At 43.4% G+C, this 274,762-nt stretch overlaps 7 protein-coding genes across 18 annotated transcripts; 6 read left to right on the top strand and 1 right to left on the bottom strand.

Annotated features, from left to right (window-relative positions):
- The first annotated feature begins 18,168 nt into the window (after nucleotides 1-18,168).
- FRMD4B (FERM domain containing 4B) lies at nucleotides 18,169-124,053 on the top strand. Of its 7 annotated transcripts, none has more exons than XM_015875314.2 (24): nucleotides 18,169-18,296; nucleotides 71,756-71,821; nucleotides 72,317-72,411; nucleotides 73,341-73,433; nucleotides 77,154-77,238; nucleotides 86,619-86,675; nucleotides 87,648-87,670; nucleotides 98,909-98,992; nucleotides 100,134-100,199; nucleotides 101,157-101,214; nucleotides 102,133-102,219; nucleotides 111,136-111,212; nucleotides 111,529-111,667; nucleotides 112,149-112,290; nucleotides 112,986-113,119; nucleotides 113,204-113,323; nucleotides 114,437-114,665; nucleotides 116,454-116,510; nucleotides 117,801-117,948; nucleotides 118,762-118,887; nucleotides 119,646-120,451; nucleotides 120,987-121,119; nucleotides 121,492-121,760; nucleotides 122,383-122,491. In XM_015875314.2, exons 2-23 carry the CDS (start codon nucleotides 71,756-71,758, stop codon nucleotides 121,757-121,759), a joined length of 3,093 nt encoding a protein of 1,030 aa, XP_015730800.1. In that variant the 5' UTR covers nucleotides 18,169-18,296; the 3' UTR covers nucleotide 121,760; nucleotides 122,383-122,491. The 7 variants fall into 7 exon arrangements, with proteins under 7 accessions (XP_015730800.1, XP_015730798.1, XP_015730795.1 ...); XM_015875312.2 differs by lacking the exon at nucleotides 18,169-18,296 and adding an exon at nucleotides 24,369-24,465; XM_015875309.2 differs by lacking the exon at nucleotides 18,169-18,296 and adding an exon at nucleotides 58,149-58,435.
- A 5,900-nt stretch (nucleotides 124,054-129,953) lies between these two features.
- On the top strand, nucleotides 129,954-136,852 carry LMOD3 (leiomodin 3). Its single transcript, XM_015875105.2, has 3 exons — nucleotides 129,954-130,410; nucleotides 131,781-133,127; nucleotides 135,168-136,852. Exons 1-3 carry the CDS (start codon nucleotides 130,120-130,122, stop codon nucleotides 135,192-135,194), a joined length of 1,665 nt encoding a protein of 554 aa, XP_015730591.1. The 5' UTR covers nucleotides 129,954-130,119; the 3' UTR covers nucleotides 135,195-136,852.
- On the bottom strand, nucleotides 136,750-145,970 carry ARL6IP5 (ADP ribosylation factor like GTPase 6 interacting protein 5). The gene is made up of 3 exons (XM_015875110.1): nucleotides 145,678-145,970; nucleotides 138,771-138,988; nucleotides 136,750-138,497 (listed from the first exon to the last, which is right to left on the bottom strand). The coding sequence occupies exons 1-3, from the start codon at nucleotides 145,851-145,853 to the stop codon at nucleotides 138,325-138,327; spliced, it is 567 nt and encodes a 188-aa protein (XP_015730596.1). The 5' UTR covers nucleotides 145,854-145,970; the 3' UTR covers nucleotides 136,750-138,324.
- Nucleotides 145,971-146,585: 615 nt separating this feature from the next.
- On the top strand, nucleotides 146,586-161,230 carry UBA3 (ubiquitin like modifier activating enzyme 3). Of its 5 annotated transcripts, none has more exons than XM_015875106.2 (18): nucleotides 146,603-146,686; nucleotides 146,824-146,865; nucleotides 149,318-149,438; nucleotides 150,404-150,484; nucleotides 153,012-153,094; nucleotides 153,589-153,669; nucleotides 154,300-154,343; nucleotides 154,638-154,702; nucleotides 155,489-155,644; nucleotides 155,775-155,877; nucleotides 156,365-156,478; nucleotides 157,553-157,606; nucleotides 158,080-158,116; nucleotides 158,197-158,278; nucleotides 159,617-159,717; nucleotides 159,818-159,881; nucleotides 159,971-160,025; nucleotides 160,450-161,230. In XM_015875106.2, the coding sequence occupies exons 1-18, from the start codon at nucleotides 146,667-146,669 to the stop codon at nucleotides 160,536-160,538; spliced, it is 1,392 nt and encodes a 463-aa protein (XP_015730592.1). In that variant the 5' UTR covers nucleotides 146,603-146,666; the 3' UTR covers nucleotides 160,539-161,230. The 5 variants fall into 5 exon arrangements, with proteins under 5 accessions (XP_015730594.1, XP_015730592.1, XP_015730595.1 ...); XM_015875109.1 differs by having other exon boundaries at nucleotides 146,633-146,697; XM_015875107.1 differs by having other exon boundaries at nucleotides 146,684-146,701.
- Nucleotides 161,231-161,673: 443 nt separating this feature from the next.
- TMF1 (TATA element modulatory factor 1) lies at nucleotides 161,674-176,106 on the top strand. Its single transcript, XM_015875103.1, has 17 exons — nucleotides 161,674-161,971; nucleotides 162,502-163,733; nucleotides 165,288-165,391; nucleotides 166,200-166,326; nucleotides 166,594-166,699; nucleotides 166,851-166,993; nucleotides 167,441-167,607; nucleotides 167,734-167,890; nucleotides 168,289-168,381; nucleotides 169,220-169,376; nucleotides 169,827-170,019; nucleotides 170,614-170,683; nucleotides 170,773-170,865; nucleotides 171,603-171,713; nucleotides 172,306-172,452; nucleotides 172,865-172,990; nucleotides 173,736-176,106. Exons 1-17 carry the CDS (start codon nucleotides 161,830-161,832, stop codon nucleotides 173,877-173,879), a joined length of 3,312 nt encoding a protein of 1,103 aa, XP_015730589.1. The 5' UTR covers nucleotides 161,674-161,829; the 3' UTR covers nucleotides 173,880-176,106.
- Nucleotides 176,107-176,421: 315 nt separating this feature from the next.
- On the top strand, nucleotides 176,422-192,348 carry EOGT (EGF domain specific O-linked N-acetylglucosamine transferase). Of its 2 annotated transcripts, XM_015875420.2 has the most exons (16): nucleotides 176,428-176,575; nucleotides 177,409-177,627; nucleotides 178,469-178,569; nucleotides 179,116-179,224; nucleotides 179,316-179,410; nucleotides 179,934-180,038; nucleotides 181,149-181,255; nucleotides 182,151-182,254; nucleotides 183,923-184,015; nucleotides 184,627-184,698; nucleotides 185,203-185,289; nucleotides 186,367-186,435; nucleotides 187,703-187,764; nucleotides 188,990-189,109; nucleotides 190,083-190,185; nucleotides 190,575-192,348. In XM_015875420.2, exons 2-16 carry the CDS (start codon nucleotides 177,424-177,426, stop codon nucleotides 190,719-190,721), a joined length of 1,578 nt encoding a protein of 525 aa, XP_015730906.1. In that variant the 5' UTR covers nucleotides 176,428-176,575; nucleotides 177,409-177,423; the 3' UTR covers nucleotides 190,722-192,348. The 2 variants fall into 2 exon arrangements, with proteins under 2 accessions (XP_015730907.1, XP_015730906.1); XM_015875421.2 differs by lacking the exon at nucleotides 179,934-180,038 and having other exon boundaries at nucleotides 176,422-176,575.
- A 13,465-nt stretch (nucleotides 192,349-205,813) lies between these two features.
- Nucleotides 205,814-273,448, top strand: TAFA4 (TAFA chemokine like family member 4). Its single transcript, XM_015874840.2, has 6 exons — nucleotides 205,814-206,668; nucleotides 227,227-227,362; nucleotides 230,405-230,520; nucleotides 260,716-260,871; nucleotides 268,375-268,499; nucleotides 272,005-273,448. Exons 2-6 carry the CDS (start codon nucleotides 227,283-227,285, stop codon nucleotides 272,014-272,016), a joined length of 489 nt encoding a protein of 162 aa, XP_015730326.1. The 5' UTR covers nucleotides 205,814-206,668; nucleotides 227,227-227,282; the 3' UTR covers nucleotides 272,017-273,448.
- The last annotated feature ends 1,314 nt before the right edge of the window (nucleotides 273,449-274,762 follow it).

Genomic DNA, 274,762 nt, shown 5'->3' with positions numbered 1-274,762 from the left:
CTACTTTCACTTATGGCATCAGCAGTGATGTAACAGTCTGACAGGGGTTCTGCCCCCACTGCTCAGCACTTCCCAGCCCTAAGGAAAGGAGCAGCTAAGAGTAGTTCTAGACAAAGTCATCTCCTGGCTAGAGGACCAGCCGGGGTGCACTGAATGGTGCACAACCTCTACAGCTTGTATGGGATGAAAGGCTACAAGCAGAGGTACAGGCTTTTAGGAATAAGGTTCCTAAGTCATCCCCATTACCAAGGAGCAGACAGCATCTGACATTCAGTTTAAAGCTCCCAAGAAGCAAGCGAACTGGTCAAACACCTATTTCAAGTTGCTGTTTACCTAGCAAACATTTCTGCATCAGTTCCTGTATGGTTTTAAAGCTGTCAAATGCAATGGCAATGATATTTTATCTTAGCACAAGCCTCTTTCTCTAGCATGGACTCTAAGATAGACCAGCCTACACTTGCAGAACAATGGCAGAAAATGAAATGAAAGTGCTCATTTTGAGTAAATATTTGTTAAATTCCCCTCCAGCCCAGCAAACAGATTTGTGGGATGTGATTCATGCACCAAAGAAAGACTTTGCTGAAATGCAAGAAGTCAGCTTAGATTCATGAAAAGGTAACTGCTGGCTCATAACAGGATTTAGGGAGGACATTTCTCATGCCCAGTGTTATTTTTATCTACATTACTAAATCTCATTCCCCTCTCCCTCTCTGAAAAGATTACAGGCTCCAACACGATACCAGGGAGCACAAAGCAGAAGACGTGGCACTTGTTTGTAACATTCCTTTTGCAGATAAGCGTTGACTCCAGATTTACGGCCACGCTCTCTCCTTCCCTACACAAGCAATGGTGGATTTGCTGCTTCATCAAGCTCTTCCCATTCTCTCCCGCATCATTCCTTGTGGCTTAAAGCACCAGAGGACAGAGCATAAATGATTGGCCCTGTCTGCCACTGATATACATCATTATTCATTTCCTTTTAGCACAGTCTCTCTCCTGAAAGTAGGCAGGTAATGCCTGAAGAAGGGATGTATGCTCCAGGGACAGAGTTCAAGCCTGGAACCAGGCTGGTTTTGCCTCTCTGGCCCCAAATCCATCATTAGTGAGGTGTAGAAGCACGCATGGGCTCTGACAGCACATCAGGGAAGGTTCTGACTACCTGGAAGAGATGCAAGTTGATATTTCACTTCTGAAATGCATTTATTTGCCTATCTGAGGCTCCAGTCTTTACCTAAAGTGCTATTTGAGAATGGCAACTTTCATGTTTAAATTACAGTTGCTTAACGAGTGCTGCACAGTGAAGTTACCAACATTTTATATGGGAGAGAGCAAGCTGATGTTGACCCTAAGGCTTAATTTAGTAACAAGATTACTCAGAGAAAAATAACGCAGTGAAAACCTTTATGTGACAAGGAAATACGCCAAAAGTCAACTTTGCCAGTGTGCTTAAGAGATAAAAAACCCCATTCGTTTCTTTTTGAGAACTTTAATTAAATTTCCTATGAATTCATTTGTAATAACAGTAATAAGCACCATATATGGAAATCTTCAATGAGCTGTTAGCAAGGTAATTTCCTGAATTTGGCTTATATCTTAATAATGTCCAAATCCAGCTAGATTTTAAAATACAGCTGGTATGTATTATTCCATCCCAACTATGAGGGTGTGTATGGACTGATCTGCTAGCCTGGGTGTGTGAAATAAATGACTTTGGCACTGCTGACACCAGCTTTTACTGCCTGCGGAATGATGCTTCATCTCATCTTGAGAGGCAGTAAAGAGAGAGTTAACAATGTATCCAGTTTAACAAAGAAGCCTTGCAAATACCTTGCACGCTGCCACACTCCCTTAGCAGCCCTGGAGTGCTGTCAGAACCTGGCAGGGAGAGGCTTTGAACCAACCCTCTTGGAGCCAAGCAGGCGAGCGGAGAGCTGTACTTTGCTCCTGCAGCCTTTGTCATGAAATGCAAGGGGAAGGGATTTGAGGGGCAGCAGCCTCCTCTTCTCATAGATAAGTGAGCATACACCCACCTTGTAACACTAACCATTTTTCAGACGTTTCTATGTTTCACGCCTATAAACATAGAGAAATGCTTTGCTAAAGGATAGGGAGGAAATGCTCCTTGCTGTCTAAGCCTGATGTCTGTATGGAGGAGGGAGGCTGTGCTCAGAGGATGAGCCCCATCGGTGGATGGAAGCTTTCTTCAGCAGCTGTGGGAGCTCAGCATGCCCTGTGCTGTCAGACATTCACAGCCCAAGTGCTAATATGGCAGTTGTAATTAAAACATCATGGCCAGGACTTCCAAAAGCCTAACCTCCCTACCATTAATTTTGAGCAGCATTAAGTACTCCAGTCTTAACAGAGGCAGAGTAAGTCACAATGCAAACAGACAGCGGGGATTATCTCAGGGTGTGAGGCTGACATGAAGCGGGTGACAACAGTTGTGGCATACAAAGCATGCTGTTGCTCTTTGGAAAGGCCACAGGAATGCTTGGGAAGAGCCAGAGGAGAACCCAGCTGAGAAAATGCAGAACAGACATCTGCTTTGGAAGGTACTGACCATTTCTCCTCCCACCCCAGGCAGGGAAATGTCATCCTAACACAACAGTAGTTGCTGCCCAGAGCAGGCAACAGCCTCAGGAGTACTTTAAAGCCTATTTAAACCCTTAGGCTCCTAGATTTCATAGATCCAGACCCAAGTGGGAAAGGCATCAAGAAATACAAATCAGGATTAACCCTGTGTTCAGGAATGTCAACCACCAATTAAATCATGTGTCTAAAAAAGAACAGGACAATATATTTCTTTATGAATATACAATAAGAAGCCTGCACCCTATGAAGCTTCCTAAGCTGAGGCAATGACTAAATTTAGGAACAGAAGACCTGGAGGCACAACCATTCATAATCCCCTTTTTACAATTAAGCAGAATCTCAGAGCTGCACCAAGGGCTGCCTTTTACAAGTTGGCATCTCCCCAGACATAGAGGGGAGGATCCCAACCGGATCTTTGGTTCCTAACCCAACATATAATGTCTTTATACCTACAGAAAAGTGCTACTCTCTAGAGCTGGTGAAACACCTCTCTAAGGCAGCCTGCCAGCTTAAATACCTGCTAGTACCTGCCCTCAGCATCAGCCAACAAGGCACAGCTTGTTCTCATTAACTATATGATCACCCCATCAGATCTGACATCTCTCCTGCTTTCCAGGGATGTTATGGCTTTGATTACCCTGCCTGCGCGAGCAGCATTGGTCTGCCACAATGAGCCAAGGAAGAATATCTGCAGTGGTGGGGATGGATCTGCTGCACCCCAGCATCCCTCTCACCTCTCAGGGGGTTTAGCTCACAGTATGAGATCATTATTGCTTCAGATTCCCTCTTGATACCTGCTCCACCCTGCCCTCTGCCCTGCATGTTCCTTTCTTGCTTTGCTCCCTTTACTTTGCTTTTCCATTTCACATTATCAAGCATGCTGCAGGCACACATGCAGCTCAGGTGTCTGGTGTCTCCCCTGGGCAGTGATCAAGCAAGCCCTCCATGTTACACAAGCATCATCTCAGGGCCCCTTTGCTGAAGCACTGACCTGTATTTCTTGAATCTGTGGTCATGTCGGTCAAAACAGGAGAGGTTTCCACCCTGGGAAACTGCCCTCTAGGAAGGTACCCTCCCTTCTGCAAAGGGGTGGCCTTGGGAGAGCTGCCCCCATTCCAAGGGCAGCATTCTCTTATGCTGAGTGGATCCTGATTCTGAACAGAAATAATTAATGGAGTACTGCTTTGTTTCCATGAGCAAGAGACAACCAATAAATCTACAGTGTTTAATGGGCGAGAAAATGAGCTAAACAAAATTGCCACAGGATATCATGGAAACCCAACCTGTTCCTGTTAACGTGTTCTTAGAAAGCAGCACACATAACTGATACAGCTACAAAATGAACAGGAGCTTAACAAAGATTTGTGCAAAGGGGACCCTTTGCATTTGACATGCTCTGTCACATTGAATTTTAATTACAGCTCCCCTTTGGTGCTGGAGCGGGAGGGGAATGCTAATGATGGGCAGGAGCAGCAGATGCAATCTGCAGCCCTGTGCTCACACAAAAGGCAAATTCCCCAGCCTGATGGCACAGGGCATAGCTGTAGTGGAAGTACAGATCCCACCTTCTTGGTTCTCCCCTTTATCTCCTAATATTTTACCCCAAATGCGGACTTATTGGTTGGATTAAAACACACACAAGCAAACTGAATGTATTCAAACATTTCCAACATGAAGCCCATTGTTGCAAGAAACCAATTGATGGAAATCTCATTTTTTATCTATTACAAACAAGTACGACCACAGATCACTTCTCTAATGATTACCTGCTTTGAGTTATTGCAATGAATTGATGTCGTGTTCTATGATCAGGATCCTGTTTGTCCATTTATATAGAAATGCCTTTGGGAAGCACCTGTCACTGTGGGTGTTTCACCACTGTGGGTCTGTATGTCCAGGAATTGTGGCAGCAGTCACAAGCAGGCACTTTGCTTGGTGTAAGTGTTGCACACATGCTTCATTCTCTGAAGGAACTGCAGACAGCACCAGTGCCATCCCCACTGTTCTCTATCTAGAAAGAGAGAAGATGTCTTAATCTAATGGTGAGCATTAAATATATGCTAAGTATTACTACAACAAAAGCTTCCAAATGTATGGAATGCTGACATGCATCTCTGCAAAACAGAGTTTGAACATTAACAGTCTATCTAAAAGTCAAGAAAGCAGAGAGTGCATCTGGAAAGCACTAAAGATCTACTTTCCAGATCTACTTTCAAAAGATATTTAGAGGCTTTCATGAATGTTACATCTCCTCTGGTCCAGCTGAAGTCAGAGGGGTTTACCAAATTCAGCTGGGCTTCCTGTGTGTTGTAGAGATCTTTAGCTTCTTAGAATAAGAAAAATACATGTAGTTTTCCAAATGATCAAAACCACCTCTTATTTATTGTTATTGCTATTATCGCTGTCATGCTATTCAAGCATCAGCTAGCTTTCATAGAAAGGCAGTCTGTTATCAGAAAGAATGGCTGATCTGCATAGACTGTGTGACAATTCGTAGACTCCTTAGGGAACAGAACAAAGACTTCCACGGCGCTTTTGTTGTAAGAGTGTGATCCATTCCTAAGGGGAAATGCTGTGTTATATTGCTGTCTGCTTGCACAATAGAAAGAGGTTTTTTCTCCATTATTGGGGTTAGTAATGCAGTGTTTGCTATCTGTATATCCTTGCCAAAAGTATTTGTAATGCTTTGTGCACTATTGATAAAATAGAGTTGCTTGAAAGAAAAAAACCTACCCATATTAGACCCAGTGAAATAAATCAGATGGGAGTATTATCGAATTATAATACCATTTAAAGCTATAAATTACCTATAAGCAGCAACATGTGTTGCTGTATTCCTTTTATTATTTTATAACTCACCATCCTTTTCTCTTCCTCTATCTCTCTTTTCCACTCTATAAATAAAATCCAGCCCCTTTAAGATTTGCCAGAGGCTGAATGCAGCTGGTTTATGCTGCTACAGGGCAGCACGAGAGATGAGGTTAGATCTGACCATATCTGTTACTCTGCAGTGATGTTTCTTCCAGCTCTGAAAGTGCTTCCTTCACTTCAGCACTGAAAGTGCATGTTCATCTTCCTCAGCAGTGCTTCAGTGTTTGGCCAGATCAGCTCACAGTCAGTGAAACAGAAGTGTGATGGAAAATGACTAGTTGTGTTGTCCAGAATCAGAGAATCATAGAATGGCTTGGGTTGAAAAGGACAACAGTGATCATCCAGTTTAAACCCCCTTCTATGTGTAGGGTCACCAACCATCAGACCAGGCTGCCCAGAGCCACATCCAGCCTGGCCTTGAATGTCTCCAGGGATGGGGCATCCACAGCCTCCCTGGACAACCTGTTCCAGTGCATCACCACCCTCTGGGTGAAAAAAAAGGATGGGCAACTAAATTACTTTCTCACCCTTAAATGTGATAATCTTTGCATTTCTATTTTAGGATATAAAAAATGCCTGGTCATTTTAAGCACTACGAGATTCATGTCTTCATTACTTGTTCAAAATAGTCTTCAGTCTGGAGGACAGATAAAGTCCTTAAAAAGAGCCGATAGATTTCACATACCAGAAAGAAACTAAACTTGAAAAAGAGTCATAAATCATTTGTTCCTCCTTCCTCTCCACTTCTGAGAGTGAATTTCAGTGCTCTGATAGAAGAGAGGAAGAGCTCCTGGCATAGCTGGGAATACCTCCTGATTATAAAAGTATGTTTCAGAGATTTCAAGCCAAAAATACTCATCCTATTATATATATATATCTGCTAAATTAATGTATTTCCTTTCCTTCAGCCCATGTGGATCCAGGCAGGCTGAGATGCTCTGGCTCACAGTTAGTGTGAAATGTGTAACTCCAACATTACATGGGAAGTGAGAAAATTGAGCCCTAATGGATGGGAGCTGCTGCTGCTCTGCACAGCAAAGTTGGAAAGGTCCAACTGCACAGCTGTGTCTGGGGCTGTTTTCTCCTCCAGAATTTCCCAGGCTTCGTGCTAGTAGCCTAACTGAGCAGGACAGGCTCTGAGCATCCACCATCCATCAGTGCAAAAAGGAAATTGAACCCTGAAGTTAACACCAATTCCCATCAGGCCAACCTTTAATTCCTTCCCAATTAAGCCGGCAGATGAAGCTGAATGAAAACCATGTTGTGTTCCATCCAACACTTCAAGGGGTCTTTGCTAAATCGGGAGTAAGTCCTTTAATCTGTGCAAGGAGATATTTTAAGCACAAAACTGTCTGGAAAGTCAAATCCTTTATGCATCCCTCAGGCAGATGGAAAATGCTACAGATCTCCCAGAAGAGAGGAAAGCACTGAAATCTCCTACAGTAACTGGCCACTAGCTGTGACAGCAAATAATCTGCTGTCTGGTGATGTTAACTTTCTGCACAATTCTATGACAGAGAGAAACTGAAGCTGATTGTGCACAGGGTTTGTGTTTTGTACCCTGAAGGGCCCAAACCTCCGTTTGGTCAAGGACAGGCAATATCACAGATTTGATACCTCTGTGCCTGTTTCCTGTCTCTAAAAATAGGAATTATTATTGTCATTCCCTACTCCCATAAACTCTATGTAAATAGTGTAGTGGGCATGGTGGTGATGGGTTGAAGGTTGGACTAGGTGATCTTAGTGGTCTTTTCCAACCGCAATGATTCCTAGACTCCTTGATTCCAGGCTGGATGTGGCTCTGGGCAGCCTGGTCTGGTTGTTGGTGACACTACGCACTGCAGGGGGTTGAAACTAGATGATCCTTGAGGTCCTTTTCAAACCAGGCCATTCTATGACTTTATGATTTGCTGATTCCTTGCATCTTTGCCCAGACCCTGCTCTTGCCTGGGAGCTCACAGCAATTCTACAGTCCTCTCCTCACTTCCCCAGGCCTCAGTCCCATGTGTGCAAAAATTATTACTTGTACAAATTTGTGATGCATTTGCAAGGCATCTTGTTGGCTTGTGCAGAAATAAAAAGTCAGACAGACATTTCCTGGCATCTTTGGTGAATGTTCTTAATACTTCAGTTGTTTTTATGTGTCCCACTAAAAGGGACACCCAGAGCCTGGTGGGTCCACAGTTTTTGGGGCCGTTGCATTAGAGATGCAGAGCACAAAGTTTACGTTGTTTCTATGCAATCTGCACATTGAAACGAACATCTTTGCAGCTTGGCAAATGGCCGGCTCCCCTGAGTACATACTTGCCAGAGAAATACCAGTTTGGGATGAAATTCAGCTTTATTCTGCAAAGGAGATTACTGATACCAGCCTAAACTCACCCCAACATTTGTTACATGTTGCACTGCTCCAACCTGCCCTGGTTCCTCAGTGCTGTGTTCTGCTGCCACAGGCAGCACAGCCTTCCCAAGCTCTGTCCAGCCTAGGGGAGGCTTTCACCACCCTCCATGCACTGGGCTGGAAATCCCCACAAGTGCTTAAGGATCTGCTTTCATGCTGTAAAAAGATTACAGTCAAAGGAGATAACCTTTTTACTTGGTACCTATGATGTGTATTACATACAACCTCTGGCAGCGTCGGGAGCTGCTGCTAGTAATGGAAGTTTACTCTTAAAAAATAGAATGGATTTCCTCCGCTCTGATGCCCGGGGGGAAGAGGACCATACACATTCATAGAAATTAGATCTGTACGACCTGACTTGATTTACCCTCAAATGTCACTCATATATTCGCATTTCACTGGGAAACTGTCAACACAAATGTCAAAATGCTTCACAGTGTGAAACAAGGGCAACGTGCTTTAAAATTAATTATTCGCTTGGTTTTCATATACAAAACAATTCACGGACTCCAGCAGGACAAGCTTGCTTATTTTTCATCTGTGTTGTCTAGTTATGCAGGATCCCTTCGAATGATAACATTTTCCCTTCACACAGCAAAGCCCAGTGAAATAAAACCCCACTCTTCTGTGCCAGCATTTTATATGTAGAACTCACTGAGCGCCAGAATAATGTAATAGTGATGAATAATACATAGCCAAAATGGATTGCACGTAATCTGTTGGGTTATGAATCTCAGCTTTATAGCTCTTCTTTATAATCCGTTCTATTTTGTTGGTTTCATCTGACAAGGCTGGAAATAAGCTGACAACTCCAAAATGGCATTTCCCTCCCAACCCGCTGCTCCCCTGCTCTCAGCAGATACCTCCAGTTACGAAGTGGGGTTTTCTGAGTCCGTGAGCACAGCTACTCTGTTTCTCATGAGAATGCAGAAAGCTGACAACTTGGATTCATCTGAGCAGGGTGGAAGGATGCACCACCAGGCTCTTGCATCCAACCCACTCCAAGTCCAAAGCTGCCATGCACTTACATGGTTTTCACACGGTTTAATCTCACGATGGACTTTACAAGCCAGAGAACAAAATATCTTGCTAAAATCATCCTGTGAAGGCCAAAGCACGTAGCGATGTGATGTCTGGATGTTTGGATTAATGCTATCCTGCTGTAAGTGTGGGAAAGGGGTCCACAGGCTTTCCTTGGAGAAAGTGGAGGTCATGGCAAAACGGTGTTTTGAAGTACTACAATGAAAAGTGAAGCAGTTCTAACTGAAACAAGATGAGGCTGATGTGGAAATGCAGCTGTAGGGAGCAGACCTACTTCATGGGAGAGGGGAGCCCTGAGGAGCTCAGACTGCAGCCGGCCCCAGTGCTGTTTTGTAATCAAAGACTTCGATTTTGGCATAAATATCAAGAAAGGAGGGAGAGTCTGTTTTGTATTTTAAAAGCCCTTACTTTTCTGCCAAATAACAAAGTCCTACAAGCCTGTTTTGAGAGTAAAGCATCCAGTTCTGATGGAACACATTTACCAGCTTAATTCCAGCTCCTGTAACAGATCATTTGGGGAAGGAAAAGCTGTTCCTTACCCAGCACCCGGCTGCCAAAGCCTCCCATTGCCACCAGCGGAGCATCTGCACCACCTGATGCTGTGTGAGGGATGGAGGAGCCAGAGGCAATAGGCTGATACATGCCTTGTTCCCACTGAGACCACAGTGCTGGATGAGCAGCAGAAACAAAAAGGGATGGAAGTAGTTTCCTACCAAAAGCAGAGCACCAAATAAACCAACAGCATTCCTCCCACCCCAGGAGCCTTGTCATGCTTGCGAAATAATTTAGGCACATCACAGCAGTATCAGTGCCTTCTGCTATGAGCAACATCTTGCAGCATGTAATACGTCAGGGCAGAAAACAATTATCACACAGCTCATGCCATCACAGCTGGAGATTGCCTGTGTATCACGTGCTAAGGCTATTGCTAAGCTTTCTTGCATTATCTGATATGCTAAAAAATGAGACATACTGCAAAAAAAAATTGTCTCTGCTCTCTGCTGGCTTCTTTCTTGGGGCTGGAAGGAAAAATGCTCTAAGTGCAGAAGAAAATTGCTTCAAGCAAGTGACCTGATCACAGGAGAATTCAGTTGCTTATGTTCTCCATCACCTTTAAAAACATGAGAAGAAATCTGATAATAAGAGGAATGGGATTATTGTAATTTGATGGCTGCTTGACAGCTGGCCCCAGCCCATCTCTCTTTGAAGTGAATGGGAAGATGGCAATTTCATTAAGTCAGTGACAGCTTCATGAAGTCCTAGTGAAAGGCTAATACGCATTGCTGATTTGCCCCTGTTTAAAAGGAAGGATAGATCACAGTTGTGTAAGTGATTCACAGTGTGCTGAAGGATGTGTTGCTGCAGACAGGTATGGAGGCACTGTGTAACTCTTGCTGACATACACCTTTTCTGATGAGGTGCTACTTTAGCTTTTTTTCACTATCAAATCCCTCTATCAGCACGTGGTTTGTACTGGTATATATAACATAATTGAGCCATTATCCCATTGCTGTCTCTGAGAACAGGAGGGATCTCTCAGCCTGCTGAGTCAGGAGTGCTTGGGGAAACCCTGCTTATCCAGCAAGGAGTGATGTGTTAAATTCACTAAAAATATATACTTAGTGTATTACACCCCATGCCTGATTCATGCACAGTTAATGCTCCCAATGGCTGTAGGTGCATCCATATCCCATCATATCTGCACCTGGAAGAAAAACATGGGGCTGCAGATCTCATTGCAGCAAGGTGTGCTGTCATCTAACATCTGAGTGCTGCAGTCTGTAACTGGGGCTTCTTCCTTCAAGGGCCCATACCAGGATGGCTCAATCTTACATCCCAAGGGAGAAGAAATTAAAAAAAAAAAAAAAAAAAGCCCTTTCTCACAAATTACTGTCCCATGGTTGATTATCTTCATTTTGATCCTTACACAACAGGGCTCCTAATCTGCAGTGACGCAGCAGGAGATGAAAATGAAGAGATGGGGGAAGAGGAAAAAATACAAGGAGGAAGAGGAGCTCAATTTTTTGAGTTTTATCTCCAAAGTGAAGAAAACAGAATTTGAGAAACATTCCCAAACAGTGCTGGGAGAAAAGAGGGAGGAACAGATTTATCGAACACAAAAGAAAAAGTGCTTCTGGAGTGCACAGCCATCAGCACCTTGGAGTTGGGACTGGGCTTATTTTTAGGGCCCTCTTATTCCCAGGCAGTCCACTGATTAAAGATATTCAACACACTGCAGCAAGGCAGTGTGTAGATAAATTGTAAGGGAAATAATGAGGCTCTTTCATAAGTAGTTCCATCACTAGGTCTCAGATTTAATTATTTGCCCAATTCTATAATACCACCCAGAAAGTACTTCTGATGCAAGCTGTTCACTAAGCAGAAGGAACTGTGCACAATTTTGACGTATTGATTAAACTGCCACCAAATGATTTGAGATGAAGATTGAACACTCTAAAAGTAATGAAATACATTTGAAGCTGGGACGTTTTATGAATGAGAAAGGATGGCTTTTTCTGCTACGCTGCTGCCACTTATTAGCTCACTAGTAATGTTTATTTCTTTAAGACTTACAGCTCGTTGGTTGAGTTTAGAACAGCAGCTCAAAGCACTGCAATTTAAAATACAGGTCCACTCTGCCTTGTGCCGCCATGCTCCCTGCTGCAGCACAGGGGCTGAACAGGTCCTGGTTCTCTTGAAGGTAAGGGTCGTTGGAGCATCTGACAACTGAAACTCACAGAAAGAGGTATGAACTGCAACCATCCCAGAGCCATTTTTAAAGCTGAATATATTCTGGGTCTTCATTCTGTATGTGCTTTCCTTTCCTCTGATGGAGTTTCACTGATAACTTTCCCAGTCCAATTTCAGCAGCCTCCAACCACCCCGATTCTAAGAACTCTTTGAACTAATTACAGAGCTCCTCTCTCAATAATGTAATCTCCTCTGATAATTTATTAAACATCTTTGAACCATTGGACCAAGAAGGTCACGCAAAGACGGTGGCTACAAAATGCAAAATGAGTTGGTCGGGTTGCTTAATGAATTGCAGGTGCACAATCATAACTTGGAAAAACTGAAGCACATCACATTTAGGGGGAAATTAAACCTTGAGCTGCGTTATGGATTTATAACCACAAAGATACAGCACATAAAAATATCATCATTACTGAAATATGCAAATATTCCAAGTATTCAGTATGTGAGAAAGGCATATTTATTTCTCTGATCTTATAAGCTATTTGCAAACTAATGAAAATTCACTTTTCTGCATTATATCATCATGGAACACGCAAAGAGCAATTTGTACTCCAACAGCACTGCCACACAGTTAAGATTTAGGGGTGTCATTTACCAGCCCAGAAGAAAGTCCTGTCGCTTTGCACTGGAGGAAGGCAATAGGGCAATAAAGTCAGCTTCCAGTACTATTCTGCCTACTGAAGTGAAGGGGAAAACATCCTCCCTTCCTGCTAATCACAGTTCCCAGCCAGTTTGAGGATAAATAGCTTAATGGAGTGCTGAACCCACATCTCCGACCTCTGGTGCCTGCCGTGTGCCCTCCCAGTGACAGCTTGTGTATCCATACTGATTAATAAAGCTTTAAGGACATAACTTCACTTTATCTAACATCAAACCTAAACATTCTCTGCCCTACAAAGCTGTAATTTATTTAAATTTCTCGGTGAAGTATGGCACCATAAAAGCTGCAAAGGCTGAAGGCCCATCTGCTGAAGCAGTGGGGTGTGCAGAAGGCAGAGGTCAGCAGTGTGCCATGGCAGCCATTGAGGGCCCATACTTGGCTTTTGGGGAGCAATGACGGTTTGCCCACAGCAAAGTGGTGGAGGGAAGGAATTTCTGCCCCCCAAAACCAACATGAGACTTTAACTGGTCCCAAACTTATGTCTGTATCCCTGCTTAGGGATAGCATGCCATTCATTTTGATACAAACACATTGGTCAGGTCTTGAATCGCCTTCTTGGGAAGGAGGGGTTGGGGCAGGCATTGCAATGCCAGACCCTTTCAACTGGGCATCTTTTGTCACAGTTAATAATAGAAAGAAATAAAGAGGGCAGCACTGGTTTCTGCCATTAAAACAGCATCAGCATCTACAAAACTAAACTATCGTGCTGGCATTTGCACTGGTGAAATCTCCACACCCATCACAAGCACAGTGGCAATAACTGCCCTCCACAGTGCTCTGGCTGCTGGAAAACAGCATTTGTCACGCAGCTGCAGGCTGCTCTGCTCCTTGAGGTCCTGAGGCAAAGCTGTCTGGCTTCACAGACGTTAATTATTTGCGTCTCTGTTAATTAGTTGTCTGCGTCCGTCATGGTGGAGCGGTGACAGCCTGGGAGCCAGGCACAGCCCATGGGCTTTGTCCCCATCCCCTCTGCTCCATTCCAACCAGAACATTTCATTTCAGTCACGGTGCCAGAGGCCAGGCCCTGGAGGACCTTTGAAATTAAACACGTATCAAGTACAGTGGGGAGAGAGAGGAGGGGGAGAAGGGGGCAATCCGGCTCCTCAAGCATGCAAGTCAAGAGCTTTTGCTGTATTTATTCAGCCAGCCACAAATCACGTCCCGGCCATCCAAGGGAACATCGCTGATGGAAATTTCCACCTCCCGTTGGTTGGTGTTCTGCTCTTTGTTATTGCTTTGCCACCTTCAAGACATTGTAAATAATTGAATTTTTACAGTGAGAAGGTGTTGAATGCTTTGGGGTTTTTTTGTTTGTTGAAAGAGAAATGAACCCCTGATTTGCTAAGCTAGGAACCACGACAACCCAGGTTAACTCCCGCCTGATGTCTGCTGGGACAGGGAAGCAAAAGTTCTTTGTTCACCAAAGACTCAGTAATTGAAGACACATCACATAGTTCTCAATAGAAGAGATTTATCACTGAACACATTTCCTAACTGCATTAGCTCAGAACCGTATTTCTTTCATTAAGATGAGAAACAAAAAGAAGTGGTTTGGAATTGCAGAGAAACGGTTGCGAAACAGCAAAAAACAAAATCCCAGGGAATAATTAATTCATTCCTTTCCGCCTGCAAATTGCCTAAGGACAGGTTGAGCTCTTACCCAAATGTTGCACAGCGATTGTTCAAATACTACCAAATGATTTTCACAAATGCTTCTCACTCTGTAATTTCCTGGTGACCGAGTCACTGTTCACGTCTGACATTTGAAATTCAAATTTCAGCCCTTTCTGACCGGCTGCACAGATTGCAGGAACAGACCTGCTGGCCGGGCGGAACTCCGACTTCTGTTGCTGTGATGCCACAGCTGTGCTGTCTCACTCAGCATCCGTCCCCCCACTTAGTCTGGCTCTGCATCCTTTGCCACCCACTTTTCCAGCCACCATCCCTGAGCCTTCTCCCAAATTCATGGCCAGCTGCCCAATAACACCACCCAGAATGACCAGGTCTGCATATGATGCGATCCCACTGGTCGCACCGCCATCACCATCACCACTAAAGCTTCTCTTTTTCCTGAGCTTTCCCATCTGATTCTTGTTTCCTGCATTAGACATGAGTTTCTTAGGGCAGAGGTTGTGCTCATTCTGGGCGTAACTCCTGAGTGCAATGGGAATAACATCAGAGAATACCCTTTCTCCTATGTTTGCCAGATAGCCAGTCATTTGCCAGCACGTTCAGCAAGAAACAAACACCGAGTGCACGCAAACACACCAAGCATGCTTAAGGCTTCACATGAATATTCATAGGAATGGAATTTTTGCATTTCTCAGCCCCCTCTCCAGTCATTGGCACAGAAACAGCACTGGGAGTAGGGGCACACATTGCAGGACCACCAGCAGATGCTCCGTGATGGATACGCAGTGTTGTACACTGCATGCAGTTGCCAGCACAGCTCCCACACCTCTGTTTCCCATTGCACTCTCCAGTTTGGTGCACTTCTGAAGTATTTACAGTTGAGCCATTGCACTTTAGAGAAGAAAAACTGAAATGAGATATGCAAAAGATTTTCATGGATGCAAAAATAAGAGTTTTGCATGATAGCACCAAAAGTTTGAGCACTAACTGGAAAAAAAACCTGAGAAACACTGCAGTGGGTATCACATCTAAGGATCTTAGGAAGGGAATCAGTGTGACGCTGCAGTTGTGTAAGCTTCTCCAAATCAGTCAGTTCTGGTCACAAATTGCTCTATTTTTTTAAGAGTAAGACTTCTGTTTCTGCTGGGCCTTAAATGTCCCCTTTCTCACCAACTTTCTTTCTGACCTCCCCCACAGTTCCCAGCTCTATTGTCTAATACTATGCAGTGTATTCTTCGTGATGCTTCCAGCAGGCCAGAGAAATTTAGAGGCTTGCTGGTTCAAACTCTTAACATTTGGAGCAGTGGAAAACACACTTGAAAACCCTCTACATGAGCACATCTTCAATGCCTTCACTGCAGCTGTGCTGTCAGTGTCCAGCGCTGGTGAAGGCTGGCAGAACTTGCAGGACAGAGGGTTCCTATCACTCCCTGAATGATCCCACTGTCAGATGGAGCTCACATCCCCTGGAGGCAGATATGCCCAAACCAGGTTCATTGTCAGAGAATCTTAGCACAGCTGAGGAGACAGACTGGATGGCACAACTGCCTTGGCACTTGTTCTGGCAGGCACTGAGGGCATCCGGCCAGCCTAACACCAGGACCTCACTTTAAGTATGTTAATGGATTCTGTTGGATTGTGATGGTCTCTTAATTTTTTAATGGTATCTTTTTTCTTTTTCTTTTTTTTTTTTTTTTTGGACCATCAGCTGTCATCAACAAAAGACAATGTAGTCGCACAACATATTTGAGGCGGCTTGATTTTGTGGACATAGCTGTCAACAGCAATGAAAAAACTCTCCTGTCACAGAAGCAGAAAATTGTGCCCCGGGAAACAAATCATTTAAAGACCATAATAACCATTACCAAACTTCCACTTTAGGCTCAGCGCTTAATCATTTCAGGTGGGAGCGAAGATTTAAGGCGAGTAAAAGTAGCGAGGAAGCGCATGAAGTACCCACTGTGTGTGTTCATTTTGCATGGAGTGGGAAACAAATAGCAAAGGGATGCACAGGCTTGGGAAGAGTTGGGGACCCCAAGGGTTAAGCCCAGGCAGGCGCAGGTGCAGGCGATGCATGTGTGACATCTGAACGCAGAGTGAAAAATCACCTCTTGCAGGGAAGCTCAGCTGTGTGAACGATTTAAGCTCTGTATAAGAAATGGAGAGAGAAACCAACACAATAAAATATGATGCAGTGAAACTGGCTGTGATGGCACACAATCGTTTTGCATATCAGGTTCTGCAGGCATTCATAAGGCCAGTGAGGATGTGCAGTTTGAGGAACTGGTAAGAATGGTTTCCCAAGCATGATAATGGGCAAATGGCCAGCTGGATGTAGCCCCCTTTATACTCTGTTGTCTTTATGGTGACTTTCTCCCACTGTGGAAATATTTACAGCATCATGGTGCTACATGACAGCATTGTTTTTACTCTGAATGGCCCCAGAGCATCCAAAATAGAACGAGGAGCACCTCCACATCGCTGATCCATGGCAGGATAGGAAATCAAAAATTTCCCTTGTCATCTTCCAAGCATGATGTGACCCCTGTGCCATAGGAAGAAATCTACCCTGTAAGGTTAAATCACTACTAAACTGCTTAATGTCAATCTGACTGACATTAAGCAGATTGATGGGGAGATTCAATTTATTCATTTTTAAATAGGAACCCAAACAACTTAATATTCCTTCTCGACTTAATCTGCAGCCAGGCTGGGTATCCAATTCAGTGTGTTTATGTGTCCATTTATTTGTTTATGCCTCTTGAAATCATGTGACCCGTGGGTTCCTATGGGAGTGGATGCTGTGCAACCATGCTGTAGTCTCTATGGATGAAACCCGTGCAGAGATTATCCTTCACATACAGCCATCTGCATTGGCTGTGCTGACTCTTAATAGCAATTTTTAAGCATAGGCTCTTGTGGATTATCTGCTTGCTTCAGTGAATATAAATCAACTTGCAGTTCAGATTAAGATACGATGATTTCCAGACCTGGAAAGTATACAGTTATTAATGGGGAAAAACAGTATTAAGGAGGTATACAGTTAGCAGTGTTCAGTCAGCAATTTGAATAGTGAAGAACACTGGAGTTCTTTACACTTTAAGAAGGCAGAAAATGTAGATCTTAGATGGCCTTCATTAAATGTGACTCAAACCGCTCTAATCTCCTCCCATGAAATCATCATCTTCTAAGCTATAATGTGTTAAGTCTACTTAAGAAATAAAGCTGATTTAATACCTTTTTGTACAGCTGTACCCCCAAAACAAAGAGCAGCCAGTTGCCACTTCACTTTTGTTCTTTTGATCTACCTTGATGCAGGTAGGGAAGGGCTGGGGAAACTGTCTGAGCCCCATTGACAATTAGTTTGCTGTGTTGATTATTGTCTGGTAATTAAAGCCTTGCTGCTGTGAGATGTAACATGCCTTTGCAGACCAGTTTTTCTACTGATGGTGGTTTGTCTTTTCCTTAAGATCCGGGTGGGATTTGCAGCAGCTTGTGTAGGAGCCCGGGTTGCTTGGGTTTCCATGTGGCAGCTGCTTGTGGGTAGCTTCTGGAAGCCCCTACTTACTGAGGTCTAATGAGAGATTTTGTTTGTTTGTTTGTTTGCACACTACAAACAGATGTTAAGGCTGGGGCCCTTCTAGTCATAAAAATCAAATGAACTTGGCCTTCTGTGCTACTCTCCGCAGGCTGCAAAATCCCCTTTCCTCTGGTTTTAAACTAAAGTACAAGAAAAAAACCAGGCATACTGCTTGCCAAGCAGCCTCACTGTAAAACCTTTGCTCTGTGAGGCAATTACACTGCACGAAGCCAAAGGTTTGAAAGCCATAGGTGGCTTTAGGGTATTTTTCTTGATGTGGCCTCTTGTCCCCCTCCATCACTCATGTACAGACACCCTTGGTATCATCTAAATCCTCCCTGCCTTTTCTGACCTCCTTAAACCTGAAAGCTATTGTGCTGCAGAGATGAACGTCCACAGAAAGCACAGGTTTTGTTCTAACTGTGGAACAGTTCTTAAAACAATTGCATAACGTTATCAGAGGCAGACCTGAAGGGGTTGCTGTTAAGGTCCAGAGGCCCTGCTAAGCCTTAATGGCCCTGACTGCCCTCACCTGGCTCTCCTGCCACTCCCAAAGAGCCCATTTAAGGTTAGGGGAAAACCTTCAGCCCTTTTCTGAGCTGGGTTGGAAGAGCACAAGCTCTGTCTATGCCTGGCTGTGAGCCTCACTGACTCACAGGCTGAGCTCTCTGCCTGACTGTGGGCAGGTACTCCATGGATTATCCTGTCAGCACAGGCTCCTGGCTGAAGCCTACCACCACCTTTGGGACTCTTTAGCTCAGGTACGTCAAGGTGAGCCCTGACTTCTGAGTCCCTGCCCTTTTGGGAACAGCTGGCCCCATCTCCTGTGTGGCTCTGCAAGAGGTAAGATCTACCACATCCTGTTTCTCTATGGCAAATGCTTTCCTCACCTGTTTTTTACACCCTACAAAGTAATTTTGCTATTACTGCACTGTACAAATGAGGCTTTGAGGATGTATTTGTGGCTACTGAGCAGAGACTGGAGTTGTGATGGAGTTCAGCCAAGCCTGTGACTAGCAGTGTCTTTAGTGAGACTTATACCAATGTATTTTCACTGGGATATAGTTGCCATGCAGGTGTTTTAAATCACAAGGTAAATATGCTATTAAAATATGGCTTAAATGATGAGTTTTGCCATGGTAATTTCTACTATCCTTGAAGATGAGCTTTGCCATGCTCATTGTATGGGAAATCAGTAATCACAGCCTGAACCTCTGATTAATCAGCTGAGGCAAGTGTTGGGTCACCTGTGGGAGCACAGGTGAGAGTAATTTAGCTGTGCTCCTGGAAGGGGTGGAGCTCGACTCCACCTCCTCATTTAAGGGCTGACCACCACTAAGGCAGCATCTCTTGGAGATTGTTCCTTGGTGGAGATTGCATCAGCATTTCCCAGTGAAGGCATCCATGTTGGTGAGTTTTTCCTCATAAATAACCTTTTGAATATCTGTTACCATCTTTATTACCATCTTTGTATCATTCCTATTCCTGTATCATTGCTATTTTTGGTTTTTTTTTTTTTTGGGGGGGGGCGTATTTAACCCAAGATTTTTAACTTTATGGAATTACACGACCTTCTCCTTTGAATCACAGAGAAGTCTCATGGTGGCATGTTTGTAGGCTCCATCTTCTGATACAGAGAGAGGCCAAGGCTCTCAATGAGTATAATCATGTAGTTCACCACTTCGTCATGTTTCATTGTACCCATGAAGGGCACTCTGGAGGTTGAGAGCATTAATGGCAAATCAGTAACTTCATCTTAGATGGCTCAGTGTCTGATCTAGTCTGTACTGGGGAGGAAACACAGCAAATCTTGTGGGCTGAAGGTCATTATTTCTCCTTGACACCAGCATAACAGAATTGGAATGTTGCCTTTGGAGCAGTTTCACCTCTTACAATCAAATAAACAGGATCCAACAAATAGGACCCTGTTTGTCAGAATTATGTCCATTGACCCTCCCATGGTATTTTTAGCTGGTTAAATGCCTCCAGTGTTATGCTATTTTCCATCTTAATGTAATGTGTCTCCCTAGACTGGCTGGTCAGAAAGCAAAACAAAAAGCCCTCACATCAAACGCATGTGTAGCAATCAAGTTATGAATGACAGCAGAGAAGCTGTGCTTCTGGTTCATGGCTATCAAGTGCGCCTGGGGTTACAAGGAAAGTTGCTTCAATCTCTCCTTCTGATATAGGAGGACAGAAATAAGTAGAAGTAGCCCTTCTCTTGCTGGGCAGTTGGACTGAATGATTGTGATGAGTTACTCTGGAGTATGTAGCACCTTTAATTCTAAGGAAACAATAGATGTAGTTTATAATGAATCAGGACATGAAATGCAATAAAAGCCCAGCAGATTGTGCTATCAGCCAAGGAAATTGCCATCGGTTCTGAGAGAACTTAGTTTTTGTGATAAGGAAAAACATGTGCACCTTCAACTTGTTTTATCTTGCAGCTGAGTATGAATAAGCCTTTGAGAGGACGTGTAGCGCCTGGATGTGTATTTCTTGTTAGCCTGTGGAGCTGCCTTGTGTATAAGAACACTGAGGAACCTCTTCCAACTCCTGTTGCATGCTTCATCCACAATCTGAGCTCACTTGTAGCGCCAGTCTGTGTGTAGGAGACAGCATCTCATCAAAGTGAACCATATGGGGAGGTGGAATAGATAAGGGCCAGCTTGGAGCAGAGGTGCAGGGAGATAACTTGAATAAAGCTCAGGTTCACTCATCTAATTTCAGGCCCTTCAAGTTGGCAGCGAAGTTAACCTAGATGAAGAACAGAAAAGTAGAGTACTTTCACCAAATCTCACCTAATAAGGGGGGAAGAGATGCAATTGTGGCCTTAAATTTAATAAAATTTGGCCTCTGAGAGAGAGATAAGATGGACTTCAGACTCCAGTTAAATGTCTTTGAAGATGAGGAATGTCTTTACTGAAGCTACAGTTTAACCACATGGGGTCCTGTTTTGTGCAACTTCTGGGTAATTGCTTGCTTGGCTCTGTTCTGTGGCTGAGAGCTGCCTACAATTGGCGTGTATAAGCATCAGACTTCTACATGTAGAAATCAGCAGATTAACACAAATGGATTTTACAATGATTACCATTTCTAATTACCTTTATAGTATTTTAGAAGTTTGTCAGCTCGCAAACATGTTTGAAATGTGGTTGAAGGAAAGCTGAAGATGGTGCAGCAGTATTTAAGAGATTTACTGTGGGACTTAATTAGTAACCTTATTATTCTTTTTGTTGTTGTTGCCTATTTAAGCAAAACTGTATTGATTTTGAGGTTGTGATGTAGAAGTGGAGGGAGGCATTTCAACACAGCCAGGCTTTATAACATTGGCAGACACAAGAAGGCTGCTTACATCTGGAGTTTGCTAGTGCCCTGGTGATACCCCAGGAGCCCCACTAAAAGCTGAAGTTAAGCATGTATTAATGTATCTGCTGAATGTGAACCTTGGACTTCAGTCCTGGCATCTAAATGTTGATTTTTTAGGAGTTTCTCAGGGCTCAGGTCTGCTGTTGTATTTTTATAACAATAGTTTGTGTGTTTTGGCAGTTAAGGTAAATTACATCATTTGACTCTTTCCATATTTTTATTTACCTCATTTCCTATTCTAAAAATACACTAAAGATGATTATTCAACATATAAGGCACACTTGAGATGAGTCTGAAATCAGATGCAGGAAGGCCAGCAAGCCCATGTCCTCCCCTTCATTTAAAACACACACTCCAAGCCGTACAAAGAGGTGCTGCCTTGAGAAAGGCTGTGATGAGGCACAGACCCCAGGCTGCTTTGGGAAGCAAAGGAAGGGAGAAGGAAATCAGGGAAGAGAAAAGGGACTACAGCTTTCTTTTCTCTTGGAAGGTTCTGCTCATGAGATTGCCTTATGGAGCCCTACAGGCTGTGGTCCATGTCAGATTTCATGAAGCAAAATCAGAGTAACAACATGGGAAGCTGCTTTGCACAGGAGGAATGTTTGTTGTCAAGATATTTCTGTCCAGCTCAGCTGAGGTGTTCTGATAGGGGAGAATTTATAACTGAGAGAGCATTTCACACAGGAGCATCCCAAATATTTCTCAGAATTGAGCACCCTTTACATATGAGGGTGCCCAGCACAATCTTGATTATAGTTGACAGCTGACTTGTGGCACTTCTAGAGCTTATGTGAGCCTACAGTAGGGGTTTGGCATTGACTGTGGTCCATCTTGGATTGTTTCTGGCATCCTGAGTGCCCTCACTGCAAAGGTGTAGGCACATCTCTGATCCTCCACCTTGCTTGCAAAGTGACTCTGAATCGTTTCCAAGTGGTTTGCCATCATTCTCTTCTGGAGTTTCCTGCTCCAGCACCAAATTAGCCAGCTTAGCTGGATGGAGCAACAAAAGCTTTTTGAGCTGTACTGGCCGACTTTGCTCTGTTCTACTGGATGAACTGCAGAGAAGGCACCTCTAGCCACATCAACTGGTTTATTGCTGGGGAGACCATCTTTTTCATCCTCTTGAAGAACCTGGAAAAGGGGTTTTGGCCTCAGCCTGAATTTCAGCTTTTCCACCAAAGCCTGGGCAGGTGCAGCTGGCACAGCTGGATGAAGAGCTGCTGTGCAGAGGGTATGAAATACAGCCTGAAGTCTGCCCTGCCATTGCTCCAGCGATGCTCATGTCAAGATCAGTGTATAATGTCAGTGCCAGACTCCACAAACAGCCTGTGTCTTTAGTGGTGTCTCCCAAAATAATGCTGCAGTGAGTTAGACTAGAAGCCCATTTAGCCTGGCATAGTGTTCTTCATTCTGAATAATAAATGTTACCCACTCTGGCAGTTTGTACAGATTAACATCCCTGACAGATCTCAGCAGAGAGGCAAAGTACATTTTAAAACATTAATATTCCTCCTTTGCTATAAAAGGATTCTGCAAAAAGCTGTGGTCAGTGCCACAATCTGCCCTCCAGACGAGGAAAGAAGCACAAATGTAGTAACTTCTTTTTGCTGAGATCTTTAACCCAACCTGCTTTAGATATTTAACTCAGACTTTAGATTCTTATGAAGCTGATACCCAGAAAATAATGTTCTGGTGGTGGTAATTCAGGGTCTTGTAGCAGACTGGCCCTACCTCTTGAGATCAAGTGCAAAGCCAGGAGGGGCTGCATGGCTGAAGCTTCTCCCTGCCAGCCTTCATCACACCAGATCTTCCCTTCTATCATGTACTGCTATTACTTGCTTTCTGCATACACTTGTTTGTCTCCTGCAAGCCTTTGATTTCATTATAGTATTGCTATAAAGCAGATAAACAGCATTTATTCCATCTACTATGCATATTGGCTGACCTTCTTTCTTCAAAGGGAGCTCACTACTCTCCCTAGACATTGATTTAGGATTATTTGTGGGAGGCAAATGGATGCATACATCACATCAAAATATCAGTGTGATTTCCCCTAATAAAGCACTGTGTGTGGAAAGGTGGGTGTGGTGAACTCCACTGGCTGAAATAAGTAGTGTTAGAATTACTTGTGAACAATCTTTTAGGGAGACTGAGCAGTAGTTGTTCATGTTCCCCAGTATGGAGCCTGCTGGGGTGGGTGGTTGTCTGGAAATTGGGTGGGGATGAGGCTGCTGATATAGTGGTAAATGTGGAGGTGCAGGGTATAAGGAAGAGGAAAACTTTAGATGGTGACAGCTCATGGCTGCTTGGAGAGGGAAAGGTGGGTGTTGCCACATTCACAGCAACAGGAAACTTATCTTGGAGCACTTCTGGGTCCTCAAAGCAGGACCCTGGGCAAAGAGAAGGAATTAAAAGCCAGGGAAGGCAGATAGTGGTAAGAATCAGACAAGGAGACCTGTGGGTATATGGAGAACTGAAGAGAGGATGAGTTTGGTGAGCAGCACCAGTGTGACTGGTGCAGTGTGTACCAGGAAAGCATGAGCAGATCACTACAGGCCTGGAATGGATGCAGTAGTGCTGAGGAGTACACTGTGTGAGTGTAGATGGGAATATATGCCAAACCTGTAAGCCACATAAGCTGTGTTTCTTCCTCTGCTTTAGTGAGGCACCAAGTAGTTGGGTACTGCAGTCTGTAAGTGTGACCAGTGGGAAGCTGGGACTAATCACTGTTGTTTCATACTAATGGTGAATTTTAAGATGAAAATGGCCAGATTTTCCTAGGAGCATCCTGAGGTCCTCTTAATTTTGTCTCTGTGAACTCGCAGTCATTCGTATTGTTTCTGGAAAAACAGTTGCATGTTCTTTGTGATCAAATATTGGTGTTGATTCACCAAAAAATGCTACACTTTAGTTGCAATGGTTTCCTTTGTGGAATAGGTGGGACTTACAATCATAGACCTTGCTGTGGTGCTGCTCCTTTCCAGGATGAAGTCTGCTTTCTGGTCTATTATCCAGCCCTATGTGTTATCTGACAACCCCCAAACAGCATCCAGGCTGCTATCACTACTGCACCTTGGGCAGCAAATTTCCATTGGGCGACGAGAAGCTGTATCACTAGCACAGTGTGGCACGTCTCATTGTCTCGCACCGCCAGGATGACAAAGGGCCCTTCTGAACCGATACGGCTGGATTTAGGCAAATCCCATTGTCCTTTAGAAAGCCGTGCAGCCAAGAGGTGGCACGTCTACTGGAAAGGGGGTACGGCGGAGGGGCGAGGGGTGACCCCTAGGGGCTGGAAGCGGGGCCGTGCCTGGGGGCTGAGGGGCTCAGTGCGGGCGGGGCCGTAAGCATGCCCTGAGCATCGGCTGCGGCTCCGTGCCGGATCCGGCCCCCTCCAACACCCACCCACCCCGAGGCGGGGGCGGAGGGCTCGGCGCTAAGCCCGGCCCCCGGTAGCAGTCGCCGCAGGGAGGGCGGCCCGGCTGTGGATGCGAGGGGAGCGGCGGGGCCGGGCTGGGCTCCTCCGGCCGCCCCCGTACGCTGAGCCCCGCCGGAGCCAAGGTAAGGGAGGACGGCGAGCGGGGTGGTGGGTGCCCCGCGGAGCCCCTCGGAGCGGGGAGCTGGGGCGGCGGCTGCACGGGGTGCGGTGCAGAGCGGTGCCCCCGCGGGGCTGCGGATCCCCGTGCGTGGGGCTGCTCCACTGCCACGCCCGGCCGGAGCGGGGCAAGAGGTGCGGGGAGATATCGCTGCCCGGCGGTTCCTCCCGCAGCCTGAGTTCGGCGTTACGTGGAGCGCTGGATCCCGGTGGAGTGATGGGTCACGGGATGCACATCTGGATGGGCACGGGAGCATTGGGTTCCTTACCGAGAATGATGAAAAATTTAGCGTCGCTGCCGTAATTTCACTCTCGGCTTAGCTGCTAGCAAATATTTACTCGCTGCCAGACAATGAGCTCCGTTTGTTCACTTGTGGTCTGAGAAATATTCCCACGCTAACTTACAGTCTGCGGAGCGGGATGGGACACGCTGAGCTGTCATTCTGCATTGCCCCGTGCCTGCCCTTCCTTTTAAAAGAAAGGAGTTGCAGCCCTGTGTTTATGCCCGGCACATGGCTCGTCAGCCTGTGTGAGGGCACGTTTGGACAGAAATACGTTCCTGCCGTTGGCTTCCTCTGCTTGTGTTACCCGTGGCTGCCTTCCTGGCTTGCCCTGCTTCCTGCCCTCTCCTAGAATAGCCCCTTTCCCTGTATTGTTCTTGATGCGCTTCCTCTTGCCTCGCTCTTCCTCCAGCCCTCACTGCAGGTTCTCAGCACAGAAGCCCTCCTGACATGTGTTGTCGCCCTACTCATCAGTCTCCACCCCCCCGCCCCCCCCGGAGAGAGTTAGAGTCCAGAGCTTCCTACTTGAGCAAATCTTCCTTTTTTCTCTGTGGAAAGTGCAGCAGCCTTGATTCAATTTGACTCCAATTGCCCATGAAGAGGTTTAAACTGTGTTGAAATCATCTTCATTTAGAAGCTGCTACATGGTCAGGAGGAGATTACTGGTGGCCTCTGCAGTGCCTTGGGTCTGTTTATATAACACACTGTGCTTGTAAACTGGGCTTCCTAACTCCACTATTAATGATGTGAAATAACTTAAGGCTTTAATTTTGACCATACTGCTCCCTTTTCTTCATATGTGAGATGAGGTGCTCTACAGCTGTGTTGAATGTAGCTGGAAGCATATCAAATGCCTTATTCTTAAAGGGGGAAAAGTCAGTGCCCCTGTTGGGACTGGATGAGACATAGAGGGAAGTCAGAAGAGGAGCTTGTGTCTGAAGGTGTCCCATCTGCAGCTCCTGCATCATACTGGTTGGGTCTCGTGCCCATTTGGATGGGTTTGTGTGTCTGTGCTGACCTACAGATGGCTTTCATCTGCAGGACCTCTTGACTTTTTCCAGGGCACCACCCTATAAGCAAAGAGCAGATGTAACTTTTGCGGGACTCTCAACTGTGATGTAGCCCAACCTTTAATGAGTTTTCACCTGACTGTAACAGGTAAGACCTTGGAGCAGCTAGAGATCTATTCTGCCTCCTGGGGAGGGCTGCAGTGCTGTGCTTGTGCCTGGTTCACGCAGAGATGGAATGAATACATCCAGGAGATTTTTGCCTCTTCTCATCTGTGTTCTCTCTTTCTTGAGTTATGCTGCCCTTTTCTTAAAGAAAAGCTTATCCTGCAGGAGTTAGCAATGCTTGCCTTCAAGATTTATATTCCCTGCAACTGAATAGGCTTCAGTGGTTGGTCTGTTTTATGCCAAGACTTGTCTTGCTGATTTCCTTGGACTTTCATGGGTGCACCTGTGCCAGACTCGATCAACTTAGTTTGCTTCTGATGTATGGAACATGTCATAAAAAAAAACTTACTACAAAAGTGCACTTCAGTCCATTAGATATATATAATGTCATCATAGTCAAAAGGCAGCAATTGTACAGAAACCTTTCAATCCATTAAGCCCTGGAATGCCATAAATTTGAAAACACGGCAAGATAAATGAATTCCTGAGGTCTAATGTGCAGGTGAGCACTTCTCTGTGATCTGCTGGGGATGTTGGCTTTGTGCTCACTGCAGCTGGGTTATTTTCTGGCTGGTGAAGTGAAATTGCTGCCTTGTTCTGTGCAGTAAGAGTGGTGAATGCGCCTCATCTCTAAAAGCTGCTCTTTGTAGGTTTGTGCTATGACACATTCTGTAACTTATTTTCCTGATGCCCATCCACACCTGCAAGTCTGCCCTTAGTTTCTGATAATTAAAGCAGCAGAGGGGAGTGAAGGGAGGCCCACTGCAGGGCTTGTGTAATTTTCAAGGATCTTGTATCCACTATCCTATTTTCTCACTGTATTCCTTAGTGTATCTTGAAGGATAGGGAGGATGGAAGGGAGTGTGAGGAAGTGGGTGAATGCAGTCCTCTGCAATCTGAAGACTGTCTGTGTCTGCTCCATCTTCCAATGGGATAGCAGGCCAATGAGTCAGATGTATTTGCAAGCAAGTGGTGGTATAAACTGAAGCTAGGAGATGAACAGGTTAGGAGGTTAATGAGATGTCTGAACTAAATTGATTTTCCATACAAATTGGCTGCGTTGTGTTTTGTTTGCTTTCTGCCCTTCTTGCAACAGCTACGTGAATGTAATGAGCAGCAAAAGGGACTGGGGAGTTGTGGTTAACTGGGAAATGTGTTTGGGAAACCTTGTTCTTAGCCCTGGGTGTGCTGCCACACAGTCTGGGGCAGAGTAAGGCAGCTCTGGCTTAGCACCCTGTGTACCTGGCTCTGGGTCTTGGTGCCATGACCAGCTGAGTAGCATAAAATGCTGGATTCACAGAATCATAGGAATCATTTAGTTCCAACCCCCTGCCATATGTGGGGTATTATGGGGTTCAGTGAGCTGCATGCACTGACTGTCAGGTGAAACAGTTTGTGCCCAGCTTTAATAGCAATCTCTTATTTAGGTGTAGTGTTATGCAGCCTAACTAGAAGTTAGATAAAGAAGTTAGCTCACCGTATAGTGGCAGGAATGGCTGCTTGACGGGAGACTGAGGCCTGGCACCTCTGCGTTTGCAGTTGGGCATCAGATAAACCAGCAATGTACCATACACTGCAAGAATGGTCCATATTTAAAACTATGCTGAGAATATTAAGTCTAGAGCTTAGCACGGTAAGTAGGTTGCTGGGCATTATTGGTAAATGATCTATGGCCTTAATCTCGTAGACCTCACCATTGGTGTTGTATGACAGTGATTAGTATAGGAGCAATTTCTTGGCTGGCTTAGAGCATGTATGTTTATTTTCTAAGCAGACTAAGCAATTTGTATCCAACAAAACAATGAAAAGCCATTGGCAAATCTGTTGTTTGGTTGCAGCCACTTGAAAACATCAAGTCTTCCTCTTGCACTCAGTCATAATGCATCAGTGCTTTCAGCAACTGATAACCTATAGCGCTGAACCACAAGACTGTTACAGAAAGCAGGTTTTTGTTTTCTTTTGCTTTTTAAAGCAACACAGCAAACCACCAAAATATGGGTTCTCCAGAACTGCTGTGATTTCTGGAGGACATAGACTGCACATAGTAAACATGCAAGCTGTGATTTCAGTTAGCCCTCTGGTTTTGCTTAGCCTGCCTACAGAGATATCTTCTGCAAAGCTGGGGAAGGATTTGCTGTTGTGATGGCTTCTTTGTTTAGAGAATAAACTCTTTGTAGGTCATCTGAAATTAGAGCAGATGAGTTTCAGCTTTACAGCAGCTGTCAAAACTTCAGTGCCAAGGAAGGGGATTTCAGCACAAAGAGAGATGCAGAAGAAGCAGCGGTTCTGTGGCAGGAAACTTGTGAGTTGTTGGTCAGTTTACCAAACCATTACAGAAGTGGTTGCTCAAAAGATGCCAAAACTTCAAATACATAAAACTGTGGCACCGAAGTCCTTCTGTTCCTCTGTTGGTGCTGGTCATTGCATGTACCTCCAGTTTGGAGCTGGATTCTCAGCATCCTGTAAGTGCTGGGTGTGGCTGGAGATGTGGTCTGGGTACCGTGCCAGGAGAATCCTTTCAGCCACTGCTCAGTTGGTCTGAAGGGTGTGCATGTGCTCAGTAAGCTGGTATTGATTGGCAGTCATCAGTTCAAATTGTCACAGCCTGCCCATGCTGTTTTGCAGCCCTGCCTTTGTAGATGCACATGGGTACACCAAACCCTTTCTAACATGTACAAAACGTGCAGCCCTACAGCTTTTCTCATGCTAATATTTGAGCTGTGCTTAATTGCTTTGAAAGAGAATTCCATGGGTTGGTAGATCTCCCCATAGATGAATGTCTTTCATGCAATTAATCCTTTATTTTTTTTCAGGTCCAGATGCAGGAGAAATGGCTTTAGAAAGAAGCAAACTTACCTTGCATTGCACTACTAACAACTCCCCTGTTCTTTAAAGCAGAAACAAAGCAAAAAATAAGATACTTTTTTTGTATGATCTGTAGAGCAGGGAAATTATTGCATCCCCACAGATATTCCAAGAAAGAGAAAACTTTCATGGTGTCTCAGTTTTGAAAGATCCTGTATGAAAATCCAATGATGAGACCAAGTCCATGGTGAAATCTTGGTAACCCTCTTGAAAGTAATTGGAATCTTTAGGTCAGGGTTTTGCCTGGAGTTTTACTTCAAAATTTCCTTCAGATACTCTACTGGTGTGCTTCAGAACTGTAGAGTTGCATGGTTGTACTGAAATAACGGTTCCCATGTGTTCCAGCTTTATTCATAGATGATCATCCAGTTGGTTTTCCTTTTTTCCCCTTAAAATGAAGCCCAGTGTCATTAGTAACAACCTCTTGGTGTATTTTGATTGTTTTTAAATGGGTGGATTAAATGGGCATCAGTAAAAAAACTTGTGCATCCTTTTTCCATCTTGCTTAAGAAGCCCTAAGAGAATTAGAGGGAGACATATGACAAGTGTTCTTGGTGAGAAACTATTTTCTCTTGTTTAGAAGGAAGTCTGTAAGTAATAATAATTATTGGATGTTTTGGAAAGTGTGTTCATTTGACTCAGCCTGCCCTGGCCCACAGAACACAGCATGGTCTATTGCTGAGGAAAGAGTCTGAGTGCTTTCATATGGTAGTACTTGATTTACTCATTTCTTTGCTAGCTGAAGGCTCAGGTAACAGAGAGGTGGAGGGTGATAACGTGGTAGAAGGACACGGGGATTCTTTAGAGCAGGAAGCAGATTGAGCTTGAGGGAAGGAGCCTAGAAAGCTGGAAGGAAGAGGAGAGCATCTTGCCAGGGTCATTGCTCTGGTCCTGGCCGGGCATTGTGCGAAAGGCAGTTGCCATCTGTAATGTAGCCTCAGGCTGAGATCATAGCATATTGATGGATTTTATGTGACATAATACCTCTCGAGGCATTGCTGTGCTAAATGCATAGGTTATAGGAGCGCGGTTGCTGCATCAGTCTCAAGAATCCCTCTTGGCTGTTATGGAAAGCAGATGTACATGTTCGGTAGCTGTTGTGCAAGAAAGCTTGGTCTGAATCAAAGCTATAAAGAAAGCAGTTCCTAAAGGTAAAACATCTGAAATCTCAAAAGATTTTAAAAGAGAATAAGATTACAGGCTATGACGTGGTCTATCACGTTGTCTGTACCCAAAGGCAGTAGTGGAGGAAAATGAGTCTGGAGTTGGAGAAGCAGCTCCAAAAGTGAGTCCCTAATGTATGGGGATGGCTGTGATTGCATGAAGGTTTGGTGGTTTTCTCCTTGCTTGCTTTCCTTTGGTTCTAAGACAAATCTCTCCTTGCACTTTCTGTTAAGTCTAGACTTATGTTCCTAGTTTAGAAAGCAAACTAATATCCCCTCCAGATTGTAGATTCAGCAATTTGAACATATTTAACTCTGACACTGATTTTCCTCCTGTGCCTAATACAAAGGAAATATCTTTCTTTGTGGGAATGACGCCTGAACCTGGTTGGAAGCAAACTCAGAATTACTGATGTTTTGCTAATACTTTCAATAAAGTGCACCACATGTGAAAGCCATGTATGGAGCAGGAGGGTGAAGCATGGCAACTCAAAGGATGTGCTGCAGTACAAGTCTTTCTAACCTTTACCACACTAGTTGTATAACATTACTGTAAGTAACTGTACTGTAAGAAGAACAGTGGTTTGTAAATGCTTCTTCCTTCCCCCAACATCAACAGTATTTGAGTTCATAGAATCTGATGGAGCAATTGGAATACAACTGGCATTTATTGTGAACATGCTTGTTAATGGAATGGAGAAGAGATGTGTACGTGTTGTGTAGGACCTTCTGGACTCCATTGTTTTCTTTGGTCTTCCAAAATAAAAACTTCTGATGTAGGTAATGAACAGAACATTTCTTCAACTCCTGTTGTCTCTACACTGAAATACATTTGCAGCTCTTGATTTAAATGTCTGTGATCTTGTGCAGGGAAAAAAGCTTGGAGGAGAAACCTTTCCTAATCACTTCTACAGCACAACCTGACTTTGCTTGTATGAGAGTCAGTAGGAAGCTCCAGAGGTGTCTGTTTGGCAGCCTTGAGGCTGATGTATTATCTGGCACGGAGCAATGTTTATGTGCTTATCTGTCAGTATTTCCTAATGGTGACCATGTGAGTCTGCCTCTCTTGGCAAAAAGCATAACTCACTTTCCACATTTTAGCCGTCATTGCGCTTACAAGTAAATTGCCATAAGGGTTGCATTTGAGACTCTGCTCAACAACAGGGGAGTCATCTAATAACAGCTTTCTGTTAAACAGAAGGTGAATGGAAGTTGAAATCTAATAAGCAAATGGGTCTTGGTGAACTTGAGACATTCTGGTGATGCCAGCAAGCTCAGTGCACACAGCTGTTCTATAGGCAGGAGCAAGAACCTGATAAGAAGTCTGATGTCAGAGCTTTCTACTTTGTCACTTGGAATTGATTATTGTTGGCACAAGGAGAAGAGGCTTTTTCAACTCTACCTGATAGCAGATGAGGGGAGGAAAGAGGGATGCGTTTGTATGGGCTGGCATCACTGAGTGATGGAAGAGTCTACTTCTCCCTTGCAAGTGTTGCTTAACTTTTAAATCTTAATGTCTACTGGTCTATTACTACTGTTGTATAGGAAGCCATGCAATGTATGAAGGTGTTTGTTCGGATCATCTTTAGGGATGGGAATTTCTTCACTATCCTCTCTCAGTCCAAGAGGGAGGTGGGTCTGTGGTAGGTTGGAAAGTACAAAAAATAAACCAGAGAGAAGGAAACCTGCTGGGTCCTGCTGTGCTGTCTGCCATTTAAGATACGTCTTGATTTATTGTTAAATAAACAGCTCTCATAACAAAGGTATTTGAAGAAATTTGTAGTAAAAACCATTCAGCTGAAGTAAGTTAACCCTGTTTCAGTTTACTGAGCTTTCTGACTTGACAGAGCTTGGCTGCTAACGTGGTGCCTTCAGTTCAACACTGGGGAGCTGATGTAATTTTAACCCTATCATTCTCAGCCTGAATCTGTCATGGTGGTATTTTTTTGTTAACCCAATACAGCTTTGATTCCTGGTGGAAGCAGTGTTCAGCAGTGCATTAACATCTCCTCTTTCAGAAGTTACGCCCTGCCACAGCGTCATTTGCTTGTTAGGGCAAGCTGCACCTCTTTCCTTCCTGCCAGAGGAATCCTTCCCTGTTTTGTTTCTTGTTTGGGTTTTTTGTGGTTGTTATTCTTCTTGTTGATTCCCAATCTCTCCCACATTGCTTGGATGAAGCCTGGAGCAGGCAGCAGCTGAGATACGGTATGTTTATTCCAACACATCAGTGTCATTTTTGCTTTTGACTAAAAAGTGGCTGCATGGGATTTCGGTGGCACCAGGAATAAGGCTCCCAGTTTGCACAGCAGTTGCTGTCTCCAGCTCTGTCTCCTCTGGTTGTGCTTTGTGGCAGACTGCCTGTCTGGTGCTTCCTCTGCAAAGTGGTAATTGTTGTTGTTTTTGCATGCTGGTGTTGTTCTGGAGTCTTGTCCTGCTAAAATAAAACATAGGGTAAAAAGGTTAAGAAAAGCAATGGGGTGGGGCTGTGCTGGGAGCAGCAGCCAGAAGAAAAGCTAAGTATAAAATGAACACAGTGAGTGGCAAGCATGGAAATGCTGCAGGGAACAGACTGAGAGACTATTTGTCATTAGGAAGCTGTGCCTGGTAGTTCCAGGTAAGTGGGATCAGCCTGAATGTGCTCCCAGCCCATCGCTGTGCTGTGTGGTCCTGCTGAAGGCAGCGTGGGAGCAGGTTGTGGCTGTTTGTCTCAGCAAACAAAGACGTTGTACTGCTCCTTTGCTTTGCAATCTGCTTAGAAGCATGAAAACAGGCCTGGGAGATGCAATGTGTTTTCTCAGCTGAGACCTGAACTGTGAAAGCTGAATGGAGATTGCCAGGGATGCAGAGAGCAGTAGTTCCAGGATCAACCCTATGCTTGGAGGCATGAATAATCACATTTAATGTTTTCTTCTTTATTTTTAACATGCTTGGTAACTTTTGTAGCTGCAGTCCATCCTCTTAAATGTTACTGCTTGGAGTCCCTGCCTGGTGCTTTGGTGTTCTGGCCTGTGCCAGCTAATCTGATACAACAGCAGCACGCATTGCTTACTGTTGGAGCTGCTGAGTGTCTTCACTGCTTGGTGTCAAGATAAGCACATGTAGGGAGGAAGACAGGAGAGCACTGTGTGCCTGGCTGTGTGCTCCTCCTCACCCCTCCAGCAGGATTAGGGGTAGGAGCTTCATTTTATCCGTGTAGGTCCGTGACATTGGGCTGCAAAGCAGTGCTCTGCAGAGCTGTCAGATGCAATGAGTGTAAAATGACAAATGAAACATTGGCAAAAATGAAGTTGCTGGTTTCTTTCTCACAGGAAATATTTTATTTGCTTCTTCCAGAGGGAGAGGAGATGCAGGAATGTGTGGTTGAGTGAGGGATGGAGAGGAGGGCAGATCTGTGCAATATCCAGGCACCTCTCCCAGCTCTTGGCCTGGGTGCTACAGCTTCACCTCCTTGGGCTTCTCCCAGCTCTGGGAGGAGGCTGTGGGGCAGCAGTGCCTCCTGGGGGAGGTGGAAACTCCCGCTGTGCAGGAAGAGATGGCTGATAAGGTGCCGGGTGCTGCTCTTCCCAGAGCACTGATATCTAATGCTACTGGAAAAGAATGAAAGGCTTTGCAGGAGGGGAGGTTGTTTGGCAAAGAAGTCTGGAACAGATGAATCTGCACCTGGCTGTAGCTTGTGCTCTGCCTCTGGGGCAAGACAGATGTAAGAGCAGTTTTAGCAGCAGCCCATTGCCTCAGGCTGGTGGGCCTTTTCTTTTCAGTCCATCCCTGGCATTCACTCCCTATAGGCAAGGCTTCAGAAGGGCACTGCAAAGAAACATAATGGCAATCCTTGGTGCAAGCATCAGCGTGGGAGAGCTGCTCAGTGCACCGTAAGGAGTGATAGTGCAGAAAGTTGAGAAAATGGGTGTTTGCCTGATCCGGATTTGCTCCCTGTTAGGGAATTCTGCAGAGAGAAGTCCCTGCCAGCCACCAGAACAGTGGCTGAAAGCAAGCAGGAGAATATCTGAGGCTTTGGAGCAGATGGTGCTTGGGACCAGATGTACCATAGAGATCCACAAGGGCAGACTTATGTGACTTCAGGTGGTTTCTCAGCATTAGTGTCTGACTCCTAGGGACTGGCCTGGGGTTTGAGCCATTCATTTGTCCATGTAGTTGTGTATGTATGTGCACATCAGTTGTTTTCTTGTGACTTTTTTGCTTAGTTTATTGTGCTGCATCCTGTTTTATTATCCCACATCTTCCTTATGCGTAAGGTATGGTATGTGACTCAAGTCGGAGGGAGGTTCACAGGTATTTTTGGTGGTGCTTTATGCCCTTCTTAAACATAGGAGGTTTTGAAAGTTTTGTTTGTCCCTTCAGCATGCAGTTATTCCAAGCAAGTAATTTCTCTGAAGCTGTGATGTGTACCTGAGGGGGAGAGCTGGGGCAAGATGGGAGCAAAAATTACATTCAAGCCAACCACTGTGCAATGAGTTCTCAGTGTTATTACAGGCAAGCAATATCACTGTTACTGAAATACCTCCTCTGAAAATGAGGTGGTGATGCTCCTAACCACTGCGCTCCCAGCGTTCCTAACAGGTGCATGTTAAATTGAATTGCATTTGTTTTCATACAAAATAGGGATGCAAAGATTGTTTAAAAATAGTCTGTAGCTGGGTTTGAATGGAGACACAGAGCTGTGCCCTGTGGGGTCTGGGCACGAGCAGCCATGTCCTATGGAGGCTCTGTGCACCCCAGTGATAATGCAGAGAGCTGAGAAAACAGGTACATGACTGATCTGGATTTGCTCTATGTTAGGGAGTTCTGCAGAGAATTCCCTTAGTTGTATCTTGCTTTTTTTGGCCTGTAACTGAACTGCAAGCTCTGCGCACTCTGGTACCTCTAACCACTTGTGCTGTTCAGTACAGGATCTCTGCTTGCAAAGTGGTTAAGTCTGCTGTGGATGTAAATGAACTCAGAATGGAGTAATAGAGCACAAACATGGTTTCATTAATACAAAGCTTAGTCCTTTCACATAAGGGCTTTTTACTTTTTTTTTTAAGTGCTTAAACCTCTTGGCATGGTCACAGCCACCCTTTTTCTCTAAATAACATTTTTGGATAATCATTGAGTGGGATGACTGCATCCCCTGTGAGGGTTTAACAATGTTGGCAAGCAGAGGATAAAATCAGTCATTCTGTGTCTCTGATCCAAGTGAAAGCAGGGCAGCAAGGTGAGAGCCAGCTGTTCCTTGAGCTCTACTTGTGAGAGTGGAACCCACACTGATGGAGCTGGGCAGGAATGTGCCAGTATTTACCCAGTGGGATGTGTTCTGCATGCTCATCGTTCCCTTGGGAAATGAATTGTGAATATAATGTAGAACTTGATCAAATATTTGGAGGGCTGATGAGGGGTTTTGGAGGAATATGTCCTCCAAATTTTGGGGAGAACAATGAATCCTGGTCTAGTTAATTGCCTCGTCCTCCAGGCTCCATCTCAAGCAGCACTGCTGCCTGGGTGGTTACAGTAATCCTCTTTATTTCATTTCAATACAAGTCTGGGTGAGCACCTGATATTCAAAATGGGATTAGGAGAGGAAAAAAAATTGCTACTGAAATTGGTAATAACAGAAAGCAAACCTGTCTGACAGCATCTGCCTTGTGATCTTCTGGGAGCAGGCTAAAGAATCCTTAATTAGCTTTTTTGAAAGGGTGGGGTGGTGTCTCTGAAGAATTCATTTAGGAGGGTTACAGCTGGAATTGCTGCTGCCTGAGTTACAGCAGCCGAATGAATTGTCATGAATTAGCTCCTAACCTGCAGTGGGCTCTGGCAGGAGAGGGGTGGTGTGAAGGCATGTTTGGATGAATGAAGCTAGGAATGGGTTTGGTGACTTTACCTATGGGTTCAGAATGTCGGACGCCGGTACCAAAGCAAAGCGCTCTGTTCCTTAGCTAATGAACCATTATCATTACCATTAGGGAGTAATTTAAATGGGAAGCAACAAGCACTCTTACCTCTGTGCAAATGCCCAGAGACTTAAGAGATTTGTCACGCTTAGGCTGCAGTGAGCCCCGTGTTGCTGTGTTAGTGCACCGTGAAATTTGTGCTTCTCATCTTAAATGCCCTTTCCGTTTGCTGCTGTGAAGGTGATGAAAGCTTCCCACAAAATTAAGTCCCAAACTAAAGCTGTAGCAACGCTCTGTCTCCTACAGCGTCCAGTGCTGGCTGCTTCAGGAGCTGCTATTCCCAAAGCCATGTGTGTTCATTTGGGTGTTTTTACCCTAGAAAGTTTTTCTCAGCTCTCATTTGAGATAGAAATGAGCTCATGTCATAAGTGTCGAGTGGCTGAGGGCTCAGGTACTGAGTTACTTAAAGCTTTCTTGGATAAAGACCCAATATTCTCACATCTTTGCTTTGGAGAGGTAAGAATTGTATGTGCAGGAAGAAGCCTTAATCCCCGAATAAAGGGGGAAAAGCAGACCTCGTGCATGAAATAAACACTGCCAGTCTTTCTAAAGGTTTGACTGAATGGCTTCAATCACATGTGTATCATGTCAGTATTCTTTTGGCAAATAGATCTTTGTAGACTCAAATACTGGAAGAAAAACAACAAACCAGGCAATGTCAGGGCTGCACAGTGTGCAGGAATAACTGCATGGCTGCCTGTGGGATTTTTTGTCTATCCAGCCACTGGGGCAGGCAGCTGTGATGACACAGCAGCACTGTAAGGAGGCTGCCTTCTGGTCTCCTTGTGTTTCTGAAAGCTGATCGTTTAATGTCCTGTTGTGTTAAATGGAATATGAAATCTTGAGGCTTTCCGGGCACGTCGGTGCTGTTACAGGGGATGCTGCTGAGGTGCTATCATCAGAGATGCTTTGTGAAATCTGAAACAATTTGGAGCTATCTGGCCAAGCAGCGTGCTCTTGTGAGCTCTATTACAGAAAATCTAAGTCAGCTCCAGCTCAACAATGAACAGCCATTGAATAAAACAATGTTGCTGCTCTGTAGGAGGAGAAATATGATAGACTGTTCTGTGTCTCTGCTGAATTATTCTAGGAGCTATTTGCACTAAGCAGAAAAGTTGTTTGGTGGTGTTTCTGTGGGTTATGGCCACACTACTTTGGTGCATGCATCCTTCTCCTGTGGATGCTACTGGTTATTGTGAGCTCCACTGCTGGAATACAGCTTATCCACAGCCCTCCTCCCTTGGTATCTTTGGTTTTTCTATTGCTTTCTTGTATTTGGTTTTAAGTCATCTTTTCCCTCCTCATTTTAGGCTCTCCCTTCAGAGGAAAGAGCCAAAACATACGTAGACACAAAAATAGTTGTTTTTGTGCCTAGCTATGTGTTTACATGGAGGGGAAGTTTATAGCAGCAGGAATGCACTGCATGGAGGCACAGTGTGCTACCAGGGAAGCCTCTGCCTCCCTGTGTTGCTGGTGGAAAACAAGCTGTATGCTACTGCTGCAGCACATGCACGCTCAGCAGTGGCATCATTCCCCTCCTTGGACTTGCAGTGAGAGCAATGCAAAATTACACTGTAAGACCCCCAAAGCAGTGATGGGACACCTGGTGTGCCCCACTGGGAAGCAGAGCATTGCAGTGCTGTTAGCAAAGATGGATACAACCCTTGCTGCTGGTTTTCTCTGCCGTTCATTCCTTATTCTACTTAATAGATTCTTGTGAGCATCTCATAATCAAACCCAAAATGAAATGCAGAGGACGGTAAGGCTGTAAATGGGAGATGGATGAGCTCTCAGCTGTGGATGCGTGGGATTCACATCTCTGGGGATGCATGTTCATAAAGGCTGTGTTTGTTGATGGCACAACAGAGACCTAATTACAGGCCTGCGCTGTCACAGCTGTGTTATCCTCGTGTGCAGACCAGGCACAAACTTCAGTTTCCCAGGGGAGAATATTGTGTGTAATTCTGTATGTATTTTAATGTTCTCCATTTAAAATAAAATGAAGTATTTCCTCTTTTTCCTCTACCGCAGCCATGCCCTGTCCTTTTCCCTCCTATTCTTTTGCCAGTAGTTGTGGATTTTTAACTGTATTTTTCTGCCTCTTCAGTTGATTTCTGCTTCCATATACTTCAGAGGGTGCCTTTCTCTGGGTCAGAACTGGGGACATTGGCCCAATTTGCACTTGCTGGCCTGGGAGTTGTGAAGTCATCTGACTTTTTCCCACCGCTATTTATTTTTAAATGTTGTGTCACAATTCCCTGTAGTAAGGGTGGTTTGAAATAGAGCCTTAAGGCTTTGTGCCACCCAACACTAAAATAAGGTGAGGATCCTGGATTGCAGTTTATAAGTCTTTATTAGCCTGGCTGTGATTAGTGTTTGCATTAAAGAGGTGTCAGGTTTTTACATTCCTGACTTGATCCTTGTTTGGGGCTCTCTTGAATGTATCTGTGCTGCTTTGCATTGCTTTATTTCTTTTCAGCAGTAGTATCAGTATAGTTTGTCTGATATTTTTAAGGTCCTTTTTTCCTTGGGGAATGATACTTTGGGAAATTTTCCTTCTCCTGCAACATGTCCTGTCCAGTCTAGAAATCCACAGTCACTCTATCACTTATTTCTAAGTAACTGAGGCCCTCGGTGTGTTCCCATGGTCAGTGTGCTGTCCTGGGTTCCCTGATCCTTCCAAAAGGGAGGGGTGGTACGTAAGCTAACTTCTAAAGGATCCAAGCAGTCTTTAGGAGAGTTGATACACTTAAACAAAGCTGTGCTTTGAGTGATGGAGGAGCAAAATGCTTCTTAAGTTGGTGGAAAGACCTAAGATCTCACTGACAGCTAATGGCAGCAGGTGATACAGCCTTGGCAAGGCGCTGTGGCTTGGTGTCTACTTATTTGACTCATTCTCAATTGTAAGAACAGTTTAAACCTTCACATCAAGTCCAATGGAACTTAATAGGTGCTCAGTTTTCTAAACTATTCCACAAAGTGCTACACAAGTGCAGTCACTTGTAGCCAGCCATGTCTCTTGCTTATGTATGATACAGCAGTGCAAATCTAAGAGCATCAGCCATCCAGTGGCTCTGTTTGCAGGAAGGATTAATGATTGCAGATCAAATCATGCTGACAGACCAGAATGTAGGCAAGTAGTGTGGCCCACGGAGCTTTGATGAGAACTTGGGGCAGAGACAGCAGACTTGGCTGTCACCCATTGTATACATATAGAGGACTTAGAGTTCAGACCCTGATGCTGTTGAAGTTAATGGAAAAAGTTTGTCATTATGGCTAAACACTGGGGAGTTCTCTTAATGGTGGTGATCCTGTGTGTGTGTGTAGAAGGCATTTGCATAACACACTGTATCAAGACATCTCTAAAACTGAAAATAGCTTTCTCAGCTGCAGAGAGTCACTTTATTTCCTACTATAAATAATAAACTCATTTTCTGCGGCAAAAGTAGTCCCTGCAGGGAATACTGATCAAGGCCATTCCCAGGGTCTGGGAGCTGCTAATGCATCTTGCAGCTGGGCTGCTCTGTGCCTGCTCTGCTGGTCCTTGAGTTGTGACTGGGGGCTGTGCAGTGCTGTGTTATGCAGTGGTGCTGCGTGGACCTGTGCGATGCAACCACCTTGCAGAGCTGCTGTGGAATTGGTTTGGGTCACATCTCAGGCTTTGTGTTGGTGGGGTCAGTGGGCAGCTTCTCATGTTGCTTATAGTGGGGTGGGAGAAAGTGTACTGTGATATGAGCAATGCCTTCAGATTGCCATGTTGGGTACAGCTCACTAACGTGTTGACTTTGAATGCGGTAAGGCTTTTTGCAGGGAAGGTTTTCTTGACTGTTCTGACAAATTACTCTTTAGGAGCATTCTGTTATACAGGGTCAGGAGAGTGGAACGACTTGCTTCTTTGCTGCTGCATCAGTTTGGGGAATTAATATCACTGCACCTTTGATCACCTTTAAACACCGCTCTAGCAGGGAAGATGATGGTATTAGCCAGTGGCTCTTGCCCAGAGGGAGCTTCAAGTGGGTTGGGTTCCATCCAGGTGTAAGGTTTCATGTGGAGCAGGAGCCAGGTTTTGAGATACAAAGCCACCTTCCCTGGGAGGACTAAGGGAAACTGCATCAGTTGTGTGTGTATTACAAACCCTTTGCATCCCTGTGCCAGGTGGGTGCAGAGCCAGGAGCTGTGCTGCTTGCAGTGCTGGGTGCTGTCACTTTGGCCTTGCTACAGCTCATTCTTCTGCTGTAGGACAGAGATTTAAGTAGTTGCATGTGGAACAGGCTGGGTTTTGCTCTGAAATAAACATGATTCTATGATACAGTTATCATGAATATGACCACAGAATGTGTGCTCCCACTGATGCTAGATGGGCTTAAGTGGGGGGGTAGGTAAAAGTGGAACAAAGCCTTGAGTCTCCTTCAGGGCTATAAGTCCATCAGACTCATAAGTGCTTTGATTCAAGGCAAGGTCTATAAGATAGTGAAGTCCAGGCTTCCTGTTACTGCCTTGAAAATCAAAATGAAGCCAAAAATCACAGAACCCAATTAATCATCTTTGGGTTAAATCTTGCAAGTAATACTGTATAAACACGTTGGATCCAGAGGGGATTATAGGCAAATACAAAGCTGATGGAGGAGTTTGAGGATGTTCTGAATTGTAAAGTAGATGTGCAGAAAGTATTTCTGGAGCCTGTGGGCTGGAAGTGTGTGGAAGCAAGGGTGGATGGAGGTTCTTAGGGCAGCAGTAAATCAGACCTGGTTGAGGCTGGGGAACAGCAGATGGGTCAGGGAGAGGAGAAGGTAAAGCTGCGGAGCCGAGAGTGGCCAAAGGTCTATGGGGCAGCCTGAGCCCTGCCCTCAGTGCTGGCTTGCTTGTGGCCAAGTTGCTTAACCATTGTGGGTTTGCTTGCTCACCTATAAAACGGGCATTAGTCATGGCAGGGGGCTTGAATCAACTGATCAATCTCAGGTATTTTGGGATAGTGTTTTACTTTGGATCACTCAGACACAGTCAGGTATGAAATGCTGTGTAATAGTTGTGTTTATGAGTCAGTTCATTTATTGTGATAGGAGAAAGGGGGGAAGAGGCAATATATTATGTAGATTTTTATTTTTTTAATGAAGATAATTACTGTATTGTGTCTTCAGTATCAGAAGGGGCTTTTTCAGAAGGCTGAGTGCCAGACATTTCCCTATAGGAGACAAATTCTCTCTGGTTCTTCATCCTCTTTGTGTCTGCAGTCGAGTACACATGATTAATTGATGGCTTCATTTCCCCAAAGCTGTGTGTCTGGAGCAGCCTCCATTATCCTCCCTGCTCAGGCACCTACCCAGGCTCTGTGTTTGTTAGAGCAATGATTCCAAGTATACATTACTCTGTTTTCCTGGTACATTAGAATTTTTCCTCTCTGAAGTGCTGTGACTTCTCTTATCATTTTTACCTCCAGTGACTTGTGGTGCAAGCTCCCCTCACAGTTAATTCCCTTAGATGATTTATTTACTAGTGACACAGCAGAGCCCTCAACATAGTAATTGCAATGACGTGATCGTCAAAGCATCAAAAGCAGGAGCCCAGGTTCCTCATCTCCCCTGTGCTGCTGCAGTCCTCCCACCTCTCCCTTTGTGCTCTCTTTGTTGCTTTAAACCTTTTCTAGAAGAAAAAAAACCCATAACCAGATACAAACTGGATCCATGCATCTGTAGATAACGAAGAATGTGGCTTCCTTTAGCCCAGCAGCACCAAAATACTGTCACATCATTTGATTTTGCTGCCCCCATGCACCCTCCCTGACCCAGTGCTTTGTGACCCTCCAGAGATGGGTTATATGGGCAGGAGATGGAGGAACAGCAAAGTGTTGCTCCCATATCTAAACATGTAAACAAAAAATGAGTACTTAAAACTCAATTGTTTTATCTTGTCGGGAAGAAATATTCCACGCAGCTGGAAGACTTGTAATTGAATTTAAAGATGATGACCTCTGGGACTACGTGTCTGTATGAAGCACAGGTGGATGGATGGCTGGTGAGCCTTTGCTCTGTGCCTGCAGAGTGGATGGGCACTGAGTGGGAGTGAGGAGCTCATCTCCGTGCTGCCCTGCCCATCCTTCTGCCTGTTGGAGCAGATGCTCATCTCCTTGCTGCAGGTGCAGTGCTGGTTCCTGCCCTGCTGCAGGTGCTCTGGGTGATTCTGGTTGGAACCAAGTCCTCCCAGAGCTTGGATTTTGGAAGGGTCTCCTCAGCAGGAAGCTAACTGCTGGTTGGGGGTTAAGGGTTGCTTGGAAGGAGCAAATCTGGCAGCACAGCATGTGGAGCTGCTGCATCGCTGCTTGAGGCATGCTGATTTCACTGATCCGGGCTGAGGCCATTAATTAGCTTGTTTTATGCATACACACGTCTCATCTAAGTGGTTTTCTGTTATTTAGGAGTAATGGGAAATGAAAAAAGTGGCCAAATGTTCCTTCTGAGCTGTAGGGGCAGAGCAGGGATCCCATTCCTGAGATATGTGCTGGGTTTGAGGCCTGGCTGGTGGAGGTGGTGGGCTTGCTGTGCTGGCACAAACCAGCTCTTGCTGGGCACCAGGAGCTCAGGGAGCCACAGCTCCATTACATTCTAATAGCCTGAGAAATGAAATACAACTAGTATTAGATTAGTTGGATAGTTAAATGGACGTAGAACCTATGTCAGAGATCTTTCCAACAGCGTTTGGCACACAGAGTAACAAAACAAGCTGCAAAAGCAGGATTACTGCGGGCTTTGTCTTGCTTGTGCTGTTTCAGCCCTACTGCAGGACAGTTTAGAGGTCTTTGTTGCTCCTGGGATAGGGCAGTGGGCTCAGATGTGGCTGTGCTCCTGACTCCATGTTGTGTGTAGGGCCAGGCTGCCTTTGCCTCAGCTCATCCAAGAGGGGAAGAAGGGAGGGCCAGGAGAAGGTCTTCCAAGTGATGGAAGAGCACTTACAGCCTATCTTTGGAAGAAGTGTGTTCTGTTTTGGCTTAGTGCTTCTTCAAACCTATTTACTTTCACATGCTGAAGATGAGCATGTTTGCCTTTACTGAATGGGTTATAACTGCCTTCAGGAATTGCTGTAGATCAAATACTGCTGAACTGGCTGTGGGAGGAGCAGCAGAGGGATGATGTACAAACCAGCTGAAGGACTGTGTTCTTGAGCACTACCACATGCAGCTGCATTTGATGCATTCAGGTGGTGTTGTCCCTCTGTTATGCCACTGTTTTATATGCGGCAGCCTGTGATGTGTCTGGGAAATGGAGTAGGAAAGTCGCTTTGTTGTGAATACTTTATTATTAAAAGGACAAGCTGTTGAATGTGGTTCTTACTATTTTTTTTTTTTTTGAGACAATTCAGTTGCAAAATGTTAACTCTAATCTGATCTTCTGAGAAGTGCTATGGAGCAGTGAAGTTGAACATCAGCATGTAATTCAGCCCTGTTCACATCATGTCCTGCTTTCCAGGACTGCCATTCTGGTGCAGAACAGCTCCTGTTCTCATTCTGCTCTGGTTGTTGAGTGCTTCAGAACATGCAGCAGGAGTCCTTGGTGAGCACCAGGTGTTGCAGCTGGGGGAGAAGCTCTCAAGGACAGAGCTCTACTCCCTGAGGGGATGGAACAGGTGGGGTGGAATGGAAGCAGCTCCTGGGAGCAGTCTCTAAGTGAGAAACACCTGGGCCCTTCCTTGGTGCTCATCAGCTCTGCTGCAAGGTTAGGTAGCCCTTGGTCTCCCCAGTGACCCCTCCTTGGGGAGGAAGCAGTGAAGCAGTTCTCTCATGTTCCCCTAATGGGAAGAAAGATCCTGTTGGCCCCATGCTCTTCTGTGCTGCACAAAATAAGGCAAGGCTGCTTGAGTCTGGCTGCAGGGCAGCACCGGAATGTGCACCCCCAGTGGGGAATGCCTGGTGGGCTGTGGAAGGAAGGGAGGGCTGCCTGTGGGTGGGGGCTGTACTTGTGCCAGGAGCTTGGCTGTCAGTCCGGGTGAAGGCAGATGGAAGTAATTTTACATCTTGGAAGCCAGCTGACAGTTGTCTTGATACAGATCAACTATGGGCTGGTCGGTCCTCGGAGGAAGTTGTTGTCCTGACCCCATCATTTAGTGGTTGGTTTGTGCCCTAAAAATATATTTATACGCCCTTACTGTCTGTTCTGGAGGCTCAAACTCCCGCCCTCCCTGATAATGATGGGGAATGGTGACCTTCAACATTTGCTGTCTTACCAAGCAATAGATCTCTCTGACTTCGTTCTCTCTTCGTGCATCTTGAATTCCAAACGCTGGGAGTTCTGATACTGCAGCAGATGTTCTCCTGTTTGGTAGGTCTGTGGTGTTTGGGGTAGCTGAGGAAATCTTGGGCATGTGAACCTCCAAGGGCAAATGGAAATAAACCCAAGTGACAGTTTATCATGAATCTCTCGCTTCTTTGTGTTCTTATCCCAGACAAAGCTTTGTCTTTTATCTCACAATTATGTTATTCCCTGTAAGCAACTTAATCAAAGAAAGGGGTTTTTGTTTTTTGTTTGGGTGGTGCTAATCTGATCTACTAGATGGCTGTATGATCTCCAGTATAGATGTCGGGGAGCTTTGGGGGCAGATTCCTGCAGCTTCAGTGTGCTGTCAAGGAGATGGGCTCTGACTGTGTTGAACAGCTCTGACTTTGCTATCACTGTGGTTAGGTGCTGCTGCCTGTGGCTACCTTTCTCTTCCCTCTTTCCATTTCAGCTGCATGTTTTCGGAGATTCTCTTCTGTCATTTGTGGAGAGTGCTGTGTTTCTTACAAGGACCTTTGAAATTGAAATCTTGCTTTATCTTGGAACAAACGCTTTGCACTTCATGAAATGCAAAACGTGCATAATGTGCGTTGGCAATGGGGGGAATGGCAGGTAAGGAGATGACAGATATTGGCTTTGAGGAGATGCTTTTCTCTCTTGGCCGTGCTTTGCTCTGTGCACCAGAACAGCCTCTTTAAATATCATGCTTGGCAACTTCAGCCAAACCCTCACTGCTTTGCAGGGCACTGCAGATTAATGCTACTACAAGCTTGGGCTCTTAATGCAATCCCAACCCTTTAATTAAAACAACATGGAACAAAAAGGGAGAATTAGTTAAAAATAACAACTCTCGGAAGCCCAGCTTGCCTTTTTATTAGACTTGTCCTCACTTTCTCAGCTGCTCTGATAAGAAGAATATTCTCCCTCTGGGATGCAGTGAATAAACTGGGATGTAACTCATTTGTTTGGGCATTATGTTTTAATTAATTTCTAACACTAATCCCTTCCCTGGACTATTTTTTTTTTTCTCTTCTGGCTTATAGATAATAAAATAGTCCTGTTCCAGGCAGAGGATTGGTGGTTTGTACCATTACAGAAATGAGGTTTGGGTGCTGTGTACCCTAGGGCTGGGGAGGTTCTGTGTTGTCCTATGGATGGTGCTGGGGGCACTTTCAGGAAACCCACACAGAATGTGTGGAACTTGAAGAGATTCAGTGTACCTGGAGTGCAGCCACATTTTTCAGTGAGGTGTATGAAGTGTATGCTGCGTAACATTCTTTGGAATAGAAGTTATCCTCTAGATAACATGGGCTGGTTTTTCTTTTGTATTTAGACTTGCCTAGACTTCCTTATGGCAGAAATGGTTCAAGCTCCCTTTAAACTGATGGGAAGCTTGCCATTCAAGCAAGGGAGGAGATGGGCTCTCTCTGATCTTCCAGTAATGAAGTGGTGTTTTTGCACAGTCCCTTCTCTCTGCAGCTCTTCCTGGCTGCCCCTGCATCCTGCTTACTTAGCCTTGTCCAGTCTTTCTCAATCAATACACACTGCTGCATTACTGGAATAGGAAAATAAAACAAAAATCCCAGCAGAGGTTTTGGCATGAGAGCATTGTTTAAAAACGGGGGGGATGCAATTTAACTCAAATGGGCTCGGTGTGTTTTTTTTTTTTTTCTTTTCATTTCTAATCTATACGTAAGTGTCTGAGTGGAAATCCCTGTCCAAGCAGAGCTAAAATAGCTCTGGAAGGGATTAGATTTCATTCTGCCCAAGAACTGAAGCTGCTGCAGGTGCCTCAAACGATGACTTCATGTGCTGCTGTGCCCAGACAGTGCTTTCCAACCGTGTTGTAGCTCTGGGCTGACTTTCTAGTAACAGAGCAGAGCATGACCTCTGTCGTCTTGCTGTGATTTGGGGAGAATTAAGGGACAGATGGGCAAAATGCTTATGAAACAAACCCTGGCTTCCCCACACTGAAAATCTGCTGACTCAGAAGCAGGCAGACAGAGTGGGCTCTTAAAATACACAAAGCAGGAGGGAATTAATTGCATAGTGGCTGTAGAGAGCACCAATGCTCACAGGGAATTGCTCAGATAATTACTTCATTCTTTAGATGCAAAGACACCTTGGATCTCCCTTGTTTAGGTGTGCAATTGGGACCGTGGTGGCCCTGAAAGAGCGGAGAGTGGCTTGTAAAATACAGAGGAAAGTCATCCTGTTAAGGTTCTTTTTGTGCTGTTTCTTTTAAATTATGTTCCTTTCAAGTCTGAGAGCAAATTTTTTCTGTTAGGTACTGGTTCATCACATCTTGGTCTATAGCAGATTTGAATTTGGTCCACCAAAAAGACAGTGGTTGGAGCAGCATTGGCTGCAGGGGTTGGGCTCTGTGGGACTGGGCTCAGCTGCTGTTTGAGAGATGGATGGATGGGGAGCGGCTCCAGGTGACTGCAGGGAGCTGTGGGGCAGGGTTCTGCTCCCTCATGTAATGCCATCAGAAAGAGGTCAGTCTGAAATACTGGATCTGATTAAGTCATGGTAGAAGCAAATCAGTCCCTCTGGAGGTTGTTGAAACCTCTTGGGGAGAAGTTTCAGGGGGGATAGTGATTTAAGGGAGTGCATTTCCTAGTAGTGTAAGGACATGATCTAGTAGATGCGATGGTTGGATGCATCTTTCCTGACCTTAATGCTCCTTTGATAACAAATTGTGATACAAAGTCAAGAAAATAAATACATGAGATGAAACAAATCCCCCAGTGTTTGGACTGGATCTATAGTTGCCTGTCTAGCACAAAGGAGCTCGGCATGTGATAGTGTGGGCATTCTCATGAGAGATGGCTGTGGTTGGTGTTCAGCTGGTGGCCACGGGGAGCAGAGCCAGCAGCCCCTGCTGCTTTCTGGCAGAGGGTCTCTGGTGGCTGCTGGGAGGCAGCAGGAGCCCAGTCTGGCACTGGCTGCCCTCTAGCGTGCTGCTGCCTGCAGCAAGGCACTGCAGGAGCAGGGAGTGTGCTTGCCATTGGTGGCCTTTTAAAACTTGGGAGCAGACTAATCCTCTAAATCTCAGTTTAAACTGATGCCCTGTTTACCTCGTAGGAATCTGAGTGCTGGGAGATTAGTGAATGCTAAGCAGGTGGTGATTTACATCTCACACCCAGAGAGTATTGTGGGTTCGGGGAGGTATGGAGGCTGTGCTGTTAGATGTGGCCCTTTGTGTTGGCATACCCCTGCCCCATGCATTTTGGTGTGATCTGCAGCACTTCTGGGCTGATCTGTGGGAGGAAGAAGGGCTGCTGCAGGTGTAGGGCAAGCTTCTGTACAGAGAATTTCTCAATGTGGGAACGTTGCAGGGTGACTTTTGACACCTGCTGGTGTGAATCAGTGCTGATGGCTCAGTGCAAAGAAGGGTTTGGCTTCATTTCGGTAGGTGAGATGCATGCTGCAGGTTGTTTGGTGTTTTTTACATCCCTTATTTCTCCGGCTGTTGGAATGTTGTGGTGTGTGTAGGGCTGAGAGCAGTGCGAGTCCTGTCTGACAGCTGCAATTACTGAGCTGTGGCTGGCAGTACAGCAATCCCACGGGGGCCATGAGCAATGAGTCCAGCTCCCAGAAAATTGGTTAACCTGAAGGATGCCTGCGTGGCACTGGAGAAGAGTGCAGGCATGACTTCGATCGAGAAGATTGGAACACTTGTTGCTGGGAAGCACTGTTGCTCCGGACTGTGTCAGGGATACCCAGGGGTGTATGGGGAGGGCTGGGTGTGCAGGGTTAGAGCTTAGTCAGGAGGTGTGTGTTTAAGGGATCTGCTTCAGCCTGACTCCTGTAATTAAGGAGCATGTATATATCTGTACCTTGGAAACACTTCATTCATTAATCTAATGTTGAGGAGAATTATGCAGAGATGAACTTAAAGATGTAAAGGAAGGCTGGGTTTGCATCTGGAATGAAGCGAGGCATGCAGCAGCTGTAGTTGTTGGAAAGGAGAGCGCCAGCAACACGAAGAAACTATGCCATGGTTCCAGCTATGCGCCAGTGTCTGTGCAACATACCAGACTGAATGTGTAGGTAGTTTGCAGATAGAGGCTTGGACAAGGGAGGGCACTGCAGGAGACAAAATGTATCCCTCTAAGAATGCATGAGGTTTCATGAGGGCAAGATGATTTCTTTGCTGTGGATTCCCACGGAAGATTTAGACTAAAGCTAAGTGGTGATAGAACGAAACTCTTACATGGGAGTGAGAAGTGAGGGGGTAGGCAGATGCAGGAGATTGCAGTCCTGGTGCTGATGCCAATCTGTGGATGCTCCTCTGGTGGTGAGACTGCATAGAGGTGTTTTCAGATGGTTTGAGTTCTGCATGTCATGTTCTCCAAGTGACATGTTCTGGACTCTGTGGCCAATCAATGTGCTCCTTTGGTTGTGAGCACATCCTTGGGGTTGCGTGGGAAGTACGTAAATGACTCCAGAACAGCAGCAGTGCTTTAATGGTAGGGCAGAGATGGCTGAAGTGCAGCAAAGCAGTCACATATAAAAAATCTGGGAGCAAAGGGAAGAGTTTGCCGTTAACGTGAAATCTGACTCTTGCTTTGTTTTCTTTTGGTCACTGAACATCCCCCTTGAACGTGGCTGGGGGAAAGTCTGAAATCCTGTAAAACCACTTTCTTTTTTGTTTTTTTCCTCCTTCCTTCCAAGGCAGGGCAGGAGCAAACAGCTCGCACACCTCCTGCCCTGTGGGCCCTTACAGGCTGAACCAGTTTGCCCATCTCTGGGTGCTGTTGGGGAGGTGCCTGCTCCAGGAGGGCTTTGCAGTGGCTGCAGCTGGGCTCAGGGCACCGAGCAGGGTCTGATACAGTGCTGAGGAGTTTATGGAGCAAGGCACGGAGTGAAGCGTGCAAGCAGCTTTCAGCTCCGGAAAGTACCTGCCATCAGCTCTCAGGTGAGAGATTGAGATTGTTTGCTCTGAGCATGAGAGACTTCTGTTGTGTGTTCAGTTCTGTTCCTGTGTCTGGAGGTGTTCCCAGGAGCTCAGGAGTGCCTTAGCACAGAGGGTGTCAGAAAGCTTCTGTGTGTCTTTGTATTAAGTACTGCAGTAGAGGGAGCAGAGGGCTCTGCAGGCTGTCTCAGCCCTGTGGTTCTGCACCCTGCTGCTGGCACTGCACTGAGCTCCTAAGTGCTTTGGCTGCTCTGAAGTCTGCTTCAAATCCACATTGGGATTTCCAAGGCTAATGGCAGGGACTCAGGTGTTTCTTGGCACAAATCCCTTATGCCCTGGTCTAAAGGTAGGGAAAAGCAGGCTACTCTTCTTCTTCTTCCCTCATAATGGATAATTTGTGGATATTGAGAAATGGAATTATTGACATGAATGTGCTGAGACATAAGGCACGAACAGCTGGAAAATGTGCTTTCTCCTGCTGTACTGTGATGATATGTGGAATTGTCGAGCTCTATTCACTAGGGCTGGAGCTATGAGCCCACCCCAAGCTATGTAAGATAGCCTGGGATAGGGAATATCCCCCGTGTGCCATGGAGGCAGGTGACAGATCCCTTTCTCTGGTGACAGACATCCTGCCCATCAGCTCAATGCTCCTCGAAGGGATATATGAGTAGATCCCTGCTGGGGCAGCAAACATATTGAGGAACAGATGGTGCTGTGCTACAACTTTACCTGCTGCAAGGCTAATGTATAACTCAGCAACACAGAAACAGGCATTGTATTCCAGTGGCTGCTGTATTCTGGTGAGGGTTTGCATTTGATTTATCCCTTTCTCCTGCTGATTGCTAAAGGATTTTATACATAACTTTTTTTCTTCCCAGAGGGTTTGGAAATATAACATCAATAAGATTTGTGATGGAATCCCTGAATTTATTCTCTTTGCTGTTTCTGTGCAAGTCATACCAATGAGTGCATGCCATGATGTGCTGAAGGAGCTCACAGTGGGTGTCTGTTGTCCCCCCCAAGCTCAGTGTTTCTCCAGTTAATGCTGGAATGATTTTTAAGGTTTGAGAAGCAGCTGTATAGAGCAGAGGATAATGAAACAACCTGTTTTCTGCAGCAGACCATCCTTCTTCCTCCTGATGCCACATGCATTGGTGTTCCTGGTCTTGGTGTGACTGTCCCTTTCCCTTCCCACTATGTGGGCCCTAGTGGGCATCCGTTCCACTAGGATGGGAGCAGGGCTCCTGGGAGCAGCCATATGGTGCTGAGTGACCTCTTGAAATGGGCAGGGGAAGGGATTTGTGCCACCACTTCACCCATTAATCTGAGTGAGAGTAACAGTGTGGTGGGTTTTTTTTTGTTGTTTTTTTTGTTTTTTTTTTTTCCAATGCCTATTTGGTCTTATGGCTGCAGAAAGGGTCTAATATGAACTCTGTAACTCTGTTTCCAAGCATCCTCTTCCTGCTCCAAATGGCTTCCTTTCCCTGGCTGAAGCTCACATCATGTCCTCTCCAAGGAGCATGGGAAAAAAGCATTTTAATTTTGCACTCTTGGCAAATGAAGAATCACGCCCATGAAAACAAATACCCGTTAATTATGGCCATGAAATGCTGATTGAATCACAGCTCTGATAATGGCAAGGGCAGTTTGCAAGCCTGCTTCGTATCCCAGAGGGGAAAAATAGAAATGAGAATTTCTTTGAGGAAGCTTTCAGCCATCCATTTACAAGTTTCGCTGCCAACAGGTACTGCTCAGTTATGGCAGTGTTTCCATTTCAAGCATGAGAGGGGGAATGAAGTTATTGCCTGCGCTAATTGTTAACAAATGCTGAACTCTCACTCGTGCCCATTAGAACAGGAATAGCATTTCTGGGTGTAGGAGTGGTTGCGTGTTGACCCCCATTGGGGAGCACTGCTACTCCCCCTCCCACCCCTCTCTGCCCTTTCTTCTTGTTTTTCTCCACCCATTGCTCTATGAAAGAAGTCAGGCTACTTTGTTTTAGCTCTGCAGTTGCTCTGCACCTTGTAGGCTGGGCTGACCCCCTGCACCCACATCCTCACACTCTGCTCTGCACCAGCTGAGATTTGGGATGTTCCCACCCTGCTGGCAGGGCTTTGTGTCCAGCACCTGCACAAATCCTGCACTGGAGGGGTGAGGTCTCTCATCCAAGGGGCTGACTCAGCTCCGCAGCCCCTCCACATTTCCCCTCTTGTCTTCCTCCTGCATTGTGCATGGTTTGGTGCTTCCGATGTCACCACTCCCACCACAAGCATCTGATAAACCCGCTGCTGGCGTCACTTCTTTCTCTGGGTGCTTTTTTTCAAAAAGGCAGTGAGGTGGGAATGCTGCTCCTGGTGCTTGGAGGGGCTCAGCTTCCAAGGACACCTCTGGAAGGAAGCTGAGCTGTGGTTTAGGCATTGTGTGTGCCCAGGTGAGTCCTGGGGGTGCACCACTGTGTGGGTTCTGATCCACCTTTCCATATTCCCAGGGGCTGGGTAGAAAAATCACAATGCTTTTAAAATAAAAGTTTTAATTTTACTATAATTGCTTCTTGGCTGGCTCGAGTGTTTGCAAAAAGCCCCAAAAGCCTGAGGAAGGGCAGGGCAGTGCTGCAAGGCAGCGGGGCTGTCGCGTGGCCAACCTCGCTGCCAGCCCGCTGGAGGCTTTCCATTGCTTTCAATGGGCTTTGGATTGAGCCCATGGCATGCTGGCTGTTTGTTTTGGAGGTCTTCTGAGGATAAAAGCAGCCTTTAAATGGCTGTTCTTTTGCCTTTGGCTCAGTTGCTCCCTGCGCCCCATCGCTGGGTGCTTTGGATGTGTCCCTGCTTTCTGAATGGGTGGCAGCTTGTGCGTTCTGGAAGGTTTGCTTTGGTCTTTCAGCAGTGTTTAGTGCCCCGCACAAGCAATGCAATCCCTCTCTGGGGAGCTGCTGTGTGCTGCCTGACTTGGTTCCTTTTCCATGGTCAAATGGTGGGGTAGCACCAAGGCTCACCATCAAGAAACACATTGTTTGCACCAGAGCTGCCTCGCTCCAACAACAAAAGGCACTGATTTGTCACCTTCCAAATTCTGGATAGTTATCCCCTTTCTTTATTTGTCCAGAACTGACCAATGTACACTGCATGGCTATTTTGTTAGTAGAATGAGGCACTAATTGCTGTAGCAGCAGATGATACATTATGAAATTTCTTTGCTTTCTGCCTCCGAGCAGAATCACAGCAGACCTTTGTTCTCAGGAAGTGCTGCTCAATGGCAGTGCTGGCAATGTGTTATATAGACTTATGACTTACCAATTTTTCTTCTATTTGCTGATGTTCTTCCCACCCATTTGTGGTTGTCTTGCAAAAATTGGCCATGAAGATGTGCAGCTGTCTCTCATAGAGGTCCAAACTGATCTCACCTGTGACCTGTGGAGCAAAACATGCCCATGTCTCATTGTGTTGGATCAAGCCTCAACCAAATACAGCACAAGGACAGTACTCTGCAGCATGATGGAGCTATATAGTTGGATCTTGGTGGTTTGGGTTGGGGGCTGGGAGAGGCGTGGGCTGCTCGTGCCATGCTCTGAACTCTGTCATTGGATGGGGCTGTGTGGCTTCAAATCCTGATTTTAATGAGAATTCATATCAATGTTGGTACTGTGACAAGAATGGACTCTGGGTTTATGGTCTGAAATTGCAGGTGGGGAGGAGAAGCACAAAGGTGGCTGAGGTGGTCTCTTTGTTCATATTCCTTAAGATGCAGTGATCTCAACTGTGACATTCTAACACATAAGGAAGGACAAATCCTCTCCTGGGTGTGTGGCTTTCCTGGGCTTTTGGCATGACCCATGAAGTCTGATTAAGGGCAGAGCATTGCTCTGAGTCATTATTTTTTTTTCTGGAGGCTGCAGCATCCCAGGTTACTCATCCTGAGAGAATGAATGCACTGAGGGTATAATTATCATAGTTGGACATCATTAATTCTCACTGTTTTAAAGGTTCTTGTCAGGTGACTGATTGGTTTGGGTTGTTATTTTTGTCATCCTGGCCCTGTATATCATGTGAAATGCTTAATCTTTACTATCCCATTTATGCTTCCTCTTACAGCATTGTAGATCTCTGCTGAGTACTTAGGTTAGGTAGTAATTCTACCCCATTTGCCATGGATTAATGAGGCTATAAAATAATCGTAAAGCTGGGGCAGCCCTGGATTTTCACACTCCTCACGTATTTGTATCTACCAGAGTCCTTCACCTAACATCATTACCTGATTTCTCTGTGCTTCCCTTAATATTCCTTGCTGAATTTAAGTGCTGGGCATGCCGGCTTGCTTTGGGCTGCAGGAGGAGCTGAGTGATGCTTACACCCATTGTGGAATAACATCATGGGGCATGAGGGAAGGCAAGCAAAGCAGGTTGGGAACAGTGATGCCCATCACAGTGACCTCTTGCTGAGATGGGAGAAGGAAGTAAGATGCTGAAAGCATTCTGTGCTCTTGTTCCCTGTTGGTTTTGGAAAGGTGGATGTATGCAGCTACAACCTGCAGGAGTAGAGGGGCAATGTGGCTTTGCTCATCTGTCAGCCATCAGAGAGCTATGCTATAGAAACTGGGTGACACAGCCTCATGCTGATAGGACAGTGGCAAATGAAGACAATCCCAAGTTTGTGGAACTGGAGCACTGGTTGCTTGTGATGAACCTGACCTGATTCTGTAGTGCCAGGTACGTGGGTATGGGATGCTGTTGGAGGAGTCAGGCTGTGAGTGCTTTAATCACTTGAGCAGTTAAAATGCAGTGGCACTTCGTTTCTGACATGAAAAGATAATTAGCTGACTGTGGGGTAGAGACTGCAGGAAATTTGTGTTTCTGGCACAGTGCTGTCTTTAAAAATGTGTGTCACTGCTTTATTGCTATTGTAGAAAAACATACAGAGAGAGAGGAGGCAAAAAGACAGCACCTTGTCCATGGTTTGGAAAACTGCTGTTAAACCAGCACCTTAAACTGGCAGCAGAGGGGAGAGGCTCTGTCCTGCATGTGTGAGTGGTTCAGGATGCAGTTCGCTGTCAGGTTTGGCAGCCCCTTGGCTTGGAGCACATTGGTTTGAAGAGCTGGAAACCCATGGAGTGCCTGGTGGTGCCCATGGAGAATGCCTTTCTTTAGCATCTCTCACCTACCTGCTCCAGATAGGTCCATCATCTCCTCTTCCTAGCTAAGAGGAGGACAGCACGATCCTGCCAAGTAGCTTGCATTTGCTTTCTAAATATGGGCTTGATAATGTGAAAGGTGGTAGTCAAATCTTTGGAACAATTGAACTATTTCTGAGAGGTGCCCAAAATTCATGCTAGTTTAAAAGATGATGTACATTACAAAGATCTCTGGATTTTTTTCTAGTAATCTCAAGGAATGAAATTGCTTTGCAAACACCTTTTGCCAGAAGTCGATTCTCTCTTCAGAAACTCTCAGTCAGGGAAGGCTGGATTACAGACTTATCCCATATGCCACTGCTGCTCTTTAAGCATCTTACGCACTGGGAGGTTACAACATCAAAGAGAGGATGGCTGATGACTACTTCACTTTATCTTTATTAAGTTGGTAATTAAGGGCCAGAGTGTAGCAGAAATGATTTTTGAAAAGTCACTTCATCTTTATTTGGGGTTAATTGCATTAATCCTCACAGCTTGACAGGCTTCTTACAAGACAAGAATTTAAAGAAAGAGATCTGAGTTAGGACTTCCTCAGTGCTGAAGCTGCACGGGTAATCAGGGAGCACAGAGGGGCTTGGCAGTGCCCTGCAACCACCCCAGGATGCCAGGACTCGAGGGTTTGGACTCGTGGAGTAGAAGTAGAAGCAGATATCCATGCAGTAACTTGCCCAAAGCAGAAGTGGTTCTCAGGACTCTGCAAGGGTTGTCTCAGTGGTTTCTTGGTCTTTGCTGCACCTTACCTTGTGCTTTGTGGAGGACTGAATATTGGTTCCAGTCATCCTTAGACAGCGTAAGAGAAGACAGGCAATGGACTAAAGCCATGGTCAGGGCTTAAAGCGATGGCTAGGGCAGACATTTGCTAGCCCTTACAATTATTTGGTATATCTTCACAATAACTCACCTTTTACTGCTGAAGGCGCTGAGACCAAAAAGAATCAAAGCCTTAATGTCATTACCTGCCACCAGGGTCTGGCTGCGTGTCCTCTTCTGTACCACTAATCAAGTAGTCTGTATCTAGGGGCAATGCAACTTTGTAGATGTCACAGGAAACCAATGCTTTTGTCCTGTGGTTTCTCAGGTAGATGAATTATGTATCCATGTGAACTTTGTATGAGGTACCTTGAAAAGAAAAGCAGTGATTCAGCTACCCTCATTCCATTTATTGTGGCGCAGAATGTAACATGCAAGGAGGGCTGAGGATCCCTCTGAGATCTTTTCCTATTATATTGGTGAACCTTTGTTCCCTTTTAGCATTTATTATTCCAGGAATACACTCAATAATACAAAGAAAAGCATGAATCTGCTGCACATCACGTTTTCTATCCTGTTAGCAGTGTGCTCCTTAGATTCTTGTTCTGTGGGCTTGTTCCTTATCAGAAATGAATACCTTGTTGTTCATACAGCTGCAGATCAAATAGATTTGTAGTATCTCTCTGCCTTGAGAGCAGTACATATATCTACAAAGTCTTTTTCTCAGATAGCTCTTTTTTCCTCATGAAGGTTTGGTTACTGCGACCTTTGAAAGCCTTTGGGCATCCTATTGGCCTTCCCATAGTGAATTTTCTGTGATCTTTATTCTCCCTCTAACGAACATGAATATCAGTAACGTGCTTCAAATTAAAACACTTGAAATCACATTCTGAAAGTGGAAGTCCAGAAGGCAAAGCAACTCTGGATGGATGCTTCATCGATCCCAAATTAAAACACCAATGTTCTGAATTGCATTCAGCTTTTCTTTGTATTATCAGCTCTGCACCTTTGTGCTTTGGGAGAGCACTGTGGCTGAAATGAAGCTGGCTGGGGCTGTCCCAGCAGCACAGCAGGATGAGAGGCACAAAGTGTAGCTGTCCCGTATACAGGTGTTATTTAAAAATACCATGGATTGTGCCACAGTTAAAAAATCCCTTGCGTTATAGCAGAGGAGAAAATTCCCATCTTTATCTTTTTCCTTATTTAGGGAAAAAAAGGCATGAAAGACAACAAGCGTTATAACTTCTCAGAGTGGCGCGGTTTGATTTTCCTAGCTTAGGTTGAGGCCATTCCCTGTGCTATTTCCTTAACTATGAAGCTGCTGCTCTTTTTGTCTAGAAATGGAACCTGAAAATGACAGATTTGGATTTTCTTTTTTGATCTGTGTTTAACTTCGGCGATGGCTTGACCACAATATGCAGATGCCATGGGAGGTGCTCCTGACAGCTCTTTGAGCAGTGCTATACGGCTGCAATTACCCTCAGCTGCCTGGGGTGACTGCACCTGGTGCCACTGGCCTCTCCCAATGGAAAACCAAAACTTCACATTTTGTACATCCTTACTGATATTCCAGTGCCCTAAACATAGAATAAAGAGCCACTGCTCTATATAACACCCGAGGTGCAGGAAGCTTTTCTTGTGGCCACAGGCTAAGACAGCACTGAAAGGAGCAATGAATCTCTTGAGATGGGTGTACAGATGCTGGATTTTAACTGCAGAGCCTGAGTTCTGTTATAACAAGTTCTGTCTCTGCCCTGGATCAGTGGGAAGCTGCTGCAGGCTCCAAGCCATGGTGCCATGGGTCAGGCGGGGGGAGCACCTTGGTTGGTATGAGGTGGATGAGGTCCACCTTGCAGCATAGACCCTGAGACAAGGCAGCTTGGTGGTTTTTAAGCTCCTTTTTTCACCCTGGTGTGGAAATAGTGAGGAGAGATATTGCTTCATAACAGCTTCAGATGTTTGAAATAGTTGTCATAGTCTTTCCTGCATTGAGGGCACATCTGACATGTTTAAACTCCCTGGAGCTGCATGGACACTCAATACCAGCACCAGTGTGGGCTGCCTTTATCCACCACACCATTCTTGCCCTGTTCATTTCATTGCACAAGGCAATGGGGTTGGTCTGGCTGGTGCTTTTACCAAAGTCTGCTCTTTGTGCAGTTCCATCAGTGAGGTGCTGACAGTCACACACACACACTGGGCCACTTGCAGCTCCGGCCCCAGAAAGCTTTAGGAAACCTCAAATCCCGTGAGGGATCTTAAAAAGGTTAATTGACTTTTGACATCCACCCAGAGCTGCTCCCCTTGGCTATTGCTAGGAAAGAGCTCATGAATGAGGGGTGCGGTGTGCTGGTATTAACAGCTTCTGCCTCAGAAGGGCAAATTGCCTGGGAGTTGGTATAAGATTAAGCGTCAAGGCTGTGTTCCCTCGTGGGTTGTTAGCTCCGTGTTTATTCTCTGTGCTCTGTTTGTGCACAAGGAGCTTTGTTTTTCCCATGCAACAAGCGCTGTGTCAATGGAGCTGTGCGAGTTGTGTAGGAGAGCAGCACTGTCTCTTTGGCAGGTGTTGAGATTTCAGCCGGTCCAAAAGCAAACAGCAAGCGAGGTGTCTGGAGCTTTGCACTTTTGGCAGCTTCTGTTGCCCAAGCTGAGGAAATCGGTGCCTCCATTCTGCAGGAGCTGGGCTGATCTATTTTTCCCCTCCACTTGTCATTCCCAAAGGTGCTTTTTAAAATAGGATTCCCAGGGAGAAAGCGCTGACAGCTCCGCTCCCCGCGTGGCAGATAACGAGGTGTCAGTGCGATCCTCCCGCTGGGTCCTTTCCTCGGAGCTGAGCGATGCGGACGAACGCACGGCCGAGCTCAGCGCGGGGAGGCAGCTCCCTTAATCCCTTAACGGTGGCGTATAAATGGGGTTGTTGTCAGGGCACATGGCTAAAGGGTTAAAATTTAATTAGAAAACCTGGTGGCAGCTCCCGGAGCTTAACGGAGATTTGTGTAAGCCGCTCGGAAGGACAAGGCTGCTGTGTGAGCTGCTGGCGGGGCCGGGCTACTGCAGCCGCTGGCTCTGGGGGCATGCCTGGAGCCTGCCCAGGAAACGCCGTGAAAGAGGAGTTTGTTGGGAGGTTGGACGCTGCTCTCCGCAAACCCTATAAAGGCAGCAGGCCGGCATGCCAGCTTGTTAAACGCCCAGCCCGGCGGGACGCGGAGGTGTGCTGGGCACTATGGCTTCGGTACTGATGTGCGGGGTGGAGGACCTGCTGCTCGGGGGCAGCCGCTGCGTTTGGACGCTGACGGTGACGGCGCTCCGGCGGTGGTACGCGGGGCGGCTGCGGGCGTGTCGGCAAGCGCTGCGGGCATGGTGCGGCCTCGGGGACGTCTACCAGGTAGGGGACACCTGTGGAGCTGCCATTGGGGATGGGGGTGTGGGGTTCTGTTTGTCACAGCAGGATATTTGCAATTTGCATTGCAAAGTGGTTCTGTCTATGATAAATCTTGGTGTAAGTGTCGCTGGGCTATTTGTTAGTTTATTATGGATATTTCCAAGCTGCTCCTTCTCTCTCTCTCTAGTGTTCTGTAACGTGGGGAGCTACAGAGCTCCCAGCAAAACTGCTCTTTCTCCATAACCATCAAGGCATCACTTGCATATGTAAGCAGGGCTAAAGGGACATCTGTACCTGTGCAATCCCAAAGAGACCTGTTGCTGTTTAGCTGTAAGGCATGCCCAGGTGCAGGTGTGCCCAATGGTGGGAGAGCGACTATACAACTGATGGCTCTTATGGTGCTTGAATGTATCTTGGATTGCATGCAGATGAATATCATCTGAATATGGGTTGTGGATAGTTTGGGAATGCATAGCCTGGCTGTTCTCCCTCCCTGCTGACCTGTCCTGCCCCACCAGCACTGCTGGGCTGGCCAAGGACCCACTGGCAGCAGCTGAGCTCAACTCTTCAGCTGCTGCTCACCAATGGCTGCCTCAAAAAGTGTAAAGATTCTTCTAAGGCAAAGTGGAACTCTGACTCTGACTGATGTTACCGTCTCCTTGTGGCTTGGGGTGGGGCTTAGTTTGTCCTTTTACTGCAAGTAGCATCACTCCCCTGTCGCTATGGGGATGTGAAAATAGGCAAAATAAGGAGATGGGTGATGCCAGGCAGTGCTTGTGCTGGGTGGGGACCTGGATGCTACCCATTTCACTGCCCTGTGCAGCTCTGGGCTGTGCCAGATCCTCCCTGTGGTGGGATCGGGCAGGAACAAAGCTGCTCTCACATCTTAATGTCAGGAATTTCCTAGTAGTCATTTTGGGGTGCGTTAAACAGCGATGTCTAAAAGAATGCCCTGCAGCTCTTCCTTGGGTTGTGCAACACATTGCTTTTTGTGCTGAGCTCTTGGCTCTTTGCTGTTTGAAAACTCTGGTGGGATCCCTCCTGACACTGGCGGCAGCAGAATGAGCACATAGTAGTTGGTGTCACAGCCCTATAAGAGGAATAAATTATTTCTGGTTTTGATTTCATCCCCCAGGGATGTGTGTGGTTTAACGGTTTGGGGAACAAGACGGAGCTTTGTGTGCAAGGGGTGTGCAGGTGGGGTGATACGACAGGTCCTTGTGCTGCTGTGCAACCCTGAGGGCTGCAGTTCCCTTTCATCTATGCTGGGGGTTCACACAGCTTTGGGGGCCAGGGCTGTTTTCAGGTGAGGTGACACTGAACAGATCTCTTCCCTGTTTTAATCACCACCAAATTATTGTGGCGTAAGGAAAGCCAGCAGGGCTGCTTCTCCCTGGGCTGGCAAGTTTTCCTTGAATATTAAGTTGTCCCTTGATAAAATGTTTGCTAACCTAATGGGAGATCCAAACTGTGCCAAAAACGCTTCCCCTTTCTCTTTCACACATCAGTTCACCTTCATCTTTTGGAGCTGCTGGCTGCCAAGTCAATCACATGGGAAAACCTTCTGGTCCTGCTTCAATCCTCTCTGCTGACATAAAGCCTTAGTGACTCAAAGTCCAAAACCCAAGGACAGGGCAGCTTCTGTCCATCACTTTCCCTTTGAGATCAGTATGGGGAGCACAACGTTTGGGCACCTACCCACATTGGTTCTCACCATCTCCTGTCTCATACACAGAGACCTAACCAGTGCAAGAGGGAACTTGGCCTCTCTGAATGCTTGGGTTGTATGCCAGGGAATGTTGTCTGCAGCAGAGAGTATCTGAAAGCATGGAGAAAGCAGACTTGCAGAGAAGTGGTGGAAGAGCTGGCACAAAAATCTCCTTTGTGACTGCAGCAAGTCACTGTGAGTAATGCTGTTAGGGGAAAAAGTTTGAGGTGAGAGTCCAGCACAGAGGTCTTCATGCAACAGTAACTAATATCCTATGAGAAGAGGGAAAGAGATGCAGCTTGGAGCTGTATTTTGTTGTATGTGCAGCTCTGACCTGGCAGTGTGGCATGGGGGGGGAGGGGACTCTTTCCCAAGCCCCTTGTGTTGTGTACAGCAGTTACATTCAGTGCCACAGTGTCCAGGTGCCTCCTCCAGAATGAATCCCTCATCTGGGTTCTCTCTTTGCAACTTCTTAGGCTGCCTGTCCTGAGTCTAATGAACAGAGCAGTGAAACAACTACAGTTGTTTTATATCCGTGATGTTGTTTAATGTTGGCAAAGCCAAAAACAGTCCTACTCACTTCTATAAATTGCAAGTTGGTTGACTGAGATTGTTAGTAGTAGAAATACCCATCAGTGTGCTCCTCGCAAGGTGTGGAAGAGAAACCAAGCAGAGCATTCTCAAACTGTGCAGAGTATGAGGAGACGTGATGAATGCCTGTTGGATGGGAAGCTGAGGAGGAGGATGGAGGCATCTCTGAGCTCAGGCTATTTGGTTACGCTGGTGATTTGGCAAACAGTTTTGGCTACAGACTTGTAAATTGAAGTCATGTGGCTTTTGGGATGACGTACTTTTTAACCTCTGAAAGGTCACTTCCTCTGGGAGAAGGGAAAAGAAATTGCAGATGAAGCACAGAAAATCAGCTTTGTCCGTGTCCACCCCGTACCTGCCTGGGTGGAGCAGAGAGGAAGCGGCTGGCTGCTGTTTCCTATGGTGCTAATAGGGGTGGTTTGGACAGCAAGGAGCGCACTTCCTCTGCTGCCACACCTTCACTTTTCTTTATAAAACTGCTGACGACAAACTTGGAGGCTCCTTCTTCCTTTTTCACAATCGTAAGCCAATAGTTATGGGCCAGTGAGGGGCATGACTCCCCTGGCTCTGTACTGGGCAGAGCCCAGAAGCTCCATCTCAGCCTTCTCACCAGCTCAGGGCTTTCTGAAATAGCTTATGGGCCTTATTCAAGGATGCAGAATGTGCCTCTTTGAATACTGTATATACATAGTCTGACCCAGTGCTGTGATGCCTCTTATATCCCACTGGTGAAGTCCCACTGTGATTTTCTCATGGCTGTGGCTCACAGGGAGCCTCTGCCTGGAAGTTAAGCTCACTTCTACATGTTTAGTCTTCCAAAATGCACTTTCCAACTATTACTGCCAGGCATATTTCCACTTGAGCTCATAGAACAGTGTTTTCTGTTGGAGTTTGTTGAAACAAAAATATGATTTCTGTACTGCTCCTCCCTCTTCCTCGGCAGACAAACTCCATAGCCAGACTGAACTTCACCTCATTTCCTCCAGGGTGTCCCAGTGCCAGGTTCAAACAGTGCCTTCTATTCACTGCCTACCCTTGGCCCATACGTCCGTGTTTGTATTCAGCGTGACGCAGCTCACCCAACGCGTTGGATTTCAAATGTCGCCGGCGCCACTTTTCAAAACCCATCTCCTGCAGACATATCACCACACAAATGTTCTGGTATAAATCACCATTACAGCATTCTGCAGAGTCTGGCAGCTTGCACTGGCTGAGCGAGAAACTTACGAAAAGGCAACTTAAAAGTATGTCAGGCTCACGCTGCTTTTTTTCCGCACTTCATTTCTGAGCGTTTAGCTTTCTATCGCTCCTGCTAGCATTGCCACTGTGCTTCTTGGCAACCTCGTATGGACTGTCCGTGTGCTTAAAATAACACCGTGCTATCTCTGTCTCCTGATTTTCAGAAAATCAGGCCATCCTTGCGCAGTCTGCATTGCTCTCAAAACCTCTGAGTCATAATTAGTGGTTAGTAATTCTTCTAATCTTCTGTGCAGATGGAGGCCGGTTCATTCTCAGAAGCTGCAAAGAGGATAAAGCTATCAGCACTGGAAAATATTAGCTTAAATGCCTTCCCACACATACACACGTACACTTTTCCCTGCTAATGCTCTGCCTTCCATCTAAATGTGCATCAGCTCTGTGTGTTGGGGTTGGAAAGGTGAGGCTCGTGAGGGTCATTGAAACATTGAGAATAGTCCAGATGTGTGTGGTTGTTTAGCTGTGTAAAACCATCACTGGCAATGCAAGCAACACAATTTCAGGCTGTGTGACTTTCTGGTGTAGAACGAGGCTGATGGGCAGGTGATGCATGAGAACACTGCTGGTCCCTCATGCAGGTGGCTGGCTTGTGTGAGGGAGGCAGGAGGAGTGGCACTGGGAGAGTAAATTGTAGGTGGACAGCAAAACAAGAGCTGAAGTCACTTCGGAGAGGTGGCTGTCCTGGGGATGGGTGTTGGGTGTAGCACAGGTGTTAGGTATGGAGTTGTCAGGCAGGTGCTGGGCTGATTGCAGCAGATCTAGGAGGGTTAAGTGTGTTAATGAGGAAGAAGCCCACTGGAGTCCTGTTGGGCAGGTGCACTCAGGGCTTCTAAGTCGGTGTGTTCACTAAGCCTTAGTGAAAGCGGGTAATTCTTCTCTAACAGCAAGCAAGTTGCATCTGCTCACTTCCAAAGGAGCTGGTGTAGAGAGATTGGGATGTGCTACACTCAGTCAGATCACCAACTCAGTGCCTCCAGCAGTTGGAACCTCTTTCTATAATATGCTGCCTTTCCTTTAAACCAAGCTTACCCATCTAGAAAAACTGCCTGTGGCTCAGAGCACAGCTCAGTTGTGCACTTCCATCTGTATTTGTGTATTCCCAAGGAGCTGTGTTCTTCCCCTCTGCCTGTCCCTGTCGTTCCAGTGGGGCAGAGCCTGGCACCACCCAAGTAACCTTCACGTCATGTCTCTAAGGAAAAATGACTCACTCTCTATTTTCCACCTAATTTGAGGCTTTAGATCCTGTATTTGGAGATGAACACAAGTTTGTGACTCTGAAATACTTTTCCAAAAGTGCCTCAGCTGCCAACCTTCAGTTTGCTGGTATGGAGCAGCGGGCTGGACCTGAACTTGCATCCTCGATCCTTGCAGCTCATGTGCTTGTTGTTTTTCCATGGATCTTGTGAGGCCCCACCTTGAGTACTGTGTTCGGTTTTGGGCACCTCTGTACAGAAAGGACATTGTGATGCTGGAACAGGTCTGAAGAAGGGCAAAAGGGCTTGTGAAGGGCTTGGAGAATATGCCCAACTAAAAGTGACTGAGGGAACTGGGGCTGTTTAGTCTGGGGAAAAGGAGGCTGAGGGGAGACCTTATTTCTCTCTTCCAGTATCTGAAAGATGCTTAGAGCAGAGCAAGATTGGTCTCTTCTCACTGCCGACAAGTGACAGGATGAGGGGAATTGCCCTCAAGTGGCACCAGGGAGGTTTAGGTTGGATATCAGGAAAACTGCTTTACAGAAAGTGTTGTTGAGCACTGGAATAGGCTCACCAGGGGGGTGGTTGAGTCACCATCCCTGGATGTGTTTAAAAACCATCTGGATGTGGTGCTCAGGGACAGGATTTAGCGGAGGGTTATTAGTTAGGGTAATATGGTTGGACTTGATGATCTTTAAGGTCTTGTCCAACCTGAGTGATTCTATGATTCTGTGATATTGAGCACTGCTGGGACAACTCTTGGAGTCATGAGACAATACAAGAATATTAGCCTGCTCTGGGGCCATTGCTCCCAGCCCATGTTGGGTGCTGCTGTACAGGGCTGTGGTGTTCCTTTGGCATTGCTCTCTCAGTCGTTTTTACCACCTGAGGATGTGAATCTGTGCTGTGATCTAAAAGCTTGTGTTCCTGCTGATACTGTGCAGACCAGCTGCCCACCAGTTTTTTTTTTTGGTGAGCCCAACCCAAGGCTGCAGCCATGTGCCTTGGAAAGGAACATGGGAAATGCGGTGGAATGCAGTGCCTGGGGTGCCTCTTGCAACAAGGGGCAGTGAAGAACTGAGTGTATGAAGCTTGCTGCCTTGGTTGTGTGTCCCATTAGCTGGGCCCAGGAATGTCATCTGCTGAAACTTGAGCTGGGAAACTGCTTCTGAAACTGTAGCTCCATTTCTGTTACAAATTTTGGGTGAAAGCTTCTGAGGTCCTCTGCCCCAGAGTGAGCACCAAGTGCAACACCTTTGGTTAGCTGCTGCTTTTTGGACCTGGCTTTGTTTCATAGTAGAGGGGTTAACATTGAGAAGAAGCAATAATTGCAGTGCTTTCCCTGCTCACCCCCACCCCTGTTTGTAACAATCGCATTTTAACATCTTGCATCCCCTGACTCAGGCTGGAAGGGCTTTTGTTTCTGACTCTGTAATCAAAGCAACAACTGCTAAGGTCACTTCCTTGAGATTATGGCAACGGAAGGAGCCTGGATCGTGTCTCCCTTCTTCCCAAGCTTGAATGTAAAGAAAATACAAAGGCTGAGTACATGCTTCTTACTGTGTGCTTCCTGGGCTTCTCCAGTCCTTTTAAACCAGCGAGGTTGTGGTTGTGGAGGTAAGAGCCTGTATTTTAATTTCTGATGCTTAGCAGTGGCAGACAATGATTATTTATTTAATTATTTTTAAACTATCATTGCATGAAAGTAATATGGAGTTTGGTGTCTGTAGGAGGGAGGACAGCCAGAAAACATGCAAGTGTCCTGTAAGTTTGCTTTGGGTGCTTTAGTAGTGCTGGCCGAACCCTTTGTACTTGCTCTTCTGACAGGTGAGTCTGTAAGAACTTCTGTGCATCTTTTGCACTCTGTTGTGCAGATAAGGGCTGTGTGTTTATTCTCAGCACTTACAGCTGCTGTTTCTGGTTCTGTTGTCTGTGCTCTCTCAGCTGCATTAGAAAAGTGCTAAACCAAGCCTGATGCTGCTAACTTTGCTGCAGCTGGAAAGCAGGTCTGTCACTTCAGAGTACAGGGAAAACATGTTTTCAGATGTTACCCTTATAGGCTGCTTGCAATATGATTTAAACTGAACAAAGCCCAAATTCATAAGTTGCCGGGTGGGGCAGCCAGTGCCTGGTACAGTGGCTCCTTTCAGCATGTAACTATTAAATGTCTCATCAATGAGGTCTCTACCCCTCACACTGAAAAGCCCTCCTGGAGAGGCTGGCACGGGGCTGCCAAGTGCACATAGAGCTCATCAACGGCCGCTGAGGAAGAGCAGAGATCAGAGGAGACGTTGTGCTTTGAAGCATAGTGGTGTGATTGCCTGGCACTGGGTGCTGGCTCCACTCCACCAGCGCTATCTCAACAACGCTGCTTGGTGCTGTGTGCAGCCCATGCACAGGTTGCAGAAAGCTGAGAGTTTGGGGCTTTTTTTGCTTTATTGGCTTGCTCTTTGCATTTTTTTTTAAATGTCAAGAAATTACAGGTGGTTCAGATGGGCTTGTGATATTGCTTTTTTTTTTTTTTTTTCCTCCCCCCGCCTCCTGCTTACCTCATGTCTGGTCAGGGCTGGAGTCTGGGTTTCCTGATGGGCTCCTGCCAAGCTCTGAGCAGCTGGAAAAGCCCAGGGCAGGATGAGGAGGAAGGGGTTGGGATGAAGGGTGAGGAGGGGTGGGAGGATGGATGAGTGACATGCAAGGACCGTGTCAGGAAAGGGATGCAGAGCCGCACTACATGTGCTCTGTGAGTCTCCCTTAGGTACTGCCAGGAAACCTCTTGGACTGTACAGGATCCTTTTTCCCTGCTGTTCCCAGGAGGCTGTACAGGAACAGATCCTCCCCATGGGCTCATTCACAGCAGTGAGTTGGTGGCAGTGACCCAGTGCTGTGCAGTAAGTGTGCCTGCAGCACTCGGTGTGCTATGCTCTGCTGAGGAAAGCAGATGTTGGATGGAGTCTTTCACTGACTTCATATTTACAGCTGAGCTGTGCTGATTCCTTCCTATTAATTTTCCTGAGTTTTAGGACTTACCATGGAGTTCTGAGGCCTGTGTATAAGTTGATTGTCCATTCTTCCCTTGTTTTTGTTTGAAATATGTTGCAGTGTGGTAGGAATGGGAACAGTGGTGCCTGCAGAATGACACAACCTCTGAGAAACTTTTTGATGTTAAGATCTTGATTTAATTTAAGGGAGGGAACCTCTGCAGCAAGTGAGCTGTCCCTTCAGAAAGCTGCTGGCCTCTTTCCCTTCAGCCAGAAGGGTTCAGCATACCCCAATCAGAGAACTGATGCTGGTTATTCACATTTGAGCCCTTTGGGAGAGGGGAATGTGCTCAGAAGCCCTTTGGCTCTATGCAGGGAGTTTCATCATTCCAGTGACTGTGAAGCTTTGCTTGTCATCCTTTGAGAATTGGCAAATGATCAGTGAAATATAGAGAACTGGAAGATTGTTTTAGATGTGCCATTCCTTGCAGTAAGAAACAGCAGATTAATTGGGGAAAGGAGACTTGAGGAAAGTTAATCAACATTTGGCCCTGAAAGCAATGCTCAGTGCAGTAGGGCAGAGCAGTGGGGCTGCCAGCAGTCAGGCTCCATCACCCCCTGGCTGATCTGCTGCCATCAGTCAGTCTGCAGCAGCCAAGTTTGATTCCCATCTCTAGTTCATGGACTATTTTAGGAAGGTGCCATGCAATCCAGAGATCCCTTAGGCTCTGGTTCCAAGCAGTGTGTTTTATCCCGAACCCTTTGCCAAACTCTCAGCAGTGCCAACATTTCTTTGGAGAGCATCATCCAAGGGGCATCAGTACCAGTGTGTGCTGAAGTGGGTGGTCTCAGCCTGTCTCAACCTAAGCATGGCTTCAGTGCATGCTATACTCAAAGACAAGGCTTCTACAGGTCTCTGTCTACTGGGACAAGAGGCACAAGGTAGTCCTCAGCCCTAAGGAGAGATGGGAAAGTGCTTGGGGTCCTGCTGGCAGAATGGGACTGGTTCTGAGGGGTCTGTCTTGAAGCATGGAGGGTGGAGGATGCAGTCAGCTGCCCTCATACACTGGTGGCTATTGAAAATAAGGCAGATCCTGGCTTCTGTTAACAGCACAATTAGGAGTTACTTAAGGCAAGATCTTGGCCCTGTTAGAGTGAGCGGGGCAGCAGTGGAAAGGCATGTGTTGCTTCTCAGCCCATCTGTGCCCATTTCCCACTGTGGGCTTGGGTGACCTATGGACTGCTAAGAGCTGTGCCAGGCATTTTTCTTCAGACTTCTGTGGATCCTTTAAAAGGCTTTTGTAGAAATACTGATACCAAACTCAACTTTTGTTTCCTATTTCTCCTTTTCCTTCAAGCTTTGCATGACCCCAGGAGCTGGACCATGACAAGGTTTGCTCTCCCAGCAGACAACCTAAGAAGCTCTGAGGTCATCTAAAGCATTACCACTTTTTCCCCCTCACCAGCATGTAGTTCATCTCTTCCAAAGGGACAGCCTGTTGCTTTTATCTCCCTGGGATGCACCTGGTTGGTGTATCTCCTTATTGCAACATATTCTCGCATCGTATTCCTTATTTTCCCAAGCAGAGCACGTTTGCAAACATAAGCTGGCTGCTGGGATCGAGGCAATGAAGCAGCACTGATTTAAGGCAGCTGAGGATTGGATCCAAAATGCCTTCATGACTGAAGGAAAAAACGAGCCCTAAATGCTGATGAAAACCCGAGGTCAGTGTAGGGGCTTCAGCAGCAGGCTTTGAAATCTCTTACAACCTTATGAGTTACAGAAGAGAGGTTTGGGGTAAAAAGCACCCTTACAGGAAATTACTGGTGTAGCTTTAGAGCTGGTTAACTGCAGCTCCAGTGGGGATTTAGGGGTGAAATCCTCTTTTGAGAGCAATCCTTACTGTGCCCCAGGCTCACACCTGTGCAGTGCCTTTGAGGCTCTGCTCCTTTGAGACAGACATTGAGATTTTGGGGGGCCCCTTGGCACTGTAGCTGCAGTACCACAGATTCTTCATGAGGAAGGGAAGAGCTTTGCTGGGCTGTTCTTCAGGAGAAGAGTAATTTTTTGGCCTATGTGTTTTGTTTTATAGGAGATTTCCTGTTTAGGCCCTAATTACTACCTTTTTTTCCTTTTTTTCCAAACCCAATGACACACGTGAGTGTCTAAAAATACTGCAAGTAACCACTGGCTTCAGACAGGGAGGATGTTAGTGCTGAACAGAAGCAGCATAAATATCCTGCAGGTTTTCTTTCCTAAATTAACATTTGGACTCAGGATATTGCAGGGCATTGGTTTAAATAACCAAGGAATAAGGTTGTTTTTTCTCTCAGCTTTATTTAATACATGTTTTCCTATTTCTCCTTATTAAAGGACCAGGGTTTTGGAAAGTCTGACTTCCATGATTTTCCATAGAGAATTTACCTTAATTTTTGTCATAAGTGAGGCAGGGGAGAAAATGTATTTTTCTTTTTTGCAACATTCTGCTCAGCAAACAGTATGTAAGGAATATAAACCTAAATAATATCGGTGTCTGTTTTCAGGACTTCTTCAGACCAAAACTTCCTTCTTACTCTGTGAGAACTCCCAGCCATATGAGATCTTCCTCTGTGTTTCAGCCCACTGCAGAGAATGGATTTCACTCTGTGCTTAATTTCCATGTGTGTTTTGAGATGCGTTCCTTCTCCTTCATTGGAGATGTGGGTAGATGAGGTGGACAGTTGGACTTGGATGATCTTAGAGGTCTTTTCCAACCTTAATGATTCTAAAAGGCTCTTGCTGAAAACCCAATGTCACCTGTGAGTTTGGAGGGCTGTAGACCTGCAGTGATACCAAAGTACTGCACTCAATGGGTTTTTTTCCCTCTCCTTTTAATTAGTCTCCATTTTTTCTTTCATTTTTCTGTTGCTTGGCACAAAGCATAGGGGTGACATTGGGAAAGAATAAGAATCCAGGATCTTGATACAGCTTTGCCAATGTAATAGCGAGATGTTTGTGTTCCATTGTTCTGCTGGCTTCCTATTGGGAATGGGATAAGATGGGGATTCTTAGTGAACATTACACTGCTTCTTTCTTCACTGGATAATAGCTTAAATATTAGGATTCTTTTAGAAAATAACTGCTGAAAAGGCCAACCTGGGTCTATGTTGCAAAAATAACGAAATTGCTCATTTGCACAGACAATGTAAAATCAATGGGAATGAGCTGAAAACACAGATGTGAGTCTATATATATCTCTGGAGTGCATACGCTGCCTCTTAGCTGAGCCAGACAGCTGTGCTCGTCTCATGACTGATCAGTTCAGCTAAATAGAAAATCAATTATATTGTTCAGATTAGCCAGGCACACTGAATTAAAGATGGTGTGACCACGAGGGGCCCACAGAGAATTGGGTGTTGGGCAAGGGGGGGAACCCAGCACCTGCTGAGCAGGGAGCTGTGTGGTGCTGGAGCTGTGAGTCTGTGAGAGAGAGAGGAGCTGAGGGCTGACGTTTGGGCTTCATTTGTGAGCCCTGCTGAGGACCTGGGGTGTGGGGTTGTCCTTCCAGCAGGTTTTCCCCAGCTGCACTAGTGCAGTAGAAGCTGTACTGCAGGCAGGGCTGGCTCTGGCTCCTGTGTGAGCCCAGCATCCTTGGGGCATCTGCAGCTGCTCCTCTCAACCACAGTATTGCTGTGTGTGCTCAGCCCTTCTGAAAATCACTCCTCAACCATGTCCTTACGTTGCCTCATCAATAAAAACAGGGGTAATTATATCTCACCTATCTTTAGTAGTGCCATGCAGCTCAATTTGTTTTAGGGTACACTGCTGTCACCTTGGGTAGCTGAATAGAATCCAGGTTACGGTTGGTGCATCTTTAGTCTCACCAGCAACCTTCCTCTCTGCTCAGCACAAGGCTTTGTGTATCCATTTGCTATAACAGAAACCTTTTTTACTCAACAAAAGCCAACCGAGGCAATTAAAACAGTCAGAAGTGATTAATGTGACTGCACTGGGTGAAAGCTAAAACAGCTAGTAGTTAAATAATGGCAACCCTTTTGCTATCTCGGAGCAACAGATGGGGAATGATTTAGAAACAGCATTGAATCTGACACCTCGCACCAGGGGCAGATTGGTAACTGTGTGCAGGAGCCAGAAATGCACCACCTCAAAGGGTGCGCTGATAAAGTGCTTAATTGGTGGGAGCGTGTGGCTTGTTTATGCACACACACAGGCAGGCCCTCAGCTCCAGGTAACACATGGACCTACAATGGGATTGCAATGGATTGAAGGGCAGCACACAGTGTGCTCAGCAGGTGGATCAGGCACTGGGAGCCAACACTGGGATGCTGTAGCCTTGTTTCAGAGCCTGGGGGAGGAAGCTGGAAGCAGTCCTTTGCAGGGATGTGGCTGTGGTTTGCATGGAGATGGACACCAATGTCCCCATGGGGACTGAAGTCCCTCTTCACCTGGTGCATGAGTGCAAGTTCACATTCACTCCAACACAAGAAATGGAAATCATTTGTTTCTTGGACTAGACTTGCTCTGCTAATGATCCTTCCATCACTATTGCTGTTTTGGTGAGAAGCGTGATACGTATCATCACACAAATCTATATTTTCAGTAATCTTAGCATGCTGGTGATGCAGGTGCTCTATCTCTGGTTTTCCGCATATGGCAGAGTTCTGCCTGTGATTGTTCATCCCCAGTCTTTTTGCCAAGCTGTTCAGAAAGGAGCTCCCTCATGGGTTTTGCTCCAAACAAACTCAATTAGTTCAAACAGTAAACCTTTGTTAATTCAGCTGAGAGGGGCTGGCTGCTCCTGACAGAGGCAGTGCTGCGGCCCTGAAACAGGGCAGCACTGGGAGGAGATGAGATTTGTTCAATTGTAGTGGAGTTGGCTGAAGGAAGGATCCACTTTTATTCATTTTTGAGTCTTTGGGTGCGTTGCAGCATGGCTCCTGTCCTTGTCCCCATGCAGGGGAGTGTGTGTTGCTCCCAATCCCTCTGGGAACCCCCATGAGCAAACTTCTGCTCAGAGCTCAAAACAGAGTTGAAGAGAAACTGGTGCTGTCAGGTTTATAAATTGTTCTGAGGTGGTGAGACGTTCAAATCCAGGTTCCCTCCACCATCTCTTGCCTCAGAACTGTGCTGCCAGCCCTCTGTCTGCACTGCCAGGAGCCCAGAATTAAAGCAGAGTTTAAATAATGTAAAAGCTCTGTGGAAATGTATTGTATTTCAAAGGGCAGATATTAAAAGGGTATAATAATGTGCAGTTATTTCTGATGTCTTCTGCAAAGAGAAGAGATTGCTTGCAATAGATAAGTGCAATGCAGAGTAGGAACTGAGGCAGTCTGATCCCATTTTAATCACGTGGTTTGAGCAACTCTTGATACGTACACATGCACACACATACTGTCCAGTGGGAACTCATCCAGAATGGAAACCAGGTCTTGGGCAGCCGGCCGAGTTTTGGCTGCAGCATTGCATAGATGGAGGTTTTTTGGTTCCTGGTGATACCCACTCATCAGAAGTGCAGGAGACCATTGCCAATGTCAATGGCTATAGTATCAGCTGGGATCTTCTTGTTCTGACATTGTTGTGTTGGTGTCTTTGCAGATGACAGAGGGCCGGCACTGCCAGGTGCATCTCCTCGATGACAGGAACTTGGAGCTGCTGGTTCAGGTAAAGACCATCCTGGTGTATACCAGTGTATAGCATGGCTAGGCCCAGTGCTGACCCCATTTTCATTCTGTTCCAGTGATGTGTACCTGTGCTGGGAATGACATCAAAGCATTGACCATTGCAAAGTCTTAAACCATGCAATGAGCCCACTGAAAAGGTTGTATTAGAGCTCCAAAGTACTTTGTTACGCTCCCCTGCGTGATTCTGATTTGTCCCTCATTTGATTAAAAATAAATGTTGTTTTTGTGCCAGATTTCCCTGCTTGGTAGCGTAAGGAGTGCAATTGGGGCTGAAGCTGTAAGAGATATTTGAAGAAGTTGTATCTCTTACTATAGCTACTAATAGAGGTGGAGTTAATGGACATATTCTCAGGCATGCAAGCCCTTCCTCAGACCTGCTTTTTTCCACTTGGGCATGGTGCTTCCAGAGGACATTTTCATTATTAATAAGAAGTCTGAACTGAAATGAATTGAGTGGTGTTGGTTCTTTCAACAGCCCAAGCTTCTGTCTCGAGAGTTGCTGGATCTGGTGGCTTCTCACTTCAACCTGAAGGAAAAGGAGTACTTTGGGATAACATTTATAGATGATACGTAAGTATAGTCACTTGTTTTAAAGAGCTGTGCTCTAACATCCCTTGCTGACACTTTCACTTCTCATATTTGTCTCGCAAGGTGGAAAAAATGGATTCAGAAATAATTTCCCATGTGGCAGTTCCCATCACAGGTGCAGGGCTGGCTGCTAGGCCTCACAGGGGCTGGTAGGAACTGTTTACCTGTGGAACTTTTACAGCACCAGTGTATTATTAAGTTGTTCTCATCTTGAACCTCTTTTGCCACATCCTGGCTGTTTGAAGGTGCCTTCTTCCATCTCGCCTATAAAATCCCTCAAGAGCACTGTTGACGCTTGGCTTTTTTCCCCAAGAAGAGCTGCCATGGAGTTCTTAGTGTTTTTTTATTTGCTGGTAAAGTGCTGCCAAGGGATTACCTAGAAGCCCTGGGCTCTCGAGGCTCCCTTGGGTGCTCCAAACTGGGCATGGGTGCTCGCTGTGGCCTCTGGAGGGCACCCATGCTCTATGGCTGGCCAGTGTCCCAGTGCTGTGAGACAGCAGGTGACTCCTGGGCTGCCCTGACCCCCATGTCCTGGGGGAAGTTACCGGGGCTTGAGGGTTTTTTAATTTTATTTTATTCATTTTTCTGGTTCATTTTTAGTTTGATTTAGGGGGGCCATGGTACAGAGCACTGTTTCACTTGCCTCATTAATGAGTGTGCCTATGGTAAGGCTCTCTGCTCAGAGATGGAGTCATGTGTGAAGCTGTGGCTGGTGCTCCTGAGTGTGCAAAAGCAAACCATGTCAACATCTTAGAGAACAAGGAAAAGGTGCTGAACTGCTTGCCTGCATCAGAGCTGACTTTTGCAGTTCTAAAAAGGACTCGCACTTGGAGTAAAAGTGAGCACTGAAAAGTCCATGTTTCTGTATTTTCCTTCCCAGTTTTAACCATCTCCCTGATCTGTTCCTGCAGAGGTCAGAGCGTCTGGCTGCAGCTGGACCACAGAGTCCTGGATCATGACTTGCCCAAGAAACCAGGCCCAGCAACGCTGTATTTTGCTGTTAGGTGAGTAATTCCTTCCACGATGAAAACTGTGCCCATTTTGGCTCATTTATCACCATGATTTTTGTTTAAAAGAACAAATTACTGATTTGATGGAGGATATAAATGTCAAAGTGGTATGTTATTTTTAGATGGTGGTTGAGTCCTGGATAAGTGCTGCTTTCTTTTCTGTTTAGCTGCAAATTAAGGTGGTTTGCAACCTGCTACTTTTTAAGCTGTTGTTAGCACATTGTTCCTGTTCTTATTTAGGAATTATTTTAAATCTTAAAATCTCTCAATTTTAAATCTTTTTTTTTGCTCAACTTGTCTTTAGTAGTGTTATATTTTGATAGTTTATTTAAACAGCTACACTTGATCTCATGTTTACTTAAAGTTTGTCAGTACTTGAAAGGGATTGCTGCTGGCTTCTTTGCTCACACAGCTCCAACCAGTCCCCAGGAGAGACCAAAATCCTAACAAAGTGATGATTTTGGCCAAAGTAATTGCATTACTTCAGGGTTTAAGCTAGCAGAGCTCTACTGATTAGGATGCAGTTTTTTCAGGCCCAAACCAGACAGAGCTTTGCTGGCAGGGAAGACTAAGCATCGTTTTCTTAATATTGTTGGAGTTCTTATTTTTGTCTTCCTTACAGTCTGTGAGGGAAATAAGGGCAGACTGACCTCATTCACTTTTCATATCAAGATTTTGGCCTTTGTGTGTTTAATTATCTACAGCATTTCCAAAGCAGAGCCTGTTGTGTGGTTGGGTCAGTTGGCATTGTCACCCCACCACGTCCTCTGCACCCCAAATACTGTGGGGATGGTTTAGACAAATGGTTCTTTGTTTTTGCTGAATACGTGCTAATCTGTGATGGTGTTGTTTTCTTCTTTCCCTTCTAACACTCTAACAACAACAACAAAGAAATAAGGGGGGGGAGGGGGGGAAGAAAAAACAAAAAAACACAGAACATTTAAAAAGGAATTATAGAATCATGGAGTCACCTGAGTTGGAAGGGACCCATGAGGGTCATTGAATCCAACTCTTGGCTTCACATGGGACCGCCTGAGTTGGAGGGAATCTGTAAGGGTCATTGAATCCAACTTCTAATAGTAATGAATATTCATGTATACTGCAGTCTTAAATGCTCACTGTTTGAGGATCTAGAAGGCTAAAGTCTGTGACTGGATGTGGTTGTTTTTGTACATCCCTCCAATAGCCTTATGTTGTCACCTCCTAATATGTGATAATACACAGGGATATTAAAGGACTTGGGTCGATCTAAGGATCTTCTCAGAAGATACCGATGGTCTTGACTCCTGTGACAGTTGCCAGGGCTTAAACTGTATGCCAGACTTTTTCAGGAGCGGAGAGCACAAGAAAGCCATAAAGACAGTCATATATCTTGAGCAATTCTGTGGCTGGAGTTGATGCTGTTGGCTTGAGATGTTCATTTTTACCCACCCCATTGCAAGGTGATCTTCTGTAGGACAGGGTGTGCAGAGACCTGGTCAAGAGCTGATGCAAGAAGAGTGGGCTTGGGAAGATCAACTTCTAGAGGCTTATCTTAAGCCTTGGCTGCTTGAGGATCATGAGTTCTAAAAGAAGAAATAAAGCCCACAGAAGTGGGCAGTGGATGGGAAGCCTGTGAGGAGCAGAAGGATAATTAGCAATATAAAAACTATCTCAAGGTAAAAATATACATATTCTATATGAAATGTCACTTCAAAATGTACAGCACTATTTTTGCCGCAGCCTTTTGGATAAGTGAATGACTCCAGGCATTTGTTGGATGGCATATGCCTTGGATGATTGGTTCAGACACTTATCACATGCAAACACATTTGCCATGCCATTGACTGTTCTTTAATTAAACTCTCCTGAGAGCAGCTGAACTGCACAGTTGGAGGCTGGCATGGAAAGCACAGCAGGGCTGGGTGAGTGGCATACAGTTGAGTGGGGATGCCCATTTCGTGATGGGGATGCAGAAGGGTACCCGGAGCCCTCCTGAGCAGTCCTTTGTTAAGGTGCAGCACTAGGCAATTTCCAGAGCAGCACTGGTGTATCTCCAGGTGTCTAGTTATACCTCTCCTTCAGTTCACAGCTCCCAGACCCTGAGCTTTTGCCATTCACTAATGAAACACATGGTAAATTATTTCAGGTTTTAATTATTTTTCTTCAGTTGACGTAAACTCAAGTCAGTCACATAAATTTTCATGTGATACACACAGCTGCTGAAGGGCTGTATAGTGCAGATTTAGGACTTACAAAAGCATCTTTCCATTTTCAAGGATGCTGACAGCATCAGAAATAAAAGGAGAACACTTCATTGCATTTCCAAACATGCCTGTCATCCCTCAGACATCCTTTTCTCTGTGGCCTTGTGTTTTCCATCTGTACTGCAGCGATAAGAACATACAGCTTGTGCCACAGAGGAGATGAAGCACCCAGGTCTGCTCAGAGTAGGGGTATTGCTTGTACAGGAGTGCCCTCCCCAGACCAATGGCTCCTACAGTCTCCTGCTACAGGGTAACTATAAGCCATGTCTGGTGTTCCTAGCTGAAAGAAACTGCAAATGCAAATGAAGCCATTAGTTGAAGAAAATTCCCATTTCAACAGGCTGGAGGAAAGCTTTATTGGGTTAAGGTACTAGCCTCTAATGTTGGTCCAGCAGCGTGCTGGGCGAGGACCAGCAGAGGTTCTTGCATGCTGATGCTCTGCATTTCTGGAGAGAATCATGACTGTATCTGAAGTGTGGTTTAGCAGAACTGCTAAAATGGTACTGGGTGTGATCGTGAAAGGATATAGCAATACCCATGGCTCTTCTCAGTGAAAGATAAATCATGGAAAAGCCCCTTGTAGATGTCTGGGGCAAGCTTCTGGGCTTGGGTCTGTCCCAAAGCTGCTTGAGTGTGAAATGAGAATGTTTTCTACTTACCCTACAGAAGTATTCCATAGAAAGACATCAGTGGGCAGAGCAGGAGGCTATGGGGAGCCTCAGGGCTACACAGAGCCGGCTATGTGTGAACCATCCAGCCCTCCTGCTGCCAGAAGCAGTGGTGGGATCTGCACTGCCAGGGTGGTGGTGGTGGTTGCCCCAGCCTTTTGTTTAGCTGAAAAGAGTATAACCCATCTAGCATCAAGTGAGAGAGCCTGGATCTGATCTGTAAGGAGCTGACTTTGATAATGAAGCACAGGTATCCTGCTAAAGGAAGATTGTCAGGACCACATTTAAACAGACTTGTCTCTTTGAAATGACTTGGCAGTTCTGTGCTCTTTAAATTAGAGACATGTTTTCTATGCACCTTTCAGCGCATCTCAGCACTGCCTACTTTGATGCCCCAAGTGAGTCAGAGAAGTGCACAGACAAGTTCTGTGTGATTTTGTAGAGTGCCACCTGCACACATAATGTTGTATAACAAACCAGGACACATCTGTTCACCTTGGCTGGGCTAGCATAACCAGCCATGGACTTGCTTCCTTTGGTTGTGAGGTTTGCCCCTTTAAACCTTGAGATGAGAAGTCATCAGATGTTCTATGATCTACTGAGCAGAAGGAGTTGTACCCTACATGTTGTTGGTCCATGATTTTCTACTTGTTCCCTCCTACTAGTCAGGAAACAAAGCTCAGTGGTTGTAGTTCCTCTGTACCACTTTATTGCTGGAGAACAAAATGCCAAGGCAATGATTTGAAAGGAAGATGAAGCCTATACAGGAAAGTAACTATGTTCTTTTTCTTAATTATCAGGTTTTACATTGAAAGCATCTCCTTCCTCAAGGATAAAACAACAGTCGAGCTGTTCTTCCTGAATGCCAAGTCCTGTGTACACAAGGTAAGGCTCAGCATCCTCTGGAGCTCCATGTTGTCCATCTCTCATTACTCATCCCTACACCCCTTCTGCAGACCCTATGGGCAAGGGTGATGATGGCTTCCTGGTCATGATTCCACAGCCCTGCTGTGTGCAAACCACACTGAAACAGCTTGAATACCAAAAAGCCTCTAAGTCATTTGAAATCTGGGTTGTAGCTTTATGGATAGGCTCTGTCTGAGTGATGTATCTTTGTGTGCTACATAGTATACATTTGAGGAAGGTGAGGAAAGTCATCTGCTATGAATGTGGTTCTTAGTTCTCTGATTTCATGCCTTAATTCACTTCATAAAGTCACAAATCCCTTAAGTTCACAATCAAAGGCAGTTATTACAGTGCTTCTTGTGTTTACTCTGGTTACAAATCTTCCAGTTTTTGTTAAATGTGTAAATTGGTTATTCATAACATACATATGTAGTACATAATATGGCACATATATATGTGTATGTGTATGTATACGTGTGTGTGTGTGTAGTATCATTGAAGTAAAATTTATCTGCTGCAGATTCATCTTGTTCTGGAAAAAAAAAAAAGGGCAGTATGGCAGCCTGATTGTGTCCTTAATAACCAGAGGAGCAGCAGCAGCCAAGGTTCAGTGAACTTTACTCCAGCAAAGCCTAGTTAATATCAAACTTGAGTATCAGGGTGTTTTATACTCATGGTTTAATCTGCCTGAGGGGGTCACTTGGTACTTCTTGGAAAACAACTGTTTATTCTTAGCTGGTGTTGAAGCTCAGAATAGCAGGCCAAATTTTTCACCTTTAATACATTTCATATTTTGGAAGAGTCTCACTGTATCCAACATTCATTATTTTACTGGTGGGATCAGGAAGCTTACTTGAAATGCAATTAATGACAAAGTTGTGGCTGTGGGTTGCGCAGGAATTGCTTTCTGGAAGAGTGGAAGGAACTAGCACCTTTTCACAAAGCCTTCACATTTGAAATAAATGTTTGAAGAACTCGAGGCCTTGCTGGTTAAGTTTAATAAAAAGCAAATCTCCCTTTGGCTTCTTTGCCATTTTCAATGAAGGGTCTTGGCAACTTGCACTGATCCTTTCAGGGAATGTTGGAGCAGTTCAGACAAAGCAAAAAGAAACTTGGAATTGGGAAGTGGGACTGGTTTTCTTCCTGCAATGGGGAAGGTGCTGCTGCCTCCAGAAGCAGTCTGCTATTGAAGTAAATACTGGTTGCATGTTTGGGTGCCAGTGTGTGCGTTTATGTAGATGCATAAAGCACAGGATGAAGGGAGGAGAGAGAAGGGAGGTGTGAAAAACGCCATTACTGATCATAGGTGTGTTGTCAAGCAGTTCATGCCACCCTGTTCCCTGAGCCCCAACAGTGTTCTGACACCTTAATTATGTGGAGTGCACTGAACCAAAATGGCCCATGTTGGTTATGCAAAGGGAGCGATGTGTGGCAATGGGAACTCAGCTGAGTGGGTGCAACTATGGGCAGGACTCAAGCTGTTTATTTAAAGTTCATTTACTTTCAATATTTGTTTGGTTCAGTAGCTTTTAACCTTCACATTAGTTTCTTTTCAAAGACTTTTTACCCCCATGTAGTAAACTTCAGGCTTAGCTTCCTAACCTGTTTCTTTTCTTGGAACTTCTGTTCTCAATGGGGTTTAATAGCTGCCCTCTTGTCCTTCTTTACCTCTCAGCTCCAGAATCCTGCAATCCTTTTTTTGCCCCTTTTCTGCAGATTGGGTGCCATGTTGCCCTAACAAGGGTTTGAAGAATTAGGGCTTTGCCTATTTTGCAAATTCCATAGTCATTTTGACAAGGGGAAAACAAGGCAGACAATAGGATTTCTAGTGCCAAAAATGTATTTCTTTCTACTCCTCACCCACTCACCACCTCCGTGCTTTTCTGTCAAAGCTCCTTTGTGCCTCTGCCCTTTGCCCATGTGCCAGTGTGGTGCATGCTGTATGACCTGCCTCTTTCTCTGCACATCCCCTTTGCCTTGTGCTCATCCCCTGAGTGCAGCTGGGCAGCCAGGGGAGAGGCCCTTGTTTCCAGGCAATGAGGACTGAGGTTTTACTCCTTGCTACTGTGAGTCGTGTTCAACCAGTGCTGGACATCTGCATCCAGAATTGCTGCTGCACTGAACTGCTCCTTCCCACTTCTCCTATCTTAATCCACCACTGCAACAGCAACATTTTTCTTCTGGTGCATGCTGTGCACTGTAATGCAAAACTGTTTCACGCACCTGGAAAATAAACTTCCTCTGTTAGATCTGCCAGCACACTCAGGGTTTGCTGGCCGTGGTCTCCCTGTTTCTCATTGCACATGAACTGAATGCAACATTTGCTGTTCTGCTTTTAAGAACACTCTGTGTTTCCTCATTGCTAGTGGGTCCATGCAGCTTGGACTCCAGCCTGGACAACAAGTGCTACCAGCTCTCGGGCCCTACTCTTTTTTCATGTCAAGCTGCCCATTGTCTCACTGCTCTCCTATGGCTGTCTGGGTCCTATGTAGTCAGTATAGCTGGCTGGCTCTGCTTTCCAACATCCATGCTCTTTTGGGTTGGAGCTTGCAGAAGCTGTGTGCTGCCAGGAGCAGTGTGAGCCCACAAGCAGGAGCTGGAACTTAGATCTCCACGTGTAGGGAAGAGCTTCTTAGTGATTTAGTTATAAATGAGGTTATTCATGTATATTTTGCAATGGCTATAAGCACACTTTGTTCATTGTGACACTGTTTTCACACATGCTGCGCCTTCTCAAGGCTTTGAGAACTTGTGCCTGAAAGCCTTCAGCAGTGACAGCTTCAGTTTACATGCTTTCCTGTCAATGAATTTAAGAAGCTGGTTTAGATTGATGGTGATCTGTGAAATCTTCTGCACAGCAGAGGCTTGAACAGTGAAAGTTCAGCACGCTTTTTCAGGTGAAATGGGTATCTCAGTACTGAAATGTTTGCATGGGGGTAGGATTGCTTTGGTACATGTTCAGTATGCTGTTGCACCAAACCTCTGGCCATAGCTGGGATGCTTTCAATGAGGGTAGGAGCTGAGTGCACACATGATGATGATAAATTTGGGAAGATAAATTAGTCTTTCAAAACAGCCTAGTTTGGAAAAATTACACCCTACTTGGCTAGCAAAGCACTGTCAAGTTTATTGTGCATTACAGCTAACCTCCTTACAGCTCTGCAGCCATACAGTTGACTCTGTGCCAGTCCTTAAAATACGTTCTGTAAACGAAGATCTTGGTCAGGTTGGCTGCGTTCCCCTTTTCCCATCTATATTTGGGTGTTGGGGGATTTATTTATTTAATTTTGCTTTTGTTTTAAGGACTTACAAGAATTGCCTTTAAAATAATAACATAACGTTAAAGGAAATGAAAGTTTTTGGTGGAGTCTGTAACTGTGCTGGCTTCATGAACAATGATGCTTGTGAGCACTTGGCAGCCTGAAGCCCAGAGCTTAGAGAGAAGAGCTGTTGAAGCAGACCCCTGGTGTGATCATGACGTCTGGCTGGCTTCCAGCTCGCAGAGAGCAATGTGGCTGTATATTAGATAGCCCTTGAAAGTTTTATAACGGATATTTCTTAATTCTCCCCTATCCCTGGGGAGAGGGGAGCGTTCCCATGCAGCCTTGTAACACTGTATAGTCTGATCCAAGCCAAGTCTATTAAAACACTGTCTGTGGTTCTGTTCCTGATGGCAGGTGTGAGGTGCAGGGTGAGGACCAGCTGCCCTTTGCTCTTCTGCCTTCCAGGCTGTGTTCTGCTATTGTGGGTGCTGGTGGCCACCTTTTTGGACTGAGCCCCCAGTGGTGCATCAGCAGATGAGGATGGAGCACAGTCATATCAGTGAATGCAGTGTGACTGGCTGTCCCTGCCTCTTGGGAGAAGACAGGACACCCACATCAACTGGCAGATCTCCATGGGAGCCCCCCACTCACTAGTACCCCATGGCATGTCCTCTGGGCCTCACTGGTAGCATGGGGAGGTGCTTGCCATGGGGTGGGTGTAGTTGAGGGCCTGCATGGTGGTTATAGAGATTGGTCCAAGGCTGCCTGCTGTGAATGGCAATGATGCCCTAGAAGCACTTGGTTGTTGAGGCTCTTGGTGGGGAGGTGTAGCTCCTGTCCTAGCTGCAGCTGGGCCAGCCCATTGCACATGAGGGATGAGCTGGTTTGCAGACAGAGCTTCATACCTTGCATCTCCTGTCAGTCATCTCCTCTGAGCCTAACTACCAGCATTAACTATGGTGGAGAGTTCTGTACTTTTGATCTTCTGGCCATGGGGCGAAGCTGTTGTGACAGCTCAGCCTGTTCTGGTATCTGTGTGTTGGGTATCTTGCTGTGGCATTGTGGTAGGAAAGCAAAAGGATCCAATTATATGCTAAGCCTAATGATGCTTGCTATGTATTCTGGCTTACAGAGAAGTGTTTCTGTGTCCTTCCCTTGTTCTTTGCTTTAAACTTCTACACTGTATTCATGGATGGGGGGGAAGCAGCATTATATGATGGAGGCCTTATGCTGAGCTATGCAGATAAGACTCAAAGCAGCTGCCGCTATCCCTTGAGCTTCATCTGAGCTTTGGCTGAGGTACAAAACACAGACAAAGGAGATGAGGATGGCTGGCAAAGGCAGCAAAATAGAGGGTGTAACAGAGAAACCTGAAGCTCTGGCTTGCTGTGAGGTGATACAGGGCAGCGGGTGACGTAGCTTTTGTTTGGCTGCGTTGGCCACAGCCTCTGAGCCTCACAGCCCCTGCCAAGAACAAGCTGCTACATCGAGACCAGCAAGGTTTGGAGCTATAGGAGGGGATGGGATGGGAATGGACGTTCTGTGTGACAATGTGAACCATAGGCAGTGCTGCTGGGATGGGGACACAGGTGATCAGAATGGGTGTGCACATCAGAATGGGTCCTGGAGGTATCACTTTCAGGTTTTCAAGCTGGAGGGGCATTCTCTTGCTTCCATTGTGTCTCCTCAGTGTAACTGAGAGCACTACTCTGAAAGAGCGCGTTGTTGAGCTTGCTGACCTACTTATTGCAGAGCTGCTGATGGTGTGGTGCAACAGGTTGTGGGCGACAGCCCATCTCAGCAGTGCAAGCCTCCTTGCTGCTGCCTGTGCTCCTAAATAAGCCTTGAATGCTGGAAAGCCATGAGTCTTTATTCTCTGCAGGGACCTGGCATTGTATCATGGGTCTCTGGGGACACATCTGAGGGTTCAGGGGGCTGAGGGAAGTTGTGGTGGTGCTGGGCGAGGGCACAGAGCTGGCGTGGCTTTGTTCACTTGTGCTGGGCCCACACCCAGCTAATTGCTGTCCTCAATCCAAACATGCTCCTGCAGATGTTTGGTTCCCTCCTTTCCCTCTAATCGCCCCCTTCTTTCTCTCCTTCTTTAATCACCTGTCAGAAATCACAGGTAATTACATTCAATATTGTAGCTGTCTTGAGGCTACCAGATCCTAATGTGGATTTTTTGGGGGCTGTATTTGGTTGATATAAATTCTTTAAGAGGTTGGTTTGAAGGAAGGGGGTGCTATAATATCTTAATTTTCATATTTTTATGTGAAACATTTCTGCTGTCAGTCTTCAACCTCTGGAGGTTATGTGTGCTCTGAAGAAACTGTTTTCATTGCTCTGGTTCTAAGGAGTTAGAGATGGCCGTTCCCGTGTTGTTTGTTTATAAAAAAAAATCCTGCTTTAAGCAATCTAAAGACTTCCTTAGCACATTTAATGCTCATCTGGCTATTCTCGATCTTATTCTGTGTTTTCTTCAGGGTTTCAGGCTTGCATCTCTGCCAGTCAACTCTTGTTGGTTCTGTATTTAATGAGGGTGTACTGCTCTATTCACAGCTAGGCCTACAAATGTGATAAAAATCACCAGGCTTGTTTCTGTGCAGGAAGAGACTTGAGCTCCTGCCTGAACCATGGGCTCAGTTCTATGCCTGGACCCTGAAGTCAGGAGCAAATCATTGCTAGCTACTGCAGTGCTGCTGTGTTCCTGCAGTGCCATCACTGCCACTTCTGGACATCTGCCACAGCATTTTGTTATTTTGATATTTGTCAGAATGACAAAAGCCACCTGAATCCTCTGGACCAAATGCAGTGCTTAGATAAGCGGCCATTCAGAGAGACACAGAGGGAGATGAAGTTGTCTTCCAGCTTAAAATGATTGTTTCCTATGCAAACTCTAATGGAAAAATATCAATTTCATCCCTTCCCTAGAGCTGCACCCTCTATTCTGTTTAAACTTATTTACATCTAAAAGGTATAAGACTCAGATTCCATTATCCGAATTACATGCATCTGCTTAACCTCATGCTAGTGACCTTGTTCCCACTTGGGAAACATCTAGGAAAGCCTTCCATCTTCATCTAAAACACGTGGCCACGAGAGGCTTTGCTGACCTGTCTCCCTACCCACTGAAACCTGTGCTGGAATTACCCTGCCAATTGCAGGTTTTGCATGTGAAGCTTTCTTACAGCCATTCTTCCCCATCTATTTTTGAAATTCAACCTTGCTGTTAAAGCAATGCTAAAACAGAGACCCCTGCTCGCCAGCCTTGAGGCAGAAGAATTGTTACTAAATTGAGATATTGTCTGATAGTGGAGGGAGCCCCGGTCCTGTGCTCCTGTTTGAGTGGCACATGTTGCTATGTGGATTTGCATCCAGTTAAAGGCTGTCCCAACTCCTTGACAGCCCAGGGTTGGATAACATTATAGCAGTGGCCAATTGCTGCACCAGATGGTAAATAAGGTTATATTATCATGGAAAATAATCCCAGGCTCAAAGATAATTGTTCAAGAGACTGTCACTTGTACAGCATTACTGTTAGATAAAGACAGTGCTGGGCTTTGGGATCCTTTGCTTAAAATCCCCTCTGTTGTTTAACTACTGCCTGACCACAGGCGGTGCCTTCACCTCTGTGTCCATCTTTTCTTTGACTTTAATACCTGTGAAAGTCAGGCCAGGGAGCATCATCTTACCTGCTCACACCTGAACACAGCTGCCAGGCAAATGTACCTGTAAGCAAGGGCATCATCACTGCAAAAGCCTCACCAGGAAAGCAAAGACTGAAACTCCTGAAGAAGGCAGTCCTGTTCAGCCCATTAAGTCCCTAAATGAAGTGGTTTGTGTGTTTACTTTCAGCATTCATCAAAATCCTATAGCAGCCTGCTAAAGTGACCAGAGTTTCCTCAAGCTTATATTTAGGACTAAGTAAATCAACACGTAAGAGCAGTCCCATAATTACTATTGCTAATTAGTTAATGTTTGGGATGTGCTTTGAAGATGAAAAGTGAAGGGGTGTTGGATTATTAAGTCCCAAACAGTGCTGTGATGCCAGCAGCACCTACTGCTATGGGTCAGCAGGGACTTAATGCTGAAGTGGCTCACCCAAGTGCTGCAGAGTTTTCCTTGGAGCCTGCAACAAAGAGAGAGGGCCTTTGATGTGAGAATTGCATTTGGATAGTTAAGTCTCTCCATGAATTTGTAGCAAGAAGGCAATGAGCCCCAGGTAGTCGATTCTGCCCCAGGGTAGGGAGGTGGCCTTGATGAGCTTTTACGGTCCCTTCTGGCCCTGTTTTCCCTGATTTTGTGGTCCAGAAACAGCTTTGGTGAAGTAGAGCTTGTCTTTCCTGCTCAGCAGAGCTTTCTGGGTGATGGCTTCCCTCATGTCTGTGTTCCCCATGTACTGGTGCTGGGATGACCTGATGTCCCCTCGTTGTGCTGTGGATTTATTCAGAGGCTGTTGGAGCAGGTGCAATTTAAGCTAAAAAAGGCAGCACAGATGTGCATGACAAAGCCTAACCTGATGCAGACCTGGAAGTAACAAAGTGCCTTAAAATTGCACCTACATGAAGATGGGGCTGCAAACCTTGCCTTTTCTCTTGAGCATCAACATTAAAGAGATCTGAGGGAAGGAAGGAAGGATTTGAAGCTTTTTTTTTCCCTCCTACTTTGTGATGTGCCCCTCCTCTTCTAATGAAATGTCTGGGAATGCTTTGGAGGCCACTTCTGCATAGCTGTTGCCACACCTGTTGGGAAGGGGAAATTCCTCCCAGTCTGCCCTGGTGGAGCTGCCCGGGGGAGCGCTGCTGCTGGAATGTTTTATTGACAAAGCTGGCAAAAAGCTTCCTTTCCATGAAAATTGAATTATTTGTTTGTTCACTTCTGAATTTAGTCTCTGTGGGCCAGACCTGCAGCTGTGATAAATTAACCCAGCTCCAGATGTGCCCCATATATTTAGAAACGTCATTTCCCTGTATCTGTATAAGTCTGTAGATCTTCCTGCTGCAATGGTTTGGATGCTATTTCAGCTTTGTCTCTCATTCAGCCATTGAGTTCTGGGGACAGGAGAATGTGCTGTGGTCTCAGTGGAAGGGATGTTATGTCCACTGTCTGCAATTGCAGATGGTTAACAAGAACAAATCCTTGCACAAAAACTCAAGGGATGGCTCCTGGGGGATATTTAGTCCTTTATGTGTAGTTTGCAGGATGCAATAGGTATCAGTGGTGGCTTTGGCCGCCTGAGAGTTGGGTGTGCAGGTGCATCGTGATTCTTCCAGTATTACTGCCGGTCCCACTATGGAACCAAAATGATTTCTGCTTGCAAAACTCTGTCTTGGGAAGATTGCACTGAAGATTGCAGGCTAGGAAAAGGAAAAAAAGAAAAAGAAAAAAAGACCTTTGTCTAGTGTTGACTTTTAGCATTTAACTGCAGCATTGAAATCACCAACTTTCAGGGTTGGACTCTGCCTGGTTTTGGAGAGGGGTTGAGAATGGAGATTTATAGGGTTGAGTACATGGAGTGACTCTGAGCACTGCAATAAGACATGTGTACTTGCAGGAACTGGAGGCTGTAAGATCTCCAGACTGTGTGTGGTAAAAGAAAATTAGTTATACTCGCCTCACAATTAATAACTATCATTTATCTAGCATCATGGGTGTGCGTACCACCATCAAAGCAAAGAGCTGAGGTCTCTGCCCCAGGGAGATGGCGTGCTTAAAGCCATAAATTCCTCTGGTTCACCCTCCTTTCCCTGGTTCACGGCAAGTTTGTAGTGTGTTTCGAAGTGTGCGGGATCAGGTACCTGCCTGGGTGCGTGCATTATGACAAAGCTTCAGAAAGACAACATGTGATGTCAAGAAAAAGGGGTGGGAGAGGAGCCAGGGGGAGGTGGAAACAGGCTGCGTGTGTCTGTGTACACACACTGAGTGCTCACGAAAGGAGGAGAAACGCTCCCCAAGCGGGAGTGGCGGGTGGAGGGCTGGGACAGAGCTGGGCTCCCACCCAGCTGTGCTGGCAGCCGGGCAGGACGCGGTGCTCCGCCGTGCTCTGCAGGGACAGGACGGATCCCAGCACTCACATTCTGCTCTTTCCCTACACAGGGACAGATTGAGGTCGAAAGTGAGACGGTCTTCAAGTTGGCAGCCCTAGTCCTGCAGGTAAGCTGCTCTTTGCATGTCAATGCATGGTGACTTTCTGGTATCTGTAATGCTGCTGCTTTGGTGCGTGGCAGCCCCTTGACTTGTTAGTTCAGCTGTGTGCTGCCCTGTCAGATTTATTTTCCCTTAATTTCCTTCACTCCGTGAGGACAAAGCTATGCAGCATTTGTAGTTTGTCGTCTCTGGAGTTGTTATTTTTCTCATAGGCTAGTGGGTGAAATAGGCATCTGAGCTATTTTAACTTGGTGGAGAGAATGGAAAAGGAAAAGCTCATCAAGGGAAGTAATTTACTTGGGCATATTTACGTTCAATTTATCACTTAATCTTCTAATTTAAATATATGCTGGGTATCTGAGAAGAGCGTAGTACTGCAGCTAAAGTTTCCTGTGCTGTGTTTGTTCACGTTTCCAGAGTGTATGTTCTATACCTTTGTTACTTTAGATTATATTATTTTTTTCTCCCCTTCATTGTGCTGTCCTCAGACTTAACGTTTGGCAATTTATCACTTTCTGTGCAATAAATATCTGCTTTTAAAACGTTCATTCTCCCTGCTCAACCCCCTGCCCCATTGTCACTGATAAAATGCTCAGCAAAGCTGATTTGCTTGAGCTGCACAATTCCTCCCAAAAGCCTGACCTGCTCCTAGAGCTGACCTTCAGCTTGGGCAACGAGAGAGGGAACTGTATTTCACTTCTTGGACAGTAAAAGTGACATTGGATGTGGATCTCAAAATTCATCCCCCTTCTAGAAGCACATTCATGTACAGTGTAGGTGGATAATCTACAGCTGGAAGCATGAAGGGCCAAGCTCTGTTCCTGAGTGCATGCAGGCAGCCTCTGGGCTCTGTGTGAATGTGGCTGAAGTCGGGATCCAGCCAAAAAGCTGTGGGAGTGGGGAAGCAAACAATGCTGGGAAAATTGAGGACTTTTGAAGAGATCGTGTTTTAATTCTGTCACTGTTTTTCAATTGTAGGAAGCTAAAGGGGACTATTCCAGGTAATAACATTTTTCCTTTCTAATACTAACGGGCTTGATGGATGTGTTTTGGTTGGTTTGCATTGTATTTTAAACAATCAGAAATGAGGGGTAAAGTCCAACTGAGAGCATGGACTGAAGAAAGAGAAATGCACCGCTAGGCTGAATAGAATCTGACTGCAGGGTGAGTCCTCTGGTGAACAGGCACAGGATCAAAACAACTTTCCAGGCCATCCCTCTTTGCTCTCTTCCCATCGTGTGCATGCCTGAGTGGGACAGGGAACTGCCGCCCTTTGCTCCCAGCCAGCCCATGCCTGGTGCTGCAGACCGTGCCCACCCACGGCATGTGTGGGGGACATGGAGCTACCAGCTGCCTGCCTGAGGTCAATGAGCCTCTTTCTTCTGCAGCTGCCCCCAGGCCTCCCTCAGTCCACACCTGACCCAACACTTGTGCTGAGCTGTGTGCTGTGCTGGGGCTGCACACACAGAGAGCACTTGCCCTTGGAAATTGCTTTCTGCCTGGTCACCTCCGTGCACTGGTTTGGATAGCAACATTGGGGGCTGTTGGGGGAGCTGAGGTTGTACTTAGAGCTGTTAGAGCCCAGGGAAAAGACCTTCAATTAGCAACGGCCTGCTGAGCAAACAAATTCAAAAGGTCGGTGTTGGTCGTGTTAATGTTTTACCATTTGCTGAGTTTCCATACAGTAGGATGTTATGCTCTCATTGCAGCAGCTTTCCTGCTGTGACAGACACGTTTGGAGAATGCCCAGTGAGGGGCTACCTGCTAAATGCAGGATATGAGTTGTGCCTGATGCCATAGCCCACAGCAGAGGCATCCTCTGCTCTTCTTTTAGTGTGCAGTGCCAGTGCCAGTTCTGTTCTGGCCTCTTCTCCTTGTGCCAGTCTCTCTTATGCAGAAGGACATGCTTTGTAAAGCCCATCACAGACCTCTTTGCCTTTTGTTGGTGTGCTGTCACGCCTGCAAAGAGGAAGAGATGCCCTTGTGACTAAGATCAGCTGGATGGGCTGCCTGTACAGATACTTCTGTTCCTATTCACACTGCAGACCTGCTTTGTGACCCACAGAATATTGCTTATAACCACAGTGTTCTGCCCTTCACTCCAGAAAGTCTGCTCATCTTGACTGGTTTCCTGCAGCTTCTATGAATGTGGGGACAGGGAACTCACACCACTGCAGCTCACTTGACTAGGAGCAACTTATTGAGCTGCAGTCCCAGTAGCATGGGCTGTCTTACCCTGGTATGAGCCCTCAGGAAAAGCGGTTGAAGGTTTAAAACTGTCTTTGTAGTTCAAACTTCCCTTGTGCAGGTTGAACTTAGTTCTGACTCCTTATCGTTTGCAATAAATAGGTTTGTAAGTATTGCTTCACAAGCACAAGAACTGCGTACGTGGTTATTTCACATGCCTCATCGGACAGGTCAGAAGGCGTGGTTACCTTCCAAAGTATTTAAAGAACATGGGAGGCAAGAGGTGTGCTACAAGATTGATTTCCAAGTGCAGCTCTTCTGTTGCCTTTTGCAGAAGATCATAAGCTGCAGCAATTGCTTCCACTGTATCAAAAAACAAAGTTACGCCTCCGTATCAAATGAGCATGGCCAGCTGTCCCACGCACCAGAGTGAAGGAATTTGATTTTACATAGCACAAGTGTCATTTGGACCACCAGTGTTAAAGTGTTGGCTTCATTACCAGTGTGTGTTATGAAGATGCTGTGGCTGATGACCCAGCAAACCCACCAGCACTGTCCCGCAGCCTTTCTACTCCCTGCGCAGAGCCTACCTCCCACTGTGGTGCCTTGGGTTGATGTGCTCAGTGTTGCCTATCGTTTGGCAATTCTATTTTGAATCACTTTCTGGAATGTAGCTCTTGCACCATTTCTGCTTACGTGAGAATGGAGTGATTAATTTTTTTTTATATAGGATTAGTGCTGAATTGCCTCAAGTCCTGGAGATTACCTCTCTGTCAGTTAAAGATGGGCCAGTCTGGACAGCACTGGTGATCTCTGCCTGCCTTGTGAGGAGCTTTTGTTGGGGGCACATCTCTCTTGCTGGCTCCAGGTGGGAATATGCAGGCCAGTACCAGGGCACCATAAACTCCCACAGCTCTGCAGTAACCCCTTCCTCAGATAAGGCCTTGCTGAAAGAGCACAGTAATCTCCCACAGGCTGCCTCTTGTCTTCTCGTGCTCAGTGAGTGAGCACATTCCTTGGAAATCTGTTCATTTTCAGCGAGAAAACCTGACATGTGGGCACTTGGAGATGGTAACAGCTGCTGACTTCTATGGAAGTCACCCCCCAGCCCAGTGGCACTGACAGCATGAGGATCCCAGGGCTCAGTCCTTGCAGGTGACATGTAGTGGGTCTTCCTGGCTCAGGGTCACTTACTCTGTCACTGAATGACACAAGACACACAAGTTCCACTTGGAAAAGATGTCAGCTTTGAAGACATATTGATTAACAGAAAGCTTTATGGCCTGTTAAGTACCAGCTTCAGAATGCCATCTGTGGCATGCCTAGTGCACATCATCTGGGATCGCTCTGGGTTCTCCAAGGCAGCCTAAAATTACTAGCAAAGATGGTCACATCGCACAAGTACGCACAGCAGCTCACCATGCACCCAGTTCCTGTTTACTGAACTGGTGATACTGACCACAGTCATTCATTAGCCCATCTAGGTGGTGAAGAGCAGAGGTACCCAATTTGTTCCTACGTGAAGGGCAGGGTTGGGTTTTCTCCTGGAAATCTGCAGCTGTGGTGACCCCCTGTTTTCCTGCGGGTTGGCTTGGCATACTTTGCTCGAGAGGAGGGAAGTGGTGCTTGCTCATGTCCTATATCAGTCATGAGCAGCAAACTCTTTGGCTGTTTGCTTCTCTGTTTGAAGTGAATCCCTTTCTGTCTTCTCCAGCTCTTGTATTGAGAACTCAAAGGAAAATGCACATTGTGAATGTTAGTGTAGCTTTGAAGCTCTGTGTTCCTTAAATGCAGTCATCCACTTGCATGGGTGCTGACTGGACTGGGCTCTGAGCAACCTGATTGAGCTGTAGGATCCCTGTTCCTTGTTGGAGGGTTGGACCAGATGGCCTTTAACAGACCTTTCCAACTCAAATGATTCTCTGATTTTTATGAAAAACCTGCCAAAAAAAAAAAAAAAAAAAAAAGAGAGAAAGAAACAAACAACCTGTGCCAGGCTGCACTTTATGAAAGGATTTTTAAGAGAATGAAATTCAAATTTCAGCTTCATTTATTTTTCAAAGAGACAAGACTTTATATATCGAGTGTTAACATTGTGAATAACACAGGACACCTACCTGTTTGACATGGTGTAGGGAGCCCGCTTTGGCAGGGGGGTTGGACTCGATGATCTCTAGAGGTCCCTTCCAACCCCTACAATTCTGTGATTCTGTGATTCTGACATGGTCGAATTTTGGACAGGGGAAAATCAAAAGCATTTTGTTATTTATTTTAGCAATTTTATGTGGATTGTAAAGGACCTGATCAGAGCAGTTACCAGATCAGGCTGGTGATTATTCACCTTGTTAACACTCGATATATAAAGTCTTGTCTCTTTGAAAAATAAATGATTCACTTGTGCTTTGTTTACAGAGTAAGCATCTGCCCTCATAAATAGAATACAGGATTTATTTGTAGCTTGATAATAGAGCCTATAACCAACGTTAATGACTACCCTAAAAATGCTGCACAGCTATTCCAGTACTAGAGGGGGGAGGGAAAAAAAAAATCTATTAACATCAGATCAAAATGAATTGAGAAAGTAGCTTTTAAACAAAGGTTTTCTGATAATTTTGGACCATGTTTTCCACAATAACACTTCCAGGCCTGAAACCCAGCCCTGTTCCCTAGAGGTTAATGAAGTTGCTGGAGGAGGGCTTCCATTTTCTTTAAATAGCTGACACATTCGGTTTTGATTCTGGCCTTGTGGGCTGCAAAGATAACTCCTGCCTGGTGTAACATAACACAGACTAAATAATGAATTCCTGATAGCTGACATGTGTGAGACACTGGGGTTTATCGGTATGTGGGTGATAAACGCAGCCTGCAACAGGAAGAGGTTTGTGTGCAAGATAGGCTCCCACGCTGCAGCTACAGGGAAACTGACTCGGGAGATCCTACAGTGACAAACCTCATTAAACAGAATAAGTGCTTAGTCTAGTGGCAGAAAACTGGTATCTACGATCCTAATTAAGAGTGAGCACTCCCTCTTAAGGTTTTGGGTAGTGTTTGCTTGGGAGGATGGTTATTCTGCCAGACAAACAGGAGAACATTGGTGCAAAAGTGCATGGAAATGGTGGTGTAGGCAGTGCTAGGAAGGAGCTGCTGGGTGAAGCTTCCAGCTCTGTGACAGTGTGGCACCTGCTAGCTGCAGTGCTGGCCTGCAGAGCAGCCCAGCTCTAGGAGAGGACATATTTGAGGGCTGCTGGGTCCAGCTGGCCCAGCCTGTTTTCAGAAACCTCACCATGTTTGAGTGGCCAAAGATCCAGATGTGGTCTGAGCACAGATTTGGAGCACTTCCACCAGTTGTCTCTACTTACCTGTTTGCGTCCTGGAGAGGTCTGAGAGGGCTCATAGTGGAGGTTCATAGTGGATCCACATGGTGCTTAGCCCAGGGAAGGACCCCGTTGTTGGTGTCAGCTCTGTGCCACTGTGCTGAGTGCAATCCTCTGTCAGCCCCAGAGTGTGTCCTTCCTGGCAGGAAATGGGCTGTACTGCTGGGTGCATGCACAGCCAACAGGATTCACCTCAAGGTGATCTGGTGCCTGTCATAGACACCCATTCGGTTTAGTTTGGGATTTTCTTTTTAATGCAGTTACATAGTTTAAATGCCTGTGTGATGGTATTTACAGATGCTTTCTGCAGCACAACCCACTGTTCCCAGTTGGTTGTGTCTGTGCAGCTGGGAAATCAGTGCTGAGTGTTCTGTTCTTGTGCATGCACTCACTTTGCTCCATGGCTTCTTGTTTGCTGAGTGAGTCACTGTGTATTTTGTCTTTTGGCTGTGACTCCACTCTCTGTGCACTTCTCCTTTAAATACCTCACTGGTCACTTGCCTGTGAACCATTAACTCTGTTTTGATTGTTCTCAGCAACAGGTTTTTTCTACAGGTACTACTTGTAGATTCTCCTTTTTCATGTAAGGCAGTTCTAGCTCTAGTGGGGGCTCTGTGCTGACTCTGGGCAAAAAGAGAGAGAGAAAATCCTCATTTGTTTTTTTCCTCCCTTGTGATGGCTGGGATCTACGCAGTGGTGCGTGTTCCGTGCCTAGAGGAAATGAGACGACAGCTTTTCAGCTTCAGCCTCTTGCTTTTGCAGGCTTGTCAGGCCTTCATTGTTACATGGATACTTTATTTTTCTTGTGGTTGCCCGTATCTCTGTATCAGCAGGCAGAGCTGTGATAACAGGCTGTAAGCTTTGCTGCTGCACTCAGACATGCTAAAAAGCCACAACTAATATGGATAATCTGATGGTTGTGTGAACAGGAAGAGAGAACGTGAGCAGTAGAAATAACAGCCAGTCATTGCAAGGCAGAGCTGGGGATCCTTCAAGCGTTGTAGCAGTGGTGAATAGCCATGTTTTGCTTTGCAGTGAATCCCAGCTAAAGCAGAGACATCCTGCTTTGTCTAATCTAACAGAAAACCTACAGACATGCATTGCTGGTGCAGCTGAGCATCTTTGTATGTGTGGATATGGGACAGACCTGTGGTGTTCAGCACCAGAGGGTTCAAGCTGCAGAGGGCTTTATCTTCAAAACCTGGGAAATGGTCCCTGCAAAAGGGGAATCTAAATGGTGTCTCACTGGCCAATGGAAATTTAGGTGCATCTCACTTACGTACCTGGTCTCTTATGTACTCTGAGAGGGATGTACATGTGTATAGCTGATTCAAAAGGTTATGTTTTCCTGTAATGTTTCTGCTCCATCTTTCAGAGGCCAGTGGATAGATCACCAAGCCCCCAGAACAGGTGCTGCTTTTTCAGAGGGTCAGGCAGGGCTCAGGAAGCTGAGAAATTAGCTTGAATGCTGGAGCTGGAGGTCGGATGATACAGGTGAAGCTGCTGTTGCTGGACAACATGGAAATCCCTGAGCCAGCAGCGTGGCTGCAGCATAGATGCACAGCAAGCCTCAAGCATTTGCCTGGCATTGAAAAAGCCATCTGCACTCTTTATCATGTTCCTTTTCATGTCTGAAGCTTGGAAGGTTCTTACAAATGCTCCTTCAAATACCTTTCTGAGCAGGCAGTTCTTATCTGGTATTCAAGTGGCAAACTGCAGCCCTGCATGGCAAAGCTCCCCGCTGGCCTGGGGAAGCTGTGCTCTGGCTGCCCCTGCAGATGGGAGCCCTGTATGCCCAGGCGTTCCGGGTCCCCGGTTGTCCTTCAATGGAAAAAATAACTTTCTTGAGTGTGCCAGCAGACCATAAACTGAAAGGCTGGGAAATGATGGGAAACATCTGGCATTTGTCACAAAAGAGGATTTGTCAAGGAGTGCTTTTCAAACTCCTGCTGCCAAGATCCTGCTGCTCTGACATACTCAAAAGCTGCTAAATCAATCGTCTCTCCCCTTACCTTCTCTGCTCTGCCTTCCTCCCCTTTTTTCTCTTGCACTTTTAACCCTGCTCATTAATTTATTTTTTTCCCCCTCTTGCTTTGCTGCTTTCTTCTCACACCTGTTCCTTGTAGTACATTGGGAGGCTGACCCACCTCCATTGGAGCATGCAAGGCATCCCACTCTTCCTTTCTGTTTGCTTTAAAACATAACAGAAACCTCCAAAAAATGCACCTGCTGCCACAGCAGTCCCACTGCCATGTGGTACTAGCAGCCCATGTTGCTGCCTCTCATCTCAGGTCATATGGAGAGAAACAACTTGGAGACCTTGGTGATACCACCTTAAGCCTGGCTGCTGTAGGACCAGGCAGTAGCATGGGCTATTCTTGCACACCAAGAGCATCTACTGAGTTATATTAGTAGCTCTAAGCATCTTGAACAGAGTGAGATCTTTATCTTGCATGGGATTCTGAAAAGTAGCTGCTGATTTTTGATGTGCTTTTCAGGTTAGTTCATGAAGCTGGTCAATGTTTTCTATGAACAAGGCCACTCTAAATTCCACCGACAGTGTAGCCAAAATCCACTACTAGAATAAGCCGAATGTGAAATAAAGGCCCAGGAATAATTTGCTAATGATCATGCAGAAGAATAAGAACAAGTGTTTACATGAGGATAAGAGGCTTCAAGAACAGAGGAATATCACCATACAATGAACTTTCCCCAGTGATAAATCCCTACCTTGAAAAGTGTTGTCAACACAGTTCAGCAGAGACACACACCTGCTATCACTTTAGTTAGTGAAAAAGTTGTCTGAAGTCCTGTCCTAATCAAGGTATTAACATTTACAAAGTAGATGTGGGTTGATAAATGTTATGCTATAGTCCAACAATATTGCTTTTGCTGCTGTAGGTGCGGCTATTGCTCTTCACGTTTTATGCTAACCTCATCAACCACATCTTGTTACATCTACCTCTATTGCCTTGAATTACTGTGTTAGCAACAGGCCTCAGCTGTTTGTGACAACGGAAAGCATGTGCAGCCATTAACAAATGGTCCTAATTAGTATAGATCTGTAAATCTTTGCTCGGCAGGAGTGTTGTGTCATGCAATTACAAGCAGAGAAGACGCACTTTCAGGGAGCATAAATGCCTTTGAATTTTCAGTTATGTGCTTTCAGTAATATGTGCCCGAATAGCACAACGTGGTTCCTTAGGTTTCTGGTGAGCTTTTAGAATTATACCTAAAATGTCAAGGGAAGGCTAATAGGCTGTAGGAAGCACATAGCATTGGTACTGGTTTGCTGCTAGAGATTGGGTGTGGGAACTTCTATTTGTAGTATGGCATGTGGTTAAATATTGTGACTGGTTATTTTGGAGGCAAGCTTCCCTTCAGTCTCTATACAGCTGACATTGATGAGCAGAAAATTAAACAGGATACCAAGAATGAGAGGCAAGGATCAGTGTGATGAGATTCTAATGTAGATGTTCATGATCAGTCCAAGTTCTGCTCAGTACCTGCTGTGAAAAGAGCTCCCCTGTAGAGCATGGAAAGGAAAGGGTTTGTTGGCTTGTTTTCTTTAATTCTTCTCTATAGTGGAAAAAATATTTCAGATAAGTGTTCTCCTAGATTTCCCTCTTAGGAGATAAACAAACCTTTTGCCAAAAATGTTCAGTCCTGTTGACTTTGGGCTCTTTATGCATTGGACTCACGCCATGACCCACCAGCCAAGAATCCCCTTCATGGCAGAGGTCAGATGGCACACAAGTCGGCTTTGTGTTCCCAACAGCCGGGCCTGCTGCTCTGAGGAGAATCATCACCTTTGCCCATGGCAGGAGCACCACCTGTCTGGTTGGATAGTGTGTTCAATAGGACATCTGGGCCTGGAGTGTCTGCTCTGCACTGTCTGGGTCATCTGCTGGTTGTGTTGAGGCTAAACAGGAACAGGTAATAATTCAACCTGTTGCTCCTATCTGCAGTTGTCACCTCAGAGGAACGGCTGAGACCAAGAGAGCTTGGGAAAGTGATCCTAAGGGTCATGGGGAGACGTGCTTGGTCTGCTCTCTGCAGATGGAGTGATAATGAACTCTCCTGAAGGAAGGAAGATGTCTGTTTGAGGCTTTTATTATCTGTGAAGCTGTGAATCATCCCAGATGCTAATCCTTGGGTGTGCAGTCAGCAGATCTGTGCTGTGGAGTGCCAGCCTGCTTCGGAGGCATTCAGCACACAAGGACCTGTGCCCTGTTTTCCATATCTTTCACATTTTTTTTTCTGGGATTGTTTCATGTTTAATCTTGCAGTTATGCTTCTCATAGACTTTTGGACTTCATAAATCCATTTTCATAGGGAGCAGAGTGCAGATCTGCAAGGTCAACCATTTAGGAGATTGCATCCCTTTAGCGAGAAAAGTCCCAAGAACCAACTTTGCCTCCTAAAAGAAGTGTGTTCTCTACTATTAGAAGAAACTGGATTTCCTTCATAGATTGGCAGAAGATCAGAGGAGTTCCAGCCCTTCTAAAAGTTGTCACAGCTCCCTGGACTCTTCTGCTAACAAGCTGCCCCAGGGCCCATGTTTCATGCTCGATACTGGAGGGATGGACCCCACCTTGCATCAGAGAAGTGGTGGCAGCCCCTCAGTCCAGCATATGGGACACGATGTGGCATTTCTGTGCCCAGCTGCCAGATCTGGTGACATTTCTGCAGAATTTGATGAGGATGCTGCAGACCCACAGCCTCATTTTCATCGGTACTTCTACTACTTCAGCCCTTGTTTTGGCTGGCAATGAGACTGCTGAACAGAGGACTTAGAGACCTGCTATTAAACCTCTGCTTATGAATATTAGGGGTTGAGAATCTATATTTAGAGGAGCAGTCTTTTTGTTTGGTAAAAATGAGCTGTTTTCTTATCGCTTCCTTGTGAAACTCTCTCCTACTTCACTATTTCCCTGCCAGCCCTGACTGGTTAATGCAGCCATTGCAATTATGAGTCAGGCTTTAAAAAAGCAGGAAAACTTTATTTTAATAACAAATTACCTTGAGTCAATGACTGAAGTTGGAAGGGGCTCATGAGGCCATGTAGCCCAGCCTCCTGTTCTGAGAAGGGTCAGCTATGAGATCAGAATAGGTTACTTGGGACTTTATGGGTTTTTTTGGTCTTCATTTTGGGGTAGGTTTTTATTTTTACTCTGGTTTCTGAGGCCTCAGGAGGATTCACGTCCCTACAAAACCCTGGTAATCTGCAAGCTGGGACATCATGTAGCATCTTGATCCCATCAGCAGGCTTTGAAGGGGTGAACAAAACCCCTCTGCTTGTGTGAGCACGGACTGTATAAGTGCTGAGAGAAGAAATCCTGATTTTCTGCCCAGATGTCCCTGTTCATGGCAGTTGGGTGCTGGCCAGTTTGCAAAGAAAAGTGCATATTCCTGGCTTTGCTGGCCTCCAAGCTCAGTAACAACAGCTCCTGCGTGCTAATTGACCCCTTCTTGGCAACACCATCAAAGACACTGCAGAATAACGAGGCTGTTGATTGAACTATTTCTTTGTCCCCAGGGGTGGTCCCTCTTTTAGCATTGAGGTGCATTGTCAGGATTGGGAGAGAAGCTTGGAGGGCGATTAGCCAAAAAGCTTTTGCTTATTGTGCCTACCGTGTGACATCTGCCATGAGACTGGAGGTGCGAGTGGTTTGCTGCACTTTCCTGCATCCTACAGAGCAGCTCCCATGCTGCAGCTGCCCTACAGGTGCTCACAAGGATGGGAGAATGGGTGACGCAGCTCAGAGACAATCTGTAATGCTGAAGTCTGATGGAAACAGCTCATGAGTGGGGAACCACCTTCAAGGAAAACCTGGCTGCAGAAGCTGAGGCAGATGCTGATGAACTTGACTGGTGCGTTCTTTTCTCAGAGCAGTCGTGTTCATGCTTGTTCGTGCTGCTGCAAAGGCATGCAGAAATCTTGTAGAAATGAGGCGTGCGACTTTCAGCTGATTAATTAGCAGAGCATGAAAGGAGAAAAATATTAACCATTTTACTGGTGCCCACTAATAGGTTTTAAAATGTTTTGCTGCTTGTTGTTGTTGCTTTTGTGACAAATGGCGTTTGCGTACTTCAGCAGCCTTTATTTTGTTCCAGGCTGGGCCAAAAGTCCAACATATTTGAACTTTCTGCTCAATGTGAAGCCCAGGAAAACTCCTTTCAGTAGAAATGTTTCCTAGCGTATGAACTGAAATCCTTTGTTGTGAACCAGATCAGTGTTTAACTCTGAGATCTGACAAATACCATGCTGGAATGTGTTGTCTCTTGGGGAGGGTTTTAGCTAAAGATAGAGCAAAAATAGCACTGCAAGCATTGCCTTTGGGTGAAAGCTTTCCTCCTGCAGCTGTTGAGTGTTCATTCCCTACTCAGCAAACAGAGCAAGTGTGTGCAAAATAAATATTGATACCACACTCCCGCCACAGTGGCCTGGCTGACTCCATAATCACGTGTGTGTATAATGAGTTACAACAGGAGCTTGCATGACACCACATACATCACTGTCATGTGAGAGGGCAGATAGAGTTACGTTGCTATGACGGCCTGATATGGGGCAATGCACTGTTCTTGGGGTGCACACGCAGCCCTTTCCTGTTGCTGAAACTGATGATTTGCATCTATGATTCATCAGCAGTGACTCTGTGCCTTTTTTGCCTTTAGTGATGAAAACACTCGGAAAGACTTGAAGACGCTGCCTGTCTTTCCCACCAAGACCCTGCAGGAACATCCATCACTTGCTTACTGGTGAGCTGTTTAATTCAGTTTAAATGTAAACCTTTGCTGTGGATGGCAATGACAGGACGGCTCTTAGACAGTCTTGCAAACTGTTTTTACAGTCCTCAGCCTGTGTTATAAAGGACTTCCAGTTAATCTCTTGTGTTCGAGCATTTCCAGTTTTAGGAGGTTATGAATTACACAAGAGCTGATGCAAATCCCTCACTGAAAGTTCAGTCACATTAATGAATCAGAGTAAGTGGGGGTACCACACATTAGAAAAAGCTGATCTGAACCCCAGCCAAGTCTGTGTTTGGGAAGAGCACCTTTTCAACCAACAAGCAGCAGAGCCTCTGTGGTGTGCCAGCCTTGGCTGTTGCCAGGTGCCCACCCAGCTGCACTCATTCTCCTTAACAGGCCGAGGGGAGAAGACAAAGTAGAATAGCTGGAAACAGAAAGGCAAGATCAGTTCTGTGGTGTGAACGTACTATGAAGGAAACAACGTTTGGGATGAATCAACAATATTGTTTCCTTGTAATTCATGCCCCTTATTTGGGTTTGACTCCCTCATTTATTTCATTTTTCAGGCTCGATGTGTACTTCATGTATTTTCAAGTATGCTTGTATTCTGTTTTGATTTATTTTTCACAATGAGTACTGTTGGGTTTTTCTTTGCATTCAGGTGTCTGACACTTATTTAAATGTATAATTTATGTTTCGCTTCAAACAAGGTGTTGAAGTATATAGCAGAGAAAAAAAGCAAAAATGCCATTGCTGACAAATCTTCATCTATGGAGTGCCAGGTGAAAAAGTGCACTAGAGTGAGAAACTTCCTCCTTACATATGGAACACTAACTGGCCTTTGAAGCTTTGGTTCGTTAGAACATGAGAGTGGATTTGTACAATTAGTACCATTCTTCTGCAGCAGATCTGAAACGATCTGTTAATTAGCCCAGAATGCAGTATGCAATGGTGGGGATTAAGATGCAGCTCCACGCTGCTTAATGGAGGGTGGGAAAGGAATGGGTAAGAAATAGAATGTAAGCTAGAGTGAGAAATGCACAGAGGGGCAGTTTGCTGCACACTGAGCGGGCACCAAGATATCAGCATAAGCTGCCATGTGTAGAACAGTCATTGAGCCTCTAAGTTGGTATTTGTGCCTATTTTGCAGTGAGGATAGAGTCATTGAACATTATACGCAAATAAAAGGTCTGACCAGAGGACAAGCCATTGTTCAGTGAGTATGACACTTATTGACTTGTGAAGATGATGTTTCTACCTGCTGTTTTTCTTTCCCTGAGAAGTGGCAGTGTAGGTTCTTTTGGTCCTTGTTGCTTGCAAACTTCATCTTTTATATCTATCAGATTTATTTTTTACGGAGTGATACCTAGTGAGGAAACCTGTGACAAGTTTTCTCTTTCAAATACCTCAGATATCAAAAGAAGAAACAACGTGGTCTCCATTCTGTAGCGCCTTCTCCATACCCCACTTGCTACCACTTAATTTTCACACCCAGCTCTAAGGGAAAAACCATCTTATGTTCTGTAAGGAAGGCAAACACATCTTTGTTCAAATACTCAGAATTTAGTTAATTAATATCCTCAAAAACGAGGATTTGCAGGCTGACCAAGAGGATCAAGATGACTTACATAGCCGTGTGCTGTAGACATCTTGCAGGCTTTGTCACATAGCTCAGTGCCTGCAGCTCTGTCTCAGTAGTTCAGGGGCTTCTTTCAACAGGAACAGAGGAAAAAAATCATCTGTTCAGCATATATCTGAATTACACTGTGAAACAATTGTACAACTGCATAAACAATTTCATTTGGAGGCTATCCATTTTTACCAAAGCACCATCATGAAATAATTAGAGGCAGATTTTTCCTGAAGGCTTATGTGTTCAGTGCAGAACTGGAAGCTTTGCTTTCCGTTCTCTGTATTTCTGATAAGAGATTGAATGCTTTGTTGTATGAGAAATGCCCCATTCATTTTATGTGGGCCAAAATACCGCATCTTTCCTGAGCCTGAGTCATAGTTTGTTGTTTTTTTTCTTGAAGACATAGACATTAAATCATTACAGCTTTCAAAATATGCAAATGATAAATGATATGTCCTGAATGTGTGTGTGAAAAAATATTTTAATAGATATCATTTCCTCTAGAAAAATTAATCTGATAAGCTATAAATCTGTCTACAGGTACATGAGAGTGGTAGAAGCTTTGCCAACATATGGAGTCCATTACTATGGAGTAAAGGTTAGTAAATGTCCATAGATAATGTGATTGCTTCACTTATTACACGTGATTACGTTCCTAAAGGAGCAATTTGATGATTCAGTACCTTTCTATCAAGAATTAAACCCCACATTTTTCAACCTCTTTTTGCCTCTTCAGTATTACTTTTAGCGTGTTTTCAGAGAGCAGCAAAACACTCTGATAAAGAAGATGAAGAGGAACCTCCATTCAAAACCTGCTGTAGAGCTAAATTTGTACCAGCTTAACTAAACTGGGTATCATTTCAAGATTTGAAGCAATTAATGTTTGCTGCGGGGACATTTCTAATTTAAAGAAATCGTGGAAAAGACAGCTTCTATGTGACAGGTGATCAGTATATAGAGGGGAGTAACGCTGTATAGTAGAATGGTATTTTTGGAGAATGAGGAAAATGCAACATTTATTCCCATTTGTGGAGCAGAAACTGGACAAGAATGTTTTCTTGCAGAAGAGCTCAGCAGGGGGGACGTATCTCCATGCTTTCCGTCACGGCCATGGCAGTGGTACCTGAGAAGCTGATGGTTTGCACTGTTCTGCTTCTGCAGCTGTGTCACACCTGAGTTTCGTGGATACAGTTTTTGGCCACGTTTTTTTTCTGTCCCATATCCTTCCTCCTCACAGCCACTTCTTGCAAGGAGTGACACCCATTTGTTTCAGCAGTGCTGTTACTTTTAATGTCCACTTTGCACAACCACCGCATAGTTTCTTGCCTCTGCCTGAGAAGGCAATGGAAGAAAGTTTCAACATTCACTTTAGCAATCCACTTCACACTGATTTGTTTGCAAAAAATTGTCCTTGTTCCTTACCTACCTGTACTTGTCACGTGAATGAAACAGGCTGTAATCTTGGAATTGCTTAATTCTTAAGTAGCTCTTGGTTCATGCAGGCTTCTTTTTTCAGGATAAACAAGGAATCCCTTGGTGGCTTGGAATAAGTTACAAAGGGATAGGCCAGTACGACTTACAAGACAAAGTTAAGCCCAGAAAAGTAAGTTTTTTGCATCAGATTTGTCTATTTGGGAAGGGGATGGGGGGGGGGGGTGTTGCATGCCGGGATATACTTGTTTAAGCTAATGTTTATTAAACTAGTGCACAAAATACAAAGGGCTGGAGGCAGAAGAATTTTGTTAGCACCATGGTAGTAAAATTCTGCCACCTGATACTGGAAGTTAATGTGTCACAGTGTGCAGCTTCCTTTGGGTGCTTTGTCTTGAGTTTGGTGGTCTTAGGGCATTCTCCACGGGAACCTTGGCAACCTCCAAGGATATCTGCAGAAGCATGAAGCAACTGGGCTTCTACATGTCCCAAAGTAAAGGCCTTCTGCACAGGCAGCGTTTCCTTTGGCTGTCGGAGGTGTGCTTCGTATGTGAAATGATGAACAGATGTCTGTGAAATACAAGATGAACTGGATGGAGCTGCAGGCCTGCATGGGCAACTGTATGCTTCTGTGACACGATGAATTATAAGGGGGAATTGAGAGTAAATGCCAAATCGTGGAGGTCGTTCTCCTTTTCCATTTCCCTTCTCCCCAGCGTGTCTTCTCCAGAACTCTGCCAACAATTTCAATTGTTGCTTTAAATGAAGCAGAGGGTCCCATATTCCACTGCTGGCTCCCCTCAGCCACCCATCAGTCAGCCCTGACAGGCTCTGCTGGCGGCCTTGGAAATCCATCCTGCAACTCAGGCACACGCTGTGTTGGGAACTCGCCCAGTCCTGTAGATGCATAAGTCTGACTGACACAGGGCCGAGCTCTGCAACTCTTTGAGGAGTTGGTTAATACAGTTGGTGGTGGGTAGGAGCCAGGGGTGCATGTGAGGGAACTGTGCTGCTGGGTTGGATGCGAATGGTTTCCTTCTGGTCATGTCTTTGTTGGAATGCTGAAGCTGTGAGGAGGTGCAGACATGGGGTTTTGCTGTTCTCTTTTCCCTGGAATTGTCTGGGCAGGAGTTCACATAAAGCATATGCTTCCTGCCAGGGAATTTTACATTTGCAAAATGATACTGTTTAGTGCATTTGTGCCAAAAAAACACTGCTTAACAAAACTTCCTTGTGAAGAGCAATTCCCTTTCAAGTTCTCAACTTGATCATCTTTTTCCAAGACAGGCTACAACTTGGTCTTTTTTGTGCTATATTTGTACATCTGTGTGTTTAAGACTGAACTCTCAAGTCTGTGCTTTGTTCAGTAGAACACTCACATTAGCCTCAGGTGTCTCTTACCACACATGTTAAAGGATGACACTGACACAAGAGGAGCCCTAGAAAATCAAGTCACTGTTAATATAGCACTGATCATCAGAGGAGAACAACAAGCAGCTCCTCTTGCTCTTTTGTTGCTTTCCTGTAGACATCTATGAGAATTTCCTATCAGACCAAATATAGACCATTCTCCAGCCAAGATATCCAGCTGTGACCATCAGCTCTCTCCAAGAAAGTATGGCCTTGCCTGGCTAGAAGCACTGCTTTACCAAGCACTTCTTTTATGCTTGAGGATTTCGGTTTACAACATCAACCAGGCAGATGAAGGAAACTTTTTAGGTCAACAGGGCCCAGATACCAAGTCACACCCTGCTACAGTTTCTTAGGAGGTGTTGTCTTTGAACACAGCAGGAGTTTCATTTAGGGGAAAAACTTTAAAAATAAATAAGCCAAAAATATCCCCAACCAAACAGCACTCAGAAAGTCACCTTTTCTGTAGAGGTGTTGCAATGGAAATTGTAACAGTTCTGTTCTGTACTGTAATTATTATTATAATTATGCAAGGGAGAATGGAGATCAAAAGGGAAGGTGGGGAAGAGAGGCTTAAATGCAGAGTGAGGGTTTAATGTGCCAGTAAGCTCATGGAAAAAGCGTGGATGGATACAGCTGTCGTATTGCAATGGGCTCATGGATTTGTGTCTGGTGCTGACAGGAAAGGACAATAATGGCAGAACCTCTTTTTGTGCTGAGTCCTGCCTCTGTTTAATACTGGAAAAGGTTGCCCAAGGAGGTTGTGGATGCTCCATCCCTGGATGCATTCAAGGCCAGGCTGGATGTGGATCTGGGCAGCCTGGTCTGCTGGTTGGCGACCCTGTTTGTGGCAGGGGTGTTGAAATGAGATCTCTGAGGTCCTTTTCAACCCAGGCCATTCTATGATTAGCATGCAACTAAACATTCAGCTTATTTATACAAAGGATATTTGAAATACATGGTGCACTTCAGTGTGAACTGTGGAAGTAACTGGAATTAGGTCACTGTTCAAGGAGTGAGAGCACACTAGGTGTAGAGAGGTGCCCATCTAGTCCAGACTTGGTTTTGGAGTTAAGATGCTGAAACAGTGCGGTTTTTCCAACCCAGCTTCACTGTCTGTGCTTATGGCAGGCAGAAGTTTGCCTTTAACCAGTGCTGGGTTTTTTTCATATTCAAAAATGTATCAAAATTTATCTCCAGAGAGATAAGTCTGTATAGCTTGTCAAAATCTCTGGGGAGCAGGCACTACCATTCTTTCCAAAGCAGCAAGAGGGGAGTAGGCATGTCAATTATGTCTGCTTGTCTGAGCATAAGTGCTAGTTCTGCTGGATTTAGCAGAATTTTCTTGCTCTCCTCTCTGAGAAGGAGCCAAACTTACAATTGCCATGTGCTGGTGTTATCCTGCTGTTTATACTGTGGTTCAGAAGTGCTGTTGTGTTTATCCCCAGCCATCTGGGAGAGAACATCCTAATTGTGCTTCACTTCTCCAGCTAGTGATGTTTAAATATACATAGGTCTGATTAATTCAGTAACAGGGAAAGGTTGAGTCCGATCCTAATGGACCCAAACTCGGCAGGCCTTCCCCATTTCTAAAGATGCAAGTGATCTGTGGGTGTGCAAACCCTTCTGAAATGGGAAAGCTGCTGAGATTCAGGCAGGAGATGTGGAGCTGGTGCCTGTGCTTCTCTTAAATTCCCACCTGGCAGCTTTGATGTGCTCTTTGTGTAACAGCAAAGGCTGCTCTCAGACATGGCTGCATTTGTTTAATGTGTTGATGGTGAGCATATATCCAGAGATAACTCCACATTCAGAAATATATATATATACATGTATGTATATGTGTGTATATGTAAATAATCAACTGCTTCCATTAATGTAGCATCAATTCCCAGCCATCCTCCTCAAAGAGTGAAATCTTTTGGCTTGATTCAAGTAGGTCTTTAGGCAAAGAAGCCTAAATATGAGCCTTGGAGCATCGTGGTTATCCCAAGATTTTGTTGTTGGATCAACACTGCTGCTTGAATAGTGTCAAATGGTCTCCGCAGGAAACAACTTGCAAGGCAACCAGGTGAAGCAATCTCTTGATATGTATCTCCTGGCCTTGCCAGAGCTTGTACACGTCACATCAGTCACCCTGAGCAATGCAGCCCATCTGCCCGGGTGCTGTTGGAAGAGATGGTCTGTAATGTGGGGCCGGACACGGTGAACCTGCCAGGTCTGCCTGCACATGTCAGGCAGGCTGGGGAGGTTGGGTCCCAGCCACTGGTAGTTACCTGGATGACCTGCGATGGTTTGAGGAGAGGATTTCTGTCACTGTAAGTTGCTCGTGGAACTTTGTGCTTCTTTGGAAGTGGTTTCTAGCTAAGTGGGCCCATGTTGTACAGATTTGTCTGGACTATGAGTGATGGAAGCTGAGGGAGGAGATTTGCTCCAGTACTGTAATGGGCTGGAAACAGCAATTTTTATGTCACTTAGGAAAATTGTCTTTGTGGATAAAAGCTGCGGCTCCACACTGGCTGGAGGTTATGCTATGGCTCAGTTGATTATAAACTTCAAGTCTTATAGGGCATAAAAAGACCGAGTTTGCGACCCGTGTTGGGATTTCAGCTCATACCTGGGATTAGCTCTGCCGTCCTGCTGCTTTGCAAATGCATTCTGCCTTCGGCTGCACTTAATACAGATATCTGCTGCTTGGAGCAGTGCCTCCTGCTCACTATGGAGTGTGTCTGTGTGGCACGCCAAGATCCCACCCTAAATATCTTCTGGGTTGATTAGGAGATGCATAAAATGAGTCCCAGGGCCCAGAACTTCATATACTGTTTCAAAATAAGATCTGTCTTTCATCTCTACCCATATTCTTCTCACTGGTGAGATAAACAATGCACTGTCTCCTATATGGAGAGTGCACTGTGGAGCAAGCTGGGTTTACTCTGCGTTCAGCCAAGACCTGGGGTACTCAGAGGGATGGAAATGTGAGAAGGCTGCTTGCTTGCTTTTCAACTTTTTCTCCCACTTCATTGTGTTTCTGTGGGCGACTCCCTGGTGATAAATGAACTATGGTGTCTGAGGAGAAAAACTAATCTCACTGTGGTATTGTTTCAAATCTGCAAGAATTTCAATCCTAACGCTGGTCGTCTTGAATGCATTATGTTCTCAGGAGTGTTTTTGTTAGAGTATACTGGTTTTAAAAAGGCTCCTATTTATGATATCTCTCTTAACTCAACATACACTGCTGAAAGTTTTCCCTTGCAGAAGATTTGCTTAATGTAAATGTTCTGTCCTGCTTTGCTGAGCTGCTCAGAACACAATGGAGTTTGTACCGGCTTCTCAGCAGGTGGATCTAATCATGCAGAGATTTCTTTCACTGTGTTTATTTCTCACCGAATAGAAGCCATTGATTTAGACATCAGATCCTAAGCTGGCGTAATTATTTAAAATAAACATGGAGCTGTTACAAGACTGCTCTGAAACTGTGTTCCTTCCAGATGTGCAGAAAGCTGCCCAAGGCTGTACCCCAAAGGACACTTTGCCTTCTGTGGCAATTGGGTTGCTTGCTGCAGAAACATCTCCGATTCTTACTAGTGCCAGTGAGAACCTGGCAAGGATGGGTCGCAATGCATTCAAAAAGAATGTGACTGAGGAGGTTTTTAGGCAGCTGGCTTAGTATGTGAGAGATGGATGCCTGCAGGTGTGAGCGCTGTCAATTTATGCTGGCACAGGTGAGAGCTGTCTGCCTCCTCCTGCCAGAAGCTGCTGCAGGTGGGGCAACCTGGCCCTCCTGCCATCTCCTCAGGTGCCTCCCCTTGCAGCCAGGCAGAGCAACTTAAAAGGAGGCACTTTGCCAGCCAGCACACTGCAGCTGAGGGGCTGAAACACAGGGTGGTAATTTCCTTCATCAGGGTGGGGTGCATTCCTGTGGGTACAAATCTTTTATGTTTCCTTGGTCTGAACTGCTGGATTTGTCTGGAGATTGCTGTTCCCAGTGAGCTCTGGGGTTGCTGGTGGCTGGTCCTCCTTGCTGGCACTGCACATCCCACTGATGGGCCCTGTGGAAGCTCTTCCTGAGGGAGTATTACTGCCAGTGCAGCAGCACAGCTCGCACATCTCTGTGAGATCCCTTGGGTAGAAGACCCAGCACTGGGATAATTTAGCTTTTGGTGAGAATGTGCCATCACCCTTGGACTAGGAAACAGGCATAGTGCATGCTGGGGCCACTACTGGGCAGCAGCACTATGGCTGCACTCTCTGGGTTTCCACCCCCCTTGAAAAAAATACCATTCAAAGAATATTAAACTAAATGCACTAGGCTGAGGTGTGCACTGAGCACCTCGCCCTTTGCCCCTTTCTCAAGGCAGAGACTGTGTTGTGGGGCCCAGACAAACCTGCATTTTATTCTAAACCAGGTGCAAGATCAGCCAGGTTGTAAAACAGCTGCTTCTATTATTAACGTGTCTCCCTGCTTAAGCTGTCAGTATCTGTTTTGTGTCTTGTTAGACTACAATTACCAGCTCCTTTTGTATGGGAAAGAGGGCGAGGAGGGTGCTCATCTCAGTCTGTGTTCTGCCCTGTTGAGAGTAGGATCATGAGAGATGAAGAGGTGAGCCAAAGCAGCCAGCATGGCTTTCCCAAGGGCAGATCATGCCTCACCAACCTGGTGGCCCTTGTACAGTGCAGTGATGACATCAGTGGATAAAGGATGGGCAGCTGATGTCATCTACCTGGATTTGTGCAATGCCTCTGACATGGTCCCACACCACATCCTTATTTCTAAATTGGAGGGTTATAGGCTTGAAGAGTGGGCTGTTTGGTGGATAAAGAATTGGATGGTCACAGCCAGAGGGTTCTTGTCAATAGCTCAGACAGAGGCAGTGACCAGTGGTGTCCCCCAGCAGTCTGCCCATCCGTGGAGGTGTTCAAGGCCAGGCTGGATCAGGCCCTGGGCAGCCTGATCTACTGCCTGTTTTAGCCAGCAGCAGTGGGGTTGGAACTAGATGATCTTTAAGGTCTCTTCTGGCCCAACCTATTTGATGGTTCTGCTATATAGAAAGCTAAAGCTCTTGGTGCTTTTAGAAGCTGCAGCTGGGTGGTGGAAGCCTGGCTTTGTGCATGGAGGACTAATGAGCTGCAATCAGGTCATTTGGCACCTCTGCCTTGTCCAAAGAGACGTGCAAACAAACCCTGAGCAGCCAAATCCTGCTTGTAGGGTCATATGGGTGGCCCACAGTGTGCTCAGGGGCAGTTTTCCATGAGCAGTAAGGATCTGGCAGTCAGTAGAGTGGGAAGGCTACTGAGAAAACATTCATTAACTCAGGTGGACCTAATCATCTGGTTAAAGGGAACATACATTGCAAAACTTCCACAAAAAAAAAAGACAACATGGTAATTATTCCTAATTGTACTTCCAGCCCTCAAAAACCAGTTTCAAACTCCTTTTTTATTTTTTTAACAACTGTTTATTCTTTAAATGTGTGGGTAGTTCAGGTACAACTGAAATAAGAGATGATTTTGAAACGAGCCTTTGTAGAGTTGGGGAGCATTTGACTGGAGCAGGAAACCTGCAGGAACAGTTTCCCAAGTACAGGACTGATGTTCTAAATGCAGCCAACCCATTTGGGGTAGCATTGCTGTAGGCAGCCCCCCATGCCAGGCACTCTCCCTGGGTGAGCCCCGCACTTCTTGGCCCTTGGGAGCGCAGTGCTGGGCCTCACCCATTTCCAAGCAATCTTACAATGCAAAGGAGTTTTTTAGTATTACTGTTTATCTTTTTCCTCCCCTCCCCCACCTCCTCCTTTATTAATTCTACTCCTTTTTCCTTCATTTTCAATTTCTTTTTTTCTTTCCTTCGCTTTTTTCTACCTTTCCCCCCTTTTCCCCTCATTTTCCTTTCTCCTTTTCCCCATTTCTCCCCTTATTCACCTCTTTTTTTCGTCTTTCATCCCCCCTTTCCTCCTCGTCCACCCCCCCTCCCTTTTCCTTTCCCTTATTTTTCCCTCCCGTCCCGTTCATCTCCCTCTTCTTTCTTTATTTTCTCCCCCTTTCTCTCTTTCCTCCCCTTTGTTATTTTCTCCCCCCCTTATATCCCCTCACCGCAATTCTTCAAACTCGCTCAATTCGCACCCCCCCTGCTCAGGAGGCGCGGAGGGGGAGGTGGGTGGGTTAGGGCAGCACCATCCCGTTTCCATCCCCGCAACCCCAAGCCGTATCTCCGCGGCTTTTCCGCAACCCTCGGGAACGCCGAGCGCGTCCGGAGGGGCCCAACCCAAAGGAAGTGACAAAGAACCCGGGGTGTCACCACCTGCCGCCGTACCCGGCACCGAGCGCACCCAGCGCTTTTACAAGCGTGAGCGCCGGACTGCTCCGCGTTGTGCACCCCCCGGTGCCACGGCGATCCCGGCCGGGCTCCCCCCGCTCGCTGCCGGGGAAGGGGGGGGTCGGGAGCCGCCTAGCAGCGGGGCGAGGCGCTGCTGGAGAGATGCGGTGCGGCTGCGTGCGAAGGTGAGTTGAGGGAGGGGGGTGGGGGGTTGCTGCTGGCCTTAAGGCAGCAGCTGCGTGGGAAAACTTTTGTTTGGGAAGTTCAGCGACAAAGATAGAGCGGGCGGTGCGCTCGTAGCGTTGGATCCAAAGATAAATGGACTGTAGCTGCAAACTTGTATGGTCTTTTTGGAAATGACTTACGAGTTTCTGTCAATGACATTCCCCTCCCCCTCCCCCCCACCGACGCGTTTTTTGTCGAGCAGAGATTTATTATTAGAATGACAGGTTGTAGTACTATAGAAAGGGGAGTTTTATTGAAGCAGATGGAAGTTTGCTGAAAGAGCAGTGCTGGGGTTTTCCTACAAACGTGTGAATGAGGTCGGGTCTCTGTTCCAACCCGCGGCGAGAGCGGAGCACGGCACTAAATGCAACTTGATCAGACACGAAGTTCTGCAGCTGTGGTACAGTGTGTTGGTTTTGGCCACATCCTGCTGGAACATGGCACTGGTGGGGTTGATGGGATGGGATGGAGAGGTCACTGCTGCCTGGCTGCCTTCAGGGATACTGTGTGGACACCATGTGCCCTCCCACCTTGTGTTTCTAACACCCAGGAATCCCCAAGCCCTGCTGCAGAGGTGTGCTGTTCTCCCAGCTGGCATTCAGCAGGAAGGCAGTGGTTTCCTTGCAGCATGTCTGTGCTGCAGGGTGGCTCCTTCTGCTCACTGTGGTTTTGCTGTGTGTGTCATAGCCCTGCTCCAAAGTGTCTTGCTGAGCCTCATGCTCAGAAAACAGAGAACTTGGGCTTCCCCCAGCTGCTGCCGTTCCATGGGGAGAGACAGTCAGCGCTGCTGTGGTTCTTTTGTATTTAATCAGAAAGGAAAGGACCTTGCCTGCTTTCCTGAGGTCCTTATAAACATGGAGTGGTGACATTAAATGTGCTGTATGTGCAAACAGATGTTGCAGCAGGCAAGATCCAAAAGTTGCAATGCATTGCTTGTAGAAGTGTGCAATTATTTGAAGGGCATTCTAAGCATCTGTATTTGTGTGCTTGTTTTAATTGTTGTTATGTATGTTAGTATTGACTCTATGCTGTAACTGAAGATGCCCAGAACTTGTAGTTTGCTGGAGTTGCATAACCTGGGGGAGGATATCAGTGCCTCTTGGAGTGACAGTGCTCTGCTGCTCTCTCCCAATTCTCCTCTAGCTATTCCAATGGAAACAGCTGGAAAACCTCTATTTCCGTGAGAAGAAGTTTGCTGTGGAAGTGCACGATCCCCGCAGGTGAGGCTGGAGGGACATTCAGAGCCGGGGAGGGGGAATCTCTCCCAGTGTGGGCATTCGTTGTCCATGCCAACCAATGGGTGGGATGGGCTCTTGCACTGATGTCAATGCAGAACTGTGTTTAATTTTGGCTTGGTGCTGTGGTGCTGACTCCTTGGATTTAGGGGGGAGGAAAGGGAGAAGTGGGTGGTGGGGGAGAAGGAAGTCCAAGTTCTCAGATCTCGAGCACAAAGCTGTGACTGGTTAGGAAAGAGGCTTTGGGGGCTTTAAACCCTGCAGGGCTGTCCTCAAATTGCATTTCTTTTCACCTCTTCAGGATTTCAGTGTCAAGAAGGACCTTTGGTCAGAGCGGGCTGGTAGTGCAAACCTGGTATGCAAACACTTCCCTGATCAAATCCATCTGGGTAATGGCCATCAGTCAACACCAGTTCTACTTGGACAGAAAACAAAGCAAAGTAAGTTACATGGCATTTTGCTGTAGGCATAAGCTTCAACACCTCTCCTGCATGTCCTTCAGTGTATGTTGTTCTATGGATAAACTGCTCTCCGGAGAAAAAACACAAATAATTTTCATCTGCTTTTTGAGCCGACTATCAGCTATGGGATTGTTATTGGATCCATGTGGGCCTGCCTCCAATTAAGAGCTGTGGAACTGTAATCATAGCAAAGGGAATTCCCACGTCTCAGTGTTTAATTTACCTTTTTCCTTTTGTCTCTTCTCATGTTCATTTTGAGCAGGGTGCAAATAGAGAAGGGATTTAGAGGCAGGTTGGGGGCCAGGTTGGAGGAGTGCTGGGGCAGTCAGCTCTTGTGAGGGCATTATGTTAGGCCTTGGTTTTGTGGAGGATGAGGTGTGAAATGACATCTTCTGTGACCTTGTGTTCTGAAATTAATTAGAAGTAACTTGATTTTATTTCATTTTTTTAACTCCTTCAGGCAAAAATTCCTTCAGCCAGAAGTTTGGATGATATCGCCATGGATTTGACAGAGATGGGAACACCAAAGGTTTCAAAGCTAGTGACTCTGGAGGCAAAAAATCAGCTGATTATGGCCAGCAATGGCAGCTTAATCTCATCAGGTAACACTGTGTAAATGCAAGGCCATGAATACATCAGAGCTTGTGTGTGTAGGAAGGGACAGTGAGTCCCGCTGACTATAAATACAGCAAAACTGTGACAGCACGCATGAGTTTACATATGAGATGGTAACATCTGTTGTTATCATATGCTGTTTCCTCTCCTGCTATAACTAACAAAGAAATAAAAATATGCTGAAGGCAGATAAGCAACTGTGTAGTCTTGATCCATAAGTAACTTGCCATCAGTTTACTGGTTAGTCTGTCCTTGGGTGACTAGATGTCTCATCTGGGTTTGAGGGCAGTTTAATTCAGGCAGGCTTCAAGCACCTGCCCTAGGAGTTGAATGCTCCTGAACTTCCTCGCCTGAAGCTGAAATCCAAGCAAGGAGCATCACTGCTTGTATCAAGTATCATAGATATCCATAATGCTAATCCTAATGTTATGGATAGTGGGTTTTCAGGTTGTATACTTGAGGCTTACATGCAGTTGCTGGGGGTTTGAGGGAGCGTGGATTTCCTAAGAGCCTGTGTCCCGGGTGGCACAAGGGCTGGAGGTTTTGCCTCAAAGGTGACGCAGTGTTACTGGGTCAGCCAGCTTTGGGGAGATCTCAGTTCACCTGCCTGGTCCTTTGTTGTAGGACAGAATGAAATGACTTTTACCTGCAAATTCTCTAATACAAGGAATGTTTTCTTCAGGCTCTCAGGATTCAGAGGTCAGCGAAGAACAAAAGAAGGAGAAAATTATGGAGCTAAAGAAAAAAGAGAAACTCCTTCAGGAAAAACTACTCCAGAAAGTTGAAGAACTGAAGAAAATCTGCCTGCGTGAGGCGGTGAGAGCTGCACCTGGGAATGGAGGTGGGTGAGAGCCCTTCTTGCCTACTGGGCCTTCACACAGAGCCCTCTCTGTTCCTTAGGAGCTGACAGGCAAGATGCCAAAGGAGTATCCTCTGAGCGCTGGAGAGGAACCTCCCCAGGTCAGAAGACGTGTCGGCACAGCCTTCAAGCTGGATGACAACCTGCTCCCCACTGAGGAGGTGAGAGCTGTGGCTTGTTTGCACAGCAGAGGTGGGGTGGTCAGACCGGTGGCCAATGCTAGTTGCGTGCCTATGCTGAGGGGATTTAGACAGGTGCTGCCCTTATTTCAGCCTTAAAGCCCTCTAACCTGAACCCTGGTTTGGCTGCGTTACTTATATCTTAATGTAAAGGTTGCTGTTAAGTGGAAAAGAGCAGATTGATAATGCCATTTGGCAACCTATGGCTGTGAGTTTTCCTCCTCACAAGCACTGGTTTGTTTCGTACAGAGCTTGTGTTTGAACCCAGAGCATGACAGAGGTGTGTTGTCCCCTTTGTAAGCATTGCTGGGTGACAGATGACAGCAGGAGGAGATTTATCTCTGGCTTAATGCAAGTTCCACCTAAGTAGAAGCTCTCTCTATATTGCTCAAGAAGCTAATGTGGATTTTGCTGGCAGAGCCTGACTCAGGAGCTATGCTAATTCAGGTGTATGTTGTTTCTGGACATGCATTATTTCCCCTCATTCCTTGAGATATTTCCTATCTGGCTGTATCTTCCAAATAGCAGATGTTGAGCACTTTGCATTCATCTTTCACCCCAAACTCTCGGCCATGTCTCCTGTAGTACTGGCATAACCTCTGTCTGCAGCAAACTGCTTATGTGCAACTGAAACCAAGTCCTGCTGACCAGATTTAATAATGTGCCACTTCTCTGCTTCTCTCTTATTGAACCTCTCACAGTTGTTTACAAACAACTCATTAAATCTCCAGTCTCCCTGTTATGTAGGTATGGTGATGGAAATTCTTATTTTCTCTAATGTAGAGAATTCAAAGAGATGTTTTCAGGCTTTGCCTCAAAGCAGGAGGTCTGTGAGCTGCCTGTGTAACAGGTGGGGCTACCCTTAAAGTCAGGTGTGCACCTTCAGCCACTCAGCCTTGAGAACCTCGGGTCTCTCTCTAGAGATCTCATGATCTTAAGTCACAGACAGAGGATCTGAAGTTTTCCAGTGCTGAGATTCTCATGTATAAGCTTTGGTGTTTCTGTGGTTAGTGCTCGAGATCCCGCTTTGTTACTGCAAAACCAGATTGCCTTTTGTGTAACCTCATCTGAATAACTCATCTCTCAAATCTTCAGGATCCTGCTTTGCAGGAACTGGAGAGCAATTTTATCATACAGCAGAAGCTGGTAGAAGCTGCAAAGAAACTTGCCAGCGAGCCAGACCTCTGCAAAAACGTGAAGAAGAAAAGAAAACAGGAGTATGCTGATGCTGTCAAAAAGCTTCAAGAGATCGAAAACGCCATTAATGAGTATCGCATCAAATCTGGGAAGAAGCCAACCCAGAAATCAACTCTTACTCTGCCAGGTAAACAAGAGAATTCCCCTCACTCTGATGAAAACAGAGAAAAAAAGAAGTTATATTTGGCTCATTGACATGTTTTGTTTACATCTCTCTATATGATTTTTATCTTCTCTGAGGCAGTTAAGTAAGAAAGCGAGATGCAATTGCTGTATCTGCTACACTAAGCACTTGTTCATAGGCTGAGGGCAGATTAGCTGCTGTTCTGGGCACAAGTGCAGGCATGTAGCAGCACTGAGTGCAGGCCAGCAGTGCTATAGATAGAAGGCTGGCAGGAGCATTGCTGCTGAAACTGGTGTGGTGTCCCAGTTTGTAGTGCATTGGATACAGGTGTATTGCTGAGCTGCCACACATGAGGTCTCTCCCTTTGTTTCTGCAATGCTGCAGTTCTGGCACAACCAGACTGTGTGAGTTTTCCTGCCTTCACTGTACCTCTCTTACTGAGAGCTCAGTGTGGGTCCTCAGCGAGCACGCAATGCAGCAGTGCCGGGCTGTCCATCATCACGAGGCGATAATCCTGAGAGGATGATTACTCTTTAATGTGGCCCTTCTCGTTCCTGATTGACGGAAGTGAAGAAAACATCTGTTTTTCCAGCTATTGCTCACTGATCTGGGCACTAAGTGTGGGAGGTCCTGCATTACCTGGTGCTCATGATGTGCAATAACAGCAGGGTAAGCTGCTGAAGGCCAGCAGGAGCGCAGACAACATTCATGCATACCTGCTGCTGTTTGCTGCATGGAGCTTTCTCTGCCATTGTGCAAACAAGGAACTTCAAAGTTGGACATGCTTGGTCTTTAGACAATCACCATTTAACCCATTCTTTTGCAATATCTGATGCTTGGCATCCTTGTTTGCCATCTGAGAAGGGGGGCACAGAAGGCACTAGGTTCCTTGGGTCTTGCTCCAGCAGTAGGTTAGCTGTATTCCTTTGCTTTGCAACTCCTGCAGCACAGTGCATTCACTCCACCAGAAGCAGCTCTCTCTTGCTTCAACTTCAGTACCTGATTTTATGTGCAACCTTTTTGCTATCACTGATGGTATTCTTGGGCTTGAGGGTTGCACAAAGCTTGGCAGCGATGTTTCTTGTAGCTGTAAAGTTTGGGTCTGGCTTGGAAATGACGCACTGAATGGTAACACTGATTTATTGAATCACACCATAGTTGTTTCCATCCCAGGCCCCCAGGGATGGGAGGCAAAGGACACACAGGGCTGTCCCCTGCTCTCCACATTCTCCTCTCCCTTTCCTTTCCTTCAGAGAGTTTCTTCCCCTTTTACAGGGAATTGCACAGGTTTGGGATTTGAATTCAGAGCTCCTGTGTGTGATTGAAATCAGCACAAGTTTCCTGAGTTCATAGTAATTGAATTGAAGCAGGATTTGCACACAGATGAATGTAATGCCAAATTTCAAAAGGTGTTTAGGACCTACCTGGTGGGATTTCAGGTGTACTCAGGGAGATTAGATGCTAGCAGCCAAGATCTACATGTCTGTGTAGGCTCCTGTGAGATCTCTTACAAGCTGAATGGAAAACACCTTTCTGAATCTTGGCCCGATTCCCACCACAGCTGAAAAAATCTGCTTTGATAATGATATAGGTAGCCTGCAGAACTGCAATAGGAACAAATAAGTCCTGAGAGGAAAGCAAAGCAGGGCTGTCTTTGGGCTGTTGAAGTCTGAAATGGTTTGGTTGCAGCATTGTGGATATCAGCTGGCTCTGGAGCTTTAGAAAATAAATTAAATGTGATATTCTGAAATTAATGTTGAGTGTTCTTAAAGTGCTTGTTTTCATTCACAGATGATATAATTCCATCCGAGAGCAGCTCTCTCTCTGATACAACAACCTATGATGACGGTACGTTGATTATCCTTTTTTTCCTTCTGCCTGTTTGGAGCTACTCATTGACTTAACATCCTTTAGGCTGCTGTTTTATTGTCTTCCAATGACAAATTGCAGCGAAGGAAAAAAGAGCTTAGTCAGGAGTTGGTGTTCATAATGAGTTACTTATTGAAAGGTTCTGCTCTGTGGGCTGATTTGAGTCATCTTCAGGGAAGGCATCTGGTTGTACTGAGATCAGCTGCTGTGAATTTCCAATAGATGCTTTGTCCCTGGGACCTGACTGGAGGTGTATGAGTGGCTGGGGGAGGTGGGAGCTGGGAGCAACTGCCCAGCCCTTCTGTCCTCACAGCTACTAAAACTCACTATAAGTGGAAGAGTCAGAGACAGCAATGATCTGTTTACGTTTCAGTGTTACCTAGTGAGCTGCATCTTGCATGGGTTTGGTGTTTGCTCAGCTTACTCATTTCACGCACACACCCACAGACACACATTCACACCCTGTTCCACAAGGTGGAAAGGACTTGGCTTGCCTCTCCCTTGGCTGGATAATCATCATCCAGGGACAAACATTATCTAAATTATTACTCACTTTTCAGTTCGGGCCTGATTCTGATCTCGCTTGTCCCAGTTTTAGACTTGTACAACCCATCTGGCACTATAAAAAGGAGTTGCACCTGATTCCTGCTTGCAGAAGTAGAGCTGAGGTTTCAGTTTGGGAACGCGTTCTCTGTGATACTTGTCCTGCATTTACCTGTGTTAGCTGTAGTTTCCTTTTGGCTCTAATGGGATTTTGCCAGATTTTGCCTTAAGCAAAGCGAGAACAAGGATCAACCCAATGTCTTTCCAACTGCCTTCAGCCAAATTTGTCTGTCAGTGCTCATTCAGTTGCTTTTGAAGTCAGTCCCTTTCAGGTTGTAGCTAAACTAATCCTTAAAACGTCATTTTTAAGTGAAGTGCTGAATGGTGAGGGAGAAAAACTGGCTGTGGTGTGGCTGAATGTGCCAGCTCTGCTCTGGGATAGACAGAGCTGCAGAACAGGCACTTGCACAAAGGGCTCCCACTTGGTGGTCCTGCACAGCACTGAGCAGGAACCTTGGCAGCAGTCAGGGCTGTGAGACCTGCATGAGCCTCCACAATGTCCTGCCAGGAAAGTATGGTACAGGCAGCTGTGCTGCAGCTTCCTGGAGGCACAGCTCCTTCCTTGGTCTACATGGCACAAAGTTTCTGCTCAATGGCTGCAGATTTCCCTGTAGGGCAAAAATAGCATGGATTTTGCTTAACTGAACACGTATTCTTTTCCAACAGGCAGTGAATCCCTCAGTGTGCCAGCACAACGAACCAGTTCTGCACAGCTTTCCCCAAGGCTGCTTCCACCAAAGTCTCTTGGGCTGGAGAGAGTTCATCTCAGAAAGTCATCCATGAACGAGCAGCTCTTGGAATCAAGGCATTCCAGGTACTGCGCATCTCAGCTCTGCTGGGCTCTCAGCATGAGAGCTTGGTCCTGTCTGTGTCAAACATTTGTTATTACAGACTCTCAGAGTTGCTGCTGCTTCCACGATTCTCTTGTGGTTTAAGAGTTTGGTGATAAGCATTTAATTTGCTGCTTAGTAATACATGTGTGTAGGGGTAGTCATCAGGGTCTGTGAAACAACAGGGGAGTGCTGTCTTTGTGAATCAAGTGAGAAATGCAGTGGGAAGGGTTGTGCTTAAGGAATTGCCCACCATTACTTTCACTCTCTGTCTCTATTTTTGTGGTTTGTTTTCTGTGTTAAACAACTTGTCTTTTTCCTGGTGACTGTAATTGCTTCAGATAACACCAAACCATACCCATCCCTCCTGATACTATCAGTATTTCAGCAGGTACATTGTTACAACACACAGAATTCACCTGGAGCTTGAGAAGCAGTTTGTCTAAAAATAGGAGAATTACTGGGATGTGAGCCATGTGCCAGCACCAGTGCCAGCAGCAGCGAGTGGCTCAGGTTCCTATATGGATTTATAGGATTTGTGCAGTTGTATGCTGGGGTAACAGCTCCGTGGAACACATTTGAGCAATAGCTCAGCTGTGGGATCATGCTGTGTGGGTCAGATTCAGTGCTGGTCATTCTCATTATAAGGATTCCCACTGATCTCTTTGTTTCTGTGTCTTTTATGAAGCCTTCAGATTGTTTTTCTCCCTTCTCTTTAAGACAGAGTGCACATAGTCTCGGTCTGTGTGACTTGCATTGTGCTTAACCTAACTGGAACTTTGTATGCTTCACTGCAGGGACCCACTTTCCACTCACAGCAGTCCTTACCGCACCCTGGAACGAGCAGCCCCATCCCATGGAGGAAGAAGCATGCCTACAACACCTGTGCTCACGCGCAATGCCTACAGTAGCAGCCACTTACAGTAAGGGGCCAGGCTGTCTGAATGTCTCATCTGGATATGTGGGGCACTGGGTAGCTATCAGCCATCATCTGCTGGCACAGTGCTGCACCAGCTTTGTGACGTGCACGTGAGAGCATTTACAAGAGTGTAAACACTGGGCAGCAGCAGAAATAGCAGCATGCACTGCTGCGCAAGTGGGAGTCTGCCTGCAATATAGGGGTGAGATGGGAGCTGTGTGCGTGCTTACAGATATTATCTGTGGATTCATGTCCTCTGAGCCTCCTGAAAAGTAAGAGACCTGATGGAGGAGAGAGGTCCAGATTACTGCCCTTACTGTGCGAAGAAGAGATGCTCTAAATACCTCATGGTTTGTTTAGCTGAGGTAACACAGCTGTGGGATGCAGAGCTGCAGGAAACCCACCTTTCTATGCTCCCATCCTCGCTCAGCTGCTTGGCTGGATGTTACATACTGTAGATGCTACATATTTCAACTGTGAGCTCCCTCCTGTAAGTCACTGCAAGACGAGATGCTGTGAGCTTTGCTGCATCTGTCACTCTCACAGGTTGCCTTGCTCACCATACCTTTTATCTGAAAAATCTCTTGTCGCTGCAGCGAATGGAAAATTCAACCAAGCTGAATTCTATGTAAAAAGGAAATACTAGTTTGGTTTTATGCTTTGGTTGGGGAGGAAGCATGCCTGGTTTGTCCACATGTGCACTCTCCAGCTCTCTGCCCGCTCATGACTACATTTAACCAACCTGCCTCTGTGTTGTTGCAGGCCAGATGTTTCCCCACACCACTGTAGGCAGCGCAGTGGCAGCCTGGAGTCCCAGACCCACCTGCTGTCCGAGGTTCCTGCTGAGAAGACTGCCTTCTCCCTCACAAAGTCCCAGAGAAGCAGCAGCACTGAGATCCTTGATGATGGGTCATCCTACACCAGCCAGTCGAGCACCGAATATTACTGTGTGACACCTACACCCAAACCATATTACACTACTCAGACTCTTGACAACAGGACCAGGGGACGAAGACGGTCAAAGAAACAGCACATTTCTGCTGCAGGTTCAGGAAGTATGCCAAATCTTGCCCAGAAGGACGTCCGGAATGGTGTCTATCACAAAAGCCAGGAGCAGCCTTCCTCCAGCTACTATATATCTGGATATTCCCCATACACTGAATCTGATGTTTATTACAACGGAGGATACGTTTATGAGAGCGATACAGAGGGACAGTACAGTGTCAATCCTTCGTATCGCTCATCGGCGCATTATGGATACGACCGTTACAGGGAATTCAGGTCTTACAATGAGGACGAAGTGGACAGAGTACCACACAACCCATACGCAACCCTACGGCTTCCAAGGAAGCAAGTTGCTAAAACGGAGCATATAACCAAAAACATTCACAAGGCCTTAGTAGCAGAGCATCTCCGTGGTTGGTACCAACGTGCCTCCAGTCAAAAGGAGCAGGGTCATTGCCTGCAGGCAGGCTTTGAGTCTGACAGAGGGTCTCAAAGGAGTTTGGGCTTTGCTGGTCTGCAGGTGCCATGCTCTCCCAGCAGTCGGGTGTCATCTTTCTCTTCGGGTAATGTCTCATTAGTTCAATGCTAAATGTTCTTTACAGCTTTTCTGTTCATCACTTTCATCCTGTAATGAATGATATAAGTGAGGCTGAAAGATAGATAAGGAACTCAACAGGATTTTTGTTCCTTTTGTTCTGTGCTTGGGAAGAATATTACTTGCTTGTTGCCTTCTCTGATTTTACTCTTTGTAAGCATAATAACTTGAAGAGGCACAGAGAGCCACATGTTTTGAGCAGGAATGTCTACCGGGTAGAAGCAATGCACCCACCTGTATGCCATACACATGCAGCTGCTGTCACACTGTCCAAAATACAGTTCGGACAGCACCACTGAACAGTCTATTAAAGAGAGATTCTCTCACTTGGAGTATTTCCTGCGCACTGTTCTGCTCCCTGTGGTGCTTGTAGGTAGACAGTATTTTGTTTGTATCCAACAAAAAAGCATAGAGATCAGTAATGAGAACTGTGTAATTTCTCTCATCTCCTTGGGCTGCAGCAAGATCTAAACAGCAGTACCATTTTTTATGTTTCATTCCAGCATCTTCTGCAAACACTGCTGGGAACTGGCGGAACCCACTCACACTGGGACTTTCAGATTATGATACGTTATCTCATTCTTCTCTTGCCAGCTGTTATGGAAATGCTTATGGCAACCTTCCTCTGCAGAGCAGGTGAGTAAAAGGCTGAGATTTTCTGCTCCTCCTCCATTTCATAGGCTACTGAAACATCTGAAGCAAGCAGCTTGCTTTCAGAGGGCTGGGATAAGGAGCGCTTATAGAATTGCCTTTAAGAGGGAGTTTTCTTGTTGGCATAGATCAGTCTAACTGTTCCAGCAGCCTTCAGGGAAGGGGGGGATAAGGCATGGGAATGGATGAGCTTCCCAGCTGATGCAGCCAAAGCCTCATGCTCGCAGCAGGGCAGCAGTGGAGCTGGGCACAACACCCTGCTCACCTCCCTTCAGCCACACACCTGCGTGCTGCTGCTCCAAGGCAACTCCGCTATCGATCAGCCCATTAATAAACCAAGCACCTCTTGCTTGGCAGAGCTCAGCCACCAACCTCGGCACGACTTGCTGCTGCTTGCAGCCTCCCTGGGTGCAGGGGCTTTCCTGAGGACTGCAGGGAGACCAGGATCCCACTGGGGCGTTACAGAAATGCATGCAGGACTCTTGCTTCTCCTGCTTTGTGGTTTCGCTCTGCCCCGCTGCTTGCACATCAGCCATCACCCAGGAGAACAGCAGTTGCCTGTCCCAGAAGTGGCACAGATGCTGCCATGTCTCAGTGCCCCCATGCTAAGCACAGCCAACTGTAGTGTAAGTACTGCGCATGTGTGTGCCTGGTACCAGGGGTTGTGGTTTGTGCTTGTGTGCCAGGCTGCCTGGCAGGAAAGGACCGCCTTGTTTGTCTGTTTGTTTAGGAAGAAGCTAAAGCGTAAGGCAAGATGCAAAGGCTTCTGCTGGATCCCTGTTGCTAAGTTGAATGCCTTGTTTCTACTGCAGTGATTTAAGAGATCTATAACAGTAGTATTTAAGAGTGCTGTTGGTACTAATTACTTAACTTTCTATAATCTGTGTATCTTGGCAGCTTTTTCTGAGTGGAGTTTTTTTTTCTATTAATTTTCCACATTCTGAATCATTTGGCCAATCATTAATCTGTGAGTGTTTTTTTTCTATTTCAACGTGATTATGGCAATCAAGCAATCAATATGTTCCATATTCCTGACAACACTGAGCAGGAGCTCTCCTGTTACACACAACTAGCACCAAGCCCAGGGTTTGCATTTGGATCCAGATGTTGACAGGGTGCACTCGCAGCATCCACAGCTCCTTCCAGCCTATGGGGTCATCATGTGCCCATTGCACTGAGGCGGTGGGCGCTTGGGGCTGTGGGAAGAATGGGAGCTCCTGCTTATCTCTGGTGCCCTATCTCTTACAGAGTGTACCCAGAGCCCAGCCAGCTGGGCGGTGATGAGGAGAACCAGCTGGAGGAAGACTTGCACAGCAGCGAGCAGAGGTTGTTCTGGCATGAGGATTCCAAGCCTGGGACGCTCGTGTAGACCACCTACAGCCCCGCATTTGTACCCTTGCGTGCCTTGCACAAAATGCTGTTACTCCGAAGGAGATCTCGGGTGCACCTTCCAGACCAATGTCGCCGGGAATGTTGAAACTCAGCACTCAGAGGGATTGTAGCAAAATAACAAAGTCTTACCAAGAACGGCGTTTCTTTCTGAATCCACATCACCTCCACAAGCAAGGACAAGCCACAACTGGATCTAGGACAAGATGCAGCACTTGGTTGGGGTATTTATGGTCAGCGAGCACTTTTGTGGAGAGGTTGGAAGGTGCTGAAAGCAAACCTCAGAGAAAATTAATGTGAAAAGGAAACTCATGGAAAAGGCAGGAATTCTAGGAGCACAATTCTGAAGAACAAATGGGAATTTCTTCCACTGTGGCTTGTGAGGGTCCTAGAAGGACTTTCATAAGCTGATGAAGGATTGATTCTGTGTGTGTGAATGAGGCAAAGGGTGATTTGATCAGTATTGGAACATTACTTGAAGGAAGGCTGGATTTTTATTGTTGTTGTTACAGATGTTTGAATGGATTTATCTGTTTTGGGGGTGTTGTTAAGAGTGATTGTTAGCACCGCAAAGGAGTTCTGGGTTGAAAACAATTAGCTGTCACAATATGTCACCTAAAACTCTGGGTTGTGGGTTTGGGAAGCAGAGGAGTCTGCTCCTCTCCATGATGAAGTGTCACAAACAGCCTCACTGTCTGACCTCTCCATGGTACAACCTTACTGTCTGGGGGCAGGCGGACCCCATCATTCCTGGGTGGCAGCTCCGTATTGCTCTGCCATAGCAAATCAAAGATGGAAATGGGAAGCTCTGCCTGGCACAGGAGTAACGTGACATAATGGCCAGTATTGTAGGGTGGATGCGAACACAGCCAGCCCAGTGGGTGCCTTACAACAGAGGGCATTAGCGTTGCACCGCGCTCACCTGCACTGCCTGCTGTGCTGCGGAGTCACCAAGTGACAGAACAGCATTTTAACCAAGCCACGTGTCTAGGAAAAAGTGTGACTGCAGTCTTGGTCTGAGAGAGGGATAAACCTACCTCATATCATCCACCTGTAGGAACAAGTTAGCGTGGGTTCACTTGTGTGATTGACGACTCATCTGCATACTGTAAAATCTCGCTCATGTCTCAGCTGTGTGTGCTTCAGGATCCCGTACGATGGTGCTCTTCTTTCTTTTATACAAAGGATAAGTAACTCCCTGTTCATATTGTGAATAGAAAAGGTTTCTGATACACTTTTTTGACGTTTTTTACCAATATTCCAGAGCATGTAATATATACAGAAGGACACACTTGTTAAGCTGGTACTTAGTCGTTTGTATTAGAGTCGCAATTGGGATTTAAATGAACAACAATAACAAAAAAAACCCAACCCAACAAGATAAAAAAATAACTTATTTCCTTGGTTTTACATATTTGTATAGCCTTCTAGAAATACAAAAGCTCTTTTTTGCTTATTCTTTTACTACTTACGGATTTCTAGACCTATTATTTTATATAGGTCAATAAACTGCAAAGTGTGCTACCAAAACCTCGTGGGCATCTCTCCTGTTTTCTCTTTGAGGTGTCTCTGCTTGAGTGCTTGGGAGAGTGCAGTGTGTGGTATATCCAGCTTTGGGAGTACAAGAGTGAGTCAGCCTGGTCTGATAGCCCATCATGTCCTATTGCTCCATTTCTCCAGGTAGTTCTGAAGCCTTTTCTGTTGGCAAACGTAGCTCACTGAGTGGGTGCTTGCAGCAGGCAGCTGCATGGCTTGGGATCCATTACCCCGTGCAGAACAAATGCTGTCCATGTGCTCTGGCAATTCATCAGCACTCACAAAGGGTTTTCTTTTAAAAAAGGAAACAAGTTGTGTGACAAGATCTGCTCCCTGTTTCAAGCATTGTTTACGTTCCTTTATTTCAATGCTGTAGCCATTGAATTTTCTGTGGGCCTTTCCCTTCCTGCTCAGGGCTCTGCTTAGACTGATGTTGGCATAGGGCTGGCACCCGGCTGCTGCCATTGTTAGGCTGAGATTGGGATGGTCTGGGGTGACTTGGAATGGATGTATTGAAAATGTGGGGATTGTGGGTGGCTTCAAATGGAGTCCATGCACCGTCCATGGAGCACAAAACCTCCAAGGCTGGATTTCAGCAACTGGGGGACCAGCCCTGAGTGCTTTCTGGCCAGCAGGTAGCCTGGTTCTGCTGCCTTGCACCCCTTTGGGCCAGCAGTCTTCCCAGCCTGCTGAGCTCCGTCATGCTGCTTAGGTGCACGGCTGTTGTGGCACCAGGTTCGCATAACACATCTGAAAAGGTAACGATGATGTGGTTATAACTTCTCGCGTTTGTTCGAATGACCCGGGCTTTGTTTGACGTGCTGCCTCAGCTGGTGAAACTTTTCTGCAGGCTTTCTCCAGCAGGGTGAGCAGGGACACCTAGCGACCAGCCAGTGCCTCTGAGGAGAGGAGCCTTCCCAGCTCCGGTGTCCTTTGGAATTGGTGTTTGCTGCCATCCGGAGCAAAGCCAGGACTCGAACAGCGTGACACGTCGAGGTGAAAGACTCGCAGACACCGTGGTGGTCTCGGGTTCGTTCTGTGTTAGGGGGTGGGGGGACTTCATGTCCTAAGAGATGTCCTTATCTTGCTGTAAACAAATTTCCTGGTGGCTTTCAGATTGTTTGGGGCACTCGTTGCAGCTGTTTGAGGGAAGACTTTTTTTTTCCCCCCATTGTTCTTGTTTTATTCTGTAAATGTGCAAAGGCATAAACAGTCCCATGTGCTCGTTCAGGGTGCACTGGAGCTGGCATAGGGCAGAGGCTCTAATCTGGATACAGCCCAACTTGTGCCACTTCATGCAGCTTTCATTGGAAACCATGTAACGTTTGCTTCAGTGTAAGTGGGTAAGTGCAGATATGGATGCTGCCTGGACTGATGGGATGATGGGTTCTGTCCTGGCACAGTACATGCAGCCAGGGTGTGGATGGCTGTGCCTGGCTTCCATCTGCATTTTCAGGCACAAGCCCAGCTGAGCTTGTCAAAACCACTCTCCAAGCACTACTGTGACACCAGTGGATGCAGATGGTGACACCCTGGTGCACTGCTCCTGCCAGACCTTTACTTCTCAGCTGTTGGATGTGGGTTTGGGACCACGTGGGTTATGTCCCAGGGTAGGATTTGTCATTGGAAGCCATTATCCCCAAGCCCCAGTGCTGAAAGAAAAGCTTCTGTGATATTCCCCGCTTGGAAGAAGGGATGGTGTAAGCAGTGTTTGGTGCTGGTAGCACAGGGGGGACATGAAGACAGTAGGGTTGTTGTCAAGGAGTGATGAATCCTTAGCCAAGGAGAAGTTCCTTGTCTTCCATCCAGCTTCGTTATCCATGTCACCATAAATCCCTCAGCAAGCCCTTGACTTCTGAGAGATGTGTACCCTCTCCCAGGGCTCAGCAGCAGGCACAAGTCTCAGTTTCTAGTTCGTGGTTGGGGTGCCATCAACAAGCTGCAGGCGGAGAAGGGTTTGCAGCCAGCAGGGGCTCAGCTGGAGTAACTCAAGAAGCAGCCTTCCACCTGTTCCTGGCCAGAGGTTAGGGCAGGACATGTGCAGAACCCATCACGTAGCCCCAGCAGCACTTCCCCTGGGCACGTTTTGGTGGCAGGGTGATACAGAGCACGAGGCTGCAATAGGTTTGATTGCCATGAAATCCAGATACACCCCTGTGTTTGAAGCAAAGGGTGACATTGCTACCCTGAAGGACTCCCGATTCTGATAGCTGATCTGCTGGCTCATTGATTCTTTTCATTGTCTGGTTTGTGTTGAATTCAGCAGTTCAGCTTCACTCATTTGGAAGGTTGTGAGGATGGTGTTACTTGTCCAAAAGCCCTTTGTGCTTTGTTATCATGGTTTTGATCAGACAGCCCTCACATGCACCATTTGGAGGTAAATTATACATTTGGCAAAGAAGGCAGAAGATATTGTAAAACTTAATTTTATCTGCTTGTTATAGGGTTGGGCTTTTGTTGCTGTTGTTGCTCTTGAGGCTCTGCCACACAAAGGTGAAAAGGACGTGAGATGTGATAGCATTGATGGTGGTGCAGAGCACATCACCTTCTTGGGACCAACAGCCTGTATGGACCTCTGCTTGCTGCCCATGGGGATTGGGCAGGTTATTGTCAAATGGTTTCAAATAGCTGGCATGGGTCAGGAAGCAGCAACTGATGATTTCTTCGTCCCCAATGTGAGCTGGTGTCAGACGTGATGACGCTTCCTTGCCTTGCAGGTGTCATTGTGGGGTGCTGGGGACCTGCTTCAAGCTGAAATTTGCCCTTTTCATTTCCTGGCATGGCCCAGCTTGCCCTGCACTCACCTTCCCCTCTGCTCAAGATCTCATTTTCATTTCCCTGCAAATAAGAATCATGGGTGCTGGCACTGGTGCTGTCCTATGACACAATAAGGGCTTGGTTCAGCTGCTCTCAACCTTATCTGAAAGTGGGAACTGCAAAATAAATACATAAATCTTTCTGTTTACGTATTGGGATAGATTGTGGCAGCCAGGCCTCTCCACATCAGGTCCCTGTCCCCATACTTTGCCCCAGAGCTCCACTTCACAGCTCCCCCTCAAGTAGTTGGGGCACATGCCTCAAAAGCCAGACATTGCTGCCATATTTATGCAGCAAACTCAGTCTAACCATATATCTGTAGCCACTTGGAGGTGTGCAGGTGTTTTTTTCTCCCTGGTGACTTTCTCACAGGGTTTCTCTCCACGATCGCTCTCATTACTCAGCGGTTGTTATTGTTCATCATCTGACCCCTTATAATCCCCATATTGCGTTACAGGGATTGCTGCACATTCTTGGTGTATGCCTCTGTTGGTCAATTTTAGACTGCCCCATCGAGCTTATGAGTTTCTTAAAAGCAATGCATGGTTATGTTACACGGGCACATTCTCTGACTGTTTTCCACTTAATGCTTTGGCACTGGGAAATGGCATGGATCAGTAGCAAAGGGAAATAAATACATGGGCTTTATTAGCAAAAAAATGACAGCCAGCGTTATAGAAATTCCTCTCAAGTATTTGGCATCAGCACGTGTGCCATCGATTACCTTAAATACAGAATAAATTTGAGGCACTTGAAGCATGGCTTGGTGGCCTGCTTAGTGTCAAGTCATGACACCGGAGTCAACCTGTCTTGGTAGTTAAAAACTTGTCAACCCTTTTGCTTTCGAGAAAGCTTGTCTGGAAGCATCAAAGAACATGCACAAGAGAGAAAAGCTGTTTAAGTAGAACCATCCTGCACTGGAATCTAAGTTTCATGCAAGAATGCATCCACATGTAATTACTTGTCTTAGGAATGGTAAGCAGGAAGTATGAATGGTTCATTAAAAGTGCAGGCTTCTTTTATTTATTTATTTTTCTATCATCACGGTAAGAGTTCATTCCTTTTATTTAACACTTCTGACATCCCTACCTCTCGTGCAGCAGCTCATTAGTGCTGGGAATCCCCAGCAAGTGTCAAATTGGCATGAAATGATGAGTGCTACTGTTGGAAGTAGCTTCCTCTTTCATCCACTGTGATGGCACTAGGGAAGGTTTTAGACAGCTCTCATGGAAATGCCTGCAAAATGTTATTGGGAAGAGGAGCTGGGTTTTACCTTGTAAAGAACTTCTAGATTTGGCCTTAAGAATGGTTTCAGTCTGAAGGGTGTCTTCTGTTGCTTTAGCATGCTGTTTCCAGTACACCAAAACACTAAGCAATGTGTTAGAAAAGGAAGTGGATCCCGTACTCAGTGTAATTTATGGAGGAGACCTAAAGTAGGCAAAATGCGATACCCACTTTAGAAATCTGTGGGATTAGCACCTGTGCCACTGGGAGAGGTGTCACCGAGCAGCCTGTGCCCCGTGCCCAATGGAGAAGGCACCGCTCCCAAAAGTGTAGTGTTTCCTAGCAGCAGTATTGACAAATGATATATTTCTGCTTAGAAGAAAGCTTGCTTTTTAAATCCTTATCAGTGTTCTCAGTATCCCTATTTTCCATCTCAAGAGGCCTTCATGGGCTGACCCTACTTAACTCAGCAGATCTGGCAAGACCAGGGCCCAAGATGGGCCTGGCTGCAGATTGTGGAAATACAAGAAGGTGACCAGGGGCTTTATTTACACTCAAGAAATTAGCAAGCGATTTGTAACCACTGAATAGACAGCTTCTGTGACCCAAACAGCATCGTTTGGGAGAATAACATACCGGCTACTGGAGCGCACTGATTTATTTGATAACATCAGGAAACCATTTATGGACTCTATTATGGACAGCACTTGCTGGGGTTAGAGCTGCAGAGCAGATAGATTGATGTGTGGGTCTGCTGTTGTGCTTGCTACTGCATAATATAAAATAAGGATGGCCCCTGAAATACTGAAGGGGCAAACAGAAGCATTTTGTACTTGGCTTGGTTTATTTTTATTTTGACATTTACCGTTTATTTGATTCATGGATTTTTTAATTCCTTGCAGTGATGTACCAACCTGTGGTTTATGGCTTTTTAGTTGAGGTTAATAAGGCTTTGAACACCATGGTTCTCGTTACAGAACTCAGCAACACAAGGCCCTATCTTGCAGATGTGCTTTTTCTACTGCCAGATTCCAGTAGAGCATGACTGGGACTGGGCTCCAACCCACTGGGACTTTGGTTTCACAGCTTCTCACCTGTGGCTTTTTCCTGTGAAAGATGCTTTCACAGTCATAAAGTGAAAACTTGACTTGATGGCCCTTGAAATGACGGTTAAAAGTAGGAAAAGAATAAACCTGAAATGTGTTTTTCAGCCAATATCTGGTGACAGTATGAGTAACATCCATGATAGAGAAAGGCCAGTGGGGATGTACATAGCGGGGCATTGCATCACTGCTGGGCAGGATGTGATGTGCTGGGAAACCCTCACTGCTGGGAGAGGGGATGGATCCATCCCCAGATGGATGCAAAGTATTTTATGTTGACCACTGGCTGCCTCTTCCCATCTCCTGGGCTTTGTCTTACCAGGATCTGGCAGCTGGGGGAGCTTTTAGGTCATATAGCAGGTGACCTTGCACCACTTCCCCTGCAATATTCAGGTTTTAGGACTTCAGTTGGTGAAATCCTGCTGCTGTCCACAGTCCTGGTTCTAAGACATCTGAGATATGATGAATACAGACACCTCATGAAATTCTAAAGAAAATATATATTCAATACAGAGCTCCCCCAGGTGCCCCAGAGGCAACATCAACTCCATCCATGGGCTGGGGGCAATCCATGCTCTGAATGTCACACTAAATTCCCCTAGAAAATGACCATCCCCTCTGAATCTCAATGGGGGACGCACCAGCTGCACTGAAATGTCAGAAGGGTTTGCACAGCTGACACGTTGCTGAAAATGGAGCATGGCAGCATCTCCATAAATTCTCTTTACCCAGCCAAGTGCAGCTTAATATAGACTTAGAGGTGCTGCCCGTCTGCTGCACTGCGACTGAGAGCTACCACCGCTCATGACCAAAACACAAAGTCGTGGATTCAATCAAATGAGCTAGTGCTAGGGGGGGAAAATATCAGATTTATCTTTCTATTTAGTTTTATAAAGTAACAGGGGAACGAGCAAACATGTCTGAACTCAGCCAAACGTCTGACGAAGACGTGTCCCCTGAAGACATCAATGAAGACGAAATCCTGGCCAACCTCTCCCCTGAGGAGCTGAAGGAGCTGCAGAGCGAGATGGAGGTGATGGCCCCTGACCCTGAGCTCCCCACAGGGATGATACAGAAGGATCAGACAGAGAAGCCCCCAACAGGCAGCTTTGACCACCGCTCCCTGGTGGACTACCTGTACTGGCAAAAGGCGTCCCGGCGCATGCTTGAAGATGAGAGAGTTCCCGTCACCCTCCTGCCATCTGAGGTAAGCAGTAAAAAATCACACTTATCAGTTGTGTGTCTGCTATGGGATCTGTTTTGTAGTTGCAATACTGTGTGTCTGCTATGGGATCAGTTTTGTTGTAATACCTTGATCTATCCCTGCTTCCATTCTTTGGTATGGAACAAACCATGAGTTTCAATAGTTTAAAAGTCTCAGTAAAGTCAGGATCCAGCTTGGACTGGTATAAAAGTTTATATGTAGGTGTTTTCCTAAATCTTTATTTGTGGTTTTCAACAGAAGAACATCCTAATGCTGTTTCAATAAGGCAAACCACTGAGAAACTCTCAGAAAATCAATCTGGAGGATATTGGTTTGGCTTTGCACATTGATTGACATTGTCTTGCTTTTCCATGGAGCACTTATTTTAATGAGTATGTTTCATGTAATCATTGGAAGAATTTAATGTCATGTTGGGGGAAAAATCCTACAGACCATTGTTATGATGTGAACATACATAAATGAGCAGGCATGCAAACTGGTCCTGCCCTTTTCAATGCAGTCCTTAAATTTGTTGTACTATCTGTATGATTTGAATAGAGGTTAAAGTCACACTCAGATATTTGTCAGGATGGGACCAGCCCAACCTGTGGGTCATTATCCTTGTTGTTTGGGGGGATCTGCCTTGGTAGCTGTGGCACTTCTGGCCCAGAGAAGCCCCTCTACCTTCAAAGTGCTGGGGCTGCCCTGAGAAAGGGGGGAAATTCTTAAAAGTCTCATCCGGGAGAGTGACTTGGCAGGGGGGGAAGCTTGCAGGTGGTTGTATTTTGATGCCAAAAGCACCACTGCCTCTCAGCAGCGGTGTACAGAGCCCGTTTCCTACCTCTGGACTCAGAATCAAACGGAGTTTTTATTGTGCTTTTTTTCATGGTTGCTTCTATAACATGGGTGTCAGCACACAGGCCTCATTGTCTGTGTGCCAGATGACCCCTCTGCCATCATGATGTGTACTTTCCCCCTCCCTTAGGCTCAGCACACAGCCAGACTTCATGTGGGCTCACAAAGTTTTGTGGCATTTGATGAGGAAATGATAAAAATTATGCCAAGTCCAGAAATAGGTTAGGATCAGAGTTCCTTAATCCCCAGAAGGGTTTCAGGACCACCTTAATGTAGCATTAAATCCATCCAGGATTTATTGGTCAATGTTCTTAAGGGGCAAAGATGATAAATTTGCCTACAGCCACTTTCAGAGCAATTGTCCTTTCATTCCATACCAATCCAGCACACTGTGACTTTCAGGCAATGGCACGTTTAAGTGTTATTATTCTATTGTGGACATAGGGATATGAAAATACTGCCATCCCTCTGTTTTAATATAAGGTTAATGTCATTTTGGCTGTTTCTGTCTCCTGTAGAGAATTACTGCAGAGGAGATGGGAGATGGTGGTGGCCCCGGTGACGCAGGTACCAGGAGAGGGCCAGAAACTGATGGGAAAGAGCGGCAGTACAAAAATGAGAGTGTGTCACATGCAGTAACACAGCCTGGGGAGATGAACAGAGATGGAAGCAGTGAGGAGGGAGAGGATGAAGAGGAGGAAGAGGAGGAAGGTGAAGAGGAAGAAGATGAGAGTGAGTCAGAAACGAAGGAAACCTGTGTTAATGAAAACCATCACAATGATCAAACAAGCAAGCAACCAGGTACGGAATCAGGGGAAACCACAGAAAAGTCAGATGAAAATGAAAAGAAAATCTCAAAATTGAACATCCCCAAAAAGTTAGCATTGGATACCAGCTTCATGAAGCTCAGTGCCAGACCATCAGGAAATCAAACCAACTTAGAAGAGAGCTTGGAGAAAGTCCGAAAAAACAATCCGGAGATGAAGGAGCTCAACCTGAACAACATAGAGAACATCCCCAAAGAAATGCTGATAGACTTTGTCAATGCAATGAAGAAGAATAAGAACATAAAAACGTTCAGTTTGGCCAACGTGGGAGCCGATGACAATGTTGCATTTGCACTGGCCAATATGCTGCGTGAGAACAGAAGCATCACCACGCTCAACATTGACTCCAACTTCATCTCTGGGAAGGGTGTTGTGGCCATCATGAGGTGCCTGCAGTACAACGAGGTGCTGACAGAGTTCCGCTTTCACAACCAGAGGAACATGCTGGGCCACCAGGCTGAGATGGAGATTGCCAGGCTACTGAAGGCCAACAACACCCTGCTGAAAATGGGCTACCACTTTGAGCTGCCGGGGCCCAGGATGGTGGTGACCAACCTGCTGAGCAGGAACCTGGATAAGCAGAGGCAGAAGAGGCAGGAGGGGCAAAGGCAGCAGCAAATGAAAGAGCAGAGAGAGCTGATCACCATGCTGGAGAATGGACTGGGCTTGCCACCTGGGATGTGGGAGATGCTGGGGGGGCCACTGCCTCAGCCCAGGCCTCAGGAAGCTCCCCCAGCACCCAAACCACCCATCCCCACCTCAGCACCTCAGGGATGGGGGAAGGAAAGCATGCAGCCCGCAGCCCCTGATCAGCCACGTGGGGCTGAGCCCAGCTTCAGGGTGATCAAGCTGAAGAAGATCCAACGCAAACCTGCTGTGCCCAAGTATGTGGAGCCCACTGAGAAAACCAACCTCAAGGACGTGATCAAGACCCTGAAGCCAATCCCCAGGAGAAGGCCCCCTCCTCTTGTCGAGATAACACCACGAGATCAACTACTGAATGACATTCGTCAGAGCAACGTTGCGTACCTGAAACCGGTGAGTGTTTAGCGGTGGAGGGGATCGTGCTCCAGAGCTGCTATTTTCATGGAATCATTAAGCTTGGAAAAGACGTCTAAGATCGTCAAGTCCAACCCCAACCCATCCCCACCATGCCCACTGCCCATGTCCCTCAGTGCCACATCTCCAAGGCTCTTGAACACCTCCAGGGATGGTGAGCCCTTCCCTCCCACCCCCCACCTCCCTGGGCAGCTGTGCCACTGCATCACCTCTCTTTCCGAGACTTTTGCTAATATTCAACCTGAACCTTCCTTGGTCCATCTTAACACCATTGCCTCTCATTCTAGGCTTTACTCAGCCCAACAGTGGGATTTCCAAGCACATCCCAAGCTGTGTGCAGTTATTCTATGGCATCCACTGGGAGGATGCCCCAGCATCCCCAGAGCCCCTATGTCTTCTTGGATTTTATTTGTCCCATCACAAGGCAAAAGTAATAAGTGAAATCCCAGTGATAGGTGTGGGATTTTTAACTTCTTGTTCCATAGTCGTAAAGGTAAATAAAAGAAAACTCAGTTGGGGACAAACAAACTCAGAGGAAATCAGTGCTAATGTGCTGGTAATAATATATTAATTGCTATCATTTGCAAATGCTCTTATAAGATCAGGGATACAACAGGTTTTTTTCCACAAAATTCATTTAATCTGTCCTTAGGTCCCATTAAAAAAACATTCTGTAGCCCTATTATTACTTTTACTTTCTATAGTAGTGATGGTGCAAAGACCCCTCTGCAATCTGTTTTCCAAGGGTCTGAGCCTGCACCTGATGTTTTGAATTATAACAGCAGGATGGGTAAAAGATGCTTTTCCTTGGTTGCCTGCGTACAATTTTAGAGCTGCATAAAAGCAGCTCAGGTAAAATAGTTGTTCCTGTGCTCTACTGATTTTCTGCAGAAATGTACAAATTATGGATGTGGGTTTTGTTGCTCATTCTTATTCTGCTTTAAGAAGCTGCTAAGGTGCTGGAAGGAGAATCAGGGGCCAGATTCACCCAAGGCACCTGGAGGTGTGTCTGCACTGGTGCACAGAGCCTGGTGGCCATTGCCCCAAGAAGCTTCTGATGCTCATTGTTTGGCTTCCCTGTCACACTGCATTACTTTGCACTGTATCTTTATTCAAGGCAAATTGAAAGCTGTTCAGGATGTGTGTAGCTAGTGCTGTTGTTGCTTCTGTTTGTGTTGCTAAGGTCTGAGGCAGAGGGCAGGAAATCCCTTGCAAATAGAAATGGTCAATAGTATTTTGTAATTAATATGTTGCTTAATATTGTCCCTTTTATACAGTGGGGGACACTTTGCTTTCATTTGTCTGTACAGAAGTAACTATTCCCTCAGTAATTTCAGACAGTGTCTTGTCCTGAAATATCAGAAGGGATCAGCCCTACAGTGACCTTGAACCCTTATCTGGAGTTAAAGCTACTGGTCTGCCCCCAGTTGGGCAGTGGTTTTCTACTGGCACAGTCCTAATCCACGCTCTCTCCACCTAAAATCACAGACAGGCCTTAACAGCCAAGGGCTGTGGGATTTGTTGCTGTTTGCTCTCCCAGATCTGCTTGTTGGCTGAGCTGGGAGCCATGTCCGGATGCTTGGGTGAGGCGGAAAGATGGAACAAAGGATATTTGCACTGATTTTTTGTTGATCCACTTAGTATCAGGCTGAATAGCTTGGATTTAGGGCATTAGGGTTTTATTCTTATCTGCTCATGTGATTTTGGTATCTGCTTTTCTGCCTTCATATCCTCTGCTTCATATCGCTTTGTTATGTTTTACTGCCTGAGCCAACCTGGTGTCCTTGCTCTCTTTGTGGGGGAGGCACATTGCTCACAAAGTGATTTACTGGGCATTAAGCATCACAGTCTGCAAGTGTGGAGCTGCAGACAAACCTGTATTCTTGACTGAACTCCTTGATGTTCCTTGCCATTATGTTTCTGATCCTTTTATAGTTTCTGAAGGCTTGAATGTTTACATGGAACTAAACTGCCCTGAGAACTTTCCTTTCCTTACAGTGTTTCTTTGTCCTTGTCCAGGTGCCATTACCAAAGCAGCTGGAGTGAAAGACCCAAAGAAAACAACTCGGAGCAAAGACTGTTCAAGTTCTGCTTACGGTTGTTTCAGCAGAAGTTTTCTGCAGAACCCAGGTGGTGTATGTGACTCTTTGGGAACAAAGCTTGCAATATGCACTTCTCTCAGTGTGATGAAAAAGGCTGGCACAGGAAAAATCAGCTCTAAGAGTTTCCATCAGGTATCAAAATCCCAGTGCCATCTGTCTGCCAAATGGATTCGAAGCTCCAGTTTGTTGTGGGAGGATTTCCTCAGAGACATCAATAACCTTAAGTCTTTCTAGTAAACTATTTTGCTTCCATGTTGTCCTTCTGCTGTCCAATTCTGCAGGAACACGCTGTGCTTTAGCTTATCTTTCTTTTCACACACATGCTCCTTGATTATTCTCTTGTCTATGAGAAAAGCATTTGGTCTCTATGTAAACAGCTTTATTTTTTAGGCTAAGGAAATGAATGAAATAAAAGCTCTCTCCGTAAGAAGTGTGCAGCACATCCATGGCTTGTAAGAAGCTTGCAGAACAGAATGCACTCTGGTGCATGCTGATTTCTAGCCAGTGTATTTCAAAGCAGCCCAGTTGGTCTCATACCTGGCCAGCACGTAAAAGATAATGCCACGCTGTTTCGAGAGCTTAATCTTAATCTCATGTACTTCACCCTTGGATCAGGCTCCACACCACCACCACCTTGGGATGCACCAAAACGCCGCTGCCAACCTCTCTCATACTGCTTTCAAGCACCTGGGGGATGAGCCCTAACCCTCTCTTTGTAACCTGAATATGCACGGCTTGTTTTTACTTTAAAATTTTGAAATCTTTTATCCCCCTCCATTTTAATTGCATCAGATGGTTTTGCTGCAAGACTTTTCTACAGCAGCTACAACTCATTCTCCTGTGGATCGCAGCCATGTGAGATCAGCTTTTTCTCTTCTTTTCCCTGAGTTACTGGAAGCTACAAAGCTTATTTCTGCAAAGTCACATTTGATCCACTCCCCTCCTCCCAGCCAAGCCTTCCCCTTTGCTAACATTCACCTCCTCTGCCTTCCTGTGGCTGATCCACTCACTCGGAACGCCCACTTTGCAGCTTGTGGCAGGCCTTCCTGCAGGTCAGTCTCTCCTTGCTGCCTACGACTGTTTGCAATGGTTCTCTGGCAGCTAAATCCTAGTGCTGCTCAGGGCACGGCTCCTAGTAACCTTAGAAGCAGGCAGAAATCCCTCCCAGGTAATTAGAAGAAATGTAAAATCGCAGTTAAGCAGAGTTATGTAAGAGACTGAAACAACATGAACAAATACTTATATATCTGTGCTTCTGCAGACAGGCTTTTGCAAGGATGCAAGAGCAAGGCTGCATCATTCCTTCAGCTCACAAGCAGCTCATGCCTCAGCAGCATGAATAGAGACAGCAACCAAAACCAGAATTCCCCACAAGCACTGTTTCATGGCATGAATGGTAGGGTGACCACAGCTCTCCCACCACCACCCTGCTGAGGTCACCAGCATCCACCAGCTGAGGTTAAGCATCATGTTTCCCATCCTGAAAGAAATACACTCAGTAGTCACCATTAGAGTTTATTTTTCTTCATAACTGTGCAGTTCTTTAAAATTCTACAGTAATGATGAAGCCATAGGCTACTATCTTGAAGTGTGGAAACAGTTCTCAGAAACAAAGACCATGCGTTACAGGTGAGGAACAGGCCATTGGCTCTCCAGCTGGAATTATGTTCAATAAATACTGATCACTTTAACACTCAAATGGAATGACGTGTTCAGATTTCTACACAGCTCACTATGAAAACAGCATGGTAAGTTACAGAAAAGCTTCAACTGTAAGGATGTTTGCTTTATTGTTATATTATTTACTTGGTTAGAAAAAGAGAAATGCAAGAAAATTTGAAATGGCGTGTCACCTGGACATCATTTTTTTTCCCCATTATATTTTGCAAGCTGCTATTAGCAAGACAATTCCATCAGAGCTGGTAATTAATTTAAAATATATATAAAAGAATCCCACACAGCACTGTCAGGAGTTGTTACAGGCAAGCGTCTGTATGAATTTGGAATGGGTATTCAATAACTGTATCTTGACATTTATTGCTTTTACTCATAAACCTGGGACCCAGTTTATTCTTTTGAAGACTGTCAGCACTAGAGTCAGTAATGTTTTACTTCAATCTTTGCATTCTGCTTAAGAAGAAACCCAAACAAACCACACATGAAAACATACATACACTTTCATCTACAAAACAGCTGATACAGAATAAAGCAGAACAAGGTAAGTCCTAAAGTAGCAGTGTTTAAAAACAGCAATAGGGTAGAAACCTAATTCATCTAGCTTATCCAAAAACATTTTTTCCTCCCATGCTTGGCTTTAGTTACATGAAGAAGTTCTGCCTCTCCTGCAGAGAAGAGCAGCTTCTAGAGATCAACAGAATGAAGATTTCAAGGAGCACAAAGTTATGTTTTATTGGAACCGAGAAGCACGGTGCCATATATACTCTTCATGCTTAGATCTACATAGACTGTTTCCCAGCTACCAAAGGAGGAATGTGAGGTGAGGACAGAACCCATACTGGTTACAGGTATTGCACAGTTTGACCACTTGCCAGTTAAGCTAGCAACATGGTCTCAATACAAGACCAACGGAGTTAGGGGTTTAGAAGATGCAAGAGATACATACTTTCCATACGTTCCAGCTCACTTTGAAGACTGCCAGCATGAAGTTGCTACACAGCATAACAAACTGGCTAAACTGCCCTCTTGGAGAACTGAGATGAAAGGAGTGTTACTCTTACTAACAGACAAATTTGCTGCAAGACATTTTAAGAGACTGCATTCCATAGGTTTCCATCTCTTCTCCCTTTTTCCCCACCAAGAAGAAGAGACAAGGAAATATGTTTAGGTTGGTATTTGTGTAAACACCAGAACATTTAATTATACAACAACAAAAAAGTTACTCTTTTAATAGTCTTAGAGGAGCCCTGAATTCCTTGGAATACTGTATCCTGCAATAATTAATCTGTACCACATGTGCATTTCTTGTTTTTTGTACACAAACTGAAAGCAAGCTTGAACAATAGTAAATAGCAATTACACTCTTGCAACAGGTAAAAACACCATGTTGCAGTTGCCTACTCCTTGACTTTAGCTATGTAGTCAGCCAGTTTGTTGATACCCTCTTCCTGCTGTTCTAGAGCATCCAGTATGATACCCATTGGGGTCTTCTTCAAACCCATTTCTTCCTTTTTGTTCTCCAGCTTGTTCTTTATGCTCCGGAGCCTCAGAGAAGCATGGATAAACATCACTGCATAACAAAAACACGGTTATTAATCAGTAACTCCCAGTGAATGCATTGGCTTGCAGAAGATCTCAGAATGATGGCTTCAGTAACAGCAAGTATCTATTCAATAATAATAATGCTGAAGATGACTTGGGATGTTTTACATGTACCCTTCCCCCAGACTTGATTTTGCTTTGAGACAACTAAAGGCAGAATACAGCTATTAGCCAATTTAGTCTCCCAAGACTTCTTTGAGAAAGCTCAGTTCAGCCCTCAGAGAAGAGCAGAAATACTTACAGAGGAGAGGAAGAGTGATCCCAAACATGAACACCATGACATCTCCCAAGTAGGAGATCAAGAAGTAGCTAGACAGCATGATGACTATCACAAATGTGGTTGGGTACTGCTTCTTCATCCTGCGCAATATATCCTTATTGTGTGATACCCACACGAACCCCAGGAACACCAGGACCACCACGGTACCACCAATGAGCATATTCAGGGGACTGAGAAATCTGGAGTAAAGAGGCAAGAGAAACAAACAAACAAACAAACAAAAAAAGAATAGAGAAAATGAAGTTTGTTTCTGAGCTTTTGTCAATAGTGTCCATGCAGCAAACATCCAGCTTGCTGCTAGGTAGGTAGATAGCTAGCTAAGTCATTAAGAAGTCAGCTACTGTTGCAAAAGTCTTTATTGACTTCTCATTATTACCCCAAAGCAAATGAACAAGCAACCTGAATTAGCCATGAATTAGCGCATTTAGATAATCTTTGTCTTTATGTTCTCTTCTGGAACATAGCTGAGGATAATGAGAATTTCTGCATCGCATTGTTAATAGACACACTTAGCACCAGGCTGACTCCCACTTAGGCTATCAATACTTTTGCTTGGTATCACGCTCCAAGTCGGTGAATCTTTCCCCTGCACATTACCAAAAGCAGCTCAGCCTAGATGTTCAGACCAACTAGATTTTATTATCTTGTCTAGACTTACAAAGGGCAAAACACATGGGAAATGTTGAGTATAGAAAGTTCACTGTTGTTCATGCCTTTGATACTTACCAAATTTGGCATATGGTGTTTATGTCAAAACCAGCATGTGGAAGCAACTTACTGGCAATTTGCTACACTAAGAAGGCAATGTTCATTATGCCCAGCTACCTAAATTGCCTACAGTTAAAGAAAAACTACAGCAGATCTTAGAAAATACCATGATGCTGATACAAACTACTACACTAACTCCCTTGCCAAACAAACATTAGATTCTGAAGTAACTTAAGTTAAAGTTAAGATACATTGTGTGGGTAGGTGACAGGAAAGGAAGGTTTTCCCCAGCAGGCATTACTCCTGAGAATACAAAATTGAAACAACTGTTAGAGCCAAGACTTTCACCCCATGATTTCTTCTTTTAAATGTGTTAATATTTTGCTCTTCTGCATAGCCCTTTATCTCTGAATTATCCCTCTTAACCTGACTAAGGTAACTTTATGAACCTGCAGGAGCTTACCACCATCAGTGCTACACACAGAAGCCCAGACCCAAGCAAAAGTGTCTGAGAGTCAGACGGAACTGGACACGTGGGGTAAAGGTCTTGCAGGAAGAAGAGCCAGGCCTGGCAAAGGGGCGACTGCTGAGGTTTGTGTTCTATTATTGTTATTGGAGTTACCAAGCAAACCAAGCCACCGAGTGGATCAGCTCTGGACTATAAACAGCAAGTCCCTTTTTGGGACCAGGATGAGAACATCACCTGCTTCCAAGTATTTAAGAGGTTGCTTTGTCCTCAGTTTTCACTGATGACTCTGCTTAGCTTGTTTCTGTATTTGTACAAAAGCCAGGCTCAACTATATTTCACTTCTATCGAAATAAGCTCTGTGCATCCTCTGCATTCTGATTTACTTGCTTATCTTTGCACAGCCCTAATTATACAGCAGCTGAGTGCTCTGAGCTGCTACCACTATGACAGCAGTTCTTGTAAAGCAGGAAAGATTTTCTGCCATAGACCTTGCAGTCAGACTTACTGTTCTAAAGTCATGGGCACAATGACTCACCACTCTACTCCAGTGCTGAGGAGGATGCTATGGTTTGTGGTCTGTGCTTCATATCCGGCACAAGCTGAAGAAATCTCTTTCTGGACTGGCATGTCAACACTGTACCTGCAATGCCAGAGAGCATTTCCCTAGAGAACAAAGAACCCCCAGAATGATTTCAGAGCCTGGCTCTAGACTCTGTAAGTCAGTTGCGCCAACAGGAGACAGGACAACTGGATAAAAAGAGATTAGAATCCAAACTAGCTCCCCACCTGCTTCTGCTACTCATGCTGAAGAGCCAGCATGGCTATTTGGAAATGGCGATAGGGCAGACTCGCTTGTTGCATCTGAGTCACTCCCTGCAGCCAGCCAGATTATATTTAGCTCTGAATTGTCAATCCTAAGTTTCCAGGCTGGAAAAAGTGAACAGTACTGCTCTGGAAAGAAATCAGCTTCATCTGTGTTCTATTGTAGCCAAAGGAGGGTGACTCGTGACTGCACCACGCTAGTATCCTGTTTATATACATACAACTGGACATATGAGATTCTTAAAGAAGAAATCATCTCGGCATCACTGTTAGCTTGGAGTAGAAATGGCCAGACTTACTTACAGCAATCCTTGGTTTTATTCCCAAAAAGTCACTGAAAAAATAATCCTGGAAGGAACAAAGAGCCAGGCAGAGCTCCATGCTACATTTTCCAGGTGTCAGGTAAATACTCCCAAGGCTTTATCTTCCCCATCCTCCCTCTCATTCTCATTACAGCTGCTGAAACTGCTGGTGAAAACCCTGTGCTTGTAAGGAAAAGACAGACCCTTCTGCTTTATGCTCTTTCTGTTATTATGTGGGATCTGTTTTACTGACTTGCTGTCAGGGATGTGAAGGAAAAAAAAAATACATTCAAAAGATCCCTTTTTCTTGGGGAGAGTTAATTGAATTACATGTTTTCTCAAGTGGGCTGCATTCCAATGCTTACAAGGAAACAGTGAACATAAGTATCAAATGAAGTCATTCAGAGCCACATGAAAACAGATGGGGGATAGCAGTTGCCACTAAAAACTGGTATTCAGATTATCAGCCATGTGTCCACAGGCTTCAGTATCGTTGATTACAGTACTGGATAGGGTGTCACATGCCAAGCTCCCTCCACTGTTTGAATCACCACAAGAGCAAAGTTCTCCTAGATATTTATATATAGATATCTATTCTCCAGCAATGGCATTTTTTTTTCAGCGGGTCAGCTCTCCATTATGCAGTTTCATTCAGAGCTGCTGGCACACTTCTCTCAGCAGCACGACAGCTAGAGACTAAACAGGAACTAAAAACACAGGCACAGTTTTTAGAACACATATCTGGGGGAAAATGAGAGCTGTATAGCAACACTGAAAGTCCTTTCATAGCTGAGCCATCAGCACTGATATTAGCCACATTTATAGACAGAACAGAACACAACATAAAGAATTAATGGTTGGGAAATAGGCTGGGAGTCTTTCAAAGCTGCTGAGACAAGGTAAGTGGCCAGCCATTAAGTATGTAATAAGATACTTTCTAAAAATAATTCTCTTCAGGAGGGATTTGTAAGACCTCTCAAATACTTAAAAATGTAATGCATGGAACTATTAGCATGGCAGAGTTGTGGTAACTTGATTTTGGGCTGCTCAGATATCTTAAGGGAAGAAATACTCTTTGGGTGCTGAGGAAGAGAACTGCTCTCTCTCACTACATTGAATGGAGTCAGTATGGCAGGGCTGAGCAACATTTGGTGTGCAAACAACCTCGAGCTCAGAGCCCTCTAAAGGGATGCTCTACTTTATTGCTCCCTCTGGAAGACAAGATGCAGCCCTGGTTGGATGCTGCAGCCTCCAAAGCAGCAGTGACCAACTGGCAATGAAAAATGTCACCTGGATTTAGTGCTACCGGTGTCTCAGGGCAACAGTAAGCACCTTCAGTTACTTGTCTGCTACTGTAATTACTTTTATACAGAGGAAAAAGAGGGGTAAAAATAAGAACAATTAGAAGAAACATTCTTTCTGGCTGCAGGAGGGCGCCTTGGGATACTGTATCAGTTGGAAGCTGTACCAGAAGATAGCAGAGGGGCTGGGGTTACAATGGTGTGGGAGGAGTACTGGTAACTATGTAACTCTGACAGCAAAAGCAGATATTTCTTTAGTTTCCCGCATTCAGCCTTCTAGCAGGAGAGAGAACCACAACCACCGGCCTGGAGAATTCACAGCTACAGCATAGGGAGAAAGAACTAAGCAAGACTCGTCTTTTGCTCAAGGCAGAAAACCTCCAGCAGTGTGAGCCCAGAAATCAACACACCTTGGAAGCAGTAAGCAGGCGAGAGCAGATACCTGCTGCCTTCCTCATTTGTTTTAATTGAAACAACGTGGAGACCAAGTTCGGCTTCTCCACTCCCCATACTTCTGGGTTCAGTGAGGTTATACAGCAAACCTGAAGGTAGAGTGTAAACCCATGAATGGCATGTTGTCCTCTGATTTGTCACTAACAAATCTGTGCACAGCCAGGCAACAGAGCACAGCAGCCACAGATTTAGCAAGGCTCCTTTACATACTGATTCTCACTCAGGCTGCTTTCAGAACAGGAGTTGGGAGTTCTTTCCACAGAATGGCTGTGCCTTTATGAAGGTTTTTGTATGTTTGTTTTTAAACTGAAGTTTTTATCCACTTCATGAAGTTATGTAGCATTACGTTGCAGCAGTGAGTTTTGGAGCAGTGTGTTGCATGCTTCTGAATATTTCATCAGGCATTACAGAAACTACTAATGAGTATTTTGCTGCTCTGCGATCCTTGCTCTCTCAAGGGAATTAACTACAAGCAAGTCAGCCAAGACAGTGATCTGGGGAGGAAAGGAAATAAAGAATTAAAAGAAAAACAAAAGAAAAAGACACCCATGCACTTCATTGCAGGTGCTATGCAGATGGCCAGTAGATGTTTAAATAAGCAGGGTGCAAAAGGAAAGCAACACTGAACTTCAGGCTGCAGAGAAGACACTGTGCCAAAGCATGTGCCTCCCACAGTGACAGGCCCTAGCTCAGAGTAAGAAAGGCCCTCACTCACAGTAAGGTACTCCATGCCATAAAGAGATGTGGAGATGGTGATATGTTGAAGAGGTCAACTCTGTTGTCCAGGAGGCAGTAAATTATGCCACAGCAATAAGCACCATTGCCCAGAGATTTCTTGATACTGTAAGTACAATTTCCATCTCAGCCCAGCATTACCACAGCTACCACGCTATTATAGTAGTCAAAATATCATCTCTGCATCTAATGCCTGTCTGCATAATTAAGGTGGCTTAAGAACAGGTAGAGTTGGTCATGGGCAAAGTTTAGTTTTGATCACAGAGACCACTGCATTATTGGTTTCAGTAATCCTGCCTGTAGGCCTACATGCAGTCCTGGAGTTCCTAAAAAGCCATGATTCATCACTTATCACCCAAGGATTCCTGCCCACTAGAGGGTGAAGTGCAAGATTGCATCTTAGACATCAATGTAAATTTAATTGGGACACCTTTCTTGGCTTTTCTCCCAAAGCTACAGCTCGGCCAACAGAAAAATCTTTTATTAAAAAGAAATGGATAGCTTTTCTTTATTGAAGTGCTAGCCTGTTTCCTTTAGAGTTCTTCTCCCATTCTTCTTCAGTGTTGAAGAAGCAGGTCTGCCACATACAAAAGGCTCTAAAATGTGCAATAAAACAAATTCACTCCAGGTTTTTCTTGCCTGTATATTTTCAACATAGCAGGTTACTATTTAATATAAATACATTAGAATTACAATTCTGGTATTAATCTCTGCCTTTTGTGGCTCTCCTCCCTACCACCACCTCAGCAAAACGGTGGGAAATAAATGGTAATGTATCACCACCCTTGATCTGATGTGAGATCAGAGAATAAAAGGGGGAAGGAATGTAGGAGTAAAAGCTGCTACCATTCCAATTTTCCAATTGAGGATAACTAAATTGTTCATTTTTTTTTTCCTCCCAGCTTTTTGGGGTAGATGAGTTGTTCTCCTGCCTTCAAGTGTTGCTTTAATTTACCTGCTTATTTAGAACTGGTTATGGTAATCACACTACTAAATGAAGGTAGATAGAGAAGATTAGACTCCCTCTAAAGAGAGTAAGGGTCTGGAAATCTCTTTTTACTTGTCTAATGATCTGCTGCTGGGTTGAGTAGAGGGCTCAGATCTCCACCAAAATTCAGAAGAAAATCTCCCATGCCCCTTAGCTGATATGCAGCAAAAAATAGGGAAAAAGCAGGGTTCTCAGCTTCTCCTTTCACAAAGCACGGGACAAAACTCCCTGATCCCAAAGATTCTTCACTGACTCAGACACTGGGTCAATAACGTCAGCAGCCCTAAAAAGTTACAGATTGCTTCACACACTCACACACACACATACACAAAAGGATAGGGCGAAGAACTTAAGCCTCTGCAACACATATGATAAAATATACTTCTGCCATAACCACTTTGGCCTAGTGGCCAGGCAATCCTCCGGTTTAAGCATTTGCACATTGTTTGGTGACGAGCGTAGGAAACGTATTTCATTTTCCATTTTAAAAGCTTAATCATCACAGCCTCTGCTGCAACTCCTGACAAAGAGCTTCTTGATCTTAAAGCAGCACTTACAGAAGAGTCAAACAGGCTTTAATTCTAATAATGATTAGGTTCTTTCCCAATTCTCCCTAGGGAATCTACAGCTGACATGAGACACGAAGGTCTCGGTCTCACAAAGATGGATGGGTACCGTGCTTATTTTATATTGAAGGCTTTTCAATCTGCACTAGGTCAGAAATAAGAAAGGCTTGTTCTGTCCCCTCAGCGTAGGCTTAAAGATGTAACAGAGAGCAGAATTTATCTCCTCATTTGTTGGAATTCAGAGTGAAGTTTATCTCCCCTTGACAGCCACACTGGGCAGACTAAGGCAGGAAGCAGCGATCGCCGCAGAGCAGACAGTGACATCCGGCACCCACACCCACCGCTGCTTTCTGCCAGGCACCCCGAGAAACAAAAGGCAGCTCCCAGATTTGCCACCCAGCCACAAGAGGAATTAAAAACCACGTCAAAATAACCTTCTAAATAAGCCAGCCCCCACCCAACACAAAGCAAGGGCGGCTGTACGTTTGGGAGTATCAGCCCCACCGCCCCCCCCGCACACTGACCCTACGATGGCGACGACGGCGGCGGCCACCATCAGGTAGTTGGTCTGGTAGTAGAGCAGGTTGTTGACAACCCGGTTGTTCCATTTCGAGATGTCCTTGAAATCGGGCCGGGCGAAACGATCGGAACCAGGGAAGAAATCCTCCCAGGAGCGCAGAGGAGCCACCTGCACCTCCATGGCTGCTGCCCCCGCCCCACCGCCGCGCAGGCCTCGGGCTTCGTGGTACCGCCCCGGGGCGGCTCCGGGCAGCGGGGAAATGGGAAAGGAGAGGCCGGCACGTAGATCTCCGCGTACCCGGCACTGTACGGTGCTTTCGTCACCGGCGGTTGTACGTTCTGTTCGCTCGTTCTACACAAATGTCACGCCGAATCCGGATTGCATCCCCGGCAATGAGGCTGGTGGGGCTTCTACAGCCTCGGGTCACACTGAGGTGGATGCACCCCGAATCCTCCATCCTCCAACCGCAGTGTCTGTGATGATTCTAACTTCTCACGTTAGGACATTTTCAGTGTTTTTACGCTTCATTTATCGTGGCTTGAGCACACATGCCTGATGCAGGTGTGGCTGTAACGTCTGGGGCTTGTGGCAGCTTCTCAATCTACGAAGTATTCGCGTTCCTCAGGGTGCATTCAGGAGCCTGAGGCCATGATCACGATCTCTATGAGCGCTGCACGGTCTGTTTCCCACCTCCCAGCTCCAGCAGCGCTCCTCGCTCTGCATATAGACAGACCCCTGTGTGCAGTGCAGCTCTATGCGCTCCCATGGGAAGACAACAGAAAATACTTGAGAGAGGAGCTGACACGACAGAGCTGGCTGATGGAGGCATGTCTAAAGCTATCTCTATGTTTGCCTTTACCCTATGTTGTGTATCACACACAGAAGCCCTAAGGAATCATCCCCCCCTGCCCCCATAGCACCGCCCATGATGGCGCCGCGCATGGCAGGAGCCCGGCGGCGAGCGGGGCACTGTGGGAAGCAGAGGGAAAAAATATGGCGGATGGTGAGGAACCGTAAGTGCCTTGTATGTGCGTGCTCGGCAGCCCCTTCCCCACGCTTCCCGGGGACGGGTGGGCCCTGGGGTCCCCTCTCCTTCCTCCCCGGTCTGTGTAGCGCGATACTGACCCTTCTTTTATTCTCTCTCTTTTAGGGAGAAGAAAAGAAGGAGGCTAGAGGAGCTGCTGGCGGATGGGTTAGTGCGGGGCTGCGGGCGAGTGGGCTCCCGGCCCAGGGTAGAGACAGGGACAGAGATAGAAGCAGGCAGCGCTTGTGGAAGGGCGGCTGGCAGTGAGGGGAGCCGCAGCCCCGCAGAGAGGTTGGGCTGTGCTGTGAAGGCCGCAGAGATGGGTCCTGGGAGCAGAAAGATTGAGGGGGTGAGAGAGAGCCAGGGGAAGGTGAAAGGGCGCTTGAGCAGCAAGGACTGGGGGAGAGGAATCTCCTGGGGAGAGGACCGAGGGGCTCACCCGCAGCAGGGGGTGGGTTGCGGGCTTGAAGCTTGGCATGATGAAGGCTGGTGTGCTGAGAGCTTTGTGGCAGGAGTGGGAGAGCTGCTGCTGGCCAGGACTTGGCAGAGCTGCTAGGCTAGGAGCAGGTGATTCAAAACTAGCCCAAAGTGAATATTTCAGTCTACAGAGCAGCTGCTTCTGCTTCTTAAAGCTCTAAATTCTGCTCAGCCTTAAAAACTAACATGCAGAAATCTCTGACCTCATATGCTTCCATCCCTTGACTGTTCCCCTCCATCTCCTTGTGGCCCTCTTCCCAAAGCTCCCAGAGCCGTGCTGGGGTGAGGGTCACAGAAACCCCGAGGCATGTGGGTTGTGGGGTGCATGCCACATCCTGCACAAGCATGGAGCATTTGGGTGTGCGAAGGTGGCAGGGAAAAGTGTGGGCCTAGAAGGGTTGTGGTGCTCTGATGTTTTGAACAAGATCTAAAATTCACTGAAACACATGCAAGTTTTGTTGAATTCTAATAATGTGAATGCCTGGTTGTGCTGTAACAACACAAGAATAAACGTGTCTCTAAAGCTAAACGTAACACCTCATGTTGAGTTGCTGGTGTTTTTCAGGTCTCCACAATGTCCAACTCTGTAAAAACCAAGCTAATATATTCGCAAAATTGAGACGAGGTCTTGCCATCTTACCACTAAAAAGAAAAATAAACATCTAAACAGACAACTACAGCTGCTTGGTGGCTGTTTATACTGCCTGAAAAGAAGGATTAAAGAATCCTTTGTAGTATCACCAGACTTAACTTCTGCACTTCTTTCCAGAACAAGATAAAATCCATACAAGCAATTATTGTGCTTTATAATCACCCATGTTACATTTGCAGAAGTTATTGTTTCATAAACATCCTATTTTAAAACAGCTGAGACTGTGATTCAGTGGAGGAAGAGTTTTATGTTGTCCTGCTTTCCTAAAATCTTACTTTGATGCAAAGTGGGAAACACAGGATACAGATCAAAATATCCTCTATGTACTTAAGCTCCTTATGAAGAATTTATTTAACTGCTAGGTTAACCTATGTAAAGCCAACAGTTGACCAGGATGGAGTTCAATCAGCGGTCAAAGTACAGGCAGAATCCAATATGTTTATTGTTGTTTTTCAGTTAAGTTTTTTCTCCCATTACTGAAAACCTTTTGCAAAACTATGACCTAGAAGTTAATGCCATCACAGACGCTGTTCTGTCTCCATCTGAATTCTGTGAGGATCAAGAGATTCACTGTCTAGATGTGACCCAAGGAAGTAATACATTCTAAACATTGATCAACAATTATTGATATAGACTTTCTTCATATTTCTTCATAGGAGGAACCAAATAATGCTTCTTATCGATGATGATCCAACCTTTCTAAGCTCATTTATAACCAGCTTAGTTTTGTATTAACATAGAGCAAACAGTCATTTGTATTCATGTGTGGAGCTCATACTTAAAAAGGGAGGTGTGCTGTGTTAAGGAAAGGCTTGTTCCTTGTAGGTGCTGTTACATTAGGAAATTATTTAAGTGAGCTGATTTTGAGCTTTTCTAGTAAGTCTTTTAACAGTTTAATTTTATAGTTGTGTACTACTAAAAGTGACCTGCAAAAGGTACTGGGAATACTTCGTGTAAAATTCTGTATCTGTAATTTAGAAGAAGAAAACTGCAAGTTTATTTTTCAAGTTAGATAGTAACTACTAACAGGCTCAGGAGACAGGTGGAAAATGAGAGTGTCTTAAATACATGGGACTCATGGCAGGTGAAGATTGTTCACTTTGTTGAGGGAACAGCACCCTCAAAATCTAAAGGGCAGCCTCTTTTTACATGCTCTCTTAAAATGTGAGGGAAATAAAAGGGAAAAGAGCTCACCCTTTTCGTTTCTCTTCAGATCAACTTTTACTAGTAGCAGCAAAATCAGTGGGATTTATTGAAATGCCAGTTTTTGTCTGCTGCATGTTTGTATTACTGCTTACTGGGGCCACTGATGAAGCCCACTCCTGCAGATGTGGGCTTACACGTGTTTGTGATCAACATAAACATGTGGATCCGTTTGCATGGCTGATCAGTGTTTTACTTTTAACCTATACAAGAAAAAAAAAGAGCACGTTTTAGAAGTGTGGCTATTTCTGTATGGTTTTGCAGCTGAATTTACTGTGTTCTGTGCAGAATGGCTGTTGATGGTGGGTATGGGGACTCTGGAGACTGGGAAGGTCGCTGGAACCATGTAAAGAAGTTCCTCGAGCGATCTGGACCGTTCACACATCCTGATTTCGAGCCAGGCACTCAAGTGAGAAACAATTACTTTAAATTAAGAAACAACTGTATTGTGTGTTGGAAACTAATGTCAGTGGTTTCATTAATTGACTACCAGCAGTATATGAACAGTAAACCTATGTGAAGACCATGTATTTCAATTGGTGAATGTGATTATATTAGAAGAGTGTGTCATATTCTTTTCATATACTTTTATTTCTAGATTGTAAACTGTCAACTTGCTGGCATGTGTAGAAATGTATTCTATGATACACAGTAATAATTATTCTCCATCTTTGAGTTTCACATGAAAAATAGTGTTAGTCTATTGATTTTTAAACAATTAGGCACAGTAAAGAATTCCTTGTACTTAAGAAATTAAACTTAATATGAGTACTTGGAGAATTGGGATATTCCATAGGGAAAAGCAAAATTTTGCCTCTCTGAATTTTCTTCTCCTTTCATTGCTTTGGTACCTTTTGTTTCAAAGCTTAAAGTTGAATGTGTTTAACCTTTTAAATGTACCATTCCATTATATGCTACTTTGACTATAGAGTCTAATAATGTAGTTAATAGAAAAAAAACTATGTGGCCAGCAATGTTTTCTATCTGTTTATTTTGTATTATATGTAAGCAAGCTGCTTGGGGGAAAAACACTAAACTGAAATGTGTCCTTAAACTGAGTAATAATAAAATGGAGCTTGCTTTTCTTTTTTCACAGCCAAATTAATTCAAAGAGAATACTGATAGCAAACAGACTCGCTTTCCTTTAAGTAGAGATACAGGAATTACATGAACTTAACAACTGATTAAAGTCCAAGTATAATTATTCCTGCAAGCTTAAACTATGTTATTGATCTAACTTATTTTATATGAAGCTTATTGTGCACTGAAAATTTATGATGACACAATTGTAAGGTGTATGAAACAAAGGACAAATGGTACCTTTTCCTATATGATGTATTAATTGTTTGTTTGTTTGTTTTATATTTTCCACAGGCTCTTGAATTTCTTTTAAGCACGTGTAAAGTACTAGTTATTGGAGCAGGAGGGTTAGGATGTGAACTCCTGAAGAACCTGGTAATTACTCAGTTTTCATCCTTTTCTTGTGATCTTAGTTACTCCTTGAAATGAGCTTGAAGGGTGGTAGTGTAAGGTGTACTTATTTTCTTTGAGCTCTCTCAGTGTTTCTCCTGAGGAGCAGTGTGCTGCTGTGTATGAAGTGCAGGAAAATGTTTATTTACAGCCTTAGGTAGGGCCTAATATTGGGTATTTTCCCCACAGAATCACACAGAATCACAGAATGACCCGGGTTGGAGGGGACCTCAAGGATCATGTAGTTCCAACCCCCCTGCCTGGCAGGGCCACCAAACATACACGTTTACTAGATCAGGTTGCCCAGGGCCCCGTCCAACCTGGTCTTGAACACCTCCAAGGACGGGGCATCCACAACCTCCCTGGGCAGCCTGTTCCAGGGCCTAACCACTCTCCTAGTGAAGAACTTCCCCCTAACATCCAACCTAAATCTTCCCTCTTTTAACTTAAAACCATTTCCCCTAGTCCTGCTATTATCAGCCCTTTTGAAGAGTTTACTCCCCTCCTGGGAGTAAGTTCCCTTCAGGTATTGAAAGGCTGCAATGAGGTCACCCCGCAACCTTCTCTTCTCTAGGCTGAACAAACCCAACTCCCTCAGCCTTCCCCCAATTATGAGATCCTGGGAAATGAACTATACAAAGAGTGGCTAATAGAGAGTTTATCATTAGCAGCCAAAGATTAACTTAATTTTTTATGTGTTTGGATTAATGCAAAGAGAGGCTGGAAATGCTGGACCTATGATCTTTAAAAATGAAAGTAATAGAGCCAGTCTTACTGTGCCTGTGGTGACCTCCTCCTCATTGTTGGAATCCAGAGAGTAGTGGCTCTCAGTAAACATGAGCTTCTCTCCAGAGACTCAACAAGAATCTTTAGGACTCTTTCAGGATTGCATCAGTGCTGCTGAATTCAGCCTGTGTAAAAAGCTTCTTTATTCCATCAGACCAACATGCGCTATCCTATATGGAAGTGGCTAAGGAGGAATAGGTGTGAGACCAAAGAAAATACACTGCAGAGTTACTGTACTCTTCTTGACAGCAGTGCTAGCTTGTAATGGATTCTCTACAAGCTCTGAGAAGCAGTTTTTAAGTGTTTAAAAATGCAGCCATGGGATAGTGTGCTATCTGACATTTACCCAATAAGTATGTATGAGTTTAATTTTTCTATTACTCTATTTTCTTCCTCATGGCCTTTCTTATTTGTTGTAATGTATCGCTTACCATCACTTAGTTTGGACTAAGTTTCTGTAATTCACCTGCTTCCTTCAACAGTAAAAACTTCTGTCCTTACAGTTTGTTTACATGGAAAATGTGTGGTTTGATATAGCAAATTGTTACAAAGTACAGTTTCTATATGAGCAATTATGAGTTGATTCATTTTAGTATGGTTTTTATTTACTGCTATTTCACTACACTACAGATTACCTGCAAGCTTGAGGTGCTGGATAAATCATTCACCTCATGTGAAGTCAGGCATTCCAGATAAGTTAACTTAGGGTTTTGAGTTCCAGCACTTGTGAGTAATATTATTCTGGCACCGCTTTGTTACCGTTCTACTTAAGCAGGATTTTGCTTGAAGAGACTGAAAACTACATAGCAGTTTTCTTTCTTTGAAAATGTAGTGCTGGTAAACTAAACTTCTGACTAGAGCTGCTGTATTGTAGGCTTATTGGAGAAGAACAAATTCACTCTGTTGCTAATTATGAGGAAGGACTTGTGTTAAGGGTTTTCATAAATCTGCCATGTATGCCCAGTCTCCACCTTTCCAAAAGATTTTAAGTTATTGTGATTTACTTTTATAATTTTCAGAAAGAAATGCTCATACTTAAGTCTAGATGATGTTCACGTGTACTCAGTGTCTTTGAAACACCAGTAAAAATATCTTAAGGGCTCCAGTGTGTCTGTTCCTCATGTTTTGGGCCCACTCTTCTCTTTGTTAGGCTCTTCTGATCTGCTTTGATAATACTGGGCAAAAACTGAACTGTGATTTGTGAACTAAATGAGTGTTCAGCACTAAAGATACGCAATATGACATACAGAAATTCTTACTGCTTTTCTTCCAGAGGCTACTTTCTGTTCATTTGTTTAATCAGTTTCACAGTGCAGCATTTAATGCAGTTATTACACATGGGATGTAGAAAAAGCATCAAACAAGAAGTTTGAAGTTTTTTATGTGACAAGATTGAGTCTTTATAGAAAGAAAAAAAAAAGGGGGGTGGGGGGGGAGTAGAGCATGGGACTCAATTTTTTATGTCACTTCAGAACACTGCAAAGCGTTTCCCTTCTCTAAAGCCAGTGCTTTGACAACTGAAATGTTGCTAATTCCATCTGTCCAAATACCAGCGTTAGCAACCCAGCATTTCAACAAAGAGAGCTGACATGCTGATCTGCACAGGGAACAAAGAACACCTACATTTGTTCCTCCAAAGGTTGCCTTTTTGGCATTCAGAATGAATCTTGCAGCACTGTAAGCTTTTCATTGCTTATGTAGTGAGGTTGCCTATCTCTTTTCACAGGCACTGTCTGGTTTTAGGCAGATCCATGTAATTGACATGGATACTATAGATGTGTCCAACCTTAACCGACAGTTTCTGTTTCGGTAAGTGTTATTTTCATTGTTCATTCTTTGTATCTAAACAATACGTGTGAATACAATCACTATTTTGCTGGACGAAATGTCATTGAAGGTTTCTGAACTTCCACATCACAATAGTAAAATAGTACTTACAGTTAGCTACATGTTAGGCGTGATTTTTTTTTTTTCCTGAGATCTGTGTTGTTAGTGACTGGAGAAGATAGAGACACCAAAGTATAACTCATCCAAATAGAGATAGCAGTTTTTCTGTTCCCTTTCTTTTAATCGGATCTATGTGTGTCTGTGTGTGTGGGTGTGCTGATAACAGCTGTTTCAGGGATGGACTGTGATAACTCTGGGGCTCTCACATCTAATGCTTTACAGAAATGTCTTAATATTATCCGTATCAATAAGTTGTCCCATTGTAATAATTAGTCACTTAATTCAGTATTTGTAAATAAACTCTTAAAAGACTGAATGTTACAAATTAATCCATTTATAATTCCTTTTTTTTCCAGACCGAAAGATGTTGGGCGACCGAAAGCAGAAGTTGCAGCAGAATTCCTTAACAGTCGCATCCCCGACTGTGCTGTTGTAGCGTATCCTTTTAGAGTGAAGTAGCCCCAGAGACTTCAAAAAGCCTAGAAAGCTCTGTAGGTGGTAAGAGTATCTGAAATATTTTGCTGCAGTCCTTTTTTTTCTATACAATAAAGAACAGATTCATTGAGCTGATGGTTGAGAATTCTTTCCCAGAGTGGCTTTGACATGCAGTAAATATGCATGGGGAAACAAGCCTAAGCTTTAAGAAACTGTTCTGCATGTTTCCACTTAGTCTTTTTATTCAAAGTAGATATTCTTATTTTCACTGGAATGTTAGAATTATGCGTTTATTCACCAGAGGGTTTTGAGTATACGGTGGTAAGACTTGTTCATTTACAAACATAGAGCAGCACAGCTGAGGTAGGACTTTGTAAGAGCACATGTTTTGAGCTTCCTGAGTAGTGTTCTCTTCGGAGCTTTCTCCTGTGTGTGAATGTGACATTGTGTATCTTATTTGTTTTACCACTTGCTACAGCTGTAAGAACTTAGAATATTCTGGCCACTTAGTTTTAAAAGAAAGCCTCGTATAAAATGATGGATTATATCATGCTTTGGCTTTAGATCAACAAATAGAAAACAATAAAATCAACTACATTATAAATATATTCCTTTATTGTGCTTACATTCAGATATTTTAAAAAGATTCAAGACATGGATGAAAGCTTTTATCGACGTAAGTGGCATTTGTTTGCATGCCAGACACCACTGGTGCTTCAGGGGAACACTGTGGTTGGTTTTTGCTGTTTTCATGCTAGCTAGATTGCTAATTATTTTAGACTTCTACAGTGTGCTGAGTGTGGACTGACTGTTACAGGGGTAACATAGATAAAACTTAAATGTATCTGTCTCCATAGTGACCTAGGAAAAGTGGTTAAACTACAGTCAGTTTCTCTGGAATAGAATACTTTGGTTGTCTTAAGAAGTATGCACTAGTGTGGACTTTAAATATCACTTTTTTCCCCCCTAGAGTTTCATATTATTGTTTGTGGGCTGGACTCTATAATTGCAAGAAGGTGGATAAATGGCATGCTGGTAAAGTATTATATTTTCTTAAAGCCTGGTTGTTGCTTGAGTATATGTAGCTAAAATTGATGAGCTTCACATAGAATATATCATTAAAATGAAATAAGGGCTGTTGAAACCCACAGCTGTGTGTATCCTTTTCTGCTTCACTGTTGTTGTGAAAAGGGTAAAGTCTGTGCTCTCACCTGCCTTATTCTTGAGGAGTGTTAGTCAACATTTGTGCAATGCCTTGGAGGTGTTACTTCAAAATTACAGCATTTAACTGGGATGCTGTTTAGTTGGGCTTTGAAAATCATACTATGGAAGTTCCACAGCTTCTCTGGATGCTACCATTGTGATTTTTTGTCTTTCGTTGGTTAAGTACTTGCATTTCTCCAACTTGTAAAAGTTGTCTTTTGTAGCCCCGCTGCTATAAAACACTGGGCATTAAACTAAGTATTTTCATCACTGTAAATCCATTTTAAAAGGAGTCACTATTTACCATTATTAAACCAAACAAGAATTAAAAAAAAAAAAAAAAGAGAGAAGAAAAAAGAAAACAAATCCTTCAAACTAACCAACCAATTCTTCTGGATTACCGTAGGGAAATAATAGCACTTGCTGTGTGTTTGTATGTAGAGGTGGGTTAAGATGGTAGATAAAAGTCTTGTGCCCCAACAAATAAAGTGTTCGATGGACTTAAAATAGCCCATATACTAAGTCTTATTTCATACCATTAAGAATAAAATTACCGATTTTTTCCTGCAAGTTGTAAAATCAAACAAAACCACAGCAGAGTCCACTTTTGTTCGTTAGATGTCGTTTTTACGTTATGAAGATGGTGTACTGGATCCAAGTTCCATCATACCTTTAATAGATGGAGGGACAGAAGGTTTCAAAGGAAATGCTCGCGTGATTATACCTGGTATGACAGCATGTGTTGAATGCACACTTGAACTTTATCCACCACAGGTAATTAGCGTGGATGTTTCCTTTTTGTATACGTATTCCATTTGCTGGTTTGATTCTTTCTTTTCCAAGTACTATATGTAGTAGATTAAATCCTTCTTTTCTGTTTTTCTCCCCATCCCTGACCACTCAGGTCAATTTTCCCATGTGTACTATTGCATCTATGCCCAGACTACCAGAGCACTGTATTGAGTATGTCAGGATATTGCAGTGGCCGAAGGAGCAACCTTTTGGAGGTAATTATTATGTTGCATTGACACTAAGGTAATATTTCTAATTTCTGCAGTTTTGTTTTGAGTTCAGTGTACACACCTACAGTCTGACCTTCTAACCAATGTGATGTGCTGTACTGTGGAAATTGGGCCTTCTCTGAGATGGTGATAAATCTTTCTCTTCTCAGACTCGCCCTCCAGTCCATTATTTGTTCATAGGTATTGACAGGTGTCTGTTTCTCCTGCTGTACAGTATCTTTCCTGACTCAGAACGCAGCACGTAACCACTCCACAAACCTGTGAAATTAAGACAGATTGCACATAAAATGTGTTAAGTATGGCTATAGAAATCATATTTTGATTATTTGAAGTGCCAAAGTGTCAAGCTTTGATATTTAAATGGAGTACTATTTTTTACACAAATTTAAAACAAAGGATGGATTTAGGCAAAAAATAATGCTGCATTTCTGAAGAGGTTTTATAACTGTAACTTGTCTGTGAATTGCTGCAGAAGGTGTTGCTTTGGACGGAGATGATCCTGAACATATACAGTGGATTTACCAGAAGTCTTTGGAAAGAGCATCACAATTTAATATTAAAGGTGTTACATACAGACTCACCCAAGGTAAGGATATGACACTTTGTTAATTAATGCGGGTATCCTGGATTGGCATTCTTTGCATTTATTGAAGCTAAGCTGGCAACTGTTCTGGGAAAGAAATAGTTCTCTTTTTCCCTTAACATCTTACAACAGAAACAAGCAACTCATCTCCTGTGCCAGCACAAATATTTTATGATGAATCAGACGTTTAGATGTTTGTGATGAATCATAGGAACTTAATCTGGGACAAAGCTGAACATTCTTTTTGACATCTTATTTTTAACCTGGAGCAACTACACAATTTCCATTACACTGTTACCACGTTTGCTGGATCAGAAAGTAGGAGAATGTGATTTGTCCCTTTTAGCAACAGCAGCAGTTTATGCCAGTTTATGCTGCGTAAGACTGTAGCAGGTAGGTTTTTGGCACAGATAAATGTGAACTCCACTTCTGAGATATAGTTTTATATGTGCAAATGGCTGCGCAGTTTTGAAGCATTTGAAGATAGCTTCAGTTTCAGGTGCACAACAGAAAGGAGCTGAAGCTTTGAGTTTTTATGGATGTTTTCTTGGCTATGAAGGGAATACAGTCAGTCAATAGCAGCAAGCCAGACTACTTAGTAATTTACTGTCTCTTTTGGAAGGCCTGAAGAATAAAAAGGAAACCTCTTTCCTTTTTAGTACAAACCTGTATGTCAAGGAGAGCTTGCTTGATAGTGGTCCATATATTGTGCTGTTTGACTGAATGGACTGACTAAGAATTGGATGAAAGTATGGATACAGTTTGGCAAACTTGTTCTTGCACAGAGAATACCAAATACAAGATTGTTTCCTTCATGAACTTCACCCATTAACCAGCTATAGAACTGAGTTTTACATTAATTTCTGGTGCTAAATAAATACAGCATACTTGTATTTAGAGTTTGTTCACTAAAATAAATAATATGCCAAAGTACTTGAGCAGCCTGCTGTTATACCTTATTGGTATAGAAATTCCTGGAAAGTGCTTGAAGTAACCCCTTCTATGGTTATTCCTGCTAAAAATAATCTTTCTGTATAGTTCTGGAAAAAGACAAAGCTGTATGTTTTGTTGTTACAGGGGTTGTAAAACGAATTATTCCAGCAGTAGCTTCTACAAATGCAGTAATTGCAGGTAGGCTGAAAGAACCAGAATGCCATTCCTTACACATTTCACCCATCCTTTATCAACTTCTTATTTTTAGTAAGGTAGAAGATTGGAATAGGGAACTTGGGGGAGGGCTACTGTAGTTTTCAACTGGGTGTAACTATGTTTCCAGTCTTCTTCTTGTTTCCCACCTGGAGAAACTGAATTACTGTGTATAAATTTTAAGCCCATATATGACAGGGAGTGAGCAAAAGCATTTCAGACTTGAGAAAAAAAATTAATTGGGAATACAATATATAAGTTTAACACAATCTCAGATTAGTGCCAGTTCTCTGGTGATAGTGCATAGAACTACCAGCTGCCTTTAGGTGCTTGTTTTTCTCTTTCTGAAGTTTTTTTTTGTCACTTCTTTGTTACAAGTTGGTGCACTGATGTCTGCATGTTGTAAAATGGATGTAGAAAACCAACAACTCGGTTTTGTTTTTCTTTTCTGATTCCAGCTGTTTGTGCCACTGAAGTTTTTAAAATAGCCACAAGGTATTTCATTTCTTATTAATTACATACATAGCTTCCAATGCAAGGACATGGATTAACATTAAATGCATTTGTCATTACAGTGCATACATTCCTCTCAACAACTACTTGGTGTTCAATGACGTGGATGGATTATACACGTACACATTTGAAGCTGAAAGAAAGGTCAGTGCCATTAAAGGCTTGCAGGGTTATTTCTTTGATTTTTATTGAACTTAGTGCAGTTTGTTTGTGTTTGAAACTCACTGCTGAACTTTGCTGGCCACTGGCACTACACCCAAGTATTTCTAAAGTTTTAAAAGCAGCAATTATAATGTTGTTAGTCTAGTTCTTTCCTAGGATATTGTTTGCAGCGTGTAGGATGTAGATTTTTTTAAACCTTGTTTGCTTTTGGGGTAGTGTCTTGTCCATGTAGCACAGGGAAGCTGGAGTCTTAATCACCAGATCAGCAGATAACCTGTTTGATGCCCTTGTATTCTCGATTTATCACAGAATCACAGAATCACAGAATGACCTGGGTTGGAAGGGATCTCAAGGATCATGTAGTTCCAACCCCCCTGCCTAGCAGGGCCACCAAACACACGCCTTTACTAGATCAGGTTGCCCAGGGCCCCGTCCAACCTGGTCTTGAACACCTCCAAGGACGGGGCATCCACAACCTCACTGGGCAGCCTGTTCCAGGACCTAACCACCCTTCTAGTAAAGAACTTTCCCCTAACATCCAACCTAAATCTTCCCTCTTTCAACTTAAAACCATTTCCCCTAGTCCTGCTATTATCAGCCCTTTCGAAGAGTTTACTCCCCTCCTGGGAGTAAGTTCCCTTCAGGTATTGAAAGGCTGCAATGAGGTCACCCCGCAACCTTCTCTTCTCCAGGCTGAACAAACCCAACTCCCTCAGCCTGTCCTCATAGGGGAGGTGCTCCAGCCCCCTGATCATCTTTGTGGCCCTCCTCTGGACCCTTTCCAAAATCTCCATATCTTTTTTGTACTGAGGGCTCCACACCTGGACACAGTACAACAGATGGGGCCTCACAAGAACCGAGTAGAGAGGGACGATCATTTCCCTATCCCTGCTGACCACCCCTCTCCTGATGGAGCCCAGGATCCCATTTGCTTTCTGGGCTGCCAGAGCACACTGCTGGCTCATGTTAAGGTTGCATAGTGTATATAGCGATGTATTTAACATACTTAATTTTTGCCTGCTTAGCCAAAGTTTCCTAATATTTGGACAAGTAGTTTCTGGTATAGGGACATTCTTCAGACAGCTACTCTGTGGTTAGTGCTGGTACTACATGGGTATCTGAAAGGTTTGTGATGTGACCTTTGGAGGAAAACAGTCCTTGACTTTTTTGAAAGCGAATCCTGAAGATCTCACCTGTTATATGCGAAGCACAGCTTGTGGAATAAAATACAATCTTAAGTACACTCAGAAGCAAATCTTCTCACAAAAGATTATGACAGCAGTTGTTTGGAAAGATACAACCTGTGGTGCTTTGTTGTAGGAGAACTGTCCAGCTTGTAGCCAACTTCCCCAGAACATCGAGATTTCTCCATCAGCTAAATTGCAGGAGATCTTGGATTACTTGACAAATAATGCTTCATTGTAAGTATGCAACTTATGTGATAATTGTAGATAATTTGTACTTATATTTTTACTTGGTTTTCTATATCTGTTCTTTATTTTTTTAATGCTTTTTATATAGGCAAATGAAATCTCCTGCAATCACAGCAACCATGTATGGAGGAAATAAAACTCTTTATTTACAGGTAAACCGAACCGGCTTAATTTTGTTTCATAATTTTGTTTAAATTTACTTGCCTGAATTTGACAGGAAAAATGTTTTGACTCATTTCAGACAGTAGCTTCAATTGAAGAACGAACAAGGCCAAATCTTTCCAAAACACTAAAAGGTAACATACAGTTGTCACATATAGGCTTCCAAGATTCACTTGTAAATAGGAAGATACTCATTTGGTTTCACCCCTCTATATGGCACATGTTGCTTCGTTATCAAGTGCAGTTTGCTCTTCCTGGAGTGTTCTGGGGTGAACTTTGAGTTGCTTCACCAGATGATGCCTGTCAACAGGTATTACAAAAAACTATAACAAAGCAAGTTGGAAACTGATGTAGATTAAAGGTGCTTCCCTTGTTGTTTGTATAGTTTTTGATAAGTTCTGTTAGTTTCCCAGCTGAATTAGATGAATATTGGTTTAGCTAGTGAGTAATTTGCAGCTTTATCTCATCATATGTATGGTTTGTATGAAGGACATTCATATATATATATATTTATTTAAATGTGGATTTGCTGTATTTAAACTTTCTTTTCTGTTTTAGAGCTGGGACTTGTGGATGGCCAGGAACTTGCAGTTGCTGATGTTACTACACCACAGACGATGCTGTTCAAACTTCACTTTACCACTTAATTTATGCATAAGTTAACTGGTTATACAGCAAAGGAAATCCATACCCACTTTGTAAAACAAATGTACTCTGTGGATCTTAAATTAACCTGGAAAGTTCATGTTAGCACTGGCATTGCTGAAGGTTAGGTAATACAAATGAATCACCATATTTCAGAATTTTAAGTAGAAGCCAATATTTGGTGGATTATATTTGTATAAATACTTATTAATGTACAGAACTCGGATGTATAGGAAGACACTTTTTCCCAGTTTTTGTGTCAAAATGTTAATGTTGATCTGCTTTCAGACACATGGAGATTGTAGAGTGGCCAAAAGTCTTTTTGTCTTTTTAATTTAACAAATATGCATACATGTATATGCAAAGTGAGACCTTTAAGAAGGAACTGCCACGCCTGGATTCAAATCACAGCACTCCTGAATGCTTGCTGCCACAGTAAATCCAAGAGAGGGCAGTAGAATTAAAACTCTTTCTTATTTGGTACTGAGATTTGCTGAATTGTGTGAAACGTGTGAAGTATTGAAGAGATTACTTTGTTTGCAACTGAACATAGAAGGGTGTAATGAAAACTATGTGAATTTAGGGACGTGTCTGTTTGCAGTCACCCATCAGCTGCTGCATGCAGTACTGCAGAATTATGTTCAAGTATCATCAGTGCTGTTATCATATTTGTTAATAAAAACCCATAAAGGTACTGGAGTTTGTGGCTTATTTAAGAGTGCGTGTAGCCACCGTTGGAAAAAAATATTGCATCTTTTGGCTGCTTTGGTCACATCTTTCTTATTTCACAGTTGGTCAGTGTTGAGGAATGTTAAAAGGAGCTGTGGGAGTGATCAGGTACTGAGCTTTATAAAACTCTGTTCTATTTGTGGTGTGCTTCCTGCTGCAACCAGCAGCTGAAGGAGGCAGTAAGGAGGGGGAAGTGCACATGAGTGGCCAGCGTTTCGTCTGGAGGATGGAGGGGATGGAGGCAGCGACTGCCCGGCCAGGCCGCGGCGCTTCTGGTAACCAGGGACAGCCCTCGTTGTGACAAGTGGAAGCGGATGCGGTGCTCTGCCCGCCATGACAGGTACCGAGGCGGAAGGCCTCGCTCCGCCTTTCGCGACGTGTCGGCGGCTGCGCGGGGGCTGTTTGCGACGTGGAGCCTGTGGGTGCGCAGGCGCGGAGCCGAGCCCGAGGTCGCCGGCTCCGCCGCTGCCGTAGTGAGGGCCCCGCGGGCTCCGGGGGTCGCGGCCGCGGCCTTTCGTGTGGCCCCGGGCTGCCGCCTCCGAGCGGGAGCGGGCGGCGCGGAGGATGAGCTGGTTCAACGCCTCGCAGCTGTCCAGCTTCGCCAAGCAGGCGCTGTCCCAGGCCCAGAAGTCTATAGACCGGGTGTTGGACATCCAGGCCGAGGAGAGCCCCTGGCCCGACGCCGTCATCCCCGACTACGGCGACGGTGAGCGGGGCGGCTGCAAGGCCTGAGTGTGTGGGGCGGGTGGGCGGCTCCTCTCACGGCCTCTTATCCTCCCGGACTCCCTGAACGCTGCACGGGCTGAAATAGGGTTTCATTACGTCTGTGAAGGGCTCTTCTCCCCTTCACCGTCTCCCCATCTCCTCTCAGAAATCCTCTGTCTTGGCGTTATTGCCATCATTTTGTATGGCTTCTTTCATGCCTTGCTCAAGTTACTGTTTAATATGTTTAATATGTTTGCTTTGCTCGGATACTCGCTAGAGGTGTCTCTGTCCACCTTAAATCCTTGAATTACATTGTCTTCCTTACTTTATTTTATCCAAAAGTCAATTCCGAGCTTTGGTAGGAAGTAATAACAAAAATGATGCTGTTTGTGGTCGTGTTATTATTTGCTTTATATGATATTGAAAACTTTTCTTCTGAACCTGTTGCATATTCATGTAAGAAAGATACTAAGAAATTAATAATTTCAATCTTAACTTGGTCTATGTCTTTGTGCTTTTTAATTGTTTCAGGAACAAATTCTCTTATAAGTGGAGGATGGGATACCTCTTCGTGGGGTTTAAGTTCAAATGCAGAACCACAGAATCAGCCAGTATCGCCCACAGCAATCACCAAACCAGTGAGGAGAGCAGTAGTAGATGAATCTGAAAACTTCTTCAGTGCCTTTCTCTCTCCAACAGACGTTCAGAGTATACAGAAAAATCCAGTGGTGTCCAAACCTCCGGCCAAATCACAGCGACCCAAGGAGGAGGTGAAAAGCACTTTAAAGGAACCTCAGCACTTCAGTCAGCGGGAAGTACTGGTGACCACAGAGGCAGAAGTGAAAGATTCCTCTGTAGGTGGCCTAGTGGACTTGAAAAACCTCGATAGTCCAAGGGAAGAAGAGAATTCAGTGCTTAAATCTAACGCTGAGCATGAAGAAAGCACAAATGAAGTCGCTGGCGAAAAGGCATCTGCTCTAAATTTGAAAGAACCTGAGGGTGCTCTTAATGAAAAATCCAGTGTGGGGACAGATAGAGCTGGAGGTGCGCTGGATAGCAACTCACAGCCTCTTAATACAGGTACAAAAGATGCAGGCTTGGAAACTAAGGAACAAAAAACCGAGGACAGACAAAGCAATACACCATCACCACCTATAAGCACTTTCTCCTCAGGGACGTCCACAACTAGTGATATAGAAGTTTTGGACCATGAAAGCGTAATAAGTGAAAGCTCAGTAAGTTCAAGACAAGAAGCTGCAGATTCAAAATCCAGTCTTCATCTCATGCAAACGTCGTTTCAGCTTTTATCTACATCTGCCTGTGCAGACTATAATCGTTTGGATGACTTTCAAAAAATGACCGAAAGCGGCTGCTCCTCTGATGCCTTTGAAAGAATAGATTCATTTAGTGTACAGTCTTTAGATAGCCGAAGTGTAAGTGAAATAAATTCAGATGATGAATTATCAGGCAAGGCTTGTGCTTCAGCATCTGTCGCTATCAGTCCTTCTGCACCAAAGGCAGAAACGGCTGACACCCTGAAAAGTAAATCTGAAGATGTGAATGACAGTCCTGTGGTACACACTGAGGAAGCTGAAATGGAAGAGAGTGGGAGAAGTGCAACACCTGTTAATTCGGAGCAGCCGGATGTTTTGGTGTCTGCTGTGCAAACTGAGGAACAGGTTGGGAAAGAGGAGGCTGAGCCTCAGCCTGATGCTGATGGAAAGGGGCTGGAAGAGGACTCTGAAATGGAAAAGCTTAAAAAGGTAAGTGTAGAAGTTTTGCAAGCACACCTGATTCTGAGCTAAATTCTTGTGTTAACATTTTGGGTTTCACTTATGTTCAGTTATCGGTGTTGAGAATTGCGGCTGATGCAGGCAAGCAGGAAGTACTGAAAAGTCAAATGTATTAATTTAATTGTTTGATACAAATTCCTTTTTTCTGTGAAAAGAACAGATTTCTTGAGGTATTTTGATTTGATTTGTGAACCTGTGAACCTTTAGTACCTCATCAGTAATCTGGGTCATTTTTTGCAAGCATTTTTGCTCCAGGTTTGCAAGCTGTCAAAGTCTGATTACATTGCAGGAGCGTTACTTGTGATCTTTGAGGACAGTAGTAGTGTAAGTGTCCTTTGTTCTAGATAAATCTATGTGTGTTTTTAGCAGGTTTTAGTCTACTTCTAAAAAGGAGGTGTATTAGACATTAAATGGCAAAGGAAGGTATACGTATTGATTGTGAACAGGAGGAATTTGCATGGCTAGTTTAAATAGATCCTTCTCCACATTTCTAGTTCCTCTGTGGAAGGCTGAGCTTGAGCTTTGTGTGCACTGTTTTATTTGTCCCATTTCCTCTGATACCTTCCTGCCACTCTGTTCTCTCTTTAAATTCTGACATGCCTTGGCATATTTCACTCTATGTTCTGTATTTTGTTTCAGACATCATGTTTTTGCATGGTGTATGACATAGGTAGGCCTTGCTCTTGTCTGTGTCCTGTAGGCATTTTTGCCATTCCAGTGCTGTTTCTAATCCTAATAAGGAGGATTTTTCCTAATAAGGAAAAAATAATTACTTACAGGGCTCGTGAAGCCGCAGTATGATTTGTATTTTAAATAAAGCTTTTTTTGTTTCTTTAAATTGTAGAGAATATCAGTGCTGGGGAAACTCTACAGTCATGGAATCTCCTTAAGTTTACCTAAGTCTATGTAACTAATGTACTGAATAGTAGTTAATGGACCACAGCAACTTTTGTCTTTCTTGACCACATGATGCCACCCATTAATAGAATCTATTTGATTTCTTTATATTTTTATACATTTGTGATATTTCCCTCTATTTGGCTGACAAAAATCTGATATTAGATGAATTTTTATCAGCTCCACAACCTGTCTGAAAGTTAGTTTTCCTCATCCAATATTAACATTTCACAGAAGAGACCTCTTAAATGTGAATAAATCTGTGACTTTGTAAAGAGTGATATGAGGAGCTCAGTATTAAATCGGAGTGTTTAACATCAGCTATAGTTCTATAGGCTATCAGCTCTGCTTAAAACCTTTGTAATTAAATATAACTGCTGTTCATTTTGTTGAGGAGCTCAGCTGAGTCGTATGTGCTTGTTTAGAAGGGTTTTTGTTTGAGCTCTAGAATAGAGATCTTGTGTTTAGAAATGACTCAGTTCTAAGTAAGTGTAGCAGACATGTGAGACCTTGAGAAGTTTAATGTTGAACTATATGGGGAGGGAATGGTGAGAGGGGAAAGGGGAAGCCGCTCCTTTTGAGTTTTAATTGTCCCATCTATCCAATCTTGTTCTGTAAAATGTCCAGATGATTGATTCATTAACTGAGAAACTGGAGAAGAGGGAAACGCAGTTACTGAGTACGAGTAAAGAGAAGGCACGGCTGGAAGAAGCTTATGATAACTTAAAGGAGTAAGTATGGATGTATACATGGTCATTGGTCTGGCTATAACTTTACTGTAATGCACACAGTAGACAAATTGGTAAAACACATACCAGTTATCACTAGAACAAAGGGATATGCAGTATTTGGGGCAGGTGGAAGTAATGCTTGCATGTGCTGTGATGGTATTTCCTAAAGTTGTTATTTCTTGTGGCTACAGCTTCTTTTGGGAGGGCTAATGAAAGGGGCTTCAATAAGGAATGGGAATCAGACGTGCAGTCAGATTTTGATATTAACAAAGATCTTTATTATAAGGCTGAGATCTGCTGTTAAAGGAAACCGACTTCTGTAGTACAAAGAGATAAACTTGATTTACTGTGACATTTTTTGACTAAAACAGGCAGTGAAAGCAGGATAGGAGGGCTGGTTGTAATTAAAGTATGAATTAATTATTTAACTCAAGTTAAAATGCAAAATGAATAGTTGAGTTTGCCAGTTTACTTATCAAATATGAATTCTAGACATTTACAGGTAATATGTGAAGGTATTACCTAATGAATAAATTGATCTTAACTTAAAAATTTATGTATTCATTTCCCCTGTATATGCTACAGATTAAGAGGTTATTTGGAAATAACTTGATTAAGGGGCAAAACTTATAAGGTCCATTTATCATCTTGTTGCTTTCACTGGTAACTTTGTGGATTAATAAAGATCTTTAATTCGTACTTCTTATGGATGTGTGTGAAAATCATAAGCATGTTTTAAAAGCATTTAAACTGTTGCAAAGTGTTTGGAATGTCACAAACTGTTCTGAAATGTTATTTTTGAATGCAGTGAAATGTTTAGAATGAAAGAAGAGACCAACAGCATTTCATCTCTTAAGGAGGAGTTTGCACAGCGAATAGCAGATGCTGAAAAGAAGCTCCAGGTAGCATGCAAAGAAAGAGATGCAGCTAAAAAGGTAATCAGCTTTTTAATGAAATAAATCCTTGGAGGTGTTAAAATTTGATGGAATATGGCTCTGAGCAATCTCATTTGACTGTGAAGTTAGCTTTACTTTAAATACAATGTTGGATCAGGTAACCTGCAGAGGTCCCTTCCAGCCTATGTTGTTCTTGATGAATGTTTTGAGAGTGAGGGGGAAATCAAAAGGTGATCAGAATAACCATGCATTTATCCATAAATACATCCTACTAAAAGACCCTAAGTATTGTGTTCTGTTATTTAGGAGGTAAAGACTGTTAAAGAAGAGTTGGCTACTAGACTTAATACCAACGAAACTGCTGAATTACTGAAAGAAAAAGAAGAGCAAATCAAAGGATTGATGGAGGAAGGTATGAATAATAATAATAAAATCTGTAGAGTAATTTGAAATGTACTGTATTTAACTTAAAGCCTTTGTTACTTGGCAAAGAAAATGCATTGTTTGAAGACTGATCATAGAATAGCAGGCAATAGATGCTAAATTTTATGTTTTCTTCACAGGAGAAAAACTTTCCAAACAACAGCTTCAGAATTCCAACACTATTAAGAAATTACGAGCAAAGGAGAAAGAAAGAGAAAATGTGAATGCAAAACAGAACAAAAAGATTAGGGAAATGGAAGAAGAGTTGCAGCATTTGAAACAGGTAAGATTTGCTTTTTTCTCAGGAGCTTTTTAGTTCAGCCTTTTGGGGAAGCTGTAGGTGGATTCTGTTGTTGTTTCGCTGATAAACTTTCCTAATTCTTATGAGTGGAACGCTGGGATGCAATTTCAGTCCTTTCAAATTGCAGTCACATCTCTTTCCAGCTGCTTGTTTGCACTTGCACTGCTGATTTGTTACTCAAATCAAGATCTTAAAAGCTGAAGATGTAACATAAGGAAGTATGTGAAACTGCGGTGGTGAAGAACATTCTGGGGAGGTGACCTTTTCTCTTCCCTTTCTATTTTGGCATGATATTATTAGGTCACTTCAGTCATTTTGTGTAAAGTAATTGTTTTTCAATTACCACAGTTGTCATTGTCCTCACTCAGATGATTTGATCTACCCTGTGCACTGGGATTAGTCTGATGCTTCTTGTTGGCACCCTGATAGGTACTTGATGGCAAGGAAGACCTTGAGAAGCAGCATCGAGACAGCATTAAACAACTGAACATTGTTGTGGAGCGGCAAGAAAAGGATCTTGCTAAGCTTCAGGCAGAAGTGGAAGACCTTGAAGAACGGAACAGAAGTGTCCAAGCAGCACTTGACAGTGCATACAAGTAGGCAGAGTATTCTACTTTACAATCAGTTTTGGTGTCTACTTCTTATGCAGTGCTTCCAAGATGTTACAATGATATATAACAAAACTATTTGTGAAGTCACTGTTTCTTTTCTCTTTCCCACAGAGAACTTGCAGATCTTCATAAAGCTAATGCTACAAAGGACAGTGAGGCACAAGAAGCTGCCCTGAGTCGGGAAATGAAGGCAAAGGAAGAGCTTGGGTTAGCTCTGGAGAAGGCCAAGGATGAGGCACGGCAGCAGCAAGAAGCTTTGGCAATTCAGGTGTGTCTTAAACTTGGTGAATAAAGCTTCCTAATTGAACAAACCATTGCATATGGATGGTGCCAAGTACATCTTCCATAACGTACCAGGCACAAAAGAAGATGGAACTGATTTCTAAGACTTTTAATTCTAGCTGTCTAAATAAAATGACTTTGACAGTCTGTATTCTAAGAATGTGGTATTCGTATCGTGATGCAAAGGTTGAGGAATTTTAAGTGGACACAACTCTTGGGGATAAATAATTCTGTCTATTTTTTCATAGGTAGAACTCAAGTGTTAAACTTGTAAGCAGACACATCCTGTTTGAGCGTGTTTAAGAGCAGTAGAGGACTGTAGCAATTTGTAGATGGCACTGTAATGTTTGGTAAGAGATTAATGACAACACCTTGTTTACCTAGGTGGCAGACCTGAGGGTAGCTCTGCAGCGTGCAGAACAACAGGCAGCAAGAAAAGAAGACTATTTACGTCAGGAAATCAGTGAACTACAGCAGGTATTCTGGCAAATAAGCAATACCAGGGCAGAACTGTAAGGAGGGCTCTAAAAACTGAACAAAACATTTACATTGCATGAATATCCTGAAAGAGAGGTTTTATATCCCCAGTTTCTGTGGTATATTTTTTCCCATGTAGAAGAACAATAAAAATGTGTGATCAAAAGATGCTGCCTTTAATATTGAAAACAAAATCATAATTTTAAAGCGTTTTAAATGTAATTCTGTTGTTCTGAGAATGCACAGCCATTAAGCTTGTCTTCTAAAATTGCTAGCAAATACGTCTTGAATGACTCTATCTGCTTCTTAAGAGTATTTTTCTTGATGTTAAAGTTCAGATATTTTGTTGTCAAAGTTCTTCAAGTGGTGTCCCCAGGGAAAGGAAACTTAATAACAGATGATATTGGAGCACAAAAGGATTTGTTTGTATGGGGCTGGAACTGAGCAGAATCATGCATCATAAGTGTTGTGTAAGTGGAGGATAAGGAGGAGAGAGGTCACCTAAATAATGGGCATTCTTTGCCTTTTGTTGGAGTGTTTAGTGTGCTGCCAGTTATAAACTGATAATTTGCAAAGCAGATTAATTCAGGAAGCTTCAGGCATCAGGAATGAATGCTGGTATTGGATAAGTTGCTTTCTGCTCTTGAAAGTGTAAATGTGTGGGCTGTTGCTTTGTCACGTATCTAAAAATGGTGCATTTCTCTGCTGGGATTTCAGACTTCACTGTTAGTTTAGTCAAAAGGATTTTAGAATGTGATGTATTTGGATGAGTTGTGTGACATCATTTAAATCTACTTTATGATTATAATGCTTTACTACGTTAAACTTGTGATTTCAGAGACTCCAGGAAGCAGAGAGCCGGAACCAGGAACTAAGTCAAAGTGTTACTTCTGCTACACGCCCTCTTCTCCGGCAGATAGAGAATTTGCAAGCCACACTGGGAGCACAAACCTCTGCTTGGGAAAAATTGGAAAAGAACCTTTCTGACAGACTTGGTAAGATGTTTGTAGCTTACACTGAGCTGTACAACTCTCTTTGGAAGATGTAAAGCGACAGAAGGTAAATTTAAAAGGGGTTAATGTTTGCCAAAGGCTCAGGTGAGTGAATTGGAATTGGTGAGCACAAAATGTGTTCCTGTAAGGAACTGATATATTGGTTGTATTGCCAAGGTTTTCAGATACACAACTCTGATTTTCTTGAAAACACAAGGGATAATATGGCTGTAAGATAGTATGCATGTACTTACAGCATTTAAAATAGGCATGAACTCTGAGACACTGAAGGTAGGCTGGCATTTAGAAAGAAAAAAATGGTTGCTTCAAGTATATTGATAAAAATACCTCAGCTTCAATTTTGATGCGTAAACAATTGACCCATGTTATAAGTGTGTGAGCAGAAAAGGTAAATTCTGTGTTGGTTTGTTTGTTTTTTGCCTTTAACATTAGGTGAGTCTCAGACTCTTCTAGCAGCAGCTGCTGAGAGAGAACGAGCCGCTACAGAAGAGCTTCTGTCTAATAAAGTTCAGATGTCTTCTACTGAGTCTCAGAACAGTCGCTTAAGGCAAGAGAATAGTCGCCTCCAGGCTCAGGTAGAAATGGAGAGAAATAAACTGAAGAAAATGGAAGTTGAAAACAGTAGGTGAGTAGAGTGAAGTAAACCATACCATCTATTGTAGAAACATCTGCAGGAGCTCTTTGACTTCAAGCTGGATCCTTGAGTGTTGATTTCAGTCCCTGGAGTGTTGATAGTACTGTTTAAGAACAAACAAACAAAAAGCCCAGTTCTTAAGAAAGCAGCCAACTTCTTGAGGATACTTTGTTTCATGCTACAGATTGTCTGAAATATGGCACTTCATAATGCTTTAACATCTTGAAGCCATACTTTTATGAAGCGATTGTGCTGATAAAGACATTGCTGAGCATGATATATGGTACAGAATATCACTTTGGTCAGTTTGGGTCAGCTGTCCTGGCTGTGTCCCTTCCCAGCTTCTTGTGCACCCCCAGCCTCCTTGCTGGCAGGGCAGCATGAGAAGCTGAAATGTCTTTGTGCAGGCACTGCTCAACATTAACTAAAACATTCTTGTGTTGTCACTTCTATTTTAATCAAAAATCCAAACCACAGAATCATAGAAGCCTGTATGAAAGAAAGTAACTCTATTCCAGCCAACGTCAGAAAAGAAGTAAATACAGAATTCTTATTTCTTGACTTTTTCTTCCTCTTCAATGGCAGGTATGAGGTTGAACTAGAAGAACTCAAAGATGAGTATGCAAGAACTTTGGAAGATGCAAAGAAAGAAAAGGTATTGTCTACCTCAAGTCAACTTCAGCTTCAAGCTGTTATTGACACCTGTGCCAACAGGGGGTTAACAACCTGTGTTTACTTTTGTAGGCATTGCTGACTACTCAGTTAGAAATGGAGAAAATGAAGATTGAACAGGAAAGAAAGAAGGCAATTTTTGCACAAGAAGCAGCAAAGGAAAAGGTACCAAGGCCTAACATTTCCATTTAGTTTTATTGAGGCTATCATTATTAGCTATCTAAAAACTAGAACTGTGGCAAGCAGCAAAGCAGCCTTAGGGCAGTACAGTATATTCTGAGTGTACACGTTAGGTATTTGGCTTTTTCTTTACTGTGCCTGCCTTTTATTTTGAGTAAAGTATGTGCTTTTGTAGAACTTGATGAAGAAAGTCTTGAATAGTAATTCATTCAATCTGAGAATAGATAAAAACCAAATATTGGTTATTCTAATCTTCTGAATCTTCTTCTGAAGTGACTTGTCTCCTTTGCTTAGACTGCTGGCATTGCTTCCACTGAGTTCTTATTCTGAGTTTCTCATAGTTGTGTGTTGTGTACTGCATACCTTCCACTTAAGTCACAAAATAGTCTTGCAGCATCAGTAACTTCTAATTATCAGTTGATATTCAAGTGAAACTGTTTCTGCTGCTGGTTACTTCCTCTCTCTAGTTCCAAAATGTAACAGCTTTATCTTTCAGAGGGTCCTAAACTTTCAGATGCTGACTGTAAATGAGATCGGTCTGTTTGGAAGGTATGTCAGTAAGATAAGAAATCTCAGAGTTAATCTTCAAAACATGAAAAGGAAAGAAAAAGCAAAAAGAGAATTAACATGCATTCCAAAAAGTGATGCACTTCTGGGTTTTGTTATTCTTCCTGTGATGCATTTGGGCATTTAAAACTGCTTCTTTTTCTTTTTTATTTAAGGATCGGAAATCATTTACAATTGAGACTGTTTCAAGCACTCCAACTATGTCACGCTCTAGTTCCATAAGTGGAGTTGATATGGCAGGTCTTCAGACCTCTTTTCTGTCACAGGTATTGTATATCAGTAATATTGGCTTTTTTGATGTACTTGTTTCTCCTCAGGAAGCTTTATTAATGTTGAAAATGACTATTGAGAGCTTGCTTATGAGATGTCTATGACTATAAAGCATCTGTGGAAGACAACAGGACTACGGTTTTTACTGCAGATAGATATACATGTGTATCAGTGCTGAGTTCATGAGGCCAATTTCAGCCAGAAGATTTGAATAACATTGGTAGAAGTCAAACCAACTGATTTCAATCTTCACAAGGAATCCTGGTGTAGGTGACAAGCCCACTCTATAGGCTGTGTATCATTGATTGTTGTGGTCTTTGTAAAGTCTGCTGCTTTCATATGGATACAGTTGTCGATGTCTGAGTTAAATGGTGGTTGTATGACATAAATACTTGCCAGCAAGGAGCTATCTCAAATTGTAAATATTCACCTTAAGTTTTTGTTTAAAAAAATGAATATTAAATATTGGAGTGCTTGCTTATTAACGGTATAATTATAGTTTTTAAATGAAGTAATACTTCAGGAGAGAGGGGATTTAAAAGCAGGTACTTGTGAGATGTTAAGCTTGTCTAACCTTTCTGTTTGTAGGATGATCCTCATGATCACTCATTTGGACCAACAGCAACCAGTGGGAGCAATCTTTATGATGCTATAAGGATGGGATCAGGTTCAAGTATAATTGAAAACCTTCAGTCACAGTTAAAACTAAGAGAAGGCGAGATCTCACATCTACAGGTACTGTAGTTACTCTTATATAGAAGAAATGCAGCACTTTTACGGTTAAATATTAATGCAGTCTGCTGTGTTTTACTGGTTTCATACTCAAAAAGCTTGTTGCTTCTCCTCACTGCAGACTGTCAGTTCTGTTAATTCAGAAAGCCACTGCATGAGTGGCCAAGTAGATAGGGGTGAGCAAGAGAAACATTTGTTGCTTCCTTTTTACGTTTTGGCAAGGACTTATCATAAAAACCGAGCTTGCCTGTCTGAAACAAAATGAAGCAAAAAGCACTGATCAGATCTGAGAAGAAAGCAAGAGTGCTTCCAGGAGATGCTATTTCTTTGTCCAGTTCATGACAAATCTTTACTGTTTCAAAACATTTACTATGAAAAAGGTAATTATCTCTTAATTGTGAAATATTTCCTTTAGCTGGAAATTGGAAACCTTGAAAAAACTAGATCGATAATGGCAGAAGAACTTGTTAAATTAACAAATCAAAATGATGAACTTGAAGAAAAAGTGAAGGAAATACCAAAACTGCGTTCACAGTTAAAGGTAAGTGCATTTGTGTTGTAAATCTGATGTAATGGGCTCTTTTTAATACCTCAATTCAATATGCCTGTAATCGTAAATGATTTCTTTGCTTATTAGAAAATCCGATGATCCCTACTTCATGACTGACAGCCACTTTCAAAATGTCTGTGTTACAACTTGTGTTTTACATGATTGCATGCTCAGTTAATGAGAGGTCATTTCTGCCTCATAAAGGCAGATCTTTGTAGTAGAGGAGATGTTTTGTTAAACAGCATGGATTTATGAGACTGATTTAGAGGCTGAATTTGTGTGTGGCGGTGGTATAGTTAATAGGATGAATATTGTTGTCCTCTAAACAACTCAGAACTTTAATATTAGGAATAGTTTTGGAAATTACTCTTGTTCTGTTAATTCAGAACATCAAAACATTTCCATAGTAAAATTGCGGTGTGATTTGCTGTTTTTTTTTAATGCCTGTGGCAGTTAAACTTCAGGATGCTTCAGTGATTCCTCTGTACCAGCACCAACTCTTTGTACTCAAGAACTTTTAACTTTGGAGTTCCTCCTTCTCATATTTAGATGAATCCAGCTGTACTCAGAGAGTTGAAGCATGAAGAGTTTGCATTGTGCACCACTGTAGAATAGTTTGATATTGATATAATTTGATAAAATGACACTCTGCTCGTTTTCCCTAGTAGTGTAAGAACGCTGTTCTAGCTGCAAATCTTTGAGTGATGGTCTGATAGCAAACTATGTGTTATTGCAGGACTTGGATCAAAGGTACAACACCATTCTTCAGATGTATGGGGAGAAAGCAGAGGAAGCTGAAGAACTCCGGCTAGATCTCGAGGATGTGAAGAACATGTATAAGACTCAGATAGATGAACTTTTAAAACAAAGACAAAACTAACTCCTGTTGGAACTCCAAGTGGGATATGGTAACAGATTGTATAGATATTTGTTTATGTAAATGCTGGATTAAAATGTCTTGTTTAAAAGAAGAATTAAGTGTATAATAGAAAGTGTGTCTATACAATAGAGTTCATATGTTGACAAAATTCAATGCTTTAAATGTCTCCTACTGTTTGCAGTTAAATTATTTGTGCAATATTTTAAGGAAAAAAAAAGTCATCTCTGTATTTCTGTTTTTACTAAATAAGGACCATTTTACTAACAAAAACACTAGCAGGAAAGATGGTTGTTACCTCATGAGACAGCACTGGAAGGCATGAGATTCACTCAAGTGGCTCTTCAAATACTCATATACCCATGGTAAATCAGAAGTCTTTTAAAGTTGTTCTTTAGAAGAGGTTTGCTAAAATTAGACCAGGTCATTTTTAGTAATGAAATAGCAGTGGTTGGCTGTCTGAAGGGTAATGGGGTATTTTCATGAAAGGAAGATCTTAGGTTAGGACATGGTTGGACAACAGTTAACTGTGTAGAATAGTCAGCCTGCTCTGAGTCCTGTAAAGCAGAGTGTGAGACACAGATGAAACTGTATGAACTACAGCTTCATCTTATATTGCTCATGTTGTGTCTCGTGAGCTGTCTGTAGGCAGCTGATCTGCTTGTTCTTAGTGTGCTTAACCTGTAAGACCAGAACTATGGAACATTCAATATTTGCTCTAGGATTGGATGCTGACTTTTATAATGGTAGCTAAAATGGTTCAGAAGAATGCAGGAAAAAAAAACACAACATATTTTTTGAAATAAAAGAATTGCTGCTGCTCTCATGTAACCATTCCTGGTATATAAATAGCAAGGTTTAGACTTCTACAGAACTGGATTGCCGCTTAATATAGTTTTCAAGCAAGTCTCCAGTGGCTGCAAAGTATTTCTCATGCCATTCCTTGAGCGAGGTATTGGTCAGACAGCATCCACGTGGCTTGATGCTTAGCCATGCTATGGGTCATGGCAGAGGAAACTTTGGAATCGGACCCTTGGGAATGCTGAGAATCGAGGGAAGAAGTTTCCCTCCTCTTCTTTACATTCCAGCCAGCAAATATTTCTCTCTGTCTCAGAGCTGTGATAGACACTGATGTGAAATACTCCACTGTTAAAATTCTTGGCCTATCATACAGTTGCCTCCACTGTGAAGGGTTTCTTTTGTGTTTGTGTTGGAGAACCATTTCTGCTTCTGTATTCAGTAGACAGGAGGCAAAGGGTACAAATGAAGAGCTGCTTTTGGTGAAAAGCCTCTCAGAATGTATTGCTTTGCCAACACAATGAAATGTTCTCTATTGCTTTAAGTTAAAAAGAAAAAGCCCACAACAAAGAACCAACCCAAAATGAAAGCACTTAGAACTTACTGATTTGCAGCATGTTAAGTCAGCTGGAATTATGATGGTGCGACTGTCAGCTCATCCATTTCTTAAAGAGCAAAACAAAGGACCGCTCAAACCCCAAAACAATCAGTACGCCTTGTTTCATGAAGATTCATGTTGAAAAACAGCTGTTATTCTTTGCAGAGAATCGGTAGATTGCTCTATTTACAATCTTGGAAGTGAAATGGGAGCACTTCAAAGGTATCTATAGATCATCTTATGGCTTTTCTTTGGACTTAGTACTGCCAGTGTTTCAGAAGGTTATCTGCCATCCTCTTGCATTTACATTTGTTATTTTTTAAGTAACCCTCCTGGAATCAACTAATCTACAACTCATTGTCACCACACAGGCAAGTGTGGAGGGGGGTTTAAGGGCTCATGCAAAGTGTGCTGTTCAGAGTGGTCTTATTTCTTCATGCCTCTGGCAAGCCAGAGCAAGACCTCTGCTAAGGGACGTGGTTTGGGTGAGTACAGCGGGAGCTGACATGGCGTTGAGTTGGTATTGCCTCCTCCAGGAGCAAAGAATCGAACATTAAGAGCCACGTGTATCCAACCATTGGAAAAAGGGTCAGTTCTGTCCATTTTTGTGCCGTTAACGTGTATCCATCCATTGGAAAAAGGGTTGGTTCTGTCCGTTTTTGTGCCGTTAACATGTTTGTTACAATGCACGTTTCACTAAGGGCTATGAAGATCTGAAATAAGGAACAACATGGGTTACCCCACGGTGAAAACGGAACCTTTGGTTTCTAATTGTACAATGTGTATAGACTGTACAGAGCATGGGTCGGGGTGAAATAAAACTTTATGCTAAGAGTGGGCTCTGATTGTCTGTCAATGTAGGGCTGCCCGGGGGCTCCGTGCATTCGGAATTACACTTCAGCTACACGTGAAACGAGTCACGGCTATTTGGGCACAAGGGCCTGGTGTATTTATAACCGCACGGCGATAATGGGATTAGGGATGATGTGAAATAAGGACGAATTTCCTCTATTGGCGGCAGGAAGGGGCAGCGCCTCCCGTGCCCCGCAGCTCCCCGGGGAGGAAATGGAACAATGCGGCGCTAAGAGGCCGCGCTTCCTGCTGCTCGGCGGCAGGAAAAGGCCCTCTCCATCCGCACACTCCTCCTTCCCCGCCCGCCGCCTCCAGGTGGGGCGGGCTAAAGCCGCGGTGCTGCCCTCGGGTGTGAAGGAGGGGCGGCGCTGCGGCGGATGAGGACGGAGCTGCGGCGGCTGGAGCGGCTCGGAGCGTGCGGCAGCTCTCATGGGCCGCGGGGCGCTGCGCGGTGAGCACGCGGCGGGGGGAGGGCGGTGCGGGGTGGGCGCTCCTTCCATCCTCTCCCCTTCCATCCTCTCCCCTTCCCTTCTATCCTTTCCCCTACCGGTGTCTGTCTCGGGATGTGCAGCCTCGCTCCGCTCCCCCGCCGCCCCGATAGGTCCGTGCGCCCGCGGCGTCTGGAGCGCTTCTCCCCAAAGCCGGCAGGTAACGCTGGCCGTGCTGCCGGGCTTTGGCGAATTACAACGCAGAAAAGGGTTTATAGATACGGGTGTGGTGTTCCCCCCCCCCTTAGGAAGCTGAGTGGGATGGGGATGTGGAAGCAGAAGGTGACATGTAGCGGAGCGCAGAGCCGCGTGGTCCGTGGGTCCCACCTCCTTAACACGACGGCAGCTGCTGCTGCTCATGAGCCCTATTGAAGTTGGGCCGCTTGGTGGTGGCTGCGTAGCTTCCCTTCCTCTTGTGCTTCATTTCTTCCAAGCTAGAGACTGTATTCTGTGCTATAATAACTCCTTTTCTGGCCCTGCTCTCCCACCTCCCCCCCATACTGCCTGCTCTGTGCTCGGCTCCCACGGCCGCACTCGGAGGATCCCTCGGGCTCCAGCTAAAGTAAACACGCCCGTTTTAGTCCGACTGCGGCAGTGCGTAATTACCCGGTGATTAATGATCCCCAGATAATCCCGAGGCTGCACAGTCTGCTCTCTCCGTGAGAGTTTACTTTCTGTCAGACAAAAAGGCCGTCCCAGCAACGCAAATGAAAACACTTGGGAGTATATGGCGCTGTTAACTGGAATGCTTGAAATGTGCTCTGTTGCAGTCATGTCTTTTTTTCCCCTCATGCAGAAGCTGTAAGTTGCCATGTTCATCCTGCTGATGTTTGCATTGCTGCTGCAAGAAATCCTGGCTAATTCCCGAGATGAAAACCTCACTGAGCTCAAAAATGATGAGCCCATGTACAGCTACAGGACTATCAACCTACCAGATGAGCATATTCCATACTTCCTGCACAACAATAGGCACGTTGCTGACATCTGCAAGCAAGACGCTCGTTGCCCGTATAAAGTAGGTTTTATTTGATGTTGTTCTTGTTGTTTTGGAGCAGTTTGTTGGTGGAATTTGGGTGGTTTAAAGTTGGTTTCTTTGCTGGCGAGTTGGTTTCGTTAGGAATAGTGATAGGACAAGGGGGAATGGTTTTAAACTGAGACAGGTGAGGTTTAGGTTAGATGCTAGGAGGGAGTTTTTCACGCAGAGGGTGGTGATGCATTGGAACAGGTTGCCTAAGGAGGCTGTGGATGTCCCATCCCTGCAGGCATTCAAGGCCGGGCTGGATGTGGCTCTGGGCAGCCTGGTCTGGTGGTTGGCGACCCTGCACATAGCAGGGGGTTGGAATTAGATCGTCATTGTGGTCCTTTTCAACCCAAGCCAGTCTATGATGCTGTGAATAGGAGCTGCAGGGGTTGTGGACCTGGGGATCAGGGCTGTGTGTGGCTCAGGGCAATTCCAGCATCTCCTTGGATGGAGCTGTGCTCCTTCTTCTCTGCCTTTCCATAGCACTGCAGCGCCAGCGTGGTGGTACTCTCAGCCCAGAGCAACTGTGCTTTACATGAGCTCAGCTTTGTTGTTGATAGCTGTCAGCATCATGAGAACTTTGGGATCCTGCTCACTGATTCAGGAAAATTGGTTGTCCTGAAAAGAGATGTTAATGGCAGGAATAGCGCTGCTGTGCACGTATCTTCTATGGGCCCTCTGCTGTGTGTAAACAGGAGTGTTCCTTCTGAAACTGAAGTCTGTTTTCAGGCAAAGTCCTTTATGCAGGATTTGAAATACAAGCTCTGTTACGGAGGGATGGTGTATAAGCTGACAGCTTTGATTGTTTGCTATATTTGGTTGTTTTGTGTGACAGAAATACTTGAAGAAATTAAAATCCTGCTGGGGCTATGAGAAATCTTGCAAGTCGGATCACAGGTTCAGTTACCCGGTGTGTGATTACGTCGAATCTGGATGGTAAGTTTCATCTTAAACGTTTTAAGTTTATTCTTTATATAGGAAAAAGAACCAAAAAATGTAGTGCTCTCTGTGAAGCTAACATTACTGTGGTCATTAGAGCCATTAGATGGAAGGCTGTCCATCTTTGTACAGGCGCACATATGCACATGTATGTATACATAACATATGTATCTCAATGTGACTTTCAGCTTTTTAAATAAGAAAATCCAATTTGAAACCCTTCCTACCACAATGTTTTCATGATCCTGATTTAGCTTTGCATTTGGATTCCTAAAATAACTCCGCAGTTCCTTTCCTTAGCTTTAAAAACAGATGAAAAAATGTTTAAAAGAATCAGAGCCTTTTACAGCAGAATTGCTTTAAATTGTCATTGATGTTTTCACTGAGGTGTAGCTGATTGGCTGCTTCCTGCTTTGCATCTTGAATGTCAATATAATACCTGGCTGGCTTTTTTGTTCTCTTTTACTGAGGATGAAAAAGAGAAGTTATCTGTTAAAGCCATTACTAGAATTGAGCAATGGCATTTTATTTTCCTCTCATCAGGGCAAATGACATCGAGACGGCCCAGCAGATATTCTGGAAACAAGCTGACTTTGGTTACATTCGGGAGAGGCTGAATGAAATGAAAACCCATTGTAAGCCTACAGCAACAGTAGGTATTTTCAATAGATATTTTGCTTCTCACTTTTTTGTTTTAAACAAAATTGTGATTATCAATAAGATGTATTTATTTTTCTTAACAGGGAGACTCATCTCTGACCTGTTCTCAGTTCCTTCAGCATTGCAGAGCAACGAACTTGTACGTCGATTTAAGAACTGCAAAGAGAAACCACGAGAGGTCTGATTCTGTGTTGCTGGAGTTAAAACTTAAGGGGTGGCGGGGAGAAGGGCTCAAAGAGTTTGTTGAATGGAGCTGTGTGTATAGCTGATGTGCTTGTTGAGCTTTGCAGAGCCTGTGTTCAGAGGCATATTGCTTAAGCTGTGAGGTCTATTTTGCTAATGCTCAACTGCTGTCTGCTGCTGCTGCTGGCAGAATGGATTACTATGAAACTTGTGTTTTTTTGGAGTAATAATGGGTGTTTAAGATGCTTCCTCCTCCTGACTGAGCAGAGGATAGTGTTTCTGTATCTTGAGACATTCTTTCTGCTTATTCAGACACATCCTTTCATGTTCAGGTGGTGTGCAAGGTAGAGTTGTTTTTGTATGAGGCACTGAGAAGAAAGTACTCAGGTTTTAAAAGAGTATGAAGTGATTTGCTGACCTGAGGCTAAATAACATCACCTTGAGTATATAATCTTGGCTGCAGAGCACTTGTGGCAGTGTTGCACAAAGGCTGATAGACTTTTACTCATTTGCATTAGATTCAAAGAAGACTTTTTCCAGAAGGGGGAAATTGGAGGTCATTGCACCCTTGACGTTAAAGCATTTTTAGCTGAAGGTCAACGCAAGAGCCCTCTGCAGTCTTGGTAAGAATCACTTGTCAGGGCTGATTCCAAGTTCACTTATCAGTTTATTTTTCCCTTGGCATTAGCAGCTGTGTGTGAGGTGTTTTGTTCATATTGGATATTTCTGTAGCTATGTCTATGCAGAGTGCTGCTCTGAGCTATGTTACTCTGCAGTCGTACCTTTTCTGCCTAATTCACAGCAGCAATGGGCGTGGAAGCATTTTGTAATCAGATTTCTAATGCTTAAGTGTTTTCTATCAATATTTGCTCTGTGCCTAGTCTACCTATGGAAGGAGCCAGTTATTTTGTTGAGAAATACTTTAAAGTTGGCATTTGTGCCTTAGTTCATGTAGTCCTGGTGATGTCAGGCCTGGTCTGGATATAAATTCATATACTGTTCCCAGGGAGCCTGTATTTGGAATGTGAAATGGGCAGCACTCTAGGGGCTGAGTAGGAAGTGCAAGGATGCTTTGGTAGTAGGTGGCTTAGTATCATGGGTTACATGTTAGCACTTCAAAGCTGAGCTGACAGTTAACTGATGAAGTATGAAGGAAGGGAACTACTAAAATGCCTGTAGGAATTGAGTTTTTATGCTCTTTTTGTCATGTTTTCAGTCATTTTTTTTTCCCCCACTTTTTAGACCAGTGGTCAATTTCAGTTAAGAAGAGCTCTAGAGGAAGAAAAGGCTTTTCTTCTGTACATGCTGTTGCCATTTCAGCTGCTCACCCTTTTTAGATCCAGGGGTAATAAATATTGTATCTGAATTCATTATTCTGAGCAAAGCATGAAGATCTTGCTGAAGTGTCTCTGGCAATGCAGATCAAGTTGGATAGACCCACAGATGTTTGCTCTGAGGCTCCTTGTTACATCTCTCCTGCCTTGATTTGTACATCAAAGATGCTGTTCACTCCTGAGATCAAAGGCAGTGTTTAACCTCTTGGAGATCATAACCTGAAGAACCTTCCATTAGGATTTGAAATAATTTTAATTGTCAGACTCTATCAGATATCAGCTGTCCTGTTAAATCAAGTGGACTGAAGGCACATATAGATACTGAACCTTAGGTATATGAAATGGACGTGTTCTAATATGTTAATGACAAAGCATGTTCTCTGTGATTGAATCTTGTAGGTTTGCAGAACTCCAGACGTTTACTTCATTAAACTTCAGGCCCCTGGATGATGGCAAGTGTGATGTTGTTATTGAAAAGCCAACATACTTCATGAAATTGGATGCAGGTGAGGCTCTAATCCCTGGACACGAGTATTTTATCTTTTAAACAAAGTCGTTGTATTCCTCTAAACTGTAACTGGAAGAACTGCAGCACTGTCAGCCTTTACCTTTGAGCAGGGTTGTCTATATGTGTTAAAAAGGTGATGCTGTCTGGCTTCTCTGTTTTTAGTGAGGACAGAGGAGAACTGCTTTTTGAGCAGTGTGGGAAGCCCAGGAGCTGGTTCCTACCACAGCAGCTCTTCTTGGGCAGAAGCTTTGAAACAAGAGCTGTGTGTATATGGTCTCAAAGCTGATGTCTGGTCTTGGCTACCAAGCAGGCTGGACTATGTTAACACTTTGTTTCATGGTAGCTTTTTATGCATTGTGGTCTTCAGGTATTAGCTTAAGGAGCCAAATGGAACAAGAATGCTCTGGGAAAGAACCTGAGGAATTTCTTGGGCTTTGGCTCCTGTGCAAGTACAAGTTCTGTCTTGTAGGCTTCCAGACAGAGCTTCAGTTAACCTTAATAAAGAGGAACTAAGAGTAGTGCCAAAGGCCTTTTTTCTCATGTTTCCTGTATGTCTAACTAGTTCTTATTAGAGGAGCAGTTACTTTCATGTATTTCAGAAAGCATTTGCAGGGAGAGAAGGAGTACGTGGAATTTATCTTTTTATTTTGCCGTCTTTTTGCTGCTGTTCTGATTCATTTGAGCCTTGCTTAACATGTGTTTTGCTTCAGATTTCTTGCCTCTATTCCTTCCCTTTGAAGGTTTGTTTCTGTAGGGTGTGTATAAGAAGCATTCAGTCAGAATTAGGAGAAAACCGGTGTAAAATGTGAGATGCTAGTAGAGAAAAACATATAAACCACTGAAAAACGGAGTGAGTAGTGAAACATTTGCTAACATGTATTTCTTTCCCTCAGGTGTTAATATGTACCATCACTTCTGTGACTTCGTCAATCTTTATATTACACAGCACATTAATAATTCCTTCAGTACTGATGTCAACATAGTCATGTGGGACACTGTAAGTCCATGGTGCTTTTAATATACTTGTGATGCCTTATATTTCTGACTCATAGAGACTCTGAAACTCTTAGTAGCCACAGTTTAGCTTTCCTGTGGATGGTTACCTGAATCACAGGGAACTGCTAAGTTTTTTGGGTCATCTTAATACAGATACATCACCCCTTAGAATAAATATTCTGAAGTGGAACTGTTTCTGCTGTACTGCTGGATGGAAGCCATGACCTTTTAAGTGTAACACTCATTTCACTGACACGTATTTAAGTTGCAAGGGAGCATATTACAAGTAAACAACGTGTAATATGCCAGATAACATGTATGTCAGGTTCAGAAGGAACAAAGCTTTTGATGATATAACATTGTCCCTCATCTGTTGCCTTGTTCTCCTATAATACTGTGTTTTCTTCCTTTGAATTGACTGCTAAGACAAATATTTGGTAAAGAACTGCAAATACTGCATGTTTGCTGTTTAATGAGAAGTCTCTTTCTTGGCTCTTTTTTCCTTTCCTTAGTTCTCTTACATTTTGAAAGCTAAAATAAGTGTTCCTGCCAGATAAGCAAGCTGGCTTTACAGAGAGAGCTGTTGTTAATCCAGCTCCAATGGCCTTCTGAAAAGTTCATCTGTGTCAGAACTGTAAACTACTTTGAAAAGACACTCTATTTCTTGTATTGTTGAATCAAATAACTCTTTCAAATGTACCGTTCAAAGTATGTACTGTAACAGCACCATCATTTTAAATGAGTCTTTAACTGCTTGGTCTGCTGAGTTCATTGCCATGTACAGCCAGATGATGGCACCAACTAACTGCTGATGAGCTATTCATACCTATCAAATGATGGACTTGATCTTATTATTCATTCTCTTTTTTTTTTTTTTTTTCTTTTTTTTTCTTTTCTTGATGTAATTAGATCTGGGCATACTTTCTAGCTACTGTAGAGTTAGTGCACTACTCTTATTAAACAGTAATGCCCTCTGATGTAGGTTAAACAGAGCAGAAAATGAGTAGGAATTCCACTGGGTGTTGATCTGCAGACTGTCTTTGCAACTGTAGGAAAGCAATGTTACTAAAGCCCTTTTAAGGTGAGCAGATACAGTTAGAAAGACCTTTCAGCACGTTTCCCAATTCCCCCTTCCACCAAATCAGATCATTGCTTTCAGTTTGAGATGCGTGTGCGTGTGCAAGTGAGCATCCTAGAGCAGAAGCAAATATGGAACAAACTTGCTATGACATTTTACTTCAAATGCTACTGCTGCACTTGGGTTCCTGGGTGGTTTTTAGTCTCAGGAGTCTGCATTTCTATCTTCTCTCCTTCAATTTCTGTTGCTTCTGTTCCTCTTGTATTCCTTTGTCTCTGAGGAAACACCTTACACCTTGCTCCTAACTTAGATTCTAATCTTCTGCTGAAGAATTTGTCTGGATTGCTAAGTTACAGACCTGTTTTAATAAAAAATTTATGACCTGCCAGGTAATACAACTACCTTCATAGCTGCAATTCTAGGTGTTCAGTAATGTGCGCTTCCTATGCTGGAATGTCTTAAGTCCTGTGGTGGTGATGTGCATGTTAAAAATGTGTTTAAGTTTGTGTCTAGAACTTTTAAGTCACAAAGGGATTTTTTTAATGCATTTGTATCATCATTGTGCTTTTCTGTCCTTCCTTCCTGACACAGAGTTCCTATGGCTATGGCGACCTGTTCAGTGAGACATGGAAGGCATTTACTGACTATGACATAATACACTTGAAAACTTTTGACTCTAAAAGGGTATGGAATTTCATGTTTTGTCTTAGTTAATAGTGACTGTGTAGTAAGAATGACTGCTTCTGAAGCTGCTTCTAGGTATATGTTTTTCAGAGGGGAGCACTGATGCTTTACATGCATGTTTAATTAGCGTAATATGAGTGTGTTGCAAACAGGAGTCATAGTTGTAACCTAATTCTGTGGCGTGTCTGCATTTACCTAGATGGACTGAACTTCTCTGCCTTTGAGAAGTGATATTTGTGTATTCATTTCACTTCTGCAGCACATTCAGAGCTCGTATCAGTCTCTTAAAGCCCTTAAACTCAGTCTTAAACTGTACACGTCACCTGGTTTTCTTCTATTTAATTCAGATTTGTTCTGGTTTTTGGTGTGTTTTTTCCCATTTGTTTGTTTTTATATATTTTTTCATATGTAGATCTGTAGCTTTTGAGCTGAGATCTCCTTTGGGATCCGGATGCTCTTTGTTCTACTCTTTTTCACAGTCGAGGAAGTGAGGATGTTCTAATAGGAGCGTGTAATTTCAGGCTCGTTATAAGCAGTGATCCCAGTGAATGAGCATGGGTTGAAGCAGCAGAAGGTAACAGCTCAGTGTAACTTCTTGTGATCTTTTGCAGGTGTGCTTTAAAGAAGCAGTCTTCTCATTACTGCCTCGAATGCGGTATGGCTTGTTTTATAACACACCATTGGTGAGTCCTCCTTATCCATCCTCGTGTTAACTAAGCATTTATACGACACTGAGAGGCCTGAGCTAATGGATTTCTCAGTCATCCAGCTGAGTTGTCATGAAGAGTACTGCACTGAAGCTCTGTTTAACTCCAAATGACTTTAAAGTTACTTCAGCTAGTCGACAGTGGTTGGTTATATGCAATCCTCTTTCCCACTGTTCTTGAGATACACTGTACCTCCTTACTGAGAAGACACCATGAACGTTTGGCAGAGCACTGGTGCTTCTTCTCTGACCAACTTTTTTAGGGTTGTTAGCTCATATCTTTAAGCTATAATTCTATAGAGAGCCATATTGCTTCTAAATGAAAGTGCTGCTTGCATTGCAGCAAATAGTGATGTGCTTAATGCAGTGTGTGCTATGTGGCTCTTGTTCCATAAGAATGGCACAGGACTGATACCAGAGAGATTTTTTTTTCCCTGTATGGAATAACCTTTCATAGTAACGATTGCTTTTCTACTTTCAGATATCTGGCTGCCACGGTACAGGGCTGTTCAGAGCATTTTCTCAGCATGTGTTACACAGGTTGAATATCACACAAGAAGGACCCAAGGTATGATAACTGAACACTGAAACTGTAATATGGAGCTGACAGATCTTAGCAGAGAAACAACATCATCTAGCTGGTGTGGGGCAATTTCACTGTGGAATAGGAGCACACAGTGCACTTTTTGGGGATGCTCAGCATTTTTTTCCAATAAGTCAGTTTGTTCTGTAAAGGCTTTAGGCAGACTTAAGGACAATTGCCCTCCTGTCTTATTTCCATAGGCCAGGCCTTTAGAACATCTTCCTTTCAACCCTAGTGTCTCCTCCCTTCCTCTGTTCCTGAGGTCTTTGTGTTCTCCCCAGCCAAGCAGTATGTGGTACACGATCTCTTCTGGAGCATGCTGACAAGAACCTGCCCTTGGGCCCAATAGAGAGGATCCTACAAAGCAACACAGCCAGCTTGTTCTCTGCAAGCATGCTCTTTATCCATCCTCGTAGGTACTGCTGAGCTCAGATCAGTGATGGTGATGGCTAAGTCTGGTCCTTCTATTCCTGCTCAGAACCACCTGTTTGGCTGTGGGCTTCTCTGTTGTATGTGCTGGGCTTCTTGAAGTGTTTGCTAGAGAGTAGCCTATGTATTATCATTGAGGGGCACACATTCAAAGCACAGCACAGACATTTAGTTATGCTTCTCCTGCTGACGCTAATGGGAGTCACGCAGTTAAATCTCTTTATTTCACTTGGAACATTCACCTGCATGAGACCAATTAATTTAAAGAGGTAAAATGGAGAACTATTACAGAAGAAAAACACTTCTTTTTCTTTTAAGGATCTTGTGCACAAAACCATCCTGAAAGCTGCTTTCAAAAGCTGCTGTATAATGTGTAGCACAAAAGACTCTTTTGTAAGGAATAAACTAAATCTCTCAGAAAATGTTTTATTACTTGTTAATAGTCAGACTTTCACAACATTTTCGACACTTTGAATCTGTTGGAAAATACAGTGTGGATTTTAAGGTGGTTACATCATCTACTATACAAGGAAGGAACATATTGCTCAAATAATCGCCAACACTAAATATGGGAGTTGTGGTTGTGTTTGTGAGATCTGCCTCGGTGCTGATACTCTGCTTCTTTATTTTTAGGATGGGAAAATCCGAGTCACGATCCTCGCACGCAGCACAGACTACCGGAAAATATTAAACCAAAATGAGGTGTGGCCCTTTTTATTTTTAAAACCAATTTATTGGAAGTTATATTTTTTGCTCATTGTGTTGATTTTTTTTTTCAGGCACAGCCGAGACGTCTGCTGACAAATCTTGGGCAAATGCATTTAGTGCTAATATTAATTGCTTCTAATATGCTGCTTATCCTGTCTCTGCTTCTGTACTCCAGATGCTGAACCTTGTTGCCCTTTTTAAAATTCCAGTGGAAGACTGCAGATGTAATACTGAAAGTATTTCCTCTTAACAAACAGATGCTGCAGAGCTTCTGATGACATTATTTTGCTTTCAGATAATTCTCTTTAGTTTCTAACGTTCCCAGTGTTAAGGGCTCTAACAAAAGCTTTGTTACAGTTGCAGATCAAAATATGTAAGTAGTTGTATGTGAGTGTATGCATTTAAAACTCTGAGTTTTCCCATTGAATTGCTGTTTCAAATTGTGCAGTTAGTGGCTTTATGGTGAAACTTCTCTTGTGATAAAATGATAGCATTGCTTTTTTTATAGTTCTCTTCATTCTTATCTACTAGTGCCTGACAAAAATGGATGGGCATCATTATTCCCAATGTAAGGGAGAAACTGAGTCTTATTTCATGCAATAGCTTGCTGTCAGAGCAGGCAGGGCTCAGATTACCAGACCTGTCTGCTGCACTGACCACAGCGCCTGCTTACACCACCTGTGCTGTGTATAATGAGCATATAATGGAAAATGAGAAATTAATCTTTACTGATCTTTTGCTAAGAAAAGTATTTTAATCTCTCTCCCTGTCTGGCTAGTTTTTAATTGAAGACTAGGAAAAAGCCATTTTTAAGTTAGAAGCCTGGGCTCTATTGGCTTTATTTCTTGTATGATTAGGAATCTGGCCTGGTCATATATTTGTGAAAACCCTTCTAGTTACCAGTTTGCTTCTGTAGGTATTGGAATATCTTTTGAAAATCCAGTCTAAAGTGTCACATCTTCTTCAATTCCCACCTTCAGCAAAACTGATACAAGTTAGATTGGCTTGGCACTTGGCCCTTTAACTTATGTGAAAGTCAGGAGTAGTCTTTGAGATTCAAGTCCCCTTTGCCATGGCTGATTTACTAGGAATGACATATGTATTCTAAATGAGAATGAAGAAGAATAGAACATCTCCTTTATATGGTAGTGACAGTATGTTGTGTCTTCCTCATTGTAATTCCCTGGTGAGAAGTGGAGGGGAGGAATTAATTCAAGCAGAACACCAAATCACTGTTTGTTTTTTTTCTCTCCCCCCTTAGCTGGTGAATGCTTTGAAAACAGTATCAACGCTGGAGGTCAAAGTGGTAGACTACAAATACAAGTATGTATGTTGCTAGAGGATACTAGTATGGCTACCTGCTTTCTGTGGCTGGTGCAAGCTGTTGTCATGCAAAAGTATCCATGTCCCAGTTTCTAAGCTTTGCAAAATCCAGGAACTGTTAAGAAGAGATTAATGTTACTGAGGGAGTGGTGGGTGAGTTAGTTAAGCATTCCCATCCTATGATGCAGTGCCTAGGATTGGATCTATCCTGCAGTATTCTGGTGTCTTATTTTATATGATTCCTAATTTAGTAATGAATGATAACTCGACTTATTTGCTGCTCTGTTGGGCCCTGAAGATTCCACTTGAGGTCATTTTGTGGTGCCCAGATATGCTGGGCACTGCGCCAGTAAGAAAAAGATGTTCCCAAGTGGTGTATTTCTGCACCAAATGACAGCAGCTCCTTTGTGGTGAATGGTGCTGTCATGGATCGCACAGGAATAGTGAGGAACTGAAGCAGATGAGTTTTTCACCTAAGCAGAAGCAAAGCAAGGAAGTCAAAACTTGATTCTGTTTCCTTTGTCAGTGACAGCATTTGAGGGAGTGAATAATACAGAAGAGGGCACAGGCTTCTAGCCAGTCCCTCTGTTTGAAAGCGTAACTGAGTGATGCTACCAGAATTCCTGTACTTGTTGAAGCTGTAGTACAATTCACCATTAGAGATTTCTGCAGCTATCCTGCAGCTTCACAGTTAAGGGGTTTCCCTGATGTCTGCACTTATAGTAGCTTAAGCAGTTGACTTTTTCCTGTTGCAGTTTAAGCCATCTTCTTTCTGTTATCTTCATAAGCCCATTATTTACTTGCGTGCTCAGGGAACATGTGGTTATTTAAAATACTGTATGTGGATGTTACATTCAAAGAATGTGTGCTTGATGCCTTATGAACAACTCAGGTCTGTTATGTTATTCTTATAAAAGATGATGAGATAGTTTAAAAAAGAAAGCAAAAAACCTCCAAACTTTGACAAGTTTAAACTTACCAATGAAATCACGCTTTTGGAATAGGCTTTTATTAATGTAGAGCTTTGAAACCTGTCTGCATTTCTTCTAATTCCATGCTGAGTTATTGCTCGCTGCCGCATTTATGATTCTTAGTACTGTTCCTTGAAAAATCAATTCTCTCTTTCAGTATTCCCTTAAGTTAATTTAGTGCTTTCTACTTGTAACTAATTCTTACTGAGATGGATAGGCATGCCACATCACTATTTTGGTTGTGTTGTCTGCAGGGAACTTGAATTTTCAGAGCAATTGAGAATTACACATAACTCTGATATATTCATTGGGATGCATGGAGCTGGACTTACCCATTTGCTCTTTCTACCAGACTGGGCTGTTGTTTTTGAACTGTAAGTGTTTCTCTCCTCTTTCCCTTTCTATTATACATACAACTGCTAAAATCTTCGTATCCGTTAATGAAGCACTTTCCCCTTCTAGTATTTGACTACAAACGTTTCACTTGTGTTGTCTTCTAGACTTCGTTTCTGACAGTCTTTCCTGGAAACATAAAGTGAGGAAGCCTTCATTAACAAGTGATGGTGGTGCAGCCATCATAAAGGCTTAGTGAGTGATTTCTTAAGATGTCATGTTATCAATACAATGCGGCACTTTATACAACAAATCTCACAGATCAGATTCTGTCTGTGGGTCAGAGGTACAGTGGTATTTTGGTGAGCTGTCTGATTATATAACAGTGCACATCCAGCCTGTTACAGGTTCCTCTGGAGGATATCGCTGCTTTCCTTTCCATACCTGGGACACAAGCACCCGCTTGCTAGCCAAGCTCAGCTGGGTGTTCTATCTTATCCAAAGTTCTATCTTATCCAATGTTCTATCTTATCCAAAGTTCTCCAGATCCATTTGAAATACGTTTTGTCATGAAGCTGGCTGTTAATAGACATTCCAGTTCTGTGGAACTAAAGAAAAATGCAGCATGCTTGTCCAAGGAGCACTGAATTCCCTATATTGGGAAATCCCACCTAATTCCTTGCAGCAGGGAAGGCTGTGGAGCTGCTGATGTGTTATAATCTTGGCTTGAGAACATTAGGAAACTTAGGGCTTTTCTTACATGCCCAAGAGCTGCTGCAGTTGGGCTGCAAGGTGTCTGACATGCAGATGTGTCTCAGTCTGTCTCCTTGAGCACATGCTAAGAACATGTGGGCAGCCTTCGTTCTTCTTTGCAGTGCAGCAGAATTTGTCCATGGTTTTGTTACCATGCAATTGGCCAACAAAGGTGTAGACTTAGACCCTTTTTTCCCCGTTCTATCCTGATCATCTTGGCACAAACTCTGTAGGTGAGTAGGTCCTTCTGCCTTTTCGTAGGTACAATTGCGAGGATGAACGTTGTTACCTGGATTTGGCAAGGCTGAGGGGCATTCACTACATCACTTGGAGAAAAAGAAATAAAGTGTTCCCTCAAGATCAGGTAATGATAGCCACTGGGGGAAGGGTGGGGATGTGGTTTTTTTTTGCTCTGTTCATGCTCTACTGAATGGATTTAAAGGCCAGTTTGTTTTACTTGTCTGTGTTCTGAGATCTGAAATACGATTTTCATTCTTTAGACCAAATAAATTCCATGTTGTGATTAAGAAATCATTTGGTATGAACAGATGAGGGAAGAAGAGAAATTAATCCATTAAGCCATCCATTGCATTGCTGTTTTGCAGTTGCTTTGCTGAATCTCTTGCCTCAGAGCAGATCAGTGGATCAGAAATAATGTATTAATAGCATGTGCTCAAATTTTTTTCCCTTGCTTATGAATGGAAGATGTATGGGAACTTTTGCTGTCTAAAAGGCTTTATTTCATTTTTTTAGGGACACCACCCAACGCTGGGAGAGCATCCAAAATTTACAAACTACTCTTTTGATGTGGAAGAATTTATGTACTTGGTGCTTTTGGCTGCAAATCATGTCTCACAGCATTCCAAGTGGCCATTTAGGGTAAAGCACGATGAATTCTAAATCAGACTTCTGACTGATGTATTATTTTTGACTAATGCTCCATAAAATACTGTAACAACGTGAAGCCAAATGCTGGTGTGAAATAAGCAAACCTCTACGAGGGAAATAACTCTTAATTAGCTTGTCAGAGCACTTCAGGGCACCACACCTTATCAGTGTCATCCATCTCTGTAATTCTGGGTGCTTTTCTTAAATAAGAAAAGAATAAGAATAGAACTCTTTCCTCCCTTTCCACCTATATTTCTGCATTCCATGTTCTGAAATACTTTGTAAAAAGATATGTCCATCCATTTCATTCACATTAGAGGTTCCTTATGTTTTTGCGTTTAAATTTAACTTTGACTCTTCTCCCTCTAGTTTTAGGTGCTAAAATGTAACATATCTGCTCAGTAAGTTTAGTCAGTCTTCCCTCTCAATGCAAGTGAATCTTTTTCTGAATGAATACTTACAGACTTCAGGTCATCCTAATTTTTCACTTAACACTGCACTTCTGCAATGGAAAACCTATGCAAATTGGAAGAAAAGCACAAGCAAAAACCTTCATCTTTTTGAGGATGCTGAAGGGATTGGAGTTCAGGGTTGTTAATTTTAAGACAAATGATAAGGAATAAAGGGCATCTTTCAGCTGCAGCTGGAAGGAAATGAAATCATGAGGAACTTTGTAGAATCATTAAAAGCCTCGTCTATTTCTGGTTTTGTTTTCTTGAAATGTTGAAGAGTCAATCTCAAAAACTTAGGGAAGTCTTCCCAAAGCCAATAGCATCACTTGCTGTTCTCACTGAAGCCAAAATTGAGTTGTTTATAACACCCCCCCCCACACACACAATTTATGGGCTGATACAGGTTGGTGCTAAAGAGGGGAGGAGGGAAAGAAGGAAACAGAGAGTAGTTGTGTTGTCTTGAGGGGGTCCAGAAGGGGGTGTGGAAGAACCAAGTTCAGTGAGATTTCAAAGGGGAAAAATAAAAGGTGTTCCCTTTTACACTATGGATTTTCTGATAATATATTCCCACGATACATTTGCAGTATAATCAAACAGTTTCAGTGGCTTGAAGCAAAGCATACATTTGTATGCGAAAGGAAGGCAGTTACAGTAAATGTAAACACTCCACTGGTATAATCGTAGATATTATTGACTTCCATTCACCAACAGTCATAGGTAATTTCACAGAGAGTAGCTACACTCACTGACCTGCCTATCCTGGTAAAAATGACTTACAGTAAGCATAATTTTCGTATAGATCTCTTGTGACCTTAAGCAGTGCATAGGAAAAGCTGATCCATGAGCTATATTAAGGTATTTGGTGCAATTTTTGATGTGGTGTATTGCGTTGATGCATAAAACTGTTTTGCTTTAAAGAATCTTGGAAGCAAAATTGCACTTATTTATATGGGGAGAAAGAAGAACCTTTGAGAATACAATGTCCCATACTTGTGTTTTGGGTTGGGTTTGGTTTTGTTTGTTTTTAAACCTTCTAGGATTTTTAAAGTAAAGCATAAAAACTTAAGTCAGTAAAACATGTGAGTGTGAAGAACTGAAACTATAAAGAAGACATTTGACTATGAGCTGTGCACAGATGTATTTGATAACTTTTTATAAAAAGACTTTTAATAAAAAATTAAAACTAATTTTTGGTCATTGTTTGTCTGGTGTTGGAGGCCAGTTTTGTAGATACGGGTCATGCATAGTGTTATCTCTTGTCTTCTCCCGCCATGCTAAACTGATGTCTGGAGATCCAAGCTGGTACTTGCTTCTTTGGCTGCTGAACTAATTGTGTGAAGGCAAATGTTCTTGAATCCTTTCAGAAGCAGCTAATGAGGAGCTTCTCTTTCATGCTGTGCTAGAACTCACTAAATCAAGCGGTCAACCATATGCCTGAATGCGTGGTGAGAGGCTGCGGGGACTTCATCCAAGGGTAAAATGTCCTGCCAGCATTCACTGCTTTCTGCAAATTCGAGTGCAGTGTCAGTGGTTGATATTGACATTAACCAACATATTCTTCAGTCTTTATGGCTTAGTATTATAGGGATGAAAACAGTAATTTGGTTTACGAGCTTTATGAATAGTCCCTAAATTATCTTGGCAGTCAAAAGGAGTTCTGGTGAGTTGATGGGATTTTGCCAATAAATCCTCATTTATGAGGACTGAGGGTCTAAAAGAGGGTCTGGGCCATCCCAGCCTACCAGGAAATTGGAACTGGAGGGAATCTTTGGGACTTTCTGGGCTGTTTGTTCGTTAGGCAGGGTGCAGTTTTGGGCTATACATTCCTAACAGGCTATAGGAATTTTGCTCTTATACTACTGTTGCTACTCCTGATTTTTGTCTTGGGATTATTGAATTCAGATTTGGCACTCGGTGAATGCTGCCAGTCCTGAATACTTCCAGCACTGCAGTGTAATCTGGTGCTGGTTTGGATGTACAGAATAACTTAGAGACATACATGTCTTTGTCTTACCTCAGAAGCCTTTAAGATGTGCTTATTTATTTGTTTTTCTTATGTTCTGCAGAAGTTGAGTAAGTGTGAGGGGTGATTTACAATGGGGAGGTGGTAAATCAGGGCTGTTAGGAATGCATTTATAAATGCGGTTTCATTCTTGCTGTTAATATATCTGGTTCTACCATTAATGGGATTGCTCTGGGTTTATGATCTCTCCTGCTTAAAAAAAACAGAGGAAAATTAAAGGAAACATTCTTGAGAGCTTTTTATCTAGGTGAAATGGCAGAACACAAGGGGAAATTTTTCTTTGGTTTCAATACTGAAGAACTGTTTCCATTTCCAGTGTTTGCAGTGAAGTTGTGCTCTCACTTCCATTCCTCTGAGCACGTCTAATGGTTTGGGTTCTTATATTTGTTTTTAGGCTGTGGGTGTGATTTCCAGGTGTTTCCTACATACTTCAGCAGTAGATGGCACCAGAGCCCTTTCAAAGTTCTCCTGGCTCTGTGAAGGGATTGGAATTTCAGATGCAAAGAGTCAGCTCGCAGAGGAACACAATGAAGCAATTGCTCCCGCAGGTGATGATTTTGTTTTTCCCTCCTGTTTGTGGAAGGGAATGCCTGGAGAAAATAATCTAGGGAGATTTTAGGTGTTAGCAGTGGATTGCTCAGATGTTCTGGTAGCCAAATATTTTTTTTTCAAATTTTCTAGAAGCCAACTTGGTGTTGGAAGAATAATTATATCTCATTTTCCTTTTAAAGTAGGCTTTGTGCCCCAAACAGTGCTTTTTAGCAGTGGACACAATCCCTGCTCTGATGCAGCCTTGGGTTTGCATTGGCACAACCCACTCATGCCATGCGTTGTGCATCTTCTGCCACCTCATTACTTCTCCCACTGAGCCCAGTGAGTGTGTGTGTGCATGCACACATCTGGCACCATTGGAAATGCAGACCGCTGACGCTCAGAAGACTGTAATAAATTGCCAATAGTTTTTATTTTATTTAAAATAACAGTTACTGTGAGGGCTTTGTGCCGGAGCTGCCCTGCCCTCAATGTGCAGCTCAGGCTTTGTAGTATGCCAGGGAGGAGGGTGCGAGTGCAGCAGTGATGGCGGTCGGACATCATTCATTACCCCATCAAGGACTCGGTGCGTCACTCAGTGAACAGGCGTGTGCATTGAGCTGACAGCTCCCAATTGTTTCTTCACCAATTACCACGCCAAAGCCTTGATAGTGTAATGAAATATGCCTCCTACCTATCACTTCATCTTTGTCAAACTGACTGGCTGCTCTTAGTGTGTTATGACTGCACGAACTTTAACAGTGTCAGAAAAATAAGCAAGCTTGTCTCCCATGTAAAAGGATGTGAGCCTCAGAGACAGCATGGGTGCTATTAGATAAGGGCAGCTGAGTTTGGATGGGAACACGTGCAGGGGGAAAAGCCCTCATGGAGCAGCTGAGGTCTCAGTTCTGCCTTGGGGACCCAGCAGAAGATGAGAAGCATAGGAACTTTTCTTTTGCTGGACACTCTTATACCTAGTAAAGTATTCAGCATCTCTTATCATTTATTTATTGTGGTCTGACTTGGTCTAAACTATCAGTCCTCCTGCTTCTGTCCTTCTACCTGTGCACTCTCTGATGCCTCTTAATTCATAATTTAAGCAGTCTGGGTTCTCCTTTACAAAACTTCCTCCCAGCACCCCCAGTTCCTCCGTCTGAAATGCAGAGGGCTGCCCTGGTGGAGGTGTGTGTGGAGCACCAAGAATTCTCCACGTTGTCATTAATTCCAAAGCTGGATAATTGTCAACAGGGAGAACTGCAGCTGAAAAATACATTTGTGCCTTTGAAAGCTGAGCGGTGTTTGGGTTTGAGTTCTCACAAGCAATCTATTTGCTGTTTGTTCTCAGCGCTGCCTTCCCTGGTGAAGGAGAGCTGTGTGTTTAGTTCGGTGCAGACTATTAAAACATTTCATTAAAAAGAAAAAAAAAAGTAAGTTAATTAAATTAAGAGGAACACAGACCTCCTTCTAATGCCCTTGGTTGCAAGGCTTTCCCAGACATTAGCTGTTCAGTGTTTTTAATGTTCGACCTAAAGGAAAATTTGGGAGTATCAGATCTCTTAATGCATGCTTCAAAGAAAACACTTTGTATGGTATGTAATAAATCAATCATTGCTTAATAACCATAATGTTTGCCTTTCGAGTCGGGACCTCGTGGGTAAGATGAGGATTTAAGAAAAATAATTGACAGCTTTCAGCTCATTTAATGTTAAACTGTTTTATTGATCAGATTTGAAAGCATTTAATATTAGTTTCATGCAATGACATCAACTGAGGATGCTGCTATCACTTTGGGAGCAATAGCTGGAAATGCAGACCCTGTCTGTGGCAGAAGCTCGATCTCAGCAGCAGGACTTGGCTTTCTCCTGCTCAGGACAGGTGTCTGTGCATCTCTGTTCTGTTACTCATCTCCACTCGGAGCTGACCATACCTGGAGGTGTTCAGGAACTGTGGAGATGTGGCACTGAGGGACATGGTTGGTGGGCATGGGCTGGGTTTGGACTTGGTGATCATAGTTGTTATTTCTAACCTTAATGATTTAATGTTCCCTTCCTATGCCATGCGCTCAGCCCCTGGGACCCATTGGACTGGGCAGAGTTCACAGCTAAACTTTGGTCCCTTGGGAATGGAGCCTCTGTCCCTGGGCTGAGCCCTGCCGAAAGCTGCTGCGAGTTGCTAAGAGACAGCTTGTCACTGTGCAGGGCAGTAATCAGCTGCATGCAGGTAATTAAAGACACAACTGCTTCATCATTAACCCTTTGTTGATTTAAAAAGTATATATTAAATTTAATACCTTCCTCTCTATAGTCCAAGCCAGCAGCACAATGCTCCTCATGCATCCACATCCATCAGGTGCTGTCTGTGTGACTGTTCCTCCTTTGTAGATGGCTTCCAGAGGCTCTGTCTCGTGCTTTCACCATGACCTCACCCTCCTTAGCTGAGTAATTCCTACTGAGACAACACACTTTCCCTGCTGTGTTTGCCACGCTCCCATGTTTCAGCAAGGCAAATAACTCGGGCCGTCTCCCATCACTGATCAGCCTTTTTTGCTCAATTTCTATTTCTTGCTTTATCCAATCCACATGTATTTATGTACCTTGTGCCCTTTTACTGCCTGCCCATTTTTATTGGACTTCCTCATTGTCCATGCTGTTGGGCTTTCCTGGCAGGGCAGTGGATCTCAGTGCTGTTTCTTCGGGCCAGCTGTCGCTTCTCTCCTTACCTTTACCCAGGACATCCACATGCATCGCTTCAGCTCTGCTCCTCACCTTCTCCGCAGCTTTTAGTTTTAATGCACTCAGTCTTGCTGTTTTCCAGCCTTCCCTCTCCTAAGCTAAGGTGACCCTCTTCTTGCATCTTTTTCCCAGGGCAGAGAGCCTGCAGCTGCAGGCCTGTGGGGTTGTTTTGCCATCAGCACTGCTCGCCAGGCAATCAGCAGCAGCTGCCCATCCTCCACTTGCCCCTGACGAGCAGTGCGCAGTCATTACCCAAGCACTGGAGATCAGGTTTTGGCTGCTGTTAATCCCCACCCAATGAGTTCAAACCTGAAGACTGCAGAGGAAGGGTTTCCTGCTGATTCACCAGTTTGGAGACCTGCCCTTGGGTGGGATTTTTCATTTTTCTCCCCCTTACAAGCTCCTCGTTATGGAGCTTAGGGTTGTAGCAGAAAGGCTTTCCCTAATGGCTCCTGTTGCTGACTTCCTGCCCGATTTGGTGTAGGGAGATGCTGTGGAGTTGATGTTGGGACGGGAATGAGGTTCCCTGTCCTACACAGCTGAACTCGGGGCTGTGATTTAGAGCCGTGATTTAGAGCCATTCACCACCACCAGAAGCACCTGTAGAGACTTTATTCCTCAGCCCCTCAGCTGAATCACAAATGACAGAACGAGCTGAAGATGTAATGACCCTTGAGGTAGGAGAAATTATTTACCAAACCATAGATAAGACAACTGTTATCTCCTGTATTGTGTTTCAGGCAACCAATCTATTGCAGATGTTACCATAGCCATGCTGTTTAATTTAAAACTGTCCTGCATTCCTTATGTCTCAAATTCTTTTTCTGGGAAACAAAATCCTTTCATAACCTAAATGCAGCACAGGAGATGAGAATGGCTGGTTTGTGGATGTATGTGGCCATTCCAAGGGAGCTTTATGTAATTGTTTTTTAAATAGAAATGCTTGCTCTGTTTGTATTTTTTTTTCAGTCTGGTTCATCCTGGTTTTGTCGGCTGCCATATGTTTTCTGACATATGCTCCTTGTCTAGCAATACAAAGCTACCGAGACTAAGAAGCCTTCGTTAATTTGTAGCAGGCTGAGTAAGAGCTCCTCTCATTGTACTAATTTTGGGGACTTGGCAGCAGATATAATATAATACAGGGATTATGAAGGAGTTCTTACCAATGGTTTCCTGGAATAATAGTCTTTGTGCATGGGTCAAAAGGGCAAGGATTAACAAAACTGTTGGTAATCAGAGACAGAAGACCAGCCTGCTTACCTTTAGCTCTTAAAATCCCTCTCCTAAAAGAGGAAGTGATGCTGGTGTGGAAAGCTTTGCTGTTGTTCTGAATTGGGCATGGTTCCTATCCCCCAAAACTCATTCATTTTGGACAAACCCCTGATGCAAATATCAGCAATCCTGAGCTATCCTTCCCGTGACCTGTCAGTGCTGTAGAAATGGGTGCATTCTGTAAAATGATACTGCTTGGTGGCCATCGGTCACACACTAATGGAGTGGCAATCAAAGCTGTCAATGAAAATGATCTACATGCGAAGGCTTGATTACGTACTTCTGTGCTAAAGGATTTTCAAGTTTTAATCAGTTGGCATTAACGGTGATGCTCTTGCAGTTGATCGTGGAAAGAAAGCAGCCGCTGATTGTACTAAAAGCATTAAGTGACCTCTGCTAATTAAAAGACAACGTCAATGCAGCTGAGTGGAGTGCCTGGGTCTTTAGATGAACATGAAATGAAAAATCAAAGAGTTTGGAGGAAGTAAATGTGGTAAAGGTAAGGGCCCTGTTTGTGGAAACAGCGGGTCATGTTTCAGGAAAGATTCTGAAGTCCATTAATGATATCCAATACACCATATACAAGCAGTGTGTTGAAGAAGACCAGCCTTCCTCCCCAGCTGCAAGACATCTTCTCTTGCTTTACCTTGGCTGGGGCACTTCACTTGTGAGCTAGCAAATCTCTGTTGTCCATAAATAAGCCAAATGCATTTTCTCACCAATACATGTCACCTTTTACATGACCCAGACGCTCGGTGTTAAGTTCTGTGTTAGGTAATGATGCAGTCAGTGTCTACATATGCAGTCTTACTTGCCTTCTGCATTAATCTCTGTGTCTGGGAGAGAAAACAGAACAGGTACAGTAACTCTATACAGGCACATCCCTTACTCATTGGAGACTCTAGATGGGCTGTTATTTTCAGTGTTTTTAAGAGTCATATCTCTACCTGTAGGTATTTTGAAGAAGCTGTTTCTTTAGAAAGCCATACAATAAAATAAATACTTGGCATGGAGACTCTTGGAGTGTGTGATGAATATTTTAATAGTTAAAACTCTAGCCAGAGAGAAACAAAATGATTTAGTGCTCTAAATAAATCTCTTTGTGGCTTTTAATGTGCAAGAATGGACAACAATGGCTGTAAAACTTTCCGCCGTACTTAGGTCTATGCCATAGTACACTTTGTGTACGTTATATCCGCAGCAGTAATGGTCTGTTATGTCTTTTTGGATGCTGAGAGAGGGTATTAAAACAATTTTTCTCCTCCAGCACTTTGCATAATAACCTTTAGGTATTGAGCCGAGAGTTCAGACCATTGGTCATGGTTGCAGATGTTCATCCTCAGCACCTTTGGTCTCAAGGCTGTGGCACTCAGTAATTCAGAGCTTTTGAATCCTGTGCCTGGAAGTGGAAATTGGAGATAGGGGAGTCCTGGGAATGCTGCATGCAGGAGGGCCAAAGGTTCCTGTACAGGCAGCACCTGTTGTAGGGACCTCTTCTCTCATGTGGCTACAAAGTATCTTGAGACTGCAACAAGTTTCAGGCTGAAGTGGATGTTTTGTTGTGTCACAGCTTAACATTTCCATGTCCTCCCCCTCTCCTATCTCTCAGTCCTATTTACATAATTTGGAGTCCTCTGCGTGAACAGGAGTCTATCAGGGTTACTTCTTGCAGTAAGGCTGACTCTCTAGCAAGTCTTCCTGCTAATTGAATTGCTTGTATTTTCTTGCTTTTATAGTAATTCCGGTTGCTATAAGTAGTGAGTACAGTTGCTGAAACGATGGTGCCAATGTAAATTATTAAAATTACATAGAATCATAAAAATGCATTGAGCATAAAAAGATACAGAACGAGGCAGCATGACTGGAGCTTTTAAGTTACTTCAGAACATTCTCTAGTATTTAGGATACAGACAAGCTATGTCCCAAATACAGTCATTTTGTTTGTCTTCATGTATTTTCCAAAGTAACATATTTGGATGCCTCAATTTTTAGGCTTCCCATGTACCTTGATGAAAAGGGTCTGCTAATGGTTTGGGGTTTTGTTGTAATTTTGGAAAGCATCTGGGGTTGGATGCTCAAAAAGCGTCCAAAATTACAAGTCACTTCTGAATATGAATGTGTGACGTGGGATGTTTATAACAAAGATGCAAGGAAGAAATTTAACTGGCTACAGTTGGCTCTGCACCTGATCTATATGTTCATAATGTGCATAATGTCTATTCTTAATGAAATGGAGGAGTTATTGAGAATCAGTGAATTAAACTAAGCTTTTGTCACCCGCTGGCCCTTTAGCCTCACAATAATAAAACAAAATGTTCCAGTTTTCTCCTTCTTGTGGCAGGTGCTCAGGGAGAAGATATAGGAAGTGTCATGAGAAGTTGGAGAGAAACACGAAGCAGCACAGATGTAAGGTTGGTCTCGTACGGGGGAGAAAAAAAGAGTACAGTGCATAATCTCAGCCCTTGATGGAGAAGATATGGTGAAATGTTGACTCTAATTGCCATGGGACACAGATTAGCAGATGGTCCCATGGATAGACTGCTCTCCATGTCTATAAATAGCACAAGTTAATTTATGCAAGATCTTTCTTTTCTTTTATAGCCATCTCCCAGTGTGTCGATATCTTTCTGGCGAGGAAGTACCAGCTCTGGAGCTAGAATGCTGGTCCTGTCTAAAGCCCTGCTATCTCGTGATTACGTTACAGCAAAAAAGCATCTGATCAAGTGACTCATGATTGAAAAGACAGGCAGTGACAGCCTGATCCGAATGCACCTTCATTTCAAAAATAACTATCGGGTATCTGCAAGTCAGCTGGAATAATAGCAGTGAGAAGCGGAGAAGGCAGCACGGCTCCAAGCGGGGTCAGGGAGCTTTCGTGCCATTCCCCATCTCACACTGCCCCAGTGGTGTTTTGCTTTGCAGATCTCTTCTGCATCTGGTTTCCACCTCCCTGCTGGAAGGGCTGAGCCGAAGCTGGTGGGAAACCTCGTGTCTCTAAGCTTGCCTTCACCAAGGCTGGTCAACAGCACTGGTGAGTAAGGAGCTGTAATTAAATAAGGAACAAGCAAAGTTTTTTGGAAGCTTCCTTGTAGGGAGGTGGTTTTTCTTTGTTTCTTTCATTTTTCTTAAGTAAGAGCACTTTCTCTTCTCAACATCAGCATAATATCTGCTAGCTTTGAACAATCCCTTTGTGCACCACCTGGTCAGGTCAATGAACATGTAACAGGGGACTGCAGAGTGAGTGGCTTTTTGCCATCTCGAGCCTAATGCCAATCAAAACCAACCACCAGAAATGTGCATGGGAAGATCCAGGTCCAGGTTCTGCTCTGCGATGAATCTAAACCCTGTTTGGTTCAGTAGGGATATGCTGGATTTGCCTACATGTAATTTAGAGCAGATTTTGGACCCTGCTCACAAGCATTATGTCTTTTCCTGCGGGAAGGAAGATTGTTTGTGACCTTAGTTAAACTAAGCAGCTTTAATCATCGGGTATGGAAACACCAAGACTGGGCTGGGGGTTGGGGACCCAGTCATGAGAATCCTATAATCTTTGGTTAAGTTGTAATGAAATTGTCCAGGATGAGAAGGAAACAGATGGATTCTGATTAATTTCTCACTAGTGTAGACCTCAGCATCCAATGTAACATATGTGGTGAGCAAATGTCACTCATGCCTCCAAAGTGCAGAAAATATCACTATTGTCAGGATATATTCATTGGCATATTGGCTGCTGAACTCCCCAGGGTATAAAGATGCTGTGCATTACATTTAGACCTGAATTAAATATTCAGAGGCAGAGATACCTAACCCGTCCCTGTATGCCTCACTGGTTATCACAGTTGAACTTAATGAATTAAAAGAGGGAGGGGAAGGGAAATCTTCCCCCTCCTTTGTAAATCGTTATTTACTGTGGGAGGAACATCAAGATGGCTTGGTATTTCTGCATTACAGCATTCAGTTGGCTGGCAATAGAGCCTGAGTTAGGAAAAATAATGCAGCTTTGAGCTGTAAATGAGCAACTACGCTACTTTGATCTTGTACTGATAGAAATCAGAGCCTGGCTCTGTGTTTGTGGAGTCGCTCTGGTTTCTGTCACTTCTATAATCTATTCCATGTAATTGCATATTTAAAAGAAATGAAGTTCATTTATTGATTGCCACTGTATTGTTTAAGGCAGGTAAACATAAGAGGCCAGAGCTCCTTGCTCTTGTCTCTGTGCCATCTTTGGAAGTTGAAGGAGCTATGCATGCAAGTAAGGCGAGGCCCCATCTGCGCTGAGGAAAGATATTCATTACAGCTGACTTGTCCTGTTAGAATTACTGCCCCAGACTGTTTCTCAAGAAAAAGATGTCACTAAGATATCTATTAGAGTATTTCACTGCTGAACTTGGGAACTGAATATTGAGCAGTTGGGTTCCAGCATAGCCCAGGCTCTGCTGTGGTCTTCCCTTCCAGGCCATCCCCCTGCAAAATCATGCAAAGCATACAATGGCATTTTCTCTTCTGAAAATGAAATCTTCATTAGAAAAATAGAGGGAAAATAGGTACTTTGCTCTCTGTTCTGCTGTGTGTTGCAACTGTGTCTATCTCAATTTGTAGATTTTCCTCTTTCCCTTTGGCAAACACTGTTCTGGCTCACATTATGAGCTGTTTGGTCTTAATGATCTCATTTTTATCAGCTGCATGGACATCTTTTTGGGAAGCTGACACACCTCAAAAGGAGTTTTATCTCCAATTGAGGAAAACGAAGCTGGTAGGACCAAAGAAAGCTGGAGGCAGCCATGTTTGCTGCTGTCACCGAATGGCTGAAGCCCTCTCACTCCTCCCCATACAGTATTTTGTTTTGTTCTAAATTGAAGATGCAGCAAATCTGAGTAATAGCTGGGACTTTGCTAAATGGCACCCATCTGCTGAAGTCATAACCTTCATTTTAATTAAGACCTCTTGTTTTGGAAAGCTTGACCTGAGATTCTGCTTTCTCTTTTCCATCATCTAATTCTCCGACCTGTGCTGGCCTACAGGCCCCTGGCGCCTTGTGAAGCGCAGCAGTATTTTGTTTGACTTCTGCACTCGTTAGAGACAACTAGCAGTCTCTGTGCTTAAACCTTTAAAAATCCTAATAAGACAATCAGACTCTGATTCCTCAGGAAGCTGCTAAACCACTGAGTGTTGGTTTTGCTGAAATTCCTGCCATGGGCTGTTTCCAACCATTTTTGCCTAGTTTTGGCTTAGTTATATACCAGAAGGGATGAGATAACTCATTCATCTGTCAGCTTGGTGAACAAGAGCACTGTCCTTTGTCAGCTGAATACTTCTTCTGTTCTCCTGGTTTTGTTTTTTCCATGCTTCCCAATAATGCCCCACCTGGAGCTACTCCATGAAGCGCTCTCACCAGAGCCAATGGGACAATGTTTCATCATTGCTTATTACATCAAAACTGCACAAAACAACACCAACCCAGTGCTGATCTCCAAAATCACTGAGCAAGGTCAGACTGGCTCTTTATTCCCTGTTTTATCATGTGGCACTGGAGCTTCCTTGAAATGCACGGTCCCCATTTGCCATTGACCAGAAGTGGCGCAGGGACTCCTTGACCCATGAAAGAGGTGATGTTGTGAAACTACATCAGGATATTCTGACCCAGTTTTTGTTGTGTGAAAACCTCAGAGGCTTGAGGTGCCATCCTGGCTAAATGCACGGTTTACTGAATAAACCTACACACTGCACGGTAGGGCAGAGGCTTTTGTAGTTAACCAGGAAGGCTTGAAGCCATAAGAAGCAAAGCTAAGGAAAGAAATGAACTCGTAGGGAAGCTAAAATGGTGGGTGTGAAGATTTTTATTAATGAATTGCAAAGCTGGGGAGAAAAGGAATATACAACCGAAATAGAATTGTCTTGTGCTTAAAAATAGTCCCACAAATGAGAGTAACTGAGATCCTACCCAGCCAAGTGAAGCCATTTCCAGCCTGCAGAATGTGGAGATCAGGACCTGAGCACGTGTTGCCTTTGTTCAGATGGAGCACCACACGTGGCATTCCCAGTTGTTGCTCCCTGCGTGCTGCAAACTGGTGGAGATATTAAACTGGGGCGTAATGATGAATGAAACTGAGGGACGTGCCTTGATTATCCCAAGTTTCTAATGTATAATTGAATTATTTTGGTAAGTATATTTCAAGCCCTTTGATTTCTGGCCTCTGTTTTTAATTACTCAGCCCCCTCTTGCCCTTGTGCATTATTATGCTGTTCATTAGCATTCAGTGAGACTACAGAAGTTTGACTTCTGAATAAAGTAGCATACGAAAGAGAAAGGATGCTTTTTATCTTACCACTTAATAATTTAAATGGAGCTCTTTTCTTTAATCAATGTTTAATACTACAATAGCTGTTTATTTAAACTGCGGATTGCCTAATTTTGCAAACAAAAAGGAGAGGAAGGATAAACACATTTAGGAATAATGAGCTTTGTAACTATTGTAATCTTCAAAAGATTTAAAATATCTACAGCACTTATCACGTCGGTTCATTTCAATGAGACGGTACCGTGGGCCTGGATGTATCTGTATCATTTATGCAGTGTTAAGCAGTACAAGCCTATTTTATATTTGCAGGAAGCAGAAAACCTTGCTAATTGCAAAACTGAAAGCTACTCAGCAGCGTTAATATTGTTGGCATGACCGCCAGCTGCGATGATTAGGATGTGTGACAGAGGGGGAGATAATTTGATCACAGGCCTGGGGACTGGGAGCTCCTGCATCCTGTACCTACAAAGGAAAATATGGGGAGAAAGGCTGTGGGGTAGAAATCCAGTGGGGATGCGCTGGGTGTGTGATGCTTTTTCTATGTCATCAGCAAAATATGGCTCAGTCATTATGGGCTGGAGCAGGGAGCCTGAGCCATGGCAAGGTCAGGGGGATCCGCAGAGCCTGACATAAAAGAGATGGACTAAAGCTCTCATCCCTCTGCTCAGCGTCCTCATCTGTAAAACAGGAATTGATCAGGGATATCTTGAGGATTTAGAGATATCTGGAGACCGCTTTGGAGGCATTAAAACTAGCGAGCATAATATCTGCATTTCAAAGTACTCTTTGGACATCACTTAATTCATTTTGACAGCAGCCCTGCACAAGAAATGTGGCCGTCTCCATTGTCTGGATGGGATAACTGAGTCCACAACCAGCCCGAGGCAGATGGGGAGGAGAGCTGATTGCTGGGGGCACCAGGACAGGGGAGCAGTGAGCTCCTGTCTTCAGCAGCTCAGTTATAAAAGCACCTGTGGCCGGCAGCCTGCTCTATCCACACATGCTGGGGGTGTTGATCCCATGTAATCCCCACCTGACGACCTGGCCAGGCTCTTTTCAACAAATTATTCCCCATGGAGCAAGACCTGACCTTTTTCTTCTGATTTGTATCTCCTGCCCCCTAAATCCTTCTCTCTGCTGCCAATACTCTCTTCCTTCCTTCCCTCCCCCCCCCCCCCCTTCCCTCCCCCCTTCCTTCCTTCCTTCCTTCCTTCCCAACCTACTTCTCACAATCCTTTGTGCAAGCTTGAAGTTCCTTCTCTACCAATTTCTGCCTCCTTTTTGAGGCAGAGGGGTCTGGGGTAAAGGCTGGGAGTAACTGCGTCAGGAGCAGTAGGCAAAGGGATGGTAGCTCTGTGGGTAAGGACTGAGACTGAGAGAACTGACCTGATGCTGTGGGCTCTTCCCTGTTATTTTGGCTCGTTTGTAAGCCCTGTTGACTTAGGAGAGCTAAAATGGGTTGTGCTAATATGGGATGAGGGAGAGCTAAAATGGGTTTTTTGGACCCTTTGTTTCAGGCTGAATAAATGTATCCAAGGTATGAGAATCTGCTGCTGGGTTATTGATTCATAATGAGCTGTGGTGTAAAAGCTACAGAGATTTTTACAGGTTTTCAAAAGCATGCTTAAAAAAGTTGCAAGTGGCCAACTTGGAAGGCAAATATGCAATTCCAAATCTATAGCAGATGAGTGATTTCTGATAATAAAAGTAGCCTGCCCTGTTCCACAAAGCATATATTCAGTGGTTCTTCCTATTTAAAGAATGTTTGTTCTAGATGATGATTTGCATTACAGCAGCACTTAGTCTGATCCTGGCTGTGTTCCCTGCCATCGCATTAAGCTCTACAACCACTTATTGCGAGACGGTGTCCTCCCTCATATTTAAGCACCTGCCTCCCGCTGTAGCGCGTATTGGGATATCGCTGGCGAAGCACGCAACGGGGCTGCGGGAGGAGCGGAGGCTGCAAAGTGAGTTGGTGAAGGCTGCACAGAAAGTCAGTGGCAGAGCAGGGGGCAGGCTCCGTTTCCCAGCGTGCTGGAAAGCATTGACCCTGGCTTCGCAATCGCTCTTTCACTTTTTCCATTTGAACTAAATTCCCGAGCGTGATGATTTATTGATAACTCGCAAGACTGTGGTGTCCGGAGCCGCAGTGACCAGATCCGTGATAAGAGGAGAGGGAGGTTGATGGCCCTGACCCTCCTCTCCCTTCTCAAGTTGCGGCTGTCTCCGGAAGATGCTGCGGGTTGAAGAAACGTCTCCTTTCTCCTCTTCCTCTCTCTGCTGGACCGCGGTGGGGCTCAGCTGAGGTCCGGGCTGCGCTACAGCTCCACGCCCGAGCCCAGCGGGGCGGGCAGCTCCATCTCCGAGCAGCGCAACCTTTCCGGCAGCGTGCCGGCCGCCCTGCGCGGAGACGCACTGCGAGAGCCGCCTGGAGAGCGGGGGGAACCCCGGCACCGGGGGAGAAGTGGAGGGAGGGAGGCAGAGAAAGGAGAGCCGTGATACCGCGCTTCCTCCCCGCCCGCCTCTGAAGAGGAGTGGGAGGGTTGTTCCGAAAACACTCAGAGCCGCCGCTGATCCGGTGCGGAGCATCATCCTGCCGGCAGCTGGAGGGCGGTGCGCTGCCCGCTGCCCTCCGGAGGCTCGGAGCCAGGTAGGCGGCGGAGGGAGCTGGGGGGTTAGAGCACCGGCACAGCGCGTCCCGCACGGGAGGCAATGGGGTAACGCTGGAGAGCTCGGCTTCACCCACAGAGACTTGTTGGGATCGGGCTCCCCCGGCCCGCAGGCTCAGTGCCAGGCAGCGGGCAGCCTCCCGGCTTGGAGAGGCTGGGATGGGATGTTAGCGCTTTAGAAAGGGTCGCTGCGGGCTGGGCACGCTCTGGCAGCGAGAGAACGGCTGTGGGAATCACGCTGAAAGTATTCCTATTATACTGAAATATAAAGGCGTATTGCTGTGTGTGAAACTCATTTACAGCCATAGTTACTCCGGTGAATCCAGTGACTCGGATGGCACTGGCTGTCGGGCAGCTTGCTTTGCAGTTATCACTCTTACTTTGGGGTTGTGTTCTGTTTCCCTTTTTAGGGAATTTTAATTTCACTACCAGTTTTATAGCTTCTGAAATACTTTCGTTTCCCAGATCAGGTGGTTTCTCATCGCTGTACTTTTATCTTTACAAGCGGGAGGGCTTGAAGATTTACTTTCTTTAAAATGGAGCTCTAATAGAGCTCCCACTCCTTTCAGTGAGGTGTGTGTTATTTCCTGACCCCACCAACTTCTGTTTGACAAAAAGGAAAAGCTGAAAATTATCATTTTGAGGATGCTACTTTCCTTGTTTCAACAAGTTGCTTTGTTCTCTGATCCGGTAATGTTCTCTCAAACTCGAGTTTGTCATCGTTAGGTAGATGATGTGGTGATATGTGTGATGTTAAACCTGCAGTCACTGGGGCATGGGCATGACATCATTGACAGCCAATGAGGGGATGGTTTTGATCACGTACTGACCCAAACTGCCTTCCAAACTGATGTGGTGATCCTGCTCTGCCCTGATGGTGTAACACAAGTTTAGACATACAGGGTTGTATGGATGTACCCTGGCAAGGTTTCATTGTTCTGCTCTGTCTTGTGCTCTTTGAGATAGGCACGGTTCATTAAGCAGGCACACGTGTATGGTTAGTCTAATGGATCAAAGGTTTGGGAAGAGTTGGAAATATTAATTTCCTGATGTTAACAGATACAATGTGGATGAGCTGCTTGTTGGCAGAATACAAACAACCAAAGAGTTCTCAGGCTCTGTGGCAGGAAGACTGCATGGGCAAATGTGTGAGAGCACACAGAGGCTGTACCTGTACAAATTGCACCTTATCACTTGGAGCAGAGCTGCTCATGTGAAGGTGGGCATAGACACAGCGCTGGAGGAGTAAGGAGGGAAACCATGCAGCCAGGTGGGTGCTGCTGGAGATTGTGGGGGCCGGGCAGCCTGTGTCCCCATACCATGCTGGCAGGTTCTGCTGCGCTTTTGCCTTCACCCCAAGACCTGGATGTCCAAGTGCCACCAAGGTCCAGCAGGGCTGAAGCTCTCAGCCTCTGATCCTGCTGTGCTGTTTATGGTGGCTTAAGCTCAGCTGTCTAGGGTAGCTTTTGCAGAATCACAGCACATGTTACCAATCACAGCCTGCCCCCTGGAATGGACATTTCTGCTTCTGTTAACCTTCATCATTCTGCAGCAGATTCGTTCAAGTTCCCTGCAGGTCAGTGGGGGTCTTCAGCACTGGCTGCATGAAACATATGTCAGTATCACAGATACTTGCACACAAATCATGTGATTATCAGTTTATTAACTATTTTCTTCTAGAGTTCTTACTCTCAAACATAACATTTCAGTCCAGAGTGTTTTAAAAGAAGTTTTAAAATATTTCTTTTTGTATGTAGTTATGTGTGCACACAGAGAAACTCTCTTATCTGTGCCTTTGCATAGATAGCCATTTGTATTGAGGGAACCACGCAGAAGATTAGCAATAAAGCAGACGTTTCTCAGAGGTACACGTGATTCTTACACCTCTGATGCCAATAAAATGTGACAGGATACATCTAATGAATTACCTTTTAATCAGAAAGCAGTAAACAGGCCATACCTGGATTAGGGGAGTATTAAAATGAGAAGAATGTTAGTGCCTTTTGGTATCCTGTGGCACATTTTTACCAGCTAGGAAATAACATGGGCTACTGCAGAGAGAAAAGGTCTCTAGAGAACTGTAATGATTTTCATCTGTGTGAAATAGATTTTTCTAAATGCTGTTACTTACTATCTCATGTTTAGATGATGCCGTAGCAGAATTCTTTTCTTTCTCCTAATTTCACACCTATGCTTACTATTATTTTTTGGAATGACTTCAGTGCTGGCACAAGGTAAAGGTTTGATGTATCCCAGTAGCTAAATGCTCTTAATTGCATAAGAAAAACACATGCAGAATGATACAAGAAGCTTAATGGTAGATTTCAGTCCAGTTCTGAACAGCTTTTCTGCCTCACCAGGGTGCAGATATGGTCTGGTCCATGACCATGTATTTTGTGGCACTTCTACCAACTATCTAGAAGGCTGTCCCAGTTCTGGTAATTCTGGGTTATGGCTGAAATTGCATGGAAACAGATTGATATCTGCTCCTAAGAATTAAATCCAGCAGTTCTCCAGGTCATATGTCTGACCAAGGAAGCGTTCCCTGATATTGCCTCCCAGATATGACAGGTCTGGGTTAACTGTGAACTGGCAACCAGTTGGAGGTACTTGTGAGGGGCAGCTCTTGGTCTCCCCATGCTGATCAGTCCAAGGCCAACACCTGCTGCCCTTGCTCAGGCAAGATGACCAGACTGGGCTTTGAATGGAAAGGGCAGAATTCGGCCAGCACTACTTAAGTGGTAGAAAAAAATGTATATTGAAGAGGTAAACACTAAAATACTCAGGTTCATCTAGAATAGGGCTTCTTGTGAAGTCTTGAAATTGATATGCTCTTTCAATACTGCATAGCTCTGTTGGCCAATGAAACATCAATTCCTTAATCTAGAGCTAAACTTGAATTTGTGAGTGCAAGTAATTGTTTTGTTTGGAACATCAATATTTAATAACACTCTAAGACAAATCTTTAACTCACTAACAACGTGAATAAGGAGCAGCAATGATGCCTTTGTGTGCTAAGCTTCATTGCAGTGTCCTGAGGAAGGTGTGGAGGATATTGCTTTGTCTTAGTTTTTGGAAGAGTTTTCAGAATAAAGAACTCTCCTCTATGTATGTTTTTCATCCAATATATTGGATTTTCCTTGACTCACTCTTAAAGTTTATGGCCCTGGGACTTCTTGCCCCCTCTCAAAGTCTACTCGGCATAACTCTCTCAGCATCTCTTTTTCCCTTTTAAAAATTTGATAACCATCATGCAAGCAGTTGTTTTGAAGCCAGTGCCAACCCTGTAGATCAGAAGATCACAGCACACTTTCACCTGAGGTTAGGCAGTGCAACGTGAGCTGCTTCACAGTGGCAAAGCATCCGGAATACTTGCAAGCTATGGGGATTTCTATTGGGTTGTGTCACAGAAGTCAGGCTCCTTTGCTATTCTGAAGAGTCCTATACGGCGGAACAAAGAATGGTAGATTTCACCAGGTTTGCTTTTTCTTCTTTCTTTCTTTATTTTTTTTTTTTCTTCAGTGATTATTTTGGAAAGACCGTGAGCTGAAAGACTGATTTCCTCCGAGTCAGTAGAACTATGCCAGAGCAAAGCTTAAATGAAGGAAAGTAGTATCAGGTATCTCTGTGACTCTGAAGGTGACCCGTTGTTTTTATTGCCCTTCTGTTGTGTTTCAATTTCAGTTACACTTAACAGAGAACATCTGTGGAATAAAAACTCTGGTGGGGTCAGGCCTTTCTCCTTGGAGGATATTTCCCTCTGTGCAGCATCAGCACAAGCTTCCCTCCTCCTTCCTTTAAAATAACAAGTCGAGTGCCATGAGGATAAAGGATTAAGTGGCACTACTTCCAGCCTCACTGTTACATGACAGCAACATTCTGGTTAAAGGCCTCAGTCCCCATTGCAGAGCTCCTGCCCCTTTCTGTTCTCCATCCTGCCACTCACAGCACCTGGCTCTGCATCGCATCCTGGTCAGCTGAGGGATGCAGTATAGCTGGCACCAGCCTGACTTTGAGTCTGGAAGTGACTAACCATGTAATAGGAGAAAGCAGGACACTGGTGTTTTAGCTCTTAAAATGTTCCCAGGCTTTTGTCTAGTCAGCAAGATACTGCTGCTTCAACCAGAACCATCCGAATAGTGCCCAGGCATGAGCAAACCAGCTGACACAAAATCTTTGGGCAGATCTCAGGTTACCATCTGCATAATGCAGGTTTCTCATCGAAGTGTTTGCATTCCTTAATTCCTTGTGTGCCAAATCCACAGCTGGTCTAAGTTTCTGAAGAGGAGGAAACTCAGTTGTTGTAGGCAGCACTGGATGGGCAGTGATTCTTCTTCTCAACAAAATTAAACAAGTTTCCTTTTTTTCCTGAGTCATTTTAGATATTCAATTAAAATATTTGGCAATGATTAGTTGATAGGGTCCCTAGCCTTACACAGGTGCATCTGGGATTTATATATACTGAGAGTTATTAAAGCTTCCAGCGTACATTCTGTGCATGTGTAATTAAGGAGTGACTGTACTTTGATGTCATTTGCTGTGTCATCCAGATTCCAATTATGGAGGCTGTGGTATTTCATATTGTCACTGGTGAGCAGAAGCATCCCTGTGTGAGTGGATCTGTTTGAAGGACCAGGCTATGGCTGCTTTAGCTGAGAGAGCACAGTTATGCTTGGTTTTCTTTGCTGCTTCCATTATTCAATGAGAATTATGTGTGTTTATGATAGTCTGATCAGCAAATAGAATTGCATTGCAGATAAAGAGATATTGTGAAATACAGCGGTTTACATTAATAGGAAGGATTTATCCCGTTGCAGCACTGAATTTATGATGCCAAGCTGTGATATTTTCCTGTTTCAAAAATGTTATATTGCAGTGAGCTGATATCAGAGAGTGATAAGATGTTTCTTCTTTTTTAATTTAAGCCACTGTAACATGCTAATAATGTTGGAGATAGGAAGAGGAATGTCTTCCGAAATGAATATAATGCATTGATATTATAATTTCTCAGTAAGATTCATTTAAGTTAGACTCCTAAATGGAAATTATTGTTCTGTTTAAACTATAAAACAGATGTGGATGGCATCTTTAACAGAAGCATGATTTTGGACACAAGTCATAGGGTTAGTATGCTCCCCTTAAATTAACCTTTGGGGCTCTTTCTTCATTAGTATTCCAAGAATGCAAAAGCGATGGCGATGATCCCTATGCTGGCCATTTCAGCAGCCTGCGAGCATTTGACTCCTTGCTTCCTTCCAGTTTCCTGACAAATGCCCAGCAGATACAGTTGCCTGAAGGCAAGAGGAGTCATCTTCACTCTTGTCTCTTCTTCTGGCTGTTGCCAGGGACATGTCAATTCCAGGGTTGTGTTTGGGGCATCCAGATGCCCTGTTCCTAGAACACGTGATAGAGTGCAAAGGAAATCTTGGTGATGACTGGGAATGCTCTCCCACTGCCACCTGCATAAGATCTTTATCAGCTCTGAGGGAACTGGCTGATGTTACTCAGAGATGGCCCCTGGGTTCTGCCTTGCCAAGCATGCAGGGAAGGGCCCTCTCATTGGCCATATTTGTGCAGAGAAGAGGCTGCTGAAACCTGGTGGTAGGGCTCAGCACTGCTCCTTCTACAAGAATTATTAGGATGCAGCGAGCTGGTGAACTTAATGTTGATCAGCTGGCATTGCTGTTAGGAAGCAAAACTTTTCCTTTTTGCACATAGGCAGCTTTGTCTCACTCCATGGGATTTTCATTGATTTTACTGGGATGCCCCCAGCATGAATACAGGTAGCTGTGAGAGACTGACTTTCCAGTAGGCTCGTGTTGGCTGCATCACTATTTGTACTGAGCACTACCAATGTAATATAATGGCTGTGAAGCACGGTGGTTAGAAGTCAAGTGCTATAAAAATTTCCCCAAGCATGTGTCCACAGCAGCAAGTGGACCAGCACATAAAATAGGCCACTGAGTCTGAAAAATGATGAGCAGTTCTGTGGAATATAGCATGTTTGTTATATGTGTGTATTCCTGTTACAACAGTCAAACAGCATCTCTGAACCCTTGCATTGATATCCATTACCTGTAAGAGCACAAGAGAGTTTTTGACGCTGGCTTGTTTAGCTGAAATGTGCTACAGGAGTAGCAGCTTGACTATGGAAGTACTTACCTGTTATAGGCTTAATGAGCTGAATGGGGGGGAAAAAGCAAAATAATCATTTTAGTACTGAATTACCCCATGTTTTTTTGTGTGCTGCTAAAATGGTCTGTTCTGCTTCTGTTTAATTAGAGATTGGTTTCTGTTTAGGGCCCATTAAGAGACCAAAATTATGTTAGGAAATTTACCTTTAAGAAGCTTCACTGATTCTTTTAATTTATGAGTGCATCAGATAAGAAGGATTGTCCCTCTGTTTCTACACCAAATTGACACAGAGGGATGGATATGAGGTGAAGCAGGGCAATTTCTGGCAGAATCAGTGAAACATTCCACCTGAGAAATGAATTGGCTCATTCGGTTTGTTAACTGTTAGAAATTAATTGGTATTGAGCTTATCCACACACTTAATACCATTTCCCTCCAGAACATTTCCTTCCTGTAGATGTTCCCAATGTGGTTTGCTGGGTTTTGTTTTTTTTTTTTTTTTTTTTTTTTTTTTTTTTGTTTTTTTTTTTTTATTTTGGTGGCCTATCCTTAAATTTAACAACATAATAAACATATAAGCTCTAAACCTTTAAGACTAATTACTGGTTATAGCTCTGAGTGAGGTGCAGCAGCATAAAACACAATTACTTACTATGCTGGTGTGCATCAGTCACCAACCACACACTGCCTGGTCACTCCCCAGCTGAGCCAAGCCGTGCTGTTGCATGGATGCAAAGGTAGCTGACTGAACCCAGTGTCTTTGCAGATGGCTCGAAAAATTAGAGGAAAATGGGGTATTTTAAGCAAAGCTTGTGGTTTTCTTTTGTGTGTGTTCCATGTTCTTCTTGAGCAGAAGCTTCTGTAATGTGTAAATGATTGCTGTTAAGTCTTGCTTGGAAGGGTAGTTGGGAGTGGTAGTTATTTGTAATAGGTATATTTGGAATATAAGTAATTGTATCATGGCTACAAAAATGATCTATCTTCTGTTTTTTTCCTCATCTAAAATGAAAGCCACAGCTTGAATAAAGCCAGACTGATTTTTTTTTAAATATATATATATATATATATATTTCACTGAAGTAATACAATCCATTACAGTTAATGAGTATTGTTGTCTTTTGTTTGAACTCTTTATTATAGAGGCTTAGAACAAGAGAGCTTTAATAACGAAAGGGACACCTTCTCTGCAGTGGCTATCTGATAACAATCCATAACATTTAAGAATAATGTTTAAAAATAATTGGTTTTCAAATGAATGATTGTGCATTACTAATTGGCAGGCGAACGGAAGATCCGTAACCTCCAGATGAATGCGGTGTCTCTCTTTAAATAGCCTGCTAATTTCTCCTTCTATTTTTCCACACTCAAGACAAAAATAAAATAAAATAAAATAAATCTAATTCAGGTTGGATTTTAATAGGACCAAACTGATAATTACATTATTGCAGAGAAGGGCAGAATAGCTGGAGGATATGTGCAAGGTGCATTAGTCCCACAAATAGAAGCTGATTTACTTATTGATAGTAGAGACACGTTTTAGTCACTTTATAGAATTAACAATTGATCAGCTTGTTAGGTTCTAGTTCTTCATAAGCACAGCATGTTTATTCATTATTGTCATTACATGGTGCAGGCAGCTGAGGTCGTGATTAGTGAGGCAACATCTAGAAACATTTCGACTTGCTTAAATGGAACTTTTGCAACATTGCACCGATTCTCACTTTTCTCAGCTAAATAAAACTTATACCTGCCTGGTTAATTTGCATTTCGTTTACATTTCTTTAGCAGATCAGATCTATTTGTTTTCCAAATGCCAGTGGACCGGGTTTGCAGAAGTGTAATAAGATGGGCAACATAAAAAGCATTGCTTTTAAATTGCCCTGGTCACTGTAAATATATGCCGATCTATAGGATGGCAAACGATAAACCAAACACGCTGCTGGAGGGGAATGGAAAGATGTTATTCCAATAAATATATTCATGATTGTTTGTCGCTAAGCATAAGTTATTTTTTCTAAATCAGCATTGACTTAAGCTGGAGCAAACTCAATAGCAAAAAAATCCCACAGAGGTTTCTCCTGCTACATATGACTAATATATTAAAGAAGATAAATAGTCATTTTTAGAATTTATTACACAGTAGGATTGAGTACGAGAGCAAACCATTTTACAAACCTGAAAGTTAAGGTCACCCTGAGAAGAAAAGGACACTTAAGATGACTAGAAAGCTCTGCTTCCTCAAGAAACACAGATTCAAAGTTTACTCATTGCACGGTGCCTTTTACAAAGCGTGAGGATCCCAAGTGTGAAACCAGGGGCTGTTTTGATGTGCAAATATTTAGAACTGCACAGTGGGTAGGCAGGAAGGCACTGACTTCTCACCAGTGCTGCACGTTAACTCCCAGTCTCTCCACTTGTTTCAGACTGTTATGCTTTTTGACAGAGGTTTTCATAACGTGTCTCGGTATTAGGGATGAAGCGTCTGTAATGTTTCACTGAACTCTAACTCAATTGGTTTTTCCACCTGCCTTTTCTATTCACGTCTTGTTTTACTTTATTTTTTTAAGATCCTTTATGAGTACTTTAATCACACCAAACACCTTTAAGTTTTGGTTCATAGTTCAGACTTTTAGAAGTAGGAAAATTTGCCTCACAACATTTTCTTAGGGTTTATTAATAAAGTTAATGAATGATTTTCCTATTAGACTGTCTCATCTTAACTAATACTGCTCCCTTGTTTGAGCTGTGGCAAAATCAGGCCGACATTGATTTTCTTTAAGAGATGAATAATGAAAGATCCGAATTCTTAAATATGCAGATAAAGATAAGTGACTTAATTACAAATTATCAGTGGAAGGTGGTGAGATGAATTAGCTGTTCTAATTTGTTGTATATGTCAATATACTGCGACATAACCTGGAGTGTTACATAAAATCAACTTATGATGTCTTTCTTTAATTTTTAATGTGGTTTCATTGTGTTTTTGGTGTACTGTTCTTTTGGATATTGCCTGGGACTGCCTGTCCCAGCTTTAGCTTACAGAGGTCTTGATTCTGCAGACGCTTAATGTCCAGTGCAATGCAGCCAGATGAAAATAGTCCTGTTCTGATCAATAGTAATATTTACAGGCTTTACGTAGTGGAGGCCAGGTTGCTTTTTTCAGTGACTGGCAAGTTCTTCTCTTTGATCACTTGTGCTATTGAATATCGTAGCTGGCAAAATCCCAGGCTCAAATCTTGCTGGTTTTTGTTGTTGTTGTTTTTTGGACTGGCTTTACAAATTGCACATAATAGAAAAGGGAAATCTCAGAGCCTCCATCTTTCAGCCCATGTAGCTTTTGATATTGTGCACCTCCTGTCAGGGCAGAGCCCAGCTAACTGCAAACAGGCACCTGGCTGTGCTGTGAAGGAGGAGAGCTCTTCTGGCCGTTGCTCCCAGGGGAGGAGGAGGTAGAAGGAGCTGCTGTGTGATGACATGGTAGCTGATCTCATTAAATGAGGAGATAAATGGCCTTCTACTGGAAAGGCTGCCCCGTCACAAACTTTTTTTCTTCTTATTTTTTTTCTCCTCACGAGTTCCACTGTTGGATTCCCCAGCAGAATATTTATGTGCACAGTACTGTGCCTGGAATAAAGCTTTCACTATTCTTATGCTTAAATTCTAAGTGACTACTGAGTCATGCTGGTTTTCAAGCTTGAAGACCCTGTATTTTTTTTCAGGATATATTTTCTCAAATCTCAGTGCAGCTACAAATATATCATTTGACAAGCATGGCTGAGCTGCTGCTTTGGGTCCTTGGGTCACTGACTTTCTGTTGCAATTGCATTGTCCAGCAGTTGTTCTGAAGTTTGGTTATTCCTATAGTTTCGTGACAGCTGTTAGCTTCCAAGGGTAAAGCATGAGCTGGATTACAAAGATTTCAGCTTTTGCCTTCTCCTACTATTGTGGCTGCCCTCTTTGAGAAATCTCAGCTGGGTGATGCAAAAGAGAGAGGCTATGGTGTGGGTATGCCATGCTTCCACTGGGAGTAGATTGGACAGTGCCTTTGTGAACTCCCTGGGTGTGGTATCAGCACATAGGATAGGAGATGAGAACTCTGTTAGGATGACTTTATTGAGCTTACATGGGATGATTTGACAATACGGAGTGTGATTTTTGTCCTAGACTGACAGACTTTACCCTGAGATTGTTACTCAGCAGCTCCCTGACAAACTGGGAAGAGCTGAGCACAGACTGCTGCTTCAGGCTTTGTGTGGGTTTATCTTGTTTTATTCATTTTGTCTTGCTTTGGCTTTTGATTAAAGATAATACTTGTGTCAATGAAATGAGTAGCAAACACCTGCCACATTATGGATTTTGTTACGTTAGGAGCTATGAGTGGAGCCAGTGTTTTTCATTCAGAAGAGGAAGGCTGCCAGGACCAAAGATGTAAATAAGAGCCAAGGAAAATTAATTGCAAACCTGTCAAGTCTGGTCTGTCTTTATTGTTATTACATGGTGCTCAGCAGATCTTACTTAGAGATGTTAGAAAAAGAAAAAACAAGTCCTTCTACTTGTGCAAATTCAGCTGAAAGAAACCCAGTCACAGCAAGATACTGTTACTGGTTTTTCAGTGCCGGGGGAGCAATAGTGGGATTAGTTCTTTCATCCTGAAATCATTTTGTTCAGCGCTGTACAACATACAAGCAGGGTATGGCTGTGGCTCTACACTTGTGTCCCAAATAATATGGGTGTGGGAGAGCTTCAGGTGGTCCCCAGTGACCTGCTCTGGTTGTTGCTCTGCTAACTTAACACAGACCCAAGCAGAGCAATAGCAAATGATGTTAGCCTGCAGTCTGCTATCTCCTTGGTGCAACACTCACACTTGTAGCCTGAATGCTGACAAACAGCACATAGATCCTGGCTCTCAGTGGTATATGCAGCCTGCTCTTGAACTCCATGCTTATGCATCTCTGCACTGTCATCTGCTGTGTGGAAGTATTTTGACCTTAAATACTTCAGAATGGAAAACAGTGAGCTTCAGAACCTATTGCCTTCCTGTTAGAGTGACCATTATAGGAATATTCCTGTATTAAGTTAGAAATTTTTCATGCTCTCCAAGATCAGATGTTGAGACCTTCAGGTTCAAAAGGCAGTAGTTTATTCATGTGATACTGCTATTCTCAGGTAATAAGTTGCATAGTGGTACTGCAAGCAGAAAAATAATGAGGAAGTCCTGTTCAATTGAGTCAAATTAAATAGACATGATCAGCTGTCTCTGGCTTGAGCACAAAAATAATTTAAAATGATGAACCACACCCCCACTGGCCATTTATTCTGTTTTAAGCAGTACTGTCTGTGTACCAAGTAAGTTATGGTACCTTTCTGCCAGAAAGATGCTATAAAACACCTCATACTCACAAATACCTCCTCAGAATTAAACAGTTTGAAGGAAGCTGAGTAGATAACTACCCGAGTACTTCTCCTATTTGTTTAAAGCCATCAAAACTGGGAAAAGGACCAAGAGGGTGGTAACATAAATAAAAAGAATATTTCAGGAGCAGAAATGTTGCTTATTTCCATCTTACACATGGACAGTTCTCTCCATGGGGCTCTTTCTAAAACATCCTTTTGGTACTCATCAGTCAGAAGCTGTGAGCAGAGGAGGCAATTCTGATCATTCTTTGTGAGCTTTAGGTGAGGGTAGAGATGGTTTAAAAACAGTCAGACCAGACAGACAGCAGATGACTGCAGGAGAATGAGAGGGATTTGCCCCAAACAGTGCAAAACTCCACCTTTCATTTTGGATGCAGTAGCAGCCTCTGGTGAGCAGAGGTTTGGTTACCTACAGACTCTTTTGCTGATCATGGAGGTTGCTGTTTGCAGGGAAGGAGTTTCACCTGGAGAGTGGAAAATGTAAATCTAGTATGAGATTTTATATATTTTATGTATGATTTCTTGTTTGTGTTTGGTTTTTTTTCTCCAATTCCATTAGCTTTTTCTGTTTTCCATTGTGTTATTTACCACTGTTAAAACTAAAAGGCCTGAGAAATTCTTGCTGTTGCAAGATTCCAACTGCAATAGTCCTGTGACTGTCTTTCATTCTGTGTGGTTGTTTTGCCTATTGCCAGGCTATGAAAGTGCTTTGTGCATTAACCTGAAACTTGGATTTGAATCAATGATGTGACCACTCCATAGGACTCTTTAAAAATGTATCTCATGGTGAAGGAAATTCTGATGGGAATGGTTAAAGTGAGAGAATTTCACTTTTGTGTTTCAGTTCATCAATCTTTAAAGAGACACTGGTAGGTCAAATGGGTCTAACACTGATCGATTTACAAGAAGAATCTCTTTTTAAAGTGAATCACAATTCATCTCCAATGGGAAATAGAAAAATTAAATAAAATGCAGCTGTGGTCCTGATGGGGGAGTATTTAATTAGCTCAGCCCCTCACACACTCTAGTTAGTTGTCCCTTAAAATCCATAATCCAGTCTGATCTGTTTTTCACAGTCCATTACATTTTTGTTCCGTTAGCTCTGGCTGGGTTTGAGGAATATATTTGATTCGTGCCTACCTCCAAGAAGGGCATCTTTTCTTGAGTCTGGGGACACATTTCATGGTATGTAACAATCAAACATGTCTGTCTCACAGTCTTCCTACAAAGGGCTGCTTGCTGCTTAACTGCGATTTAGGAACATGTAGGACATTGTCATCATTCTGGAAGGGAAAGATCTGTTGAAAACTTGACTCAGGATCTAGTGGAGTTCTCATAATCTTGTTTTCTGGAAGGACAGCTGCATTTGAGCAATAGCTGGCATTAGGATGGAGGTAAATGATGTATGCTGAGGGTTTATTTTCACAGAATCATAGAATGGGCTGGGTTGAAAAGGACCACAATGATTATGTAGTTTCAACACCCCCCCCCCCCCCCCGCTATGTGCAGCATTACTAACAACCAGACCAGGCTGCCCAGAGCCACATCCAGCCTGGCCTTGAATGCCTTCAGGGATGGGGCATCCACAGCCTCCTTGGGCAACCTGTTCCAGTGCGTCACCACCCTCTGGGTGAAAAACTTCCTCCTAATATCCAATCCAAAACTCCCCCGTCTCAGTTTAAAACCATTCCCCCTTGTCCTATTTTCATGGGATTATTGGTGGGGTCAATGACTGAAAAGCTGTGTGTGGGATGGAGGTGCTCTGTTTAGTTCATATTACCTATCTGAAGTGACAGAAAGGTGACGTGCTGAGACGTTTCCATCTGCTGCTAATTAGGATAGGATGGAAATTTGGAGGCTGTTCTCTTTGTTGTAGGATTTGTTGAAGATTGTTGACAATATTTGCATTTCATTTACCAAAAAGTGCAGAAATATGTATTGTGGGGACCTGAAAAATGGGATTCTGTCAGAGATCAGAGAAACGAAAGGTTCCTGCAATCTCTTTAATCATAACCAAAAAACAAACCAAACTGTCAACCAAATTAACTGTCTATCCAAGGTGGCTGGAAATACTGGTTCTTATTCAGATGTGAGTACCCATAACGTGCTCAGAAAGCACAACATCCAGGAACAGAAAAGGCGGTTATTTTCTTTAGCTCTGCCATTGTGAGCATGACCTCAGACAAATTGTATCTGGGGGAAGCAAGGGGAAACAGCTGCCAATCTGATAGTAAATCTGGAGGCTGTGGCAAAAGGACAGAGCTCCGGGAGACAAAAGGTGGAGAAAAACCTCAAAGAGATTTGAGAGGAGGAGGGCAGGGCACTGCTGGCTGTGACGAGGTATATGAGTCAGTCAGAGCTCAGCACAGGCTGAGATAAAGCTTTGGGCAGCATGCATAGTGAAAAACATAACTATCATTCTGTGCATGTTTGCTCCCCCAGCACTCTGGCAAACAGCAGCTCATGTTAAATAAGTGAACTAAATGTGCCACCAAGTCCAGCTTGTTTTCTTTTTCCTTTTTTTTTTTTTTTTTTTTCTTTCCCCGTGAATCTTGATTTTATTCATAAAGTTTCGAGTTCCTGGATGAAAATAATTAGAAGAAATTTGTCTTTTCTGCTTTGTAATTATTTTTAAGATAGTTAATAGCTCTCCAGAGGTGATGAAAAGCTGATTAGGAGCTGATTGTTGTCTACCAGGAAACCAAATAAATGATCAACAATTTATTACTTTCAAGAGATCTCACATTTTTTAAGGCAATCATAATCATGGGAAAGTGAGCGGATCTCATACTTCATTTCCAACCCTGAGCATTTCAAACCATAATGGAAACTATGCCACTTAGTCTCTTCCAGCTCCTCCCATCACTCATGTGATCATGAAGTGGCTTGTGTATGAGCAAAGGGGCCATACAAAACCAAAACTTATTGTAGGCAGATTGGGAACAGAAAGCATAAGGTTTCTGAAAGTGCCCTTTTCCCCCCCTTTTCTTAAGCAAATAAAGAAGGAAGTTTTACTTTGCATTTGTTTGAAGTCTGGCCATGCTCTTACTCCAGTCAGCATAACTAGGCTGAGCCCCCTGTGTGGAAACACATTCACATGCTGCTCCTTTAGCTGTGGCAGGTGCCAGAAAGAGGCTCTGCTTCCATCTCCCCTCTGACACTTTAGGTGCTCCAGAGGTAAATATCACACTAACACCTCTTACTGCTTCTGACAAACTGTATCAGCTTGCTGCTGTTGCTGTCCTGTCTCAGCAGAGGTAAGGGGTCTGTCTGGCTTACCTGTGACTGTGAAAGGATGCAAACAGCAGCCAGCAGTTGATTAACCTCCTCTAAGCAAGGAGGCCGCCTTTCACCACTGATCAATGCATGACCTACAGTTGAGGTTTCTTTCTGTCTGCCAGCTGTTCTCCTGATGCTTTCACACACTGCTGCAGAGCAGGTGGGATTCCCAGAGGAGGCAGGAAGAGCTGCCATATAAACAAGAAAGGGAGGAGGAGGGACAGTGAAGGGGGTGTAAAGAGGCTGTAAGAGGAAGGGACAAAGGAAATCACTTCTGGAGGGGAGGAAGCAGAATGTAAATAATAGGAGTTTTGAAACTCTCTTGCACCAGGGCATGCTGTCACAATGTAGAAAACCTTATGAGACTCCTGGTACTTGCAGAGCACAATATAAAGGATATAAAGCCTCACTCAAGTCTCTCAAATTCAATGAGAACTAAACTTACCTGTGCTGTGTCTATACAGTGATGGTCATGTTCCAATTAGCTCCCAAAAAGTGGATACTTCTCCAGGGTATGAGGCCAAGCAAAAGCTAACTGTGCTATTTTTTTGGTACAAAAATAGGAATATTAAACTTTCAGTTTGCTAGTATTTATCCTATGCACTACAGTGTAACTGGGACCAAGAACAGAAATAGCACAGCACAATGTATTTTGCTGTTGGCTTGTGTAGTTGATAACACAGGTGCTAAAAGTGTGCATTCAGTCCGTAATTACACTTTTGGAAATTTAGTGCTATATTTATGAGATGCTTTTCATTAGAATCTTTTAACAATTAGCTAATGAGTCCCAAGTGGGACAATTATCCCTTATACCCAGGCAGTTGGGATTCTTCATTGGCCAACGCGCATCCATTGCTCATAAAGCATATTTGTGTTCTAAAAGTGAATCTAGCTATTCTGTGCTTTCCTCTTGGAGTGTTTCACTAAATGAAATGAAAGCAGAGATCGGATCACACTGATGATGCAGAAATGGACAGACCCTGTCAGAGTCAAGGCCTAATGGGGACTGAGGGGGAAGAATGAACAGATGTGATGTGGCTATTTACCATGAGTGAAATGTTTTAGAGAATGAGGGAATGTGGTGTTCCAATGCAGTAGGATTGGAAAGAACTAGATCTGTCTGCATAAATCCCCTAGCACCAGCAGAAAAGCATCATGATAGCCATGATGTACCAGTAGTTGACCATATCTTTGTGAAGAAAAAAAACCACTCCATTACACCTAGGAGGTGTTTCCAGTTTCTTTCTGCCACTATTTGCTCTCACTTATAAGAGATGTATGCTGGATGGCTGTGCTCAGGGTACTGAGGTATGAAGACCTACAGTTGGGGATCATCTGCTTCTTGCATGCCTGGTAGAAAAAGCTTACAGTAGGGGAAATGCGTATTTGCCCTGTCTGAAACACTCTGCTGAAGAGATTTATTTCAGATATGTGTTTCCCTGCATCTCTTGGCATGCTGCCTGCTTTGCAACAGCACTGCTTTGCTTTCAGGGAGGTCAGCTGGGAGTGGAGCTGGACACTGCCTCCTCTTTGAGCAGAGCTGAGGCAGTTCCTGTGCTTCCTTGAACACAGTGCCTGCAATTCTGCCCATTTCTTAAGTAGGCCATACACCAGGAGGTGGGGAAGACTTTGAGCTGTTTCGCAGGCTACAGTGAGGGCCTGAAAAAACCTGGATCATCACAGTGTAAAATTCTCTCTGATAAATGTAGTTGAAAGAGTTGAAGTGCCAGGCTGTAATGAGGAAATATCTTGTGTTTGCTGTCCAAGTCGAGAAGCCTGTTTGTGAAACCTTCAAAATGAAACCTTGATAGCAGTACTTACCTCTCTGTGCATTTACGTTGGCAGAAGGGTTCTTTGTAGGATGATTATGAATAATAAATAATGCTATATGGAGAAAAGGGTACATTCTGTCTTCACTTTACAGCTATAATTTACAGGATTACGGCTGTAATCCTGTTGGTCTTAGTAGAATTCTTTTCCTGAAGGAAAGATGTTGGCTCAGTTTGAGTTGAGAGAACAACCCTAACATCTTTTCCTAATATTTCAAGTACCAAATTATGTCCTATTTCATTTAGATGATCTTCTCATATTTTTTCTTGTATTTCTGGACTGCAAGTGATCAGTTACTTGTGCCAGCATAACTCAGCTGCTAGTTCTACCAGCCATGTAAACGCTCTCTAAAACTGAGAGTTCTGGGAATCACAGGTGCTGGAGTTAATGTGTTTGAAGACATGAGTGCTCTCCTGCCTGGAGTGGACCTAAGCTAGGCCCTGCAGTTCACATTGTGTCAGGTATTGAGTTGATACCTGACTTGTTTTGTCTCAGCAGATGCACTGATTGCTGTGATTTCAAGTTCGTCCTTGCATTATGGGAGCTTGAGAGCTGGTGGCACTCCTCTAGTTTTCACCTTCAGTTCGTTCTCGCCTTGAATTTGTTTTCCTATTCTACATGCTTCTGTGTGACCTGAGCTCCGTCGGGTTAAACTTTGAGGCCTTTAGTCCTACTAAAGACAGCTTTCTAACATAGGATCCATATTTTCACTCCCTACAGCCCTCCCAGCTCATCTTATTAACAGGTCCACAATGTATGGACAGTTTGTTCTCATATCTAACAGGGACAGTAAAGACAGATATACCCCAAAGAGAGCTCCAAATGCTGATGAAGACAGACACATCTGCCCCTAGACAAATGGCACATAGGATGTCTGCCTTAGTGTGGATAGGCTGTCTGTTATTGGGGCCAGTACCTCATGTTTTGTGAATATAACAGCAGTTCAGTAATTGGTGATCTGGCATTCCTCAGTACTACCTGCAGGGAGGTAACTGCGGCAGAAAAGTTGATGTTTGGTCTCTGAGTAAAGGACATGGGAACTGGTCCCAATAAACGTTTTGCTTTCTTATAGTGGGAGAATGGTCTCATGTTACTCTGTGCATGATATTGTGTTCTTTCTCAGCTTGCATAGAGCCTTCTTACTAGATGTAGGTATTAATGTGAATAAGAATGGGCAGAACTGTGATAACCCCACTCAGAAGATGCATAGGATCTATCAGGAGAGAACACTGAGTACAGCCTGGGAAGTTTGTTACCTCTAGTTGTGGCATTAATACAGATCATCTCTAGTTCCTTTACCTTTTGGTGTTCACTTCAAAAAACTCGACGCTGAGAAATCAGCAGCAATACAGAGAAGAGCAACGTGATGGATTTAATATTGCAAAACCTCTCAAGGAGAGGCTTCCTCCATCGAACGAACGTATGTGAAGTTGCTCAGCAAGGGCTCGACTGCAGGCCACAATTGCTGCATGTGATAGCAGAGGAAAAGGAGAAACAGCCTAATGAGATTGGATGCCTGGAAGCGGAGCTGGACAAACGCTGATTAGAAATAAGGCTCAGTGTTTAAAGGGAGGTTAATGAACTGCTGGAATGACTTTGCCGTGCTGAATTTACTGCAATTTGAAGGCTTCAGTTCAAACCTGTGGCTGTGATTTGAAGCATTATTGGCCTGTTTCTGGGGGCTCTCGGAGGATCTCGAGGGTTGGGAGCAGCGCTCAGCCTGGTGTCTGCCCACACAGCCGCCTGGCTCCCAGAGGGGGGGAGTGAACGGAGGATTCCTGTGACAGCAGCGTGTTAGCATGATTAATGACAACACTTAATTTGCACGGACAGCTCATTCCCGCACGAAGTAGAGCTCGTGGGGCCGGCTGAGGCGACTTGTCGCCGCCAGGGAGCAGCAGAGCCACACGGCAGAGCCGGCGGCCACCGGGAGCCTCAAGGAGCCTTCGGGAGCCTCCGGTTTAAGAGTCTCCCTTTAGCTGACTGCCCTCTCCCCCCACCCTGAGGAGTTAGAGAGAATGGAGGAATTAAGGCTTTCTAAATATTTAATGGATGGAGGTTGTCTAAATTATTGAATAGCTTATTATAAGAGATGGCTTAAAAAGCTTTGGTAATTCATCCTTTGCAGAAAGCAGCTGTAAGAGGCATTTTGCAACATGTAAATATTGGTGGGAAGAGTAGTTACTTTAGAACGCCGTCTTATTCTATCAGAAGAAATACACAGTGCCTGCAAAGCATCAGAAAGCCCCATGATATCAGTATTATCCGCCTCTTTTGCTGTATTCCTTTAATTAGAATGGGTTGGAATAATCAATGCTTCCCTGTCTCTACCCAGTGTTTAACGTGTCTGTGCAGATAGGTGACACTGAAGTTACTATTTACCTGTAGGTGCATCACGAGTTCTTCTTCCTTCTCTCTGATAAAAATAAAGGAGCAAAGAAACGCCAAAACCTAATTTGGTGTGTTGAGATATTGATTCCTGTGAGAGCACTGTGAGGATATATTCATCCGTTTTATTATGAAATGGGTAAAAATGTTCCATGCGGCCACTTCAGTCATTCAGTACTGTATTGGAAAGCCTGTTTGCCTGCTTTTCTTCTCAGTAAGCCTTTGGAAGCATGCTGATTTTTTATTATTATTAATATTTTATGTGCTTAAGAACTACTAATAAGGAAGGCTGGATATATAATGCTTGCCTTCAGACATCTTTTTGCCCGTGTTTTGATTTGAACTGCTGCTCTGTGTGACTTTGGCTCACTCTGAAACTCCACACTTGAAGATGAAGGTGGAGTAAAACATGATTAATTATGGATTGTTGGCCTGGTACCGCTTTAATTCCAGTGATTACTATTTTCTCCTTGTGTTTTGAGCAGGAAGAGACTGAGTGTGTTGAGCCAGGGCCATTCCTGTCCTAAGCTCCTAGAAGGTGTCTGCTTACTGACTTTTCTGACCCCAGTATGTGTTAATGTAATTTTGTGTTCCTTAAAAAGTGGGTTTCCGATTGATCAAAGGAACACTGAAATGAAAGGAGTGGTGGGAGAACACGAGAAAAGGTTATTGTGGTCACTTCATCAGGGAAGACCACATTATTATTGCTCTCACAAATTACACCGTGTTGTGTTTCCAATAGCAGAAGGTCAAGTTGTGCCCAGGGATAGAAGTGAGAGAACAAATATTAACAATAAAAGCAAAGAGACTTGGCTGCCTATGAAATGGGGGTGTTTGAGCTCATTATTCTGTGGAATGTGTGTCACTGCTGCTAGAAAACCATCTTCATATAATGACTTGGAAATGTAGCTTCTGGTTGCAGGTGGGCTTGACCTGAATATGATGCAAGTAGAACCAGAAGCATCAGTGGGAGCAGTAAAATATTGATCACACAGATGTGGTCCTATGGATGCATCCCTACGGACCCTCTCTGCTCCTGAGGTAGCTGGACTCCAGGGGCCTTGGCCAAATCCTTATGAATACAGTGAAGGGTTTCACTCCACACTTAATAACCTCTTGTTCAATTTGTTGGAGGTTTCGAGCAATCACGTGGAGATCTGTTTGCACCATGGTGGTGTCCTTCCACAATGAAACAGCTTCCATGGCATTTGCGTGGAGAGAGAAGACACTTGGTTATAGACCACAGTAAGCAGTGTGCCTTGTATGTGTAATTTCCAGGGGAGCAAACTCTGCCTTTGTTCATGTAGTGGTATTTCAGAGCTGTCTCAACACAGCCTCCCTGTATTCTTTTAAACAAGAGCAGCGTGCCTGCTGCCTTTGGCATCGGGTTGGACTGTAGATGGCACTGTGAAGCAACGATTTTGATAACAAAGATCTATTTCACAGCATCTTTCTAGACATTAATTGCAGTGTAATATGGCTTTCTTTGTAGGTCCCCAAAGTGAAGAGAACATTCTGAAATGCAGAAAGGCTTATCTGCAGCCGCAAATGGGAATCTGGAATAACTATGAAAAACACACTGAAATAATTGTGTTTGACTGGAACAAAATTCTTGCGAAGTCCCCAAGGTAAGAGCGCTTTTTAGCTTTCAAATGACACTGAAGATTTGCTATTGTGGTTAGCAACACTATCCACTTGAATCCAAGGGAGTTAAGGCTTGACATTTCTGAGAGTAGCAGCCTACTGACGCTGAAGGGCCCAGCACCCCTTGTTGCTTCTGTCTGCCAAACTTCATTCTTCCCTTGTCTTGTTAAAGATCACCCTGTATCTCCTGTATCTCTCTGTATCAGTGGGCTGAGGACTGGTATCCTGTCTACCTGCAGGACAGACTGGAGTCTGCAAGTGTCGTATTGTTGTAATGACACTGAATGTTTTTAGCAGCCTCTCAGTTTGGATGTAATTGTATGGATGTTTTTTAGTAATACACTTATTTCTGAACTCAAATGTACTTACTCAGGACTAAGCTTGCTCTGTTACGCTAATTAAACACTGTTTTCCATTACCTGTCTAATATCAGGGTCCTGGTTTCAACACAGTCAGGCTTTCATAATATGGGAAAGCTTTGAAATGATATTAGCACACATTTCCATTGAACCCAGGCTCGCTCCTCTAATGGGGATGGTGGGAATACCTGGATTCACTTACATTCTGAAATAGGAGCTGATGAGCAGCCAGTGCATGATTTGGGGCCAAATATCTGTCCCATCTGTTAAGTCACACTGGAAATGGCATGCTCACAATTTCTATCTGTAGTATTTAATTCCAAGAGTTAAATCCTGCTTTCAGTTACACCTCAGCAAACCTGAAGGAAGGCCCCTATCTTCCTTATGTTACTACAGAGTGACACCAGAGCTGGGATGTCCGCTGATAACTGGATCAGATTTCTGTGTTTGACTTTAGGGTGGCAAAGTTAATGAGCAAGATGAGTAAATCATGGCTTCCTATTCAGAGGTAGTGGCGTATGAGGCGCAAGCCACGTGTTACTGTTGTCATAAGAGGAGAAGGAAAACGATGGTTAAATTCAGCTCTCTCCTCAGTAAAGTGATGTTGTTGTTGTTGTTACCTGGGGAAAATCTAGGGACTGAGTTCTGAAATGGTAGATTTTGAAATGGTAGATTGATTTCAGTACCTGCTGCACAGCTTAGTTAGATGAAGATCAACAGCAATAACAACGCTTGTGCTCCTTTCATGGTTACTCAGCACCATTAGCTGCAATGGCCTCATGTGGTTCAGCTGGGTGCAGGTGAATTAGGTCCATGGTGATCAGCTGGAGAGTAACTGCTGTGAATTAGCTTAGGATGCTCCGTAAGAGGATATTTCTAGGAAAGGTAAGGAGCACTGAACTCTTTTGAGGCTGATTCATGCTTGTAGAAGAGATTCACTCGCTGTTTATAAAGGAACTGTTTCTTCTTATATTGATTTCAAAACAGAGCATCTTCTTAACACAGTTTAATATCCATATTTTTCCCCCAATCAATCCTTAAAATATGGCTTCTTTATTTACTTTTTCTTTGAGATTCTGTGTTATTTCACAATAAATGTGAAGCTTTTTAAATAGAACACATACAATGGTGGGCTGAAGCCTACAAGGACAGCTGAAGGGGGAGAACAGTTCCTTGATTAAAAACAAACAAGGAACCAGCAGGTGCAAATAGGGTTTGTTGCTAAAATGTATTTACAGCAGCTTTCTGGCCCCTTAACTTTTGATATGAAAAGGTGCGATTCTGAATTGCTTGGGCCTTATTGATGTTTTCATTCATATGTGTTGAGAGAATAGGGTTGTCTTGTGGTGAGCGAAAGGGAAAATCAGGCAAGCGCTTTCAAATGAGAAAACATAAGATCTGTTTTAGTTTCAATGGCAGATGGTTGCTGGGTTTAAAACAGGACCTTCACCTGCCTGCCATAGACTGAGCTGAAGCATGGGATTCTTTTAATTGTATTTGCTTATTTGGAAATTATCAGGCTGTTCAGCACTTGAAGGATCTGATTGGTTGAGCAGTTTCAGGTATTGAAAGGATGGATAGATGTAAAAAAAAGTATTCGGAAAGCACGATGAGGAATCAGAACTAGAATCTGCAGGGAAAAGTTCTCTAAGGACTTTTTGGTGCAAATATAAATGCTTGTGATAGGCTTGTCCAAATCCCAGCATGCCGATTAACTGCAGAATAACATCGCTGCTATGAAAGCAGTATTTAGTTCAGTTTATGCAAATCTATGATTTGCCTTTAATTAATTTGATGTATTCCTGCTTACAGCATCTTCTGGAAGTGGGGAATGTTACATCTAGGAGCTCAAGTGCATAACACACATTTATGTATTGCACGAGTAATAAATCATCGTAATTGGGTTTAAGAAAATGATCAGATTAACTTTCTATATGATGAATGGCATAACATAAGCTATTGAAGGATTTAATTGTAGATATTTGCAGCAAAATTACTGGGGATTTGTGGCCGTATTTCTATCACTCGCATAAATAAGACTAACAGCATCTGCCTTCTGTTGAGCAACTGTTTTCTGAACTAGTTTCTAACACCAGCAGCATAACGATGAGTCCTGGTACACTTGGCTGAGGTGATGGTTTTGTGACTGTTTAACCCTTAGCAAACCTTAGTGATGTCCAGGAAAGCCAGCAGGTAATCTGTATTTCAGAGATCCAGCCAGTTTATACACGTGCCTACCTGAGTGTTGGTGCCTTTAACAAATACTCCCAAAGAGGTATTAAATACAGATGATGCTGTTCTCTGGTGTTTCTATGATTTCCAGGCAAGTGCAGTTTAAAAGTAGTGGCACACCTTATCAAAATACATATTGAAGCTGTGTGGATGGACCTTAATGAAAAAATAAAACCGCTCAAGATGTACTGCAGTTGTGTGGTGTTATTATAACTATACATGTGGTAACCTGATGTGTGGTAGCCATTTCTTCAGCTGGTAAAACATACTTAGAAAATGAATTGATTTCAGCCAAACTGCGAAAATGATTTTTGCCAGTGCTGCCTTATTTGTTATTCTTTAGTATCTCCGCAGTGTTTCCTTCTCAGCACTGCTTTTATGTTATTCCCTACTTGCATTGTTCTTTCACTCATCTTCTTCTTTTTCTGCCTCCAGGATGAGATTCTGTGCCAAATCAATGCTTCTATCTGACTGGCTCTTTCTGGTCTATGTGTTAATGGTCTGCTGTAAATTGCTGTCCGCCTCTAGCCACCATCCCCGGGGACATACAGGTAGGAGTTTTTGAACTCATTATGTGCGTCCGAGACCAATTAATACCACTTGCAGAATGTTAGAGCCCACTTCTTAGCTGCAGATAACTGATGAGGCTGTTGACAGCATCTTACAATCAGTGCAATGGGTTAAAAATATAGCAGCAACAAAACGTGTTGCTGTAAAATTTCATGGAGTTTCCAGCAATTTCATGCAGTGAAATCCCTCCAAAAATTTTCTGGTGAGCTTCATGACTGCCAGGACTTGTTTGTTTGTTTAACAACTCTGAAATGTATCTTTATCTTCTCCCTCCTCATCCAGTACTTACCAGGAGACTTTATAGTGTTATCCTTGGCTTTGGTGAGTGATAGATCAAAGCTCTGAGACTGTGTGAGCCAGTTCTTTCACAGAGTAACACAGATATGGACTGTGATTTAGTTCATCTTGTGGCATGATACATTTTTTTTCCTGCAGAGCAAAGCAAAAATAATTGCATTTAAAGGAATGCATTTAAATTCTAGCGAGATACATCTACCAAGAACAGTGTAAGTATCTCATTACATATGGTAGAAACAGCTCAGAACAAATTGGGTTGGCTTTGTGAATTGATCCTTGACTGGATCTTGGAAGCAATGTGTTTGTGCTGGGGCTGTGCAGAGACCCCAGCCTCACTGCAGAAAGACATATAGAGTACCAGTGCCAATGCCCTGTATCACCTTTGATCCCAGAAGCAAGAAACGTAAAGTTAATGTAGTAGTACCAGTGAGTTCTGCTTTTAGCTCAGAATCCTGGCTGCACCCTCATGATGAGAAGAGTGAACTGAGAACTGTGGTCAGAGTCATTCTTGCCTGGGGATTTCTGCAAGGCTTCCTGTTTGTGATATAGTCGCCTTCTTAAATCAGGTGTATTGCCATTAATCCATATGAAACGTTCATAACTCTGAGTCATGTTCTCCTGGGTCTGCGTGCAACTTTAACATACACTTCAGCTCAGCGCTAGGAAGAGAGGATACATTTGTTAGAGTGCTCATCTTCCAGATGAGACAACCTATCGATCTCTTTCCTGGCTGCTGCTGGTGGTTGTCTAGGTAAGAGCTGAAGGACCCTCATGTGCATGCCAAAAAATGTGAAAATCCTGGCACATGCCTCTGAATTTGACCCGCATACAGCTGCTGTGTCTGTTTACGTGCCCACGGCATGTTAGCAATGTGTGTATCTAAGAACTGCACAGAATACCTTGCCTCATCACCAACTTCTGGGTTCCATGGTACTGTGTGTTTGCTATATGATGTGGTCATGGGTCATGGAGAAATAGAGAAGTTTCAGCAAAAGCCTGTAAGGTTTTCCCGTGGATACAGGATTACCATTTTACAGGTAGCTGTTATGGTAACTGACTAAATCACTTCGCTGAAGAGAAGGGTCTACATAAAATGCTGACTTAATTAGGCAATCTTGACCCTTCCTATAAAGAACTATTGCTTATCAGCACATTTTGGAGCTGATTAAACCATTGAAATTCCTTTTGTCATTCAGGGAAGTCTTGCAAAAAGAAATGTTATTTTTCGTCTTGTTAAGATGCACTTTGCATGTGTACCTAAGGGAAATACATGTAATAAGGCAGCAGTGATCCCCTGTTGTGGCCATATGATGAATGCTCATTATGTGTCATGTAAATTTTGGCAGTCTTTTAACATAACATTTTGGAATGCTTCACTGCATTCTTTTAACTGGCACTAAAGATTTTTTTCCCTTTATCAAAGAAGGATTGTAAAACACAATCGAGGTTCTCAACTGTTCAGCAAATTTTCTTGCAGTGCTTACTCTGGTAGGTTCTGCACAATAGTACGGTCAGATTATAGAGCTCTTTCTTCTTCAAACAGACTGCCTTGAGGCTGGAGCTTTTTCTCACCTTTTCAGACTCTTGGTGTGTATTCTTCCCCAGATATGAGCTTCTCTCATGCATACACTGAAGTGACCCCGATCCCAAATTGATTCTATGTTCCAGATGCAAGTCACCCCATTTTTGATTCTCTTATCTGGTGCATGGCATCACAGAGCATTTAGAAGGCCCTCATGATGGGGCCTGTGTTTCCCAGCATCATCTTTCTTTGGCTGTTCAATACAGTGCGTTGAGGTATGATCAGATCTGTGATGTAATCGGATATGTGAGCAAAACAGTGTCTTGCAGCTGATTTGCGTCTGAAAGCAAATAATTTTCTTTTAGTGCAGCTCATTTCATAGAAAGCAAATAATAAACCTCATCTGGTTAATATAAATTAACAGGAGGTGCATATATATATATTTTTTTTCTGGTTAATAGACAACTTCAATGTTTTTCAAAGTAAAGTGTGCTGGAGCATGTTATTTTGGTAGAGGAATGAGTTCAAGCGTTGGGTTTGGCAAGGCTTTTGTCCTGTGTTCCTTAGATCAAGCGGCTGTAAGCCAGTAGGTATATATTAAGGTGGGAAATACCTGCTGTTTGAGAGACACAAGGTATGTAGCTTGTGATACTTTAAAAGGAGCTTGTTTTTAAGAATGTGTTATTAAAAGCCATGTGTTTCAGTCTGTGTTTTTGGTTTCTTTTAGAAAAAGTGCTTACTCATGACATCTAAGAAAGTTTGTTAGCCAAGGGCAGACAATAGAATTTAAGCTGAAAAGTGGGATTGACTTCTTTTTCTTTTCAAAATACTGCAGTTTTTAAGGAGTCTAATCCTGGAAAGACACATATTGACTTTGGTTGTTTTAGATGGCACTTGAAAGAATGACATTTGACAGCTGTCTCCATAATATTCAGACAGGAACAGAGACAATATCTTTAAGGACCCAGAAACCATCCTGTTGCTGAAAAGTGAAAGACAAGGGCATTGAACAGTCCCTTTGACAAAAAGGGCCTCATCACTGTAATAAAGTGTAGGACAAGGCAGGCCTATTCTTTTGTTCTGCAATATATTTGCTGCCATCAAATAATTCTTAGTGGAGAAAGAGCCTTGTTCAATCTAGCAAGCCAATTCTGCCATTGCTTTGAGGAAGTTTGGATCTCGAACCCAGCTTGAAGGCCTCAACCTATTTTTCATTTGAATGGTGCAATTGTTTTGGCTGACAGAATTAACTAGGCAAAAGGTAGAGGAGAGTTGTTCCTTCTCATTACCATTAGATCACTGAAGATGCTGCTTATGCAGATTATTTCAGCAGGCTCCCTCTACATCTGTGGAGAAAAGACAATGCAGAAAATTCATCTGTCTTCATTGCTGTGAAGTGCCCTTTTGAAGAGCTTGTCTTTTGCACTGACAATGGCTGAGCACCAACCTTACTACAGCTATTTAAAATGAGGCAGTATTTCAAGCTCCCAGAGTTCCTAACTGAGACCAGTCTAACTATCAATTCCATGCTGTGCTGAATGAAGCAATGTTCATTTAGTACCAGAGAAGATTTGTTTCCTCCTCACTGCTGTAAGTCAGGATCCACAAATGATGAGACATTGAACAGACACTTCCTCAGGTCACCTCACTTGGAGGTTGGACTTGTAGACTGTTAATTGGTATAACCAGCTGAACAATTCCTATCATGTTTAATCAGTACAGTTTGGCTTTTTTTGAGGCTGCTGCATTTTATTTTTATGTGATGATTCCTACCTGAAATACTTTCAGCCTCATGCTTGTTGAAGGTTCCAGTTTTTGGAGAGGCCATTATTAATACTCTTGAAAACCATTTGCTTAATACACATCTGTAGGGCCAAACTTGTCTCTGAACTGTCTTACTTGGTTCACTTTCTTTTTTCTTTGTTGTTTCAAGTGAAGAGTTCTGCCCTAATAGTCTGCTTGCTTCCCACAGATACAGGATGATGAAGAGCATGGGGATATATCACTCTGTTTGAGTTCACTGGGACAGCTTGGTCTTCTTGCCAACTGGAAGAATGAGTAGTAACTTCACAGAGTTTATTTCCCATTGCTCTGCGGATGGATTAATTTACAAGGTTATCAGAGGTTCAGTGGGAGTCTTGTTGAAAATTGCAATGGCAAGTCAAATGTGCAAGACCGTGGAGATTGGGAAGTGAATTCATAAGGGAATTAACAGCAGCCTGAAGTGTTGAAAACTCTGCCTCTTTGCTTAGTGAAATGCAGCAGAAAATCTAATTTGCTGCTTGGCATCTTAGATGCGATCTCTTGCAACCAGGTTTCTGTCTTGGCTGGTGTTCAGGGGACCAGGGGTTTCCATTGTGTGTAAAAGATGGGCTTATTTGTTGATTGTGCTGTGCAGGGTCTGCACAGGGATCTGAGATAATCTTCTGGGCTTCTGTGATCATTTTCCTTTGTGCCCTTCTGACTGATGCTTGAACTGGGTGACACTGATGCATGGGACTCAGTTCATCATCTGAGTTTTGTAGCTGTGGCCTTGATGCAGAAAACAAAGGCTCTCCTCTCTGATGCTGCTTTTCTTCCCTTGCTGTTGGTTAGGGAAGGCAGAATCTCTTTAGAATGTGTCTGTTTCTGATTTTCTGCCTGTCTTTAATTGCTTTCTGATCTAACCTACCAGTGGGACCATCTGAGTCACTCTTTTGTCACAGTCTGCTTGTTACTTGGTCTGTTGCAGCTTTTCACAGCTTTAAGGACTTTGTGAGTAGAACTGTGTCCTCGATAGATTCAAACAGGAAAACTTTTACATTGGCTCCATGGCTTAATCTACTTTAATTTGAAGGCTAACTGGAAGATGCAACTTTATGTTAGAAATAATGCTGCTTTCAAGGAATAGAGGGAAAAGCAGCCTTCTGATTGTCCTCTTATTTTTGGGCTGGGATATCGTGCATTCTAACAGTGCTGTTGGATTGCTAGGGGCTTGGTTCCTAGTTCCACCAGAGGGCCCTGCAAGGCTGTGGAAAGGGCTTCATTGCACAGCTGCAGACAGACAGCACGCTTGGTGTCTTGTGATTTAAGTCACAACGGTGCATTTCACTAATTAGAGTTATGTGTCTTCTGTATTTCAGCGGGTCAGATGTGGTTAGTGCACAATAAGCTTTAGCCTTTTGTGCTGTTTAACTCCTTTTATGTCTTAATGTTTTATTCAGTGTGTTATTTATGTGTTTTATTATCCAGTTTCTAAATATAGTGTAAGCTACAATATACAGCCCTGGCTGTAATCTCAAGTAATAGGGTAGGGAAAGCAATTCAGTTGAGCAATAGGATTCCTTTAAGACAGAACGGGATGGAGTTTTCTGCATGATGTTTGCTGGTGCATTTTTGAGGGGGAAAACAAAGGAGGAAGAACGGAACCTTTATTTGTGGTGGAGTGGTGAAGAAGGGGTTGTAAATAACATTGAGAACTTGCTGTATGTATGACAGTCTTTTTCAGAATCCATGTGTGTGCATAGAGGCTACCAGCAAAGAGAAATTCAGTGTTAATTTAGTCTTCTATAGGGTAAAACGTACCCAGAGTGTCTGCATTAGCTGAGCAGAATGTGATCGTATATGAAAAAATTTATCCCAGATAATTATGGGAAAAATTTCTGATGAGGTGAAGAATGTGTACTTACGTGTATTGTACTTCATCATGCTACAAAACCAGAAAGAGGCAGTAATATATAGCAAAAAGAAGAGAGATTTTTTTTTTTTGGAAGGTGAATCTCACTTCACCAAACAATGGTAAGTCCATTGTATCAATGTGAAGCAGGAGGCCAAAACAAAGCTGTTTCCAGCAATGTCAGGGCTACCCTATTCTATAACTTCTGGGGAAAGCTTGTGAAGATACTATCAGCATTACTTTTTATATAGTTGCTATATGTGGAAATGTGATCTTTACATTCTATTGTCCACCATTCCAACCAAGCATGAAAAAGTGTTATGTTTGATATGTGTGTGCTTGTACGAGTGTTGGGAGAAAGAAGTAGAAATCTGCAAATAGGATGGAAGGCACCTTGACCTCACTGTTTACTTGAGTATAGTGATGCAGTGGAAAGTAGGACATGCTCTACTCAGAAGCTGTGCTATGGATTTACATGGAGGTCAACATGCTGAGTCCTTGGGAATGTTGATGTTTGAGTGATGAAGGCAATAGATGGAAATGTAAAGGGCTTGCATTGAATTTCTTTCTCTGAATTGATTGAAAGACTGGTTTAAGATGGAAGTCCTGACCAAACTGAATGGGGAGTTTGTGTTTCTTCTGTGATTTAGTTTCCAGCCTGCTCCAGATACGTCATATGGTGTTTGGTCCCAAAAGAAAAGTTAGACTTTGTACTTATGATTTTATTAACACTTGAGCGTTAATAAAATTCTTACTGAATTCATCATTCAGTGTTTTGCAAATCACTGCCATTTTGAGAGATGGAAATTGCTTTAGGGTCTGTTCAGCTATTGATCGACATGCCTGTGCTTACTGCATGGGTTGTGTTGTCACAGCCTTACAATCACATTAGTTGTAATAGCAGCACAGAGCCTGTCTGAGATTTCAAGTCCAATTTTAATGTAATTGTAAGGCCTTGTGCTACTGGAGAGTTCCATTCCAAGTGAGTGACTGCACAGGCTTTAAAAAGTCAAGTACTTAAAAGCAGGAAATCAGTTGTCATGTTTGGCCTTGCCTGCACCTTGTTCACAAAGACCATGTAAAGATCTCAGCTCTGTTCTCATGCCAGGTGTGGTTATTTTCCCCTGCAAAAGAGCTGCTGCTTGGTTTACATTTAGAAGTTTGTGGTGTGACTGAGTCTGGTGTCAAGGACATGTTGGAGCAAACATCTCATCTTGGAAACAAAAAAATGTTTAATTGTGGGAGAAACTGACAACGTATTTTCTTAAAAGAACCCTAATAATTAAATTGCTGCCTCTATTCCTTTGCTGCAGTTGTCTGTTCTTCAGTGTTTGGCAGTGTTCTTTCAGGAGAATGACCATTGGTGGAAGAGAGCAGGTTCTAAATCAGGTGGTTTAAGATGCCTTGTAGGATTCAGGAGGGTGATCTCTCCTCATCAGACTGAACATGCTACATGTCAGCACACGAACTGATGCTACACCTGGCATTCATTATCTACCAGGGAGGCAATTGGTAATGATACTCTGACAATAACAGAAGTTATGAGCAGAAAATTCAAGGATCAACATTTCTATTTCTTACTGTTTGCCCTGCCTTTATTTTTTTCCCCTTTCTTTATTTCCACTTTTGTTTCTCTGATGGACATCATCCATGTGACTTACAGTCCAGTGATGGTCACTGTCTTTTTTTTACTTATCTGAGTGTTCTAATTGATGATAATCATATAAGCACGTGGCAGGCTTTTACTGTAAGCTTTTATTTACTGCTTATATCTTTTTGATTACAGTCGTCCCATTAGTTTTGCACCTGAGTCTCCTTAAAGGAGCATCTAAAGATGTAGTGTGTATTTCAGAACCAACAGCTTTCTTTCACTGTCTCTTTAAAAATTAATTAATGTATTTATTTTTGTGCAGTGACTAATGGTTGCAAAGTAGCTCAGTGTTATACCTCGGGGGTGGAACATCATGATTGGTGTGTAACAGATCATGTTGTCTTAACAGGTATTTGTAAGGTGTTGTCTGTAACTGACTGGGTTTCATGTTGGCTGTTGATGCCTTATTAGCGCAAATGAATGGAATTTAAATGTATCGAGGTCATCTTTCCCCTGCATCCTATTTTCTGGCTGGGTGAAAAGAGTATTTCTTCTGCTCTCTGTATCCCTTTTTCTTTATTTCCCTTTTTCTTTGGGATATTTCTTTCTATGTAGCAAGAAATAGATGTGAATAAGGACCATGCTGACCTTTCTCCTTCACAGTGCCTCTGGTTTGTCACTGGATGGATCATAAAGGTGAGAGTACAGTGGTCCTGGGCTGGCAACTGCATGCTTGGCTCCAGCACAAGTGGTGGTCAGCAGCTAACGCTGCAAAGGGAAAAGAAAAACAGCATGCAAGCCCCTCATTTGTAACTATGGCCACTGTAAAGTTCCAGGTTGGATCCAGTGCTCTTCTTGATCCAAAATGCATAGCACAATGAAATATTATATCTCTTGAAAAAGATTATGAAAATATGCATGTCCAGGGAAAACAGAAATGTAATAACATCCCCTGCACAAAACAATTTGAGAATACCAAGGCTTTCTGACACATTCCCTGCTCTTGTCCTAGTGATGTCCTTTGCACAGTCTGCTCCTGGTAGAATAAAACGTGTATTGAGACTCTGAAAATTAAGGAAGCATATTATCTTGTTTCATGAATAAGCAATAATTGCACAGGCACATTATTATTATTATTGTTATTTAATGAGAGACAATAAATAATTGGTCAGCCAGAGGAAGGAATGGTGACTGCACTCTCATGACTTACTGTTGTGGAGAGGTGTTTGAAAGCCAAACAAAGATATCTGTATTCTTAGGTATTTCTAGACTATCTGTAAAAAAAAATAACATTTACTGAAAGTATGAAAATCGAGTCAGGATATAATTTGAACAGAGTGCAAATTATGTCTGTTGGCATAAATCATGCCAGCAGTTTGAGTGTCTGGCCCAAGCTGTGTTTATGCTAATGATTTCTGTCTATTCAGTCCTTTCAGCGGGTGTTGGTGTTCTTCCAACTGCAAACAAATACCCCGAACTGAAATCATATAAAATTTCTCATCTAAAACAGTTGGAATGTAGTAAAAAGGTCCTCAAAGTATTGTCTGGGTGCATCCTGCTGGAGTTAAAGAATTAAAATTGTGCTGATCCACAACTTTGTGTCACCAGTTTTTAGAAATGAAGTGAAATCGCTGTCCTCAGCAAAATGCCATTTTCTACAAGGGATCCCACAGTCCCCAGACACAGAATGGGAATAATTAGTCTACAACTGGCAAATAATTGTGCTATGTTAAAGTCAAGGAACATCTAGGCTGTATCGCAGGTGGTTTCTGCCAAGCGGGAGAGAAAAGAGGCCTTGCTGTGAGAACGTGTCCTCTTTCAGGGAACAAATCTAACCCAACAGTGAGTGCAGAAAGCATCTTCCTAACTTTTCAGCCCTTCTTCAGTATCAAGGGATTTGGGCTAAGTGAACTCTGGATCAGAATTAAGGCCTGAGTATGCTGTATATATCACTGATATATATATATGATGATATATCGTATCATATATATGATGATATATCATATATATATATATATACATATATATTCCTTTTTCTTTCCAAATTCATTCCAATCATTCTTTTGTATTGCCTTTCAACAAAAAAAGAAAGGTCTTTGTCCTGAGTTCTTCAGTGTAAATAAATAGCGGTGTGCTGGAGTTCCTCAGCCCAGCTCACTGCAATCAAAGTGAAGCAAGGTGTATGTCAGAGGAACGTGAGTTGCTTTGAATGCAAAGTGTGATCACTCTCATTTAACAGATGGGGTGCTGAAACACACGTTTGCTTGGTTAATATTTCCAGGTCTTAGGAACAAATTTGACTTAGTCGCAAAATGGTGCCAGGGGTTGTATTTAGATTGACTTGCCTGGGACTTGGCAGCTGGGCTAGTACTTACAGAGTTTTATTTATGCAAACAACAGAGTATGGCACTTAAATAACATCATTGCACTGTTCTGGCCAGCTACAGTGAAAAACATTTGAAAGCTGACAAGTGTCTGGCAAGCTCTCTCCCAGAATTATTTTCAATACTTCTTAGTCCTGAATCCATTAGCTAAGCTGGTCAAAAGTTCACGCAAAGAAATGGCACTTTTGAATTATTATTAACATTTTGCCTTGAATGCTAAATGTTCTACTTTTAAAGTGGGTGAAGTTCTGCTTGCTATATTTTATTATAGTCTATGATGTGGGCTTTCAGACCGAGATCCATTAAGTAATAAATAGTAATAGCAAGGTCATTTCTTGACCAAAGAAAAACTGAATGTTGTGAAATGATGAATTCAGTCAGGAGACACGCAGTGGAAAGATGGCATTTTTGTGGCAGTCTCAACAGATGGTCGTGATGAGATATTGCTAATTGCTACTGCTCTTATTAGCATGTTCACCAAGAACTGGCTTGCTACTTGCACATGGGTATGGGGGAGAAAAGTGGAGTCCTTCCCTCTGAAGTGAAGAGATCATAACATCACTGCACACCAAATGGGTCGCACAAGTCCTGGTAGAGAATGTATAACATTCTGCTTCCTGCAAAACAATTAACTATTTTGGGTGAGACGTAATTTGCCTTGTAACAGCAGAGAGGCTGCTTGGTAGTTGAGAATGAATTCACAGGCTTACAAGAAAACAACAATAACAGAGGGTGCTTTTTGTCTTTATTGAGCGTACGGCACAGGGTGAGAAACATGAAAGGAAGATGATGGTCCTTGGAGTTATCTGGGTGATGTGGTGTATTTAGAACCTGTGTATTGATAGATGGGTTTTACTAGCTTACACGCAGTGAGTGTGTATTGCAGATCTTGATTCTGTTTTGTGTTAATGGATTTCTTTAATGCTTGTCGTCCTATTTTTTTCCTCTGTAACTATTTTTCTGTATCTGATCAAAACTCAGTAAGTAGTAGTTTCTTAAAAACAGTCATTGATGTTGTAACACACTGTAAATAAAGAATTAAGCAATGAATAGATGAATATAAATAGAAGAGAGGATGAAAGGCACAGGAATAAACCCTGTGCTTCAATAGGAGTAACTCTGTTTAAAGAACAACATCCAATTGCGAAGTGATCTCTGGGGCAATGAGAACTACTTGTTATTTTTTGCATAAATCTGATAACTTAAGCTTGCCGCACTGTGGAAGGAAGATAATGTCAGGCTGATTGATGGAGTGAGCAGGACATGACAGTCTTCAAGGAAGAAGAAAGGCAGAAATCATTTTCTATGGAGACAGGATCTCATGATGTTGTCGAGAACTTGATAAGCCAAATGAAATCCAGAAATCATTTAAATTACAAGATGATAAAATGAGAGGAAGATAAATAGGTCTTTGCTAATGATTACATCCTCTTGTCTAGAATCAAAGATCAAATAATATATTGACATCTTTGGTTAATTCTGCTGTCCCGTATCCAAACAACTGTTAGAGTTTAAAATGGTTGAGCAGTAACCTAACAGCAGTGTGCAAAGGCAGAGATCGTTCTTCATCTTACATGCTATGCAAGTATTTTTCTGTGCAATGTTTGTATGAGTGTGCATATTACTGGGGCTTTAGTATTAAAATTCATGCAAAAAAAAAAAAAGTAAATGGGCTTCTTGTGTTTTGGTACAGTGGCAAATCAAGGACACCTGTTTGCTGGTGAAACTTGACTTATCTTAAATTAATGCCTCTGAAATGAAACACTGAGAGGATCCCAGGGTTGGTGTCTTGCTCAGATGAAATGTGAACTTTGGTTCTTCCATTCTGCTGATGCTGTATTTGGATGTCAGCAATGGTGGATGGTGTTTGTTGTTATGCATTTTACCTGCTGCCCCTCATGGCACCAAGTGGAAAGCTTCATCCATTCTTTAACTCTCATGCCACTACTGCGGCTTGGCAGAGCTCTACATACTGCAGTTTGATGCTGTAGATTCACTGATAATTTTGCCTGTAGTCATTCTATTGGGAATATTATAGACATGAAAAAATAGACATAGAGGGGAATGAGAGTCAGTCTGAGCAGCATTTCACAAAACAGTGTTGCTTGTGCAGCTGAGCTGCTGAGGAGAGGCTTATCTTCTTCATCCCTCATTGTCACAAGGTAGTCCACTTCCCCCCACTTCCCTCCCATTCTGCTTGATTTGTTGGAGGAATTCTTGCCTATTGTTGTTTTGCTGGAGAATCCTTAAACATCAGAAATTTATCTTCTTCAATAATTGCCCTGTAGACTGTACCCTGACAACTTGAGTTGACTTTAAATTGTCGTCATCGCTTCTGCTTTATCATCCACAAGTAACAATGTTGATAATGAAAATGTTGTGCTATCGTTTACCAGTTCAGAGGCCCTCTGTTATCTATGAGGAGATGATAAGTGAATAACAGAGTATCTGAGTTCTTGTTTTTACCCTGAACATCTGTATTGCCAGCTCCCAAGTAGTGAAACGAGGCAGGTATGGACTTTTAAGACCAAATTTACTAAGGCATTTAGATCCCCATTGCTTCAGATTTGCAGTGAGTAGGTTTCTTCAGGTGTGTGTAACAGGATACATGGTGAACTTCAATTTTAACTAAGTAAAACCTGTAAATTTCAAGAGCTGAATGTTGAAATAGTGTAAGCTGAGATCCTGCATTTGACAAAGCTCTGTTCAGCCTACTCTGTGTCAGCTCCAGCATCTTAGGGAGTCTTGGAATATCCTGAGTTAGAAAGGAGCCACAAGGATCATTGAGTTCAACTCCTGGCTCCACAGAGGACCACCAAAAATGAACAGCTCACACCAGAGATAAAGAGCTGTAGGATTGAAGTGGATCAGGTCCATGGAGTGATTTCACAGACACCAGGAATGAGCCAAAGCAGCAGAGTGACTTGCTTGCATGGAAGGTGCAGACAGTCGCAGTGGTTCTCCTTCAGTTTTAGTTTGCTTTCTCTGAAAAAATCTGTCTTGGAAAGCACTGTCAGCAGAGGTACAGTATAAATATCAGCCTGACCGTGACTCAGGCACAGCCCTCATTACCCACTGATCTACTGAAGTGCTTTTTACTCCACCTTCCCACCGGGTGGCAGCAGCAGAACGCGCCCATATATTCATGATTGTTTTATTTTATAATTATTTTATTTTATATTTTATTTTAATTTTATTTTTCTTTGACTGGTTCCTGGGACCATCCAAGTAGGAACATTCCTCCAGCTTTCATGTGACTTTCTTCTTACTTAATCTTCTGTTGTTTTCCTTTCTGTACCCAGCAGAGGTACAGCTTGGTTTTCAGTCTCCTCCCAGTGCCTAACAATGCATTCTTCTGTACTAGCCCTAGTGGGACTGAATTGGCCAGTGAACCAGTGATGTGCTGGTGTGCCTGATGTGGTACCACACCAACCCACTGGACATCGGGCAGAGCTTTACATGGAAAGGAAACTGATGCAGAGCATAAGCATTTCCCTTCCAACATTTATTAGGTTGAATCAACAGCAATTAAAACAGGCAGGTATTTACTGCCAGATAGTTTGGACAAATAATTTAATTTCCCACTACTTAAAAAACCGTCTTCATCTTAGCAAGCTTTGTAATTAGATTTGACCTTGAGCAATCCCACATTTTTTCATGCTACTTGAAGCGGTCTCTTAATTTTTGAGGCTATTTAACATTTAAATTATGTCGCTTAAAATTTGTGACAACACTTTGTGTAGCGCTTTGTAAAATAACACATTTCTGAAGAAAATGCCGTGATTTTATGCTTGGACTTGCAATATTTAATGTTTGTGCCAGCATTTAAATGAGATCCAGCTCGCTAACAGTCATTGGGATGGAAGTGTGGGCAGTCCACCTCGTTGTTTTCTAGCTGTTTGTGGGCACAGCCTGTACAGTAAGAGAAAAGAGATTTGAATAGGTAAGTTTCCCTCTGCAGTGATGGTACTAGGGAAGCATGTGGAGACAATACAGGAAAGCAATATGGGAGAAAACTCAAACTTAAAGCAGAAACAGGCTTGACCTTGCTTGGCCTTCAGTCTGAGGCTGAAATGAGATTTTGGCTATTTCCTTGCAAACATAGTGACACAAACCTCAATTTATCAGTACAAGCAATGTTCAATGGCTGAGTGTATTATCTGGTGTTGTGGTGTGGAAACTGGATCCATTCGACGCGTGGATCTGGAAGAGCAATTGGGTGGATCTGGTTAGCTTAAAAGCCCAAGGGAAAAGTCTCATTGAAGGAAGTTTGTTTGTTTGTATGTTTTCTTAAAAATAAGGAGATCTTTTAATTAGGGTTAATTGTGTCACAAAGAGAAGGTAACTGGTAAAGCATTATTAATCTAACTCTGTGACTGGCCCTTTGGGCATAATGCTGTGTATGCCCAAGGTGAAGGATGATGGAAGATCCGCAGGGAGAAGAGCTGCTCTAGATAGAAAACCCATGAAATAATCCTTTTGAAGCTGGGCAGTTAAAAGGGAATTTGAGAGCTTTAAGGGTACAATGCAGATAAACACTAGGATTCTTTCCCATAAATTCATTGGAAAATGACATAATACAGTCATGAAGTTATTAATGTAGTTACAATAGTTATGTTTAAGGACTGGTATCAAATAGATCCTGATGTTGGTGTCTTGTTCCCAAGTATAGGGATTAGCAATGAGCAAGAAGAACAATTCTTTGTTTTTTGTCCTGAGCAAGTTCTTTCTTCCTTCTCTTTAGTTTGTTCCATTTCAGTTTGCTCTTGTGTATTACAATACTTGTCAATCCAGTAGTCCGGTGTGTTTTGAATTAATTATGAAGCAAATGGAATTGTGATTGTTGCAGAGAACAAGAGGTGTCTGAGTCTGACTGTGTTTAGTGAGCCAATTTACAGTGCTTTCCAAAATGAGAACTGTGTGCGCATCTTGCATTTTGAACATCTCTTATCCCAGAAGGACTAAAAGATCCCAAAAAAGGCAAGGAGTATAATTTTACAGTGCCTCCAGATGTCACTGAATCCCTGATACGTTTTTGAACCTGCTGGGCCAGTTCCCAACCAAACAGTGATCTTCAGTGTTGTAGAGTTTCTGGAAGTGAGGTAGGTTATGGCACCCACTCAGAGGTGGCCCCTTCTGAAATGGGATTTGATTTGCTTAATGTCAAAAATTTGGTTTCTTCTGATGCGAGAAGACAGTGATGATTTGGATACTGTTTTCTATGCCAGTGCTACTGAGAGATGTGCCAGCTACAAGGTCGTCTGTCTCTGTGGCAATTCCAACCAGCCTGTGGTGATAGAGGAGGGGGAAGAGGTATTGCATTAGCTTATAATAGTCAATAATGGTGCTTATGGGCAACTGCTTACAGTTGTGAGCTGTAGCTGTTGTGTGAGTGTGGGCCATCATCTCAGCACTGAGGTCTGTCCCTTCCAGACTTGAGTTTAGTGTCTAATTTGCACCACCCTTATTTTCTTTATAATGCTGAGCAGGAAAGGTCATTGATTTCAGTGTTCATGAGTCACCCATTGGTCACTTCTGAAATTCCTACCTACAAAGTCTAACCCTTATTATCCACTTGTATTACATGAGCAATGTCACTCCTCATCCTGAAGCGACAGGGAAACACCAATGGCAACTTGCCTATTGCACCTCTTTAATCTTGTTTTGTGTTCGGTACCGAAGTTCTAAAATGTATTTAGCAGTGTCCCCTAAGTAATTTCAAGCAGAGAGTGGAATAGTGATGAAAAGCAACTGTTTAGCCAGCCAGAATGTGTAGCTGCAGTGCTGTGTGCTGCCAGGGAGGACTTACACCAAGTTTCTTGCAGAGTCACTGTTTTGAGCCATGGCAGCGAAAAGGAAACATCTACCTTTGAAACCTGGAAGAAGTCTAATTTGAGAAGTTTTATAGATTTATTTATGTGATAGTTCTAAGAAACCTTGCCCCCAGTGACCTAATTATGTCACCTGCATGCTGTACAGCTTTGTACTCCAGCAAGACTGCCACAAGGCATGTAAGCTTTGTAGTGAGTTTTTATTTTTTGGATTTTTTTTTTTTTTTAATTAAATAAATCAGATTTCATCTTTTCTTTCACCCCTTCCCCTCCCCCCATACAAGCTGCTGACTTCAACAGTTCATCTGAGCTTGGAAAGCTCCACTGATTTTTGTTTTGTTTTGTTTTTTCCCTTCCAAAAAGCCAAGGATACGATGATAAAACTAATTTGTCTTTTTAATCTTCACCTTGTAATTAGAGCTGAGATAGGCTGGAAAGAGATGCCAGGCAAGTAAGCTCTTTTCCTTTAAAAGCTCTCCGGGCACATAACTGAGTCTTGGGAGAGCTTTAAAGGAAAGCAGTAATGAAAATCCTGCAGAAAAGGAAAAATAAGCCAACAAAATTAAAACTTAAGTGTGCTATTTTTATCTGGGACTGGGAGCAAAAAGACTCTGGTACCTCTGGGTTTATTCTCAGATAAAACATGTGAATCGATAATCACTTGTAAGTGTTCTTCTTGTATGGATAAGCGTCTCTCTTTGTTTCTGCCCCACTGATTCCTCCATTACTAACATTTTAGGTGATTAAAGATAGTGCTGATTTTGTCTGGAGGCTTTTGGATCAGTTTACCTTAGTGTTGTTTGAAAATCTTGTTTTCAGGGAGATTGGTAATTTTTGTCCAAGGTACCAAAACCAGCTTATTTAAATGCTTGAAATGCAGCAGCTTTGGAATTTGGGCACTTTAATCTGAGAAAGGGTTTAAAGTTGCTGCTCCTTTTACTGAAGGAGTCAGTGTTGTGGTGGAAACAAAGCAGAGTCTCTGCCCTCATTTCTTAGATCCATAGGGAAGGTGATAGTGACAGTGGTGGTGGGAGAGCCTGAGGGCAAAGGGTGCAGACCCCAGTGCTGCAATGAGAGTGCTTACCCAGCGTTTGGGCAGTTTAAGTCACTTGATCTTGGAGTCTAGAATGACACAAAGCTGCAGCTCAGCATTGATTTGCTAACAGGATTGCACTAGCACAGCAGGGTGTTTCTGTGAAACTGCATGCAAAATGTCCATTATTTATTCCCTTCTGAATGCATCTAAACACCCTTATTGCAGGTAGCTTCAAACTGTTCCTCTTACCAGCTGATTTTCTAAGAATCCCATGACTTCTGCTTTCCATGGCTTATTCCTTTATCTTTAATGTTTGCTGCAGAAGTATTGGTTTGAAGAATAAAAAATGATGACTCTGTACTCTAAAACAGCCACATTTTTCCTTGACACATTGTGCTGAGGATGAAGCTTACAGTTTTGCAGTTCATGTATGAGAAGGGACATAACAAACATGTGTTTGCATTTCTGAGGACAAGTGGAAATGGATGGTCTTGAACAAGGTTTCTTTTATTAAACTTGTTACCCAGTTAAAAATGAAACTCAAATCCTTCATCACTTATTCAAGCTATTAATGTTTTTGCTTTTTACAGTGAATACACTGGACATTAGCTGGTTGTGCTTAGAACTGGCCTTTATTTCGTCTCTAGTGAGGCCTTTTTTTTTGCTTCTGCTTTCCTTTTGTTGAATGTTTATCCTTTGGGCTTTTTGAATGCAAGTATTCTTTTCTTTTTGTTTTCCTCCTGATTTTCAGTGACTCACTGAAGGCTGCTTTCTCCACTATCTTAACTGGAAGGGAATGTTGAAGATCAAAGTGATGCACCATCCATGGTCTAAAGAGAGTCAGCTAGTCAGCGATTATGATCTGTAAGCTGCATGTTAAGTGGGGATTCATAGATATATAAAACTAAATTTTAACAAGAAAATCCTCCATCATCCAGGCTATTCTGAAGTATTCACTTAATGTACGCATGTTATCTTTTCTAGTGATGTCAACAAAGTCAATGGGCCTGACTTGCCTATTACCTGTGCCTTCATGCAGTCACTGCCTTGGTATAAATGCTATCATTTGGACATTAGCAAGCAGCTGTAAACCTCTATCCTGTATTGCTCCCTTGTAGCTCTGTGCTATGATGCAGCTCAGCATGCAGATTTTTGAGTAAGGAGAGGCAATAGTTTTCAACATAAACAAGTCCACTGGGTCACATTAACCTCCTTCAGTCTCTGTGTTAAATAATTAAAATAAACTAGGTAGTGTTTAACTATACGTATTTAGAGACTTACTGAAGGAGCTTATTAGTTCAATATTCTAAGATACTGTCTTAAACCTTTCTGAGCTCCAGGATCCCTTATTAAATATTTAGCGTGTATTGCTGAAAAAGTCAAGAATTGCTTTATTTTATTTTTATTTTTAGTTGCAATAGCAATTCTCAACATTCTTTTAGCCCTTAAAATGTTGGCCACCTAGAAATAGCACTTACATCAGATTGGCACTTCTGGCCATGGAGGAGTACTTCTCATCTGCACAGATCTTAACAGTACCCCAAGAATTAATACTTGCAGAAGTTTCTGCAGTACACCCTTGAAGTATTCTATAGAACCACTTCAAATACACTTTTAAGCAATCCATTTGACAGCAGCTCCTTCAGATAGAACAAAGATATGTGTCAACTACTGGCTGTGCTTTGGAGACATCGCTATTTCTCTTTTGTTTCCAAAATTCTTGAAATGAAATTAGTTAATTGGTGAGAATTTTGGGTTAGCTGCTGTGAAACAGTAATTACTGGTGACAAGGATTATTGCCTGTACAGCGACACTGTTCATCAAAAGTTAAAATTTGAAAATATAAGGCATTATTGTGCTGTATATTGTGACTGATCATTTTGCAGTAGACTGACTTGCTGTAGAATCAAACTTTCAAGTTCAAGGTCGTCTTGCCAGGGGAGAGATTTTTTTTCTTTTTACTCGACAGTTTTGTAAGACTTACCATATAGCTGAGCAAAGGCAGCTTAGCGGATTAAAATAACATCAGTGATATCTCTTGTCTCTAGGGTAATGAGTTATGAGCAAAGCCAAGACCTCCAGGAAGGGATTTTATTTCTGCAGAGTCTCTATTAGATCGTACTGTATAGTAAACAAAAAACAAATGGTCTCACAGAGTCCAGTGTTGTTTTGCCTAATTGCCTGTCTTGGTTCAGTACCAGTAAAGGTAAGATGTAAACCATGTTGTATTTGCTTTTACACCCAAGTTGTGATTGCTTGCTGAGGGAATCTAGAGTACTTTTTCTGTCTGCCTATTACTAGAAACTGATCATTCTGTGCTAAAGACTTTTCTTCAACATTTATAATTCAAGTCTTTCAGTGTTCCGTGGTCTTGCAAAGATGTTTTCCACTTCTAACAGTAGGCCTGCATCAATGGCCTGTGTGTCCTGTGCACAAATATGTCATTTTTCATAGCATTTTCATCCTTAGATGGTCTTGATAAAGAATTTTTCTCTCCTCTACTGGGACTTGTATTGTAATTTGATGGACATGGAAAAAAAAAATAAAAATAAATATATATATATATATATATCCTTATGTTTAAGCTGATGGGAACATTGAAAAAAAAAAAAAAAAAGAAATCTTTCTTACCCAACTTCAGTGTTTTTCCTATATATGTATTACCAAAGTTTTGGATAGAATGTGTCTACTCTTAAGTTAAAAAAGAAAGGAAAATTGAGTTACGATTTTCAAGAGACTGTACCTTTTAATTGTAGTGTACAGAGCACATTCCTGCAGGAGATAAATGTTTCTGTATTTTCTAGTCCATTGAAAGTAACTGTCAAGTTTGTTGCCAAATAACGTGTTCTGTTTCATGTCCAATAGTTAGCAAAATTTAATTAGTATAAGCTGAAAAAATGGGATGGTTCTCAGTAGGGAGGTACCTGAGTTCTTCCTTGACACACCCTGTTGTTCATTTTATTGTAAAAGTTACCTGTAGGCAGCCATTCAGTGCTCTGAATGCTTCATGTTAAAGAGCAAATGTGAAGCTGGGGCACCTAGGAAACAAAAGTACCCCCCAGCTCACTCTCTGAATGGATTTCAAGGGGAGGATGAAGAGTTATGCTTCGTAGCTCATGAGGAGTTGTGGGGCTGAGATTTTTACTGTTCATCTTTGAGTTTCTTGTACTTAAATCTCAGAAAGGGATTTAAGTTTACACTAAATTAAAGTCCTTCAGGTGCCTGACTGTTGTGATCAATTTGGAAGCAATACGTGAAATCTCTTCCAAGCTTCTTTGCCAGGAGTCATCTTCTAACTTCTAATCACCAAAACACTGCAGTGGCCCAGCTGGGTTCTACATAGAGGCAACAGAGAAGTCACTTTGACACTTTGCTTTGAGCATCCCATCCCTGGGTAGTGCATAACATGTGACTCTGAGTCCATCTTTGTGGATATTATCTTCCTTACTGTTGTGCTCTTAATACTTGGAGGTATTGCCTTTGCTTACATCTCTGTGAGGTTTGTCTCATTCAGATCTTGTCTTTAGAAGGTGTTAGAAAGAAAACAAGATCCTGGGGAAATGGTGAAGCTGAAATGTCATTTAGCCACCTCACATATTGTTGTGATTCAAGATGCATTGTTATTTTTCTAGATTTTTGGAGCACAGGTTGCTTGGAACACCACTGATACTGGAAAACTGCTTCCGTGTTTGGAAGTGAACTATTTTTGGTTACATTGTAGAAGACAGATACCTTTGCAGCTAAGGGTGACTTCCAAAGCGTACGTATTTATGTTAACCTCAGGCCATCTGATGATCTGCCACCAATTTCACAAGGAAGAAAAATATTCATCCTAGATGCATCCTTCCTTATCACAGCCAGCAAAGTGTATCTTTCGCTGTATTTTATTGTTTTAAAACCATGAGTATTTTGTAGTCATTCTGGAATCTCTTAAATCTTTTTCCTCTTTTGATTCTTGCTCAGCCTTTGTCCAGAAAGGAAATTTATTCTTTAAATTCTGTGCTGCCTCATTTACATTCTCAGAAGCAAGCTGGAGAACTCAGTTAAAATTTCTTCTTATTTCTTAGGTAATGCATGAGTATAAACTGAATGACTGTTAGAAGTATTCAAACAAGAAACTTGCAGGCAATAGATTATATACAAAGTGACAAGAGGACTTGAAAATCCATTTATTTCTCAGCAATTTTATGCTGAATGTTGCCATGCTTTCTGCCTAAGAATAAAATTTTGTGGTCTTTTTTTTTCAGGCAAAAACTGAGGGTTTTTTTTATTAACAGAGGAATGGAAGTGTTCTTATAGTAAAAAAAAAAAAAAAAAAAGCCCGACTGTTTCATTAAAGAAGTTACAGCTTGGCAGTCTGTGTGTCTGAATTATTTTCCTTGGATGTTCTGCTTGTCAAGGTAGAATTTAAACGTGTCTGGCCAGGCCTGTCAGTGTGCTGACAATTGAGGGTTCTCTTCTCTGAAATGGTAGAGAAGAAACAAATAAGATAATTATATTGCTTGATCTCGAATGGCCAGTTTTACATACTCCGAAGGCATAAAGTGGCTACAAAGAAAGACTCGTAAATTCCTGTGCTCAAAAGAAGCACTTGTAAATAATTACAAGATGCAATCACAAAAGAACAGGAGGCCTCAATGGATTAGTAATGAGATACACAGCCTTTCACCTCAAAGTCATCGTTTTTAATCCAGATCTGCTGGGTAGTGATTGGTAGTGCCTTCAGATAGCTGGTTAGTGTGAAATTAGTTGAAGATTATGGTGTTATTACTAAGTACATGTCTACCTGAGAAAAATCGCTGTACTGTGGTTTTCTTTCTGACTGTCTCCTTCCTTCTTATCTGGATGGGGGACAGAATTTCTGCAGTTTTCTTGTATTGAGCTGATTGGGTAAAAATAATGGATTTTGGCCAGTTTCACTGCTGCTGAGAACTACCTGCTGGGCAGCAATGATGCTGTCAGACATGAGTCTTCTGCTATGTGCACTGGGGATGCATTAGCAGGAAGAGGTAGTAAAGTTGTTCATGTTTAAAGGGTAGTGGAAAACCAGTGAGAGCAGGATGCTGCAACCACACTCACTGTCCTAAGGAACTCTGGAAATAACAGATGAAAAGGTGTTAGTGGAGGAGAGGTCTTTTTCCATGACCCACTGTGCAAGTGAGTTGTGTTGACTGTGGAGGGCATCACAGATCATTATTGACAGTGGTGCTAATGCAATTGTCACTGACTGCTGCTGTTGTGATTCACGAGTGATTAAACTGACCTTTGTGTGGATTCCCAGAACCCTGGTCTTGCAGAAATACCTGCTTTCATGGAGCTGCCACAGCTCTGTAGAAAAACTTTCACAAGTGGTGCCTCTTGGTCGTTCCCACTCTGTCTCCTGTGGGATGCTGAATTATAAGAAGTACCAGAAGGTATGTTGTCTGTGTTTGTGAATTTGTGGAGATAGCTACAAATCTGCTAATTTATTCTGCAAGTGAGGCACTGTGTTTTAAGATTAAGAAAAATCAATCACATAAGCAGTAACTTTTTTTTTTTGTTTTCTAATGAGTTAAAGTCAACACAGATTTAAGAGAAATAAGGCATCTAACAGCTGATTTTACTATTGAGATTGTGATCAGGATAAACATTTGAGAAGTTTCCCCTTTGTAATGAGCACGCTACAAGAGGAGAAGCCTCATTAAAATGATCTGAGGACCACCCCTGTGGAAGAATTGTGGAACTAATGACAACTGTACCAGGTCACCTTTAGTCCTTTTCTGGCTGGGGAGATGGTGCAACATTTCTGCTGAAGTCAATGGCTCTTGGGGGAGACTATGTAGCGCTGTGTGAGTTAATGGCATGCTCTCTCCTGCCACCTATGCTTGCTCCATTATCCTTGAAAGCAGCCGTCAAATTTGCACAGTTTTAACAGAAACATCTGCTTCTCTCCCCTGGTTATTTCCTTCACATCTGCAGTGGCTGTGACAGGGCACGTGCTCTTCTTCATTCACCCTCATTGCTCTGACCTTTCCCATGGCTCGTTTTTTATGCTTTGCCTCCTTAATGACTAATCTAATTCATCTCTGCATTTGCTGATAGTCTCATTAAGGTCGAGGGAAAATTCACCAGGTGAGGCAGTCTGTTGTTTTCTAGTTAGAATATAAGTTTGTCAACTCTGACAAACTACCTGGGATACTCTGAAAAGATAATTTCACTACATTATTTCTGCAACCTGCCCTGTTATGACAAATGTTCCTGTTAACCCCACATCTTAGATATTTATAGACCTGGATCAGGTCCCCTCTCAGTCTTCTTTTCTCAAGGCTGAACAGACCCAGTTCACTTAGCCTTTCTTCATAGGGGAGATGCTCCAGGCCCTTCACCATCTTTGTGGCCCTCCACTGGGCTCTTTGCAAGAGATTCCTGTCTTTTTTGTACTGGGGATCCCAGAACCGGACACAGTATTCCAGATGAGGCATTACCAGGGCAGAATAGAGGGGGAGGATCACCTCCCTCAACCTGCTGGCCATGTTCTTTTTAATGCACCCCAGTATGCCATTGGCCTTTTTGGCCATGAAGGCCATGTTGTCAGGTTAAAACTTGGAAATAGAGCCACCAGCATGACATAAGAAATCTATGGACCTTTACAACTTCTGAATCCTGCCCTTCTTTTAAATTATTCTTTTACCATTAATTCAGGATAATACTAAATAATTGAGGATCACGAGTTACAGTGTGAAGGAGGACTGTGATCAGTTTCTGATTCCTTATTTGACTGTGACTATATTTTATGTGTTATTTTTGTTTTGTTTTGTTCTTCCTGTTACAATTTGGCACTAAATGGTGGGTACTGTGCAGTTTTTCCATAGGGGGAAAAATATTCTATAGTATTGGCTGAAAAAGTCTGTCAGCATTCTGGAAAGCTCACTTAAATGTTGCCTTTATGGATATAATAGTTAAAATAGCTTAAGTTCAATTAGCTGTTCCAGCCAGGTTGGATAGTCTGCACTTGCTGAAGCCATTTATAAGTCCTCACGTCACTCAGAATTAAAAATGCATTTGTGCAATTTAGTTTTATGACCTGTTATTGCTTAACTGGCAGCTGGATCTTACAGTTGGACTGCTGCAATGCTTTTCTTGTCCACTCCATCAGAATAAACCCAAGGTAACCATTACAGCTATATAAAACCTGATCTAAAATGAAGCAAACTCTGAAAATAATTAATCAGTGGTGATCAAGGCATAGAGGCTTTTCCAGGGATTAAAGACCAGCTGAGGAGCTGATGGCCCTGTGCCCAGTGCATTAACCGATCTGATTGCTTTCAGTGTGCCTCGAAATTCCATTTACTGGTTTGCCTATCACATGAAAATTTCATTCCACTTCAGCAATGAAATGTATCACTCAAATTCTCTATGTTATTCACTGGCCTTGTTTTTGAAAGAGAAGATTCTTCTAGTAGCAGCAAATATTGCTACGTGGTTGTAAAAAACACAGAGCAATTAATGGAAGGGTTTCACTGCCAAATTCAGGCTTTTAAATTAAGGCTGTTGACCAGGAAATGGCACCAGAAAAACTTTCATAAACCGTGGTGTTTAATGGCCAGTTATTCTTGGATCTTTCTTGAGCAGATTATCAAATGAGGGTTCACTAATGAGTAATTACTTATTTGTTTACCTTTGACTGCCAAATTCAGGCACAGTCTTGTTCCTTCGCAGTCACAGAAAAGGTAATTAAAGAAGGGAGACTCAGCTTTACATTTAGAAAAGGTAAAAAGGGTGAGCTCTTCGTACATTGTGTATTTGAATTGTACTGCACTGAAATGCAAAAGAGTGCAGGTTCCCTTACTTGCTCTCTTCCATTTTACTTGTTATTCTTGGGCATGACTATAAAAATTTAATTTTTCTTGAGATGAAAAAAATGCTTTTCTCTCCAACATCTGCTCTGTTTTCTGGCAACTGCTATTTTCTTAATCTGCAGAGGCTCGTGTCTTAGCTGAGAATTACTCTTTTGTGTTCTCTAAACAAATATCATTCTTGTCTGATGAATGACCTTGAACTGAGTCAGAAATACCTCTGGTATTAAGTAGATTACAAACATTTGTTTTATGCAGCTAAGCCCACAAGCAGTCATTTGATATTTCAGATGGTGAAGGAATGCTCTGAAGGGCACAAGGCCTAATCCCCGACATTTATTTTGTTGCAAGCACGAGACAAACTTTTTCTTTCTTTCATTTCTTTCTTTCTTGTTTATGATAATATTAAAAGTATTTCCATTCTTTTTCCCATTCTCCCATGATAAACTTGTGAAGGAAGGTTGTCCGCATGTAATAGCATGAGTGCATGTTAATGGGACATGCAGGAAATATGCTCATGTTGCAGCACACAGCATTGCTCTTTTGCTACAAGATGTGATGGAAAACACATCTTTCTCTTACATATTTTTTCATGCCTCACTTAAAATGGGAACACGCTGGGAAGTTTCCTGCAGGAAGTATAAGCACCACTCAACACCAAGGTACTTAATGAAGTTTACACTGTTAGGTTGAATTTGTACAAGCAGTATGTGTGCTTGAACTGGGATGAATATCACTGGCTGAGTGAAAGGCAATCCTTATTGATTAGCTTCAGCATATCACTCCAGCAGGTAGAGAGCTTCATGCTTTGTTTTTGTTTCCAGGTCATTCTTCTTCCACCTTTCTTTTCATCTGCAGCAACTTTTCCCTCTTCCTTCCTTCACGTGCAGCACTTACTTTGGTCTCAGCTGTTTTGATTTATCGACTGCTCAGATTTAATGTTTTGTTCCATGGAGAAGTCTCAGTGTTTGTGTCTGATTTAAGGTTACTTACACTAGTTATTCCAGAGGACCTTAATCTCCATATGGATGTGACCTCTGTTGCTTGACAAAGAATTCACTGTGTTACATGATTCACTCCAACTGTGTCAGCATGTTCCTTTACCTGCACATATGAAAGGTTATGCTTTTGATTTCAGCTGTTTTCAGTTTCATTATCAGGGCTTGAAGTCACTCATCTTCTTTTGGAATATGTACTTAGATCTGTTTTTCCTGTGGTTCCTCTCAAATTGGTTGTGTGTTTGAGTCATTGTCACATCTTGCCCCAGACAAGTTAAAGGTGTTCGGTGCTGGTTCACTTGTTAAAATACTGATTGGGATTTTGGACATGCCATGCTTCTGGCTGTTGCAACAGCAGATGCAGAAATGTTTGACTGGAAGACAGGATGCAACCTTATGGGAACTCTTTGGTTGGAGACATGAATGCTGTGTGAGCATTTGTGTCAATTTCTTAATGCAGGAGATTCTGCTTCTCCTCTTACTTGCATTGTTACAGATGTTAGCTTCAGTAACCACAATACTGCTGTGTATTTGAGGAACATGAAAGTAATGGACAGATAGCAAGCTGAATACCTTTTCTCTCTTCTTGGTTTTGTGCTACATCTTATTTTGCCTGTTTTCATGGTCAGGTGATTATGGGAAGATATCTCTTGTCTATTTATCTGGCAAGCAGTCCTTTTGTGGCAGATCTGGACTGCCTCTGAACAGTCATCTCTTTACTGCCCAAAAGTGAAAAGATACAGCTTTACAAGCAAAATTGGACCAAACTGTGTATTCAGAGACCATTTATGAGAAAGTGTTTGTGTAAGTATTGTGCATTCTTAAAAGACAGCATCTGGGTCAGGACCTTGATGTGAACGTGAAATGATTGTGAAAAAAACTCAGTGATGGGTGGAATGTTAGCAGAGAAGCCGTCTGCTTTCATTTCATCTTAGAAGAGGGTGTCTTAGTTCTATATTCCAAGCGGCTTGCAGCCCCTCTCCATTTCCCCTTCCCTCTTCTCACAAGCACACACACACTCGCACGCAAACAGTGCAGCAATGATCTCAATGTTCTCAAATGTATGTTGGGTAACAAAATGAGAAAAACAACAAATTCTATTTCCTTTACTTATTTATTTGTTTCTGGAGGAATGTTCACCTCCTGGTGAGCACTTACATAAGCAAAAACTAACATGAAATGACGGCAGAACAGATGAACTGGTACCAAGATTCTTAGAGTGCTTTTTCTCTTCCATACTGCATTGCTGACTTTTAAACTTAATTGTTTCTAATACTGTTGGTGTAATATTAGCTTCCATAGCCACTCATCTTTTTATTGACAGACATCCCCTTACCTTTTAAATAAATGATGCAAGGTTTTTGTGTGCAGACCAAGCTTGCTGGTTTCGAGGCTCAGTGAAGAATGTGCTGAGATAAGGTTGTGTTATCCCAGATACATTCTTCTCAGAGTTAGTTGCTTACCTCATCAAAAGGAACAACTTACAAAAAAGAAAAACTCTCTTTATGTGTTGTTTCCATATATTTCTGAGCTAAGAAATTAGAAGAAAGCGAGGTTATCCAGGATTAAGCCTTTCTGATAAAGGCATGCGGCCCGTGTGCTTTTGTTGCATTGGAAGAGTGCTCTTTGGGAATGACTAGAATTAGTCAGAGGTGAAATGGATGAGGACAGGATTGGCTAGTAATTCTGAGTCCTATATGGAGGTAGATAGAGGGTGTCGTTAGTTAGCATTAGTAATACTGAGGACGCTAAGAGATGAGGGATATGTAGAACATCACCTGTGCCAAACTCCTACCAGAGACAGCCCAGTGTCCTACAGTTCTCAGGATTTGTCCTTGGTTCTCCACAGTGCTTGACTGGCAGACATCTCCTCTTTCAGTATGCAGAAGGTGTTCAACAACAAGAACCTCTCTCTAGTACTGTTGCTGATAAAACGCATCTCTCCTTGGAGAGTTCTCTTATTTAAATGTGAAGATGTAACTGAATTTCAACTGCAAATATTGACAGCCCTTAGGTTGCAGATCTGAATAGGTTTACAGGTGAAGAGTTGTGAATTTATAGGCTTTTTTTAAGTGAGCCCAAAGGGGCTTTGCTCTCCCAACTCTGGTTTTCTACCCGTCTCTCATTGCAGTTCTCCCTGGAATGGCTTTCCTGGAGTGTCTAGCATAGAATTTGCTTACTGTGATCTTCACACTTAAAAAAAATTCTTAGTTCCCACTTGTCTAGTACATTGTCTTCCTGAGAATCCATTCATTATAAAATGTTTTAAGAATGTTCTTGAGTATTTTGATCCTTCTACTCTCAGCCATAACTTAAATGTACTCTAAACCTGAGCTGAAGGTTTATCTAGTGCAAAACTAAGGTTAAAATGTGCAGAAAAATATTCCATTCTTGTGTTCTTTCTTTTCTCTGCCTTTGGGCACCTGAATGTAGATAAGATAGGTTTCAAGAGATTTAGGCAGCGAATAGCCTGTTTGAGTTGATGGTTATTTTTTAAGTACTCGTTGAGTTTTGTGAACTCTGAAAGCCGCTCTGCACACTGAGTGCTTGTCCTCTAGATTGCTGAATGCTGAGAAGAATGGTGCACAGAGCTAGCTTGTTAATGCTTAGCAATTGTTCAGCACCTGTTCACAAATGCGCCTGAACATTAAGAGGAAATGCATACGGGTGTTCAACAGAATGAAGGGTTGTTAAGATGTGCGTGAACAAGCAGGAGGAAATACAGATGTGAGTATGTAGGAGGGAAAAGACTATTACAAGGGCAATCCAATTAATGCAAATGATGCATGCAGATGTCTTTGGCTTTTTAGTACCTTTCACTGTTTTACTCCATAGGATCTGCATGCTAGGGACAAAAGATAGGAGCTCTGTCTTCCTTTGCATGGCAACAGCACTCTCGAACCTTAAAATCCTACCCCTGCCAGCAAAGAGGGAACACCTTCTTTTACTTGCTTGTGCATGAATGAACGTATAGCAAAACAGCTATTGAGCCACAGGACACATCTGCGATGTAATGTAGTTTTGCCTTATACAAGTATCTGTGCTCCTGTTGACTCCTGGCACTTTACAGGAGCAATGCCAGTGCTTCAAAATTCAAATAAGATAATTGAAAGTAAGCCCTTGGATTTATTTTTTTTTTGTGTGTGTGTTTTTGTTTGTTTGTTTGTTTTCTGTGTGCTCAGGGTCAAATCCTGGTTGATTTATTTTGGTATTGACTTCTCAGGACTATTCACCTCAAGGAAGCAGGATTTGGGTTTGAAAGGAGATATTCTTTCAGCTGCATATTGATCCCTGGAGCTGGCTCCAGTCCATCCTTATGATGTAGTCTCTGACAAAATGGCTTCTTCTCTTATCTTGGCATCTAATGCGAGGTGAATAATGACTTTAATTAAACAAGACCTGACCACTTGGTCTTTCAGGTGAGATACATAGTAAACCCAAGTATTTGGCTTGAGCAGTTCCATTTTTTTTCTTTCCTCACTCTGTTACAAAATGTCCTTCTCAAGGGATGGCCCAGTGACCTTGCTCTCTTGTAGTCAGGAGGAATTTTACCATTGACTCCAGTGAGTGCAGGACCACTACTCTAAGCCAGTGGAAACTTCCCCTGTTTACTCCAAAGTGCTTTGGCTCACGACTTTGATCCAATAAATAAATAAATAGAGAAATGCTCTCAGACTAACAGCCTCAATTTACAAAATCTTTTCTGTCAGAATCTCTGACCGTCTACTCATTATCTCCAAACACTGTTTGGAGGTGTTTGTAGAATCATACTCTGGAATGAAGTGGCACAGCCAATTCAATTTGTCTGTTTGTGCTTTTAGTTTTCTTACTGACTTACAGAGAAGCTGCTGTCCTACAAGCTCATAGCTGTTTTCACCTTTTTTTCATGTTTACTGTGGAACAGGTGGTGGGTACTTGCATGGAAATTCAGTCTGCCAGTAAACTTAATACAGTAGCCGTGTGAGATACTTTTATGCTGTCTTCAACATTTTTCCTACTTTCCTTAAAATGCATAATGCATTTTCCTGCTCTAGCATATTTTGCTTAGAAGTACAGTGTGGCTTTTTCCCGAGGAAAAAAGAAAAGCATCCAAACACCTCTGTACACAGAATTTCTTTTTACATTTATAATGCTCAAATAAAGACTAAATTTCCTTTCCAGGATTTTGTACACATAGTTTTCTGCCCATTGAGGTGGTTGTGAATACAAATTTGGCAAGAAAAGTCAGGCAGTCCTCCAGCTGTGTTTGAAGCACTTGTGGAACAAAAACACAAGCAGCAAAGCCAACCTCTTAAAAATTATGTATATATTTGTTTGCTATCCTCTTCTTGCTTGCTGTCATGGAAGATCTGTTTGGAGGCCTAAATTCTATTGCTAACTTTGTTGAAGGTTTCCCACTTCAGTAACATCTTTCCTATAAGGATGTAACCATGTAAACTTGTCTGTATTGAATCAGAGCAAGGTACTCTCTAATTAATTACAGATACTGAGTGGGCAAGCTGGACAGTTCTACAAGCTTGCCACTGTAATGTTTTCACTTGTTTTGCTACATCTCGTTAGCTTCGATACTGCATACATCTACACAAATATCTGTACTTTAGTCCCTTCTCATAGTTAGGTGGTGAATATTTTTGTCATCATCTCTCTGTCTAACTTGCTTACTAAAGTTAAAATCAAACAAAAACTGGCACCCTTTTCCATAGTAGTGTTTACTGACAAGGTGCTTTGCAAACATAGATAAGAGCCACTCAGAGAGTAGCTCTGTAAGACAGACAAATGCAAGATGAAGCACTTGAAGGCAGTTCAGGAAAGGGAGGATGTGGAAATGAGTTTTGCAAAGAGAAGAGTATTATGAAGTGGGGTTTCTGAGCAAGGGTGGGTGGGGGAAAGCAGTCTAGTGTAAGGAGCCCAGTGTCCTGAGGAAACATGATTGACAATCCTTTCCATCTATTTGAAGAGCGTTGGCTCTTTCTTTATGCATTGATGTTTTATTTTGCTCTCCATCCACTTATCCTTGCAATTATTAGGCCAGCACCAAGTCAAGCAAGGGACATGCGAGGTTGTGGCAGTGCATCGTTGCTGCAATAAGAACAAGATTGAGGAACGATCGCAAACAGTCAAGTGCTCCTGCTTCCCGGGGCAGGTGGCTGGGACAACGCGGGCTCAGCCCTCATGCGTGGAAGGTAAGCAGCCCTCGTGCTCACCCACAGCTCATAAGGATTGTCTGAGAAGTTTATTCTCCTTGATTGTTTGACTCCCCGCTGCCTCTAAAGCATAATCCTTCCTTTTGTTAATTTTGAAAACATCGCTGTGCATTGATTATAATGAGTCTGTGCATAAATCCGGGTGTAATTAATCCTCTTAATATATGTACTCGTCCATTTCATGTCTGTGCCAATAAAACTTCTTTTTTTTCTTCACATAAGAATTCTACTATAAGACTGGTCTGGAAACAGCAGAAATCAAATACTTAAATTAATGATATTAACCCTTCCAGTTACCTTTAGACCTAATAACTTGACTGGAAAGTGACTGGATAATAAATGCAGCCCTAAGAGCGAGCATGCAGATAATGTTGGGACATCTGATCTTGAAAGCTGTTTTCCAGATGGGTGATTCATCATTTTTTGTGTTGAATAGTCTCTTAGGGTCCCATGTCTACTCAGTTGTGTACATAGAACTCCAAATGAGTTGGAGTTGGTAGACCAGAGCAGTGCAAGCTTTTCTGTGTGAAATACAACCTTTATGAATTAAATACAAAACAAAAGCTTCAAAAACATTTTTCTTAAACTTTCAGAGCTATTTAGTTCTAGAAACAAAACTGGATACATGCAGAATGTCTTTTTCTTTTCTTGTAATTTGGGAGCATAATAAGCTTTAACTGTAGAATTCAAGTGTTTTTCTCTTTAAGGGAGAAATGCCCTGTTTTCAGGTGATACAGCAAGCATCAGAAATATTTTTCAGTATGATGGATAATAAAAGTCAGTCAGTGTTCTAAACTTGCCTAAGGATTGCAAAGGTGACACTACATTCCGTGATAGAAAGACATAAATGTATGATATGGTAGAAGCTTAATTCAGTCTGTCAGTGCAAATACTTGCTGAAAGAATTTAGTGGCTGTTTTTTTACCTTCAAGTACAGTTGAAATTAAATAAGACAGAATATTATGAATGTGAGGCTTTGGTTTCTAAAGTGGAAGTCTTTGATTCCTCCTCGTTTCTTAGGGTAGTGCTTCTCTTTTTGGTTCCTTTTCCCTGCAAGAATCTGAGCCTACACTCAGTGTTCTTTCTGTTGCTGTAGCACAGAAACTATAACTATTTTTACTCAGCCTCAGGATTAAATATGTTTTTCCGCACTCTGTACACAGCCTTCAGTTGGCTTCTATGCTGTGGAAACCAGAAATCTTTTCTGAATAAAACCCCCACCTTTTGAATTATCATATTTAGACTGATACAGACATTTTGTTTTCTAACATCTTTTTGCCAAACAGAAGGATATCTGATTTGCCTACATTTTGCTCTGAATTTAAAGGGAAGGACATGCTTGAATTATAACTTTTCTAACCAAAAGAGAATATTTTATAGAGCAACTGTCTTATAGTAGTATTACAAAGTATTTTCTTAGAGCTTCAGACCTTATCCAGCAATAATCATTATTTGCATTAGAGTAGCAATTATCTCTGTGCTTTAGAACATGCATGGTGTGCACATAGTGGCTGCTGCCTGCAGTTCCTTCCTCACGTTACATACGTGTTAGATTGTGTTCAGATAAAAAGAGGAAGTATGGCATGTAATGTTCTCTGAATGTGAGTCCATCAGGTGCCACCCACTGGTTGTGTCAGACAATGTGATTTTTGCTCGTACACACAGATGCTTTTACAGATTGAAATCTTGATTATAAAAACAACTAGTGCTTAGTAACGTTTATAGAAAATGTTTTCTAAATCCATGTATATAACTATAAACATGTTCTATTTGGACGTTAGCCTCTCCAGAGTGTATGTTCAGAAAGGAAATAACTGAGAAAGTCATGGTGGCAAACAAAATAAGCAGGGTGAAATCAACCAAATGTCAACACTGACTGAACTCTCCAGGTTTTGTATATTTTAGCTGTTAGCAGCATTGAAGAGATTACTGGAAGAGGGTAAATGAGCTCATGTTTTATGTTCAGCACTGAGTGGCAGCCTAAAATATAGCCATAGCAATGAAATAACACTTTTCTTTCTTGACCAAAAAAATTATTACATAATTACAATTAATTATTTTGATGTCAACGTGATGATTTTAAAGAAGTCTGCTGCTTCTTGCTCTTCTTAAATGAAGGTCTGGTTTCTGTTCTAGTGTTTATGATCCAGGAAGCATGGTAAGCTGGCTCTAACATTCATTTCAGCCAGGCTGGCAAATCACTGATTGTAGCTCATCCATGAGAAATTAAGACTACTGCAGCAAATAGATTCTCGCAGAATATGGAAGATAGTAAAGATAAGGGACTTCAGCATTGTCTAGACAAACTGTACTCGCTGTTCTGTTCTGAAATGAAACCACATTTGAGTAGCCTTCAGCTATATTTTTATATATATATATATATTTTCCCCCCAGAAAACTGTAACAATTAAAATAAGCCTTCCTCATCTGAAATCTGTATCTGTGGTTTTGGTATTTTATAGATGTTATTTTTCTTTCCCCTTGATTTCCTTACTCTTTCAGCATATGGGTTTTCAGGCCCAACTCCCACAGGATTTCAGTGACAGATTTTTGATTAATTTGGGTGTAGGTAGAATCTAGTTCATCAGATGCATCTCCTTTTTGATAGGTATTGGGCACTGTGCCCTTTTGCATAAACAGGCCGTAAAATAGGTTTATAAAGCCTGTCATGATTGTTTTTAGGATGCAGTCATAGGCCAGCTGGATATTTACATCTTGAAATAGCTTGACAGATGATGAAGAACTTTACACAAGGTCAGATTAAAGCAGCACTTTATTAAAGCAGTACTGTAGGTAAGGCTAAGAGAAATAGAGAATAGTGTATCAATACTCAGAGCTATAAGAATCTGAGAAAGCCTCCTATTTGACAGAAGTCAGTCTGGATGTTTGTATGATTACATTCAGACATAGAGACCTACACAAGTGACATATTTTGTTCTCATGATATAAGGAGGAAACTGAAGTACATAGAGTTATAGAAAAAATGTAAATATCTGGATAATTTTCAAGGAAAATGTATTAAAATTGTACAGGAAGAAATGTAAAAATATTTAAATCTTATAAATACATCAAGTGAAACTTTTAAGTGCTTTGAGTGCTATGGGCCATTCCTTTTCAGTGTGGTGTGGTAATACCTACAGCATTGAGGGGCCGTGTCATTCATCCCAGAAACTTTAAACACTGAAAGCAGCAAAAGTCAGATTAGCTTGTCTAAAAAGAAGAATATAAAGGTTAAAGTCAGTGTTATAGTTTGGGATATTAAATAGTATAGTAAGATTGCTTGTGGTAGCCTAAAAGAGTGTAGAGCCAGAAGTCTTTGGGTCAGGATATTTCTGTAACCCCTTGTCCACAATGACATACTCATTAACTTTCTTCTCTCTCAGATAATTGTATTTTGGATGCAGCTAATAAGAAGCTCTAATTTGTGTATTTGAACTTAGTTCTGAAAGCTATTGGCAAGTATTGGCTAACAAGAAAAGCAAGGCTACTGCTTCTGTATGCCGGCACACCTCATTTGTACATATTTTGTCTTCTTTTTTTCCCACCTTCCAGACACAGGCTAACTTACTGCTTTGGGAAATGTTACTGTCAATGAACTGTGCCACTAATCTCAGGAAAAAAAACAGAACATATGACAGGAAGTAATTAGATATACAGAGAAAACATACCATACAACCTATCTACCCTGCCTTGAGATGTAGCTATACTACTTGGTTGCAGCTATAGAAAATTTTGCTTGACAAAGGTCAACTCATTCTCTGCCTGTGATCAACAGTCACATTTAAAGTAGTCCATCAATGCATAGCAATCAAAAGTACAAATGGCTGAGAAGATTCCCTTCCCACTGTGTTTGGATGTATTTCAGGATACTTGATAACTCAAAAGGATGCTAATGCTGTGTCAGTATTCAAAGAAGAAAAGGAAACATACAATAGAATGAATAATCTGCTGAAAATTTATGGGGAAAGCTTAATCTGGTGAGGTAGGAAAGACATCTGTGTTTGTCATGACCACAGATAACGTGGATTTGTTTAAGCAGAATACAAAGTAATCATTAAATAAACTTTTTGTAATCCCTTCAACTTTAAACCATAAAACATATTATTTTATAAGCGCACTGCTTAGTGTCAGTGGCATATCATACCCCAGAAACACACATCTCCATGCAGTCATCAGTAGGAGGTAGCAGTGAAATGTCACGTACCAACTGGGATTTCATGGTGCCACAGATCTGTCCCTCTGCAGCATCTTCAGCAGTGACCTGAAAGCAAATATAGACTCTCCTGACAAAAAATAATGTATGGATTTCAGGTGGTGGATCAAAGGAGTAACTAATGATGAGCCCAAGGCAGTCACGTGGCATAGTCCTGTGTTGCTGGGAGTTGAACCTGTTTAAAAAAAACCCTGTGTTAATAAAGACAAATGCATCGCATCGAGAAACTGAAGAAGTTGAATCAGCTCAGCTTATCAGGCAGAAGATTGAAAAGTGACTTGATTGCAGCACGTTCGATACCTTCACAGGGAGAAAATGATGATTACTAACAGGCACTGTGAAGTAGGAGAAGAAAGTGCAGAAGAGGTTTAAGGAGAGAAAAAAAAATATTACCCTAAAGCTGTGTGTTTCATGCTGAGATTGTTTAATTGTTGTGAAAAATGTCAATGGGAGAAGTTACTTTCTTCACCTGTGCCAGAATGGCCTAGAAGACAATGTAACCGAACACAACTGAGGGCACAACACAGTGAATTGCATGAGGCAAGACAAGATGATGTATTGGCACCTTTTGGCCTTAATCTCTATGAATCTACTGTTTCCATGGAGTTGCATCATCTAGGGAGCAATGTCAGCAGAAGATTTATTTCTGGTAGGGTAACCACCAGCAAATTGACTGGCAAATGTCAAGCTAAAGCAGTCTCCTTTTCCTTCATTAGGGTGGTTGTGTATGAGTGTGACATAGCTACTCTCATTTCTTAGAAAAGTCATCTGCTGAAACCTCTCCGAGAGTGCCTCAATCTGGAAAGTGGAAACTTCTGAGTCCTGCAGTGTCACACGGTTATAAGGACAGCAGTAGTTAAGGAACTCTCTGAAGATAAGCCTAAGTGCCTGATGGAGAATTTTAATAGACTAATCTCAGGAGCGTGTTTGACACAAACAGCCACAGCCATTTAGGATATATAGACAGTAGAATGGACATTAGATCTACTAAGAGACTGGACATAAAATGGATATAAGAATTAGTGCAGTGCTACAGCAAAGGACAAGGGATTTGCTGAAAGTTAATAGAATGAGACCTGCATTAGGTATTTCAGAGTGTTTCCATTACTTAGAAGAAAGATGTCTTCACAGAATAGAAATCAAATAGGAGAAGGGTAAGAGTCATTTTATCTGAAAGTGTCTAAACAAGAGATGAGGAGAAGGTGAACAAGGCAGGTTATTGGAGAGCTTGTTTGAGTTAGATTGACTCCACAGTGTTTCCTTTTCATGTCTCTGCTTATTTTAGTGGAAGATGGTACTGCTGGAAGTGATGGGGCTGGCTACCTGGTGATAGTGGTTCAGAAGGCTGTGAGAACCCATTCTTGTGTTGCAGTTCTGGGCAGTCAGTGTGTGTGCCTTTTGAAATAAATTGTTAGAAGCAGGTTAATGTAGGTTGTACTGGTTAATAAAACCTGCAGCGTTTGGGGCACTTTCTGCTGTCTTAGAAGAAACAGTGCTCAAGCCAATCTGAAAGAGGTCGGCTCAGATATCACAATATCTGAGGCACCAGGGATTCTAGGCACCTGAAGGGTCAGCAGAAAGAGAGGTTGTCTTCAGTGTCTGAAGCTGAACTTACATCTTCAAGGTAACACTATAAATATGAAAGCAGGTTCACATGTCCAAGTGCAGGCAAGTTCTTATGTCAGTGCATCTATGCTCACAGCAGCACAGTACAGAGCTGTGTAATGTGGTAGCCAGGCCTCCCAGCAGGTCTTGTTGGTTCTGAATGTGATCTCAGTAGATGCAGCTAGCTTACCACTAGGACCCTGTCCAGATGTCTCTGCAAATGCCCTCAGTCTTCTTCTCACCTTCTATAGTGGGTTATGTTTAACAGAGATTAATGTAATATGGAAATTGAATAAAAATTATTCAACTTTTTGTTTGGAAGTGGCAAAGATGTGAAATAAACTGCTAGACTATTCATCTGGAGTAGAAGTGAGCCCTCACCTCTCGAGGAAGCATAACCAGGTTTCATGTGTTTCATCAGCGATCAGTGAGCATCAAAGCAAATGATCTAGGAGGCAAATAGGTTATGACAGGAATCATGCATTTGTTTTATGATGTTAAGAGAGTGAAAGAATCACTTATAAAAGCTAAACTGGTGTTTCAGAAATACATTTTTCTTAGTTCTTTTCACGTAGCCCATGAACAAAACAAAAGTAATCAAACGAGCGTTTCAGCAATATCCCCATGTCAGCTTGCCTGCTTGTCACCCTAATTTAAGGTTGCAGAGATATGAATCTACCTTGAAATTAGGAGGAAAAAGAAGCGCTTTGCAAGAATTAGACTAGATTATTTTTGTTCATCTCTTTTGGATGTGCTGTCTTTTAAAGCATAGACTTCAATAATGTGTACCAAGTAGAACATTGCAGACCAACTACATCAGCATTCCCAACCACGTTTTATTTTGAAATCCAGTTTAGTTTGTGTATGATTACAAACCAATACTTTTCAAAAGCATTTTTTTCTGGGATTGGATAAAACCTTTGAACAATGCAAAACTGAGAAACACATGCAGAAGTTTGCATTAGTTTTTGGGAAAGTATATCTGTTACCAGCAGTATTGAAAAGTCACGACTACGGGTATGAAAATAATGAGCGTGTTCTTATTAACAAAAATTGGCTTAAGGGCAGAAAATTAAGAAATTTGCACAGTGCAAATTTTTGCTACCGAAGCATTGCTAAACATATTGCAAAACTGGCAGTGTAGCTACAAGTAGATTTTTAGTTAATAATGTAATGCTTCTCAATGGTTTTTGTCTCCTGATTTGCGCTACCTACTGACAGACTTCACATGCTTACTTCTGTGCAGTTCTATTTTTTTACCCAGTGGAGGGAGAAGCTGCCATTTCTTTGTCCAGTCTCACATATGCATATCTGAATTAAACAAGAAGCCTTAGTTTCCTACCACCTTACAGCAGGTTCTTTGCTAAGGCATGTAAATGAAGGAAGTATGCATCCTCTATAGTCAGCAAAGGAGGAAAAGCACTTCAGAGGCTGGATCGCTCTCTGCTAGTATTGGTCTGTATGCCATTTATCTTTCTGTGTGCTGGTGAAGTTTTTTAACCACATCTGCAGCTCAAGTATGATCAGTGTGATAAGCTTCTAAAGCAATAACTGTGGGTTCTACCTTTTGTAATCAAACAACTGAACAGCAGAAACTTACTTACAAAAACAAAAGTATTAAGAAAAGATTGCGTTCTGTTTCTCTTTCCCATTTCTTTTTCAAGCTTCTATTGTCCTGCAGAAGTGGTGGTGTCATATGAACCCCTGTTTGGATGGAGAGGACTGTAAGGTACTACCAGACTATTCAGGGTGGTCTTGCAGCAGTGGAAATAAAGTCAAAACCACAAAGGCAAGTACAGAGATCGCCTATTTTAATATATATATATAGATGTCTGCTGGTGGCATTTGCTAATTTCACTGCATTTGTGGTTGTGAGCAGCAGTGCTGGACTCCTCAGTGTTCTGGAAAGCAGTGATTAATGCAATTGTTTTTAGGGAGGAAAGTGCTGGGTAAGAACTGCCCCTTCACTTCCAGCCTAGCTGAGTTACTGGATGTTGGAGTCAAACCAAAGAAATAATTCAGCTGTGATTGGTGTAGTGAGATGATCATGTTCCAGGATCAGTTCTTCTATTTGCATACTGATTATGTAGATCCAAGGTATAAAATTATATCTAAAGCTGTATTCTTGCACTACTGCAAAGCCCTTTTGGTTTTGGAATGAAGTAGCTAACCTTTGGAGTTGAGAATTTGTACTGACGTCACTGGAACTGTGGGACACTGAGCACCAGTGGAAATCAAGCTGGTTCTGATAATTTCTAATTACAGGCCATCGTGGAGACAGCCTGTTTTTAAAATAAGCTTTGCTCTGCCATCCAATTTCTTAATTAATGGCCAGCAGAAAGAAAATACCGTGTTATCTGTCTACTTAACAGTCTGAAGTGAGTTCAGTGCATTGAAGTTCAACAAGTCATAGTGAACTGCATGTCTAAATATATCATAAAACATGAGCTTTCAGCAGGCAATGGCAGCAAAGACATATGCTTAGCTTTTTCTTTTACAGCCTCTCCTAAATGGAAATGAATATTGTTGATTAGGTAACAATCTGAATTAATAAGCAAACACTGACACCAAATGCTGTTTAATAATGGCTGTTTTAAAGAGAAAAACATATTCTAATTCAGGATGAAAGAGAAAATTAGTTTTGGGCAGCTGTGGAGTGAGTCCAGTGGTCCAGAGCCCAGCAATACACTTGCCATGGTGGCAAGTTTACTGGAGAAATCCGACCAGAAAAGTCTGAAAAACCTTATTTGCCTTCTAAAGATTACAGAATGGTTTAGGTTGGAAGGGAAACCTGGAGGTCATCATGTCCAGCCCCACTGCTCTGTCAGAGGAGTTACTGAAAGGTATAAAATACCCTCAGCTTTTGAATTTTTTTCGTAGGCATTGACTTCAGCTGCTCGTATGTAAATAAGGGATAGTGGGGTGGCATTAGACAGAATTATGAGACAGCCAAGTAGGAGTTGAATAAGATAACGACATCTATGGCATTGACAACTGGAGCATCAGGTCTTCGTTCACATGGCTGTCTCTTCCTTCCGTGTGCAGTTGCCTCGCAGTTCAGTGAGGTCAACTGACCTCAAGATGAATAATATAGCCTGTGCTTATGACTCTTGCTTTTAAACAGTGAAAAGAGGCAGCCTGACTCTGTGGGAGTTATAGAAGGGCAAATTTGACATGGATCATTTATTTTATTATCCATGACAAAAAATGCAACCAGCAAACTATGGAATACAGCAATGCATTCTGATGAGTTTAGAGATGTCTTTATAAAGCTAGAGTGGGACAAATCATCCTGCCTGCAATTAGACCTGTGCAAATTCGTCAGCTCTGGTGAGTTTGTGTGAGTCTAACAGAGGACATAATGTAGCAATATGAGAGCAAGTGTTATTTCATTAAACACGTCCTCTACTTTGCTGGGATGTGGAGTAATTTTTTTTTAACATTGATTGTTATCACCATAGGAGATTACTTTAAAGGGTATTTAATTGAAAGGATAAGCAAACAACTGGCACGTGTACTTAGATATGAATTGTTCTACTGCACTGCTGATGTGAGAGCTGCTTCTTTTATTTTCTTGCATGACTTTTCTTTTGCTACCCTTTGCTGTTGTGGACTTACGCATGTTAAGGTAGGGCTGTGCTTCATTGTGTGTGTGCTTAGTGACAGCACAAGGGAGATCCTAGTTCTATAACAACAGAAATATAGATATGAATAACGAAGTTAATGGTTTTACATCTTACTGAGAGGAGTCCTAAACTTTATAAGTGATTGGCCATTTTAGAGAAAGGAGCAGGCGAGTAGCAAGCTACCTTAAAGAGCACATCCATGTTACCTCTGTATATGTTTTGCATGTCTCATGGGTGATTAGCTACTAAGGTACAGTTGTTGCACAAATATAATGAATAAAGGTAATTTCAGATTCTGAATAGAAGCTTGAGGCACATACAATATTGAACTGGATAGAGAGTGGAAAGGAATGGAAGAAAGAACGCCTCATTAGAAGAAAAAGTGTGATATAAGTTTGTTTGGTAAAACAATTGTCCAAACTCAGTTCAGTCTGCAAGGTGTGTATTAAAGGCATTGTTAAAACTCAGCACAAATATAGGACTGTCCTATGACCAGTATCCAAACCATACAGCAGCCTGTGTAGCTTAGTGCTGGGATACTTAATAGTAAACACACAGCAAAACCTCTGTGGGTAGTTATAGAAAATGTACCCACATATGAAATGCTTTCAGGTTTGTAGTTGACTTATATCTGAAACATGAGATTTGAGATCCATTCAAAACTTTCTTTTTTTTTTTTTTCTATGTTATGTAGCGAAGATGATCTCATTACCATTTAAATTTCTAATCAATTTTTAAAGCCTACTAAGACCATGGGATCAGTGCTAGTTGGGACAGCGAGTTCCTCAGGTTAATTACACACCGAGAGAGGAAATGCCAAGCAATCACTTTTAAGTCTTCTATCTTACTCAAAAATATTAGAGTGACTTGAAGTGTATGAAGCATGGAGAGACTCCTGATGCTACTCAGTGTTTAGATGTATAGGTGGTAGCTGAGTGGGACATTTAAATACATGGAAAGCTGAAGGGCTTGTATTTAAACCAGTTGCTGTGGAGAGGGAAATAGAAACCGTGCTATGTGTTTGTTAAGCTTTGTAACATGTTCATATGCTACAGAGCTGAGCTGACCAAAATTCCTCCCTGCAGGCTGCCTTATTGTTAACCATTGGTAGGGTGGGATGTCTGACATGACCCCTCTCACTGTGCAGACAAACCCACTGGGTTTGCTTAGCAACATGTGCATGCATTAAGGCTTGCACATGCATCCCTAACATACCTGATGGAGTGTGCATAGTGTAATAAGGGGAAGAGACCATGAGATCCCAGGGTGGGAAGTGCTGTCCAGAAGTGACTGCAGCTGCAAGAGCAATTCATTCCCCCTGCACATCACATTCTCTCGGATCTGTAGGAGCCTTCTATTAGATGTGCTGCTAGGAATGGGTGCTTTGCATGAATGACTCTTGGGGATGTAAGTGGTGCTGTGGGCATTGGTGTTGAAAATGATGCTAAGTTAAATGAAGCAGAAGAGTATTTCCATGTGATGTTGGTGCCTGTTTAATGGTAAACAGCCATTCCTTCATCTGCAAATCTTTGTATTTTGGGTAACAGTATAATTAATGTTTGGCTGGGTTTAGTTCATTTGTGATGCGTTCTGTTGTACAATGGAGCTGGTTTTATAATCCTCCTTGGAAGGATTCCACATTGGTAACTGTTTCCTCTTCTTTTATAGGTAACACGGTAGCAAAGAATAAACCTGTGTGTCCTACTGGAACAACACTGCGTGTGCAACTACATTGCTTGGCTGCTAGACAGAGACCCTGTTTTGTGAGGGTGCTACTGACTTCATTCTTTGAACTTGCAAACTGACATTGAAAGGAACAGCTCTTCTTTCAACTGTGGCTGCAGTTCCTGAACCTGGATTTTCCTATACAGAGCAATGAACATTTAAATTGGTGAGAAAACATGAGGAGATTTGGTTCTACCTGAAATGCACCTTGGATTCTCCAGCTTCTGCCACCTGGTAGCAATTTGTAGAAGCACAAACCTGAACTTCTGCAGTACACCAAGGACAAAACTTTCTTTGTGATGCTGAGATATCTAAAATTGCTTTAAAAGAGTTTAGCTTATGGAATTAACCTAGGATACCATAGAAAGAAAATTCTCACGTTGGAACCATTATGGGTTTGTCTGAAGTACTTCTCACAGTACAACAAAAAACTAAAAAGCTGATCCCAGTGCTGACAGGACAGTGTTAGTAAATAAGTGTATTTTCAGCTGTGATTTAGTAGCTATCAAGGTTGTTAGAAAGTGAGAAGATGGCACTTCTTATAAATCAGTAATGATTATAGTAAGGCATACTTTGGTTATATCTGTGCAATTAAATTTATTTCCTTAGGTAGTTATAGGTACTTTAATTTTTACATTCACAAGTGATGGCAGGGAAGCATGAGGAAGAGGCAAAATTTGAAAGTAGATAGTTTTTGCTGTCCTAAAATAAATCCATTCTCTAGGGGAATAGCAAAGTATATGTATCCCCTGCCTCTTTGAATCTAGATATGGAAAAGAATTTAGCCATTAGCTAGAAATATGCATTCAGATGCCTCAGAAAAAAAAGTAGAAAAAGAAAAAGAAAGAAAAAAAGCGAGCATGCTTGCACTGCATAAGGAGGGCTTACTGGAAGGAGGGTAATTTGTTCGGATTTTCATAGCTTTGGTTATATCCTAATAGGTAACATACTTAAAATTCATGAGCAAAAATCCTAGATAAAAGTGAATCTTCGCTTTCAATTAGTTCTTGTTTAGACTGATTATAATAATTAAACGTCCAGTTCTTTGACAGACTGAATTTCCAAGTGATTACATTTTGTGACACGTAATTGTTCCATATTATTGTAGATGCATTTCATACTGTTTTTCTTATTTGCCTGTTGCAGTTTTTTGTCATCAGTCTTCATAAATAGAACAGTAAGTAGAAGTGAAGCTGTAGCCAGGCTGATCCCCAGTATATCATTTTGGACTTAGGATGCATTAAAACTGACTGAAATGCAATGATGCAGATGGATATCTTGCAGATGAACTGCTGCTGACCCAGCTACTGAGCTCATTGTTATGCTTTATGTAAATAGAAGGGTAACAATGTAAATCTAATTTTATATAGCTAGAAAAGACAAAAAAGAAAAGCAAAAAAAAAAAACCAACAAAACAAAACCAAAGTATGTTGTATTAATTTAGATCATTGTGCATATGCTTTCAGCTTTGTGGGGAAGATACCATCAGCCTTGTGAAGCTGTTCAGAATAATGATGCTTAGCTTTTCTAGCTTTTGATTTGCTGGAGTAAGTGTGAGCTCTCAGCCAGATAATTCCTCAGAAGTTAGTGGGGGAAGGTCTGGCCCTGTGTTCTTTTTCTTCTGATGTCTCTGATTTAGCCCACTTTTGTTTGTGCATTTGATGGCAGCTGGGATCATAGTGGTCATTGCACTTGGTGATAAGCAAAATAGAAATGTTCTGCTCTGTCCTCAGACAGCTAAACAGCGATTCTACCTAGCAGACTCTGCTTTCCCTAATGAGTTCTGCATTACTGGTATTTTTCCATTGTTTCAATTTTCTGAATAAGTTTTAATGTTGCCTTTTCTCTTTCTATTTTTTTTCTGTATCCAACTATTCAAGAATATCATCAGTGAAAGTTGTTTTTTGTTTCCTGTTTGTACAATGTTGACCCCAAATTGGTATTTATTTATTTTGCTAATTTCTGTATATAAAAGCATAGTAAAAAAACATTGCTGAGGTGTTCTCATCTATGCGGATAAATTTCTTTTTCTTATGGTAAACACAAAGAAAAACTATTTACCAGTGTTCATACACTAGATTTGTGGCAGAGCTGAGAACTGACCCAAACCTTATTACATCAGATTAAGCTTTTCTTGTGGGGAGAGTATCTTTTCATCTACATGACATGCCTTACAACACTCGCCTGGAAGGGGCATTCAGTGTCCCTGGGGAAAGGGTAAACAAGAGTGTAAGGTTGATAGCATGGGATTATGAAATGTTGCCCACATGAATGACTTCCTTCCTCGATCCTGTGCTGATGACAAAGATTTCTGTATTTCTAAAGAATTCCAGAGGATCTTTTCTGCAGCCTTTTTTTACAGTCTTTTCTGACTCTCTGCACAAATGCTGTAATAGATACCTGTCTCTTTCTGGAGGATTGCTGTTTCTTCTAATGCTGTTGTTTGGCATCTGACACCAGTATTGCCCTTCTGCTGAATGACTGCAAAATTAAAGCCTTTGCCAGAGGCTCTGTTAGTCAAAGAGATCAGCATCCCAGATTTGTTGTGTGTTCTCTACGGAAGTGGCTTAGTATATACATATCTGCTTCTAGAAGAGCAGCATTTGTAAGCAGCATGCTGGCAGTCTCTGCTTCCTTCCCACTGTTAAGTTTCTGTGAGGCGACAGAGTGTGGGTTCTTGTGTCCAGGTTTTTGTTCAGGA

Source organism: Coturnix japonica, chromosome 12 (assembly GCF_001577835.2).
Source record: "Coturnix japonica isolate 7356 chromosome 12, Coturnix japonica 2.1, whole genome shotgun sequence".
Lineage (NCBI taxonomy): Eukaryota > Metazoa > Chordata > Aves > Galliformes > Phasianidae > Coturnix > Coturnix japonica.
This window is presented reverse-complemented; position numbering and strand designations above follow the sequence as displayed.

Coding starts and splice junctions, on each gene's coding strand:
- ARL6IP5 (XM_015875110.1), bottom strand. CDS start 145,853: ATGGAGGTGCAGGTGGCTCCTCTGCGCTCCTGGGAGGATTTCTTCCCT. Junction 138,989..145,677: donor GCCGTCGTCGCCATCGTAGG/GTCAGTGTGCGG, acceptor TCTTTACTCCAG/ATTTCTCAGTCCCCTGAATA. Junction 138,498..138,770: donor GATCACTCTTCCTCTCCTCT/GTAAGTATTTCT, acceptor TTTGTTATGCAG/TGATGTTTATCCATGCTTCT.
- UBA3 (XM_015875106.2), top strand. CDS start 146,667: ATGGCGGATGGTGAGGAACC. Junction 155,878..156,364: donor GAAGGAGCAACCTTTTGGAG/GTAATTATTATG, acceptor GAATTGCTGCAG/AAGGTGTTGCTTTGGACGGA. Junction 159,882..159,970: donor ATAAAACTCTTTATTTACAG/GTAAACCGAACC, acceptor GACTCATTTCAG/ACAGTAGCTTCAATTGAAGA.
- LMOD3 (XM_015875105.2), top strand. CDS start 130,120: ATGTCTGAACTCAGCCAAACGTCTGACGAAGACGTGTCCCCTGAAGAC. Junction 130,411..131,780: donor TCACCCTCCTGCCATCTGAG/GTAAGCAGTAAA, acceptor TGTCTCCTGTAG/AGAATTACTGCAGAGGAGAT. Junction 133,128..135,167: donor ACGTTGCGTACCTGAAACCG/GTGAGTGTTTAG, acceptor GTCCTTGTCCAG/GTGCCATTACCAAAGCAGCT.
- EOGT (XM_015875420.2), top strand. CDS start 177,424: ATGTTCATCCTGCTGATGTTTGCATTGCTGCTGCAAGAAATCCTGGCT. Junction 179,411..179,933: donor GCAAAGAGAAACCACGAGAG/GTCTGATTCTGT, acceptor CATTTGCATTAG/ATTCAAAGAAGACTTTTTCC. Junction 189,110..190,082: donor TGGGCTGTTGTTTTTGAACT/GTAAGTGTTTCT, acceptor GCCTTTTCGTAG/GTACAATTGCGAGGATGAAC.
- TAFA4 (XM_015874840.2), top strand. CDS start 227,283: ATGGGAATCTGGAATAACTATGAAAAACACACTGAAATAATTGTGTTT. Junction 230,521..260,715: donor CCATCCCCGGGGACATACAG/GTAGGAGTTTTT, acceptor TGCAATTATTAG/GCCAGCACCAAGTCAAGCAA. Junction 260,872..268,374: donor TCAGCCCTCATGCGTGGAAG/GTAAGCAGCCCT, acceptor TTCTTTTTCAAG/CTTCTATTGTCCTGCAGAAG.
- TMF1 (XM_015875103.1), top strand. CDS start 161,830: ATGAGCTGGTTCAACGCCTCGCAGCTGTCCAGCTTCGCCAAGCAGGCG. Junction 166,327..166,593: donor AAAGAGATGCAGCTAAAAAG/GTAATCAGCTTT, acceptor TCTGTTATTTAG/GAGGTAAAGACTGTTAAAGA. Junction 166,994..167,440: donor AGTTGCAGCATTTGAAACAG/GTAAGATTTGCT, acceptor GCACCCTGATAG/GTACTTGATGGCAAGGAAGA.
- FRMD4B (XM_015875309.2), top strand. CDS start 58,274: ATGGCTTCGGTACTGATGTGCGGGGTGGAGGACCTGCTGCTCGGGGGC. Junction 72,412..73,340: donor ATAACATTTATAGATGATAC/GTAAGTATAGTC, acceptor CTGTTCCTGCAG/AGGTCAGAGCGTCTGGCTGC. Junction 121,120..121,491: donor AACCTTCCTCTGCAGAGCAG/GTGAGTAAAAGG, acceptor CTTGCTTGGCAG/AGCTCAGCCACCAACCTCGG.